Source organism: Talpa occidentalis, unplaced genomic scaffold, assembly GCF_014898055.3.
Source record: "Talpa occidentalis isolate TD23 unplaced genomic scaffold, MPIMG_talOcc4v2.1 talOcc4.9, whole genome shotgun sequence".
Taxonomy (NCBI): Eukaryota; Metazoa; Chordata; class Mammalia; order Eulipotyphla; family Talpidae; genus Talpa; species Talpa occidentalis.
Genome location: NW_023605305.1, coordinates 57,784,458 through 58,050,359, shown reverse-complemented (window position 1 = coordinate 58,050,359; position 265,902 = coordinate 57,784,458). Strand labels below are relative to the sequence as shown.

The 265,902-nt window shown below is 39.7% G+C and overlaps 1 protein-coding gene, 1 long non-coding RNA gene and 1 pseudogene across 2 annotated transcripts; 1 reads left to right on the top strand and 2 right to left on the bottom strand.

The window, feature by feature from the left end:
• Nucleotides 1-12,711: 12,711 nt before the first annotated feature.
• LOC129145149 (uncharacterized) lies at nucleotides 12,712-36,079 on the bottom strand. The gene is made up of 3 exons (XR_008550283.1): nucleotides 35,697-36,079; nucleotides 24,161-24,272; nucleotides 12,712-12,746 (listed from the first exon to the last, which is right to left on the bottom strand). It is a non-coding gene; the product is annotated as an uncharacterized LOC129145149 (long non-coding RNA).
• Nucleotides 36,080-60,224: 24,145 nt separating this feature from the next.
• Nucleotides 60,225-265,544, top strand: CACHD1 (cache domain containing 1). The gene is made up of 27 exons (XM_037500618.2): nucleotides 60,225-60,470; nucleotides 139,162-139,224; nucleotides 169,460-169,608; nucleotides 191,659-191,765; nucleotides 207,820-207,946; nucleotides 210,583-210,727; nucleotides 211,584-211,800; nucleotides 219,412-219,561; nucleotides 223,518-223,751; nucleotides 227,735-227,884; nucleotides 228,460-228,583; nucleotides 229,707-229,824; nucleotides 234,516-234,684; nucleotides 238,316-238,458; nucleotides 239,137-239,318; nucleotides 240,194-240,304; nucleotides 245,604-245,726; nucleotides 246,826-246,925; nucleotides 247,019-247,135; nucleotides 249,656-249,816; nucleotides 250,467-250,553; nucleotides 251,617-251,733; nucleotides 252,908-253,059; nucleotides 254,018-254,179; nucleotides 255,396-255,473; nucleotides 256,132-256,233; nucleotides 263,822-265,544. The coding sequence occupies exons 1-27, from the start codon at nucleotides 60,225-60,227 to the stop codon at nucleotides 264,058-264,060; spliced, it is 3,873 nt and encodes a 1,290-aa protein (XP_037356515.2). The 3' UTR covers nucleotides 264,061-265,544.
• On the bottom strand, nucleotides 74,807-75,284 carry LOC119236678 (DNA-directed RNA polymerases I, II, and III subunit RPABC4-like; annotated as a pseudogene).
• Nucleotides 265,545-265,902: the final 358 nt, after the last annotated feature.

Below are 265,902 nucleotides of genomic sequence, written 5' to 3'. Positions count from 1 at the left end.
CATTCCTCTTCTAGCTTCCCAGAATAGTGGAATAGCAGACCGTGCTTGTGTTAGATTGAATTGCCTAGGAACATAACCTAAACAGACATCCTTGTGCATTCAGTGCAGAACTAATAACAGGTGAAACTCGTAATCGAGTAAGAAACTATGAAAGGCATGGGAAGATGAGCAAAGATGTGGCTCCACTGAGGTCTGGCTCAGCTTGACTCCACTCTGGAGTGTGAATGGCACCCAGAGTTGCTTTATCTGAAGACAAGGGGAGCAGCCCTTGGTACCCTGTTGGACTCATTGGCTATGGCAGCCATAAGGAGAAGTGCACAAGCACCCAGGTGTTCCAGGGAGGCAGCTCCTCAATTGTTCACAGCAAACACTCTGCACAAACCCAGAAATTGGGGGAAAGCACCAGCAGCATGAACTGCACTTCCTGTCTTGCTGATTTTTTTCCCTCTCCTTCAGAAACAGGTTTTCCTTCTTTCCCTTCAGGCAAGTCCAAGATCTCTTCCAAACCAAGAGCCAAGATATTCGGTAAAACATTACTGATTTTCCTACTGCTGCCTTTTTATGCCCCTACCCCAGCATGGGTTCTAGGCTCTGAGAGACTACTGGCCTGAAATTCTTCTAGTCCTGGAAATTCTCCCAAGGGAAGGTGCTATTTGGAATCCAGAAAAGGCCTTGACTTTGCATCTAAACTACTATCTCCATTCAGTCAGCTAATGGAGCTTAATAGTCTCAGTGCTAATATTCCAAGGGGAGCAAGAGTCTTCCTCTTAACCTTACCCGACTCCATCCCCACCACCACCAAACCTTTTGTAGACAATAGCCCTGGGGATTCTTTGTGCAGTAGACAGTCTTTGGGAAGTGAACCCCACATCTCTCTGTCTAATACATAAAGGTATGTGTGCTGAGATAACTAGAAACCTTACCCCTCCCTTTTGAAGAGAAATCTGGTGCTAAGAGAGCAGCGCTTTGATCTTTAATGCTTTGCACAGTGAAGTGACTTGAAGATACTTGGTAATGAGCCCCAGAGCAAAGTAGACATGAATTTAGCCACATCATACTTAGGCCCAGAGCCTAAGTTCTGTTGCAGATTTGGATCGTCCATTTAAGTCTAAGATAACCAACTTATGGAAGACAGCTGAGTTTTTGTCAAAATAAATATATAGTATTTCCCCTTTAATCTGTGGTTTTGCTTTCTGTGGTTGCATTTACCTGTGATCAAAGTATGAAGATGAGACTATTACAAACATTAAGATATTTTGGGAGAGAAAGAGACCACAGCCACATAATTTTATTACAGAATATTGCTGTAATTGTGTTATCACGGTTGTAAAGCTCATACTGTGCTTAATTTATAAATTAAACTTTATTATAGGTATATATTATAGGGAAAATTAGTATGTGTGTGTGTGTGTGTGTGTGTCTTGTAATGTATCCCCTGTAAAGGTAGAGACCAGAAGTAGTTCCAATAAGGTGATGCATCATAATAACTTCCTGCCTTTCTAGGGACAAAGTGAAAAAATTCAACTAATCCCAGAATGTTGGTAGCAACATTCAAGGCCTATCTTAACTTGACTTCTAAGTTAAACAGACCATCCCAAATGTGTCCCCTAGAAAGAATGACATTCAGTTTACTGGAACTGGTTTTCTCTAAAAATAGCTAAAACCAATTCAAAGTATATCCACAAATATCCTGTATTTCCTGAAGATGACACTTTCTAACTAAGAAATCCATATTATTAATGTTAATCATGTTGTGCCTATTTCTTGTGAAATAATAACCCTGGCCATTATTATGCTAAAAATTATGCACCACCACCCCCCACCTCCCTGCCTTGTATTCTATTAGAAATCTATTTAATCTATTAGAAATCTATTTCTATTAGAAATCTTCCTTGCATTTACTGACAATAAAATGTTCCACGTAAAATTTCTTATTCCTAGTCCCTGTATTTCTTCTATAACCACAGAGGAAGTTAAAGTGATGTATAGAAAAAGCTAAGCTACTGTCCAAAAAATGAATGTGGAGAGAGGAAATCTCATAATGGCTTGGTGCATTTTGATGGGATGAGGTAGAATAGAAAGTTAACCCACTTCTTTCCCAAGACTCTGTACTTATAATTCTGCTTATTTCATTTCCTGTACCCTTTGAAAAGTTATTTACCTGTCATCTTTCAGTCACACCTGTTTTTCTCTACTCTGCTCTGTAATTCTGAACTTGGGGGTCTGTATACTACTTTTCCCAGAATTCCTTGACTAGTAGCTTCCTGTTATTTTCTGCCAGTAGGGGTCACTGGCAAGACACAGAAACTAAGACAATGGACCTAGCTCCTTCTCTAGAAGTAGCTTTGAAATTCTGACAGTCCCCATCTTTTCAGTTGTAGCTACATCAGCCAATCAGCCATGAAGTCTTTCCTCCCTGGCTCTAGCCCAGCCAGATAACCCTTCTCAGCACATCTGGGCTGTGGTAACACCATCTTTGTCTTTTTGTTCCCAGCCCTAGCTATCTTAAACTGTAGGTTACTATCATCCCCTTTATGTGTTCTCTCTCTTCTCTCTCTCTCCCCCACCCTTCTCCACTCATTATCTCTCCCCCACCCCCCACTCCATTACCCATGTGGCCAATTCCCTGTGTTAAATTCTTTCTGTAAGAAATATCTACAGAGGCTTCTGTTTTCTTGACTTGGGCCTTGATTGATCTTTCCAGTCTTATCTCCTGCTAAAATCAACCATGACCTGCCACCCTGGCTCATATGCCTGGCTCATATATCATGTTCCAGTTACTCACTGTTTATTCCCTCTTCCCCTAAGTCATATGCTACCTTTTGAAAAAAGCCAACAGAGATCAAAAGCCAACTTTGATCAAGCAAAATTAAGTTTACTATACTTCTACTCCAACTTGTAAGAGTCTTAATAACATCTCAGCAAGGAAATCAGGGGAGAAGTAATATAGGCTTTTATGAGTTAAACTAGGTGATTTTAAGAAAGCTCTTATAATATAGAATTTGTTGGTACTGGGTAGAGTTTCTAACATAAAATCTTTGGACACCAATCTTCAGTGACAATGTTAGCTGGCTTACAGCATTATCTTCCAGAAGCATGTATTTTCTAGAGCAAATAGCTAGGTTATTTTGCTTCATGTTAGTATTGTTAACAATAGGGGCAGAGGGCCTCCCCGGTGGCTCAGCGGTTGAGCGCTGGGTTGCGAAGCTGCCCGCAGCCTCTGCAGTGCCGGTTCGATCCCCGGCTGCTCCCCGGCCACCGGAGGAGGGTCCCACATGGCGCACAGACCTCTCCTGCCGCCCGCTGCTCCCCTCAGCAGTGTCCTTCGGTCCTTCTGCCTGCTCTGCTCCCCGCTCTGGCTCTGGTGAATTCTCTCACTCTCCCGCGCTTCTGACTGTACCCAGTGCTTGTATAAATAAAAATAAATCTTTAAAAAAAAAAAAAAAAAAAACAATAGGGGCAGAAAAGTTTACATGGTTCATGTTTTGTTTAACAGAGAAATTACATTACTAAACCACTTTTCCATTTCTGTGTCTACTTAAAATATCTCTTGCCCTCAGAATAAACTGCAAGTTTATTCATTTATTCAATAACCATTTATTGAGCACTTACTATATGGTAGGCACTATTTTAGTACTGAGTAACATACCATCAAAAAAGAGGAGTTCCTTGCTTTCATGGGTCTTACACCTTATTAGGAGAAACAGCAAAGAAATAATTTAATTTTAGACAACAATAAATCCCAAAAAGAAAAAAAAGTAAGCAGAGGGGAGAGAATGTGACTCTGATGTGAGATTTAGCTATTTTAGATAATATGCTGAAATCCTACTCATCATTTTAACACCAATTTAATTAGTATCTCTTTTTTTTTTTTTTTTAAAGATTTATTTATTTATTTATACAAGCACTGGGTACAGTCAGAAGCGCGGGAGGGCGAGAGAACTCACCAGAGCCAGAGCGGGGAGCAGAACAGGCAGAAGGACCGAAGTACACTGCTGAGGGGAGCAGCGGGCAGCAGGAGAGGTCTGCGCGCCATGTGGGACCCTCCTCCGGTGGCCGGGGAGCAGCCAGGGATTGAACCGGCGCCGCAGAGGCTGCGGGCAGCTTCGCAACCCAGCGCTTAACCGCTGTGCCACCAGGGAGGCCCTAATTAGTATCTCTTAAATAAGTCATTGTCAAGCGCTACACATACTGAGATGATGTTCTGAAATACTGACTCATGTTCTTTTCCTCTTAGTAATTTCTTTTTAACCTCCAGAAATTCCATTATTAAAATACTAATCTTTAGGCTAAGCTTATTGTCCCAGCAAGAACAAAAAGTCAAAATCTTAGTTATGGCTCAAAAACATCAAAAGAAAAACCTATTATATACTTTATGTGTATGGTTTTATGTATTTTATGTTATCAACCAAGAGATGGGAAGATTACATGGTGACTAAGATCACAGAATAGAAGAATGTTTTCTTGGTTAGAGATGTAGATGTCGACTAAGAGACAGTAGAAGGGGAGGGAGGGAAGTTGGAGGTAAGCAAGAATTCTGGTCCCTTACCCTCTTTGGAATCAGTCCTGCAAGAACTGATTCTTGTCACTAGCCATGGATAAGTTTGGGGAGATTTTAGAGCAAGGGGCTTGTATTCAAGCCTAAGAAGGCTTCTATCCCCTCTCCTGGAGAAGCTCAACTAGCATGCAATGGCTAAGAAATAAACCTGGGCATTGCAGAGATTCCTGGGTACTTCCGAGTAGGACAGCTTGGGAGCCAAATATTTCCATGTTCCAAGAGGCAGCAAGGACTAGGGGAAGAAAGAGGACACTACATGGATACTCAGTCAGTTGATAATATGCAAGTTGATGAAACATGATGGGGTCTCATACACCATTAACAGATGCAGTAGAAAAGGCAACTTTCAAAGACCAAAGGAGAAAGCTACACCTCAGGGGCTTCTCCTCTGCAAGTACCATGTATAATAGTTTACTAGTAACATTTATGTTACTCTCATGACCAAGTAACACAAACTGGGTGGCTTAAACAAGAGAAATTGTTGTCTCACAGTTTTAGAATCTAGAGGTGAGCCCAAGATACTAGCAGGATTACTTCCTTGTAAGAGCTGCGTTGATAAATGCTTTTCACCTGGCATCTGGTGATTTTTTTGGACAAACTTTGGCATCTGTTGTCTTATAGAATTATCACCCCTGATCTCCGCCTTCATCTTCACACAGTGTGCTCCCTGTGCACATATCTATATCCCAATTTACCCTTTATGTAGGGACACCACCTCATTGTTACTTGATTACCTCTGCAAAGAATCGGTCTCCAAATAAATCACATTCTACGGTATTGGGTGTTAGGACTTCAATATGAAGGACTTCAACAGTATGAATTTAGGGGATACAATTCAAGCCATAAAAACATGTATATAAACCCTAGGGAAAATAGGGGGGAAAAAATCTAGATTTGATTGATGACTTAACCCAGAAACTAACATGACTGAGTTACTTTTTCAAACTAGCATTAGTATGACCCCCATAGTCCCCACCTCCTGGTGTCCAGCCCTTGTACAATGTTGGCTCCTTGAATGTAGGTGAGACCTGTGTCTTATTTCTTACCAATAGAATTTGGTAAAGATAATAAGATGTCATCCTGTGACTATGTTATTTATATAACAGTTTTGCTATAAAATTCCATCTTGCTAATAGATAGTCTTTCTAGCTTGCTGGCTTGGAAAAAGAAAGAGGCCATTTTGTAAGAAAGCTTATGAAGAGGTGCCCACATGGCACTGAGCAATGGGTGACCTCTAGGAGCTGAGAATGACAGTCAACAAGATACTGGGGTGCTCAGTTTTACAACCTCTGGGAAGTGAGTTCTGCCACTAACATAGGTTCAGAAGCAGATCCATCACCAGTTGAGCCTCCAGATAAGCACCAAGACCTAGTCAACACTTTGACTGCAATCTGGCTGTGAAGTAATAAAGGTGTGGTATTTTAAGCTGCTTAACTTGTGGTGGTTTTTGAACAAGCAATAGAAAACGTATATAAAATATAATCTGAGTTGGTAATATTGAGAGTTTTATCATCAGATGCAGAATCTGTGAGGCAGAAAGTGAGTGGGACTGAGGACTTAATTACTTTTAGTGAGAGAGAAATTTTGAAAAGTACATTTTACACCTGTGACTACTTAATAAAAATCACAGTTGCCCTAGCAATATAAAATTAATTTCTTCTTTTTCTTTGTTTCTGTTGCTCTCTCTCACCTTCCAGTTTTAGCATTGTCTCTGAAATTTGATAGTTTATTGATCCCGAATGTAGTTACTCAAGAAAAGTACCCAAGTTCTGTGACTTGGTAGTTGGTAATTTTGCTCTGACATGAATTTTAATCATGAGTGTTTTGAAGACGGCATGAAACCAAAATGGTGAGTAAGCCTAGCAAAGTGGTAGTACCCCAAAATTTTTTATAAGAGCCTAGGGCCTACAATCTATTTGCAGGGTATGTCTGGCCAACATTACATTAGCTTTCACCCAGAAAAATAGAAACATTTTCTAAAGATGCATTTATTCACTCTTTTTGATGGGACTCAGATATTATCAGTTGTTCACATCAAATAATCCTATTATAGTTTTTATTAGTTAGGTATCTCGGAAGGGGTCTTTTAGAAAATGTAGAGAGGGAATTTTCTCCTTGCTTCTGTTGCTGCACACAGACCACCCAGAATCCAGAGCTCAATGTGGCTTTGTTGTTCTCTTCTCATTATCAAGTATATAGTAATTCTAGTGATGTAACAAAAACGTTCTTTGTGAGAAGAAAGCCAACTGATATTGCTGGTGATGGCAATAAAGTGAAACTAAAGAAGCCTAAGAAAGTGAGGTATTTGCATTTTGAAGATTAGCAACTGTTTTAGGATATGTTTTTGGAAAGGAAATACATTAAGGGGAGGGGGCACATCCATAATCCCATTATCCAAAAATAACAAGATTAATATTGTGGAATATGTTTCCAGTCTGTTTTTAATGTGTTTTAAATATAACTTCGACAATACACCCTGCTTTTTTTTAAACCTAAGGTGCCAAAGGCAAATTCCCAACAAATCTGTTTTAACAAATGTCATTATATTAAAGTCTATGTCATTATATTAAAGTAACATAATTTACATTAATTATTTCCTAATTAGCCATATTTTTCATTTCATTGCTATTATAAATATCACTGTAATGAGCATTTTAACTAAAATTTATATGTGTTTATATATAGAGATAGAGATGTGTGTATATACATTCATATACACATATATGTCTACATAAGTGTGTTTACATATCTGTATTTGTGTTAAACCACAAGTAGATCCACTGAGTCAAAAAGGTTATGAACATTTAAACTCTGTTAATTCGTACTATAAAATACTTTCCAGAAAGTTTGAGTTAATTTGTTACCCCTACCAACAAGTAAGATGATAGACATCTCACCACAACTCGCTAGCATTATGTATAATCATTGCTAATAATTTGATCTTAGTAATGATATGAGAGGAAGACCTAATTCATTTTGATCTAACTCTGCATTGCAATATCTTAAGAACTATTTGCTGAATAAACTTTCCCTTCACCAATATTTACTTTTTCTCCATTGTTAAGAGCCTTTTCTGGGCTCTTTCTGTTCCATTTAATTTTTGCATCAGTACCACACATACTGACTTGCAACAATTTCATAACATGCCTCAATATCTGGTGGAGCAATATGTCATTAGTCTTTTTTTGTGTAGTTTGAAGCTGGTTTCACCTTTTTAGAGTAACTTTTGGTTTCAACTCTGCTATATAGCCAACTGTATTTTACCAGAAGTTATAGCAACATAATTTATCTCTCTGAAGAAAAAGAAAACGCCTTAAAATGGAGATTTTCATCATTTTTTATGTGCCCCTTTTCTTTACTCATAAAACAAAACAAAAGCCTCTCAAATGCAGACAGTTGGTTTCTCTTGGAATGAGCTCTGAAACTATGTTCTTCTCTATATTCTAGAATCTGGAAGCAGCTACTCTATTCCCTATACTTCTCTCTTTCCTCAGTCACAGTCCAGTCACATCCAGCAATCCCTTAAGGAGACAACACAAAGAATTGACAATTACTATTGAGGGTAATTTGTTCAGCACATGGCCCTATACACATCCTCCCTACCCAGAGGCACTATTGAAAAATGAACTAATAGATCATTATCATTATACAGGATGAATGAGGATAGAGCTAAATATTAATGAATCTTATTCAGTAATTGCCCACATAAGAGACAAAATTATCATTTAAAAGAACTGTAGTTACTAATTAGGCTCATTATTCCTTCAAGGGTGAAGGTTCCAGTGAGCAGAGGTTATTACATATTACTCTAAACTAAAACTAACTCTACATGTCATCTGTGACTTTTGGTGTCTCTAAAAATAGTACAGAAGTTAACTAGGGATATTTTTAAACCAAATAAGTGGACTTTTATTTATTTAAGAAATTCATTTGGTCAAAGCAGTCATTCCTAAATCAAGCTATGCTTTGGAAACGTGAGGATTAAAAATGCAGATTCTTTTGTGCCGTAGATTTTTTGACTCTGTTAAGACCAGAGTTGGAACTGGAATCTGAGCTATTCTTTTCTTTTTCTTTCATTTTAATTTTTTAATTCCCCAGGTGATCATGATACAGCCTTTTGGGAACTATAAGACTAAAACATGTTGTTAGTAGGCTGAGATCATTGCAATTCATACACATTTTCTCCAAGACATAGAATTCTAACCAAAACCATTAGGTGTTACAAGAAACCCAGAGGAATTGATTCACAAGTAACTTGACACTTTTGCAGAAGTGATGAGAAAAATATACAAGGACCTTCCATGAGATTTTAAGTTATTTTTTTTCCTGTATTGAGGTAACATTGGTTTACAACACTTTCTATGATATAGGGGAATAAGTTCACGCCTCCTGAGATGTCTGTCACCACACCACACCCCTCCCCCCCAAAGACTTATAGTCCTTTGCCCTAAACCACTGAGTCCCCTCCCACCTTCATTCCCACCTTCGGGCTCCCTCCTTCTAGTCCCCTCAATTCTGCCATTATATTTCTAGAGGTTATTTTCGTTTATTTTTGTCAGTTCATTTATGAGGTTTTTTTGAATTTTTTGTTTGTTTTGTTTCCTCTATTCCACATATGAGTGAAATCATCCTGTATTTGTCTCTCTTTCTGTCTTATTTTACTTAGTATAATCCTCTCCAGTTTCATCCATGTTGTTGCAAATGGCAGGAGTTCATTGATATCGTATTCTTTAGGTAGTACCTAGAAGTTGAATTTCTGGATCATATGGTGGATCTATTTTTAATATTTTGAGAAACATCCATACTGTTTTCCATAGAGGCTGGGCTAGTCTACATTCCCACCAACAGTGTACAAGGATTCCATTTTCTCCATACCCTAGTCTACATTTATTTTTCCTGGGGTTTTTTTACATAGGCCACTCTCACTGGAGTGAGTGGGAGATGAGAGACTCAGTCTCTGACTTTGTAAAGTTGAGTCCAATGTGGGATGCCTCCTTATTCATCTGCTGGGTTGTCAGAAAAGCCATGACACATTTTTTCTGTTTTTCAAAGAAAAAATATGTCATGACTTTTCCAACAACCCAATAAAATAGAGCATGGTATGTGTGGTGACAGAAGCAGCCTTTGAACCCAGAAGAGAAAGTTAAATCAAGAAGCAAAAATCTATCATCCTGTGGTAAAAATCCTCAAAATTCTGAATGTGATGTCAGGAAGTCAACAGGGTTGTCACAATACAAAAAAATAACAAATTTTGGTTATTTACTTGATGCTGTTGTTAGAGGGTCTAGGGATAAGTGGGCTAGAATCCCAGCTATAGAGTGCCTTTTTGTTCCCAATTCCCAAGGCCGCCTGGCTACAACCCGCAGGCCAAAGCCCTCTCACTAGGCTCATGGCCAGAGGCTGCTGGGATTGGCCATTTATGTTTTTATGAGGGCACCCAGCTGTAGGAATTTAGGAGCTGGACTTAAAGAATGGAGTAGAAGCAATGTAGCTGCACAGACGAAGTCTGTGAGGAGACTGATGGGGGTGGGGGTTAACAAAAACAGTGTCAAATTAGAGCGGGGACGCCAGGGTGGTGGCTGGACAGCAAGAGTGAGATCACGGAGAATTGAGAGACTCCAGTGAACATTCCAAGGAAGGGAAAAATGACTCTCTGGTGACAGCCTGCCCCAAATTGTCCTGCATCCTTGTGTACTAGCCATTTTCTAGCCTTCTGGTCTCCAGAAGAAATGCAAAAACTAGGCTCTAATTGAATCCATTGTCTTCTCCAGGCGGGCAACTAGTATATCACTTTGTTGTAACACAACACAACACAACACAATACAGTATAGCCATCCAGATTATACTCTGCTTTTTTAGGCATCTTTATCTGTATAAACACTCTGAGCTGCCTTTTTATCTGACCCAGATGGCCTATAATAATTTCCTATTATTAAGCCTATGCTCCTTTTATCTTTTTATTTCCATCCAAATATATTTTGTCCCTCTGCCAACTTATTTATTATGTGACATTCTTTCTCCCTTTAGACACAATATCCTCCTTGACCCACGTTGGCATAATTCCCCCAAGCCTGTTGTGTCTATCTCTTATATAAACTTTCCATCTTCAAATTATTCTGAGTCTGTTTCTGGTTTTAGCCTCTCCTTAGTAATCCTTGTTACATAATGTGTCTATTATATCTCTTGGTATTTGTTTTCTTTCAGTTCACTTCTTAGCGTGCATATGAAAGTCATTTGTAAGGGGAGCTGTTTAGAATTTGCTTTTATTTTTTTCTTTGGTTTCTTTTAGGGTTCTGCCTTCATCCTTTGAGTTCTTTTAATCTTTGACCCCTCCCCCCATTCCTCAGGCCTCCCCGATTTCCCCATAACATGCTAGTTTATGCCTTCCTTCCAGATGCGTGCAATTTTCACCATTGTGGCTTTGTGTACTGCTGTGTGGTTTTGCAGAAAGAGCTGGCTGTCTTTCATATAACTTTCCAGTCTCCACCATTCATTGGTTTAGTGGGAACTCCATTCAAAATCAGTTTTATCCCAATCATTAGCATGTGTCTAGAGCCTGAAGGAAGTCTGATAGAGACTAAAAAAAAAAAAAAAAAAAGTTGTAATAAACTCATTTTATGCTTTCATGAGACTTTAGCTGTCTATAAAAAGTCAGAACAACCAGTTGAAAATGACTATTTGGTTGTAGGGAGTCAAATAATTTTAGTTATTTTTTCCCTCCAATTGAGTTAAACAACTTTATTTCCTCATATGTTCAGTTAAGTATCTGTTTTGTTGTTGTTGCTTTGTGGTTTGTGTGTTTGTGTGCAGAGGTATGCGGGAGTTTTAACTATACACTCCCTTCACATTGTTGGGGAACGTATCAAATAAGATGTCACAAATATACTTGTACTTCCTATTTCATTTAATACAACCAACAGTGGTGGGGCTTCTTGGCAGAAAGGAAATCAGGCAGTTAGCATGACTGGAAGCTCCAAAATTTTCAAATATTTTCATGGAATGTAAATTTCCTTGGGAAAGGACTATGCACTCATTATAACTATTCTGGGACTCAGTTTCCTCATTTGAAAATAGGGACAATACTCAATGGGACTCAAAGATTATTGAAATTCTGTCTAGAAAGGAACATTTTTTTAATGGCTATCAACATAATAAGATATGACTATGGAAAGTCACCTGGGTATCATTCAGTAAGTTTTTGTGCCAGGGAACAAGTGAGTAATCCAATACCCTTAAAAAAGAAAATAAAATTTTCCTGTGGGACTAATTTTGTGCCTGGGAGAATCCAGATGAGCATAATTAACACATATCATTGTTTAAAGGACCTGAGGGCAGTTATCCATGTTGAGTTTCAGTTTACAGGGAGCAGAAGCCAGGAAAGAGGGCTCTAGTTTGAACATTTTACTGTTTAGATCAGAGCACAAATTTATCAGCAAAATTTCCAGAATATTCTTGTCATTAAAATACTTGAACCAGTCCTGTCTTCAAATTGTTCAGAAATATGAAATCTACAGTGAAGGAAGTCTTTCCATCTATATTGTTTGAATTTGGAGCAAAGATTCTGGAATCATGCTACTTGCCTGAAAATAATAGCAAAAGTGTTTAACAGCTGTGTGATCTTAGGCAGGTTACATAAACTCCCTGGCCTCAGTTTTCTCAGATGTAAAATAAGGACATTGATAATGCCTACTAATTGGAGCCACTTGCAAAGCCCTTGTCACTGTGCTTAGCACAGTAAAAACTTGATATTATTTTAGAAAGTTGGAATTCAAAGAGAATTTCAGTTGCCCAAACACTCACACATACACTCTGCAAAGAATGAAGTCAAAATTCATTCATTTAATGTCAAGTATTTGGCCTTTTCCCTCCATGCTACTAAGATGTCCCACATTTGTTCTTTGTATGCCTACCTTCTCTATTACCATTTTGTCACATCTGATAGTCTTTCTCCACTATGCTTTATAGAAAAGAAAATCCTTATGATTTTTGGCAAAATTTTAGTCATGGGTAAAAGGTCATTGATTTGGGTAGACAAGTTTGACATATTTATAGATAACTGTCAAGTGTTCTTTTATCTATTGGTCAGCACAACTATCTTTCATATGGTAAGTTCATTGAAGTAGGGTCCATGTCTTACTTGTATGTGTCTATCGCTAAGTCTTGCCAACTTCTCATTGTTTCCGTTGTCCTGAAAACATGATAGAAGGAAAGAAACTCAGAAATATTAGTAATCATATTACGTGATATGATTGGTAATCATATCACAAATTGTTCTTAGTGTTTTCCTTACATATATGTTAATGTATATTTATTTCTTACTATAATCCATTTTACAACAGAGGACACCAACGAAAGAGATAAGTAAATGTTCAAGATTACGCTACTCATAGCTAAACAGGGTCAGCTGTGACACCAAATGTTCATTATTATAAGAAAAGGTGGAGGTGGAGAATTCATATCCTCACTGTATGTTTTCAGACACAACCTAATCTTATTAAAAATATATTTCCACTAACATACACATATTTTTATGAGAGAAAAACACATTTCACAAGTATTGTGAACCCATTTCTTGACACAAGATCAACTATTTACCAATACCTTCTATGCAATTATTTTTATTAAGTTAAAGGTTTTGACTGATTTTGAAACCTAAGAGATCAGCTCAGTTTCATCCTAGAGTCTGTCTGTAGGATAGTGTGTATTTAATCCAAACCACAGCACCATTTAATTGTAGAAGAATCAAAGCTATCTTTTATGTGACATTCTTTCTCTTTTCAAACACTTCATCTGTTTTGATCCATCCTGACTTCATGTTGGGGTTAGATTTAGAAACTGTCAAAAACATTTTTTAACAAGCTTGTTTTAAACCACTACACCAAGAGGGTAAGCAGAGTAAATTAATGTTTCAACACACACAAAAAAAACTTCTATGATTATTACAATGTTTGAAAACAAAAATACAGAGAGATATTCAAAGAGGAGAAAGGGGAACAAAGCATAGTGAATTCATTGCAAGTTTACTTACATTGAAATGATTAGTATGTATCTTTTGTGAACCCTCATTACATTTTTTACCAACCATATTTTATGACTTATTGCAATTAAATAAACATTCTTCAACATCGTGAAGTCTATTCAAATATTGAGGCAAAGAGGTTACACATCAAAAAAGTAATGAGAAGATGGTAGAGAAATATATTGTCAACACCAAGTTGTTAGCACTTTATATTGAGTATCAAGAAAGTCAATGGAGAGTCTTTGTTACTTTTGATAAAAGCAAAAACTGTCTACTTTAATCTTATTTTAGAACTTTACCATGATATCACTAGTCAACATTTAAGTTGTTTTAACAACTCAGACATTAAATATTCTATATTCTTCAGCATTCCTACCAGCAGAGAGAAGTCAATTTATAGCATAGTACCTTTATAAGCAAGTTTTTTATATATATATATAAGTGGTTTGCTACAGAGCTTTTCTTCAACTAAGCTGATTTTAATCTTGAGAAGAGATTTTGTATTTCTGATTTTAACATTTTTCTTCCCAAAGCAGGGGTTTATATTATTCTATTTTCAGTATTTTAATATCACCTTGAAACATTATTGGATTAGGCAGTACAGAAGGATTTTATCTTTTAAGAATTTTGCTCTTCGGGGAGTTGAGCGAAAGGACTCTGAAATACCTCTCTGGCAGGGTACAAGGGGCCCTAATATAAAACAATGGGATTCCAGAAAAAAGAGAGTGCTTGTATCTCACAAAAGGCTAAAATCAGTCTCCACTAAAATATTTTAAACACAATTATGCTAATTATCACCCCAAAATAAGACTTTTTGTTACATTACTGGAAAATTGTTAATACAGAGTTCATTTCTATTATTTGCAAATTAGCAACTTACTGAATTTCTTTGAAAAAACTTGTCCTCTTTCAAACTTAACTCATCACAATGGCCAAATTACCACCTCCATTTTAGTGTTTAGTTTGTATCACCCTGGAATGTTCCAGTCCTTTGAGATTTTTGTTTTCTAGACTCTCCAGTATTGTTCTGAGTTTCTATGTCTCATGTTGTAGGCATCAGTAGGAGATGAACTCACAAAAAAATTCCTATATTATTTTACAGTCAGCTATCTAAGCAGAAAAAAACTCAAAGTATGAATTCTGAGCTACCAATACCTCTCTATGTTATTGCATCAATTTTCTTGGTATTTGTCCTATCACTCATAAGGCATTTGGTTTAGTCCAACTAAATTACTTTTTCAAGCCTTTCTAGGTTCACTAAGACTACTCAATATACATCATTTTTTGTTTCATCTAAAAAAGCTATTAGTGAGTTATTTAACTGTATTTAAAAGAAGACTGTGTGGGGTTGGAATAACCTCTATGAAAGCACTTTCTCAGAATAAGTGGTTGTAGTCTTTTGTGTCTATGCTAGATTTTTTTTCAATTTATTTTTTTCATTTTTATTTTATATGTATTTTTTACATCATTTTACATGTTTGCACAATGTATGCATTTTCATCTTGGTTACTGTCCCTGTAAAATTCCCACCTCCACTTGTTTTGCTCCTACTCCCTTCTCCCCCTCTGTAGTATGTCTCTGGTTTATAGTTGCCTGTTGGTTTTGATTTTTACTTTACTATAATTAGTCTTTTTCCAGGTCCCTTACTTAGGTTTTCTAAATTCCTGCTATGAGTGAGACCATCCGGTATTTTTCTTTTTCTTTCTGGCTTATTTCACTGAGCTATGCTAGATTTTAAAGTGAACTTGTGCTTCTATTTCTCACACTTGGTGCCCTCTCGCTGCATGGCCACAGAGCTGTACTTACCTTCCAGGATAATGAATAAGAATTTCATATTTCTTTATTTTCCATAACTCAATATATTTTATGATACTGGATCAAATTATTGATTTCTCAGTTACATTCAGTTGTATTCTATCTCTCTTCTTCCTGCCAATTGTGGAGGCCTTATATCTGTCTGGTTACTAGGATATGGTGAGCTACCTAGTCATAGTCATTTTCTGTCTTCTGTTGCTCTCTCATAAGATGTACCTCTTTCCCATTATTTTTTGTTCCTTGGCCTTTATTTCTACCCCACCTGTTAAGATTGTCCTTGTCTCACCAAGACTTCCAGCTGACAAGTCCATGTTCTCCTTATTCCAATCTCAAGGCTCCTCTGTTCTTCTCTTAGATCTAAACCCCATTTGTAGGCAGAGTGGACTTCTTACTTCACCTTGAGTGCCTGAGCTTTTATGAAGTTGTCATTAGAATACCCCACAGAGTTATTTCATTCGGCCATTGCCACTCTCCTGCTCGTCCCCATCTGAAGAAAGGTTTGTCTAAACTTGGCTCTTCCAAACCATGTGCTATAAGGCAAAGATTACATAGATCCCCTGTTTATTGAACTATTCCCAGTTATTTCTGGAGTTTCCACCAGCCCAGAGCAAGAGAGGAGCACAGGATCCCTTCTCTGACACTTCGTTTGTTTGTGGGGTTTCTGCCATAGTTTTTACTTCCTTTCCCCAACTAACTACAGTTGTCCATCAAGACTCTTAAACTGCAGCCAAATTCTCTCTTTGTTCAGGAAAGGGAGTCAGGGGAGAATAGGCAATATTGGAAAGGTGATAATGGAAAATTGATAACCAAACTGGGTTTCTCTAGCCTTGCTTGGAATATGGAAAGGCAAAAAAAAGGAAATATTTTTCTCACAGAAATGATCTCATGTTCTCACTGCCTTCTACCCCATGGGAGAAATATTCCTTACAGTCATAAAATAAGTCAGAAATGGAGCCTCTGACCTGTCCCCTCTCATCCCCTTTCCATGCTGGCCGAGGGCTCACTCCTTTCTCCTTTTGGATGGACCACCTCTACTTCTCCCCCATGGATCATTAATCTTTTCACTCTCTTTACTCTTTATTTCTAGGATCCTACATCTGCGTACTGAAATGTCAAGTCATGGGGTTCTCAGCTAGGTGGTGAGATCTTGGATCTTACAAATAAAAGAGAGAATGGAGTTGGTGGGGCAGGTGGTGGGGGTTTTGGTGGGTAGAACCTATTGTTCTTAACCAGGCCTGGCATTCCTGCTCATTACTTCAGACTTGTTTAGTCTTTTTCTCCCTCCCATTTCCATTGTGCTATGGGAGTGCTACTGAGCCCAAAAGTTGTTCCTTACACCCTGATAAAGAGCTCCAGTCCCTTCCTTCCTTCACTTTCTTTCCCTTTCAACCTGCATCTCCATAGCAAGCTGGATTCTCCAGTCTTACCCTTTATAACATTTACTCTGTTATGTCTCCCTAAGGCATTCATAAATTCCAATAGTATTTTGTCATTCAATAGTGTAGTCCAAAAAGATTACTTAATTACCCAACATTTTTTTATCCTGTTCACCACTATACCTCGCTAAATTTTGGAATTGTGTGTGTGTGTGTGATTTTAATTGAGGTTCATTATGAGTGTTCATGTCATTCCCACTTGAAAACCAGAAGTCAGTGTAACTGAATGATTGTCCCTGCCATTTTCATCCAGACTCAGAGGACAACTCACACATTTATCATTTCAAATTATTTTTGGAAATAAGTATTTAAAGTAAATAATAAAGGCTTTTTTTAGAATAATGTTGTGTCCACACCTTGTGTTAATTTATTTATACCATGAAATCATTTTCTATGATCTCCATGGCATTGATGGGTTTTGTCTTTCTAATCCAAGACCGTAAGACAAATGTAACAAAAAACATTTCTCAAAATGTGCTGCTCAAAACAAGGATACTTCAGGAAATTAATCAGTGATATGTTAAAAAAAAAAGGTTTTACCATCAAGTCATTTTGAGAAACACTGTTAACAAAGTTAAGAAAAGGTCATTACTGCAATACTTTTCAGAACTTTTAATGTACTGATGTACACTGTAAATCACAAAGAAGAGAACATGTAGCATTTTTCATATGTATTTGATCATTCCAGGAATACTAGACCTGGTCAGAGCCTTTGCTGTTGAGCATCTTACAGGTTGTATTCCATGAGGCATTCCTAAAAATTTTGTTGGAGGGTAGACACTGCATTATTGGTCCACTTTCTTTTCCCTGAGGTAGAAAAAAAGCAAGCACTTGAGACATAAGTCTTTTGAAACCATCTGGTGTTGACTTTTCATCTGTCAGCTGATCTAGCTCTACCATGGCCACCTGAAAGAGATGATTCTTGTCACAGAGTGTTGTGTCTGTCCACTCTGAACAAGCACAGACCTCCCCACCTGCTTCCCCAGTTGGTTTCCCAAGACAGCTCCAACCTGCCTATTTCTGCAATCTACTCCTCATGTCTTCACTCTCTCCCTTTGCCTTTCAACCTTCATGACACTATTTCCATTGAGCTTTGTGCCTTGGGCTTTGGTGGCTGCTGTTATTTCCAAGAATCCATTCTTTTTCTGGCTGTAAGACTTGAATTCTGCAGTATGTTTTGGGAGAAATCTACTTCCAGTCCAACTACCCACAGCTATTAGTGACCTTTTGTTCTGCCTCCCTATACATCTTTTCCAGCTTCCCTGTGGAAACTTTTTCAATCCCTGTCCTTGACCTTCGCCTATGGCATTGTCAACAACTATGATGTAACTTTGACTACAGATGTCTGCCAGCACCATAAAATGTTGGAATGAATTCTCTTGCCACATAAAAGATCAGCCTAACTACAGAAGGAGTGTATCTTGAATGCTGAGGTTTGATGTTAGTGTTTGTGTCGTTTTGAGATTCCCCATGGTTTGCAAGTTAAACTGCATTAGTCAGTGGTATCTTAGTATTATTTTGCACCAATAAAAATGGCATTATGAAAACTTGCTCCTTCTATATTTTTAATATCTTTTATCTGTTACACAACAATCCATAAACCTTGCTTATTCATATGTTATTAAGAGTCATGGCAGCTCTCTGCTTGTAGACCAGAGATTATGAGAGACCTGTCATTTTATTTGATCTTCTTTTGTTTTCAGTTATTTTTTTCCTGTTTAAGTGCCTGAAGCCCTACAGGCAGGAGTGCCTTCAAATTAAAATGCATTGTTATTATTCCAGACCACACACACTTGAGTCTTCATGTGGCTTTGAGTTTTGCTACTGAGATGATTGTGCATGATATTCTCAGGGTGAGAAAATGTTCCCAACTCAGCCTACTTTGCAGAACTCTTTTGTTCCCTCAGGCAAACTTTGCAAGACTTTGTTAAATATTCAATTGTGATAACCCATATTCTTTCCCCAAGGTCACTCTTCAAATTCATTGTCAATCAGTTTAATGAAAGTTATTACCTGACTACAGAATAGCCAAATAACTTCAGTTTCTTGGGACGTGTGTGTATATGGTGCGTACACACATGTGATGAGCACACACATGTGGAAGAAGTGAGGGCTGATAAGTCCCTCATTCAGTGACATCATGAGGCAAGAACATTTACATGTCTTATCAAATGACAAGGTAATTTATCAGTTAAGAGACAGGTTCCATCACAAATAGGCTTCTGAAAGATATCTCAGTGCTTATTTTCATTAACTGAGTTAAATAAGTTTGTAAAGCATTTAAAGAATATTATAAATCATACTTTTAAGGAATATGACTTCCCCATACTGAAGTAAATCAGGTTCCAGAGTTGTCCTCAGAGATACCCACCCTTATCCACACACATTTGTCTGTGTCTCTTTCTTAGAGTCACTTCATTCTACTTAAGAACACTAATCTTCATGCCTGAACCATGTCCTTATTGTAGGCTGCTCTGTTACAGCCTGACTCATCTACGCTCTCCAAATACATCCACATGTTCTCACCTCTGAGTCAGGAGTGCTTGTAGGTTATCTCCCTGCAAGGATTGGCTCCTCTGCTTCCTATTCACCTAGCCAAAGCTTACTCATTTCTCAATGTCAAAGTCACACCAATTTAATTGTAAATTCTAAAATGGTATAGACTATGTTTTACTTCCAATCACTTATCCAGTGCCTGGAATTTAATGAATTCTCAAAAAAATATTTGTTGAATGAGCAGCAAATGAAGGAGTGAGTTTTCAGCATGTACTACAGAATCAGGAAACCCTGGGGTATTAAACAAAAGGTCAGGTTGAGCCCTGCTAAAAGTCACCAATCCTGCAAAGAACAACTCTAATTATTCCCTCGCTCATTCCCTGGGTCTACATTAAGCTCCTATTCTGTACCAGCACTCCACTAGGTTTTGAAAGGCTTACAGAGTTAAATCAGAATTGAACCCTGTTCTCCAGAAACTTATAGTCTAGTAGGGGAAATTCGATATACACATCAATAACTAAACACAAGGTTGAAAGTGACAAAAGCCAGCAGAGAAACACTCTGATAGATGAGAAGAGGAAAGAGATTAATTATGTAAGAGGATGTTCAAATAAGACTTTGCTGTCTCACTTTGAGTAGAACCTGAGAGGTGCCAAGTCCCACAGTGACTCCACTGCCCTACAGCATCTGCCAGACCATTTACACAGGGCATGCTGGGAGACAAACTCAAGAGCATGGAAGATTGCCCAAGACTACACCAGGGGAGGATCTCTTTGGTGAGAGGAGTCGCATGCCATGCATTGCCTTCTCACTGGTCCTCTGGGTGGAAGAAAGGAGTTGCCTTCCTTCACCTCGGTTCAAGGGAGGGAGCTCTAAGAACACCTCAGAAGTCTGGATAACACAAGCACCTGTGCATTAACCTAAACTTATCATGTGAAGGTGAGCAGCTAGCTGACAGCAGAGTGAGAAGAGGGGAATGTACAGCAGGTCCTCAAATAACATCATGTCATTCAGTGTCATTCCATGAGAATGTTGATGAGGAATAAAATCAACTCCAGCTAGGCTGCCATCTGTGCAGAGTCACACATCTTCCCCATGCCTTACTTGGGCTTTCCATGGGTACTCTAGCTTCTTCTCACATCCCAAAGATGTGCACGTGAGGTTCAATGACTTGGCTCATTTGTCCCAGTCTGAATGAATGTTTGCTAGTCCTGTGATGGAAAAGTCTCCTGTCCAGGAATGGATCCCACCTTAAGCCCAAGATAGGCTCTCGCCACCCATGACCCTGAACCAAAACAAATAGGTTGAAAAATGAATGGACAAATGCAAATGCTTGTTTAGTATTAGAAGAGTATTGGGTCTTTATTTAGAAGCTTGGTATTTCTATCAACTAGTCTATTGTAAAATTGGTTTCAACTATAGATTGTTTTGTTTAAGTCACAGTTTCCAAGAACTTACCTATGATATTAAATGAAGACTTATTTATTGGGACAAAGCTGCAGCTCCACAAATAGCTGGGCAAAGGTTATTTATTTATTTATTTATTTTTAGGAAGAAAAGATTCCATGAGAAAGAACATCTGGAATGTTTTCAAACAGATCATACTCAAAAAAACTGCCCTTCAGAAAGAGAGGACCCCAACTGAGAATGTCTGTCTAGGCTGTTTGGAAGCACAGGCCTGGGACTAGCTCATAAAGACAAGCATTATGTAGAAGATGAGGGGGGACTGCCATCTGACATCTCAGTAGGACACTCTCCAGAAAGCCCACAAAAACATTTTATGGGAGCCAGCATCCAAGAGCAATCAATAGCACACTGCACCTGCTCCCACCATATCAGGCAGCACCATCCCCCTAATCCCCTCTGCCTTGGCCTGACTCTAAAAGCTTAAACAAGTCAACAGCAGGTGAGCAGAATGTGGAACTGAGAACTGATGAAGAAGCTAACTGGGCACCTTACAGCCTCTGTGGGTTTCCAGACCCAGGTCAGGCCCCTGCTAGGGGAATGGAAAAGGTTTTATTACATAAGAGTTTGAAGTTCGGATGGTTACCTTGGACCAGGATGAAGTTATGTGATTATTAGCCTTCAAATGGACTTTTTAAATGCCAAAACAAAGAGACAATTTATTTTCTTTTAAAAATCATGGAACTTGCCCAATATTTAATCCAAGGAAGCTTTAAACTAAAGAATAAGAGGAGAGAAAGGAAAAATTCTGTCAGATTGCATCTACCTAGCGATGGTTTTTTCAGTGAAACGTGTTGAGTTTTAAGCTGAACACATCCCTGAAGGGCACTTTTCTGAAAGGAAGGAAAAGAAACAGAAAAGGAAAGATTGTTTAACTTTTCATGAAAGCATAATACTCATGGACAAAGTGCATTATCATTATGGACAGCTTGATGAATTTCCATAAACTGAGCATAACCAACACCCAGATCAAGTTATTACACCCTAGAAAAACCTCTTGGACTCTCTTTTAGTCACTCACTACTCGTCCCCCAGAGTAACAGTTGACTTCACTTCTAACAGCATCAGTGAGTCTGGATTTTTTCTTGTGCTTTATGTAAATAGATTCATACAGCCTGAGCACACTCTACTCTTCCATAGCATCTTTTGCTTAACGTTCTTTTTGTGGGATGCAGCCACCTTGTTCTGTGTTGTTAGAGATCTTTTCTCTGTGCTGTGTAGTATCCCTTTGTGTGAATGCACCACACTACCCATACTTCTGCAGATGAGTATTTGAATAGTGCTGTTGTGAATGTTCTAGAATACATCTCTACTCCTGGATATAGACCAAGAATTGCTGTCCCACAGGCCACACCTGTGTTCAATTTGAATAGCTAATGCAAAAAAGGTTATATCAATTTTCCCTCCCACTCTAGTATATGTGAATTGCTCCGCAACCTCATTTGATATTTTCCTGCCTTTTTGTTATAGCCATTCAGATGTGCACAGTGGTATCTCATGGCAGTCTTGGTTTGCCTTTACCTGAAGATTGATAAAGTTGAACACATTTTCCTGTATTTATTGGCCATTTTCTACTCTCCTTTGTGAGGTAAGTGTTTAAACTTCCACCTTTCATTTTAGATAGATTGTCAGTTTGTCTAATTACTTTGTTAGGGGTTCATTTCATATGTTTGATATGAGTCCCTTGTCAGCTATATGTATTGTGAATACCTTCGAACAATCTGGGCTGCCTTTTAGTGCTCTTAAGGTATTTTGATGAACAGATGTTATTACTTTTAACATAACCCAATGCATAATGGGGTACAGATCCAGATAATTTTTTTCCTCATGTATATATCCAATTTACCCACTATTATAGAAAAAAATTGCCTGTCCCTACAGTGCTGCATTTATCATTAACTAGGTAATGAATAAAAGTGGGTCTGTTTCTGAACTCTCTCTATCCTGTTGGTTAGTTACCTAACCTTGCATCAATAGTGTAATGTTTTAACTGCTTACTGTAGTTTTCCAATAGAAAGTAATATCTGGTAATGGAATTATTTTTAAAAAATTCTTTAGATCCAAACTTTTACATTTCCATATAAAATTTAAAATCAACTACACAATTTCCTATTCAATTATACCTCAATAAACCTGAAATTCTAGATAAATAAGTAAATATAAAGTGAGCTCATAATTTCTCCAATAAAAAATAATCTCACTAGAATTTTGACTGAAATTATTTCAAATTTATATATAATAGCTTTTGAAAAATTAACATATTTAAAATATTGAGTTTTCCAATCCATAATTTGTTTATCCCTGCATTTTTGGAGTTCTTGTTTACTAACAGCTTTGTGTTCTAGTTTCGTTTTTTTTTTTTAAAGATTTATTTTATTTCGGGCCTCCCCGGTGGCGCAGTGGTTGAGCGCTGGGTTGCGAAGCTGCCCGCAGCCTCTGCAGCGCTGGTTCGATCCCCGGCTGCTCCCCGGCCACCAGAGGAGGGTCCCACATGGCTCACAGACCTGTCCTGCCGCCCGCTGCTCCCCTCAGCAGTGTACTTCGGTCCTTCTGCCTGCTCTGCTCCCCGCTCTGGCTCTGGTGAATTCTCTCACCCTCTCGCACTTCTGACTGTACCCAGTGCTTGTATGTATAAATAAATCTTTAAAAAAAAAATAAAGATTTATTTTATTTCTATGCATATAAGAGCTGGGGTACAAACCAGAGGTGTGGGGGGTGGGGGCAGCGGTGTGCGTGAGAGGATTCTCCAGAGACAGAGTGGAGAACAGAACAGGCAGATTGACTGAAATACACTGCTGAGGGGAGCAGCAGGCAAGTCAGGATAGGTCTGCTGCACCATGTGGGTTGCTTCCTGGCGGGGGGTCAAACTCGTGCTGCAGTGGCTGTGGTTATCTTCATAGGTTGCTTCTTAACCCCTTGCACCACAAGGGAAGCTCTGTGTTTAGTTTTTAATGTAGAACAGGTTTTGGTATATTCCTGTGTATTTTGTGTTTGTATGCTCTTATAAATGGTTTGGTATTTCAACTTCTTTCTCTTTTTTGGCATATAAAAATACAATTTATTGTATCTTGATATTTGTGAAGAGTACTTTTTAGGAACTTTTATGTACAAGTATTCTACATTGTGTTTTCATTTATATTATCTCCTTTCATCTTCACCACAATCTTGCAGGTATATTTTATCCTCATTTGTTACAGGAGAACTCTGGGGTTCAGAATAACAAATTTTTCCAAAAACATGCAAATATTATATTTTCATTGGTTTTAAAGAATAGACTGATTTTCGTATTTGGAAGTAACAGACAAGGCCATGCAGGCAAAGACACTTTCATAAACAAAAACAAAAAGGGCAAGAAAGCAAATGTGTGCTCACCCTTTGCACTACGTCAGGGAGGTAAATTGAAGCCTAGACTCTACAGTTGCTTGAGTGAAAGAAGTTTTCATCATAGCTATTTAGCCTCCAGTCTTGACGGATTTTGCCAAATCTGGAAAAGATAATAGCCAGTGGGATTAAATTTATCAAGTCTATAAAATCAATCTTTCTAACCAGGTGAAATTTCTAAAATCACTGCTGTTTTCTTTTTCTTTTTTCTCTGCTGTTTTTCTCATCCTAGTGATCACTTCTCCCTGAGCAAAGTCTGGATTATCAGTCTCTTGCTTGCCAAAAAAAAAAAAAAAAAAAAAAAAAAATTGGCCAAATTCCCAAGAAGAAAGCATCTCTTACCCACATCCAAGTTCTCTTTTCCTTTTTTGAAAACTTTTGTTGTTGTTGTTGGTTTTCTAAATATATTTATTTTCTTACCTCTTTGTTCATTTTTATACAGTAATTGATTTCTACCCTCAGGTGTGCTCCCCATAGTTCTCCCACCAGCATGTCACCTGTGATCCATCACCATAGTCCCTTGTGTTTTTCCCTCTCCTGTTTTGACCCCGCTCCCTTCCTCTCCCTTGCTGTATGCCTCAGATCTGTGGTCAGTTTGTAAGTTTTGTCTATTTTCTTGACCTGTGTTCAGTTTCTCTATAGTCCAAATATAAATGAAACCATCCAATATTTATCTTTCTCCTTCTGACTTATTTCATTTAGTATAATCTCTCCCAGCTCCATCCATGTTGTTGCAAATGGCATGAGCTATCTTTTTTGATAGCTAGGTAGTTGAAATCTTAAGCCATCTACTTTTCATTGCTTCCAAAGTTCTCTGAAGCTTTATATAAATGACTTTTGTAGTTTATCTGGCATTTTTAATTGTCCTTTAAGAGGGTTTCACCTGCCCCATACTTTTCTATTCTAACTAGAAATGGAAGTCAAACTTTGCTTTCCTTTTTTTGAGAGTTTTTTTTTTAATCATATAGTGGCGTAATTTATATGTAATAAATGCAAAGATCTCAAGTGTAAAGCTAGAAAAATTTTGACAATATATAAATCCACACAAAACCCACATCCCAATCATGATATAGAATATTTTTATCTCCTCAGAACATTCTTCGTGCCCCATTTGCAAAATAACCTCCAGAAAGGACCAACCTTGCAATCCTGGGATTAACCCCCTTTGTCATGATGTGTTATAATTTTTACATATGGGCAAATTTATTAATATTTTGCTAAGGCTTTTTGCATCTATGTTGCATGAAGGATATTGATCTTTAGTTTTCTGTTCCAGTACAATTTTTGTTAGGTTTTTGCATCAGGATTTACTGACCTGCAAAATGAATTGGACAAAGTTCTAGCTCCCTCTGCTTTCAAAAGTTGCTTGTGTAAAATTGCTATTTATTCTTTAAGTGCATGATTGAGTTTATCAGTGCAGCCAAAATTTTCTCTGTAGGAGGATTCTGAATTACATATTATAAATAGATACAGAACCCTTCAGATTTTCTATTTCTCCCTTTGTTAGCTTTGGGTTTGGTGATTTTCAAGAAATGTGTCCATTTCTTAACAGTTGTTTAACTTATAGCATAAAATTGTTCTTATTATTCTCTTATCCTATCCCCTTGATGTCTGCAAAATCTGAAGCGATGTTTCCTATTTCATACTTGATGTTGGTAATTTGTGTTTTTATTCTTTTTTACTTTTGACTAGTATTGGTAGATCTTATTCAACTTTTTAAGATGCTGTTGACTTTGTTTTCTTTATTGCTTGTCTACTCTTTTTAATTTCCATTCCTTTCTATTTCCTATTTTGTCCAAATATTTTGTATTTAATTTGCTGTGCTTTCTAACTTCTTATGTGAAAATTTCACATCATTGCTTTTAACCTGTCTTCTTTTGTAATATACTCATGTAAAGTTGCCAGTTTTCCTTTAGTTACCACTTCACCTGTATCCTACAAATTTTGTTGTCTTCTCATTGTCATTTTTTCAAATATTTTCTGTAGTCTTTGTGATTTTTTCTCTGATCCATAATTTATATGGAAATATTTTGCTTAATTTCTAAATATTTTGGAATATTCTAGATATTTTTTCATTATTGGTTTCAAATTTAATTCTATTGTGATTAAACAAGTATAAAGTTAGCATGCTAACTTTTAAAAATCCATTGAATATTGCCTGTCTCAGTAAATGTTTCATGGGTATTTGAAAAGAATGTTAAAGAAAAACACACAAGAGAATGCTTGCACTGAAAATGTGCATAGTATCCTGTTAATGTCAGTTAGGCCACAGGTTATCTTACCATAGTCTTTTTGAATTTGTTTATGTACTAGTTGTTTTATCAACTACTCAGAAGGGGAATGTTAAATTGTCCAGTTTTGATTATAATTTTAATCTACTTTATTTTCTGAAATGTTTTGCTTCATATAATTTCAATTGCTAGTTTATGATGCATACGTGTTTAGGATTGTTATGCCTTGAATTGACATTTATATCATTATAAAATATCCCTCTTTATGCCAATATTCCTTATTTAGAATGTTATTTTTATTATTTTAACATAACCACACAAGCTCTCTTGGCATTTTCATTTTATCTTTTTTCATTATTTGAAAATAATTGTCAATGTTCTTATATTTGAAAAGTATCTCATAAACAATGTTGCATTTGTATTTTTTATCTAACCTAACAATCTCTCATAATTTTAATTTTAACCCATTATATTTTATGAAATGATTGATGCAGTTGGGCTTAAATCTTGCTTTGTTTTCTATTCCTCCTGTCTTGATTATATTTTTCCTCCTTTTATATCTTCTTATTAGTATTTTGTATGTTTTATTGTTTTGTCTATCTTCTTTATCATTTTCTTAGCTATAATTCTTTGTATGACTTTTTAATGTACAAATTACAACAGTATAAACTCACCTATTTCCTTATCTTCTTTGTGCAATTATTTCATGTATTACCTTTTTGTATGTTGTACATTTCCAAAGAAGATATTACTTTTGCTTTAAAATTTTAATTGTCCTTAATGAGATTAAGAGTAAAGTATTTACAATTTGGGGTGCTCCCAAGTCCTTCCTAAAGATCCGTATTTCCACCAAGTGTCATTTCCTTTCAGATTCAGTAACTTTCTTTAGCATTTCTTTTAATGAGTTTCTGCAGAAAGTAAATCATCTCAGCATTCCTTTATCTTAAAAATTCCTTATTTTTATCCTTTATATTTTTACCAGGTATAAAATGCCAAGTTGATAGTTGTCCATTTTAACACTTTAGAGATATTATTCCTTCATGTTTTGGCACCATTATTTTCTGGTGGAAGATCAGATATCATTCTTATGAGGTGTATATTTTTCTCTGACTGTTTTTAAGTATTTATCTTTGGGTTTTAGCAATTGGACAATGATTTGCTTAAATGTGGTATCCTTGGAAGGGAGGGAAGGTTATGTATTTCCACTAAATTAAGGAAAAATATTTTAAAGAATTATTTTATCTATTTATGCTTATGAGAGCTGGGATGTAGGCCAGAAGTGTGGTGGGTGAGAGGATTCACCAGATACAGAGTGGGAGAGTGGGGAGCAGAACAGGTAGACTGACTGAAATACACTGCTGAGGGGAGCAGTGGGCAACACAGGAGAGGTCTGCTGCCCCCTTTGGGTTAGCTCCCTGACCAGGGATCAAACTTGTTTTGCAGTGGCTGCTGATAGCTTCCTAGTGCTGATACTTAACCCCTTGTACCACCAGGGAGGCCCAGGAAATTTTTTATTTTCTTGAAAAAGAAAAATTCTACCTTATATCCACCAGGGAGGCCCAGGAAAATTTTTAATTTCTTAAAAAAGAAAAATTCTACCCTATATCCTCTCTCTCCTATTTTCCTGTTACTCCACTACACATATGTCTGTCAGCTTGTCCCAAAAGTCTCTGTAGCTTAATCTTTTTCAATCATTTGTTCTCTCAGTTGTTCAGCTGGAGTATTTCTATTCATTTGTCCTCAGACTGGTCTCTTCTTCTGCAGTGTCATCTTTTAACTTTACCCAGTACATTTTTCTTTTTTTGCTGTTATATTTTTCAGCTCCAGAATTTCAGGTTGGTTCTTTGGTAGCTTCCATTTCTTTTCTGGGAATCATCATCCACATTCTGCTTCTCTATTCTTTTTAGTTCTTTAACATATATAATGGCTTTTTAAAAATCTTTGTCTCAGGGCTAATATATGGGTCATCTATGGGTTTGCTTCTTTTGACTATGCTTTTTCTGTGATTAGTTATTTATGTTTAACTGCCTCCCCAAATGACTAGTAATAAGTTATTTTGTCTTAGATATTGTGACTGATACATATAGAGATACTGTATTTTTATATCCTTCCTCTAAAAATGTTGAATTTGTGTTGGCAAGCAATAATGCTATTAGTAGAGTACATCAAACTTAAAAAAGCCTTGTTTAAAGTTTTGTTAGAGTGCATTTATTTCCATTTTGTATTTAATTCTGGAGTGGAGCATTTAGTCCTTGTCTTACTCAGAAGGTGTATCTTTTCTGAGATTTTAGCAAGAAGTCTAAGATGTTTATCAAATCCTTCTAACTTGGCAAAACTTGAATTTCAAAATCTTTCTCCCTAGCTCCATGCAGCTACTAAAATCTCTGACTCCGAGCAGCTGCTTTTTGCTAGACTTTCTGAATTCTCTATGCATTTCTAAACCTTTGGTGGGGGAGGAGGATTTAAATGCTGAATTTGAGGGCTGGTATCTAATTAATAGTTTAAGTGTTATATTCCTTATCACTCCAGAAAAGCTATTCTGAAATCACACACACACACACACACAAAAAAAAAAAATCTAAGTTTTCAGTAACTCAAAAGCAACTAGAGTTGTAGTTTGCCTGAACTTAACTGTAACAATTATAAACTGGACTCTTGGATTTATTTTGAAGCCTTTTTGACAAAATGTAACTGTCATACCAATCCCTTGATTTTATCATATTATTACTTAAGCCAAGTTAATTAAAACAAAATTAGTCAATTCAGAAAAATATGAAGTACAAAATAGTTCAATTGATGCCTGGAAATGGAAAAAAAGTTCTCAGGGTAGTATCTAACTCACTAACGTATGATAAGCAATGGTACAGATTATTTTCCTAAGTCTAAATCAAATATAGGGTATGGCGGAGTTTGTGTGAGATAGTTGCTTGAACAATAACAGTCAGTTAATACCCTTTCTAATAAAAATAGACTATTTTTGGTGCCATGCTAGTAAGGAGGTATAATCTTTTTCCCCTGCCTTATTATTTATTTTTAAACAATATTTGCTTCCCCCACCCCCTCAGATTGAGTCCCCATAGAGTTTCCTTCCCCAAGGCACCCGTGCACCATCACCACAGTCCCCTGTGCTCCTCCCTCCCTCCCTCTGATCCCTCTACCTCCTCCTCCCCTACAACATGTCTCTGGTTTATAATTGTCTGTTTTTGCTTTGCTGTGTTTTGTACTGTTATTATTTTTTACACTAATGTTTTGTTTTGTTCCCCTATATTCTTGTTATAAGTGAAACCATCTGATATTTTTCTTTTTCCTTCTGGCTTATTTCACTGAGCATAATTCCTTCTAGCTCCATCCATGTTGCTGCAAATGGCATGAGTTTATCTTTTTTGATTGCTGAATAATATTCCATTGTGTATATTATCACATTTTCTTGATCCAGTCATCTATTTTTGGGCATTTGGGTTGTTTCCAGGTTTTACCTATTGTAAATAGTGCTGCAATAGACATAGGTGTACAGGTGTTCTTTTGAATCAATGTTTTTGTGTCCTTTGGGTAGATCCCTTTTATAATTGAAACAAAAAAAATCAAATACTTGGGAATAAACCTAACAAAAGAGGTGAAAGACCTATACAAAGAAAATTATAAAACACTGTTAAAAAAATTGAAGAAGACATGAAGAAATGGAAAGACATTCCCCGCTCATGGATTGGAAGAATGAACATTATTAAAATGGCGATCCTCCCAAAAGCAATGTACAGATACAATGCTATTCCAATAAAAATCTCAATGACATTCTTCAAAGAAATAGAACAAATACTGATGAAATTCATATGGAACCAGGAGGTATAGTCTTATAAAAATATTAGGTACATTCATAAATATTAAGGAATAAATGTAAAAGTTAATATTTAACTATGGTAACTTGATACTTTAATACCATTAACTTTTTTGTTCTTTAAGTAAGGTGTAACACTGAACCATGTCATAATCTCTATACTTTGGATCTCTTAGTGTTTGGTTTAAAGTTTATAGAATAAACCATTAGTGTAATATATTTTGACATCTGTTGATGATGAGCAAAAAGACGAAGGATTTCTCATCAAACTTATATAATTTTAACTTTGGCCATGAATATTTTACTCTTTTCAGCTGCCCTTTCTGCTGTTTCTTAAATGGTATCCCCATGCAAGATTGATGAAAGATGGCAGAGATCCACATGCCACTATTGTTTAAATGCAAGTCCATGACAACCTGAATCTAAAATGAAAGCTCAAGTCAGTGTTAATGAATCAGTACATTCATAATTGGAAAATAAACCCTTTTCTCCCTCCCCTTGACTTGCTGATAACTCTCATTAGCTGGAGGTTCTGAGAATGCCTGTGATAAGCATCTGAAGGCAAAGTTGGGTAGAGAAATATTCTAATCCTATTGATGGCAGAAGAAAAGGGAAAGAAGCTGGGAATTTTCTCCCCTATTTATAGTATTTTAATTAAACTAAGACTTTGTTGTGTTGTTTATAAGAAGGAGGAATACACAGGCAGCTGCATTTTGCAGATTGAGTGGCTATAAATAGAAGAATTAATAAAGAAAAGATTAAGAAGATAATGGGTGTCTGTTACCTCATGGAACACTATTATGTTTTTATTAAAGAAAGCTGGTCTGAATACCTGCTTTTTTAAATTGAATTTTCTAAGCTAGAAAGCATGGGTCCAGAATTCTAGAGACATATAACCAAACCTACCTTTCAATTCTCACTTAAAACTCTCCAGCACAGTTCATAATTATATTAGTCATATGGCTTTTTATTTCAAATCTCTTTTCCTACACAGCTAGTTCTCTTTTTGTTCTGGCACAGCACCTAGTACAATGTAAATCCTCAACAAATATTTGGAATAAACAAAAGAATAGTTTCTAAAGAGATTGACTACATGAAAGTGTTGCAAATAGTTGTCTGACATAGCAAATAACATGCAGGAACAAACACAAACCTCAACATTTAGAAAAAGAGAGAAATGACAAAAGGTGAAGTCACTAACTAACATGCCCACTTTTTCTAATGAAAATGCTGAAGTTGGGCCTCCCCCGGTGGCACAGCGGTTGAGCACTGGGCTGTGAAGCTGCCCGCAGCCTCTGCAACACCGGTTCGATCCCCGGCCACCAGTGAAGGTCTCACATGGCGCACAGATCTCTCCTGCCACGCCTGCTGTTCCCCTCAGCAGTGTATTTCGTCAATCTGCCTGCTCTGCTCTCCCCTCTGGCTCTGGTTAATTCTCTCACCCTCCCGTGCTTCTGACTGTACCCAGTGCTTGTATAAATAAATAAATAAATCTTAAAAAAAAAAAAAAACAAAAGAAAAGAAAATGCTGAAGTTATGAAGTTTTAATAAAATTCGTAAGAAAAATTTTTTAATTTATTTATACAAGCACTGGGCACAGTCAGAAGCGCCGGAGGGTGAGAGAAATCCCCAGAGCCAGTGCAGGGAGCAGAACAGGCAGAATGACTAAGTACACTGCTGAGGGGAGCAGCAGGCACTGCAGGAGAGGTCTGCGTGCCATGTGGGACCCTTGCTGGTGGGCAGGGATCATACGGGCACTGCAGAGACTGCGGGCAGCCTCACAGCCCAGTGCTCAACCGCTGCACCACCAGGGGAGGCCCCCATAAGAAATTTATAAACTAAATTTTATCAGGAATTAGTGTAATGCTACTTTTTTTTTTAATATTCTCTTTTCAAAATCTATATGCCAAATTCTGTGTCACTTTTTCTGTGGAATTCCCATATCTGAAAACTCAAATTTAACTTTCTGGAGTTTTTATGTGGAGGAAAATCATTGCTCCCCAATTTGCCCTCAATTGAATGTAAACCACTAGGCATGTGAGGCCATCTTAGACTATAGCTCTAACTAATCAACCAGCTGTCCACAACTGCATGAGCAAGCCCAGGTAAGACTGGCCCTAGAACCTCCTCTACCACATTATCAACTCAGAGAAGTGTGAGCTGTGTGAGTGTTCTGGGGTGGTGTCTTAAGCAGTGCAAGTGAACTGAAATATCACCCTACAGTGTTGCCACTTATATACATGAAAGTGTGGAAAATGTAGTCTGACACAATAAAAGACAGTCTTCACTATATTACAAGCCATTCTACGTAGCATATGAGCCAGATTAACTTGACTAATCACTATGACCCAAACTCATCCTGTTTTACCTTTCTCTGTATTTTGCTTATGAATTTTAGGCATTTGCAAATATACTCCCTTGTATTTATTTAGATAATTAGATAAATCTCAAATGTCTCTTTCTTCATAAAAACTTCCTGATACGGATTTGAATTCTAACTCTATGCTACCACTTAATCAGGTGCGCCATCTCAGTTAACTATTTTTATTACTTTTCTGAATTCTATCTTCCACCCCTCTAAAAATGACTTCTTATGAGGGTTAAATGAGAATATAAAACATTATCCAACATTTTCATTCTAACCTGTAATATCCATTTGACATTTTTTAGTCCCTTTCTTCCTTCCCCTCCCCTCAGCCCCCACCACTCTGTTATGCCTCCCAGTACATAGCATGTTCTGCATTTGATTATAATTTTGAGTACTTATTTTATACTCTACTTAGGGGGGAAAAGTAGTTTTATTTATCCTGGAGTCCCATACAGTACCTTATATGGCAGTTTTCACATGGTAAACACTCAATAAATATTTATTGCATTGAAATTTTTTTCATTGCCAAATTATACTTGCAATGTTAGAGGAGAAAGAGCTCATTTTTTGCTGGGTGGTCAACATGGGATTTGTAGAGAATTTGGATTCAAACAAGTTGTTTGTTTTTTTTTTAATGGGAAGGATTTGGGAGATGAATCCCAGGAAGATACATGTCCAAACAAAGTTGGAATTTGCGTGACTATTCAGGAGACAGAATCTTAACAGTCTGGCCTCAGTAAGGACTGATGACAAGACTAAAAAATAAGGCTGGAAGAGCAGGTGGTGCCTTGTTTGACAGGTTAAGGGTTTTATTCTAAAGCCCAGAGTTACTAAAATATTGTTATTATTTTCTCTTTTTTCTGTTTCCCCCTCTAAAAACAATATATGGGTGTTGTGTAAAGCATAGAAGACCAAAAATAGCAATTAAAAAGTATCTATAATCTCCTGATGCAAAGATCACTGATTACTGTCAAAACATTGGTGTTCTTTTAAGATTTATTTATTTCTGGCTTATTTCACTGAGCATGATCCCTTCCAGCTGCTTCCATCCATGTTGCTGCAAATGGCATGAGTCTATCTTTTTTGATTGCTGAGTAATATTCCATTGTGTGTATGTACCACATCTTCTTGATCCAGTCATCTATTTTGGGGCATTTGAGTTGTTTCCATAGGTTAGCTATTGTAAATAGTGCTTCTATAAACATAGGGGTGCAGGTGCCCTTTTAAATTAATGTTTCTACGTCCTTTGGTATTTTTGCATTCAAGAACTGGGGTACAGGCCAGAGGTGTTGAGGAGTGAGAGGGTTTACCAGAGACAGAGTGGGGAACTGAAGAGGCGGATTGATTGAGAGGAGCAGTAGGTGAGACAGGAGAGGTCTGCTGTACCATGCGGGTTAGCTCCCGGGCCCAGGGATCAAACTCGTACTACAGTGGCTGTGAATTGCTTCATAATGCTGAGTCTGAACACTTTGCACCACCAGGGAAGCCCCTCTTTCACTCTTTTTTCCTAACTTTTGATATTTAAATAATTTCAAACTCAGGCCTCCCCGGTGGCACAGCAGGTTGAGCGCACTGCGGTGGCACAGCAGGTTGAGCGCACTGCTGGGAAGCTGTCCTCAGCCTCTGCAGCAGGGGGTTGGATTCCCGGCTGGCCTGGGAGAAACCCACATTGTGTGGCAGACCTCTCCTGCCTCACCCACTGCTCCCCTCAGCAGTGTTTCTGGTCTGTCTGACTGTTCTGCTTGCCGCTCCGTCTCTGGTGAATTATCTCACCCTCCCACGCCTCTGACCTATACCCCAGATCTTGTATAAATAAATAAAATCTTTAAAAAATACTAAAAATACTAAAAATAAATAAATAAAAATATAAATAAAAATAATAAATAAAATATTTTTAAAGACTTAAAAAATAATTTCAAACTCACAGATAAGGTGTAAAAGTATGACCAAAATTTTATATGTACCCTTTACATAGATTTTTCATTTGTTAACATTTCAAAATGCTTGCTCCTTCATCCTCTTTCTCTTTTCGGAACCATTTAAAAGTAAGTAGCTGACAGTGAATTGCCTTTACCCCTAAATAATTCAGCACCTATTTCGTTGAAATAAGCACACCTTTTTACATAACCACAATACAGCCATCCAAATAAGCAAGTGAATATAGATATAAAACTGCCATCTCCCCACAGATCCTGTTCAAGCTTTGCTAATTACCCAGTAGCTTCCAGAATCAACCCAGTATCATATATTACAATTTTTTCTCATCACATTTTAGTTTCCTTCAAATCTGGAGCAGTTTATCAGTGTTTCATTATCACTCATGACCTTGAAATATAGACAGAATACTCTGCATTTGCCTAATGTTTCCTCCTGACTACGTTCACACTGTGCATTTTTTTTTAGCAATATCCCAGAAAAGATGTCTATCAGAGGTATACATGTCAATGTATCTCACTACTAGCAACTAACTTTGATCACTCAGTTAAGGCGGTGTCTAACTAATATCCCCATTGAAAGTTACTATTTTCTTTTTTATAACCAATAAATATTTTGTGGGGAAATTCTTTGACACTATGTAAATATTCTATTCCTTGTCAAACTTCACTTTCTAACTGTAGCAAGTATTGCTGATTCTTGCCTGAATCAGTTATTACTGTGATTCTCAAAGAGTGGTTTTCTAATTTCCTCATTCCTTCTACATCAATTAGTTGGTCTTCTGTTGTAAAGAAGTACTTTCCTGCCCTGGATTTAGATAATCATTTGTTTATGTCAGTATGGGTACATGGATTCTTTATTTTATGGGTTATAATCTCTTAACAATCATTAATTATTTTGATGCTCAAATTGTCCCATATTTCTCTGGAGTTCCTTCATGTGTTGTTTTGAAATGTTGCCATGGTTCTTTGAGAACTTCTTTAGTCTCTGGAACAATAAAATGTTCCAGGTTCACCAGCCATCCATCCTGCCCCACTGCTGGGTTCTATCACTTGCAGTCTTTCCCAGCAGACAGTACTAACAAATATGCCTGTGTATATACGTGTGTATCATACACGTACATGCATGCGTCTGCATCTATTATTACCTATAAGTTCTTACCAACTCTTCAATTGCAATCCACTGCTATAAGGTTTGCTCTAGTCTTCCTTCTCTCCATAGTCTCCTCTCTTCAACAAGAGAAACATGGTTCCTATTATCTTCAGTATACTCAGAGGTTCATTCTCTCCATTTGTAACCCATCTTCTTTAACACCAACCAAAAAACATAGATCAGCAAGTTGCTGTGTCCTCCAGGACCTCTTCTTCCCACCCACAAAATTGGAGATTAGACATGAGAATTCTGTTACTGAAATTCTGCTACCCTGTCCCTTCAAACTACTGGTCAACAAAAGGAGTCAAGAGCAGCACTACAAGCTCCATCTCATCTCACTTCCAATTTTTGGACTTTTGAAATGTACATTTAATTGACAGAACCAACTTCGCATTCAGAACCCTAGCTGAAAAGAATTTGGAATATGTAGTTTGGTGATTTCTTGGTCTTCCAGAATGGTAGGGCTTAATAAGAGGGTGGAAAATGGATACTGGGTGCTATTGTCCACATCCATAACTACACCTCATAGAGAAATGTGCAGATTAACAAGTTACCCCTGCAGTGCTAACTCATAATAAATATTAAGTAGATATTACTATTATTTTAAAATTTTAAGGATGAGCTCCTGGTACACATTGTGCTGTGGGTTTCAAGGTATAACAGTTTTAAGTAAACCCTGGGAAAACTTAGAGTGTTTCATTTTCTACAGACAGGTGACATTAAACTCTTTTTGGAAATAGTTACCAAATGATTGGTAGATTTTTTGCAGGATGGAACGGAAAAGGGAAAGAGAGATTAAGATACTGGATCCAGGGCCTCCCCAGTGGCGCAGTGGGTTGAGCTCAGTGGGTTGAGCACAGCTCTGTGAAGCTGTCCGCAGCCTCCGCAGCAGGGGTTGGATTCCCGGCCAGCCAGGGAGATTCCCACATGGCATGGCAGACCTCTCCTGTCTCACCCGTTGCGTCTCTAAGCAGTGTATTTTGTCAGTTTGACTGTTCTGCTTCCTGTTCTGTCTCTGGTGAATCCTCTCACCCTCCCGTGCATCTGGCCTGTACCCCAGCTCTTGTATAAAAATAAATAAATCTTTTTTTTTAAAGGCACTAGATCCAGTGAAATCAGCTAAGTTGAACTGTTTAGAGTTAGAAAGAAGGAAAGCAATGCAAGAGTGGAAAGCACAAATGGAGACAAAAGAGACAAGTAACAAGAGCATTGAGTGTAAGAAAACCACAGGATCTAGAAATTTATTAATATGGGAAAAAGAGAGATGAAAGGCTAGAAGGTACTTTAACGATTTCCTATCAGTCTGGTGAAAGTGTATGACCTAGATGCCTGTTAAGTTCTCCTGGTCCCTTGTGATCAAGATAAGATTAGTCCATGAGCATTGAATTGAAGAGGGAGTCCAAAGTCCTCTCCCAGTTGTTTCTGAATCCCCAGGGAAGTACATGTAAACTCTTGGTCAAAGTCTACTACTTCTTCCCAGTATCCTAGCCATCACAAAACCATAGCAACCACACGTAAAATGCTGCTCTTTCCATGACCACAAGGAAAAACCACCAACACCAAGTACTTTGGCCATTGTAGACTTTTAATTTTCTCAAACTGATAAACAAGTATTTCTTTGGTTTTTTATTTTAACATTTATCATTTTTTCATTTTTTTGACAATATTTGCTTCCCCCTCCCTCTCAGATTGAGTCCCCATAGAATTTCCTTCCCCAAGGCACCCAGGCACCATCACCACAGTCCCCTGTGCTCCTCCCTCCTTCCCTCTGATCCCTCTCCCTCCTCCTCCCCTGCAGGATGTCTCTGGTTTATAATTGTCTGTGATAAACAAGTATTTCTAATGGAAGTGAATCTGTAAGTCCATCTGCTTGTCTATATTTTGAGAGTAAAAGTAGGTTCCCTCTTCATGCTGCACAGCCCCCAAACTCTTACCCCACAAAGATAAGTCCTGACTTGAAGCAACAAGTGGTAATGCACAAGGAGACCATCAGATATGTAAATTCTTCTAGGAGTCTAGCTTAGGGTAAGTGAAGCCCGAAGGGGATTAGGGAAGGAAGAAAAATTTAGTGAAGCAGTTTATAGAAGGACCTTAAAATCCAGATACACTGTCAGAGAAAAGGTGGATCTGAAGGGAGTGGGGAAGCCAGGAGAACAGAAGGGAGGGCTAGGTATGGAGAGAAATAAATGTGCCCAACATGCTAGCAGGTGAGTGGAGGTAAATTTATACAGATAAGGGAATAGGTATCTGTCCCCAAAGCATGTGCAAAAATGCTGAGAATAGGGTCTGGTACACCATACCTGAGCCAGAAATCATCATGGTCTTTCTTTCTATTTTATTTACTGTTTTCCTAAAAAAAAATTTTCCCCGCTCAATTTGCCTCTCAATTCTGTTTTCTATTTAATTGATTTGAGCATTCTGATAATCTTAAGACTAAGATAAAATATTTGATTAAACAAACTGTTGATGAATGCAAGGCTATTTCTCAAAACAGTTTTTATTATTTTTATTATCAGTTTTGTCATTGGAAAGATTGGGTGTTTTTGTTTTTTGTTTTTCATATTTCCGAAAAGGTTGTGGTGTATCACAGTTCTCTCATTAGCAGATTGTATTGAAAAAACACACCTTTGATGCAGGTTCTCCAATCCCAAGGCACTTCTAGTAAATACAGACATCCATTTTTTACGTTTGTTGACAACTGTGCATTTCCATCAGAAATAAGTGAATCTGGGAGGAAATTTGTGAAGGGAGGAGACTGAGCAAGAGGGAAACAAAACATGCAGAGATTATGCTTATGAGGACATTTGCTTCCTTCTTGGCTAGATATGACCAGAATATATCTTTAGTGAATGCCAGAATAATGCAGTTTCTTAGAAAACATTTTGCTATGGCTTTTAAGGAGAAGAAGAAAATAAATACAACTAAAACATCACCCAAAAAGTGACCAAAATCTTGCAAATAAAAATGAATGAAAAAATTGGAGGATTTTGAAAACCAGAAACTGGAATTGTTAAAATAGCTGGAGGAGAAGAGGCTCTTTATGGAATACTAAGTAGACTTGCCTCCTACAGTATATCATTAGCTGGGTCTCCAGGGCTGAGGGACTGCATCCAGACTCACAGTCTGCTGCTTTCTGCACCTTGACATATATTTGGCTCTGTGGTGCCTTGGCCAATTGGCCTTCTCTGCCCAAATCTGTCGTACTGCCATGTTCTGTGCTTCCAAGACTTTCTCAACATTTAGGACTGAACTTCAGTCATTTCTCTGATTTTTTCATACTGAAATCATCTCTGCCATTTAAATATCCCTTTGCATAGGATTTAAGTGAGCATCTTTAGCAGGCATCTTTGGATCTGTTCATCACAGATAAATCTCACAGACTGATGATTAACCATTAAAACCCAACACAAAGGCTGCAGACAGTATGATTTCAAAAACAAGCAAAGCTAACTAGGTGATATAAGTCAAAATTGTTACTATTAGGGAGGAGTAGTAGCTGAGAAGGAGCACAAGGGAGCCTTCTAAGATACTGAAAATGTTCTAGATATTGACTTAAATGGTGGCTACATGAGTGTTTGCATTGGTGATAATTCATTGATATACACTTAATATTTGGGCACTTTATGTAACACATCAAATTGTTAAAAACTGTAAAACCAATGTCATATTGACAGTCTAGCAAAGTCTTCTACAACATGACTTAGTAGCCAGTCAAACTTTGGTTCAAATATTCTACTACTGAGTATTGAAGAGAGCTTGTATTCATTACTTCCAATCTCTAATTCTTTGTTTCCTTGTATGTGAAAGGAGGTAATAATAATGCTTAAAGGACTGTAAGGACTAAATGAGTTAGCTAGCAAAATTCTTGGTTTATTGCTATCTAAAGGGTGATGTATCCTAGAAATGATATTAGCAGTACTACTGATGCTATCATATTATTAAATGATTAATGAACCATTAATAATAATGGTATCATTGATAAATTATCAAGAAATTTTTAATTAATTAAATGTCTATTGCTATAATAGAAAAAGAATTTGAGAGAGTAGCTTTCACATGAGTGACAAATACATAGAATAAATTTTGCAGTATATTTATTTTATTTATATATTGCAATATACTTATGCAGTATATTTCCATTTGGCCACAGTATTCTTTTCCACTGAGTTGGCTGACTTCAAAATCTTTCCTAAATGAACTCTAGAGAGCTACTATCAGTCAATTAGAGGTGGTAATGAACATAAACCTCTCAACCAATGTTAGCTGTAATCATCTAAAATGTAAGAACAGGCAATATGAAATTGAGTGCTTGATAAACCCTCTCTGATGATGTGTACTCTACAGACAATACCTTTTCATTAAAGGAAAGCATAAAAGGAGCAGGATTTACTGGTTATTAAAAAGTACTAGGCTTTCATTAAAAGTAAAGCTGTCAGGTAGATGGTAACACCAAAACTATTTGGCAATCAGAGCCTTGGATACAGGCCAAAGAACGACAATTGGTATACAGAGAGCCTTGGATATAGGGCAAAAGACCTGGTGTTGTTGAGAAAAGCTGAAGGTAAGCAAGACTTACCATGAAATAGGAGCAGTTGAGAAATGGCACATGGAAAGTCAATGGATGAAGCAAGATCACAGGTCTAGAGCAGCTTGAAGCAAAGATAAGACTATATTTGGCAGTTTAAGGTTTGAGTCAGAAGGTTAAAGCCAGACATGTACTTAAACCAAAATCGGGACATATAAAAGTAATAGAATCAGGATAATCATTAGGCTAAAAACAAGGAAGACAGGTAGGCACATATTTGGTAGGGTAGACTAAGACAGACATATTAAGTTTGCAATGTCTGTAAAACACCCAAATAGAAACACCAAGTAGACTTGGATATTCAAGACTGAAGAGATTAGAAATGAAGAACTGAGTGTAGAATATATCTGCATGGTATCAAAAGACATGGCACTGAATAAGTTACTCTGGAAGTGAAAATAAAGAGAAACAAAAGGCTTAAATGTGGCACACTTCAACAATTCTTTTTAAAGAAGAAAAGGTCGGGGCCTCCCTGGTGGCACAGCGGTTGAGCGCTGGGTTGCGAAGCTGCCCGCAGCCTGCCTCAGCTGCGCTGGTTCGATTCCTGGCTGCTCCCCGGCCACCGGAGGAGTGTCCCACATGACGCACAGACCTCTCCTCGGTCCTTCTGCCTGCTCTGCTCCGCTCTGGCTCTGGTGAATTCTCTCACCCTCCCTAATTCTCTCACCGGTACCCAGTGCTTGCATAAATAAATAAATAAATCTTTAAAAAAAGAAAGAAGAAAAGGTGAAGGGTCATGAATAGGAGAAGCCACTAAATTAGGAAAATACTAGCAGTTGATGACCCGAAGCAAAGAAAATGCTTTTAGCAGGTGTTGAGAGCAGTGTTGAGGAGAGGTCGGTAAGATATGGACTGAGAATTCACCATTATGCAAAGTGGAGGTCAACAACCACCTTGACAAGAACATTATCAGTGTGTAGTAGCTCTGAAGACTTGATTAGGAGGGCCTGTTGAGAGATTTTGAGTAGTTAGGATTAGAGGTGATAAATTAAAAGAGTTCTGTGAAGTATAAAGCGGCATAATACAATAATTTTGTTATAACAAAATTGGTAAACATTATGGTAAACAGTACTTCATCTTTATACTTAAGACTTGTGAATGGTTTATAGATAAAGGTGGTCAGATCATGACAAAAAGCAAATCTTAAGAACTTACGAAGTTTATGGGCCTCCCCGGTGGCGCAGCAGTTGAGCGCTGGGTTGCGAAGCTGCCTGCGGCCTCTGCGGCGCCAGTTCAATCCCCGGCTGCTCCCCGGCCACTGGAGGAGGGTCCCACATGGCGCGCAGACCTCTCCTGCCGCCCGCTGCTCCCCTCAGCAGTGTACCTCGGTCCTTCTGCCTGCTCTGCTCCCCGCCCTGGCTCTGGTGAATTCTCTCACCCTCCCGCGCCTCTGACTGTACCCAGTGCATGTATAAACAATACAAAACAAATAAACAAACAAACAAACAAACAAATAAATAGCATGCCTCTATAAAAAAAATTAAAAAATAAAAAATAAATTAAAAAAAAAAAAAGAACTTACGAAGTTTGCAAAAACCCAGTAAGGTTGTTTTTCCTTTCTCTAGTCCAAGTCTCTATACTTATTAGGAAATGACTGGGGTAGTTGACAAGTGCAATGAACACAAGTAAAGTAGATTTCTAAAATGAAATGAGTTAGATAAGTAAATGCAGGATTTGTACATTTGTAGGTTCAAGCAGAGAGTTAAGTAATAATTCATTATCTTCAGATTTTAAGATGTATTTATTTAGAAAGCCATGGAATCTTCCATTAGCTGTGGATAGTAAATTTGATCATCCAACAATAACTTAGGCAAAGTGAATTATAAACTCCTGCTTATCCAAGCCATTTACTAAAATATCATTGCATGCCCGTTATGTGTAAATTTCTCTGAGCCAATCCCGACTACTTAATGTAGTGGCGTCAAATATTTCATAACACAAAACTCAGTATATGTGAGAAACTTGTGACTTTAAAATTTTTTACTGATGAGTTTAAAGTTATTCCGTGACCTCTATGCTGGTGGATAAAAGCAAAAATAATATAAGTGCAAAAAGACAAAAATAAATAGATATATAAATAAGTAAATATAGATATATATTTAAATGCATCAGTAATATCTTTCAGTTAAATGTATTTCTTTAGTTTAAACTTACCCTCATTAGGGTAACTACTCACCTATCAGGGTGTCCTACTTTCCCCCTTTTCTTAAGGTTAGTCTAGTTGGAGAGCAACTTAACCTGTTTTCCTGGTGATGCAAGTTTCCTCGTCTCCATGCTATTCTCTTGGTCTCCTCCAGCCTCCGATGCAATGTGGCTGCTCTACTCTTGTCCCTGGCAATGGGAAGGTACACACCGCTCCAGTTTGCATCTAAAGAAACATTTGTTGTATTCAGTGGTAGCTCCACCAGCTCCCCATATGTTCATGTCTCCGGTGCTGGTGGCATCTTGGTGCCAGATCTATCAGGGGGTCAAGGTTCCAGTCAACTTTTGTGGACTTTCCTCCCTAACTTCTCGGCCTTAGGGATTGTACAGAGGTATTACTATGGGCTCCCTCACTTCCCTGAGCCACCCCACAAACTTTTGAGGAGCTAGTCATGGCTCATGCCTCTCCTGTCTTCCCTGATCTTTGCTAGAGGCATATAAAACCTGAGTCCTCTTTTTGCCAAAAGAACTCCTTACAAAACTTGGGAGATCTATCTTCTTTCACCTCACGATGCCTCTCTACCCCATCGGACTCACAGTTTGGTGATACTGCAGCACTACCTGGTCAAACATGTCTTCTTCTTTTTCGGTTCCTCATCCACCCTCACCCAACAGGGTTTCAGGCCAGGGAAAACAACGAAGTCTCAACTCCCCTCCTTATTCTCACCTCTCCTCCTTATTCCCACCTCTCCTCCTTATTCTCACCTCTCCTCCTTATTCTCACCTCTCCTCCTTATTCTCGCCTCTCCTCCAAGACCTTCTTAGTGTCAAGAAGACTTTCTTTTCCTCCTGTCTGAAGGGACCTTCCCTTATATCGTTTTCTGTTCTTCCCCAAGGTGATTCACATGGCCCCTTTCTTGAGGCCAGAATGGACAAAAAAACAAACAAACAAAAAAAAAAAAACCTGGAGAACAAGGAGGGAAATCCATTGGGAGAAGTTTGTTTTGTTTTTTTTTAATGAAAGAATATAAGTATATCCAAAGAACAGGGTATATGAGAGATTGCTTATCCTCAGGGACCTTATGAGTAATTAGAGAGGGGAGGCAATATGTGAAAAATAAAGTAATGTAAAAGCTACCCAGTGCTGCAGATGTCATAGTCTGTCCAGAGGTGGACTCAGCAGGTTGGAGAGCTGAGCTGGAGGACAGTATGGGAAACCCGCTCCCATAGGCTGCCACCATGGAGAACCAGGCTAACATGCAGTGGGAGGTCAGCATGTCAGCATGTCAGCCCCTTCATAACAGCAAGTCAGCACAAAGGTCCTTAGAGAATTCTGAGCAGCATTATAGGCTGTTCTATGTAGAAGGACTACCTTTTATGTATTTATTTATTTTTTTAAGAACTGAGGTTTAGGCCAGAGGTGAGGGTGTGGTGGTGAGAGGATTCACCAGAGACAGAGTAGGGAGCAAAACAGGTGGATTTACTGAAATACATGCTAAAGGGAGCACTAGGTGAGACAGGAGAGGTCTGCTGCTCAGGCCATAGCAGTGACAGGGCTGAGACTTAAACCCTAGGCCACCAGGGAAGCCCCTACACTGCCCTTTTGCAATCTGATAGATTTGAACTAAGTCCAGCCCAGTGGAAAATATCTTTTATTACTCACTTACTTTTAGCTAAAACCTAATATGTATGGGATACATTCTTTAATAGTATTCTAGAAAGGAACTTGATCCAGCAATGTCCAAGTAGGTTTTTGCCTATGAATAAATGTCTTTGTACAAAGTTTTGTGTCTATGGCCTACATTTTGATCATTTTTTCTTGGATATTTGTTAGTATGGCAAATACAGTTACAGATATAACCTAGGCAATCAGATTCCCTTTCTTTAATAATGGAGTCATTTTCCTGATCATTGTTATTCTTTTATTCAGTAAGTTAGGTTAACATAATGGCAAAAAGGAAAAGAAAAAGAAAAGAAAGAAGCTATGTATACCTTTGTTTTATATATATATATATATATATATATATATAGTACTAATATTCTATGCACATATATCTGTGTATATTTACATGCAAACACATAGCATATATAATGTCTATATAAAATAGAGGGAAGTATTTAATTGGCTATATATACATCTTATATATGCATAAATATGCACATAAATATATGTTTATATATGCACATATATTTCCACAAACATTTAGGTAAATATAAAAATACCAAGATCCCAAGGTATGTAACCACATTTAACACAATTGAGATGGTTAATGTCTTTGAACCTTCGCATATGGTGGTTCCTCCAGCTTGAAATGCTCCTCCAGCACCCTTCACCTCCCAAGCTCCTACTTACTCTTCAAGGACTAACTCAAGAGCCACTCTTTCTCTATGCTACCATTGTGCTGAATTCCACTAAAGAATTTCTTATATGTATGCTTTTATGATTTTTATATACCTGTCTCTCCTCCTAGACAATGAGCTCTTTAAGTGCAGGAACTGAGTCTCATTCATGTTTACTCTGCCCCAGACTCTATCCCTTAGGCACCTACTAAGCACTCAACAGACATTTTATGAATGAATGAATACAGTCCTTGAATAATAATTAAGACTTTGATGTGAATGGACAGAAAACACTCCCCTAATCCATGGTGGGAAGGGGCTTAGACGACTGGAAGTTTCTCTAAGGCAGAGAAAAGTTAAAGGACATTGACTTGCCTGGAAAGTTACTTAGAGAACAGAGACCACTCATATGGGTAACATGAAATGATATCATATAAATTTTGTGTCTTGGCCTTTAAAAATGAGCATGATAAAGTGACATTATTCTTAGAAAGTCAGAATATCCAAAAGTAGTTACAAAATCTGATAGTTGGATATATAGGTAATGGCTTTGGAGTTGGATGCTGCTCCACTTACCCCATGACATGGGCATGTCATATAACTTTCCTGGATCCCAGTTTCATCATTTGTAAGGGGAGGGGTGGTAAAGTTACCTGTAGAGCACCTATCTTTTAGGATGAGTGGGAAATGAGAACTATTTACCTAAAGTTCTTTGCATTATATATTAGTGTGAGTTGGGAGTAGGTCAGGAAGACTGCAACTATTTTGAGTATTTAGGACAGAATTAAATGGGGGATAGAAGAACTGAAAGCCAAAGAGGAAAGATGAGGAAATCCAGATATCAGTCTCAGCAGGAAGCTACTACCATCCCTGCACTGTAGATATAAAGGAAGAGGATAGTGTTACCAAGGACTAAGCACTGAGGTCACCCAACAGAAGATGAAACCATGTCTGGTAAGAACTGGGAGCATGGATGAGGCACAGCTGTTGCTGGAGAAGAGGCTGTTATGGCAGAGAGCCAGACAAGAAATACCCTGGTTTCTCTTTCCTTTGCACCTCTGTCTCCCACCGGCACTCCACATTGTCTGACTCAGACATTGACTCAACCCCTCTGTAATGAAAAATAAAGTAGGAAAATGAGAGAAATGGATCTGAAAGCAGACACACATTACCAGCATAATCAGGGTTTGTTTTGACCATAAGGGACAACAAAGTCAAAATATCAGTGGCTTAAATAAAAATGGATGCTCCTGACTCTCATGTAAAAGCCTAGGTCAGTAATTTAGGGCTAGTATGACATTTTATAATGAGCGCCTGTTACTCCTTTACATGTAGCCTTGGTCTCCTCTTCCAAAATGAAGGCATCTGTGTTTCAGATATCAGGATGGCAGAATGAAAAAAAGAAAGGGAGAGGCATACATACTCATTGTCTCATGGAGCGATGGTTTTTGAACTGTAGGCCATGACTCACTAGTGATCATAAAATCAACATAATAAATTTTAAAAATGAAGTGGAATCAAAGGTATTGGAGGGTTTATTACAGTAAAGGCAAGTATTTCTACATGAAACTTTTGTTTCAGAAATTACATATAGACATACATACACATGTATGAGTTATATAGTTAAATATGTATTATATAAGAATATAACATGACTAGATATTATAAAATGTTTATCTTTTATAGGTTACTGTCAAAAAAATTTTTTTAACTTCTTTTTCTTTTTTTTTTAAAAGATTTATTTATTTATACAAGCACTGGGTACAGTCAGAAGTGCGGGAGGGTGAGAGAATTCACCAGAGCCAGAGTGGGGAGCAGAGCAGGCAGACTGTTGAAGCACTGCTGAGTGGATCAGCGGGTGGCAGGAGAGGTCTGCACACCATGTGGGACCCTCACTGGTGGCCGGGGATCGAACCGGCGCTGCAGAGGCTTCAGGCAGCTTCGCAGCCCAGCGCTCAACCACTGAGCCACCAGTGCCTCCAACTGTCAAAAAATTTTGAAGCATTATTATTCCTGGAAACTGCTCTACTTCTCTTTCATCTCATTGACCAGAACTCAGTCACATGGCTGTACAGACTTGCAAGAAGTTCTGGGAAATATCCTTTTTTTATAACTAGGCAGCCATTTGCCTGACTAAAAATAAGGATTTTGTTATTATAAAAATTATATTTTATTGAAATTATATTGAACAGGAGCTTCAATAGTCAAGGGCAACTAGGAGTCTCTACCACATGCAAAGTCGTCGTTATTATTGCTACAATTGATTGTTATTGACTTAAAGAACCATCTCACTCGGGATAATATCGAGAGTTTGTTTGAAAATGAACATAATAAAATAGGATTACTTTTTGAAAGTCATAAAAATGAAAAAGAAGGCCAAGCTCTCTGAACGTTGGTGTAAATTGAGGCCTGAACACACACGGGGTATGGGTATGTGTGTGTGTATGTGTGTGTGTGATGCTTTGTCATTTAATTTTCTCATCTATAAAATGAAGCTAAGAATAGCCTGTCTCATCAGGTTTTGGGAAAGACCAAATGAGGATAAGAGTCAATTGTGGTATGTGGCACCTACAAAGAGCTTAGGGATGTTGGGTTAAAAGTCAGCACTAGAGCCCAGAGGCAGAGGGTGGGGGAGGCACTGGTGTGGCAATACACTCACTGTTTGCAGCCAACATCCATTTTAATATTGAAGCAGTAGCTAAATTCATGTCAGTGACCTCTGATCCATAGCAGCAGACCAGACTTGGACCAGGAATGGGACAATAGCCAACAATGAGGATCAGTAGAGAGCAGAACTGTTTGAAACTCCCTGAAACTTGGTATTGGGCTCTTCACTAACTAGCAGCAGGATGTAACCTCCAAAAAGGAGAAGCAGGTTTTGGTACTTGGAGTCCTCTAGAAGGTGCTTTAGGACCTGGTTGAAGGAGACCTTCATGATGGTTATGTGTTTTTGTAGTTGGTGCCATGTAAGAAGCTTGTCTTCCACACCCACAGTCACCCTCTGGCAGACAGCTATCACTCAGTTGTCTTGAACTAAAAGTAACTCCCAAGATTCTAAAAGAACTAGAGTATTAGTCACCATGCCTAGTACATAGTGGGCATAGGTTATTTGTTGAATAGATGAACAAATGAATGATCAAAATAAAGAAGATGTGAACTAAATATCTTTTGACCTACATAAGCTTTTTTTTTCTCCTGTTGCTGATATGGCATTAAAAAAAACCAAAGGTTATGTAAATAGGAAACCACATTTAGGTTGAATGCATTTTCAAACAGAAAATAACTGTCACACTCTTTCATTAAAAATGCATAACTTTTTCTTTCGCCTTCTGCGTATTATGATTACTCTTTTAACACTAATTAAACACCCGCCATGTGCTAAGTGGTAAACAGAACATGTGAATGATAATATTTCTTCTCTCATGGTGATAGGCAGAGAAACTTGGTAGAAAACTCAATAGGAATGATAAAGGTGAATTTGATATTTTAATATTAATCTTACTAGCATAGTACTGTCAGGGAAAGTTGTGAAGCCTCTTTACTTGTAAATATGAGGCAGAGGGAGAAGAGAAACTTTCATCTATTGCTAGAAGAAAATAGAGGACTTGTCCAGGTTCCTTCTTCATCTCCAAAAACATCATGTGCCTAAACCAGAGGTTACCTTAGACAGGACACGTGTCTCACATGGCCAGTTAATGCACTGGCATTATCCGCTAGTCCATCTAAGCATTGGCATGTGATATTTCTTTTATTTTTTTTTTTAGATTTATTTATTTATTTATTTATTATTCATTTATTTATACAAGCGCAGGAGGGTGAGAGAATTCACCAGAGCCAGAGCGGGGAGCAGAGCAGGCAGAAGGACCGAAGTACACTGCTGAGGGGAGCAGCGGGCGGCAGGAGGGGTCTGCGCGCCATGTGGGACCCTCCTCCGGTGGCCGGGGAGCAGCCGGGAATCGAACTGGCGCTGCAGAGGCTGCAGGCAGCTTCGCAACCCAGCGCTCAACAGCTGCGCCACTGGGGAAGCCAGGCATTTGATATTTCTACAATCACGTTAAGGGTCTCCAAATCAGTGAGAAGACTGAGTAGAAAGTAGTAGTTCATGTGTTCATTACTCTAATAAATGTCTATTTATTGTATGTGTATCATTTGCTGTGGGGAAGAAAGACTAAAAAGCTAAAAACAAACTGCTTTTCCACTAGGAGAAGTGACTACCCTCTGAAAAAGACGGTTCAGGGCTAACATTTGCAATGTAAAGTGATGAAGGTGATGACTGGACCCAGCTGAGGGAACATGAAGAAGGGACACCTACCTCTACTTGAGGCAGTGGGGGAAAATGGTCTAGAAAGATTTCCAAGGGGGAATTGATTCACCTGAATCTCCAAAAACAAGGATGACTTAGGGGGCCTCCCTGGTGGCACAGGGTTTAAGCACAGCTCTGTGAAGCTGTCTGCAGCCTCTACAGTACGAATTCCATTTCCCTGCCAGCCAGGGAGCTACCCACCTGGCGCAGCAGACATCTCCTGACTTGCCCGCTGCTCCCCTCAGCAGTGTATTTCAGTCAGTCTGCCTGTTCTGTTGAATCCTCTCACCCCCCACACCTCTGGCCTGTACCCCAGTTCTTGTATGTATAAATAAATAAATCTTAAAAAAGAATGACTTAGCCAGGTGAAAAGTTGAGGAAAGACATCTCAAGCAGATGAACTCAAAAGAGCGAAGGCAGGGGAACTGTGAGGGACTGCGCAGGAGCTTCAAGTAGATTGTTTTGGCTGGTGACACAGATGTGTGCCTGGAGGAGGGTAGTGGGGAAGCAGAGACCTGGGTCCAGTCCAGATCACACAAGTTTTGTGTAAAACTTTCCACTTCACCCTGAAGTTTATGTGGGATCAGTGATAAATAAATGTTGGAGAAATAAATTCACCAGTTCAAAAAAAGAGAATTCAGTGATGCCCTTAAGTTGCATTTGTGTGAACCCCACCCCTGAGGGTAATCAGACAGGAAGCAGGTCTGTCCAAACAGTGCTGTGAGGTAAGTGGATAGATAATATTATAATACCTAGTGCCAGACAAGTGTGTGGTGATAAAGGAACCCTTGTAACTGTTGAACATGTAGACTGGTCTGTCCTCTATGGAAAAGAGCACAGAGGTTTCACAAAACATTAAAATAGATCTATTATCTGATCCATCAATTTTACTCCTTGATACCTACCTGAAAAATGCAAAAACACTAATTTACAGGGATATATGGACTCCTATGTTCATTGCCAGCACTATTTTCAGTCGCCAAGTTGTGGAAACAATCTCAGGCACAGATAGAGAAGTGGATTGAGATGATATTATATATATATATAATGAGATACTATTCAGCTATGAAAAAAGATGAAATCTTGCCATTCACAACAATACGGTTAGAAGGGATTATGCTAAGCAAAATACATCAGGAGGAGAAAGACAAATACTGTATGATTTCACTCATATGTGGAGAATAGAGAAACAAAGCAAAGGAACAGACAAAATTAATCAAAACAAACCCTAGAAATTGGATTGTACAGTTGAGGCTACTCAAGGGGGAGGGGGCGAGTGCACATAGAGTGGGTAGGTAGAAAAGGGGAAGGGACCATGGTCTATGGTGGTAGGTTATGGTTGCTTTGGTGGTGGGTGTATTGTGGTAACATCCATCTGAGGAGGTATGACCCCTGTTCTTCTAAATCATACACTGTGTTGTAAACTAATGTCACCTCAATAAAAAAATAAAACGAAAACATTTTTTAATATGGCTCATGCCAATGAATGGATAATTCCATGTTCCTGAGGTAACTAACTAGAGTAGGGGGTCCAACCTGGCTCGTCACACCCAGAGATGCTGCAGGTGAGAAACTGGGTGTCAATAGTGGACTTGGATCGACCAGGGAAAACTGGAGTGATAAATGGCAGGTGAATAGAGAGGTCTTCTAACTTGCTCAAAGGCTTCCATTGCAAGTTTTTCATACAGAGTTACAGAGGACTTGGTTGGACATTGAAGAGTGTATGATGGCGGCATGGGGGGAAATACAGATAGGTATTTGCCTTTCTTTTCCCTAAGCTGATTCTGGAGCTGTAGGGTAAAGTTAATAATACCTTGTACCTACACCTATTGTGGTAGGGGTTCTAAAATTCCCAAGCACTGTGGAGTCTTCAGTACAAAAGGAGTGCTGATCTGAAAGTGTTTGTCTTTTGTGAAGTTCCTCTCTTGTAGTTACTTGTTCTCACAGTTACTAGTTCAGTATCCATCTTTGCCACGAAGCTGTAACTCCTAAGGGTATGAAGTCTGTCACATCCCTACCCTCTAGCATATAGCAAAATCTCTTGTGTGAAGGAATGATAACGATTTTCTGAATCTGGTTTTCCTCATTAACCACTAAGTTGCTGATGTTCGAGTCAGCTGGATGACATTGATGAAATATAAAATCTATACCATGAATATCTCTTATCCTTCCAGATGTTCTGTGGTTAAAAGTCTCTGTGTTTTGGCTTTCTTACAGACATGTGTTCATGGTTCCATTTTTCCAAGCATTAGTTCCAAAATGGATCGGATAATACCTACTTGCAGTTTTGAAGCAGGAGAGCACTGTAATTAAGAGTGATGGTCTGGATTTAAATAATGACACCATTGCATATTTCTTGTGAAACCTTGGGCAAAGAATTCAAATCTCACTAAACCTCAGTTTCTTAATCTTTAATATGGGGATTATTATATCTACTAAATACAGTCTTTGTAAGGACAAAAGAAAATAATCCATTTAAAACACTTAGCATAGTGTCTGGAACCTAGTGAGAGTTTCATAAATGTTAGCTATTATTAGTTATTATTATGACTCATAGAGGTTTAGGGATTAAATGAGATAATTCCATTTAAAATACATAGCATCATCCCCAGAATCTAGTAAACACTCAGGAAGTGTTAGCTATTAATACTATTTCCATATATAGTCATCATTTCACTATGAAGTTACTGTTGTGTAATTCATGTTCCTTATTCTGTCCCTCCAATAGCAGTTTTGAACCATGATTTAAATCCCTCACTGCTGTTTCACATTGTATATTTCTAAGTCTTGCCTCCCCAGCCAGAATATAAACTCAGATTAGTATCACAGTGCTTTGTACATAGTAATGTTCACCCTGTAGTTATTTTGATTTCTTTTATTGATAATTCCATTACTCCTAAACTTCTGGTAAACTATACTTCTCACTCTGTTCAATCAATGGCACACCAAGCCCATGGAAATTGTCATTTGATTTCAGTCTAAAGAAATTATTAGTTGAGAGTCAATTCTTGCTCTTTGCCATCTAGGACTCCCTAAGTTTTTGTCTGTTTTGATTTTTAAACTAACTTCTTATTTCATACTGTTTCCTTAGAAAGTTCAACATCCTAATTAGAAATATTACTATATTTTGAGTTGCTATTTAGTTCAGCCAATGAATCTGAATAAATAATTCCTACCTTAAATCCCTCCTCCACATAACTATAGTATGAATCTTCCTGAAATATCACTTCCCAACTTTAAATTCTTTTGTGGCTCCCCATCCCTCTCAGGAGAATATCCAAGTCCCTTGGCCAAGGACCATGACCGCTGTCCTCACCAAAACCTGTCTGCTATCTTTTCCCTCTTCATGTGCATTTTTTTTTAATGCTTTTGTCTCCTCCAAGAATGATTTTATTTTTGTTTTTCCCCAAATAGCCCTAGTTATCTTTGATGACAGTCCTCAGGAAACAGCCCCTCTAGAGAATCTTGTCTGACCTCCCTTCTATGGGAGATGCAAGTATCACTGGTGCATTACCTCCTCCTCTAAAGCACTCCATTTACATCAATTCAAGTATTTCTTGAATATTGACAATATGCAAATATTATCTTAGACACTGAGGCTATGTTAACAAAACACAGAAAAATGGTTGCCTTCATGGAATTTACAGTAAGCGTGATAAGTAAGCAAATATATGTGATGTTAGGTGGTGTAAGTACAATAGAAAGGTGGGGTACAAGGAGTTCCTGAGGGAGAGCTATCAGGGTTACAATCTTAAATGAGAGGCTTCGCATTGTGTTTGAGTCCATTCTAGAAAACAGTTATGTAGGGAGACAATTTTCCATGGATTTCTTGCATTTTTGCATGCCTAGTTAACAAGACACAAACTGCTCTTTTGTTCTGCACTACACTTTCAAGGATGTTTATTTAGTGACCAGCCTAGATAGAGATAATGTCTCTCTTTAGAACAAAGGGAAAATTTGCTTTCTCTCGCATGCATTAAAGATCTCGCCTTCTGGGGCAAAGGGTGGTTTTGTTTGCACTTCATTATAAATAAGATTTGGCTTATCTAAGCTTGGGATTTCTCTTCTTCACTGCTGCCTGATATTTGCAGGTGTCACCTTGTCCTTTTCATGTTGTCAGGAACTGAGGCTTGGAGAACTGATGATACAAATGTGTCACTCTGGCTATGGCTGTGAGTAATAACATACTTTTTCTCTAACCCATGAGGTCCATGCCTTCTGCCAGCATCCATAAGGCTGTAGTAGATTAACTTGTGGACTTGAAAATGGAGTGAAGTCTCAGACCCTCCACAGTTCTTCACTATGACGTATAGATATGTGGAAGAACAGTATTCAAGACATAGGAACAACAAGTGAAAAAACCCTAAGTTACTTGGTTTTTGTAATAGTAACTACTTTTAAATTCTCTGACCTCCCCAATAACTATGAGGTTCCTAAGGCAGCCAGTCTTATTCATGTTTGTATCCTTAGCATCCAGCACCAATAGGTACAATAAATATGTGTAGACATTAACAATTAGAGTTGTCACCTTGAAAATAAAGATACTTCTTGGTCAGGGAACTATAAGTGTCAATTATTATTTCCTTTTCATTCATAAATAGGCACATGATAGATTGGCAAAAGAATTAATTTGGAGTTGCTTACTTCCAGTTTGAAGGGACATGGAAATTTGATTTTTAAAATCAGTGGGAGGAATATGAAAAATAGAGAGGAGCTGTATTCTCGGATTCTGCCTTAAGTATTTAACAATAAAGCATATTGCTGAGATCTGAATTCTTGTAGAAGTTAATGAGTGCGTGCTAATTTCTGCCCTTGAATTTACTGATTCTATTTTCCTGAGCTCTCTGAGTTCAGAGAGTCAATATAGTTTGCAACCAGTTATTGTTTTGAATAAAGACTCCTCAGCAGTAGCATTAGGCTGAGAATTTGTTGCTAAATTGGCCTTGTTTCCACCTTAGAGGATGCAAAGGGGAATCGTCGGGGCTGGGAAACTCCACACAACTCCATATATTGTTGGAAATCAGACCAAGAGATCCTTAGAACAGTTTGACATGGAGTTTGTCTGTGCTAAAAATCTTGGCCTGTGGGTGAAACTCTTGGCTTGTGAGTACCATGAGATCTGAAGTGTTTTTGTAGCTTCTTAAAATTGGAAGAGCAGTCAGCTTGATGAAGAATTTTGGTTCATTCATCTTTAACAGTCAACATCTTTAACAGTCTGTGCTTTATGCAAAGAGTTAATGATTCATGGATTTTCCTATTTTTTTTTTTTAATCCTTTGCTCCAGCATTCCTTGGATTGCTACTCTGGATCTGGAATTGTGCTTACGTGGTTGCAGTGAATAAGGTAGTGAATCATAATTACTGACAGGTGATTCTGCTGTAGTTGGTTGAAGACCACACCTCGAGAAATATTAAAATGGAGAAAACAGACTTACAAATGGACAATTACGAGGCTGCTTGTTAAGTGCTGAAGCTTCTGGAGAGGAAACATAATGAACATGTGTCCAACAAGGTCACTAGCAAGGAGTGCAAGAGCACTCTGGGGAGAAGATCACACCATCAGACAAGTTTCATGGGTCTGTGGTTTTCTATGGACATTTGTGGCCACCTACCAGTCTTTTCATCATTCTGTAGTTGAAATAGTTACACAGTCAATAGTGCCCTCTCTTATAGAAAGCGTGATTGAATTTGATCCTTAGAGTTATGTCAAGACAAACAAGAAAAAAAAGTCTGTTATTAATAGAACATGCAGAGTAGAATAATAGGGCATGCAGAGTAGAATGGGAAGATTCTGACTGGGTCTTGGTGATGGTCTCGCACAAGCTATGTGTTCTTTCTACTCCACTGTCTCTTTGCACTAATTGGTTTTTTTCAGTTTATTTGTAATGTTTCCTCCCCCAAAGTTAGTTTGCCAAATCATGCCTGCTATCTCTTAGGTGGATCCTTGTATGTAGCAGGTGCTGTACTAAATGCTTTATGTGCTTTTGCACAAAAACTATGAGAGTTATTAGTTATAATAATGTTCATATAATGAACAGATGAAGAAACTAAATCTAAGAGAAGTTAAGGTTTACAGGTTTTCTTCACTGTCCAAAAGTAGAATGTTGGGCCTCCCCTGGTGGCGCAGGCAGTTGAGCACAGCGCTGTGAAGCTGCCCGCTGCCTCTGCAGTGCCAGTTCGATCCCAGCCGGCCAGGAAGGGTCCCACATGGAGCGGCAGACCTCTCCTGTCTTGCCCGCTGCTCCCCTCAGCAGTGTATTTCATCAGTCTGCCTGTTTTGTTCTCCGCTCTATCTCTGGTGGATCCTCTCACCCTCTCGTGCATCTGGCCTGTACCCCGGTTCTTGTATAAATATTTAAAACAAAACAAAACAAAAGTGGAATGTTAATGTTTGGTATAATTGTAGATTATTTCGGGAGCCTGGGAATGCTAAGATGTTTCTCTATATAAATTAAGTTTTTTTTAAAGATTTATTTGTGCATACGAGAACTGGGGTACAGGCCAGAGGTATGGGGGGTGAGAGGATTCACTCAAGACAGAGTGGGGAACAGAACAGGCAGATTGACTGAAATACACTGCTGAGGGGAGCAGCAGGTAAGTCAGGAGTGGTCTGCTGCGCCATGTGGGTCAGCTCCCTGGCCAGGTATAGAACTCGTGCTGCAGTGGCTGCAGATAGCTTCATAGATTGCATCTTAACCCCTTTCACCAGCAGGGAGGCCCTAAATTAGTGTTAATAGTGAACAGAGATGATAGCTAATAAGTATTATCCTGGGGAGCCAAGCACAGGTTTTCTGCTGAGTTTTCAAGATCCTACTCTGAGCTGCCATGCTACAGCTGTATGCATTTAGGCATGGCACACACATGCACACACGACTGTATATATAGCCATATATAGCAATAAGTATATAACCATGTAGTCCTATGTGTAATCTGTGTGTTTATTCCCTGCTATATGTATTGTGGGACTCAATATTACTCCTGTGACTTTCTTATGTGCTTTTAGTTTCAACTGCTACTTCTAATTCTGTTTCTCTTGGTATTTCCTAACTTTTCACGATTGAAAACTTGTTTGATCCAGCTCAACTCTTGGATGAGCTTGACAGCACCAGTCTTGGCTTAACTACTATAGATTGGCGGCCCTGATGTCATATGCCCACCCTGGTCCAATCAGTTGCGCTCAAATAGGGGTTGACGACAGGGCAGTTTTACTATATGCACTAGGTACATTAAGGATGAGTGGTTTTTTAGACAGCTTTTATTGGTCAATCATGTACTAGTTTACACATTTGTGTAAACATTTTCTCTCACCAGACTAGTAACTCAGTGCCTGCCATTTGGTGTTTGAAGACATGGGTTTGCACACTGGCAACACCATGTAAACATTGCTTTACTTGGGGCAAATGACTATTTCTCCAAGACTTCGTCCACTGTTGACATAGGAAAAATCATATGGCTTTTACTGGATACTAAACATCTACCAGGAACAGATACTAGACAAATGCTAGAGCTTTGGTATGAATGAGTTACCATCCTGGGAGTTTACTGGCAGTCTAAAAGCATTTCACAAGGGAGGAGTTCTGTTAAATACATATTCCAGAACCCAGCCCACCTCCAGAGATTCTGCTTCACTAGACCTGGGAAGAGCATGGGTATTTGCAGTTTATTGAGAGTGCCCTGAGGCTATAGATGGTCTGCAGACCAAAGAAGAAGCATTATGTGGTTAAAACAAGACTTTCAAATGGGTAATCAAAACATGACTTGTTAAATTCTGGGACTTAAAGTTCTGAGAGAAGAAACAAGAGCTTTGGAGTATCAGGGAGGATCAATAAAATTCACGGGGGAGGGGGGCGGTGTCAGAGAGGCTTCAAAGAGGGGACATCTCAGCTGAAGAGGGGCTTGCCAGGTGGAGAGAAGGCGAAGGCTTTCAAGACGGCCAACAAAGGTGTTTTCTTCAGGTGGTGAAGATTGAGAAGGGGAGGAGTTAGAGTAGCTTTAATAGAGGCAGAAAAGCAGACAGCCTGAAACACAAAGTGTTAAATTTATTTCTCTGTGATGGATTGTCAGAAATATTTAGGTTATTTAGTGATAAGTTCAGATTTTATTTCTAAATAGGCAATTTTGAGTTTGGTGTAAAGAAGAGCATGAAGGGCCTCCCCGGTGGCGCAGTGGTTGAGCGCTGGGTTGGGAGGCTTCCCGCAGCCTCTGATATTGCCAGTTCGATTCCCGGCTGCCGGGCGAGGGTCCCACACGGAGCGCAGACCTCTCCTGCCGCCCGCTGCTCCCCTCAGCAGTATTTGTCAGTCTGCTGCTCAGCTCTCCCCTCTGGCTCTGGTGAAAATCCTCTCACCCTCCTGCGCTTCTGACTGTACACAGTGTTTGTATAAATAAATAAATAAATAAATCTTTAAAAATTATTTATTAAAAAAAGGAGAGTGAAGGGAATGAGATTAACTGCAGGGAGGCTTGAGAAATGGTTATAAAGCTGATGAGCTGAATGAGGAGCAGGAGTCAGCCAACGAGCTACAATCAGAGCAGGAGACAGATGAGAGACAATAGGGAATGCGTGTAGCCAGTACAGTCCCTAGCTTGGGGAGTGGGTGACAGATTTAGGTTCAAAGTGGAGAAAGCAGGAATGAGTTTTAGGTCTGGTTTATATAAAGGAGAGAAGCCAGTAAACGGTCGGTTTTCCAATTCAAAGAGGAGGTTGAGCTTTGTTTACAGGTTTATAAAACTCTGACGTCTTGGTGATAATTGAAGACATAGGTGTGTATGAGAGCTCTTGAAAATAACCTTTGAGTGGAAAAAGAGGACATAGAATTAAAATCTCAAGAAACATGTTCTTAAGAAATATTAATGTACAAAAGATGGTCAAAGAAGGAGAAGCCATTTTGAAGGCATTTCAGGATAGCTTAGAAATGTGAGACAACTTTGGTGATGGAAACCCTGAAGAATCCAATATAAAAAAATCATGTTAGTCAAGTCACCATTATTATTTTTGTTCTTTGCTTAAAACAGTACATGGATTATTTAAGATTAGCTATCACATGCTAAGAGATAACAATAAAAAATTTATAGGCTCATCTGTCTATCAAGTATCGATTCTAGGAACAGAAAACAGGTAGACTTTTTTTTTAATCCTACTATTAATTCCAGCATCATTTTTAGAGTACCTACTACGTTCTTGGGACTAAGCTAAATGTGGGTGATGGATCAGTCTCTACCCTCTACAAGTTTACCTTAGTTCCAGTTTCTGTGAGTCATGCAAAGACCCATCACTGTGGGATGGCGCTGCAAGAGTCCGATGTGCCTGTCCCAAGAGCGGTCAGTGCCAGAAAAATGAAAACTATCACATAGCAGAGACCACACGGACCGGAAATTGAGAACAGAGAAATAAAAACAACAAGGTAAAATGGGCGCGGGAACGCTTACAGGAGGTGAGTTTTTAATACAATATAGTCGACGTAAAACAGAAGGTTTTGCGGTGAAGAAGAAGAGCTCTCAATCCAGGTTCTGTTCCTGCGAGCTGGCCCCCAGAAAGTCCCTCATTTTCTGGGCAAGGCTCTGCTCCTTGGAAGCTGCAAGCAGCAACCTCACAGACTGGGAAGAATGGCGGCCTTGCCTTCGCCCCTCCCAGCCCCTCCACCATCCGCTAGTTCCAGGTGCTTCCAACAGGTGATTTCTCAGAGAACCTGGGCGAGCAGTCAGGAGCCGCAGGAAGGTGAACCTGGTCTCCCCGAGCTTGGGAGACGAGGCGGTGCGGGGTGAACTCCGGTTCAGTGGTTTGTGTGGGCTTTTTCCTTTTGTTTTTTGTTTTGATGGGATCAGATGGTTCATTTCCAAAGAGACAGAAAAGAACTGTCGTATTTAAGAGCAAAAGCCTCGGAGTCAGCCTCGTGCTTATATTCTGGATCTGCCTCTTATCCCCTGGGTGACCTTCGACAATTTATTCCATCTCTCTAAGCCTCAGTCTTTGTTACCTAAAAATTGGGGATAAAGACACGTACCTCATAGGGATGTGATGGGGATTAAAGGATAATGTGCACAAACCCCAGAGCCCGGTGTCGGGCACAGAGTAACTGGTTTTCTTAAAAAAAAAAAAAAAAAAAAAAAAAAAAGCTGCTCCGCCGAGGGCTAGCTATTGTTATTAGGATCCGCGAGGGAAAGCGGCGGACGCACAAACGGCGCTGCCTCCTCCCCAAATCTCCGCCGGGCAGAGAGCCAGCGTCCTAAAACTTAAAGGGACTTTACAGGGGTGAACCCTGGCTCGGGGGGGACCCCGGGGCGCCGGGCGCGGGCGGCGGCGGGGAGAGCCGGCCGGGTCGCGGTCCCTCAGAACCAGAGGGTCGCGGTGGCCGGCCCCGGGCTGGACCGGTACCCGGGCGGAGCTCGGCTCGGCGGCCCCGAGCGTGTCGGGGGCCGGGGGTGGGGGGCGGTTCCGAGGCGGGAGCGAGGGAAAGAGGAGGGGCGACCGGGGGAATTTCCCCGCCTCTCTCGCTGGTTCCATAAATCACCGCAGCTGCGGCGGCGGCCGAGCCGGGAAGTGCACGGAGCCGGGGCGCAGCGTGGTGGCACCAGACACCTCCCTTTTCCTCAGCGCTTTCTTTCTTTTAGTTTGTGTGTGTGTGTGTGTGTGTGTGTGTGTTTTGTTTTTTTTTTTAACCTCCCCCTTTCCCTCCTCGCCCGGGTGGCTTCTCCAGCCTCTCAGCAGCCGGGTCGCCGCTCCCCGGCGGGTGCCGCCGCGCGCCCCCGCCCTCGCCTCAGCCTCCCGGCTGCGCCCGGACTCGGGAAGCGAAAGCGCGTCCGCGCGCGGCTGGGTCAGTCAGCTCCGCGGCCGCGCGGCCCGCGTGTGGGCGCCGCCGCTCTCCCAGACGCCCGCCGCGCCGCGCCCCGGGGCAGCCCCGGCGCCCGCGTCCTGGGGACCGCTGGGGCGGCCGCTTCCTCTCCCGCCCGCCTCCGGAGCCCGGCGATGGTGGCCGCCCGCGCTCCCGCGCAGTAGCCGGGCGCCCCCTAAGTTTGGGCGCCGTCGCTGCCGCGGCGCGCTGAGGCGCCTGCAGAGAAGGAAGAAAGTTTTGCGGGGTGCGCCGAGCGGGCCCTGGGCGCACCTCCCGTTGTTCGCTCCCCGCTTCCCGGCGCCTGGAGCCCGTCGGCGGGGAGTGCGGGGAGGCCGCATGGCTCGCGAGTCGGAGGAAGAGGAGACGGCGGGGGCGGCCGCCCTGGCTGGCTGCTGCCGGGGCTCGCCCGACCGGGCCGGGGCCGGGGCGCGGCGGCCGCCCCTGTGGCTGCTCTGCCTCGTCGCGTGCTGGCTTCTGGGCGCTGTGGCCGACGCGGACTTCTCCATCCTGGACGAGGCGCAAGTGCTGGCGAGCCAGATGCGGAGACTGGCGGCTGAGGAGCTGGGGGTTGTCACCATGCAGGTAAGTGACCCCCACCTCGCGCTCCGGAATTTGCCGGGCATGTTGCCTTCCCCCTCTGCGCGGAGTCGGGTCTCATGCTGCTGTGCAGATCCCCTTGACCGTGCAGCGACTTCTCTGAGGAGCACAGACCCTTTGCGACTACACACCAACTTCTCGTCCATGCCCCAAGGCACTCCTCCCTTTCTGCTGCAGAATTCCTTGCCCTTTGCATGCGACCCATGCGCGCGCGCGCGCGCACACACACACACACACACACACACACATGCTCTTTTACACACACACACACACACACACACACACACCATGCTCTTATCTGGGCAGAGATTCTCCGATTTCTGTTGCATTTGCACATATTTCTCCTGAAGACTTTTTCCCTCCCCGCCACCCTTGCAAACTCTGCTTCCTTCTTTGTGTACCCATCCCGGAGAAGACAGCCGGCCTGGCTCAGTTTTTCGAGCTGCCACCCCAGCCCTTGACACACTTCCTCTCGTCCGCCTGACCCTGGCGCACCGCACGGGAGGGTGCGCTCCTGGGCTCCAGGGCCACCTGGGTCCGGCGGAGAGTGGACTCTGCGCTTCTCCCTGCCCGGCTGTTGGGGGAGAGGCTGGCCTGGTAGATTCCTAGTAAATTCCTGAGTGCTGTCCTGTTTAAGGGACTTTTTGTTGTTGTTGTTGCTTTCCGCTGTTAATGCTGTTGGTTGCAGGCCGTCTGCTACCTGATGTTTGTATTGTGTTTGGGGGGAGGGAGTGCAGGAGGAGAAAAAGGGAACACGGTGCTTAAGTGTGCATCTTTTCTAGCTTGTTTACCACTTCAGCCCTCCGTAGGAGAGGTGGGGGCTTAGCAAAGATTGACTGCGGCTAATAAGATATCCTGAAGATGCTACTAATAACCAAAAGCACTAAAAATTGCTCAACAGCAACCATCCGGAGAGCCTACCCGGCCATTATTTTAATCTTTTGGTCGCAAAGGTCCACTATTAGGCGAGGTTAAGGTGACATTCAGATTCCGAAGCCTATGCTATAACATTCTTCCGTAAAATAACCCCATTTTTTTCAAGCATTCTAACAGCAGTAAAGGTGATGAATGTGGTCTTCGAAAGAGCGAAGTTTCCAGGAATGTATTCTTGAAATGGGTTTCTGATTCCGATTCTGCTGTGACCACCCTTCCACCTCCCACCGGGAGAGATGTTTTGAGTCTGGGATTCAAGTTTCCGACGTCTTTTTTTTTTTTTTAAACCTCAGTCCATAGCACATTTCCTACTCCTTTCTCCTCCCCAGAGGATACAGTTTTCCTGAAGTCAGTTTTTCAGACCTCTTATAGTGTGGTGAAAGATTATTGGGATGAGGAGTGGATAGTTCGCTTGAAAAGGTAATTGTGTGTTTATTTTCAGACACCCAGCCCTGAAGTGCAGTAGTGTCAGATTTTTCTTCCTCTGCATAATAGACAAACTTTTAAAATACATCATCTAACTGTCCTATGCAGATCTTTTGTGTTTAGATTCACTTATAGTTTTTCCCATATGCATGATTGCTGACAGAGTTTTTAGGCTTGAAGTAACTCTTAGAGGAAATGGAGCTAAATGGCAGGGGGAAAAAAACCGAGAATTTCCCACACATACTGGTGAATGTTTCAGTTAATTGTATTTTTGCATAGAGACACCTCTTAATAAAGGAAATTTAATATATTGCAATTTGGGACTGCCTGATAGGTATTTGTCGTCCTCACCCCATCACTAAGGGATCTTCAGGGTTTTTTCCCCTCTGTGGGTAAAGCTAAGGACTTGCTTTCCCTAAGATGCTGACAGCAATTTTACTGTTTCTCACTCGGTCTTTGACAAAAGGTGAAATCGGATCCCAACACATTGTCATTCAGGTAAAGATCCAAAGGAAATGTAGTTTTAAAAGGCTTCCCTGTTGAAAAGGAGACACTTTAGAAAAAAAGAGCTGGTCGGTGGGGGGTTTGTGCCCAAATGGCCCTTTATCTCCTCCCTATTGGCCTCTTTCTAACACCTTTGCAACCTCATTGTGGAAACTGACCTCCTGGGGACAGGGTTTTTTTGTCTGGTAAAATGTGAAGTGGTTTCTCCCCCTTTTTGAAAGGAAAAGCACATACTGTATTTAAATTCCTCTTCTGGAGCTATACACTGATCTGCCACTCCATTTGGGAAAATTGGGGAGAGTCCCTTTAATTTGTTAGACTGCTGGCTTTTTGGAGGGAATACTTGTAAAATAATATCTAAGGCAGGTTAGATTTCTGACCCTTAATAACAAAGATTTTGAACCTAACATTTTCCTTTGTAAACCTTTGGGATTTGTTCAGTGGGTTTGAAATTATGTGGGTTTAGCTACCGAAAGTGCAGATTATATAGTCATATCTTGTGGAATGTTGGATTTTGTAAGTAACTGTAGAGCTAATTTGTTGAGAGGTAGGTTACTTCATGTGGTCATTAAGGTGTGGGGTCAGACCCAAATGCAGATATGAAGGACTTAGAAAGGGACTATGTCTCTTTGCAAGAAAAGAATGTCCTCTCTTGCTTAAGGGATTGACTTCTTTCATTTGACCTTGGCATTTCAAGCATAGTACCGACTTTTTAGGGCAGCATCAAGAAGATGGGAAACTTTCTGTAGTCTGTATGTAAAAAGTCTGTTTTTGGTTGCTTCTCCTGCTCCAAAAATTGTCCAAAGACAATTTTTAATTTTGAGAAATAACAAAATAGCCCTCAAACAAGGCCTGCTGCATTATTTTGAATGGCAGCACATCACTGCTCATGGGAGGTTGCAAAGGGTAATTTTACAAAAACAAAAATTAGGCTGCCTTTAAGTGCTGTAGTTTCCCATGGCATAGGTTTTGTTCTTGCCGATAGATCACGTGTCAAGCTGTCTTCTCATGGAGGCTGCCCACTCATGTATTTTTGTTGTTGTACTCGCTAATATTGGACCAGATAAACCAAACTTTCAGTGACTTGCACCAACTAATTTTGCCTGAGATCCCAGAAAGCTGCCACAGAATACTGTGTGGGTCCCCTCCCCACCTCACCCCCAACCCCAGCAGACATCACACATCCTGGGCAAGAGTAAGAAACTTAATCATCCACTCCTCAGGGGTCTGGTGGAGTGAGCCATGGATGTTGAGATCTGGGGATCAGTGTGTCTGTGTCCACGGAGACTTGGATTTTGCGTATTCATTCATGCAACAAGTTTTTATCGAGCAGCATCATGGAAAATGTAAAGAATCCCAGCTGGTATTTGGTTCCTAGCTCTGCCACTTATAAATTGAGCGGTCTTTATTGTAAAATTGGGGAGGATGATTCTTCCTACAGATTTGGCTCGGTGGATGAATGGAAATAGTGTATGCAAAGGCGCTTGTTCATGTGAAGCTTGGGCTGGGAGGTGTTGATGGTACTGTTGTTCTTGAATGGAAAGATAGTCCTTGAAAGTTTACTGTGCACAGAGCACTCTGTTAGGTGTTTAGGGGAATTACAATGAGGTCTTCTAGTGTGACCCTTTAAAGAACTTATAATCTAGCAGAGGAGGTGAGATTGCACAGTTAAAACAGTTAAGTAACAATGCTTGCTTGTTAGAAAGCATATCTGGCTCTGGGAGTCATTTCACCAGGCACTTATAGGGCCCATTTAACATTATATGACAATACAGGCTTCCTAACAGCAAGGGCCTGGCACTTGGCCAGTGTGCCTGCCTTGATGTTAGCTCTAATACAGCTCTGCTGGGCTGGCCATAGTCATTGCACTTGGCAGACATACCAGCAGGTTGGTCAGACAGCTGCTGTAGGGGCTGGAGGTAGGGGTGAGCAAAAGAAATAACCTGAAGTACAAACTAGAGCTTCAGTTCAAATTGAGAAAGAGCAGCAGCCAGACCAAATGCGACTTCAGGAACTGAAGGGCTCAACTAGGGCTGAGGTGTTTGGCTAAAAATATAGAGCAGCGTTGTTAATAGTGACTGCAGCTGAAAGTGAAAGAGGAGTCCTTCTTTGTAGGCAGTGGAACTGCATTGCATGCATTCATTGTTCAATTTTGCATACATCCCATAGGCTTTTGCACATATCCCACAAACTTTGGCTTCTACACCATGAGGGACCTTGGTTTGACTAAACTGGGAACACAAGGTGAATAAAGCCTGGTCTATGCCCTCATACTTTCAAGTAATGATGGAGACAGATACAGAAAGAGGCGTTACGTGTGATACACTGGTTAGCAAGAGCTATAGAGGTGTTAGAGTATACTGGATTATTACAGCGGTAGAGAGAGCTGCAGGGCATTTGTGGGAGTACAGAGGGCTGCCCAAGCCCATCTGGTAAGGTCACAAAGTCGGCTACTCCTCCCCGTTCAGTGACTGTCAATACACAGAGGCCATCCCTGAAAAGAGCAGCAGCCTCACACAGGAAGGATAACTAAATCAGTAATCACCAGATGTTTCTAACTCTTTTTGGTGGCACTGGTATATCTTGAATACCTGAATGGGAGTGTGGCCCCATGTCTTACCTCACTTCAGAAAAAAAATTTTTGTTGCCTCTACAGTGTGTTAATTTGCATTCATGTTTATGTACAGTTTGTATTTTCCCCTAAATCATGCCCATCATACCAGCAATGGCATGTTTTAGCATGATTTGAATGTGTACTTAGGCAATAGTGGATGTTTTAGGGGGAAACACCTGCATCTGCAAATAACATGGTTTGATTGTATGCCCTGTGTCCTATATAAGCCCTATTGGAAAACTTAACTGCCTTGCTGTCTTCTGAAATAACTGTTTGGGGTACAATAAAATTGACCATCGATGGATGATGCTGAGTTGAACTTGGTAAGAATGGACCCACTAAAACACCTGTTCTGATCAACTATCCCTGTTGTGTTTAGTATTTGTTCTACTTCCTCTGCACTAATATCTGCCTTCTCTGGCATCAGCCCTTGTGCTTATGTTTTACTTGCCAATCCTCTTGGGTCTGGAGGGGCCTGGGGGAGGGGAAGGAGATGGTTTCACACTTTATAACTTGGAGCTATTTCTGGTTGCTGCTTGAGGAGTTCCTTCCTTGAGCTTAAGTGGATATGCAGACAGGAACCTTGCAAAACTCTGGAATTTTGGTATTATGTGGAAGGGGATTTATTTGGAACTGGTGTAAAAATATAATGAAATTCAAAATATGAATTGACAACAGTAACAACAGAACTGAAAACAGTCAACAATTTTGACTCAATTATTGATGGTATAACTTCTTGCTATTAAATCACTCTGAACTTTATAGTGTTCTTTTTGCTTCATTTGGTTAATGGAGGGAAATATAGCACAAAGCCTAACATTGGATCAGGCAGTAAACAGAAATATGGCAGTCTGTTTAATGTCAAGTTCCAGAACCTGGAAGGTAACACATGTAGCTTCCAAGCCTGAAGAAACCTAAACCTAATATTTAGAACTTGCCAATTGCATTCCCAGCAGTCCCCTCTCCCAGAGGTTACCAAAATGTGGCCCATAGACCTCAGGGATGTGGTGGAAACCACCCTTTGGGGTTAATGAAGAAAATACTAGACCTGCTGTTTACTTACTTTTAAACGTTTTTTATTACAAAGATTTTTAAAAACATACTAAAGGCAAGAGAATAGAGTAGGAATGCCCATGAGATCTTCTCCTGCTTAAACAGTAATCTGTCATCAGCTGTGCACAGGCTGGTTTCATCTCTACCTCTCCACGCTCTTTTCCTTTCCCCACATTGTTTTGAAGCAAATTCCATACCTTCTATGATTTCACTTAAAACATTTTGTATTCGTATAACTTGTATATTTTCCATATTTTATAAAATCCACAGTATATTGGTACGTTCACTTATAGCTTTTATTATTAGCAAATATAAGTTATTGGAGGGTATACACTTTAATTTTTACAATGACAATGTGCTTGATCACAGAAGCATTGCTATGTCTCCTGGTACCTTTGCCCAGCAGTCACCTCAGCCTTTCAAGGCAATACCCAAGCTGCTTTTGAGAAGCATCTCTGGGAGCATTTATTCTCCCTTAGGCATGCCACATGGCCCACATTTTCATGTCTGGTTTTCCCCAGAAAGCTGTGAGGTTTCTTACTTGCCTTGTGGCCTCTGCACAGATAAGTGATATAGGTTGCATGGATCCCATTTTCCTCTCACTCCTGTTCTCTCACCCTTCCAGAGGAGGCAAGAGTGAGAAAGGGATGGGGCAAGATAAGCTATTAAGTAGGAGAGAGTGGAGGATTAAAGAAGGGAAGCTGGGCTATAAACATCTTTGTCTTAATCAGTCTGTCAGCAAGTATTCACTGGTGCCTCATTGCAGAATTGGAGTCTGGGAGAGAAAGGGCCTCTAGTATTTCCCTTTCAAAAGTTCATGTCTTTTGGGCCTCCCTGGTGGGGCAGGGGTTGAGATGCAACCTATGAGGCAATCTGTAGCCACTGCAGCGCGAGTTCGATTTCTGGCCTGCCAGGGAGAAACCCACATGGCGCAGCAGACCTCTCCTGTCTCGCCCACTGCTCCCCTCAGCAGTGTATTTCAGTCAGTCTGCCTGTTCTGTTCCCCACTCTGTCTCTGGTGAATCCTCTCACCAACTGCATCTCTGGCCTGTACCCCAGTTCTTGTATAAAAATAAATCTTTAAAAAAAATAAAAGTTCATGTCTTTTGAGGGAGGCTAAACCAACATGTATGGGTCAAGACACTATAAGAAAGAAATACCAAAAATGTGGGATCTAAATGGTAACTGGAGTCATGATGTGTATAGGTGAGCCAAGTGCAGGTCTGGAGGGAATGGTGTTGGCTGTTGTAAACCAGAGGCCCTGTGCCATGGCTGAAGGCAGCAGGACTTATTCAGCTCCTCCAGATGTGCCAGTGGTAATGTGGGTCCCAGGTTGCCACAGGACTCTGTTTTTCAGGAGAAGCTGGCTATCTGGTTTGTAATCAAAATCTTTTCATTCTTAAAATGTTGGCAATTAATTCAGATTTTTAAAACAACACCGTGTGGGCCAAACCAAATATGTCTACAGGCTGGATCAGTCTGGAGACCACCAACTTGCAGTGTCTAGAGTAGAATTATTCTGTGGGCTCCGGGAGGTAAAACCAGTGTTTGCCTGTCAAAGTTATGGGACAGCAAGTTTCTGTGTAACAGAAAGGAAAAGTTTCTGACAAAAATGTTCTAAATTGGATTGTTTTGGAAGTGCATCGTAATTACTTTAACAAATAGTTCTTGTTTATGTGCCAGGGAGTATGTTAGATCTGAGATACCCATCAGTTCATTTCTCATGCAGTAAAAGTTATGAGAGAGGAAGTTCTGGATACTTGGAGAAAATGTATCAGGGATCTTAACCTGTTTGGGGGTGGAGGGAGATTCTGGGAGGCCTCCCAGAAAAAAAGTGGTATTTGATTTGGTTAATCAGTGTGTGGAGTTCTCAGAAGGCTCCTTGTGATGGCATCTTCTAAGAATAGATAAATAGGATTTCCCCTTCATTTTATTTAAAATGACTAGCAGTAACTACCAGTGCTTGAGTTGGGACCTAGTTACTTCTTGTGCCCGGGAGCTGTGTATTTGGAAAAGGACTGCTCTGGGAGAAGAACCTAGGAATCTGGAGAAAGCTAGGTACCTAGGAACAGACAAAGTGATTTAGATTCAAAGATAGCAGCCACCAGCTGTCAGCATCTGCTCCATATCTAGTCTTTGCCTCCCCAAGTCCAGTCCAGGAAGGATCTACTCTGCTCGCCCTATTTCTGGCAAGATGACTGATTGCCTGGCTGGCTGCCCACTGTGGTCTGCTCTGAGGGGTTGTACAAACCCAGGTTCAGCAGGCCCACCCTTGGCTTGCCTTTGCTCCCTGACCTCTCACATCTGCAGCCCATTCTGTGCCATGAGAACTGGGGAGTTGTTCCAGAGGGAAAGTCAAATCTACGTCCTTCTTATAGATGAAACATTGAGATCACACCACCAGTAAGTGGTAGATTGAAAACTCACACCTCAGTCTTTATGGCTCTTGAGTTTTGACTCCTTTCACAATACTAACCTGTGAGAGTCTCATTTTTTCAAGAGAAGTTTCCCTTAAATGGAAAGGAAACAACTTAATTAAGGGGCCTTTATATTAGCTTTGGGGAATAAAATGGTTGACTTAGTTATGATTGAGAACTTAAAGCCAGTAGCCTAATTTGACAGCTGACTTTTTTTTTTAATATTCAGTTATTGAATACCTAAGAGTCTGTGATGCACTGAAAGAAGCACATTAATTCTGAGATTTACTATAATACTAGATTTTTCTAAAGAGCAAGTGTGTTTTTAACATGAACCTGTACCACCAAAGCCATCTTTATTTTTTTTTAAAGATTTATTTTTTAGTTATACAATAGCTGGGGTATAGGCCAGAGGCGTGGGAGGGTGAGAGGATTCACCAGAGACAGAGTGGGGAACAGAACAGGCAGACGGACCGAAAACACTACTGAGGGGAGCAGCGGGTGTCACAGGAGAAGTCTGTGGTGCCATGTGGGTATCTCCCTGGCTGGCCAGGAATCGAACCCACGCTGCAGAGGCTGTGGACAGCTTCACAGCCCTGTGCTCAACCTGCTGTGCCACCAGGGAGGCCCCCAAAGTCATCTTTATTAAAAATAACAAAATTTTAGAGGAGAAACAACTTTAGTTCCTTGGTGTTTATTTATGTAAAAGCCATGGAAGGAAATGCCATCTGAAATTTTCAGGCAAAGTTCTATTTAGGATTTGAATGTCAACACCTGTACCTTTCTCCTTAGTCATTAGGAGTATGAACTTCTTTCCTTTTTTAGGGATGGGTTGGGGGGCTTTGAAAATTGCTGTATTATTACTTTGGGAGTGTGTTTTTATTTGATGATGAAACAAAATGCCATTTGAATGCCTTTTTATCTCACCCACTTTTCTGAGTTCAAAAGTACTTTCCCGTACTTCAGATAGATATACATATACACATGCATGTTTATGTATACACATACATGTGTATGCACACACGTATGTTATATATTATATAGTCAAATGATTTAGTTAGAAAAGCACACTGGAAACAGTGTACTTTATTGAAATTGGAGCATGGAAGCCAGGAGAGTAAATTCTTATCTGCTATATGTGACAATGTCCTGGTTCTGGTCCAACCATAATAGTTATTTTAAAGACTTAGTCTGAGCCCAAACTGTAGCACTTTTTTCTTGATTCCCCTTGGATATTTCCTTAAATTTTGTTTTTGCATGGAGTATTTTAAGAGATACTTGGGTGAGGGGAAGAAAATATGGTCTAAAAAATGTAAAAAATGATAAATGTTAAAATAAAAAAAAAGATACTTTGGGCCCTGGTGGAAGGGCAGTGAAAGTCTGCAAGCCAGTAAGAAGGAATCTGAATTTTTAATTAGGCTTTGAGTTGTTGCTTCAAAGTGTGGAGCCATCATTAGTGATGTAAGTCTTGTTGCATTAGCAAAGACTGACATTTTACTTCAAACAGGGAGAGTGCAGCTGTCCTGTGCAGATAAAAGTTGCCAAGTGTGGAATAGCAAGGTGGATTGGTAGATAATTAGCTGTCCCACATTACTGCAGTATGGAAGAAGCCTGCCAGTCATGAGCAGGAAGGAGGAATTATTAGCAGGAGAAAAATCCAAGTGTGTCATAAAGCAATTTGGAATCACTTCAGCTGTGGCAGAGCTGATAAGGCATATGTTAAGAAAACAAGACAAACTGAATCTAGTATGTGATGGCCAACTTTTTTTTTTAAATCTTAATTCAAAAGAGAAATGGCTAGAAATTAATGATCCATAAATACACTGAAGTACAGATTCATCGGTCTGCCCCAACTCTGTGTATAAAATAATTAACCAGCTTAAAATAGTCTTCATATTTCCCTGTCTCTTGAAAATAAAATGAGGATTCTGTATAAGAAAAAAAAAAATCACAGGGACACTATAAAGCCTTAACAATTACTGTACTGTGTATGACCATGAAAAGATATTTGAAGAAGAAATTTTGAAGTGTATCGCTTCTCTGATATAAATGTTACAATATTTATAAATGGCTTGAGGATATTTTTATGGCCTAATTGGTAGAATGCCTGTGTATATTTAAATATTAACAGTGTTTCTGTGATCATCACATTCATCTCTGGGAAATCAAAGATGTAGAAAGACCTGTTGGTTTTAAGACACTTTATGGGATTGGTTTGTCCAAGTGGATTGCTCTCTAACCATGCGTCCCTGGCCAGGATACTGAATTTCTTTGTCCTGATTCCATCCATGTTGATTGAATGGCTTTCTCCAAAGCCAGTGCCTCTGCTGCTCAGGCAACCCAGAGACTGGAGTCTCCAGAGGTGTTCAGTACAGGAGGTACTGAAGGCTGGGTGCTGTGCTCTTGCTTAGTGTCTTCTTGGAGGGTTTAGTTTCCCTACCCTGCTGTAGGAGAGAGAGCCCATTTTCTAGTCTTTATTGCTTGCTTTGGTCCTTATGGGGTTGCCATTGGGTTGTTGCTGTCCTGGGTAGTTTTGGAGAAAGCCTGGAGAAATGAGGTTCTTAGCATCTGCACATGATGAGGACTCAGAAATTGTCTGGACCACAGAAAAATTGTGTAGCCGTCTAGCCATCTTTTAGTAGAAAACTTTATAACTCTCTAATAGTTACTTTTCCAAAATTTGTTTTTACTAGGTTTTGTGTGCCTATTTCATTACCTACTCTAGACTTTGAATGAAATATATATGGAGTCTTTAGTGTTTTCGAAGGTATCTAGCATATCAAGCACAGTAGGACACTTAGTTGGTTTCAGTTTAATTTTTTCATATTAGAGAAAGTTGAGGTAAGTATATTGAGGACCTTTAGAAATCTTTTAAAAAATGTGTGTGTACTTGGAAATTATACATTTAAATTTGCTTTATCCTAGAGGTTAGAATTTATTGATCTGGTTAATAAATTTTATTGCACACATACTATGTGCCTTGTACTATGCTTAGATTTGGATTTAAGTACTTAAACAGAGAGAGACATGGTCTCTATTCTAATGGAATGAACTGCCTGCTAGGGGAAATAAACCTATTTATTTTATTATTTCCTTGTATTGTAATTTTTAAGTAGTAGTACAAAGGAAACAGGCTGTTAGGAAGAGTATTGGGGCATCCTTTAAGAATATGTCCAATATGTCACTTCTCTGCTTAAAGCTCTCAAAAGATTCCCATCTGATTAAGAATAAAACCCCAAATAATAGTGGCCTTCACAGCCCAATGCGATCTAGCCCCAGCTACCTTCTTTTCCCTCCCCCACCAACATCCCATCCAGAGCCCCTACACTGTTCCTCCAGCTCTTTATGGACTCCTGCCCCAGAGCCTTTAAACTTGAAATTCTCTTTGCCTGGAAACAGCAAGAAGGGCCCTCATATTCCTGTACTCCTCCTCACTCTGTCTCCTTACCCTCTTCATTTTATTGTCACGCTCCCTAATCTGCACAGGTAAGTTGTGTATTTATTGCTGTTTTCCAGAGGAATGGGACTTGTCACTTAGAATCACTTAGTAAATACTTTCTGGGCAAAGATAAATGAAGTGACACTTTTAGACTGGAGGGTATGGTAAGGAATCTGTGAGGGGCTAATGGGAAGGAGGATCTGGTCAGGAGAACGTTTGGGAGTGGAGTAGCAGAAGGATGATTGAATTGGGAATAATGGGGGACCAGCATTCCGACAGATGGAAGAGCCTGTATAAAGGTCTCAAGAGGCAGAGCTTCGGCATACTTGAACCAAAGAAAGCTAGACGACTGACCTAGCATGTCAGCAGAAGCGTGCTGTGAAGTGAGAAATTTGGATTCATATTCCTCATCCATGCAAGTATAATTGTTTCACAGTCATTTTTTTGGTTAAGCCTTTAGTGATAAGACTGACTAAGTGAATGGTGAGAGACACTATTGATTGCAGAAGCTTGAAAGTTGGAAAAGCTGTGGTGTAGGCTATTTGAGAGAGGAGTAGGGGATGGAGGAGGAAAAGAGACTACAGTTTTATTAAAACATCCTGGAGAGAAAAGTAAACTTCATTGTTCTGTAACCATAATTTTTTTTTAAACCTCTGCTTCCTATGTCATTTTTTTTCCCTTGGCAAAAATAAAAAAACAGGGCCTCCCCTAGTGGTGCAGGCGGTTGAGCTCCGCGCTGTGAAGCTGTCGGAAGCCTCTGCAGCGCTGGTTCAATTCCAGCCGGCTGGCGAGGGTCCCACATGGCTCGGCAGACCTCTCCTGTCGCGCCCACTGCTCTCCTCAGCAGTGTATTTTGTCAGTCTGCCTGTTCTGTTCCCCACTCTGTCTCTGGTGAATCCTCTCACCCTCCTGCGCATCTGGCCTGTACCCGGTTCTTGTGTAAATGAATAAATAAAATCTTTAAAAAATAAATAAATAAATGAAAAAACATCTAGAGCCAACTCCAAATACAATAATGGACTCCTGCAGTAATGATGTAAGTGTATTCCCCCCCCATTGTGTTACTTTATTGAATTATTTTAGATTTACTAATAATAAAATATGGATTTTTTCTCTATGCAGATAGCAGTGCTCTCTTTTTAATGTGGCTTTGAAATTTCAGAACCATACTTACCTGGCTGGGGAAATACCATGATCATGAAAGTGGTTTTCCAAGGTGTACTGACTGCTGTGATTCACCAAATAGGAAATAGTGGCAAGTAGCCACTACATAATTGGTGGTGGTAGAGGACTGTGTTCACACTCTTCCGGGGAAAAAGAAAAGAAATTTTAGAACTAAGTCCTTGTGAAGTGCATCAGACATTTTTAAATTATATTTTAAAAATTGTAAAATGTACATAACATGAAGCTTTCTTTTTTGTCATTTTTAAGAGTACAGTTATACCTCATTGTGTTCATTTTCAATTTTAATGCATCCAGCCATCACCACCATCTATCTGCAAAACTTTTTCATCTTTCCAAATTGCACTCTGTCCATTAAACAAAAACTCCCATTCTCCCTTCCCTTCAGTCCCTAGAAACCACTATTTACTTTCTGTTTCTGAATGTAATTACTCTAGGCTCCTCATAAAAGTGGGATTATATGATTTTTGTCCTTTTGCACTACTTTATTTCACTTAGCATAATGTGCTCAGGATTCATCCTTTTGGCATCAATCAAATTTCCTTCCTTTTCTAGCCTTTTGAAGGCTGAATTGTGTATGTTTGTCCTGTCATCAATTGATAGACATTTGGATTTGGTTGCTTCCACCATTGTTTGGTGTTTTGTGTTTTTTTTTTTTCCTTAACATTAACCTAAAAATTGGGGGTTAGTAGAAGGTTGTCACGAGGTGATATCATATTTAATGGGCCTCCTCTGTCTAAACAGGACAGGGTCAAGAAGGAACATAGCAGGATTACAAAATTGTGAAAGTCCTTATAGGAAAACCTGGATGAAGGAAGCACTCTTGAAAAAGCTGAGCATTGTGGTGCTTTGTATAGCACATAATACATTTGTAGGTTGGTAGTAGAAATACAAGGTTTCTTTATGGCATAGATAATGTTTTAAAATTTGGAGACACACATAGCTATAGCTACTAATAAAGTTGGGCTATATCTAATCTTCAGAATGGTTATTAAGGAGGTTATTTGTTGTGGAACAGATGGCATATAGGTAGGAACATCAATTCCATATCACTAAAATCAAGGCAAAAAAAGTTTTAAACATTTATCTAATAATTCACCATTAACCAGTCCCTATTGTTCTGAAAGCAGAATATTTTACTTTAATGAATGATAACACCTGGGAATACCAGCCTAAATTGTCTGTCTATTCCACCAAACCTGAGGTTGATTTTACCATACAGAAAACAACCATTAGAAAGTCTTTTTGCTCTCTGCCAAGGCAATTTAAAAACATCAAGCATATAACTGCAAATGTAGAAAGGCCTACACCAAGTAACAAATGAGCAATATAACTCAAATGATGTAAGCATGCTGACAGGAAAGACATTGTTTACTCTATACAAAACAATGTTACAGTTTACAAACACTTGGCAATGTAAAACAGTGGTTTCCAAGTGTTACTCAGACCATTAGAGCATCCTAGAAATCTTCATTTTTTAATAAGGACCCCAAATAATTCTAGGTTTTGATTGAAAGTGTGGTTTGGGGAAGTAGTTTTAGTTTTCATGTGTGTCAGATTACATATGCAATAAAATTAAATTATAAATCATGTAATTGCACACACAAAAAATTCTTTCTACAAAGTATTGACTTCTAAATACAATGTGGTTTTTAAAGTAAAATAAAATGAAGTCGCATGCATATTGTTATGTTCTTGAAGTATGCTAATAAAAACTCTTTAATGAGAAACAGCAACAGTAAGTACAAATACAAAAGAAGACATTCCTCTGAATCCCAAGTGTCATCGAGAATCAAAAACCACCAATCTTTTAGTCCTTTTCTTGTACATTATTCTGAATTCACATTCTCTGCATCTGATTGGATCATGGATTTTATTTCATTTTCTGTGTGACCTTCTTTTCAGATATGTTACTGGCTGCTGCTTTGGGGGTTGAAGTCCTTCTGAGTGTCCATTGTTAGTTCCCTCAGATCACAACCTGCCAATTCCCTCCCTGTGCAACACAGTGAAGCTTCTTACCTTTCCAGATCACTTATACCATTGATTTACTGTAATAGTATTACTGTGAACATGAGTGCACAAATATTGGGGTCCCTGCTTCCACTTCTTTTAAGTAACACAAGTGGAATTAATAGATCATGAATGATGTTAAATTTTTTGAGGAATGGCCATGCTGTTTTCCATAGTGGCTACACCATTTTATATTCCCAACAGCAATGCACAAGAATCCTAAGTTCTCTGCATCCTTGTAAGCATTTATTTTCTTTTTTAAAAAACCTAGTAATCATCCTAATGAATGTGAAAATGTACATATTGGGTGTAAAATGATTTTGATAAATACTAGTTATGTAATAACCACAACCACAAACAGTTTCACCACCACCAAAATTTCTCTGATGCTACTTTTTTGCAGTCAGTTCCTCCTACCCCAGCCTAGAAGCCCCTGGGATAGTTTCCATCTCTGTAGTCTTACCTCACTTAGAATATCACACAAATGGATGCATTATAGTATGCAGTTTAAGTCTGGCTTTTTAAATTTACCATAATGCATTTGAGCTTCATTCAAGTTGTGTTATTTTATAGATTCACCATGATAGAATATAAAAAATATGAGAGGTCCTCGGTAGTCTTCTTTATATTTACAGATATTCCTTGTTGATTATTTATGAAGGGCAGTCAAAATCTTACCTTAGGTGTTTTGTAATTTCTGGCAAGTTCTTTCCCTCCCCCCACCCCACTTCAAAGCCTCATTTTTTTCCCTCATTTTATAGATAGAAAAATAATACCTGCATCAATCCTGGATTAAGGGTGACAGTGCATGTATGTCATAGACTCTATCATCATCATCTCTGATTCCATTAGGATGTTTTGAATTAAAAGATAATTGATGGTGTCCTGTTACACGTATGAGTATCTGGGACTGCTTAATCTGCTTAGTTAGAGGAAAATCTCTAAATATAGAAGGAAAATCTAACACTAACTTTCTGTGATGTAATTTTAGTTTGGAATTGGCTATCTCTAATTGCTTTTTGACTGTGTCTATTTCAGGGTGAGAAATGCCACTTTAGAGTGTGTTATTAAATGGCCTTTATTTCGTTCATTTAGTGTTTTTGTTTTTTTTCTGTGGGACCCTCGCCTGTGGCCGGGGAACCTGCACCGCAGAGGCTGCAGGGCAGCCTCACAGCCCAGCGCTCAACTGCTGCACCACCAGGGGAGGCCCTCGCTCATTTAGTTTTTGAAACTAAATGATAGTTGACTTATTTTCAAATGAATAACTACAAATTTTATTGGATTTTTAAAAAAGATTTATTTATTTATACAAGCACTGGGTATAGTCAGAAGCGTGGGAGGGTGAGAGAATTCACCAGAGCCAGGGCGGGGAACAGAACAGGCAGACTGATGAAATACACTGCTGAGGGGAGCAGCGGGCGCAGCAGGAGAGGTCTGGGCGCCATGTGGGACACTCACTGGTGGCCAGGAATCAAACTGGCGCTGCAGAGGCTGCGGGCAGCTTCGCAGCCCAGCGCTTAACCGCTGTGCCACCAGGGGAGGCCCAAATTTTATTGGATCTTAAGAAATGATATTTGAGAGGTTTATAGTTACAAAAACAAGTACCATCTATTTTGGACAAAGTTATTAATAATTCACTGTATAAGAAATCTTCTTATGACATAGCAAAATATTACCAAAGTGGTGAAGTGTGAAAAGGTTTTCTTTAAGTTCACCCTCAAAAAACTTGTCTTTTATTTGATCTGATTCAAGAGTTATAGGACTTGAATGTAATAGTGAATTTCTTGTTAAATTTTCATTAAACATAACCATTCATAAATTATTGAAGTAAAGGCCTAAGGTACCACTTTCCAAAATATTTCACATTGAATTGAAAAATAGAAGCCTGCTAACGTAAATCCATTATTCCTCCATCTATTCTTTCAAAACACTTCAAATGTACATGAAACTATCAAGCAGCATGCCTTATTCCATGACTTTAGGTATCTTCCATTTCACTAGAATTTGAATTTTACCCCTTGTTTTCTGATGCAAATAGGATCAAAATTTTGTATAGTGAGACATTGCACTATTCTTAGTTTTATCATCACATTAATTCTATAAATGTATCTTTCCTCAAAACATTCACATCACTAAGGAACTAAGTAGTCCTTCATTTCACATATATTTAATATCTACTACTGGCCAGGCATTCTTGTAAATGTTGAAGACAATCAATAAAATGCAGTCTTGCTTTCCTGGGATGGACATTCTACTGGGGAGATTAGTAAGCAGTCTGGGAACAGCAGGAGATGAGGTTCTGTTCAAGGAAATTATGGGAGTGCAATGGTCAAGACTTGCTTGATGGATGCTGAAGGGTCACGTGGCCTGCAGGAATTGTTTGAGGGATTAACTCTTTTCAGACTAGTCTCTTCCAAACTGCATTTCTTATTTATGGTATTTTTTAAAGAAGACTCAAAGTGGTCTGCAAATTATTGTATGTCCCTCTTATTCCACATGTTTCCTACAAACCCTAACTTGGATTTTTTTCCCCCTTTTTTTCCCAGCCAAACTTCCAGCCCTCCTAAGATTTATCCCATTGTCCAGTCTCCTGGGACAGTCCTATTAGGAAAGGCACTGCTTACAAATTACCTCCTTGTAGGCTCTGTGGATGTGCTTTTGAAGGTGGAGTGAGTCTTTCAAACTACTAGCCATTTTAAAGTAGTCCAGAAGCCTTCCCCAACAATTGCAAGAGATGTGAACAGCTCCAACTATCCTCAGTTTACAGTCTGGCTTCCAAAGCTCATTTCCAAGTCTGTTGTTTGGAACAGCATTCACCCAGAGGGGTTTTAAAAGCAGACCTAGTCAGTTCTCAGGCCAACTCACAAAAGCCTCTTAGAGAAACTCAGATGTTAATTCAAGCTTTCTCCCTATCCTCTGGGCCTCAGGTTCCTCACTGTTGAAAAGGAAGGGGAAGAGGATGTGCATTCATGATTATTGTAGGGTTAAGTAAGAGAAAGTCTGTGAGAACATCTGGCACAACTGCCAGGGTTCTCATGAAGGGATAGGCTTTTCTTTACATGAAGGGAGATGTTGCTGGATCTAAGGGTTTGATGCTCTACCCTTCACTTCTGGGTTTTGAGCAACAATCAGGGTCCTGGATGTGGATAGAGGTTGCATAGGCTGCATCTCATGTTATTAAAACAGGGAAAAAGGAGGTATTCTAATATAAATATTATTAAATATCACTAATTGAGCACTTAATATGTACTAAACTCAGGTTAAGGTATTAGCCACTATTATTTCAATTAGATATACCTTAACGGACCAAGTTTATTATGAAAATGTTTTCCTAATCACCTTGGCCAAAGGAAGTCCTTCAGGTACAAATGACTATCTCAGCCCTGCCCATTTTTTCTCCTCTCATTTCCTCTCTCATTTAGTTCCTTTCTATAGATCAAGAATAACAATATGAGGACATTTTTGTCAGTCACTAAATGATTTCAGCAAAAAGGAAGATGCTTCTCAAATTCCCAAAGGGCAGAACAGCCTTGTCTCTGGTACTGACTGGGCCTGGTTTTCTTCTTGAAATGTCTCTCTGTGATGTTATAACTTAAAAGATGGAGGGCTGTTTGATCCAAGCCCAGGATTTGTTGGCTACAGGGTTTTTGTTAATAGAAAACACTCATGCACCTCTAGGGGGGAGAAATTAAAGCACATACTTCTTCCTCTTTGACCTTCGAACCCTTGCCATTTACATCAAACACTCACTGGGAGAGAAGGCTAAATTAATAATCTGTGATAGCTCCCACTCTAACAAGCCTCACTTTAAACTTGGCATTTTCTCCTCAAGCTGATGAGTTTCCATCTTCTCAGAGGTTTGTGTGCCCTTCAGACATGGGAGGGGAGAGACTGCCCTTTGTGGGAGGTGCTGTACTTTGCTATCACACTGCCCTCCAGTCAGTGAATTTCAAAAATATTTTGCTTCCCAAGAACAATTGCAGAGTGGTTGCACAAAGGCTGAGTGACTTGGCTTCCAGCCTCAATCACTTTATCTGTAAAATGGGGAATACTAGCAAAAGAGGGTGGTGACAACCAACTGAAACCATGGATATAAAAGTACTTTATGAGACTTTTCAGGGAAGGTCAGCAACTGCTGGAGGAAGTACACATGCGGGCCAACAGCTTCTCTTTCAACATGTGGGACTGAAAGCTCCTGTACATTAATTTCCAACTCTGCAGGATCCTTGTGTAAAAATTAAAAGATGAAATCTAGGAAAACTTGCTCACTAACTTTTAAACAATAAAATACACCTATTGGTCTCCATAGAGACTAGTATGATATGACTGTGGTATGAAGAATGCCTTAGATGTGTTCATTCTGCTTTAGGGCTTGGGCATTCTGCTTTATTGCTTTCAAATAAATGGTTCAGACTATAAATGTTCAATTAATAAATAAATATTCAACACAGTAACACAAAGCAGTGGGAAATGTCCATATCTTCAACGACTGCCCCTCTTTATTATAATAAAAAATAATAGTGAGACACTAGCTTTGCTGTGTTAAAAATCATATAATGGACTTGATTTCCATAAAAACATCTTAATTTTCATTCTTGATCAGACATAGTTTGAGAATCTGGAATTCTTAAACGTTTCTCCATAAATTTTGAAGGATTGGGCTTTTTAAAAGAAGTTTGGAGTCAACATTGAAGAGAAATAGTATTTTTTTCATCTGGGTAGAGTATTCCTTTGGGAGGAGGAGGACTGAAAAAGATAGTTGGTGGCTGCAGTATAAACAGCCTGCATTTGGACCTTGTTTTCATCTTGGTGAAAGGACACTGAAATTTTCTGTTGCTTGAAGAATAAGGGCGTTTTTATAACTAGTGGAGAATACAGGGCAGCACAGCCTTTACTCTGATCGCATGGAGCTGGGTTCAGCCATTGTTTTCTTAGAATAGGCCTTTGACCTGCACCTCTGGCCTCCCTGTCCCCTTTCTTAGTCTTTATCCAGTATGTGCCTTTGGACGCCACCAGATGGATCCTGGCTACAAGTCTCACCAGGCTTATCTCAGGAACGAGTTTCTTGCTTATCACATCCCTTCTTTTTTTTTAATTATAGAGGCATGTTTTATTTATTTATTTATTTGTTTGTTTTGTTTATACATGCACTGGGTACAGTCAGAGCACGGGAGGGTGAGAGAATTCACCAGAGCCAGAGTGGGGAGCAGAGCAGGCAGAAGGACCGAAGTACACTGCTGAGGGGAGCATCAGGCGGCAGGAGAGGTCTGCGCGCCATGTGGGACCCTCCTCCTGTGGCTGGGGAGCAGCCAGGGATCGAACCGGCACCGCAGAGGCCGCGGGCAGCTTCGCAACCCAGCGCTCAACCACTGCGCCACCTGGGAGGCCCTCACATCCCTTCTTGAAGGGACCTTCCTCTGTTCTGAAATCTTTCCTCATAAGCCACACAGGACCACCAAGTTACCTTTTGTAGATCACCTGCAAATGTCCAGCCATACCATGCTGGTACTTCACTTAGCTTATTTTTTACTGTCAGCATAGATGTAAAAGGCAGCACTGCTACTGGGACTTCTGGTGTACTGAACAGTTATTTGCTTTTGGGAACAAATGCTATCATCAGGTCCACTTTGTGTTAGTTCAATACTGGTGAGTCGCAGAGGGCGTTGTGGTATAAGAGAACTCTGGGTTTGTCCTTGAGGACTCATCTTTGATATTTTCTTCTCTATAAAGTCTTCTGTTTTCTCACACCTGAGTTTGGGTTGAGAACTGCTCCTTTGTGACCCTTAGAACTCTGTATTTGCCCTTGTAAGCAATTTACAGGTAGCAACTAAGCTGCTTTCCCTGAATCCTCAGGACCCATAGTGCCCAGGATGAGAGTTGGCCCTCTTTTAAGTGATGAATAAATGATGGATGAGCGAATTTGAGAGCAAAGACCTGGAACTCCATCTTAATCTCTCTTAATCTTTCTTCATCTATAAAATGGGAGTAAGTCATACTTAACTTCATGGAGCTGTTCTTATACCAAATGATATACGGCTCTCAAGATCTCTGTGAATTACATATTATGAGTTCAGAGTACTTTTTGAATGAAAGATTTGTTTTATCCTCTATATGTCTAAGTAAATAAAAGCTCATTCCCTTTTATTACTGTGGCTGGACTGGCTCTTTGTATAATTTTATTCTCCAGGAGGAAATAATCATGAAGAAATAATGTGAAAAGCTTAATCATTCATTAAGCCAACGATGGGCCCATCAGTGGTGTAATAACTTAAATACATAGCTGGGCACTGCACTTATACTATTACATAATCTGAGAAAATGTATCATAATTTTATTGGAAAATTACTTATTACCTTTGGTACTTACTACTTCCAGAGATTTGAGGAGCAGTTACAAAAGGGCACATTACTGCACAGGGAATTGTTATGACTTCTACAAAGGGAGGAATATTGCACATGGGTTGTGGCCCACAGCTGGGCAATGTGAGAAGGCAAGTGCAGGAGAGGAGTTGTGTGGATGCCACTTGCTCACTCAACCCTGGAGCTGCAGCAGCCACCCTGGACAGCTTTGTCTAGACCGTCATTTCCCCAGGGAATTACCAAGGAGGCGGGAGGCCCCCTGCCTCTAATTTTAAGTTTTCCCTCCTCCCTGCCACATACACCTTTTCTCCTCCCTGCAGTGGATTTAAACACATTTTGTGGAGCTAATTTAGTGAGCTTGTGGTCCTCATAATCTCCTTAGAGAAGTGTATGCACACTAAGGGGACGTATTTAATAGACACGGCTGCCTCTGTGAAAGAATGCTTTGTGGAAGGGAGCCTTTGTGTATTTCTCCATCTCTCAGCAGTTCCTGGGGCGCTTCCCAAGTCTCCCCTGACACCAAATGGCAAAGCTGGGAAGGACCTGATCCAGAATAATGGGAGGGAGGGGGCTGAACTGTGGAATGCTGAGACCCTTGGTCAGACCAGAGCATCTTAACTTTTTCTCTTCTTCTTACCCCCAGCTGGGGATTTTGCATTTTCAATGAGGGCCTCACCACCCTGAGCTCTAGTGAAAGTGGATCACTTTAAGCCTGCAACAATAGTGGCTTCTTATTCTCTTTAGTCAAAGCTTTAGATAACTTTTTCTTTTAGACCAGGTAGGGGTTTGTAAAGTGGTCTGTGGCGCTAGGGCTTTGCTTGCTAAGACAGATGAAATTTTCTTATCTTTTCCAGCAATCTTTCTCTGCTTGCTCTTAATTTGAAGAGATTTTTTGACATGCTTATTTGTGGACAAGTTAAAGCTGTATTAGTGACATATCTTAAGTGGTCTCAGAGAGGATTTACTTATATAGGATGGCAAGTCTCATGTTTCCAAACAACAACGTCCCAAAACTGTTAGACAAAGGATTTACACTTTCTTCCTCCTTAGTCAAAGTGAAAGCAGCTTTTTTACCTACTAGTGGAATCACAAGGATTATGCCTGATATGGTTTCTTAAACTGCTAAGGAAGGAAGAAAAAAATCTCATAAGGACATCCTTCTCCTGGTAAGTACGGTTTCTCAAGTGGCACATGTTTGAGGAGAGTGCCGTATATACTCTAGACACTGTGCTAAGGGTTAGAGAGTTCTGTTTCTAATGCAGACTGTTCATGACCCCAGAGAGAGTAAGGAATTTGTCCAATTGGAAAGTCACAAAGTGGAAGAGATTGACATTGAAATTGTCAGCTTCTAAGGCTTAGATTAATTGATTGATTTTGCCTTTAATGAGCCCTCCCTGAATATTTTCTGCATAAACCTTGTATCTTGGTATAGGGGGCTCTAGACAATATGGGAGTGGGTTACAGGAGAGATGGCATTAACTGTACCTCAGTCAACAGGAAATAGGTACAGATCCAGTGGTTAAAGACACATCTGTTTAGTTCATTCCTTTGTCTTAAGTTGGCATACATGGTAAACCAGCCCCTCCCCTGCTTGGAAAGAATGAGATATTTAAATTTATATATACACACACACACACACACACACACAGAGAGAGAGAATATTATATATATGTAATTGAAAAAAGGAAATGGATGTAAATGTAAATTGTTTCTGTATACCCCTGGGGGAGGGAGGGGTGGGATTGGAGAATAAAAAGAAAAGGTAAGAAAACCTGAAGATAGTGTTGGTAGTATATGGCATTTATACTATATCCTGAATTCCTTCCTGATGCTGTCTTAGGAAAAGCTCATATATGTAATCTAAATTTATCTCTTCTTGGCCTTCTCTGTTGAAACAGATAAAATGGCTGCTGTTGTTAGTCATATAGTCTCTTTATATATTTGAAAAACTCTTAAATTCTCCATTAACTTCCAACCAATTTACCATACAAAAGGGTGTGTCCCAGTGTATTTGATCTGTCTGCCTGGATGGAGGTTGGTGGAAGGACTTTGTCCCATCCCTCAGTTGTTGATTTGGGGGAGAGATGGGAAGATACACCTAGGCTGAAAGAAAGGCAGTTCTTTACTTCACTTGACAGACCTAACAGAATTTGCTTTTTTTTTTTTTTAAATCCACTTGGAACCTGAGTTGCTGTAATGAGTTTACAAAGGGCCCTTTCGCATTGAAATCCTCAAATTTCTTCACCTCAACTCTATTTCCCCCCTTTTTTTCCCTACAAGTTTATGGCAGGGTCTCCCCTTTCTGCATTTTTCCCGGGTTTTCTTTCACAAGGAAATAGAACAAAAGTTGGAAAACTGAAACAAATTAAACAACGACAAAAAAAAACCCCAACATGTATGGACTTCTTTCCCTCTTTGTTGGCTGAGACCTTGGTAGCTATATTTCAGTTTTACTATAATATATTTGAATAGCTTTGAGTACACTGCCAAAGGCAAGAGGGCACTTAATACCTTTGCATTTTATAATGATTTGTTTGCCAACCTGGCTGATGTCCCAGACAATGCATCCTAGAACTTGGGTGGTTGTGAAAGTGACTTGATATTTGGTGCTCGTTAGAACTACTTTAGCCATAACCTTTGAAATGTGTGATATATATTACTCCAGCAAATAGCTGAAGATTTATTAATGATATTAGGAGTTTGCACAATTGTCTTACCTTATTCTTACTGAAAATATTTCATTGCACTTTAGCAAATTATAATTATTAAATTTAGCCAGTCTGTACTATCTTAAGAGGAGGTGTACTTAGGAGTCAAGAGAAATGTAGCAGTCTTTGAGGTAGGAAACCATATTGCACATCTGCCAGTGTACAGAGTTCCTCACTTAGCCTCTTTGTCTCCAGTATCCTCCTGTAATCTACTAGTTACCCTTCCAAGTCTAATTTACTTGGATTATGTGCTGACTCAACATATTCTCAGTCTTGTAGCCAAAGGCATCACATTTAGGTGCCTGTCATACTTGAAAATTACAACTTGCAAAATTCACTGACTGAGCAAGAATCTTAATAGTGTAGGTGGTGCTCTGCGACTTGAGAACAAGAATCTGTTAGAGAGGTGAAGTAAATCAAAATTTCTTCCAGCTGGGCCAAAGTTGCAAAGCTTTATTCGTGGGTCAGTTTATGGGTCAATGAAATCACATGACTCAGACTACCTTTCTGTGGGATAGGCGTGCATGGAAGCCCAATTTCCTCAAAAACCTAGGTTTTCCTTAGAAGTTGCCTCAAAAAAAAAATGAGAGAGAGAGAGAGAGCTTTGCCTAAGTGGTTTCCTGTCCTTAAGGTTTCCATGGAGAGAGCATTTTCAAGATTAAAGGACTTTAGCTGTCATTTTTAACCTAAGGGGTCTTAAGATTTATGTTTCAAAGCAGGGTAGACATTTAGTGCTCTCCTCCCCACCCCCCATCATGTGTTTATTTGTTTGAACAAGTTTACTTTTTATTCCAAGAGTGATCAGTCCATTGTCTACCGATTAGTTAATTAGCTTTGCAGTAAAGAGTGAGAAAGAGAAATAACTTGATTATATAGTACCTCTGTCCCCAACATGAAGGTGGAAATTTATTCTTTCTTTCAGCCCAAAATGCTGCATGTCTTTAGCCCATCATGATCTTTGGATCATCCATTCATTCAACCTGCATTTTTCTAACCCTATTGTGTGCTCCACTGTGCCTTGCATGGCCCCGGCAGGCCCAGCATGTACTTATTGTGCTAGTAAGCTGGGCAGAATCTAAGAGTCATTCTTAGCTGTGAGATTTCACTTTCATAATTAGAGCCAGCACTGGTTGGCAAGGAAAATAGGAATGAGCAGAGGAGACCCTTAGCTAGGAAGACTGAAGAGGTTTCAAAGTCCGGTGAAATTAATGTAATGGTTATTTGAAATGAGGTTATTTGGAGTCATGTAGTTCAGAAAAAACATACCTGAGAAAAAGCCTGGAATCAGCAGACCTTAAACCCTGACTTCTGTTTGTCTGAGGCGCCCCAGCTCTTAGTGAATAGGTCAACCCCTGATAAGAAAATAAAATAACAGCAGAATGCACTGAGATCTCAACAGGGAACAGGGGAACTTACAGGGAGCACCTCAAACCCTTTGACAGATCATGAAGAATTTTTCCTTTCTTCAGATAAATCTTCCTGATTCTTCTAAAATTGATGGAATATACCCATCAACAACACAGTGGTGTACCTTTAGAGTGGTAATGGACAATGAAGCCAGTAGTCAGGTAGGCAGAGAGAGGAAAGATAGGGACTAGTAGCATCTAGACAGTGACTCATGAAACTTTTAAACTCATGTGCAGGACCAAATACAATGCCTGGGACAGCATTCCAATTTGGCGCATGGAAACTATTCATTTCTACTCATTATTTTCTCACCCTGTGAAAGTGAAACTCTTGTTTCAGAAAACATTAGGTTTACGTCTGTGTTTGATTGCATTTTTACAGTAATGTCATATATTCCTTTTATCACTGTCTTCCTGAGATTTCAAGTTACCAAATGTGGGCCTCCCTGGTGGCGCAGGCAGTTGGGCTCAGCGCTGTGAAGCTGTCCCCGGCCTCTGCAGTGCAGATTCCATCCCCCCTGGCGGCAGAGCAACCCACATGGTGAAGCAGACCTCTCCTGTCTCGCCCACTGCTCCCCTTAGCAGTGTATTTCAGTCAGACCGCCGGTTCTGTTCTCCCCTCTATCTCTGGTGAATCCTCTCACCCTCCCGCACATCTGGTCTGTACCCCGGTTCTTGTATAAATAAATCTTTTAAAAAAAAGTTACCAAATGTTTATTTTCATGTGGAAAGGAACCATTGAAGTAAATTTCCTCACTTTAAAGAAGGAGACTCTGAAGCTCAGAGAATAGGGGCTTCTGACCCACATTTACTCAGGTGATAATGAGGCCTAGACTAAAAGCCCTCCCCTGGCTTTAAATCCAGGGTACTTTTGCCACGCTAAACCACCTCTCTGTATCTAAAACATGAAGCAAGGTAGATTCCCATGCCCCTGAAATTTTGCTTGTAGAGTTTACTACTTGAGTTCAAATGTTTTGATTTTCTGATTCCTTGATTCCTGGTTAGGAGCTGCAGCTCCGTTGTTGATTGTGTCATGTGTTCATGAGTAAGGGTTCAACTACTGTGGGGATGGTTTAAAACAGTGCAGCAGTGGTTTATGTTCATGTATATAAATAAGATCATTTCTCTTTCTCCCCAACTTATAGAATGGAGGAATGCCTCAAAAAGTATGAAATGTTTTATTTTACTCAGCTTATTAAGGTAACTTTATTTCCCAGTTAGCTTGGGGTTCACATTCCTGGAAGTAATTCTGACCAGCTCAGGACTGGATGGCATCCCGATCAAGTGACCCCAGCATGCTGTATTGGCTGTCTCCAGGAGTCTTCATCTTTCTGGAAATTATGACAAGCCTCTGGACAGGGTGTTTTACCAGCTGCCTTTGGTGCAACTGGCCAGTTTTCCCAGACTGAATGGTATTTATCAGATCAAAAGGCTTGACCATTCCCTCATTTTTTAATAAGGCTGATTTTTGCCAGGCTTTTTTTTTTTTGAACCATTGCCTTGTCGGTACTCAAGTCTATAAAAATTACAATTTAATAATGGACTGATATTCTTTCATAGTCAATTGCCATTGTGTTCAAAAACAATTGAGTATATAACAAAATACAAAAACTCATTGGCAGAAGAGAAGTCACAGAGGGATTTGCCACATACACTGCAGCATGCTCAATTTTAGAGAGCCCAGCAGAACTTTGCCTGAGAGTTTGTACTATGGTTGTCTACTTGGGAGAGGGTAAAACACAGGGGTTCTTATTCTGGGCTCGACAGAATTCAGAATTCAGGGAACCCATGAACTTCATAAACAAAAAAAATAACTTGTAATGCAAACCTCAAATGGAATTTTAGCATATCTTTTCATTATGATGCAGACAACACATCCTAATAGTATTAGCAAGACCTGTGTCTTTGTCACTGAAACAAAGATGGTCCATAACTTGCAGGTATCACAGGTAATTTGAAATAACAAGATTCTCATTACTTTAAAATTATAGTCATTGTTAGACACATTGCTGAATCTTGTTGATTAATGAATTAATAAAGAAGCACATATTACTAGATCATAACTTTCAAAAAACATTTTTTAGTTGTGGTTCTTTATAATCCTTGTTTCAGATACTTAAACCATGATGCTAACAAGACCACGTGCTTCATTACAATGTCCCTGAGCTCTGTGACACACAGAAAATTAAGAATCTCCAGATAGGTTGCTATAAGGATCCTTCATCTTGGTGTGCACATATTTCTTGTTTGGTTCATATCTTCTAGGGGTTGATGTGACTCTCCTCTTTGTTGAGACATTAGCGTCTCAACTTATGACTTCCAGTTGGTCACATCAGGGGAAGACAGGCATGAAGAAGTCACCATCATTCTTGCAGGCTTTAGCTGGGTAATGACATAAGTCAGTTTTTAAAAATGTCACACCTCTGTTTGGGGCATTAATTTTCAATTAGGATGTTAAGGGATTCAGGGTTGATTGTGTTCCCCAAGGAGGGGTGTCAGGGCAAAGAAGGTCATGGTCAGGAATGCAGAGTAGTCCTGTCCACTCCTTCCTCTTCAATGGTACTTCCATACGCATTCATGGGAGAGTTCCTTGTGAGAAAGGCAACATTCAACAGCATGTCAGCTTGCTAGAAACCCCAGAGATGCTCATTTTCTTCACATTGACTTACTTGAAATGCCAGCTTTAAAAAGCTCCAGCAATGCATCTGGGGTGAAATCCCACACCATTGACTGGCTTGGTAGCTCCCTATTTTGATATGCATGAGTTTCTTCTCTGCCAGCTTGAAGTCCTGGGTTTCTGTCCACTTTCAGAAATTGCTTCTGATCACAATCCACTGGCCATTATTAATAATATCATCCCAATTAACTGCACGGGAGCTGGGGTATTTCGGAGAGTGCTTAGGATGTCCAGTAGTTGACATACATGTCTGCTTCATCATGGTATGCTTTTCATCAGCCAAAAGTGTTCAGCATTGTATCTTCAGCATTATCTATGCTTATTATGTATGTTCTAAATAGTATCCTCGACTGGGCATGTAAACAAACCAAACAAAACCCATAATTGAATTTTCATAACATCCAGTATCACAATTCGTGCACTAATTATAACTAGCCAATTCCAATGAAGACAGTGCATTTGTTAGAATCCTTCTATAATTGAGCTACTGCTTACAAATTAAGATTCTCTCCCCTCTCTCCATTTAAATAATTAAGGTAGACAGTGCAATGAGCACACTACTATTGCATTTTTTTAGGGAAAACAAAAGGAAAATAGTGAGTTATGACTAGAATATAAAGATGGTTTGTCTGGTCTAACTGTATTTCTTGCCTCTCATACAGTTCACAACCTTGTGTACCAGCTCCATCTTTATTTAATGTGTTGTTGCTCTTGGGATAAAACCAACTTCACTCATCATGACCAGAGGCCTTCAAGTCTGGTTAGTAGCTGTATTCATGGGTTTGATTTAGTCCAGGTTCACTACCTCTTTGAACTGAGTTATGCATTTTTGTGTTGATGCCTTCAGCAGTTAATTCCATGTTTTAACTACTTTTTCTGTAAGAAAACTATCAAAATGACTTCTAGAAATTCTGTTTCTGGCAAAAATTATTTCTGGGGGAATAACGTCTGGTGTTTTGTGCCCATAAAGGCCAAATCATAATAAACATACATAAACACTTTGAAAGCTCGCCTACCAGTATCGTTATCCTAGATTAGGCACACTTTCCCTGAAAGATGGAGAAGGCTGAATATTCCACTTTCTGTAGTTTGATGAAAAAGAAATAAATGTGACTTCCAGTGAAAAGCCATCAGGTCTATCTTATTTTTAATAAGACAGAGCTGATCCTGTCAAGGCATCAGTGTAGATTTTGAGAGGAAATGGACAGCATGTGTGAAGTAACAGGAGAGAAATCATGGACCATGGTGGCCTAGACGCCTCTTTACTGGTGCTGCTTAAAATAAACATAGTGACTTAATGACAGGGAAAAGGTTAAGAACTCAGGTGTCATTATTAGGTGTTCTTTTTTTTCTTTCATGTTCTAGTCTATGGAAATTATCCAAGTAACAAGTTGAATATAAATAATATAGAGCTGAACTTACTTTAATAATAAAGTCAGTCCCGGGCCTCCCCTGGTGGCGCAGGCGGTTGAGTGCCGCGCTGTGAGGCTGTCCGCAGCCTCTGCAGCGCCGGTTCAATCCCAGCCAGCCGCGAGGGTCCCACATGGCGTGGCAGACCTCTCCTGTCACGCCTGCTGCTCTCCTCAACAGTGTATTTCGTCAGTCTGCCTGTTCTGTTCCTCGCTCTGTCTCTGGTGGATCCTCTCACCCTCCTGTACATCTGGCCTGTACCCCGGTTCTTGTATAAATAAATAAATAAATCTTTAAAAAAATAATAAAGTCAGTCTGTTTGGAGATGTTTATTTACTTCTTTAAATCTAAGAAAAAGAAGTAGCAAAATACTTCCTCAGTTTGAATAGAGAAGATATATAGCCCACCAAACAGGGCAGAGAGCGTTCCAAGTAGGCGCCTTTGCCACAGTGGAGCTGTGGATGTAGCCTGCAATGTACACTTCATAGCTGTCTTATTTGAGCAAATCCTCTTGAGCCCTAAAATTGATTTGTTGTATTGCTTCCACGTTTTTTGCCAACAGTTATTTAGACAGAGCTGAAACATATTAAACACAGGTTGAGTTCCCCATTGTCCTGTCTGGCACTCAGTTTCCATCCACAGTGTATACTGGTGTACATTAGATCACTAAGGGGCTCATTATTACTGAATTCCAGCCAGGACTTCATTTCCTAAGCACATGTGCTTACCTAGTATTGCTTGTAGGCCTTAAACTCTGCTTTTCCCGTGTGTGTGTGTGTGTGTGTGTGTGTGTGTGTGTGTGTGTTGTTTGCAGAGACTTAATTATAGCAAGAAATCTATATATTACTATTTTTTTTTCTATTACACATTCCCTTATGTTGAAGCAATTTCAGGTTAAAGAGGAGAATACTACAAAGATAGTATTCTCTGTCTAGTTAATATCAAAATTGGGGTGAAGTAGAATGGGAAGGAGAGGTAAAAATTTGTTGAAAGTAAAAGAATAAGAACAAAGTTAACTACAATGAAAACCCCTTAACCTGTACTTTTCCCAAATTCAATCGAAAGCCTTAAAACTGACCACTGAATTATGGAAACTGAAAGACTTTGGCTCATTGCATTAAAGTACTTTCCCCATTTTGGGTGCACTGATTTCCCTGTATTCCTTGGTGTTGGTGGGAAAACTTGGTCAAAAAGGATAATTACTTTTTTATTTAGTTGCATGCTCTTCAAAAGGCAACTGCAAGTATTCATTAATTTCCATCTGATAGAGCTGAACTTTTTTTGTGGCTAAACAATTGAAACAGGAAATGACCCGAGATACAGTTTCCATGACACCCTGTCACTTGGATCCAGTTTTCCAGAAGATGAAAGACAAAGCTGGCTTTTGATAGTGAGTAACTAATTGGACTGGCTGATAGTGGGAGTTTTTTAATGTGAAAAATAAAGGAGAAAAAACTGGAACAGCTGTGTTTTGGTACAGTTGTCTAATCCCCAGATAAAACACTCCAAGGACATTGAAATTGAATAGTGCCTTTAGTTAAGGAGAAAAATCTAAAATCTGTCAAAGCACTGGTCTATGTTAGAGAAAATACAGAATATATTTATGTGGAAAAACGAGCAACAACAAAAAAGAAAAATTTTGCCAGAGCCAAGATACTAAATGATGCCTTTTAGGAGTCATCTTTGTTCATATAAAATATGATTTCATATTTTAAAAATGTCTTCCTGCACTCTTACATGTGAAAAAAAGAATACCCGCTGGATTACTTTTTCAGTCTATGTTTTCTAAACATGCTTTTGGGTGGGTAGAGCTGATGACTTTTGGGAAGATCAAAAATACGTATGACTTATGTTAAGCATGTTAAGATAATTCAATTAGGTATGTTTTTATTGACCAGTCCCCAGCACACGTAAATTTAGGATCCAGTTGTATGTTTGCAGCTGAAGAGCTTCTCTGGAGGAAAACAGTGTGAATCAGCCAGGCATTTGTTAGGCTGACAGGTAAAATTTTCTGTATACTGTTGGGAAGTTCATTAATTGGGAGACTTGAGCTCTAAATCCTGGATGTGGAAGCCATTCCTCTATAACCTGAACCTCTTTGGAATGCTCCCCACCCCACCCCCTTTTGTTTTTTGTAAATAAAAAGATTGGTGGAAGTTCTTATAGCTCTCTCTGTGTGCTTCTGAAAGGTAGGCCAAACTCTGACAACTTCTAACATGGAGGTAACAGTGATGAATGTGTTGGAAGTGCAATATAGAAAGTTAAAATTTAAAAATGGAGAAAACATCTATTTTACTTAAGAAGCAGAGCATCTTATCACAGGAGACTTAATAGTAGACATTAAAACACTGTTTCTTTACATTTAACCTTGAGGAATGCAGTCTTTGACTTAATGAATGTTCTAGTAATTCTCAACCTCTCTTGTCTGGGTATATGTAACAAAATCCTACCTCAAGTTTTCAGCCATTGGATTTTCCTGTAGGACTTAATTCTTTTATTTGGTATATAAATACCTTGGTTTCACTTTGCTTTCCATAAGTGAAAGGGTAGAAACAGATGCTTAACACAGAAATATTACTCTATTTATTAGGAGGCAGGTTGTGGCAGACCTATATGGGCATAACCAAGAGCAAATTGTCTATTCTAAATTTCCTCCTTTGCAAATTGCAGTCATCTTTGGTTGGACATCTGGCTCCAGGAGGCCTGTGACTACTCCCTGCTTTACCCCCCTCACATTCATAACCTGTCACCTAGCACAGTGCTTATTCCATGGAAAACACCCATGAAATGTTGGAATGGGTGGACTGTGAAGACAGAGAAATGGTGTACATTAGGAGCACACAGTAGCTGTTATAAACAGCAATAGTTGTAGTTTCATTCCTACCACTTGATGTTTTGTGATACTCTAATTGGTCTCAAAAAGCAAAAGCCTAAGCTGCTTTTGGTTGGTTCACCCAGAAGAGTGTTTCCTTTCTGATTGTAGGTCAGATTTCTATACCTGCATCTTACCTTGACATGAAACCAGACTTAACTTTTTAGCTCTGGCCTCCATCCAAGAATTGCCTTTACTCTTCAGAGGTTCCTGATCCCCAGTGCAGGGGCAAGGGGCAGAACACTGGAAGACAGACTAGAGCCTCTGGGTGAGCCTGTGGGCAGACGCCAGCTCAGCCAGGGGTTCACAAGCATTACTTGGGGGAAGTGCAAGTACGAGATGCAAGTCTAAACCTCCACCAAACACCAGTCTGATGCTCTTTGCCAAATCACATTCGAAAGGGCTCCTGTCCTCTCTTTGAAAGCAGGACACTGCCTCCATTTTTCATGGGCCGGTGGTAAAATTCCACAGGAGCTTTGAAAGCTGTGGTGCTGTTGCTCATCTTGCAACCATAGTATTCTGTGGAGTCTGGGGCCAGGAAGGGTAGGAAAGGCTCCTCTTCCGCACCCTCGGGGCCCAGCCCCTGAAACTTGGCTGTCCCGGCCGCTGAAAGGCGATCAGTTTTTTCCAGAAGCTTACCTGGTGCAGAGGATCGGGTCTGCTGGATTGAGGCCCCTCGCCCCGCTCCGGCCAGCCGCGCACCCGGCCCTGCCCAGCTGCAAACCCCACTCCCAGCCCCTCAGCCCCGCCCCTGGCCCTCGCCCCGCCTCCTACCTTCCCCCTCACCCCCCAGTGGCCACGCCTTCCCCAGGGTCCTCCACCTCCCCACTTCCCAAGCCACTCCCTGCTGAGGATCCCCCTGTGGCTGCCTCCTGGGATCCCCTCCAGTGGTTCCAGCTCTTTGTTTCCTCCCTCGGGCCTTGTGGGCCGCCTCCTCACTGCCCCGCCTGCGCTTCCTGCCCCTCCCAGCCCTTCTGCTTGGTTTCCCCCTCAGTGCTCTGTGCTTTTGTCACCACGCTCAAGTCTCGCCTGCCGATTCCTCCCCTCCTAGGGTCCTGCAGACTCTGCCCAGCAAACCCCCCACAATCCAGGCTGCCCTTCTGTTGCCAACTCCACTCCTACCCACTTTGGGCTGCATTTTTATTTTGTTAGCCGCAGTGACGGAAGTATCAAAACACAGGCGCCTTTTTTTTTTTAAGTGCTGAGGGAAGTTCTCCACACAAAACACCACGGTGAATTGAGGCACTGCCGGCTGATCCGGTGTCATCTCACCCACCCATGTTGACCGCCAGGGGTCTGAGTTTCTGGCCCGCTAACAAGGCCCAGGCAGGAGCCAAGTTGACTTAACCTGTCTGAAGCAAAGTGCTGCCTGCCACTCATTTGACAGTTGAGCCCCTAAGCTGTGCTTGGTGTGGTGGAGGGCTTTAGGATTTTTTTTAAGATTTATTTATTTATGCATACAAGAGCTGGGGTACAGGCTAGAGTGGGAGGGTGGGAGGGGGTGAGAGGATTCACCAGAGAGAGCAGGGAACAGAACAGGCAGACTGACTGAAATACACTGCTGAGGGGAGCAGTGGGCGAGACAGGAGAGGTCTGCCTCACCATGTGGGTAGCTCCCTGGCCGGCCGGGGATGGAACCTAACCCTTTGTGCCACCAGGGATGTCCAGGATTTTTTTTTTTAACCTTCTAAGACAGTTTATTAAGCTGTAGCTTCTGGAAGAATTATTTTTTAATTTTATATTTTATGGGTAATATAACCAAGATGAAAATACATACATTGTGCAAAAATAGGATTTTTTTTTTAAGCGGAGGTCAGACCTCTTATGGATGTGGGCAGGTAGTGCAGCGGTCATTTATTGAACACCTAATTGCTGAGTACTCCTACCTACTGTATCCTATGTAATTTTCACACCGTTGCTTCCGGTTAGATACTATAACTGACCCTCTAATTACAGGTAATGACTGGAAGAGCTGCCGTTTGAACCCGGCTACTCCTAACCACTATATCAAACGACACTAATAAAAATGGTGCCTGGCATCTAGTGCATACGATGTTAAGGCAGTGTTCCAGTTTGTGTATTCATTTGCTTAATCTTCCTTTGTAAGTTTCAAATGGGACTTTCTGTTACTATTTTCATACAGAGCACTTGGAATGACAAAGATGAAATTACTGGGGCTGCAGGCTAATGACAGCAGAGCCAGCAGTCAAAACCTGGCAGAGCGTAATGGCTTTGGTGGTTGTGGGTCAAGAAGGAACTGTGTCAGAGATTCAGAGAAGGTGGCCCTTACACTGAGTGACTAGAATATCACATGACATGTATTGGGTGCGTGTTCCTGCCCAGTATACACCACGCTTCTTTATAGAAGAAACTCAAAGGCTACACAGAAAATGTTTTTAAATGGAGATAAAGTTGTTTAGTATTTTGGCTTGAATTTTCCTGAATAAATACTTCAAATTCTTGCTTTTTTGTTGGAGCAATTTCCCCTGTTAAAACATGTGTGGGTTGTTATTGATGTTTTTCAGAGTACCTAGAAAAGTTATAGTTTCAAAGTGGTTGAGAACCATTGATAGATAGGAGCTGTATTGCATTTCAATTCCTTTTATGGCCATTGTTAGAAAAGCACTTCAATTTGCTCACCTGTGGAGACTGGACTAATAATAACCCTACTTATGAGATGTGAGAGCTATGAGGTCCCAGGAAGAAAGGCGTTGGGAACTCCTGACTTGTAAATTAATGTATAGTTTACATATTCTGCTTTGAAGGTGTCCCTGACGTGCTTGGATGAAACTGAAACAGGCTTTCAGGGTGTTACCTAAATTTATCTAGCCAGTGAAAAAACTTGTTGGAGTGATTGACATTGAAGACCTGCTGCTTTCTCACTTAGATGTGTTCCTATCAAGTCTACAAGTTGATGCTTCTGTCACTGATCAAATAGTGGGTGAGGCAACTCATGTGGTTAGAGAACACCCAGTATCCTGACCAGATACTCCCAGGTCTGACACTGGTCTACTGCCACAGATTTTTTTTTATTAATTTTTTTTTACATCATTGTTCATTTTTAAACAATATTTGTTTCCCCCCAACCCCTCAGGTGTAGTCCTCATAGAGTTTCCTTCACCAACACACCCATGCACCATCACCTCAGTCCCCTGTGTTCTTCCCTCCCTCCCTTTTTGATCCCTCTCCCTCCTCCTCCGCTGCAGGATGTCTCTGATTTATAATTGTCCATTTTTGCTTTGTTGTGTTTTGTACTGTTATTTTTTACACTGATGTCTTATTTGGTTCCCCTGTATTCCTGCATAAATGAAACCATCCAATATTTTTTTTTTCCTTCTCTGCACAGATTTTTTAAACTCATCTTCAAGACAACTTCTCTAGAATGGGACAAGTTGCCTCCCTGTGTCTTCTTTTTAATCCTTAGAAAAAGTTCCTGGGCTCCCAGCCTCTTTCCTTTCCATTACTGTCCCCCATCATTTCTTCTGTGCCAGATTTCTTCTCCTTCCATGATTGGTTGTTGCTCAGAAAACAAACACAGAGGAAAAAAGATACTTTTCCCACCTTTAGGGCTTTCATTGATAATTCTGAGACAGCAATTGTGTGTCACAAAAAGATTATTCTTGAGTCTCATACTCAAAATTTAATGAAGTTCACGCTCTTCCTTTTTTTAGTGCCTAACTATGTGCATGCATGGAAAATGCTCTCTGCTTTTATTTCTGATCATTGGGATCATCACCTCTTTGAACTATCATTAGCAAAGGCCTATATTATAGCTTTCTCCACCTTGGCACCATTCATGCTGGTGGTCCACACCCCTGGCAGCAAGTGTGGAATTTTCATTGTTTGGAGATTTCCAGACTGAATAATCACAAGTTTGCTTTGCTTTTTTCTGTCCAGATGAGAATAATTGCAAAGCAAATCCCACACCGTAATAAGGAATCGTTGAAAGAATACCATCTTTAATCCTTTCTTGGCATCAGTCACTTGCTATTAAAAAGTTAGATTTGAATCAACTAAAGATGGACAACTTTAGTTCATTTATCTTTCTTGGTTTAAAAAAATGGGTAGGAAGGAAAAGGGTTTCAGGGTAAAACACTGAAGTTATTCAGTTGTTTTATAAGGCTTTATTATTCTTTGACCATGAAATCGGCCCTTAGGGGCTTTTCAAAGTAGGGAAGTATAGAAATGTAAAAGGAAAACTATCAGATGGATTTTATAAACATTTCTTTTCAAAACCAAATATATACACACACTTTAATAGTAGTGACATTTGCACCCTGGTCTAAGTTCAATTACTGTAGGAATAATATGGAAGATTAAGGCATCATAGAGAAAATGATTTTAAAGAAAGACTGTTAGACATATTTTGTCTTGCACAAGATCTTTAAGTTCAGGAATATGAAGAATTGATAACTTTGAGGAAGAATTGATTGTTAAAAAAAGTTGCTGAAAGACTGACAACCCAGATATATATATCCCTCTTACACACTCACAGTCATGGTTATGACAGATTGGAAAAGAGGACTTAGAACATTTATAGAAAAAAACTATAGTGAGGTTGATTTAGGGCGTTTGCTAAAGTTGATTTTTAAGGTGTTACTGGAGGTTAAGAACCCGGAGGCTTGCATGGTTCTGTGTTGGCACTTGAACATCTGCATAAACCTGAGCAAGTTCTGCACCTTCTCTTGTCCACAGAAGATTGGGGAGTTAGGAAAGAATGGCTCTCATGGGTTTGTAGTGAAGATTCAGTGACTTGGTGGACTTTTATTGTTTCAACTGCCCTGCATCTTAGGCACCCTTTTTGTTCTGGGACCCACCAGCTATAGGAAAGGAGGTAGGGTGAATGATCCTTCTTCCTGCTCCAGAAGAGCTAAGGTGTGTCACCTACACTGTATGATCAGACATTCCTGCCCAGGACTTGAAACATTCAGTTGGCAACAGACAAGGGACAGACAGCAAATGACCTTAAGATTAGGAAGAAGAGATGCTAGTGGCAGGACAGCCAGGGGTCCATGGTGGCCTAGTGAGGCTGTTTTTGTGATTTGGTCTCCTGGGAAATAGATTGTAGATCTTTAACCTTGCTAAAGTTTTCTGCTCTTGTATTTCTAATGTCTTTCTAACGCATTCCTTATTCTAGTTAAGTTCATTTCCATGTAGACACATTGTTTTTCTGGTGGTGATCATCATTCAGTCCAGCAGTTTTTAAACTGAAAAACAGAAAAGGGTGAGAAGATTGGCCTTATGGGTTTAAGATGCAGGTAAATTCAGGTGATGCCTAGTGCCCTTGTAGATGCCCCCTGCAGGATTGTTGTGTCATTTAAATGAGATGCCGCATATGGGAGTGCCATGGGACCTCCAAAGTTCAGTGCATTCATAATGTTATTTGTGGAGATTTTGATGAGAGGAAAATCTGTGGGATTAACATGGCTGCAGGTGCAGTTGGAATTTAGTGTGTCAAGGAAAGCCCAGAGGATTTGGCAATGGTTCTGGTCCTTGCAATGGAGAGTTCATACTAAGCCAGAGAATGCAGGACATTTTCCTTTTGCTCGTAACTATGTGGTGGGTAAAGTACACAGATGTTTGGGGACTGTACTTACTTTTTAGCATACCTTAGATCTCTGCAGGACACTAATACAGAGTAAGGGATGAGAGTACATTTACAAATGAAATTTTTCTACAGAGCACACACTACTTTCATCTGTTTTGTTCTCATTTGGTGTTACCTTATTTTACAGACAAGGAAAATCCTCATTGACAGGAAACCTTAATAACTTGCCCAGTGTTGATTAGCAATTATATGGAAAATTGGACATTCACTTCAAGAGCTTTCGTATTTCAAAATTTAGGTTCTTTCCTTGCTATTCATGCTAGGAATATGAGGAAAATGAGGACATAAAGAGGGAAAAAAAACAAAGAAAGGAATAGGGGCTACTTGGCAGGGGGAAAAAAGCACATTAAATTTCAGTGATAGATAATTGAATCATGTGACAATGAAGCATAAAACTGCAAAACTGGAATGGAAATAAGACTCATCACTCTCTCCAGCTGATAATCCCTCCATAAATTGGTCACCTAGCTTCTTCCTGCAGTAGCATCTTTATTAGATGGTCTGTTCTATTTGGGGATATTGGGAATTTATACTCTAAGAACCACAGGATTTCCTATGGCCCCACTTTGGTCTGTCTACCAGTAATAACATCTTGGTAACTAAAGGCAATAATTAGTACTTTAATTTAATAAAGCTAGGCAACGAAGTGGTAGGAAGTAGAGCTGAAGGATCAACTTGCTTTGTTTTGAATCCCAGCCCTTCTTGCATACTGGTTATGGCTCTGAATTATCCACACACCTTCTTTAAGTCATGGCTTCATCATCTTTATATGGTGACCATCTCATGGTATTGTTAATGAGGTTCAAATGAGATAAAGTATTTGGCGTAGTCACTGGCACATAGTGAGACTTTAATAAGATTTTATAAGGTTACTGATTTCATATTTTCCATAATTCTTTACTTTTGAAAGTATCACTACCATTTTCCAGATCTTGGAAACTGATGGAGCCTCATGTGACTCATATTAAAAGCAAAGTAGGACCCTTGAGATTCAAGGACAAATAACTATCTTTTTGCCCCTTCCATCTTAACACTTTCCACTACTTCCCTAGTCTGAATGGAGAGAGGCTACTGTATACCAGTGGTGGTGATGAGACACAATAAAACAGCCTGCAGATGTGACAATCTTGGGCAAAATTCAGCACTTGCTTTCAGTTGTACCATTTTATTTCTCTTAAAGAAGAATTTCCTTTTGAAGATGTTATTTCAGTCATTTGTATTCTCCCCTCATAAGCACATGAATTAGGTGTCATTTCATATATTTGTTTTGAGCTAGTATAAAGGATCTCTTTGGGGACTAGAACCTTGTTTTTGTTTCTGTGTGTGTGTGCATGTGTGCGTGTATGTGTATGTGCATGCATGTGGGCACGCATGTTGACAAAAGATGTCACACTTATTTTCCCCACAAACTGTCTCCTAGACTCTTTCAAAATCAGGCCACACTATATTTTACAAAAAAAAAATAAAAGAGATAATCCTTTATGAGCTGAATGCTAATCTCTGGCTCATGATGTTCTTTTACAAGTTGGTGCCAAACAGGCACACGTTTCCATCCTTTATGTGTTCTGTTTTTCTATTCCCCATTTACGTTATCAGTTTCTGTGAGTCTCGAATCAGAGTGCAAATCATGATGCTACTGTAAATTGCTTTACTTCACTTGATTTCTAGCCTAAGATTATCTAACTGCAAAGTCGCTATAATATTTCTGGCCACCATCTTTCTAAGGCAGGTTTTCTTGTCTTTGATGCTAATGACATTTGGTGGTGGGAGTAGAGGGGAGTTTGTCCTGTGCATTTTATTTAACATCTCAGCCCCCTACCTCTTAGATGCCAGCAGCTGCCTCCCCTCACTCCCACCCGTTGTAACAACCAAAAAATGTCGGATGTTCCCTGGGAGGAGGGCTAAGTCATTCCACCCCTTTTAAGAAATGCTGTTCTAAAGTGGAACACTTCCATTTCTGAACACCTGTAGCAAGCCAACGAACTGTGGGATAACTACTAGACATTTGATTAAATACAGACATTAAGAAAAATACTGTGCTAAGTGCTGGAAGGAAAGGAACAATAACCATGTGTAAATTTACGCTTCTTTCTTCCCAGCAGCTGTTGTGGGGGAGGTGATACAAGGTAAAATTTGATATATCAACAAGGTTCAGGCGATCTATCAAAAGCAAGGTGGAATTTGAGTTACCCCTTAAAAGGGATCCGTGGAGATAGAAAGGACTCTTGGATGAACTAGTGCTTCATGTCTAGTCTTTTTTTTTTTTTTTAGATTTATTTATTTATGCATACAAGAGCTGGAGTACAGGCCAGAGATGCTGGGGGGTGAGAGGATTCACCAGAGACAGAGCAGGGAGCAGAACAGGTAGATTGACTGAAATACACTGCTATGGAGAGCAGCGGGCAAGACAGGAGAGGTCTGCTGCGCCATATGGGTTGCTCTCTGGCCGGCCTGGGATCCAACTCATGCTGCAGAAGTTGCAATTGCTTTCTGGTGCGGTGCTTAACCCCTTGCACCACCAGGGAGGTCCCATGTCTAGTCTTTTTAATAGGTTGCCAGTCAAAATAGAATGACTAAAGCAGATATTAGAGGCTAGTGGCAAACTGCAGATTGATGACCCAGCTGAAGGAGACACTTGCAATTCAATGAAAGCCAGTCAGCAGCAGGAATGTTTGTCTGGTGTGGCCAGATCTTCCAGTTTTTCAAAAGATGTTGAAAATCTCGATTTTTGTAAAATGTGGAATTTCCTAAGTTTTAAACAATGGCTCAATTTTAAACACAATAGCATTGTTCTAGTCAAACCAAAGACCTATGGAGGTCTAGTTAGGTTGCCATTTTACAACTTCTTTTCCATCCAGGTAAAGGTTTCAATGGGACGTGCCTTTCATTTTTTTCTCTTTAAAAATAAAATCCATCGGCGTTTCTCCATTTGAACCTTAGCTATCAAGATGATGTTTGGAGTTGAAGTTTTGACCTCACTTAAATAAAGTAACGTTTTTGGAAAATGTGACCATCCTTCACTTAAGAATTCTCTGGGGTCCTCAGCTAAAAGTGAAACCTGGAATGGTTGCCAGTAAACGCCTTTTGTAGCCTTGGAAATTCAAAGTGATTTATCACTTGGTGGTAATAACTGGAGGCCTCTATATACAAAAAAGAAGTTGAAGGTAAAGAGGCCAAAAATAACAAGTATAACCATATGGCTTTTTTCAAGAGGTGTCCATATGGCTATCTCGCTAAAAAGGACTCTTGCCAGCCTGCTTGACTGTGAGTTATTTTTGTAACTTTACATAAGTCTTTTAGCTTTAACATTGCAAGGAAGGAATTTCTCCTCCTTTTACTCCTAGGTTTTGAAAAACTGTAAGGTGGGAGAGGAATGTATTTGTAGGCAGCAGAGGTACATTTGTAGCTGACCATGGAATTATTGATATTTATCTCAGCAGCAAAGGCATGTGATAACCCCTGTTTCTACTCATTTATGTCTCCAGAGGTGGTTTAGCTTTTTTGTGATAATATCCAAGTTTCACGTATAATGGCCTAGCTCAGTGCACTGTCTTCTCAAGGGTGAGTGGGAAATACTTTATCAAAAGCCTTGAGGAAATCATGATATATAATACATGAATTCAGATAATTTCTACATGATTAGTAAAACAAATGGTGTAATTTGGCCTATTTTGTTTTTACAAACGCCTTATCTTTAGAAATTATAATTAACCCATTTTATAATTGTATTGCAGAAGAGTGAAATTAACTAGTTAAGAGGTTCTAGAGTCATGTTTTCCTCCTTGGTCAAAATGGAGACATTTCCCCCATGTTCTAGTTTTCCAGATCTCTTCACTGGTGTTCTGGTGTCCATGTGATTTTTGTCATATGATAGTATAGGATGCTTTAGGAGGGAAACACATATAGCATAGAATTGTAAAAATTAGGGCTTTAGATTAATCTAGTAGATAGGAACTCTCAGATCTCTTTCTAATGTATCCTGCACATCCACTAATGCAAAATTTTTGAACTACTGAACAATATCTACTCACCTAAATTGAACAGCATACTTCTAAAAAAAATAATTTCATAGTGTGTGTACTTTGGGGAGTTGTAGAAGTTATGGACTCACGAGTTAGAATGAAAACAGAGAGGAGATAATCCAGACCCCACCACTTTGTGTGAGAGACTGAATTTAAATTACCCTAAGAGTCTCCTCAAACCAGATGTATTTCCAGTCTGATTGGTTTGACATTTGTCCAGGACCTTTGGAATATAAGCTTATGCAATTAAAAATGAAAATGAGTTTCTATCCTGCAAGTTCAAAATATCTCAAAGGGTTTTTTCCCCTTCTTAAATCATTTTCACTATTAGTGCTTGTGGTGATAGGGCTTCCTCATATGAAAAATGCTATTAAGCAACAGCTGTAGTTGTGTTGCCTGAATGCATGCCAGTTCTGTTCGGATTGAGCCGCAGGGACTGCTTGTTAGCTCCCTAGCTGCCTGGGAGACAGGGTAATGTAAAATTAATGTATGAAGAAAGATCTGTTATCTGACACTATTTGGGGATGCAGGTGGCCTAAAGTGGTGTGCAGATTAAACTAACATGCTAATTTTTCTGTTTATGGCAAAATGGCTAGGATTCATGGTTCCACCTCTATTGGTTTTAATTTTAAAAATTGGGAAGGGCATTGATTTCATCCCTTCCCTTACCTGACTGCTTCATCAACTTAAAACATTTGTAAAACATGAGATTTGAGATCTTTAAATTTTGGGAATTTAAGGTGTGTTTTATAGGAGAGGAGGCAGTGGTAGAGCTTGTTAATAGAATTCTCACATAGACTGTAAATCACAAAGAATATATTTGTTTATGCATGTGGTCTTTTTCTTGTTAGTTAGCAAATCAGCTAGATTAATTCTAAGCTAAGGAAAATGAAGCATGGGTCCTTCCTTCAGTGTACAGTACTAATTCTTAATGTACCCGTTCTTTTCATATTCTCTTTTTTTCCTGGTGATTCAACAATTGTCACTGTCTCCTTCTCATTTTTGCCAAAGCAGCTAATGTTTCAGCATCAAATGTCCCATGATTTCAGTTTATAAATCTGTGCTGTCATTTCTCATGTGATTCTAAAATAGCTGCTTTGCTGGTCTGCCTTATCTCTAGACTATGTAACAGACCATCTTGCTGTGTTTGTAACTATGATAGCCATCATGGCATCTGGCACACACTAGGTTTTCATATTCTGATTATTGTTCTTTTATATCTCAGGAAGATAATCTCTAATATAGAAACATTTCTAGGGAAACTTTTTTCTTTGAGACTTTTCCCTCTTTGAATTTATTAGAGTGGCTCTTTTCCCCTAATATTTCCAAAATTTTCTTTCTAAGAAACATTGGTGGAATTTCACAAAAAACAAAACCACAAAAACTTGTCTGGCAGAGCTGGAACGGGAAATAAAGCATAGGAGTTCAGTGAAGTTGGAGAGATCTAGATTTTCATACTGGGTTCTTAGGCAAGTCATTTAAGTCTCCGTTTTGTCTTGCACTTTGGGGATACTGTTAGTCCCTATCTCATAGACTGTGGGGATCTCATTAGAAAATGCAGACTGTCATTCTCAATCCAAAATTTAAGTGCTCATTAAATGCTCATTGCTGTTATTAATACATACGTACATTTCATGCATTCAATAAATGTTTAGTGCATACTATGTGCAGGGTGCTCCGTCCTGGCATCTATTCATCAATTATCAAAACACACAAAAATCCCTTTCTGCATGGAATTTATATCCCATGTGTATCTCAACAGGGGAGAACTGGGATGAACAGATGAACACTGGGAAGTAAAGTGAGTATACATATGAATATTGGGAGTTGGAGAGTGACCTAGTAATATTCAATAAGAAAGTAGAGGGAAGCTAGGAGGATCAAGAGAATATGTAGGGATCTGGAGTGGCCTTTAGGTTGCCACTAGAGTAATTAATGTGGGCCTCACTGAAAAAAAGGATACTGAGCAAAGACTTGAAGAAAGTGATGGAGTTTGCCTTGTGGAATCTCTAGAAGAAAACCGGGTAGAGGGAACCATGCAGAAGACTTCAGGTGAGGGTGGACAGCTGGCAAGAGGAAAGAAAGAGGGATCATTGGGGCCTTAAAGGTTAATATGAGAATAATTGGGAGCCATTGGGGTTCTTGAGCAGAGAAATAATGATCCCCATTATCACCACCACGGTGCTGCCTCTCATCAGGAGGAGGGACCTAGATAGCATAACCCCTTTCTCCTCTTTCTCTTGTTAGCTTAATTAACCTTTTACACTTTAAATGGGGGAGTTGGAGGGGATGAGAGTTTTCCTCCTCCCCAGGGTAGCTATCCTGCCTACTCTGTCATTGATTGAACTTGGCAGTCCTGTAGCTGTAATAGTTGTATTCCTTGGGAAACAAAGGAAGTGATTAGCTCTTAGGAGGGAAAGAAAGTAGAAACCTGTGGTAGCACAGCTTGTGATCCTCTTTGAACATGACTTGATGTCTTCCAGGCTTCCCCTACTGAACCAGAAAACCTTTATAGAGGATCCTGGGAGGTGTTGGTTGGTTTAGTGTTTTTTAAATGTTTGTATCTCCTTACAGTGAGGAGAATTCATTATGAGGCGAGGGAAGTGCTTAAGTGTAGTAATTTGTCAGCTCATGACCTATGGTTAACTTCTTTCCTCTAAGATAACAACAGGGGACATACTCTTCGCACTCATGGGAATGGAAAATGTTTCTGTGCCATCTGTCTACAGTGAGAATCAGTGACTCCTGAACATGGCTTTCAGCATCCAAGATTGTCTTCCACTGTTTTATTTGGTCCAAGTTAATTTGAAATTTTTTTTTAATTCATGCATGGGAATGTGGTGATATTAGGGAATAGTAGAAGGGTTAGAAATTGGTCATGACAATATAATACAGGATCATGTGGGCTTGGTGTCAGATGACCCAGGCAGCATGCCAGGTTGTGTAACGGTACTAATGTGACCATGACATCACAGAGCTTGAGTTTTCTCATTTCTGAAGTGGGTTAAGTTACATGCACTTTTTCTGTTTACAAGATAAGAACAAAATAAAGTATAGAGATGTCACCAAGTTATTAGTATTGTGATCCAGATATTGGGAACCACCTTTCTGGTTAAAACTATTTGGGAATGAAAAGAGGGCAGGACAATTCTTGTTTATATTATGGAGAATGTCATACTCCTCATGGGAATTCTCCACTGTCTCATTTCCCTGGGAGGTGAACTTTGGCTTCTTTTAGGTCAATTATAACCTATTGTGTTCTAGAACCCCATAGATAAGCCCTTGACTAGACAATCAGAATGTGCCTTCAACCCACAACCTCGCAAGTCAGCCTCTATCCAGTAGTCCTATGAATATCTTCTTGCCCTTCACAATATCCCATTTTCCCCCATTTTGTTAATTGAGGTAATTTTGGAGATATGCATCACTTAATTGAGTTAAATCTTTACAACTAAGAAGTTACTCATTAGCAGGAATAGTTTTTTAAATCTCATTAACCCCTTGTTACCCATTTGATAACAGTAGAGGAATTTGCTCAAAAGAATCAAAGACACACTAATAGCTTCTTGGTTGTGACTGATAAACTTTTTGCCTTTAGCAATGGAAATGGGGTACAGGGGAGAAAGCGGGGGAATAATTCCAGATGCTAAATAATCTGGGACCAGGGGGTTGATGCAACTATACCTTTTGACTGACACACAGTTAGAAATTGCTATAAAAGAGTCATGGCCGGTAGTCTAAGGAGTTTTGATTTCAGGAATGGAAACATGGAACACCTCAGAAAAATTATTCATCTGCTCCAGGTTTCAGTTTCCTTATATCTAAAATGAAATCATCAACTAACTTAAATAATAGGGAGCTAATCATTATTTCTAATACTTTATAAAAATACCTCTCAAACTATTTGGTAAGTCTGGATTAACTAGTCTTTTCTTCCCAGAAAATTACCAGTGACTTCCCATTAGCTGTCAGGCAGAGCCTCTGAGAAGCCCTAGCTGTAGTACAAAGGTGGTTTTCCAGGGCAAACCAAAAAATAATGTGTTTGTTAGTTATATGATGGGCACATTTGGACCTTCTTATTTTTCTGTATTGCCAACAGCTCTCAATAATTACCACCTGTTGTGAACTGACCTAAGCCAGTTTGGTTGAACACAAGTTCTGGGGGGTTAAGGGGAGTACTTGAGGTAAGTAAGGGTTAGCTGCTGTACCACAAACTGGTGCCTGGGTATAACTAAAGCCTGAGATCTGATTCTGCTGCACATGCAGATGCTGACTGACTGCCAGTTGTCAGTGGCACAGATTGTTCATGCAGAATTATTCCTGCATGTTTGATAAAGTCCTGGCTGTCTTCTTTCAGTTGCTGTGATCACCACCTTGGATGAAAATTGCACTCCTAAAAATGACCACTTTTCAGAGGAGCATTCTGGTATCCTTAGTAATTGGCATCCAGCAGCTGGCAATCTTCCAACCATGGCTGATCCCAGGGTCATTTAGAGAACAAGTCTGTTAAGGCTACACTCTTGTTTATGAAAGGTAGTATCTTTCATAAAGTAGTATTTTTGGTTGATTCTTAGGACTTGAACGTATCCTTAATTTCACCAGTGGGAAGCGATTTCCATTTGTAATACCTGCTCATAGGCCACTTATTTCTCTGATTTCCATTTGTAATACCTGCTCATAGGCCACTTATTTCTCTGATTTCCATTTGTAATACCTGCTCATAGGTCACTTATCTCTCTCTCTCTCTCTCTCTCTCTCTCTCTCTCTCTCTCTCTCTCTCTCTCTCTCTCTCTCTCTCTCTCTCTCTCTCTCTTTCTCTCTCTCTTGCTCTTGCTCTTCACCGCTGACATTCACTTTGCTAACTGGCAAAGGGTCTGGTGTTGATTAACATGGATAATGGAATCATTTGCAGTGCCTCTTTTTTGGAATTTGGGCTTCATGATTCCAACGCGCACTGCCTACCCCTGGAGAGGGCCTTCTTGAATTTAGTGCCAACTGCATTTGAGATGTAATTTAACCTAATTAACTCACACATAATATCACATTACCTGACTGCATTATTGCTAAGTTAATTAGGCATTTTAACACTGCCTTTGGAACCCCATAGTGGAAAACCACTGTTACCAATGTCAATTTATAGGAGTTAAGCTTTGAAATAATTTTCAGGATTCTTTTGTTCAAATTATGTTGCTTAACTCACACATACTCGAAACATCTCTTGTCATTGGATGAAAAATCATGTAAGTTGTCATGTGTGGAGCATTTACTATGGGTCCAGTACTTTACATACATTTTCTCTCCTCATCTACCCTGTGAATAGAGACTCAGCTCCATTGCAGAGACAGAAATCTGATGCCGAGAAAGAAAATGCAGTCACTGGGTATTTGTCCCTTTCTGCAGGTTAGGGCTCTCCTATGCCCCCTGCACTAATTTCGGAATATTGCCCAAATTACTACAAACTCTGTGACTTAAAACACCACCTATTTACTATGTTGTAGGGTTGTTTTTTTTTTTGTTTTTTTTTTTTTTTAAGGACAGACCTCTATGCATGGCATAACTGGATTTTCTGCTCAGGGTCTCTCGACTGAAATCGAGGTGTTGGCTGGACTGTCATTATCATGTGGGGTTGAGGGTCAGCACACTGGTTGTGGGTAGAGTTAATTTCCTTGGGGTGGTATTTTCCTTCTAATTGCCCCCTGGGGATCATTCTTAGTTTTCATAGACTGCTCACTACCTTGCCACCTTGCTTCTATGGCAGCTCACAACAGGGTGTTGCTCCTTTTTAGACCAACTGGTATATGTCTCTCTGATTCTCTTTCTGGCACTAGCCCGAGAAAAACTCTGCTTTTAAATGGTTCATATGGTGGGATTAAGCCCACTGGCTAATCTCCATTTTTGAAGGTCAACTGTACCATATAACCATGTAACCTAATGAAAGGGAAAAATCTCAATCCCAGAATTTATGCAAGGTATGAACAGATAGGGGACACAAATCTTAGGGCTATCTTAGAATTCTGCCTGCCAAACTGCTCAGCAAGCTTACTCCCAAAAGAAGAGAGGGAAAGGGACTGCAGCTCCCCCAGGGTGAGTAGCGTTGCAGAAACTCTTAACCATGAGGAATGGAAGGATCCAGCCTGAAGTTGTAGGTGCCTAAATATGGGGACTCAGAGGTAGTCAATTGTGTCACCATTTTGCCTAGAACTGACTCTAAAACCATCATACAGTAAATGACCTTGGAATGTGGTCGAGGCAAGAACCACATGAGCTCTAGCTGCAGGGAAAGGACCTGGTTTCCTAGATAGGCGGACAAGTTTTGTTCCACAAAGGTAACACTATTTCCTTCGTGGTCTAGTGTTTTGGGATTAACACCTGGTTAGCAGGGTACTACCCTAGGTATGACTGGTGTTTTAAGAGCATGGGCCAGAAGGTAGTATGGAGCTATAGTCCTCACGCCATGCCTGTAACACAATCTTTGCATGATAATTATTGAATTGAGGGCTGTGGAGGAATGTACACTTCTTCCTTCTTCAATGTGTTCTACTTTAGAAATCTCCTACTATTTTTAATACAACCTCTTAAAGCATCTTTTAGTTACATAGCACCTGATAATATATAAAGTGTTTCTCAGAAACCATATTTTTCTGATTTATTTTTAATTAAGATGCAAAATACAGTCTAGTGCAGGACCTTCTAAATTACCAGCTGGATGAAAATTTACATTTGTATATCCATGGGTAACTCACCCTCTGAGGTCAAGGTAAAGAACATCTTCAGCATCCCTCAAGGTTCTCTTGTTCCCCTACCAATTAATCCCTCTTCCCAGAGATACCACTATTCTCAGAAAGAAAAAAAAAGGAGACAGAGGAACGAGTGCTTGTGGTTTATGATGCGTGCAGTCCAAAGACCTCCATTTCTAATTCCTACTTGTGTGTCCTTGCTTCCAGAAGACATCTGACCTTTGGACCAGAGTTCTCCTTAGAGCCTTTTTTTTTTTTTTTTTTTTTTTTTTTTTTTGTGGGACCCTTGCCTGTGGCTGGGGAACGAACCTGTGTTGCAGAGGCTGCGGACAGCCTCACAGCCCAGCGCTCAACCGCTGTGTCACCAGGGGAGGCCCTTTAGAGCCTTTTTTTTTTTTTTTAAAGACAACGCTAGGTAACAGAATGCCTTCTTGTGCAAGACTCTGAAGCACCCATTGGTGCTTTTATATCTCAAGTCAGTTTTTTTCCCAAATCAAATGCATTGAATATACTCAATTCTATCATATATAAAGTCACTCTTAATAGAGATTTTGATGCAAGTGGAGAAAACATTGTCTTTCCCCCTGCAGAGCATTTCTCTTATATCTGATGGTACAGTATATAAAGAATAAAGGTGTTTTGTGCTCACAGATACTTCTTTGAGAGGTAGTAAATGAAAAGTTTGATGTTGCCCTTTGACTGTCTCATTAGAACTTGTGGAAAGCTCTGATCATCTCCAAGAGCCACATGCACTTCCCCTTGTCCTTCTTTTGTAGAGAAGTGAGGTACCCCTGACCACCACCAGGAAAGACAAGTTAAAACAAATTATGGTCCAAAAGCGAGTAACGCCTGAATAGTACTCATTGTATAGTTCTACAACATTTTGCATATCCATTCTTCAGGTGATGGGCATTTGGGTTTCTACCTTGTGACTACTACAAATAAGGCTCTGTGAATTTGTGTACAAGATTTTGTGTGGATGTGTGTCTTCATTTCTCTTAGTATGAGTTTTATGTAAGAAATTTCTGGATCATACAGTAACTTTTATCATCTGTGGAACTGCCAGCCTTCTTTTTTCCACAGTGACTGTACCATTGTGCATTCTGGTCAGAATGTATGAAGGTTCTGCTGTCTCCATATCCTCACCAGTATCTGTGATAATCTGACTTTTGATGCTGGCCATCCTAGTAGGTGTGAAGTGGTGTCTCATTGTGGTTTTGATTTGTATTCTCTCACAACTAAGGATGTCGAACACTTTTTGTATGTTTATTGGCCATATTTATTTATTTTTTTAAAGATTCATTTATGCATACAAGAGTTGGGGTACAGGCCAGAGATGTGGGGGTGAGAGGATTCACCAGAGACAGAGTGGGGAACAGAACAGGCAGACTGGCTGAAATACACTGCTGAGGGGTACAGCGAGACAGGAGAGGTCTAATGCACCATGTGGGTTTCTCCCTGGCCGGCCGGGGATCGAACTCGTGCTGCAGAGGCTGCGGATTGCTTCATAGAGTAGTGCTTAACCCCTTGAGCCACTAGGGAGGCCCTGTTGACCATTTTTATATGTTTCTTGGAGAAATGTCTATTCAGATCCTTTGAAATTATTCCTTTATTATGGAGTTGAAGAATCCTTTATACATATATACACACAAATACGTATACATATACACATATGTGTGTGTGTGTGTATATATATAGATAGATAGATAGATATACACACTAGATAGATCTTATCAGATGTGATTTGCAAATAGTTTCTCTTATTCTGTGGCCTGTCTTTCGACTTTCTTGATGGTGTCATTTGAAGTCACAAAAGTTTTTAATTTTGATGAAGTCCAATTTATCTTTTTTCTTTTGTTGTTCAAACCTTTAGTGTGTCAAATGTAAGGATCATTTGCCAAATCCAAAGTCATGAAGGTTTGCTTCTATGTTTTCTTCTAAAAATATAGATTTAGCTCTTATATTTGTTTTTGATCCATTTGAGTTAATTTTTAGGATAGGGTGAGATAAAGGTCCTAATTCATCCTTTTGCATGTGACTTTGTAATTGTCTAGAGCATTATATTTTGAAAAGACCTTTCGTTTCCCTTTTGAGTAGTTGTGCCACTTTTTTCTAAAATCGGCCAGCCATAGATGTATTGATTGGTACAAGTCCTTAAAGTCCTGTTCTGTAGGATGTTATTTGGGGAACATGGTTGAAAAAATCTATCTTTACTATTTTTGTACATTTTAAGACTGAAATTTTTTCAAAAGAAAACATTGGGTGCCTTCATGGTGGGTGTGGTGTGATGACACACATCTAAGGAGGTGTGACCTTTCACCTCTAAATCACAGGATGTTGTTAACCAGTGTCATCTCAATAAAAAATAATACAATTTAAATAAATGTTCTTGGGGTGCAGGCAAAATTCAGGAGATTTGGGCTCATATAATAACTTCCTCCTAATTATGAAAATGCCAATGAGGAAAAAACTGCTCCCTGTATTTAATCCGACATGGCCTTCCCTCCAAGTGGAAAAAACAACTACAAAAAAAAAAATTGCATCTTGGCTACAGGAGAAAGAGAAGACCCTTAGTTAAGCTTGGAATAATTTGAGTTCATGTTTTGCCTTTAGTGCTGACACAGTTTTAGAACAAAAGCCTCAGTTACCATGATGTTTGACCCTCGAGGCTGCTCCCTTGTCCTGTGGTGTGTCTCTAAGTTTAGGTAGTTGAATTTGATCCTGATTTGATAATTAATGCTATTCAGGTTTATTATTACTGTGAAAATGGTATTGTGGTTATTTTACTTTTCCTCAGAAAATCTTCATCTTTTAGAGTTTTTATACAAACTGGCTGACATTATAGGGTATCTTGAATTTGCTTCAGAAACAAATTGGGGAAAGTGGACATGTGGATGAGCAAGACTGTGAGTCGGTGAGCTGAAGCTAGGTGAGGCGTGTGTGGAGGTTTGTTTATACTATTTGTCTTCTCTCATAGCTTTCCCATAAAAAATAGTTTGGGATAGATTTGTTTGTTTTTATTACTAGCAGTTGAGACATTTGAGATGCATTTCCATTTGGAGCTGGGTTTGCTTTACGTAAAAGGCCGTTCTTCTGAGTTTGGATATCCTTGCCTACACTGAGTTGGAGGAGCACTGAGTGGCAATTACTGGAACTCACATTGCTCAGGCAAGCCCTAAGTTTCTGGAGGCTTTCTGGACTCATCAGAAGTCTGCTCCAGCCCTAATAGAATTCATCTGTTGCTTCCAGTGCCCTGTTTGTATGGATAGATGCTAGTCTATAATGCCCTTTGTTTCACAGTTAGGTTTTTTTTTTTCTCTGAAGCTTTTTATTCCTTTGATTCTATAAATCTTTATACTTTTTAAAATGTCAATTTATGTATATATAATATATATTGATGTGTATATAGAGAATTAATAACTAGAAAATATAGAGAATTTGGTCACTTCGGGGTTAAATTCTATTCTTTACTAATCATTGATGCCACTGCTTGTAAGAGAGACTTTTACATGCTTTTTTCCTTTCTTGCTCTCTTTCAAACAGTTCGGAAACTCAGAAAAATGGAGTGTATGGATCTTTATCCAAGAAAAAGATTCTTGCATAGAATTGTTATAGCTCTGTATTCAGATCACTAAAGCTTTCAGAACACTGTTGAATTGTAAAATCTGTACTAAAAGGACACCATCTGGAAATTATTCTATGCTTTATTCTTGGTTTTGCTAGTATAATGAAACACAAGCATTCCAACTTCTCATAATTGTTAAACTTTCTGATGTAAGTGGTGCCAGGCTCTAAAAGACTTGTAAAGGTTTTGCTGAATTTTTTTGTTTTTGTTTTTACATACTTTCAGTGAGAATATCTGTACTGTTTTAGCTGAAAGGAAGAATAGCTTTCAGCAGCTCTAATTTTTTTTTTTGCCTTTTCAAATAATAAGCAAGTATATGAAGATTGACCACTGTGAATAATTTAGGAAGATTTTTACCTTTTTATAGAAGTTAGCCCATGTTAGTGGGTTGTCATATTTGACTTCATGTCTGTTTTTATGCAGCTTGGTTCAAGATCATATCACGCCATTCTTTGGATTTTTAACCCTGCCTATGTGATATACTCAAATTATTGGACTGCTCTATGAATGCCTCAGTTTTCCAGGGGCATGGGAGGAGGGTAGGAATAATATTCAGCACATAATTGCAAAAAAGTACTTTTAAATACACTATATATTTGCTTAAGTGAAATTGTGAGTGTAATAATAGAACTCCACAGAGGAGTTCTAGAAAAAGATGGTTTCTGAGATGACTTTCTGTATTGTGAGGACAATTGAATGGCAGAATTAGAAGGCAAATTGTCCTTGTGATATTTTCAGCATTTTCAAATTTCAAAAGTAACATTCAGTGCAGCAAAAACTGGCAACAAAGACACCGATGATGATGGTGATGGTGGTGACAGCAGCTTTATTTATTGTGCTTGTTATGTTCCTGGCTATGGATTGCTTTCCATTGCATTATTTTGTTGTTGTCTCAATACGGCAAATACCTTGAGTGGCTTTTTAAAAGTGAGATGACTGGGTTTACACTGTAGTATTGAATGTAGAGATAAGGTTCACTCCTCTTCACAGACTGATTTCTATTTTTCAGGTGAGGAAATTGAGCAAGAATGGCCAAATAACTAGCCCAAGGTTGTATTGCCAGTGGATAGAGAGCCAAGATTTAAATTTTATGTGACCAAAAAGTTTTAACTACTTCTCTATGTAAATACCCAGTACAACTAGAATAGCACTATTTGTGAATAATCTTTGCAAATGTCTTCCACTCATTTCCCTACTGATTATAAATATTATCATAATATTATAATAATACTTTCTATTTTGCTTCATGATTCTTCCAAAATGCTTATAAATCTAGACCAAAAAAGTTTGGTTTTAAGTCTCTTGTCAAGAATGGCATTGAGATATAAGTATTCAAGATCAGAGACAGAGGAAATAAAAATATAATCCTTCCAGAGCTTAAAATGGTAGAGGTAGTGAAAAAATCTCTCAATGATTAATACATAATCAAAGAATGGTCACTTGATGGTTACCCAGGATAGGAAAACTCACCCATCTGGATTTTTTTTTTATTCATCCCATGAGAGGGTCAAATTAGATGTTCTGAAAAATCTCATCCAGTTTTGATAAGATGGTTCTCAATCTAGTTCACTTAATTTCTAATGCTGGCTTTCTTTTCTTTCATACCACGTTATCGATGACTCTGAAGAGTAGCCTGAAATGCTTAAATCTTTAGAATTATTGCTGTTATTTAGAGTCAGATATAGGTCAGACACTTAGGGGACTGGCTGGCATTTTAATATTTTCCTAAGTATAAAGGTCACCTTCACCTAATTGATCCCACATGTGCAGTGTGCTTTAGCTGGTTGGTGCTCTTTCTGGGTTTTCATTAGGTAATGGTAATACTGCATTCTTCATCCTGCCTGCGAGATTACGTGGAGAGACCTCTAAGCAGGAGAGAGTGGAGGAAGGCAAAAGCTTATAGGTAGACCACCGACCATTGCTCATTTTATTGCCTTCCCAAAAAACTGAAGGTGAGGACAAGGACACACCCTCCTCGGTTTCCATGTAGTTAAAAAATCTTAGGAATGTAGTCGGCAACAGTTTTTTGTTCTGATTTTGTGCTTACTTGCCTTTAAATGAACAGGTGACCTAGGAAATGGAAAGAATTAAATCTACATTAAGTGCTGCTATGAGGACCAAATGAAAACCTGTCCCAATATTGCTTTATTGGATTTATGAACTGTGCACCTCCCTGAGAGACTAGAGTAAGCAGATGAGAGTGGGTTGAGCTCACTTTGGGCCACTGTAGCCTTCAGCACCCACTTAGGTTGGCTGCTTAGAAAGCATAATGGCAATGGTGCTGGTCCTTCAGAGTCTTTGTGAACCATTGTATCTTTTTACTTTTAAGTTCATCTACTTGGTCTGGGTTCCTGAGCCATGCTTGAAGTACGTGTGGCAGTCTCAGTTGTGGGTGGTTTTGTTCTCTCAGCTGACCTATTACTTTTCATTCATCTTTCAGTGGTGAAAAACTCTAAGAAATGATTCGTGTCTGCCTGTGTCCAGAAGAACCTTAAGTACCCTTTTTTTCCTTATGTAAACATTTGAGAAAGAGAAGAGCAAATGTAGTTAATAACAATAACAGTGTTATTCCCGGAAGAAAAGAAAGTTTCAGCCTGCTCTGACTTGTTTTGGAATTTGAGAAGTCCTGACTGAGAGAGCTGATTGCTCTGTAACAGGGTTTCTTTATAAGTTTGCAGAAACTGGGAGTGGGAGGATGGCACTAGGGAAAGAAGCAATTACGTTAAAGTTTCAAAATTGATGAAGTGAAACAATTTCCTATTTCTGCTAATGCGGAAAGTTCTCCAGATTTGTTTTTTCCATGTAAGTCAGAAACCTGTTCTTGTCCCTGTGCCTGCAGCCTGCTGTTTGAGAGTCCCAATTCTTTTTTTTTTTTTTAAGATTTATTTATTTATTTTATACAAGAACTGGGGTACAGGCCAGATGCATGGGAGGGTGAGAGGATTCACCAGAGCCAGAGCAGGGAGCAGAACAGGCAGACAGATGAAATACGCTGCTGAGGGGAGCAACGGGTGCGACAGGAAAGGCCTGTGCACCATGTGGGACCCTCACGGCCGGCTGGGATCGAACCGATGCTGCAGAGGCTGTGGACAGCTTCACAGCGCTGCGCTCAACCGCCTGCACCACCAGGGGAGGCCCAGTCCCACTTGTTGCAGACATCATTTCTTCACTCTCTCTTCCTTTTTTCCTCTTCTCTCACAACCTCTGATTTGGGCTTACTTTGTTGGATGATAGAATATGGAACTCAGTTTATTACACGATCCTTTCAAAAAACCTCCAGAGAAAGGATGACTACGAGTCATTTAACCAGAGGGTCATGAGTGGATTCAACTGTGGCACTGACCCTAGGCACTTAGTACACCTAGCAAACAACTGGAATCAGTAAATCCTGCCTGATTTTTCATCTTGGGTGGAGGAAAGTTAGAGTCAGCTTTGATTCGAAGGATATCTTTGGCAAAATTGGTCAGAAATACAATTTGCTTACTGGTAAGTGATATAAAGTGGGTGAGCCTTGGACAGTGAAGCTGGAATATGGCAGTACATTCAAGACTGTGGCAGACTGTTTCCCTGTCTACCTTTGCATCTGTGGAAACCCTTACAGATCAAGGACACCTAAATGTTAGGCTGTTTGCTTGCTGGCATTTCTAAACTATGCTATTTCCCTTTTTTTTAAGATTTATTTTTATTTATTTATGCATACAAGTACTGGGGTGTAAGCTAGAGGTTTCAGGGTAAGAGGATTCACCAAAGACAGAATGGGGAGCAGAACAGGTGGATCTACTGAAATATACTGCTGAGGGGAGCAGTGGACGAGATAGGAGAGGTCTGCTGCACCATGTGGGTTAGCTCCCTGGTGGGGTGTTGAACCCATGTTGCAGTGGCTGGTGATAGCTTGGGACTGCTGCGACCTAACCCGATGTGCCACAGGGGCAGCCCGCTATTTACTTTTTATTAACAAAACACTGAAGTTCACTGCATTTTTCTTGATTTGAGCCATCACAGCAAATCTGTGCTCATTTCTGAATTTACATGAGAGAGAAGACCTTTCTTCTGGAAGTCTTAAGATCACGTGTTTTGTCTGGTAACAGTATGAATACACTTTCACACAGTGCCGCTATGAAAGCAGTTTGTGCCATGGCGTTTGCCCAGTTTTTAAGTCTGGAGAAACTGAGTTTTGACCTGATGCAGTCTAATCTTAATGTGTTCTTTGGATCTTGTAGATTTTCTCTTCTTGCTTCCTTTATATCTTTTTCCATTCTTCTTACCACCAGCCTTTAAAATCGGTTTCCTTTCTCGGTGTTTAAAAATAAAGCAAATTTGGGGCCTCCCTGGTGGTGCAAGGGATTACTGTGAAACAATCCAGAGCCTCTGCAGCACGAGTTCAATCCCCAGCCGGCCAGGGAGCAACCCACATGGCGCAGCAGACTTCTCCTGACTCGCCCGCTGTTCCCCTCAGCACTGTATTTCAGTCAGTCAGCCTGTTTTGTTCCCCGCTCTGTCTCTGGTGAATCCTCTCACCCCCACCCCCGCATCTCTGGCCTGTACCCCAGCTCTTGTATGCATAAATAAATAAATCTTAAAAAAAAATAGTAAAAACAAATTTTACTTAAAACATTGAGTATATACACCTGTAAAAAGACTCTATATTTCATTTTTTGTAGTGGGGTCAGCAAGCACAATCACCATATGGTCTGTGACCTTTAGAATACGAACTCCTTACAAAAATGACAATGAATTTTCTAAGTTCCCTTTTTAATTAGGGTCTAGTGGTGAGCTGTGTTTCTCAGTTGTCATTTTGTACTGCTAATTGGCTTAGTACTGTGGAATCTCACTCTCTGCTCCTGCTAGTTCTGACTTATCACAACCATTCTGTATGTTAATGTATGTTGCACGATGCAGAATGAATTCTGGAAAGGAGAGGGGGTGAGTGTCTGAAAGATTACCTCCATTTATAATGTGAGCTGCACTATTTTAAAATTCTCCAATACTTAATAAACCTTGTATTTAAAATCAAATCTCTTACATGGTCTAATTATGTAGCTATATATTATCATCTCAGTGTCCTAATGTGAGTTAAGTTTGAAGACCTTTTTTCTTCTCTCCTGCTTCTGAAGGGAGGTCCAGCTAATTTACTGTAAATGAAATAAGTATTTTGGAGGAATAGGTTGACATTTAGCATTCTGGTTTGAAATCCCTCTGACTGTTAAATATTTAATGTGCTGCAAAGCATCCTTAAAAATTAAATATAAATGAGTTTTAGAAAACCTTGCAGTGGTATAAAAAATTGAGATTCTCCCCTGCCCTGCATTTCAAGTATGAGCCTCTGCCTAGGGAATCTTAATTATTTTTAATGAAGATGACATTATATATTTGATCAGCAATGGGACGTCCTAAATAATGAAGTTAATATAAATAGGATCCTTTTGAATAATATCACAGTAAAGATTTACTTTGAATAAATCATTAGTTTTTTGTCTCTGGAGATTAATCATTCTCCCCCTTTTTATTTTTTGTTTAAAATTTTGTTTAAAAGTCAATGACTAGAGAAAAAAAATGCCTTTGTTGGACAGACATTTTCCTAGGTTTATTTCTTTGCTAAAACTAGTGCTTTACTTTCGTAGACTCATGCAATTTAGAGAACCTTTAATATTTTTGTGGGATCTCTGAAAAGAAGCAATGTTGTTATGCAAGAATACTAACACATGTCCTTCTTTGTTTTCAAAAATACCCTAAAAATTGATGGTATTTAATTTAATTAAATCCCATCCCCTAATTTAATGGCATGGGAATTAGACTCTTGGATTTCTTTAATAATGCTGACATCTGACATCATACCTATACTTTCTTACCAAACTTCCCTTCCTTTTATTGTATTATATTCTAGTTATACTCTTTCCTAAGTATGTTATGAATGGGTGTAGGGTAAGTAAAAGGTATCAGACTTTTCTGCCCTCCCGCCATTAGGATAGATGACGGTCCTGAGTGCATGCCTGATGGCGGGCACCTGGAGTAGGGTGTGGGCATGCGTAGGTGGGTACACCTGAGCTAAGAGACTGGTTTATAAGGGTGGCGCAGCAGAGTGCCGTGTGGTGGTGGTGCGGTGTCGAGGGTGGAGGAGAGCAGTGGAGTGTACAGAGGAGTACAGCGACTACAAACATTGGCAAAGAGCATGTGGCTGCTAGAACCATTAATAAACCTACCCGGAATGGGTTGGTTGCGTTACAATGGGGAAATGGAATTTGAATTCATCAGTCTATAGGCTATGTACTTTATTTTGTAAGAAAATGTCACGTTTCCAAAAACTGTTTTTAATGTCTCGAATTTTTCTTGAGGAACCCCCTTTCTGCAAGAAATGGCTAAATATCTGTACCTTATATTTTTTAAAAAGATGAGGTAACTTTCAGGAACTATGCTTTTAATTTTTTTTTGCCTATGTAGTGATCATAGCAAATATTGCTTTCCTGTGTCTTTCATTGTGATTCGGTAAAACTAATACACTAAGAATGGAAATTATCATTACTAGTCCTGTAACTACCTGGGTTTCAAACTTCTTTGCATTTTTGGTGCATCTCTCAATAACCTACAACCAAGCAATACCTGAGAGCTCAAAAAAAATGTGTCTGTTTTCCTTCTTCCATTCTAGACCTATTACCTTTTTCTAGCCCTCCATCCCTCTCCTCTGATTTATTACAATGGCAACAATGAAAGTTATGATTTATGGAATAATTACCATGTGCTGGCTACTGCATTACTGAGATAAATGAGTTATCTTACTAATACTAACTACAGTCCTGTGGAGAAGGAACTTGGAAACTGGGCATAGGGGGAGACTTGAGGCTAGGTAATGTGCCCAGGGCTCCACAGGTAGTAATTGGATGAGCTGGGATTTGAATCTGCAAGAGCCTTTGACCCCAGTGTCCACGTTCAATGCTACATTATATTTTAACTTGCTAATAATGGGTCTTATCTATTGCAGCCAAACTATTCCACTGCAGGTCCAGACCAGATCAATTCATTCTCCTGCTGTATAACATTATTCAAAGGTACCTTATAACTTCCAAATCTTGATAGCTATGCTTCTAGGTCCTCCATGATTTTGTTCCAATCTACTTTTTCATCTTTGTTGTTTGTGACTGATAAAGATCGATTGGCTAGAATAAAAACAAAAAGAGAAATAAAGAATGTCTTCAGAATTATGCTGATATGATTCTATAATTAGGACCTCTGCTGTCTCCTCAAGTAGCGCAATGCCAGACAGAAAGAGCCAGGTGTCCTTTGTGGTAAGGATCTGATAGCACAGAAGTCTTCCTTTCAGACTTAAAATTGATTTCAGCATTTTACCTACGGTTTAATGGGAGAACATCAGGTGCTTCAGTGCCAATTCCTGGCATTTGAGCCTTGTAGCATTACCTGAGATCATTTAAATCTTTTCCACTGTCCCTCCTTAATGAGTCTCAATATTCCTACACAGAGATTTAAGAGTGGTAACTCTTAAAAGATAGGCAAAAAACTCAGCTTTAAGATGACATTTGAGATGAAAATCGGAGTCATTGACAAGATCTTGGAAATTCCTGTGATTGTATCTGGGAGGAAACAAGTTAATTAGAAAAACATCAAGTTTAAGACATTCTTTTAGCTTTATTTACCCAATCAAGGTAAAGGGTGATACTCTGTTTTACCACCATCACTAATGGGTCAACTATTCCCTTGAATAGTTAATTGAAAAGAATGAGCTCAGTTGTGTGTCAACATTCCATCTTTGCTTTTTTTTTTAGCAAGGAAGAATGAAGTAAAACAAACATTTCTTTCTTAAGTCTTATTCTCTCTTGCAGGAATTTGTTTTTGAGGGCGGAAAGTCTCAAGAAACCTTATTGGTGACTAAGGGTTTATCATATTTAGCTAATTACATAATTCAGAGCAAGTCTATTCATTGCTTGGCATTTTCTCTTTGGCTTCACCCCTAAACTTAGAATTAGTGTGTTGTGGTCAAATTCAAAAGTACCCACATTTAATGACTGCCCCCAAACCCCCTTTGAAAGGAACCACTCCAGAGTCCTGCAAATTGGAGATCTACAGGGAATCCAACTCACTGCTGTCTAATGCAATTCTTACTGACATCAAACTAAATGTTTACCTGCCTGCATTTTCATAGTGATTGTGGATTCTTGTGATTATTTATTCCGGTTGAAGAGATTGAAAAGGGAGGTATAGGATAAAGAAAACATGTCAGGCTTTTCTGCCCTCCCGCCATCAGGATAGATGATGGATCCTTGCGGTCTTGAATGCATGCCTGATGGCGGGCACCTGGAGTAGGGTGTGGGCATAGGTAGATGAGATTCACCTGGGCTAAGACTGGGCTTTTAAGGGCAGCGTCACGGGGACGCCAGTAGAAGCCAAGAACGAACAGAAGCCGAAAGAGAAGCCGAGAAAGAAGTAGCAGAAGCCAAGAGAGAAGCAGAGAATGCCGGAGAGCCCAGATAGAGTGAAGACTTGCTGGGGGCTGGGAGGCCTGCCAGCTGTGTACCTGGTAAACCCCAATAAAAGCCTGCAAAAAGCCACTGAGGGCTGAGGACTCTGACTCCTCCTTTACCCGGTCTGCTGGATCAGAAAACCTGCACTGTGGCCATTCCTGCCCTTTACAGGAGGACTGCAGACAAATATCTTTTTTGTCAGAATCTGAATCCCAGGACTCTCTTGATGCCTAAAAAATGCTTCTGCCTCCTCCTACCCCCTTGCTTTCCATTAGTTAGTGACTTAGGGTAAATGCATATACAGGGTAAAAACACATGCGTGTGTCTATACACACGTGTGCAGGAGAGGGAGGGCTGTGGGTGAGAGAACAAACTGGAACAATTCCAAAAAAAAAAAATGCAATGAATTTATTTTGAGGAGCTAAACAGGGTCGACAAGAACATAAATTCTGGTCAAACTATATCTACAGAGGTATGTTCTGAGTGATTCTTGCCCTCTTAATTTGCTTATTAACCCCCTGCTGTCTTTTTGTTGTTCAAACAAAAAGAAGTGTTTGCTATACCACCACAGGCTGAGTGCATTTATACATACACTGACTGGTTTGGTTTAGTGATGCTGTTCTCGAAAATCTGCATGTCATGGTTTAAGTCAATGCCAAACTCATACACTGTTGCCTAACTACGAGCAGCTTCTGTAGGACTTATGAGAAGGCAGTATCATTCCATGTGTTCAAACATGAGACACGTACTATGTGCTGGGAATCTGAAGGTAAATAAGAATCAGTCCTTATGTTCTAAGGTACTCACAAGGCGACCAGGAGTGGGGTGGGCTGTGGATATGTAGACAATTCATGGCAACTTATTTTTAGTGTTAAAATAGGGGGATGTACCCATTTTATAAACATCAGGTAAGAATTTCCAAGGAGAGAAAAGTAAGAGGGTACCTTACTGATGAATTTAGCAGGTAAATTAGAGGGAAGCTGTAGTCCAGTCCAGGGAAATGACTGCTTCGGATAATTCCCTATATTATGAATTTGCAGTTGATCATCTTTCTCTTATAGTAGATATACAACTTGTGCTCCACTCGTGAATTCATTGAGTGTGTCTAGGTCCTGGGGACACTAGGAACAGAACAAAGTCCCTGTGCTCATGTGACTTGCATACCAATATGGGGACACTGACAGCAAAGAGTAAAACTTAGGCTGTATTAGAGCTGACAAGAGCTACTCAGGTTTCTATTTTTTACTAAATGGCATTTGAGCAGAACCCAGGAAGCGCAGAGGGAGCAAGTTCCAATAACAGTTCAGAAAGAGGGGGAAAGGTATGTAATGGCCCTGAGGCTGAAAAGTGCTGAAAAGCATCCTGGCGGCCCATGTGTCAGGAGCTGACTGAGTCAAGGAGAAGGCAGGAGAATGGTCAGAGAGCATGCATGATATTAGAAGGGACTTCATAACCAGTGCAAGGACTTGGACTTCTCCTCTGAATTGGTTAGAAAATCATTAGAGAGCTGGGACTGGAAGTATCAAGAGCATTGCTCTTAGTGTTATACATATCTGAGTTCAAATTTTGCTCTTTAGCTTACTAGTGCTGTTTGATTCCCACCTATGAAATGGGGCCCATATTATGGTGAAAGGTTATAACGAGGAGGAGGAGGAATAAAGTAATAGAAGTAACAGTAGGTAGAGGTGCTGGTATGATAACAATTAACAATGAGAGAACTTGTTTCTACCTATTAGTATCTTTTGTACAGAGAAGCAGGGTGTGGGTGAGAGTTGGAGGGGGGCAGGGTTTATGGGTTTGGATTTCTGAACAGAGCTCAAAAGTGAAACCTTGCAGACCCCGGGCCATGGTTGCTGTATGAGGTATATTGCAATCACTCGGCTAGCCAGTGTTCAGCCATGTGGGCCTCAGCAGCTGGTCCTTCCAGAGTCTGAGAGCCATCTAGCCTACCTCAAGTTCAAAGCTATTTAATAGATATCTTTTTTTTTCTATCCTTTCATTTTATAACTGAGACTGTGTATAAAGTGTCATTAGGCGAAAAGATCCAATTAAAGGTTTGGGGCTCTTGGTGAATATGACTCCTAGGCTGAAAAAAAACCAGATCAGGCCTAATATCATCTCTGTTGAATGCTGAGACTGAGGCTGCCGGTAACTTAATGATATATATTAGTTGTATGTCTTTTCCTCCTACTGGCTGCTGCCTACAACTTCTGCAGCTTCTGCTTATACCCTCCCTTCCCTTACACTCCAGGCAGCTCAAGGGACCAAGACATCTTGGTCGCTGATTTGTGCCAAGGCCTGTGGGGAAGCTTTGAGTTGTTGGCAGGGTAAGCCCAGTGTGCTCTTGACTCTCTGGGGACTTTGGTGGAAGTTGCAAAAAGCCTTAGTTTCTACCTTTGTTAAGTAAGAATATTAATAAACCTTTCAGGGTAGTAGTGAGGCAGAGACATTACTGATCAGTGCTGCTTTTCTTCCTCCTGCCTTCCCAAAGTCCTACTCCAAGTTTATTTTATCCCTAATCCTGAACTTGGTGGCCACAAGTTGAGAGCAGCTCTTAGTGCCTGAAGAGTGTGAAAAATGCCCCTCACTTTCCCTCAGAGTGGTCAGCACCAGTGGGTATTTCTCTCCTCTACTTTTTCTTTTTCTTTTTTTTTCTTCTTTCCTTAGAAATCATTTAGCCAGACCATACTTGGATTTATACAGAAATTCAATATAGGGAGACCATTATTTGTTCTTCAAGCATATTCACAGAAAAATATTTTAGTTAAAAAAGTTCCCTAGAGTAAAACCTTTCAAACAGTGGTTAGTAGGTCACCTCCATCAGGATGACCTCCATGATTCTTGCACATGCTGACCTTCCCTGGGCCTGTGGACTCATCTGTGAAAGTGGGAGCTAAGGTATCTGCATTTGGTAAAAAGCAACCTGGGTTTATTCTGTACTCTCACATTTGAGAACCGCTTTCATAGTGATAGAGATCCAATATATGTAACTGTCAGTAAGCACCTACTATGTGCTGTGTTATATTCCTTACATAGATGATTATTAAGTCCTCACAGTCATGGCCTGAAGGTAGATATTATTGAGACATAGTTTACACCCCATAAAGTCACCCACTGAAAGCATTAAATTAAATGGTATTTAACATATTTGCAAGAGTTGTGCAACGATCATGATAATCTGATTTTAGAACATTTTCAACATTCCTAAAAGAAACCTTACACCATTAGCAGTCAGTGCCCAAAGGTAGATATTATTAGACCCATTTTTAGAGAGGGCAAAATGACAGCCCTGGACATTGAAGAAACATATCCTCAACCCCACAGCAATTTAGTGGAGCTCACTCCAGATTCTGAATTCCAGAACCTACGCCCTTTCCACTATACCCTGCTCCCTTCCAGGAACTCAAGCCAAATTAAATATTTACTTGGTGAAGGAATAATTCGATATTTTGGTTTTATCCTTGTTCAGTAGTTTTAGATAATATATTTTCTTTTGCCATTCCAACTGGCAGTGTGGGGTAAATAAATAGGGTTTAGTTTTTAGTTTAGTACGCAGTGCAACCAGACTTTTTTTTAAGTACATGAGAAACCAGCATGTTAGAAAATGTAAAAATGAGAGAGTGGAAATTAGGAGAAACCAGTATTTAGTCCTGTCCTTGCCTGGCGACTTGTCACATACATTCATTGAGTCTTGATTTCTTCTGCCAAATGAGCAAATTATACCAAATCTTTTACTTATTTGTTAAACATCTATTGGACTGTATTGATGATTATGTTGGCTATTTAGATAATGATAGCAATTTTTAATAGCAACTTTTCTCACTTGAGCAAAAAAAGAAAAATATATGCCAGACGCCATCCTAGCCTTTCATCCGTTTAATTCTAATAGCAAACTAAGTAGGGGGTGTTCATCCTGTTTTGTCTCTGTGGGATGGGAGGTATGTTGCTTTACACCTCTGTTTGAGGAAACAGGCTCAGAAGGTTTAAATAATTTGTGCTGGTCATGCAGCTGAGATAGCTGAGGTCTGGATGATTCCGAGCCCAGATCTTACTCTCCACACTCCTCTTCAAGTAAGTAAATGTTGTTTTGACCTGCTGAGGTCACTACTAATAAACAAATCCTTCCAATATAATGTGAAAGGAAATATTCAGTGACAGAAGGCAGGTTTCATATTTTGGCCTCTGGGAAGGTGTGTCAGATGAGCCCATGGATTCCTTTAGAGGTGTAACCAGTTACTACATTGCCCTCTCTTCTGAAGCCTCTTATTTGCTTAGCATGTGCAGGTTAGAGTTTTTGAATTATCTCCTCCCCTTCGCTCATACTTGTGTTGCCCTGTGGGAGGGAAGGATTGCTGTTAGTTGAGCAATACTAGATTGGGAGGGATTGGCACGAAGTATTTTCCAACCTCAGTTTACTCCTTGGGCCTCTTTGGCATATGCATGCAAAGCCTTGGGCTCTAGCAAACTGGAGATCTGGGGTGTGCTCAGACGGGTGTTCCCCAATAGATATGATCAGTAGCAAAGGAAAAGTTACTTTCTCAAGGACCCAATTTGCATATGGGTTTATGAAGAAACCAGTTTGTCAAGACAGGGAACCCGGCAGGTAGTGACACTAGGAGCTCAATGTGAACGCCGTTTCCTGGAAATAGTCTTTTAATAAAAATCAGTCTTGTCAATTTGGAAGAATTAAAAAATGCTGATTTGGAAGAGTTCCTGACATACGGATAGGGACACAGATAATATCAAATGGCCTTTTACTTCTGGGAGTAGTTGTTTTTTGAAAGTTACTACTTATTGGGCTCTTACTGCATGTTAGGAACACGCACTGTGCATGCACTGAACCTCACAAAACCCTGAGGTGGCTATTATTATTGCCTCTGTTTTACAAATTAGGAAATGGTGGCAAAGCTAACCTCCCCAAGGCCACCCAGCTGGTGACAGAGTTTTGCACTTTTTAATTCCTCTTCCACATTCATATGTATATATATAATATATGTATGTGTGTGTGTTTTTAATCAGAAACACTTGAAAAAATTCCAGCCATGTAAAATTCTATTAAAATTACATTGAGGATCTGAGCTCAGAGAGCCATCATTCAGTCAAGATGTTAGTTAATAATTACTGTTGAGAATCAGGACATGTCCTGCTGGAGCCATTACAAGGCAGGGTTGTTTCCATGGTATTCGATATGCGTGACAGGCACCCTGGCTGTGAGAGCCTGAAAACCAATAGTCAGAAGGACCTGGAAGACATTTATATAATCATATTAGCATCACAGTTATTCCATTAAGGGCAGCTACTTTGATTTCTGTCTTAAATGCCCACATTTAAAATCACCATTCTCAAGATGGATTTTCTCTGTTTAAATTTTCATCTTAAAGATTCTTCCCTTCAACACTTGGCCATTCCCTGTGCAGCAAGTTTCAGAGATATGTTTATAACATTTACAAAACAATTTAAGTCAGATTTCATCAGCAAATATTATTTCCTTGAAGCATACATTCATAAGGCGGAAAGACCTAGCATTAGTGGCTTCTCAAAAGTCTAGCAATGGTATTTCAATAAAAATATAGCACAATAGTGGAGTGGAAATTTTAGGATCACTGAGCTTTATATAATCTAACCCAGTTTTGCCTGGAATCTGGGCCCAGGGAGGCTAAGTGATTTCATCATGCCATACAGCTCGTGTATACAGAGCTGCAATTTGTTATTTAGGTTTTGTGATAGGTTTTGATTTATTGTTTCTGTCCTTAGTGATTGTACTAAAAAGGTATCTCTTTCAATAAAATATACCAGAATTGTATTTATAAAAATTCTGGTTTTTGAATATGGTGAAAATGAACTCTTCATTTGAAAAACAACCAAAACAGCCTCCCAGTAGCATGTTTTAAAATGTTGAAAATTAATCTTCAACTCAGAATGCAGCATTGCAAATGTGCCTTTAAACCCCAACAGTTGTTTTTCATTAACTTATTTTTAAATTATTTTTTGAGCAAGTATTTCTCGGTTTCATTTCATAATGTTGCTCCATGCAAGTGCTGTAGGGATTGCAAAACTGAGTAAAACAGTCCCTCAGGGAATTTTTATCATCTTGCAGAGGAGATAAGACACACAGGAAACTTCAATTTAAGGAAGTTTTCAGCATCCCACAAGAGGATCCAGTTTGTTTGGTTCTGACAGTGGTCACAGACTCTTGGATGGTAACTAGTTTCTAAACCAGAATTTTTTTCTTTGTGAAGAGACTTAGGAGCAGTTTAGGAGAGTGGATGCATGGTTCTGAGCATGTGGAGCATAAACATTCTTAAAGCACCTATTTCATCATGTCACTCCCCAGTTAAAAATGCTTTTAACAGCTCTTTATTTCTTGGCAAATATACATTTATTCATTTACTCATTCAAAAAATATTTACTAAGTGCCTACCATATGCATAAAATTCAACTCCCCTTTCTGGCTTAGAAAGCCTCCATATTGTAACCCCCATCATTTCTATTCCATCTAGTTCAGTTTTGTTTCCAAAAGCTCCCCTTATGAAACCGACTTTATATCCTAGTTATTGATTCTCAGGCCTCTCTAAAATGTAAGCTGTTGCAGGAAAGTAGTGTGCTTGCCCTTGAATGCATTTCTAAACATACAGGCCAACAGTTAGTAAGTCCTTCAGGGGTTTTCTTGAGGTGGAAGGACCTAGATTCTACATTATGGAATTGAGCTCAACAGGGATTTTGTCTGTTGTGCTTGCTTTTGTACTCTTAGCATCTAGAACAGTGCCTGGCCCCAAACACCTAGGACAGAAAGCACTAAGTGCTGTGTGCCAGACCCTGGCTCTGAGTGCTGTGAGGTGCTCTCACCCAAGCTCTTTTTCTCTTTTCCTATTTAAATCTGACTTCAAAGTCAAACCCAAGCCCCATCTCTTTGGAGTCTCCCCACCCCCTACTGAACTCTGGCAATACCTTGGGCCTGTGCCAAACATACTGAGTTGATACCGAGTCTGTATTGCATTGTTTGCTGTTGAATTCTTACTTTTATTTCTTAATTTCATCTCCCAACTAGAGGGCAAGCTCCTTAAGAATAGAGGGCCGTATTTCACATGGCTTCTGACTCCCTCAGAAAGGACATGATTGATTGACTGGGTTATTAATTAAACATCATCGCTTAGGTCTGGAAGGTTAAGCTTTTCAGGCTTTCCAGTTCCCTTTGTCTTGAATGGATAGATTCCCAAAGACATGAGCATTTGTGTGGGTTTGTGCACACAATATGGACATTTTATATACTCAGACTGCCACCCCTCAAGAATAAATACCAGCCCCCGCTTTTGACTTTCAAGGTGAAACAAAAAAGCTTTAATGGAGCTCTAGGAGTGTTGGGGGCGGGGGAGTTAGGAAACTGGAAGTAGGGGAGTGGAAATTTGGCACCATCTGCAAAGCGTTTGGGCAACTCGACTTTCCATTTCTGAGAGGTTGCCATGTGCATTGTCATGAAAGTTACTTACAGTCAAGTTACACTGGCTAAAGGCTGAATCTCTGCACATGTGGAACTGATTTACTTGCCTTTCCCCCTCTTTTACCTACTTTGAAAGCCAAAACAACAACAACAAAAAATCCAATAACCCTTCAGAAGCTTTATTGCATTTAGGGAAGTGTCTCCATCTTGTTTTCCCTTGCCCCGTTCTGTTCTCTCAGTTCATATGTACCCTCTCGCTCTCCTGCTTGTGAACGCTGCAACAGGGAATCAAATGAGCAAGACTAGAAACTTTGCTTGCAGAGATTATTGCTTTAGATTTTCCCTGCTAAATCAGACTGAGGGCTGCTCCATTTCCCCTGTAATTTCTTTTGAGGGCTAGGGTGGACCAAAACAGGCAGCCCTTTGTAAAGGTGACACTTGTCACCAACTTGTGATGCTCCCACATGCTTTCTTACTATTTAGAGCTCGTGTTGGTTTAAAGTTAATGCCATCAGACTAAGGAATTCATAACTTGAGTTCTTTTGCAAACTTGAAGTATCTGAGTGGCTCTGGTGTGCGTGTGTGCACATCCACGTACATACATAACTAGCTAGAGGCTGATGAGGTCCAGGAAGCAAGAACAAGATTAAAGGGGAGATGACTTTACTAATTGTTTATTGAGAGAAGGGGAATGTTTTCTTAAAGATATATGATTTTTTAAATATAAAGTTCTTTTTTTGGCTGCTGCGTGTTGAAAACCAACCAAAATAATGATTTGAATGATTTAATGCCTGACTTAGTAAAACATGTGCTTATTGATGCTTACTATGTGCAATTATGATGCCAAGTAATCATGGCATGGGCAAAAAAAGGGAATTTACAACAATGTTTAACCTGGAATTTCAAGAGAGTAGAAAGAAATAAAGTAAAATGTAAACAATAGAGTAGTTTTTTTTTTTTTACTGAATAGTCAAACAATATTTTTTTTTCCTTGTCTTAATGTATTTTCAAAATTTTCTGTAGTGAACACACTATGTTAATGGTAACAGAGTCTTCCCTGCAAACGTTCAGAGATAGGAGGCTGGTGGATTAGTAATATCTGTTGAAGCATTTTTGCTCTCCCCATACCTCTAACTAGCATAGAATAATTATCCTTAAGAGAACATTCTTAATAGAGTAGCACTATCATAGACTGAGTAGCTATCGTAATGGTGTGTGAAATGCATTCGTACTGCTTTGAGTGTACTATATATAAATTTATCTTCACATTTATGAGGTTAAATGATATATCCTTAAAGTGCTTAGTGCAAGACAGATAAACACTGTAAGAGTCCTAACTATTGCCATGATTTATCGACAGCAACTGTAAAACAAAATAAGGAAGCCTGTTGGGCCAGGACGTGTGTACTGGGGTAGCATTTGCACAAGGTCATCTATTGTGTACTGATTAGTTTTGTTTTAAATTCCAAATGTAGGCCTCTTCCTTTGCCATATTTTTGGTATCTAAGCACTTCCCTTTGTCATGAAACTGGAATAGCCCCCTATCTTGCAAGCCACTGTGCTATTCAAGATCTAATTTTTACAGTGAAGATCAAACGTAAGCCCCTGTGTTTGTTTTTTCCTCTGAAAGCTCTCAAGGTGGTAACCCAGTATAAACAATGCTTCACAGAGTTCAGTTGTAATTCTGAATGCATGCCCTTTTTTAGGCTGGCTGCTCTGAAAAAGCTTTGTCTCCATCCATTATAAAGGAAATGCATGTTCAATTTTGAGGTGGGGGAAAAGAAAAGGAAATATATTCTGAGTTCATCATTCATAAGCAAGCCTGGTTAATATTTTGACAAATTCTAGATTTTATTAAGTTTTCTCTATTAAGGTGTTTTTTATGTGGTGGATCATCCATCAAATTTAGAGTAAGACAAATTTTGCATGCAGATTTGGCCACATACCAGTGATCAGCTAATGATCAACTTTGGGCTAGTTAATTGCTCAGAACAACAGTTTGCTCATCTCTAAAATGAGGATGTTGTAGCTTATATGAAGTGTTATTGTGAGTACTACAACAGAGCGTTCATTGCAACGGACCTGATTCCATTTTGGGCTGTTGATAATACACTTGGCTGTATTGTTATGTGTAAAATACCCACACACAGAGAATAGGAACAATATTTCTATATTTAAATGATGCTTTAAAAAATTAACACTATCGGGCCTCCCAGGTGGCGCATTGGGTTGAGTGCAGCACTGTGAAGCTGTCCGCAGCCTCTGCGGCGTAGGTTCGATTCCCGGCAGGCCAGAGAGAATCCCACATGGTGAGGCAGACCTCTCCTGTCTCGCCCGCTGCTCCCCTCAGCAGTGCTTTTGGTCCATCTGCCTGTTCTGCTCCCCGCTCTGTCTCTGGTGAGTCCTCTCACCCTCCCGCAACTCTGGCCTGTACCCCAGCTCTTGTATAAATAAAAAATAAATCTTGAAAAAAACATTAACAGTATAAAAATCATAGGCATCTTTTTAATAGTTGCACATTTTTGATTGAATGAAGAGTAATCCAATCAGTCTTCTATTGTTGGACATCTATTTGCAATGTTTCTCTTCAGTGGTAACCTTTTCAAGACTCAGTAAACTGTTTTCTCAAGCCATCTGTATCCAGAATGAGTATGTTTAAGGATTTCAAAACTGAGATTTATAGCAACAAATTTATGACCTCAGCATGCAGAATGATGATCCTCCTCAGAGAATGTAATTTTTCTAGACTTTCCATATGTTCAACAGTGTGAGATTAAATAGTCTGGTAAAAATCAGGCAATATCTAATCTGGACAGGAGGGATCCCTTAAAACCTACTAAAAGATTATTCATCGGGGATGTTTGGGAGAATAGTCATGAATGCTTTCTTTCCTGAAACACTTAAATTAGGTTGCTCTTAATCTCCGTCCAGCGATTTGTTGAAGTTTATTTTAATGACAGCACTTTCTCTGTTAACAGTTAGTGTTGGTCAACTTCTTGTGTTGATCTGTATTTTCCTTCCCTTTGGCCATAATTCTTAGCATCACAGGAAGAGATCCAGAGCTGAATAAAGCTATTAGTGAACTATCAGCCAAACTGACTTGCCACAGAGACCTGTAAAAAGCAAGAGAATAAGCTTTTGAGTAAAAATTAAGTCCTGCATTTTCTTAGCAAAGACCAGGGAGGAAGACCAGCAGAATCTCATTAGGCTTGTCGAGGAATTTATTTTTTCACTGTGTATTGTGTGATCCCACTCACTTAAATATCTAGTTAAAATTTGGCAGAGCTGCTGGGGGAATGGAGGGGCCAGAGTCTGGACTGGCCATCTTATTAAACACTCATGTAACTGTTCCCGTTCCAGCAAAGTGGAATTCTCTTGCCACCTGTTCAGCAGACTCAGTAAAATAGATTTGGGAGGAAAGGCAGCAGTGGTGGTGTGTAGGGAGGCGCCTCTGTGGATTGGGGGCCAAGGTGTAACTTTCTGTAGATAGGAAAAGTGGGCTACATTGCACATTACGCACACAGTCCCAGAGGTGTGGTCTTTTTCCTTCTCTTGGAGCTGGAGGGAAGGAACTATTTTCAGTTGTTCCATGACTCTTTAATTCTGATTTCATTTTCATCAAACCTCTTTTGGATAAGAGGGGAAAGGCAGTGCTTAGGCATGATGCAAAGAAGAGATTTGATTAAATTATAATAAGAGCAGCCTGGTTGGATGAAACTCAGATAAAGACCCCCTTTGCCTTGCTGGAAATTCGAGATTCAGGTTATTATAGTGCCTTTGGATGGAAAGCTGAAGAGCTAAATAATGTTACGTATTTCAAGTATGAGGGAGCAATTAATATGTAGCCTCAGGGAAGGCTCAGGAGACCTTATCATGAATTGCTGGGTGACTTTCCAGTTGACACAGTCCCAGCTTCTTCTAGATTACCAACTGGGATGTAGATTTATCTTTGAGTATTTCTAGTACTCAAAAATTCTTGTCCTTCTTTTAAATGCATAGTTTTATTGAAAATATACAAAAACATTTGACTGGGGTATAAAGAGACTGCCTTAGAGTGTATGTTTAAAGAGACTGCCTTAGAGTATATGTTCAAAATAAATGTGTTGAAGTGTGGCATACATACAGAAAAGTCATACATACAGAAAAATCACATGTGCACAATCATGTGTGCAGCTTGATAAATTCTCATGAAAGTCAACACATCCCTATAGCCAGATCAAGAAAGAGAACATGTTACATTTCAGAAATAGCCATTCTGTTCACTCTTTCATAAATGGTGAGCAGTGTCCCTACTTCTGACAGAATAGGCTATAGTTTTGTTATAGGACAGGGAGAGGGTCAGCCCAAACCCCGCAAACCTGCCTATTCTAAATGGGTTCTGCCATCCGCCGCATCAACAGAAAACATAGGAGACTTTAAGGGGAAGGAACTTTAATAAAACTAGGAAACAATACAGGTAAGGCAGAGTCCAGTTTCTAAATGAAGCACCCAAAGTTACCCGTCCCCTCGTGGGTAAAAGTCCATCCAAATGGGATTGGCCCAGAGCAAGGCCCCAAAGCCTGCTACAAGTCTAAAGCATCTTCCAGTGGGGACCCACAGAAAAGGGTCACAAACAACCGGACAAGCCCAGAAGGAAAAGAGCAAAATCAACATCAAGATAAAAGCTGCCATTGTCACCTCCCCATGGGTCTCACCCACATCTGTGTCACCCAGTCCACGACCAAAAGACAAGCGCAGTTTCTTCACGTGTCTCTAGGCTCCATGCGCCTCCTCCAGGTCTCCTGGCTCCATCCTGCTTCCTTCCTCAGTCTCTTCTGCAGCTTCTCCTCTTCCTGCTCAGCTCCACCCTCCCTTGGGTGGGGCAGGGAACCTCCCCCTTTCCTGGGGACCACCCTGTTACAATCCCCCCTTTTAATTTTTATTCCACCATATCTATGGTGGCACAGATCTCAGGGTGTAGTCTTAGGAGACAGTCTTTTTTTAGGGTTACAATGTGTATAAGAGAAGCAACAATTTGCAGCATTGTCCATGAATGTCCAATATGACAGTTTCATTACTTAAAAATAGTCCATTATACAAGCCAAAAGAAAAAAATTTGGAGGCATTAGCCAAAACAAGACAGCAGATATGTAAAAATTACAGGAAAAAAAAATCTTAAAATGGTTCAACTGATGTAAAAACACAAATTTTCTCAACCTTGATCCCAAACTTTTAACAGCAAAGCAAAAGTTTGCAAACTAAATCTACTTTTAAACCATTTTTCCTATTTTGCATAAAATCACAGGGCAGAAATAACTAACAGCAATTTTTAGCTGGCTTTGTTGAAATATTCCATACAGGATCAGAGTGAACCGGTGGCATCCAGTCGATGTATGCTTCAGGTATAAAGTTGGTCTCATCAGACTCCACCTGGGCTTTCCTCTTCTCAAGGGTACCAGGGCATTTTCGTTGGCCGGGTTGTCCAGTCCTGCCAATGGAGGCAAGCTTCCTCACCTTCTTTGGAGGTCTCTGGAACCCTACAAACAAGGCAAACAGGTTCTCCTCTTCTTGGTTCAGCTCTTTTTCAACTTTTTGGAAGAACTCCACACAAAGCCACACAATCAAACTCACGTCCAGTTTTTTTGTTAAAACAGGCAAAATCCCTATGTAAGTTATGCAAAAACAGACTCTAAGATAAGTAGCAAAATTACTACCACTATTTGTATGCCGTGTTGGTATCAAGGGGAGAGAAAATGTGACAAGTTAGCTTTGCTGGAAAAAAAATTGCAACCTTTCTGCAGATCCTGGTTACTCAAAACAAAACAAAACAAAACAAAAATTTCATGGCCTGGAGTAGAGAACTTTTGCTTTCCACAATGGACAAATACCTGGAGAGACTGGTTTTCTTTCACACTGGAACCTGAAAAAACTGTTCATCTAAGACTGCATCCCAACCTCCATATATTCAATCTTCATCACCATGGAAATGGTAGCAAAAAGTGAAAGGGGGGAATTGTTAGGGGGAAAAGGATGTCCCAAAGCAAATTCCATATAGGCTTTGTGGACTCCACCCCCACCCCAGGTCAAAGCCAAAGACACTGGGAACTCCAAATCCCATCACCACCAAAGGGAAGGTGGCTGGGACCTGAGGGTGGGGTTAAGCAGCCAGGTGGATACAAGAGGCAGACACGTGGGCTTTGGGGATCCCCCATTTTGGCTCTCCACCAGCTCGCAGTGTCCGGCCAGCTCTGAGAGTGACTTTGGGTTTCCAGGTTGTCGGATCGGGTAGGACGCATTAAAGACTTTATTTCCCTATTTTCTCCCTGAATTGTACATTTTCCTTATTTCCTTTTCTCTTGTAAATAAACCTTTTATTAACCTTTTGTGTGTGTCTGTAGTAGAGTATTCATAAGTCCCTTTAAAGCGCGCGGGTGAGGACCCACAGCCAGGAACCCGTTTAATATCGGGGCTGCTCTATAACAGTTTTGCCTATTTTTGAACTTGATATAAATGGGAATATGCGTATGTGTTCTAGTTTTTGGCTTTTTTCTCAGTATTGTTGGTGAGAGTCATCCTGTTGATACATGTTGCAATTTGTGTTCATTCTCATTCTGAATATTCCATTGTGTAAACTTCTTACATTTATTTGTCTATTCTGTTGCTGATAGGCAATGTTATTTTTTCCAGTGTGGAGCTACAATGAGTAGTACTGTTGTTGCTGGAGCTACGATGAGTAGTACTGTTGGGAACACGCTCATGCTTTCATTTGGTTAACACATGAGCACATTTCTGCTAAGTATATAGCGAAAATGGGAACTGCTGGGTCACAGGACATGCAGATAATTAACTTCAAAAGATGAGGCCAGTTTTCCAAAGTGTATATTAATGAGTGAAAGGTCAGTTTTGTCTTTAGATGAGAGTACTCAGTTCTCATAAGCACACGAATAAGGCATCTTTGTTTTCTTTTGATGATGGATGTAAATTTCACTAAGATGATTCAGTGAAATATGTCTATTTAAAATAGTTTTTTTTAATGTCACTCATTTTAGTGATCTTTCCACTGTACAGTGCAATAAATCCAATAAAACATGTTTTTACTATTACATTTGATGAGAACAAGAAACTGTAAGGGGCAACATACTTTGCCTTTACTTCCAAGGATTTGTACGCTGAGGAGAATTACTTCAAACTTCTTCCAGGTTATGCTCAAATTAGGCATTCAAATTTCTGGAATCCCTATGGTCCTCCAGAGAATTGAGACAAAAGAAAGTGACGACTTGGTATAGAATACAGAATGCCTCCCTACCCACCCATGCCCTAGTCCAGTGACTGAGTCAATCATCCAAGAGGACTCAACAATCTGATTTTTTTTATTTTCATATTTCAGGAAAACGTTTGTATTTCCATTTCTCAAATCCTAACAACCAAAGGGGTCTTTACCTTGAGGAGACAAAAATGCCAACTAGGTATATCATTTGGAATTCCTGGCTCTCAGATTAAAAACAATGCCCTCCCACCACCATCCCTGTATTCTTTTCCTTTCGAAGTTTCATTTAACAATAGAAATGAATAAAAAAATCCCAAAACTTTGTGTGGGAACTCTTAATTACTCCTGACACTGGTAACATATATAAGGTTATTCTGGCACATGATATCTTAATACGAATAGAAAAAGCCCAAATCCTCATTTTTGTTCTCTTTGTTGGTATTATGATTCCTAGATTATGCTAAACAAAAAATGATGTGACTGCATTTTTAATAACTTTGCTAAAAGCAATAAATGCCCATTGTTAACTCCAGATCTAGGTTCAGACCTCACCTTCGCTCTTCATCATTTACTTGTGATCTATTTTCTGACTTTTGAGCCATCATTTTTAAATCTGTAAAATGTGGTTTCATATTTCTACCCTCCTTAACTACTACATAGGATTGTTACAGGGATAAAATAGGATACTTGATGTGAAATTGTAAATGATAAAAGTCCTGAGCCTTTGTAAACTGGGCATAGCAGGTCTTGAGTTTTAAAATGATTACTTCCATTGCCTTGGAGCAAGGGTGGAAACTCACTCTGTGCCTTGAGATCTTGTGGGTACACATAAGCCTGAACTTGTACACTTGTACTAGAGGTGACTGACCTATTAAGTCATGAAATAACTTGCTTAGGTTCTGCTGGCCTCTAACACTCCTCCCCTGGAGGACTAAGAGGGGCAAAAATTCTTTGCTTTCATGATACCCCAACTATCATCTTTCCAGGTCCTCTTTCACTTCTGGGGTGGTTAAAGAATTGCATAAAGTAGGTGATCTTTAGAATCACCACAACTCACACCTAAAACTTCTTTCTTGCTTTAAGATTTTTCTTTTACTTATACTTGTTAGGTATAGTGAAGATGAAAATGGTTATGAGCCATAAAAAGACTATGTAAGAGTATTAACAGTCATTATTAACAACTGTTAAGATAATAAATGAGTAAAACTGGGACCAGACAGCCTTGCAAATACTTGCCAGGAGAAGTTCAAGCTCTGCCCCAGCAGTCACCTCATGGGGAAGTGCCTTCCAGGATGGGACTTACACTGTATCAATTGGAGTAACACTTTCAGAAACAAAATGAGGACTTGGCCACATTCATAAAGATCTGGAAACAGTGAATTGTTAATTTTTCATCAAAGGCTACTCTGAGAAGATTTTCAAAACAGAGAAGTTTTTGAAAATCAAGTTGTATAAAAATGGAGAGTATAGCCTGGGAATGTGGGTGATAGTGGCAGGAAACTGGAACTTAGAATTGTAGGAATGGAGATTCACAGGTTCATAATCCCTTTGCCAAAAAAAAAAAAAAGAGAGAGAGAGAGAGACATTTGTTTCAGGATCCAAAATCCTGATATTTTTTTTTTTGTGATAAAACCCTCCCAGTGAGATCTGAAGCAGAACCCTATAATCAGATCTTATTAATATATCTGCATCACAATGGATGAATATTCACACTAAGTGACTTAGTAGAGACTGTAAAATCCCTTCAGTCAGCATTTACTGCCATATAAGTTCAGGTCCTATCATATTTTGCCAACAAGTGTGTTATGCAAAACTTCTGATTTTCAGAGTCTTTGAATTTGAGGATTACACATAAGGAGTTGTTTATTTGCATTATGTTCAGGTGTTAGCTGCTGATAGGAATGTTTTTATGTGTTGAGCAACCATTGAGTGAATTCTCATGAAGCAATAAAATTAAGAATACCAGATCTGAACTCACATTGTCTGGCTTCCAATTGTCCAGTGACCTTGGGTAAGTTATTTAACTTCCCAGGATCTTAGTTTTTCAACTTTAAAACTGAAGACATTTATTCTTATAAAGCTTACATGAGATATATGCATGAGGTACATGTGATAGGTAGTACCCATCACAAAAGTATGAGACTCAAATAGTAAGTAAATAGATGCGACATGCTTAGAATAGTTTCTTCGTCATACTAGATATTAATAGCTAGTAGCCAACATCATTATCATTATCATCATTATTAGGAATCTGTGATCAGCAATCATTTTTTTAGCAAAGAAAGGGAAAAGAGACATCTGTTGAGTTGATGAGTGGTGCACTGGAGCATTGTAAATCATAATTATAATTCTCCAGACTGTAACTCCATCCCATTCCATCTCAGTCCTTCCCAAATTTGTTTGCTTTCTTCCCCCTTGCTTTCAGTACCCTCTTTCCTCTCATCCTAGTCCCTTGATCTTCCTCCATTTGTACAGCACTTGATGAACTCGGCACCTATCTTCCTCACCACAACCATGCAGGTGTGGTACGCTCCCTGGAAGCTGTCCCAGATGCTGACAAACCCTTGGCAGTAGGATAGAAAGGAAAAAGGGAAATTTTGGCTGACATCGCCAGATTTGACTCCTTACTCATCTGTAGAGTTCCAGAGATACCTTAAAGTTTTAAGATAAATGAAGAGGCTGCTGTTTTTTGTTGGTTTTTTTTTTTGTTGTTGTTGTTGTTTTTTTGTTTGTTTGTTTTTGGTGCCTCTAGCAGATACATATCTTGGATTCATTCTCTCTTGTTTTGTGTTGCACTCTTGTGGGTGCTCACTGATGATAGTGTTTGGTAAAATCGTAAGTCTGCAGAGTTGGTTTGAATGTCGGCAATGTATGGAGGCGTCTGTACTAGTTCGGCTGAGAGCACTGAAAGAATGTGTGTGCTTGTGCCCTGCAGTTTGGACTAATGTCTTGGCTTGGCTGTCATATTTCCTGGCATGTAAAAACTGGATCTTCTCTTAAGGCCACACATATTTGGCAAGCCCTATTATGTTACTCTCCCGAGGGGATGCTTCAGTAACGAAGGTGATAGATAATATTAGTGAGGTACTGGTTGGACAGAGACATCGAGAGACTATGGAAAGAATCCTTTCTAAACAGCTTTATTACATTAGATTTTAGTGTCTGTAAACAATTACAGCATTCAGGGAGTGCAGGATTTAAATGAGAAACACAACTTTGTCAGACTATACCAGTTGGATAAAATCGCATGGGCTCCGGAAATCTATAATTAAATGTATTTTTGAAAATGAAAAATATAGTGTAACATCTGGTTTATTTCACTACAGAAGTGCCTGACTATTGCTTATTTAAGTGCTATTGACTTTGGCTGATATTTGGATTTCTCTATATAAAACAACTGTATTTTAATTAAATTTTTTCTGCCTGATTCTATTTGTGTTGTAAGCAAATTATTCACTCTCACACACACAATGACTGTCTTAGAAAGTCTAATGTTTGTTCATTTTCTTTTCCTTGTAGAGGATATTCAATTCCTTTGTTTACACTGAGAAAATCTCAAATGGAGAAAGTGAAGTACAGCAGGTAAGAAGTTATTTAGCATTTGACATTCTCTGTCTTTGCCTCACTTTTGAATGTGGCTTTGTTCCAATCTCGATGTCAGGTTTTCGGTTGTTCTTTATATATGATTTCATATATATGATTTCATATATATGATATGATATATTTCATATATATGATTTCATATGCATAATGGTGACAAATTCACATTTCATTCTCATAATCAGTTAAAATAATGGTTACGTGGCTGGTTTTCTGCTGTTCATGCTATACTTTGGAGATGTTATTTAATTTGTTTTTGTTGTTTTGAAAATCTGTACTCAAATATTTAAATAATAGAAATTATTTCATCTGATGTAAGAAAAAGTGCCAAGGTACTTTGGGAATCAGACCCCAGTCAAATTCTGACCTTCTTACTTACTCTTTTAACCCAAAAGCCAGTTACACGTGTTGAACTAAAGTTTCCCAGACTTAAGTATGGGGAATATAATATCTGTTTTTTGGGGTTATGAATTAAATGAAGTAATGTCAAATTAACTGCAAATCAGTGAAATCCTTTTGTGGAAGGTTATGGCATAGAAGCAGCTCAGTGGACATTGACTGCTTTTCTCTTTTATTTTTCTTTGCTCATCGTGTATTTTCCCTTCAATCTTGTTTCATTGCTCTGTGGAGCCAAAAAATTCTATAGCCAGATTCTATTTACGTTATTTATAGCTGGCTTCAAATGGACTGCTTCCTAAATTAAAACATGGTGTTGGTGAACTTGGTCATAAATAATTGATCTGTGCTTGAAAAGAAAGGTGGTAAAGAGTATTCTAGGTTTTAATTTCAGCTAATCCACCAACTTCATTACACCTTGTGACCGTCAACTGGTAACTTGAAGCTCGGTTTGAAACTTAAGTAAAAAAAACAGGACCAAGCTGTAACTGTGTTTCCACAGAATAAAGAGATAACTATATATGAACCAATGTTACTTCAATAGGAATAGCTCTTAAAAAGAGAAAACTGTAGTAAAACATAATAATTTAAACTAAGTTGATGCCTTCATTTTGTTCACGACATAATCTGAATTTCAGAAATGCTCTACAAGAGGAAGAGCTCTGCACGTATCATCAGAGTGAAGTTATTTATAGGATAGTTCTTTATTTACAATAAAATACTGTGGTTTAATTTCGAAGTGCAGCATTTCCTGTTTATAGACATTACACATTTTTATTGGTTTCTGCAGGTTAAATTTGGAGGACATAAGCAGTTAAGTGTGTACTCTTTCTCTCAGCTTGAGATATTTTTTAAAACTAATGACCTGAAATTATAGTGAATATAATGGAAGGTTTGTTGTATCACATATGATCTTCATAATTCCTGTTTAGTTTCATGCCAGCAACCTGGAAAGTGCTTTAGGATTAGGAAATTTAAAAGGACTTTTTATAGGTGGAGATTTCTGCACAAAGCATGTTCAAGGAAACTTGGGGATACCAAAGGGCATATGATAACATATTAAAGAAACTGATCTAGGGATATCAGTTTTGCTACTTTCCTTGAAGTAACAGATACAAGTTCTCCCTTTATCTGTTTTCAAACATGAAAGACTCATTTTGTTTTCTTGAACTGATGGCATTACTTTTTATGTATAGCTGTAAACAAGTTTGGAAGCCTTAATAATAAATTTTATTTCATTATAGCAACTGATTAAGCACTTGTGGAATGTATTAGGCAATGTATTCTCACATTGATTTTTTTCCAAACAATCTTGTTGGAAAGATACTATCTTTACTACAGATGAGAAAACTGAAGCTCTGAGATAAGTTACCAGTAGTCTATTAAGAACACTCATTTTCAAAATGTTTGACAAAAAGATGTTATCTCTATTTTAATTTTAACAGTAATTTTTTAAAAATTGTATTTTCATCCAAAACTCTTTGAATATTTCAGTGGAAGAGGATTAACACATAATCAGTTCTGTGTCTCTTCCTCGGGTTGTCAAAAAGTTCTCTATTTTATTGATGCAGAATATACTTATTTAACTCCAGTCTCTTCACTCTGCCCTCTGGAATAACTTTGAACAAATAGACCTTATGCCTCTTTTGCATTCAGTATTTGGAAACAATTATGTTAGTCTAAATTTTAAAATGCCAGATCCTAAATCATTTCTCCTCATATGATATTGCTGTCCAGACCCTTTCAATACTGTGCTCCTGCTAACCACAGCAATCATAAGAGTTTATATTTGCATCTATATTGGCTACTTTGCTATCACTTCAGTTATCATGATACTCATATTATGGGTTGAATTACACAGGAATTGCTACCTGTAACTCTCCATTCTACACTCTGAAACCAGAGACTCCTGATATTTTCTTGACTTGATTAGTAACTGCCCAGAAACTGGACCTTACAATCCTGCGCATACCCAGGGTAAAAGCTTTAGGGAAATGCTAACCGCCTATGTAGTTTATAAATGTTCCCCATCACATAGCCTCATAGTTTCATACATATTATCTCCTTTGAACTTCAGAATAACCCTGTAAGATAGGTGGAGTTACTATCATTAAATTCAGAAAGGATCCAGGCTAATAAGTAATCAAGTTGGCTTTCTAATAAATTGCAGTTTTTCAAACATGTAAAGAATGTATAAGAACATATATGTATAGAATAAGAAAACAGTTTAAAATGAACATCTCAAACTATTACCCATAAATAAATAAGGCATTACCAGTATTTAAATGTTCTTTGTCCTTCAGAGGGAATGTACCTTCCTCTTCAGAACTAACCCATTCTGGTTTTGTATTAGCGCCATGTGCGTGTGCGTGTGTGTGTGTCTGTCTGTCTCTCTCTCTCTCTCCCCCTCTCCCCCTCCCTCTTCCTCTCCCCCCCCTCTCTATTTCTCTCTCTCTCCCTCCCCACACACATTTCCAAATGCCCTAGGTGGGGAGAAGGGGAGAAGGGAATATTTAGGGCAGGTGGAGAGTCCTTTCTGTAGTATAGAATCACTGGGTACCAGAATGTGCAACATGGCAGAATACCTAACTTTTCACAGAGGTTGTCCTAATTTACCCTCCTATAGACAACACATTACAAATGTGCTGGTCTTTATCTTCCTCAGTACTTGGTATTACTGATTTTCAATCTTTTGCCTTTTGGTGGTAATTGAAGCGGTACCTAAAGAGTTTCATTTGTTTTACTCTGATTACTAATGAGAATAAAATGAAAGTTGACATGTTTATGATACATTTTTGTATTGTTTTTCATTGTTATTCAATCAAATGTCTATGGTGCTTATCCATTTTTTTTAAATTGAGCTGTTTATTTTAGAAATTAAAAAACTATACGTGTTCTACGTTAGCTCTGTCCAAAAGAACATCTGTTGATGGCGATGTTCTTTGTTGGTGCTGATAGAACCGCCATTGGCCATGTGTGGTTACTGAGCTCTGAAATCTGCTAGAGCTGCAGTGTAATTAAATTTTAAATTTTATTTAATTTAAATTGAAATAGCCATACATGCCCTGTGGTTATGTTAGATTCCTTTGCAGATTTGTTTCCTAAATATGTTCTCCCAATTTGTAACTTCCTTTTCCTTTCTTTATATCATCTAAAGAATTGAATTTTTTTTAAGATTTATTTATTTATTTATAAAAGCACTGGGTACAGTCAGAAGCACGGGAGGGTGAGAGAATTCAGCAGAGTCAGAGCAGGGAGCAGAACAGGCAGACTGATGAAGTTCACTGCTGAGGGGAGCAGCGGGTGCGGCAGGAAAAGTCTGAGTGCCATGTGGGACCCTCACCGGCAGTGGGGGATCGAACCAGCACTGCAGAGGCTGCGGGCAGCCCAGCAGCCCAGCGCTCAACCACTGTGCCACCTGGAGAGGCCCTGCTTTTGTGTTTTCTTAAAAAAATTCTTTACTAATCCAAACAACACAGATATTCTCTTTAAATTATCTCCTAAAACTTTTTTGCCTTTCTCATTTAAAGCATTTGTCTACCTGCAATTGATTTTGGTGTTGGATGTGAAATATGTATCCATTTTGTTATTTTATACATATTTTCAGATGCTCTAGCACTTATCTATTGAAAAATATGTCCTTTTATTTACAGTGTGTTTCTTTGTATTAGTCCAGTTTCCACATATGTGTGTGTTTGATTTGGCTCCATTTGTCTGTTTATTATCGTGCCATTATCTGGTAGGGTAACATCAATCTTCTGTTTATTTTTCTTGAGAGCATCTATAGCTCTTTGCTCTAATATAGAATTTTAGATCCTTTGTTTTCACATGTGAATTGTAGAATTGGTTTTTCCAGTTCCAAAAGAAACCCCTACAGAATTTGGGGTTGGCACTATAATGAGTCTGTAAACCAATTTGGAGAGAATATCTTTACTACCTGTGTATCCTGCCATTTACTTAGTAATTCTACAATGTCTTTTAAAGTGACACTGTAATTTCGTTCACTAAAGACTTGATTAGCTATGCATGTGGAATTTATTTCTAGATATCTTGTTTATATTATAAATAATATCTTCTATAAATAATATTTTTCTGACCTTACAATTTGGTTGTATATATTTATATCTAGTTACTTTCAAAAAATAATCTCTTATGTAAACCATATATATATATATGGTTTCTTAAACGAACATATTCTTACAGTTCACTTATAGATTCTTTTGGGTTTTCTATATAGTCATATATGCAAATAGACAGTTTTGGTTCTTTCTAATGCTTATACCTCTTGTTTCTTTTCTGTGTCTTGCTACTCTGGCCTCCAGGACAATATTGCATAAGTAAGGAAGTAGTAGTCGCCCATATGTAATCTTTTTATTGTTTAACTTTAGGTATCCTCTAGTATTGATAATCATTCTCTTATCTATTCTGCACTTAGAAGAAATGTTTTAAAATTTCTAGATCTTTGTGGAATCTTTTTAAATTATCCAGCTGTCCCTTCTGTCCTCCGATCTTATACTGAGAGGGTAGCTCTTTGGGTTACAATTTTATGTAGTTTCCTGTCAAATTTCCCATCCTTGCCTCACCGTGACCTTGATTTCCTATCCCTCACGCCCTACGTTCATCTTTATCATAGTACATGATAATCTACTAGTGGCTCATGACACTTTCTCAGGGTGAAAGCAGAGTTTGGCACTATCCTATTTCCCAAATTTCGTGTCTTCACCTTGTTTGGGGACTTATGCCCTTAATGGTGGCTTTGGTTTTTGTTTGGGATATTAGCCTTTTAATTATAACAGTTATAACTACATAATACAATTTGCTTGATAAACCAAAACAGTTTAACTATTCAAAGTTAATTATTGACGTATGTGCTCTTAACTCTGGTTCATAATCTTTAGAAGCCACATTTTAAATGGTATCTGGAATTCTGAGTTTTCTATCTACCATTGACCTTTGGGTTAAGGAAAACTGGCCCACCTTGGGTTCTTGTCCTCCCTCTTTACTAATCAAATCTTACTGTGATTTAGGTCTAACTCATCCATTCTATATAACTTGGCAGTAAATCTAATGTGTTGTAATATCTTTTGGTTGGGGGAGAAAAATAATTAAAACTAATAAAATACACTTTGTGATTCTTGACTCTTACCACAAAAGTCTCTGTGGTATATATAGACTTTTCATTGCTTTATCTCATTATTCCTTTTAAATTAACCTTTAGAGTGTAGTTCTAAATTGCCTAACAATGTGTTTTAAATCTTTAATTAGTTCAGTATATGTAGTTTTGCTGCCAAAGAAATTGGCAACAACCTCAGGAAAATAAAAATCCCATGCACACATTCTTGTATAGAACACCTCCCATGAACCTCATTTTTTAATACTTTAAAAATTAAATTGTATGAACATGTAAGGATATTATATGAAATTGAACCTGAATCAAGAAAAATATATTTTTAATCAAGTGCCCCAGAAGATAGCAAAAGATGATTCACAAAATATAAAGCAGTGAAAGAGAAGTAAGGAAAAAGAAATTCTGGGGGGGATTTGATCGGATCATTTAAGAAATCAGAGCCACCTTGGACTTGTTTCAAGAAGTTTGTGCTGACTTTTTCTCAAAAGCTGTAGTAATTATTTAATGCTAATTTCTCCAGTGAAATGGCAAGCATGTTTTCATAATGAATGCAGTATCATAAACTATTGAGTGTTGGCAGTAGCTGAATTTAGAAGACCAAAGTTCTTTTGAAATGGGTGTGTTTAGAGAACTACTTCTATATGAGTAGTACCTGACATTGGGCCAAGGGCATTCCTCTAGCAGATCTCTCCCCCTCTTCCAAGTTATCCATTTTTATCTCTCCAGGATCATATCTATCAGCATATAAACATGTTGTTCTCTCCTATCTTAAACACAAAAACATAAAACCCTTTTCTTGACCCCACTACCTATCCAAGTATTGTTCCATTTCTTTCTTTGCTTTTTAAGTACAGCCCAACAAAAGAGGTGTCTCTGTTCTCTAGATCCAGATCTCCCATTCTCTATAAACCTTCTTCAGCCCTGCCAGCTCTATTAAATTGCTCTCTCCAAAGTCACCAGTTACTTCCACTTTTCTAACTCCAGGGTCATAGTTGCATTTAATTAGAATTATTATTGAAGAGTTGATTCCTTCCATCTTGTGTCACAAACTGTACTGACTTGGACTTGGAGGACCACATATCTGCCCCCTTGCTATTTGTTGGCACATTCCTTTTTTAAGACCTTGACACTGGTGCTGTTCCTGACATGGATCCTCAAGGAGTTTCATCTTCTTCCATATCGACATCATATTCTTAAAAGTCAAATATTAATGAAACAAAATATTATATAGTGCCATTGATTTTCTTATGTAGTATGCTCTGTACTGAAATATGAACAAATACATATATACACATTGTTGAGATGCAGAAGTGATAAGTAAAGGATCTATAGATAAATAAAATAAAAAAAAAGAGTATAGCCATTACCCCCAACTTTACTAAATTCCTGATTTTCTTTCACCTTGTTCTATTTTTTTCTTTTTCATTATCACAACTTTTTAGTTTTAGGGTATTGGTTTTATAAAAATAGTTTGGAAATAGCCCTATTTCCTTTATTTTCTGAAGGAATATAAGATTTGTTTCTTAGTTGTTAGAATTCACCAGAGCACCATCTAGACATGGAGTTTTCTTAAGGACAGGATTTTGATTATCCAATTTCATCATTGGCTATAGGTTGGGGGAAGACAGGCAGTTATCTCTTTTTTTAAAGATTTGTGTCATCTCATGTCAGCTTTGTTCAAGATATTTGTCTCTTCTACCTAGGGTTCAGATTTGTTGCGATAAATTTTATTATCCTTTTAAGATCTCTACTCCAGAAGAATAGATGAGAAAAATCAATAAAATGAAGTGCTGCTTTTTTGAAAAAATTAAAATTAAACTGCAAAGAGTAAGAGAATGAATGGGAAAGCAAATTAGTAATAACCACTTTCTTAAAACTCAAGCTTGCCTTCATTATCTTTCTCTTGCTTGTTTTCAATTTCACAGGTTTAGGCACTTTATTACTTCTGCCCTTGTGTTTATGTTAATTATGCTCTTTCTTCTCATCTCATGTAAAGTATAGAACCCTCACAACCTTATAAATCTATTTTCCCTACTATATGCTAGAGTTATGTCTATTATATCTACAAATATTATACGATGTACAGTGTTGTTGCTATTGTTTTAAACTGTCAGATGTATTTAATTAAATAAGAGAAAATAAATCTCATACAGTTATAATTTCCAATGCTCCACATTTCTTCTAACTATACCAATTGATATTGAGTCTGAATAATGCTTTACAACGTTACAGAATTCCAAGTGATCAGTTCTGTTAGTTATTTCATTATTTTATGTATTCAGAAAATATATTTCACTTTACCTCTCCAAGAGAGTTTTTCCTTGAGGTTAAATTCTAGATTTATCATTATTTATCTTGTAGAGCTTTAATAATGTTTCACTGTGTATTGAATTCCACAGTTACTGATGAGAAATCAGTTAAAGTTTTTGTTACTCTATATGCAGTGTCATCCTCCACCCTGTGGCGCTTTTTAAGATCTTTCTCTATTTTTGTGTTCTGTGATTTGATTATAACTGCCTAAATATAGCCATCTTCATCTTTATCCTGTTTTTTGAGATTTGTGAATCTGTAAACGTATGTCTTTCATCAAATTTGGTACCTTTTTGACCATTATTTAAGTGTTCATTCTACCTTATTTTCCTTCTATGTGGGAATCTGATTATTTGTGTGCTAGATCATTTTATATCTTTACTACACTAGTGTAGGGTAAAGAAAATATCAGGCTTTTCTGCCCTTCTGCCATTAGGATAGATGATGGATCCTTGTCCTGAATGCATGCCTGATGGCGGGCACCTGGAATAGGGTGTGGGCATAGGTAGATGGGATTCAGCTGAGCTAAGACTGTGCTTTTAAGGGCGGCATCACGGGGGGACGCCAGCAGCACCAGTAGCAGCAGCAGGAGCAGCAGTAGAAGCCGAAGAGAAGCCGAGATCACCAGAGAGCCCAGATAGAGTGAAGACTTGCTGGGGGCTGGGAGGCCTGCCAGCCCCCCAGCCAGCACCCCTGCCTGCCATATGCCTGGTGAACCCCAAATAAAAAACCTGCAAAACTACTGAGGACTCTGACTACTCCTTTACCCGGTCTGCATGGGATCAGAAAACCTGCACTGTGCCCTGTCCTGCCTTTACAACTAGTAAAATATAAATTCAGTAAAATTCATTTTCAGAAATCATGCCTCCATCTCCTTATTTATCTAATCTTTTCATCTGACCTTTAGATTAGATCATTTTTATTGTTCTGTCTTTAAATTTACTCTTCTTATTTTCACTGTATTGTTGATCTCTCCAGATATATTTTTAAGCTTTAGGATTTCCATTTATTTTTAATAGATTCAATTTCTCCCTGCTGAGATTTTTCTCTTTTCATTCATTTCAAGCATGTTTTTCTTTGTATTCTTGAGCATACTTCTAATAGCTACTTTAGAATCCTGCCTGCTGATTCTAACATCTGCAAATATTTGAAGTTGATCTCTATTGAGAGTCTTTTCTCTTGAGAATTGGTCACACTTTGGTTTTTTGTATATCAGAAAATTGAGATTGTACCCTGGATATCTGGGGGAAAAAACCCAAAACTGTAGATTTTGTTACATTTCCTGTGCAGAGTGTTGACATTTTTTGTTTGTTTTAGCAGATAATTAACTTGGTTGAACTCAAACAGCTAATCTATCTTTTGGTCAATAGTTCAGTTCAGTTATTTATCCTTAAATGTAGTTCATGGCACAGTGTATAATTCAGGAAATCTATTAATTTTTCTGGCCCCAGTGTATCAAAATAGTTTAGCCTTTAAAATATATTCTGGTAAATGTCTGGTTATTTTTATGAATTGCTATTTAACTCTGTCAATTTTAACTGAAAGATTTAAAATTTTACTTTTCATTTTGCCAATTACCATTCACTGAGAAGTAGTAAAGGAGAAACATATTGGTTTCATAAGAAATTGTCACTTAAATGGGCTAATACTCCAAATCATTTTTACCAAACTATAAACTCAAGATGGCAGTCATGAGGAAGGTAAACCAGGTCAAAACAATGGATTACTATCCATCTAAAAAGCAAGATCTTGTACAAAGTTATATTCCTTTATTCACAGAAGAAAGTTACTCTGTAGCAGAACAAGTTGCATGTGACTTACAAACATAAATAACTCTTTCTTCAAGGAGATTATGAATAGTAAGTGAGTCTTAAAGAGATGACACTTTATGTGCTAAAATGTCAGCCCAGCTAGTATAATGTTTTGGAATTTTAAGAGTTGTAAGGGACCTCAGAGACTATGGGTACAGAGCCAGGAAGGTTAGAAAACTTATCTCTATTTCACTTTGAACAGTCCCTTGTTAGGTGTAACTTGGAATGGAGAACTGAAGCGCCTCATAATTCCTTTTAAAAAATCTTTAATTACAGGTGAGATTCTGTCATTTACTATCTATTTGATTTCTGACTTAGATATTCAACTTGTCACCGTTTATCAATTTCATCTATAAAATGGGGATAATAGTAGTTTATCTTCTAAGATTATTTAAACAATTATGTGGTTGGCTGAGAGCAGGCTGTTAGTATTTTGTGTTTTGCTTTCAGAATGCAAAAGAGTGCTAGCGTGTGTATATAGGGTACATTAATGAGAAGTTTGCTACTTATTTTATTTGTTAATCCTCTTAGGTAAGGCTAGAAGGAAAGATCTGTTAAAATTTAGGAGAATTTCCAAGAGAGAATAACCACAAAAAGACCCTGAAAAGGGACTACAGGGAGCTTTAAATAGAAGCCATGCTAATTGAGAAATGTGAGACTCAAACTGGGATTTATATTAACTTTGCATTTATATTCCTTCTATTTTTTTCCTACTCCCAGAAATTCTCCACTGTAGAAAATTTTGGTTATGTTGTTAATTATGTTGTTGCACGGTGCACAGAGAGAAAAGGGACAATAGTCGGACATAAAGAGGAGGTGTGGAAGAGTTGAGGATTTGGCAATCTTATATTTGAATTCTGGCTTCCTGTGACTGGTACTAGGTAGGCATTAAACAAATATTGTTGAGAAAATTGACTGGAGATACTTTTGCAGCTCAACATTCATATTTCCAGAATCTGGATTTGTTTTGGGGTTGTCCTGCCAAGTGTAATCTAGTGTAGTGATAGCCTGAAGGCTCTCATTTTGTTTACAATTACCTACTTGTAAGGGACAGGACTGACCACAGTGCGGGTTTTCTGATCCCATGCAGACCGGGTAAAGGAGCAGTCAGAGTCCTCAGTAGTTTTGCAGGTTTTTTATTTTGGGGTTCACCAGGCATATGGCAGGCAGGGGTGCTGGCTGGGGGGCTGGGAGGCTGGCAGGCCTCCCAGCCCCCAGCAAGTCTTCACTCTATCTGGGCTCTCTGGCGTTCTCTGCTTCTGCTTCGGCTTCTCCTTCAGGTTCTGCTGCTGCTGGCTGGGGCTGCTGGCGTCCCCCCGTGACGCCGCCCTTAAAAGCACAGTCTTTGCTCAGCTGAATCCCATCTACCTAGGCCCACACCCTATTCCAGGTGCCCACCATCAGGCATGCATTCAGGACAAGGATCCATCATCTATCCTGATGGCGGAAGGGCAGAAAAGCCTGATATTTTCTTTACCCTACAGTCCACCCCCTCAGGGTTTTCTGCCATACAGTCTATACATATATACACAATTTTCTAAGCAAACAAACAATGCAGCCATGGCCCACAAAAGCAAATACATCAAATAACAAAATACAACATAACAAAATACAACAGAACACAAATAAGTCCAGGCAGGGCACCAACCAAGTGCAAAAGACAATTATTGGTACCAGCAGATGAGCCACCAAATCTGCTGCCGAAGGCACTGCTCATATAAGGGAGGGGAATCACTCACGGCATCTACTATAACATACCAGGAGCCGTCAGGCTTCCTGGCCTTCTCCGGCTGTAGTCTAGGCTACAAGGCACACACAGCATCCACCCCCAGGATGCACTAGCTCTGGGATTGGCAATTTTATTCTGTTGGGGGTAATCGCCAACCCTCAGGGTTTCTGTCTGCAGTCGCTCCAACACTCGGCCTTCATGGCCACCCATGCGACTCGCAGACCCCTGCACTCAGGCCAACCCACTGCACAAGCACATGGGTCGGGGATCCAAACTTTGCATTTGGCTTGGGCTCCACCCCAAGCCACATTCCCCACCCGTCCCCCAAGGACGGGCTCCTCAGCTCCTCACCCTCACTCAAGAATGAGCAGGGCATCACCCATAGGTGATTTTACGAGACTCACAGGGCTTCAGCATACCCAGGCTGCTTAACAGCCGCTTTAGGGCTTCTCAACTTAGCATCAGTACCAGCTTTTGCCACCTTAGTTGGCTTTTCTCCTCCACCTGGCCACTGGGCATACACAGGCTGCTTTTGGCCATCTAGGCCCACTGGCCACCCCCAGATTCTCAAAAAATAAACATAACCTGCTAAGGTCCTCCGCCTTCTGGCAGGATTGTCAGTCCAAAATCATCAGTTCATCAGTCTATCAGTCCATTGGCCTCTCCCTGCTTCAGCAATGGCCTGCTGCCTCAGGGGTCATTGGCTGGTCCTTTCCGGTGTCGTTGGCTGGTCCTATCCGGTGTCGTTGGCTGGTCCTATCCGGTGTCGTTGGCTGGTCCTTTCCGGTGTCGTTGGCTGGTCCTTTCGGGCGTCTCCTTCACGCCAGGTCTCATCCTGTAGCTCGTGGACGTATCCATCTCCTATACCGCCATGGTGCCTCCAGCGTCGTCACAGGCAAAGTCTGTTCTCCTTAGTCCCTCCAGGTCTTCGGAGGGCTCCAATACCCGTCTGCATGGATCCTGCCGACTACGCCAATTGTAAGGGACAGGACTGACCACAGTGCGGGTTTTCTGATCCCATGCAGACCGGGTAAAGGAGGAGTCAGAGTCCTCAGTAGTTTTGCAGGTTTTTTATTTTGGGGTTCACCAGGCATATGGCAGGCAGGGGTGCTGGCTGGGGGGCTGGGAGGCTGGCAGGCCTCCCAGCCCCCAGCAAGTCTTCACTCTATCTGGGCTCTCTGGCGTTCTCTGCTTCTGCTTCGGCTTCTCCTTCAGGTTCTGCTGCTGCTGGCTGGGGCTGCTGGCGTCCCCCCGTGACGCCGCCCTTAAAAGCACAGTCTTTGCTCAGCTGAATCCCATCTACCTAGGCCCACACCCTATTCCAGGTGCCCACCATCAGGCATGCATTCAGGACAAGGATCCATCATCTATCCTGATGGCGGAAGGGCAGAAAAGCCTGATATTTTCTTACCCTACACTACTAAAGTATGTTTAAGGCTCAGACTTGTCCAGACTAGAGGTGTCCTGGAGGCAGTGTAGATGGATTCCATTCTTTCTTTGCCCCCATCCTTTCCCCAGTCTGTCTCTAGGGGATTTGTTTAGGTTGAGGTCTGTTTTAGTTCACCCCCCTTTCTCAAATCTACAGTTGGCTCTATGTTTATTGCATATAGTCACTAAATGTTTGTACAATGAGTAAACAAAAGGCACTAAGTCTATTGGAAGCCAAAAAAAAGGTTGAGAGATGTTGATGCTGCATAGATAGACAATTTATAATGAATCAACTGAAGACCAAAGCAATCAGGTGATGGTTCTCTCAAACCAGAGCCCCAGCAAGTTTACCTGGTTTGTGTTTAGGCTCCACTGATTGGAAATTAATCTTGGTCTGTTTCAGCTCTTATGTTCTTGGCCTGATTCTCCAGAAGTTTGTTTTTATCTTAGAACCCTTTTCTTGACCTCCCTATTCAAATTGTTGGATGTGGCTTGTTAATAAAGTGGTATGGTTGTCATTTTGGAAAGATAGTTTAAGAGGGCATATCACAGTTGTGATATTTATGTGATTCTTTATTGGTTGTTTTAGTGTTTCCATGTGTATTTTCTCACTTTATCCTCTTAATGACATTGCAAAAAATACAGGTATTATTCTTTGTTCCATTTTCCTATAAGAAAACTGTAGATGATTCAAGGCCTCAATAGAAATAAGCAGACAAGTAGCAAAAACAGAATTTTTAATCCTAGTTCTGTGCATTCTTTGTTCATACTATATTGAATATGAAAATGTTCAACACTTCTTAAATATATATTATTAGTTAAGGTCTATCTTAAATTTTCTCATATTTCCACGTGGTTTGTTTCTTTGCATTCTTTTTATTTCAGGTTTTATTTATTTATTTTTTGTTTTGTTTTTCTATGCTTTTTCAAATCAGTCCTTGCAACTGAATTGATCTTGCCCTCCAGATGGCATTCAAATTTTGTTATTTCTCCTATTCTTTTAAAAATTATTTTTTTAAAAGATTTATTTATTTATGCATATAAGAACTGGGGTACTGGCCAGAGGTGCAGTGAGAGGTACTCTCCAGTGAGAGGATTCACCAGAGACAGTGGGGAGAAGAACAGGCAGATTGACTGAAAACACTTCTGAGGGGAGCAGCAGGCGAGACAGGAGAGGTCTGCTGCGCCATGTGGGTATCTCCCTGGCCAGCTGGGGATCGAACTTGCGCTGCAGAGGTGCAGACTGCTTCATAGTGCTGTGCTTAACCCCTTGTGCCACCAGGGAGGCCCTAAAAATTACTTTTAATTGAGGTAATATTTGGCTGCTCCCATCATTTATTTACCACCATAGTGCATCCACCACCAAATCACCCATATTCCAGCACCATAGACCATTGTGCTTCCATCCCTCTTTATTCTTACACATCCCTCCCGCTTCCCCCACTTGGTGTTTTACTTCTATATCCAGCTTTCAAGGGTTAGTTTTTAAGCTTGTGCTTATCTCTCTCACTCTTAGTTTAGTTACTTTATATACCACATGTTAGTGACACCATCCAGTATTTATTTTCCTCTTTCTGACTTACTTCACTTAGCATTATCCCTTCCAGCTCTATCCATGTTGCTGCAAATGACACAAATTCATCTTTTTGATTGCTGAGTAATATTCCATTGTGTATATATACTACATCCTCTTTATCCACTTATCTGGCTTGGGGCAATTAGATTGTTGTCATAATTTAGCTAGAGTAATAGTGCTACAATAAACATGGTTGTGTAAGTTCCCTTTTGAATTAGTGTGTTTAAGTTTATTTTTGTAGCAATGTAGGAGTGGAATTTACTAGGGTTGAATGGCAGATTCATTTTTAATGTTTTGAGACATAGCCATACTGCTTTCTGTAAGGGCTGGACCAGTTTGCATTCACACCAGCAGTATAGGAGGGTTCCCTTTTCTCCGCATCCTCACCAGGACTTGTTATTTCTGGTCTTTCTGATATGGGCCATTCTCACAGGTGTGATATGATATCTCATTGTGGTTGATTTACATTTCTCTAGTAGTAAGTGATGGGAAATATTTTTTCATGTGCTTTTTTGTAGTCTGACTGCCCTCTTTGGAGAAGTGTCTGTTTAGTTATTCCGCCCATTTTTTCATTGGGTTGTTTGTTTTTATAGAGTAGTATGAGTTCTTTGTATGCCTTTGATAGCAGTCCTTTGTGTGTAGGTATTTTCTCCTATTCAGTGGGGTGTTTTTTCATTTTAGTTACAGTTTTTTTAGTTTGATGTAGTCCCAGTTGTTTATGTTCTCTTTTATCCTCCTTGCAGTTGGGGATGAATACCTAAAGGCATCACATAAGCTTTAGAGCTTATGTCATGAAATGTTTTGCCTATGCTTTCTTCTATGTATTTTATGGTTTCAAGTTTTACATTCAATTAGGTCTTATTATCCATTTTGAACTGATTTTTTTGTTTCTGGTTTGAGATAGTGATCTAGTTTTATTTTTTGCATACAGCTGTCCAGTTTTCCCAACACCATTTATTGAAGAGGGTATCTTTGTTCCAGTGTATGTTCTTGGCTTCTTTGTCATGTATTAACTGTGTGGGTATGTATGTGTGTATATGTGTGCATGCACACATGTATGTGTGTATATGTGTATGTATACACACACATACATGTGGGTTTATTTCTGGGCTCTCAATTATATTCCATTGGTCTGTGTGTCTGTTTTTGTTCCAGGCTGTTGTGATTTTTATGGCTTTATAATATAATTTGTGTTACTTTTAGTGAGGTCCTCCTTGATGACCCACTTATAAATTTTATTGTACCCTTCTTTACCTCATATCCTCTCCTTCTCTACTTTATTTTATAATGTATCACCTAAGGCTTGCATATGCATTTGCTTTTTTTATTCTGTCATTTGAAAGAGGATATAGCTCTATGAGGGTAAGAATTTTTATCTTTTTTCATTCCTTGTTGTGTCCCCAGAATATGAAAAAGTACCTCCATGTAGTATATTGTAGGAACTCCATAAATATTTGCTGCATGAATTAATAATTCATAACAGAGCTATTCAGAAACAACTCTGTAAAGTTTACCGACAAGGGAAATTATGCACAAAGAAATATCCAAGGTTACCCAACTAGGAGGTTTGAGAACCTGATTTTGAATTCAAGTATATTTGAGATTCAGTGCTCCACTATATTTTAAAAATTTTGCTTTCTCAGTTTGGGGCAGGTACTCTAGAGACTATAACAAAATATAAGGGACCAATTTTTGTCTTTTTCCTCCCCCCATTCCCTCCTTCAGCAATCTGCCTTACTTGATTGATATGTTGGAGTTTAGTATGAGGTGGTTTTTTTTTTATGGTTTATCACCTTACAAAGGAAAGATTTACAAACCATTATACTATATCATACTACCTTCAGAAAAGATCATGCAAGGTTGTATTTGAATTTGTTTTGAAAGAAGTGAAAAAATATTGTGATTAGAGGATAACTCCCTAAGCTTTGGAAGAGGTAAGAAAATATTAAATAAATATTTTTACAGCAGCAAAAAAATCTGTGGTATTTAACTTCTCTAAAATAAAAAATGAGATTCCCTATTCTGAAGGAACCTAAGCTCCTGAGTATAGGGACCAAGTAAGAATAATTTACACTGTATGCTTTATCTATATCCGGGGAAGGAGTGGATAAACAAGAGTAAGAACACTTGGGGGAGGGGAAAGAAGATTCTGTGCATGCCTCTGGTAAGTGGTAGGTGGTTCGTAATACAGCAAACATTTGTTGAGGACTTACTATATAGTTGGAGTTGTAGGAAAAGAAAGGGCTTATCCCAAGGGCATGGTTAGATCACAGAAGACAGGTGTTCATGTATTTGTTATATCTTGCTAATCTCTTGCAGGTGATGCCCCAAAGGACAGAACAGAAATGTCCTCTTTGGGAAATATTTCTTGATTGTAATTATGAAACAGAATAGTGGTCTAAATGGACTACAGGTCCCATCTAGTGTAGTAATCCTTTTGGTTATGTTCAATATATGTATTTTTTTCTAGAATTCTAATAATGTGGGGAGATATGTACAGGAAATGTTATGTACCTAATTTATGTTGCATTTTAGAAAACATTATTTGACATCATAGTTCATGTTTTCATTTAACAAATTCTGCTTCATGTGAGTTATTCATATTTTTACCACAACCCTATAAATACAATTTCCTTCCCTGTTTTATTGTTAAAAATGTTGAGGCTTAAAGTCATTAAGTAATTTACCAAAAGCATTCTTGAATTAGGTATTACAACCAGGATTTTAATCAAATGTGGTCTAATGTTGCTTTTCATGCTTTTTCCACTGCCAATTCTTTGGGTTTTAAAAGGAAAGGTGTTTTATTCTCCCCTAAGAGTTTTACACACAAGCCATAGTGAGATAATTATGTCTAAACATTCTAAGTACTATGATGAAAACCTAGCTGCTAAATGAGGGGAACATCCAAGTTTAAATGCCTGGTTGACATGTGTGCAAAACAATGGTGGAGGGAGGGTCTCTTCTGTGCAATTAGCAACAAGTCTTTCAGCTCTAATAAATCAAATCAAATCTAATAAATCAAAACTGTAGCATGCATCTTATGAGGAGGAACATTCTATCACTAATGGGTCAACCTGCACGAACAGAAACAAAATATAAAAATAAGTCAAGTCCTTGAAGGCTCTTTTGTCTTTTTCACTATTTAAGTTTACTCCATTATTAATTTAACTTTATGATAGTTGATTATAATCTATGCCATTGTGGAATTTCTGTTGGGTTGATATTTGTGTCTCTGTGTTTTGTATATTTTTGATAAATAAGCACCGCCTAAATGAGAACTTTTAGCTAATGGAATCTGAATAGCTACAGCTGTTGGGCTGGTGCATAGGATTAAAGTCTAACCTCATGAGCTTCTTCTGTGTCACACACAAGTAGAAGTTGATAATTCATCGGCATTCTTAGTGTTAAACTCTAGCTGGTAAAGCTTTTGTTAGTGTGGTTTCCCTGGCGGGTGTAACAAACCCTTAGCTACCTGCCCTCAGAACCCCTAGGTTCTCTCCCAGTATGAAGCTTTGACAATCATTGGGAATATTTGGAGCATTGTTCAGCCAGATTCTTAGATGGCAAAGACAAGCAGGGTCAAGAGGGAGGAAGCAACTTGACAACTGTTTAAGTAATTGCTATTTGAAATTTGAAGTATTTAGCAATTTTGTTTATATTTGAAGGAAAAATATGTATCAGCATATTTTCTATGTCCTTGTATGTATTTGAAAGTAAAAGTGTTTGTGTGTATGCATGGAAGCTTTAATTTCTGTACTAAAAATAGACCAACTGACTTCAGAGGTATATACTGCACATTAGCTGATGTATGTGCCAGTGTTGAGATAAGCTGAGATCATCCTTACACACACACACACACACACACACACACGCACATATATCCCTTCTGTTTACCCACACATTTTATATCCTTGAACAAAAAAAATGTAGTGTCTATTGCTTGTGTACCTGAATTGTTTTCTATGTACATATTTATACTATTTACAGTTGCATTTGTACATCTATATGAATTACACAAAAAGGCATTCTCTAGTTCTCCCACCACCACACTAACATTTAAGACCTGAAAATTCTGGTTTCGGGTTTTTGTGTAGTTCTTTTGGCAAAAACCCAGAATAACCCATTTCCTCATTCTCGATTCCCTCATTCTCTTGTGTTTCCATCCTTTGAAAGGGTTCAAATGAAGGGGCTGGGACTATTTTTCCATCAGCAAAGGCAGAAAAGGGGGTGTTGCCTTCAAGCCCAGCTGGAGAGAATAGGCTGCCGCCAGGAGAAAGGCAGTGATAGCTTTGGGGAAGGCAGGAAAAGACATGTAGGCTTCCACTTAAAGCTCCTCTCTCCCTGATCCAGCTGCCACTTCAGCTTTCCACAGAACTCTGTACTCCATATGTGTGCAAATGCCTTCTTTCAGTGAAGCGGATCCTTGAAAAATATGAGCCTGAATCTTTTACTCAAACAATGAAAGCTTCATTTAACTAGCAAGGAATAGATTGAGACTAAGTCTTCATTCTAAGCCAGGAAGATGTCACCGTGAGAAATGAGCATTCCGCTAAAATATGAAACAAGAAGCCCATTTTATACACATTTTTAGTATCTCGAGTTTGGATTATATTCAGAAATGGCAGTGAGGAGATAGTAGCCAAGATTTCTCCACTCCTCCTATCTCTTGCCCTCCAACTCTACCCATCCTCCTTCCCAAACTGCTCCTACTACTAGAAAAATAACCTCAAGTCTTCTGCACTAGCCGAATGCATAAACAGAACTCCAGAGTGTATTATAAAACCTGGCAAGAAGCTTAAGGGCAGGGACCACCTCATGCCTAAGATATTCCTTGGTGCAGTAGGAAATACTTGTGGTAATGATGCAAAGGAATTAATTGCCACTAATATCAAGCACTCCCGAACTGGGTAAACACTTCAAAAATCTTGACTCATGAAATATCACATGGTATGATAAAGTTGGAAACTTACCAAGAACTACAGCTTTTTTTTAATATTAGTAGACTCTGGGCAGAGTAGGGTATATGCTATAGCTGTTCATGGACATTCATCCTGGTTGTTATTTAAGCAGACTTTAGTCCTTTCTATGCTACAGAGTAGATGATGCTTGTTCTGCACAGTCATCAAGAAGTGTCACCATCACATCCGCTGACAGGCATGTTAGGCACCATCCTCTAGGGGAAGGTGTGAGCAGTGAATCCTATGGAAACAAACAGCCGATGGAGAGCAGACGTGCCTTGGTTCTTCTGTTTGCAATCCTCCCTGTCATCAAATAGAGGATGAGAAGACCTTCCTAAATCCAACTGTGAGTTAGAGAATGATATCAGATGCAGCTTGGCAAAGGAACACACAGAACAGTTTAGAGAAGGATATAATAAAATTGTTGTGGTTGAGCAAATATCCTCATTCCTCTGGTTTGGAACCCACATGGGAAACATTACTTTCTGTTGTTGTTTCTAGCAAGTCTTAATAGCAGTGCATTTCCCACTAGCATCCAACATTTACACTTCATCTGAGCAGTCTGTGTGTGTGGTGGTGGTGTTTCCTAATTATAAACAAAAACAAAAACTTTGAACCTCTGTGTAAGAACTCAGAGCTATTTGCCTGTGTTGTAAATGCCCCCCAGCTCACAGGCTGTTTTCCCACTACTTGAATATCTAGAAAGTAAAGCCGCGAATGTCTTTTCTTTATTGAGTGAGATAAGTGCATTACAAGCTGGCATCATTGTTTGAAGGTAGGATCAGGAAAGAATACTCCAGCCTTGTAAGGTTGTCATACCATACTCACCACACACCATACTCAAGACTGACATGATTATGGATATTCAAGGCCAGCTGAAAAATATCAACTATTTTAAAGATCCTGTCTCTTGTACTATTTCCTCCTTAGTTTTAAAGGGAATTTGTGGTGTTCAGATTTGTTACTTCATATATGGAGTACACTATGCATTAGATAGTCTTGCACTAACTTATCTTTTTGTAATAGTAATTAGAAGCAACCTCATAATGGCAGTAGCTGAGCTCTTCTGCCATTAGAGAACACTGTACCAGTGAAATCCTAATGCATAATGTTATATTCCATTAGAAAAGTAAGTCAATTTAACAGTTAAGTATTTACGTTTTTGTGTGTGCATGTGTCTCAAATTTATATTCTAGGAATTGGATTTAATAAGTGGTTGGCCAGGTCCATGGTAAGGAAGTATTTAGTGACAGCAGATTTTTGTTTCCTTGCCCGTGTCCTCTTTCCATTTCATTGCTGAACTAATTGACACTGGCTGGCATGTGTTTGATGGATAGGCTCTCAGAGGGCCTGTGAAGAACCCTAAAATGCTCTGGTTAGTTGGCTTCTAATTGGAAGGTAGGTCAAGTTTCATCCTTCATTTATACAGAAAACATTTCCTGAGTCCCTGCATACCAGATTCTGGCCCAGGTTGTAAGTTTGGTTCAAGATGAGATACTGTTTGCATTGGGTGTGGGGAAAATAGACCGGGCTTGAGTGAAATCACAGGTTCCCAGACCCCTCCTAACTGATCCCCAGTTCCTCTAGTGACCTCCTTGGAATGCTTCTAAGTTGCACTTGATGTTTATGCTCAGATATTTGTACTCTAAATAAGAATTTTACAAGGTAAGAGTAAAGGAACAAGTTTCCTTTTCCACAATTGAATATTTCTTCATAGGCCATTAGAGAATTGCCAAGTTCATGAACCCAGGATATTTTCTTCCCCTTTCTTCCTTGCTTAATATTTTACACAAACTTGTCTCAACAGTTATAACATGAAAGGTTAAAGATTCTGTGTGCTGTGGCTCCTGCACATATACCCCCTCCAGTCCTCAGCTTCTTGATGCTTTGTTAAGGTCAAGACTAGGTTGAACTTTTTTCTTGCAAGGAACAGCCTATAAACTTTCAAGGCCTGAGCACTTGCTTATTTGGGGTTTAAAGGCACCTCAGCTGAGGGGTTGCTATTACTGAGTGAAGTGAGGAGAACCTGCCATTCCCATCATTTCTTTTATTAGGTAAGGGTAGAGTGGGATGAAAAACAGGGCAAAAACCCATTCAGCTCTTGAGTTGATAACCTTGGCTTTTGGGAGGCTTGGGTGTGTATTTCCATGACTCTTCTGGAACACCTAATACAAACTGCTGCCCAAAGCAACCCCATTAAAACCTTTAAAGCAAACCTGCATTTTGATTAAAGAAAGAAGCTGTTTCCCAGAGCTCAGCCTCCTCTGGCTCTGGCATGTTAGCACTTGCCTTCTGTTTTTTCCATTGCACTCCTCCCCAGCTCAGTCACAGGGCCCCACCTCTCACAGGATCAGGGTATGTGACCCTGGAGTCCAGACAGCCTTGCACATAAATCTTCCTGGTCCACCTGCATTTCATCTGTCAGCAGCTGACCCGTTTCTCCATTGCTGTGTTATTCCCACACATTGGTCAGAGAACTCTGAAGCCTCCGCAGGCCATTGGAAATTCAAACTGGTCCTGTCCCACCCCTAGGTCTTCATCTATGTTGTCCAGGCTCATTGCCTGCCATACCCAGGCTCCACTCTACTGAGTGATTTCACAAGCCTGAAGAGTAGTGGATGAGCAGCCACATCACAACCACTGGCAGTGTCTGAACAGTACTCTTTCTCCACCTCCACCCCCAACAGACTTCAGAGCAGTTGATGTTACAAGGAGGCAGGTCGAGATAGGGAACTAGAGGAGACAGGGATTCAGAACCAGAGTTTCTGATTACCTTGAAGCAGATATGAGCAATATTCAAAGATTAGCTGCCCTTTTCTAGATCTGCAAATAGAATTTTCCTATATGGTCAATACTGATCTGTTGTAGAAGGGCAAATGATATAGTATTGAATAGTTTTAAGCTTCTGCTAGATGCTAGGTGCAATATTAAGTAAAATTTCATACTGTAGTGGTTCAAGGGCATGGATTTGAGTTATTTATTCCATTTATTAGCTTTAGTGATCTTGGGCATGTTAACCAATTAGAACCATCTCTAGAAAAAATAGCATATAGCAGTTACCAAGAGTTGTTTTGGGAATTAAAAGACATCATATAAAGTTGTACTTTCAAAGTGCCCAGCCTCATAGTAAGTAGTCAATAAACACTAACTTACTAGTTGGGGAAAATGGGGCACTTAATAAGGAAATAACAATAGGAAGGAATGTGGGTGGCACAGATCATGAGTCCTCAGACATTTTGAAAAAAAATGGGGTCTTAAGAAGGTGTCAAAGAGGCAAAACCTGGGCTGGGAGCAGAAGAATGAGTAGAATTTACCAATAATTGATATGGGTGGGCTCATATTTTTCTGCAGCATGTGGGAGATTGTAGCAGAAAGAGAATGGACCCGTGGATTAGAAGAAATGGTCCCTTTGCTTTCTGTACTTACTCAGCATGAGCTTGAATTCACCCCTGGGCCTTGATTCCCTGACTGTAAAAATGGGACAGAGAATACCTACTCTACCTGCCTCTCAAGGTTGTTGAAAGGACTACATGAAACAAGTTGCATAAAAATGCTTTGAAAATGGGAAAATGTGACTCGAGAGTAAAATCATTAGATCCTTAAGATTAGAGGGGATCCCAGAAGAATTTCAAGCTGATGGGGCTGTAGTTGTGGAACCTAAACAACACCATGCTGTAGAAGAGGCACTGACAGCCCCAGCAAGGTCAGACCCAGTGTCAGCACGTCTATCCTGACCCTGCTCCAGCTGCTGAGAATCTGTTCTTGGGACCTCTCTTCAGGGTACCCGAGTAAGTACAGAAATCCTCCAAGCAAGAACAACTACAGTAGTAAATCGCAGTAACAATAGCAAAACATAACCATCACCGCTTTTTTTTGCACTGACAAAACATTTGACATTTTACATACCTCCTCCTTCTTAGTTCTCGAGCAACATTGTGAAACAGCTGTTATTCCCAGTTTTGACGTAGAGAAATAATTTGCCTGGTTGCCTTTAGCTTAGTAAGTGGCAGAGCTGGGTTTAACTCAAATTTATTTGACTCCAAGCTTAAGCCCTTTGTACCATTTTGCTGTTAATCTAAGAAAAAAAAATGCTGTTTTCCCTCGACCCTGTGCCAGCTTTCCTGTGTATGACTAAGCATGAGGATCAGTTAAGAAAGTAAGATGGGGGCCTCCCCGGTGGCGCAGCGGTTGAGCGCTGGGTTGCGAAGCTGCCCACAGCCTCTGCAGCGCCGGTTCGATCCCGGGCTGCTCCCTGGCCACCACAGGAGGGTCCCACATGGCACGCAGACCTCTCCACCACAGGAGGGTCCCACATGGCGCGCAGATCTCTCCTGCCACCCGCTGCTCCCCTCAGCAGTGTACTTAGTCAGTCTGCCTGTTCTGCTGTCTGCTCTGGCTCTGGTGAATTCTCTCACCCTCCCGCTCTTCTGACTGTACCCAGTGCTTGTATAAATAAATAAATAAACAAATCTTAAAAAAAAAAAAAAAGTAAGATGGTTGATATTCAGGTAGTTCCACTCCCTTTACTTGCCTTTACTTGCAGCTCTATTATAGGAAAATTTAGACCCCCCATTATTTCTCTTTCACTGCTGCATGCACGGGGGTCTTACAATAAGAATGATTTCTTATACTTCTGGATTTTATATATTCATGTTTCCTACATCAAAACAAGCTCTTGAAAGGGGATATTTTACTCTGAGAAAACCAAAGCTACAGGAACTTGTCCAACTTCCCAGCCAGTTAATGGGAGAGTTGTATGTCTGTCTGGGATATTACAACTATTACCAATAAAAGTAATGAAGACTTAGAAGATTGCTTACATGCTGTGTACAGTGTGCAGCATGAAACAGTGTTCTCTACTGAATGAACTTGGCAATGAAATGATGTTCACAGATTAAATAATTGTGCTTGCCTATACTTAAAATGATTTTCTTGTTACATTTAAATAACCAAGTCCTCCAACTGGATTAGAAAATGAAAGATTTATTCTTGAGTAATAAGGCTGGAATTGAAGGAGAGATAACTATTAAATTCTTATCACACCACAAAGGTTTTTGAATGTCAAATGTTAAACTCTTCTGCATTCAACAGGAATTTTGCTATGAATCTTCAGACCCCTAGGGTACCTTTCCTGTGTGTGCCTGTCAGCTTCATTGTTTTGTATTTTAAATAAAGCTTTCCCTAATGTTCACCACTCTGCTGGCCCTTCCTTTTAGGAGACAGACATAAATAAAATGTGTACTATGCTTCTGCATTTTTGTTTTCTACTATCTTTTTCTGTGTGCCCACCCCTCCCCCCAATTTTCAGAAGTATAAAGCTAAGGTAAAAAGAGCTTTTTTAAAAAAAGAGCTCTGGGGAAATATGCAAATGACAGAAATGTCTATGGGAAAATTAAGGGAAGTGAAATTCAGCAAGAAAGAAATTCATTGATGTTGTGATGAAACGTTGTCACTGGAGATGATGACAAATTAGAATCCGTTCCCATGGGGACCAGTGCACTACCTACTGATCATTTGACCCATGGCTGGATGTTGGCTAGCCAAAGAATTGACCCAAAAGATGACAAGATGGTTTTAGCCCCTTGTCTCATCAGCATTCAGGAACCCCTTAGGGGATGAAGGGGAAAGGATAAAGAAGGATAAAAGATGAAAGCTGAACTGTGGAAAGAAAAATGTTTTTAATTACACTGAGGAGGATTGTGGGTCCACCTGTAGCTTTTTGTTGAGAATGTCCTTTGTTTTCTCCTGTCTGCAGGGATCATGGCAGGATATAGACCCAGAACTGTCTGGCCTCTTGGAAGGTTCCACGTTGGTAGCCAGTCCTCTTCAGTTGAACGGATACATTTAGATTTAATCTCTCTGTGGGCTATCTTTGCTATAATAGATTCTGTTATGCTTGCTGAGCAACCTGGATTTGGTTGGCATGCTAAAAGAGATTGCTTTTGAGTCAGAAAGAAAAAAAATATCCCGCAGCGGAGCATGAGTTGAGGTTTCCAAAGAGAGTCTCTATCACATTCCTTGTCAGAAGGGCCCAGGAAGGTCATCTCAAGCAGCAGGGTCAAGGGAGGCCAGAGCATCCCCTGGGAGTCAAGAGATCCTGAAACTCTGTCTGCCTCAGTTTTTTCACTTGTAAAATGGGCAGTAGGATTTTGTCATACTATCTTACGAGGACAGATAAATTAATTCAGATGAAAATTCAGAGCGAAAGACTGAACTCTGAAATTCACTTCCAGAAGAAAAGGAGTCATTGTACATCCATTCTGTTCTCTTTCTATGGTTCTGACAAACTAGCAACCCTCTTGGAGTAGTTAGAATAATTTAAGTTCTTTTATTGTAACTTAGCCCATCCAGTAGGCAGGTGATCATAAGTAGAGATTGATGCTGGAGAATGCATTATCTCAAATTTGGCTCTATCCCTTTTTTGTATCAGTGGGTAGGAGTCAGCAATTCTAAACATATTTGAAGTTGATTTTCGTAAGAATTATGAAACATTCTAAATGAAATCATACTAATTTTTACAAATCTTATTATTATCAAGTAATGAGACTGTCTGGATTATGGTATTCAGCCAAGAGTTTCAAAGCACTTGTTAAAAATGGTTCTAAAAGGAATTGGGGGGGAGGGTCGAGGGGGGGAGAGCAGGCAGCTTCTTGGCCTGTGTATCCCAGAGAGAAGCTTATACTCTGAAGTCAGGCTACCACTGGGTTTGGATCCCAGCTCCACTACTTGCTGGCTTTGTGACCTTGAGCAGGTTATTTAAGCGTCCACTTCACTTTTGGGAAATGAATGTGTGTGCCCTCTCATGGATTGAAGGGTTGAATTGATATATGCTTTTTTAATTGATAGATGCTTGTGAGGCGCTCAAAATAGTGGCCCACACATAGTTTGCGCTTAACAAATGTCAGCAATTTTTTTCCCTAACAAGGCAAGGTAAGATATCACAGCATGAAAGATTGTGGTGTTTCTGACAGAGTTTCTGATTAAGAGCTGTGACTCTACATAGAAGGAACTTGCATTTGAGCCCCTTTGTCAATTGTCGTGTGTGTCTGGGCTTTGCATACAAGTTACCGCCTCCACAGATGAAGAGGCCCTTTGAGGCCCACCCTACCCTACCCAGGAGACTAAAGGTAGATATCGCCCCTCCCCCCATCAAAATCAGTCACCCCAGCCAAGTTATACTTAATTCTAAGACTAGCGCAGTGCCAAGGGGCTCTTTGTGTCTTGGTCAATGATGTTACCAGGAGTTCCACTATTCAACCTGTGTGAGAGGTCGTGTCTGTTGCTTCATGCCACCACTGCAGCTTCTTTAAGATTTGGTTTGTCTGAAGCACCCTAGCTTAGAGCAGGTGAATATGCAGGCTATAAACAAAACTGCCCTGGATATGAATAAGTGAGTGGTTCTCACTTATTTTGTGGATTGTGGCTAATCACTTAACCTCATTGATATAAAATGACAGCATCTAGACTGTAGGGTCTTTGTGCCTAATATAATGGTAAGAACTACTGCACAGTAGCTATTAAATTTTCTGAAGAACACTAAAATCTCTTGGCAGCAGGTTTTTCACCCACAGGCTATAATCGTGAGAGTTTGGTGATTTAGATGCAGTATCTGGACCTGGACTTGAGAGGCTTTGTTAAGCCTCGATATGTTTATTTTAGGATGGGATCCTACCCTGGGTGTTCTAGTTACTAGTTGCTGCATAACAAACCACCCCAAACTGAGTGGCATAAACAACTATTTCTTTATCCTGATAGATGTTGTGAGTCAGGAATTCACTCCAGGCACAGCAAGAAGAGCTTATCTCTGCTCCACTATGCCTGGGGCTATATGGTTGGGGTGGGGGGTGGGGGAGAACTAGGGCCTGGAATTAACTAGAGGCTTCTTAACTCATATCTGGAGCCTGTGCTGGGATAACTTGAAGACTTGCTCAGCTGGAGCTGCCAACCAAGCACTTAACTATAGCCACTTCCTGTGTCTTGGGCTTCTTACAGCATGATGGCTGAGAGCATTCCAAGAGAGACAAGCAAAATCTAGAAACTGCACAGCCTTGGGAGTTGAGTTACCTTTCCTATTCTCTGTTGGTAGAGACCATTGTAAGCCCAGCTATGCAAGCAGGAACATGGACCCCATCTCAAAATAAGGAGTGTAAAAGAATTCAGCATAGTTTTTATAAAACTGCTAGGATTATGGCTCTGTCTTGAGACATATTAGGAACTTGAATTCTAATACAGCAAAGCAGCCAATACAGTCTCTATTACCATTTAATTTTGCCATCATATAATGAAAGAAACCACAGGAAACAACATACAAGCAAATAACTGCATTTCAATAAAACTGTAGGACTTACAATGTTGTACATTGTATACTTGTGCATTTTTACACATGTGAAAGGCAGAAATGATTGCAAATTTCATCTCATTTTTAGAAGTGGATTTGTGAATACTATTTGGAAATTCAATCCCTTGTCCTATACTTTATCTTCATCCTGTTGGAGAACATTTGTTCCCAAGGGCAGTGAAGGACTAACTCTTGATACTTGTTTGTGGAAAATTAGTGATACTTATCTTATCTTAGACCCTAGGAAGGCAGAACTTGTTTGATAGTTTCCAGAAAAATATTGTATATTTTAGAAAGTATTCCATGATTTTAAAGAAATTGTTGATCCTTAGACCAAAAGATAAGATTAATGAGTTTCAGAATGAATTTATCTTTACTTTTACTTTACTTTTATACTTTCAAATATTATTTAAATTTTTTTGGTCTGCGTACAATGCTAGGCAGTGTTCTAGGTGCTGAAGATACAGAGATGAACAGAAACAGACATAGCAGCTGGTCTTACAGAGCATATGGTCTAGCAAAATTACCAGATATTAAATAGTAAAATTAAAATGTAATATGTGTATTACGGGGTGGGGACGGGGGGGGGGGGACCTGCAAGGCAAGCAGGCCATCAGGAAAACAAAACATTAGTTTTTTTAAGGGTACCTGTTTGTCTCTCATCTTCAACCACTCATCAAATTTAGGAGACTAAGGGGACAAGCATTGGTCTATTTAGCGCAAAATGCTGTTTAAAAATTATAGATCATCTACTGATGATGAGTGAATAGTCCTATATTGAAGCTACATTTAAAAAACATAATCAGGGGCTTCCCCTGGTGGTGCAGCAGTTGAGCGCTGGGCTGTGAAGCTGCCCGCAGCCTCTGCAGTGCCTGTTCGATCCCCGGCCACCGTCGAGACCCCGGCCACATGGCACCCAGACCTCTCCTGCTGCCCGCTGCTCCCCTCAGAAGTGTATTTCATCAGTCTGCCTGTTCTGTTCCCCGCTCTGGCTCTGGTGAATCCTCTCACCCTCCTGCGCTTCTTCTGACTGTACCCAGTGCTTGTATAAATAAATAAATAAATCTTAAAAAAATAAAATGTAACTTAAAAAAAATAAAAAACAATCAGCATATATGATGACATCTTTCACACAAAAAACAAAAGAGAAATTTATAAATAATGAAGTTTGTTGGATTTTTTTTCCCACTCCCTTAAGGTGTTCAACAGCATGATGGTCTCCATCTGCTAGATGTCAGTAGTACTCTGTACCAAGTTGTGCCAAAATGGTTTCCAAACTTTGTCCAATGTGCCCTGGAGTGCAAAGTCACCCATGGTAGAAATTGAAATGGGGAATTAAGCTTTTTACATTTTATTGCAGTGACCTCAATGAGAAAAACCTGGTTTTTATTATTAATTGCAGGTGGACTTGTTAATTTTTTAAATTAACAGGAATGCTAAAATGAATTTAGATAAGCCATTATCATTAAATGAAACATTACATTCATGCTCTTGTTATGTCCAGAAATTGCTCTAAAGTTTATAGTTTGTGAAATATTTAGCTGAGAATCTGAGTTATTAAATTCAAGCTCTGATGTTTCTGAATATCACTGGAACAAAATCAAATTTTAAAATTGTCTTGAAAATAACAAATGAAGACATTCTGTTTTGGCTTCATGTTCTCAGCCTGTAAGCTATTGGATTGTATGAGATGCATAACCCAAAGGAGATGATTAGTTCTCCTCCAGTGTGCTAGTAATGAATAGTTCTACAAAACCAATTAGCTATAATTCTATCAGTCATTTCATTTGGGTAACATTTTGTTTAAGGGGAAGAAAAACAGCACTGTTTTCCTTGGAGATCTGTAATTAAGCGGTGATATTTGATGGGAACAATGGAGGAAAAAGCAGTATGCTTATCAATTTGCTCTTGTTATTCCCACATGAAAGTAAATTATGATGAAGTGTTCTGCTCACAGCAGTTAAGAGAGACATTTATTCATCTGAAACATGTAACAGACCCAAACATGAGTATATTTCTAACTATGTATTTTGTTTTATATAGCTATAGTTCCAGGGAATTGCCATTCATATGGAAAATGGAATGGTGCCCCCTGGAGTTGTGCAGCAGGAGATACTGAATGTCATTTCCCCTCCTGAATTTCCCCCTGAAAATCCAGAACCTTGGGTTGGTGGGGTTTTTTTTCTTCCTATCACAGCTATTGCTTTGTGACAACAAATGCCGATGGTCTTGCTGACAATAATATCAATATGCTTTTCTCCTTTCTCCAGTGAGGTATTTTACGGATCAATATTGTTCCATTTGAACGTGTAATGCATTGTTATCTTATAAGACAGAAGATTAATTTAGTGTTTGAGTATCCTTTCACAACATCTAGGCATTCTGTAATTTTTACTTCAAATCTTATAGTGGAGTAAGACTTGATGTGTGTTGTTTGTTTTACCTGAAGTTCAATGTGCCACAAATTAATTAACTTACTGAAAAATATAGTGTGGGTTATTGTCTTGAGCTTTTGATTTATTTTGTGCACTGCTGTCCTACAGCTAGCCAAAAAAATCCGAGAGAAGTTCAACCGTTACTTGGATGTGGTCAACCGGAACAAGCAAGTGGTAGAAGCTTCCTACACGGCCCACTTGACCTCTCCCCTAACTGCAATACAAGACTGCTGCACAATCCCACCTTCTATGATGGAGTAAGTCTTAACATTTTTTTGTTATTGTTTAAACCAGGAATTGAAATTCTTTCCATTGGTAATCAGTGTATCTCTTTGTTTATTATAAAGTATATTATTTCTTTTTTAAATGAGCCCTTTACCTTCACAGATATAAGTGGTATTTCTTTTTTTCACTACCACCATCCACATATAGTCTCTTGTCCTTTTCTCTCTCCCCTCCTCCTTAACCTCAGACTCCTTGTGGTGTATATTGATGTCCACTGTTTTGTTTTGTTTGTTTTTTACATTTATTTTATTTATTTATGCATACAAGAACTGGGGTGTTGGCTAGAGGTGCGGGGAGGGCTGGTGAGAGGATTCACCAGAGACAAAGTGGGGAGCAAAACAGGCAGATTGACTGAAATGCACTGCTGAGAGGAGCAGTGGGCAAGACAGGAGAGGTCTGCTGTGCCTTGTGTGTTAGCTCACTGGCCAGTGGGAGATCGAACTCATGCAGCAGTGGCTGCCTATAGCTTCATTGTACTGAGACTTAAACCCTTGCACCACCAGGGAGACCCCCCCTTTTTAAAAAAGTGTTTTGCATTATCTAATTGTCTGCTGTGTAAACAGCCAGTATTCTTTTTTAATCATTCTGAATCGCTTTAATAAAATATAGTTCTCTTTTCAAACTTTCTCATTTTGTTGAAAATGGTTGCATTTCATTCTTTCTTATGACTGTGTAGTGCTCCATATTGTGAATATATCACATCTTCTTGACTAGTCAGTCACCTGTCACTGGACACTTAGGCTGCTTCCATGTCCTAACTGTTGTCAGTAATGCTGCTATGAACATGGTGGATATATGGGTTTTTGTGCTGATGATTTAATTTTCTTTGGATATATACCCGAGAGTGGGCTTGCTGGATCATATGATATGTCCATTTGTAGTTTCTTTAAGGTAAATCCAAATTGCTTTCCATAATGGTTGCACCAGTTTAGACAACCATCAATAATGTAATAGGTTCCTTTTTCTCTGCACCCTCTCTAATACTTGTTGGCAGTCTTTTTTAACATGTGATATTTAAAGATGCATGATCATATTATTCTATATGTAAGAAATTCCTGGACCATCCCTGCTCACTTTTTTGTCATACCAGGGTTCAGATTCAGAAGTACCAAATGTTTGAATACAGAGTTGACTAAGTCTAGAAAATTGACTTTTGTCATGTGCAACCAATAAGGTATGAATACCATAAGTCTCACTGATTCTGGTAATTTACTTAATTTAAGGGAATTTTTTATCTTTTATAAAATTAGCAAAACTCTCCACTTCTTTAGTGTAGTTACTGCCTTTGAAACTATTTAGGAAAATACCATTTCAGATACTATTGAAGCAGAATTAGTAGCTGTATGGTCAAGGATTTTTAATTTATTGGCTAGTGATACAGAGCCATGTGATGCTGGAAATTGTAGGAGAAAAATACCTGGGCATACAGAGAACTTCACTTTTTTAATGTATTTTGTTTAATTATTTCTGATTTTCATACATCATTGCTCATTTTTGTACAACATTTGATTTCTCCCTTCAGGTGTAATCCCCATAAATCTCCCATCATGACCTCACCATTGAACAATCACCATAGTCCCTTGTGCTCTTCCCTCCTCTGTCTTGACCGCACCCCCCCATCCCACACCCTCCCCCACAGAGAACTTCAAACTCCCTGACCTTATCAAGTTACTTAATGTCTGTTTTTATGTGCACTTTTCTCTCAGTGAATAATCTTTATTATACCAATTTTCTAGGATTATTTAGAATAAGTAAAATGTGTTAACATACTTTAAAAATTATGGGTGTAAAAGTTACCACAAATAGTATGCTTTACTCCTTCTTATGTACAGTAAATACTCCTGAGATTATGCAAGGAGATAGAGGCAGCATAGTTTTATTTTGTTTTGTTTTTGGTGGTTAAATGCTGTTTTGCTTCCACAAGCAATTTTTACTTCTTATCATTTCATGGTGGGCTGCATAGGTAGCATGGCAGCCTCAAGTCTTTTTACTTCTCAGTCTGTGACATTAAAGTGAGCCTTTCTCTCTCACTTACCCTGCCCATGGCCAAAAGAAGCCCATCCTATTTCTTGACTAAATTTCATCTAAAGTGTACAAAGGACATTTGGAAATGTTTGGAAATATTTTGGGTTTTCACAATCAGAAGGTAAGGACAGTTGCTAAAGACATATAATGAGTAGAGACATGGTTGTTACTCCACATTTTGTAATACATGGAATAGCGCCTCAAAACAAAGAATTGTCTTGTTCAAAATATCAGTAGTGCATCAATACTACTCTGGATAAATGCAAAACCTTGGATGACTGGTGATTACTGATCAATCTACCCTAATGTTTGTCCTATTACATGCCTACCTGATAAATTTCTAATAATGCTTCAAGAAGACACTCAGCAATTTACCTCTCTCCATAGCTTCCTGTTACTTCTTATTTTTCTCTCCTTATTTCCCTATCCCCTAGAAGAATTCATTGTTCCATTGTATTTGCTCCCATAATACTTTTCACATGCCTCTATTACAATGTAGAACTCAATATATCTCTTGGTGTTGGTGGTGAGTCTACTTCCCCTGCTGTTCTGGGCAGGTAATACACCCCATCCATTTTTACCCTAGCATCTAGCCCTTCTGTTTATCACTATTGTTGGAAACTGAATTGATTTGAATATGGGAGTGAGTAAATGGATGTCTGTTTTCAAGTAGCTTTAAGGATGGAAGTCAATACTGAACTTAATTAATATGGCAAACTGTGACAACAGCAGAGAGGTGCTGAGGTTCCTCCAAGAACAGAAATATACCCTATGGTTGGCATCACAAAAAGATTGTATAAATTATGTCTCTTACTCCATCTGGTCATTTGGAGAAATATCACAAGAAAATAACAGGAAAGTCATTGTTGTACCATTTAGAATAGAGACGTTTAAATACCCTAAATCTCTAACAATAGGGGATTAGTGCAGGAAATTGTATCATATCCACAGAAGTAAGATAAGATGCAGTGGTGCTGATTAGAGTATTTGCTGATTGTGAAAACACCATCCACATTTGCACACAGGCACACAGTTAGGTTTGGAAGAACTAAAATGAAAATGTTTGGGCTTAAGACAGTAATTTCCATTTTAATTCTGCTGAGATAAGGGTTGAGCTCTGAGATTCAGGCTATTCCCATACTTGGCAAAACCAAGAGGCCTATGTTTTGGTGACTACCATAAAACGTAAGGTATACATTCTGCCCTTCAAGAATTCCTCATTTAGTTTGGTTTAACATTCAGGAGATCTTAATGGTGCTACTAGATGGATACATGCTGGTAAGCAAATGAGTATGAGAGGCTGTTCCTTCTTCAGAGCTTGGACTAGACATTGAATGTTGAATGGAGACTCTGTGGAGTTGGCATGCAATCTTCTCTCCTCACTAGGAATAATTGACAGTGCTGAGAACTATCATTTGGGGTGAATCTTGTAAAACCCGGGCAGTTCAGACTATAAAGCTGAGTAATGAGAGATGTAAAGATGAGCAAAAAACAGGTTCTTTCTTGTGGCATATTACACAATTACCCAACTGCACCTGTTTGCAGCAGGAAGTAGTAAGTGACAGCTACCTTACTCTTTATATATATTTTTTTACATCATTTTTCATTTTTGTATAATGTATGTGTTTTCATCTTGGTTATAGTCCCCGTAAAATTCCCACCACCCTCGTTTTGATCCTGCTCCCTCCTCTCCCTCCTGTGGTATGTCTCTGGTTTATAGTTGCTTACTGGTTTTGATTTTTACTTTATTATAATTAGTCTTTTTTTCCTGGTCCCTTATTTAGGTTTTCTAAATTCCTGCTGTGAGTGAGACCATCTGGTATATTTTTCTTTCTGGCTTATTTCGCTGAGCATAATCCCTTCTAGCTCCATCCATGTTGCTGCAAATGGCATGAGTCTATCTTTTTTGATTGCTGAGTAATATTCCATTGTGTATATGTACCATATCTTCTTTTTTTTTTTTTAAGAGGCATTTATTTTTATTTATTTATTTGCTTGTTTGTTTGTTTATTTATACATGCACTGGGTACAGTCAGAAGCGCGGGAGGGTGAGAGAATTCACCAGAGCCAGAGCGGGGAGCAGAGCAGGCAGAAGGACCGAAGTACACTGCTGAGGGGAGCAGCGGGCGGCAGGAGAGGTCTGCGCGCCATGTGGGACCCTCCGCCAGTGGCCGGGGAGCAGCAGGGGATTGAACCGGCGCGGCGAAGGTGGTGGGCAGCTTCGCAACCCAGCGCTCAACCGCTGCACCACCTGGGAGGACCGAGTACCATATCTTCTTGATCCAGTCATCTGTTTTTGGGCATTTGGGTTGTTTCCATAGCTTAGCTATTGTAAATAGTGCTGCAATAAACATAGGGGTGCAGGTGTCCTTTTGAATTAATGTTTTTGTATCCTTTGGGTAAATACCTAGAGTGGAATCACTGGATTATATGGAAGCTCCATTTTTAGCACATTGAGGAACCTCCACACAGCTCTCCATAGTGATTGGACCAGTTTGCACTCCTACCAGCAGTGCAGGAGAGTTCCTTTTTCTCCACATCCTCTCCAACATTTGTTGTTGCTAGTTTCTTTAATATGTGCCATTCTCACTGGTGTAAGATGGTATCTCATTGTAGTTTTGATTTGCATTTCCCTGATTACAAGTGATGCTGAACTTTTTTTCATATGCCTGTTGGCCATTTGCATTTCCTCTTTGGAGAAGTTTCTTTTTAGCTCTACTGCCCTTTTTTTTTTTTTTTTTTTTTTTTTTTAAGATTTATTTATTCAGGCACTTGGGTACAGTCAGAAGCACGGGAGGGTGAGAGAATTCACCAGAGACAGAGCAGGGACCAGATCAGGCAGACTGACGAAATACACTGCTGAGGGGAGCAGCAGGCATGGCAGGAGAGGTATCATGCCATGTGGGACCCTCGCTGGTGGCTGGGGTTGGAACCGGTGCTGCAGAGGCTGCGGGCAGCTTCGCAGCCCAGCGCTCAACCACTGCGCCACCAGTGGAGGCCATCTTCTGCCCATTTTTGACTGGGTTATTTACCTTGTTTTTGTTGAGTCTCATCAGCTCTTTGTAGATTTTTGTGATCAGTTCCTTTTCATTAGTGTTGTGTGCAAAAATTTTCTCCCAGTCAGTGGGGTGTCTCTTTGTTTGGTTACTGTCTCTTTTGCTGTATAGAAGCTCTTTAATTTTAATGTAGTCCCAGCTGTTTATCTTTTCCTTCACTATCACTGTTTTGGGTGATGTGTCTTTAAAGATTTCGCTGAGGTGTATGTCATGTAGTGTTTCGCCTGTATTTCCTTCTATATATTTTATGGTTTCAGGTCTTATGTCTAGTTCTTTAATCCATTTTGAGTTGGTTTTTGTGCGTGGTGTGAGGTGACAACTACCTTACTCTTTGACTAGTCTTCTCAGCTTTGAATTCAACTCACTTTTTATTTTAATACAAGAACCGGGGTACAGGCCAGATGCACGGGAGGGTGAAAGGATTCACCAGAGACAGTGCAGGGACAAGAATGGGCAGACTGAAGAAATACATTGCTGAGGGGAGCAACAGGCAAGACAGGAGAGGTCTGCTTTGCTGTCTGGGATTCTCGCCTGCCGGCCAGGCACACTGCAAAAACTGCAGACAGCTTCACAGTGTGGTGCTCAACTGCCTGCGCCACCAGAAGACCCTGTATTGAACTCACTTTTCAAGGAAATGTATGTAGGAATTTTTGGTGTGAAGTCTGAGATGATACTTTTCTAGCCACTGGCTAAACAAGAACACTTTCTAAGACTATAAGACACTCACCTTTTAAAAGAATATTTTAAAATAGAGTTAAGAATAATTTATTAGGGTAAAGCAGGTTAAAAATCCTTAGCTGCTTTTGTTCCAGTCCATTATTATCCATAGATATAATGTGTATCCAATATTATTCTCTACATTAAAAGATACTGTGAGTTTTTTTCTGTTATGGTAATAACAAGGTTTCTTATTAAAATAAATATACCTAAATCTAAAAGTGAGTTAGCTTAAATGAAATGTCTTGGGCCTCCCCAGTGGCACAGCGGTTGAGCGCTGGGTTCCAAAGCTGCCCGCAGCCTACGCAGTGCCGGTTTGATCCCCGGCTGCTCCCCGGCCACTGGAGGAGGGTCCCACATGGCGCGCAGACCTCTCCTGCCGCCCGCTGCTCCCCTCAGCAGTGTACTTCGGTCCTTCTGCCTGCTCTGCTCCCCGCTCTGGCTCTGGTGAATTCTCTCACCCTCCTGCGCTTCTGACTGTACCTTGTTTGTATGAATGAATAAATAAATAAATAAATAAATAAATAAATAAATCTTTAAAAAAAAAAAGAAAATGTCTTGAATGTGGCCAAAATTTTGAAGGTTATAGATACGGTAATTACTCAAGTTTTTGAAAGATAGATTCAAGATTGTTGTTAAAGACCTCCCAAACTATAAGATCATGGTCCTGTAAAGCAAACTCTTTATATCTATGCTTTATATCTGGCCACGTGCATATGTATTATAGGGATCTCATCCATTCTTAAATATCTTGGTCCTGTAAACATTCTTGAAAATTCAGCACTGGCCCTATGGTTCTCTAGCTCTTTTTCACTAATATGTTAAGTGTATGTGGTCTGTTGACCTTGCTTCTTTTCCAGATGGACTAAAGATGAGGTAATACAAGGACAATATTTTTATAAGTAATTTTAGCCAGTGACTAATTCTCACCTTTGTCTTTAGGCATAGAATATAATTTTTATACTGTTTAATGCATATTTGATTTTCCTCACTTAAGACTTCATAATGCATATCTTAAAAACATTAAATGCCCAGTTTTGAAGAGAGAGGCGCTTTAAGAGTATTCTGCAGAAGTTTAAACCCTGAGGGTTATATGATGACAACAGAATCTGAAAAACAGCCGAAAATTAAGTTTTTACGCGAATTTGATACCTCCCCTCTCAGATAGGTCAATTCTTTTAAAATTCTTATTCAGGAACTCTGGAAGTTCATTTTTTATACAGGGCTCTGCATGGTGATTAGGTAATCCATCAATGTTTGTTGAAGGTATGATAGGTTCTTAAATTTTTAACTTTTTAAATCTGTTGCCAACATCTAAACTTTAGGAGATTATACTTTTTAAAAATACAAATTTCTGTCTTTTAAAACTAGAGGATCTGCCCAATTGGCAACAGTTTTTGTGAAGAGCAGCTCTCCTTGGAAGAAGGGCCATACAGTCTCCTGGTCACCATAGGGCCCACCAGTGCTATTCTACCCAACCCAGTGCCCTGACTTTCATCACCTTGTTGGCCCACATAAGCATGTGAATTTGCAACTCTTGATCTAAAAAGACCATAGAATGTTAATAAATTTGACTTAAGAAGATGCTTTATCAATAGACATTCCCTGTGATGCCATCTTTAAAACATGCATTCTCATTCTGTCAAGTTTAAAGATTATAGCTCCTTTATGCACAACACTGACAATACCCATCCCTGAACCTGGCTTGCTACAGAGATGGGGTTGTACTGTGCGTATCTGAAAGCTATTGTTTCATCAGCAGGCCCTGTTAACCCTTGGCTTTTACATAAACCAGTCAATAATTTTATCTTCCACATCTCTTAATTCATTTCTCTCCTCCTTTCCCCAATTTCTTCTGTAGAAATTCCTGCCTGATGTCTTTTTTTTTTTTTTTTTTTTTTTTAATGTCTCTGTTTAAGAAGAAGGAAACATTGCGGAGGGTAAACTCAGAAAGAAATCCTGGGAAATGGGCTTGACTTTTTATTTGTTTTTGTGTCCATCCAAGTGGGGTTCAGTGTTATCATTTTTGTTAATTGGCTATCACTGTGGAAACTGGCATGAAGATGTCCAGGCGAGGTCTGAGGTGAGTGAGTGATTCTGATGGCACTGGAGTAAGTAAGCAACCTGTTTCCAAGCTCTCTGAAGCCAGCCACCTGGAGTTGGGAGACTTCAGCTCTGTAGCTAATTCTCTTATACCCATCAGGGGAGACTTTAAAAGCTTTAGCAATTTCAACAAATGAAGAAACTCCTGAAACTGATGTCAAAGTGGATCCCTGCTATTTTACAAGGCACTCTTTAAGTTGGGGCATCCATTGAGATGGATGTAGTCACTGGGGAAGGCAGATAGGACTCCTCTCATTTCCTGAGAACCCAAATTTAATGCCTCCCCTGCTGGCATCCACTAGAAGGATATGATTTCAGAAGTCAGATCTTGTATCACTCAGCCTCTTCAGGGTATTGTGTTACAGACAAAGCAACTAGCATGGGTCCTGATGCAAGAACACAGACTGCTGATTACAGTTCTCATGAACAACCGCTGTTATAACCCTTTGCATTAGTCAGGACTATCCAGAGAAACAGAACCAATGGGAAATGTGGAAGAGAGAGAGTGATTTATTTTAAGGAACTGGCTCACATGATTGTGGAGATGCAAGTCCAAAGTCCACAGGGTAGCCCAGCAAGCTGGAATCCCAGGGAAGAATTGTAGTTCCAATCTGCCTGCACAGTTCCTTCTTGCTGGGAAAGGTCGATCTTTTATTGGGGCTTTCAGCTCATTAAGTGAGGCCCAACCCACCAGCCCACTGATTTAAATGTTGATTTCATCTCAAAAATTCCTTCACAGAAACACCCAGAATAGTTGATCAAATTTCTCAGAATCATGGCTCAGACACATAACATTGATGTCATACTTTTTAAAAGAAAGCATAGAAAATTGGACTGCAAAACCAAACACTGAAGTTAAATTTTTATTAATACTTATATTTAGACTGGAGGATGCCAGATCATGCCACAAACTTTGTACTATGTTCTGCCTCACTGCTTTTCTTTAAAAAGTTAGTGCTCATGTTAATAAGCTACCTGGAAAGGAGTGTAGGCATTTGACTTTTTGCCATGCAAATTTGTTGTTTATTTTATGGTGTGATTTAGATGTTTTGCAGACTTCTGTATTCACATTTCAAGTCCTTTAAGCATATGAACTTGGAAGATTAACCTGCTGACTCATAATGTTCAGCTTCCTGTACTAGGCTCTTCAGGATTTTTTAGGGATTTATTAGCTTTTTTTAAAAATTTTTAATTGAATTAATTAAACTCAAACATGAGCTTTCTTTCATTTTTAAGAGAAGACAAGCATCAAAAAAATTGTTAATTTTATTTTTAAAATCACTTCACACTCTACCATTGTCGGAAAGAAATGTCTTACATGGTTAAGACGGGCGCCCTTTTCATTTAAGTCAGTTGTGATGCAGATTATATCATAGTCATAGATTTCTCAGGCTGGATGGGCTCTGCTCTGACACTTTACTCTGTGAAATTAGAAAGTGTACTTAACTTTAGTCTTCAATTTCCTCAACTATAAAATAAGCAGTTTAAACGCTGTATTACAGATTAAACAATATTCTTTCAAGGTTCTCTAATTTCAACCTTTTTAGGTGTTTTGTTTTTTTAACTGGAGGCATTCACCATTATAAGCAACTTTTCTACTCAAACTTGTAAATTTTAAACTGAGAAATTCATTTTCATCTTTTTGAAGCTTATGGGGGTGGGGGGGAGGAGATGATCTTTTGCAGCAGGGGCAACAGAGGTTAAATCATTTATTCATGCATTCCTATTAAAAAAAAGTGTGTGAAATGGTTTACAAAAGAAGCACTTCAGCTGGTACTGAAGTAGAAAGGGGGTTTTAACGTGGGGAAGTGAAGGCAGAAAGAAAAATGAATGTGAAGATAACTCCATGGCTAGAAATGGTTAGGAACACTAAAGAGTACATTGGGAATTTGAAGCTATTGAGGGAAGAGGCAGCTGAGAAGTTGGACAAGTGTCAGATCATAGAGAACCTCAAATCCTAGACTGAAGAATTGGGATTTTATTGAGGAGACTTATGCTTCTTACTTCTCTGTCTTCATTATCTGACACATTGTAGACAGTAAAGATTGGTTGCATGAATGAAAGAATTTAAAGATTTTAAGAAAAGGGATGGAATGATAAAACATCAGATAAGGACATTTTCCCATCAACTTGTAACCACTAGAACACCAACTCTGATTTCATTTATGTAGACAAGGACAAGACCTCCATGAACTTGGCCGTTGGCACTCACTGTCTTGGGTGTTAGAATGGGGAGGAATCAGTGGCTGAGGTTGAACCTTGGTCACTCTTGAGTGGTTCACACCAGCTTCTAAGGCATGTTTGCACTCTGTGTGCCCTCTCATCTTTCTCCTTAGTTACACTGGAGTTCAGAGACCCTGACAGATTCAGCTTTGTGTTCTACACATTGCTTGAATAGGTCCTTAGTAAATATTTGTCAAAGGAGTTAGTTTGTGGTTGCAAACCTGATTTTGTCTTTAGTTTTGAAGTACTGGTGGTGAAGATGTGAGACTTACTGATCTGCTTTCCCTTTAAGCAGAAATTTGAATACTTTCACACTCACTCCTAACAGTAGTTTTCATCTGAGCATTATTCCATCAGTATAAGCTGACAGGAAACATGAGTTAATGTTCTCTTAGTTATCTCAGTTGCCCATTAGACTTAATCAGTAATAATAGTGGGCATGAATACTTATAAGAGTAATGGTTGATTGTATAGTATATGAACTTAAAAGCATGACATTTCCAAATACCTATGGCAGACTATGTCCTGTGTTGTAAAAGAAATGCAAATATTCTTTTTGAGGAGATCAGTTGCAACAGAGACCTCTGAGCACTGGGGCTTGATGAAATAGTAGTTGGTGCCCTGAAGAGTAGAATTTCTGCAGACAGATCTGGAAAGGATGTGTCAGACCAGAAAGCAGAAGCGTCCATAAAGCATGGAGTAGAGTGAGGTGAAAGGCACAGCTGGGACGGCAAATGAGAGGTGCACTATGGCTGACTGAGAGGCCTCTGTCTGCTTGACCAGTTTCCCTCTAGAAACTGTTAAGTTTTACAGGCAGGAAAGGCTGTGGTAAGGTTTGTAACTTGAACAAATTAATTAGTTGGCAAATGAAGGATAAATTGTAGTGAAGAGGCCAGTTGCATGCCAAGCTGGGCCATCCTAATAATTCAGGAAAAAAGGAGTGATGTGTCAGGAAAGGATTACAGGAAAGCAGAAGACATCCAAGGTGGTGGCAGCTCATACAAAATGTAAGCCATAGGCAGTGGTAGAAAGGATGGAATCTGCCACCTAGATTTTTTTTGAGATTTAAGTGGGGAGGAAGATTTTTAAAATGGCTCTAAATTTTACATTGAGCATCTTGGAGGATAGGAATCTACTAACTAAAAGACACAGATAAGAGCAAAAGAAGATCCTAAAGGTGATGAATTCAGTATGAACATGGTGATTTTAATTTGGGATTGTACATAGATCATTCTTGGGAGGTGTTTGCCAAGTAATTGAGATTACACTATAGCATCGTTTCTTTATCTCACAATAAATTTCACTCCTAGGGCTATGTTATATGCACAGCAGTTCAGGAGAAAGGGCAGCATTGAAATGTATAGTTTTAATATGCACATCTGAGTTTTGTACAAAATGAAGTTTCCACATATAACAGCTAGCCCACATGGACAACTCCTGGTTTCCTCCCAGCCCTGTGGTAAAGTAGTACACATGAAAAAAAGGATGTAAACTGTTTAACTCTATATACATTGTACAATTATATCTGTTCTGGTGAAAAATAAAACAGTGCCTCTTAGCCAGGTACTTTGCTGTATGACTCCTGTTCTTTTGTTCTCTCAGAGTCACAAGGTCAAATAATGTGACAAGCATGGTCCTTGACAGCTGAGTTTCACTTTATGGCATGTCCTGTTCTTTCCCCCCAGGATGCAGTGTTTTGTGTTTTTGCCCTGAAAGTACTCTTCTGGCAAGACTGGCAAGACTTGGTCTTTCAAGTCATCTCCCTGCCTTATCTTAAATATTTATCTCCAGTCCCTTTAAGAATCATTATTACCTACAGGCGGGTGAAATGTTCCAGTCTTTGTGGATATCGGTGCCAGAGAGACTTGAGTTGAGCTCAAAATTCATCCAAGATTTTGCAGAATGCTTTACATTTCAGAAAGCGTACTTCGTTATGTTATTTAATTTATGTAAAAGAGTTACATATGTTTATACTTTAGTAAAATACTTTCTTAGCCTTTTACTTTTGTAAACATTATTTTACTTGCATTCTTCATGTGATCTTCTCAACGCACTGGTGAGGTTGGTGTGCACCCCCCTCACGTCCTACATTTTGCAGATAAGGGAGCAGCTTCAAGATTTTGCATCGGGGCTCCGCGGAGCAAGAACAGGGATCTGGGTCTGCTGCTTCCAAATCAATTTTTCCTTTTAATGATAAAATAGTGTGGCCAGTGGTAAAATGGGAATGGCTTATCAGCCAATTGAAATGCTGAACTATGTGTGCTTTCTTAGCATTTCACTTAAGGCTATTGTAAGACCCTCTGCAGTTTCTAAGGTGACTGAATAGAAGGCCCTCCTAGTCTGGTGAGTTTGTTTTCTCAATTTTAAACATATTTCTGCAGTGATTTATGGAGGGGGGGAGAGAGAGAGAGAGAGAGATCTGAACCTGCAGAATGACTGCTGAGACACTGAGCATCTGCCTGCTGACAGTCCTGCTTCCTGCTTTCTGGATTTTCCTTGTGTGACCTTCACTGAAGGAAGGACAGAAGACCTGCCATACAGCTTTGAATACTGAAATTCACCAGCTGCTTTTCATGGATTTTAGGGAAGAGCTAGTCCTGTGATTTTCTTTTCTTTCTTTCTTTTTAAAAAAATCTTGCCTCTAAAAGAAACCAGCAAGGAGACTAGGCCAGCTTTAAGAAATAGATAGACCCTGTCATAGCAGAGGGCCAAAAACTTCCATTGAGCTTTTTTGTATTTTATTGTGCAAAGATATCAAAGTGTTTCCAAAGAAGGCCAAGATTTAAAAACCACTGTCTGTGATCTCTTTCTATGGACTTGTCTGATAGGGTGAGGTGCACATATGTCCTCACATTCATACCTTTATCGTGTTTTTATTGCTGGCTCAGTAATACCTTTCGAGGACACATTAGCCATAAGCGTTTCACATTATGTGTTTCATATTTCCTTTGACAGAACAGGGAGATTCAGACTGTTGACTCGCTCTCCCATGCGTCTGTGCCTGAGAGTAGAGCCAGCTCACCTCCAAGGTCACTGGCTGACCCTGATGGAGTTTCTCTGTGCTTTGATCTCTGTGTCATGCCACTCAGAGGTATCTGCTGTTTACTAACTACTCAGTGTATGTGTGAGGAGAAAACACAATTTACAATCTCTGGTCTCTAGTTTTGAGAAGCCTGTCTCTTAGATTTTCTGCATGTGTTCTTTCAGTGGACATATACTTAACTAATTCTTCACAGGAAGACTCTGGGCTAGCCCTACGGATAAATGTAGCACAGGGAAATATGTTAGATCCTTAGAAGCGGTCAAGTGGCAGGGTAGACAAGGGCTGGGGAACAGCACAGAGGAATCCCACCACGCCTCTGTCATCTGCCTGCTCCCTCCTATTTTTCCAGATCTCTCTCTCATCGTCCTCATGTACTCCTGCCCCAATCTGGAAAATCATTTTTGATGTGGTTATGGCCACTTCGAGTTCCCCTAAATGTCACCTGTGTAATTCTCCAAACTTGTATGAGAAAGTGACTTGATAATACTGTCACTTGGAATCTAAAAGTAAGACACAAGATCACAGCAGGCCTCCTCTCAATGAACTGTTGTGTGTGGAAATGAAAAAAGAAATACCATTATTGATTTTATGATACTTGAACTTTCATAGTGAGGAAGGTTCTTTATTGCTCCAAAAACCTTACCTTCCAAAGGTATTTGAAATCCCTTGTTTCCAGACTGGCTGAGTTGCTGAAGCCCGAAGGTCTAATCCTTATTACTGATAAGAACAAAAAGAATGTGACTTATCACTCCAATCTCTGCAGAGATGGAAGGAAAAACCATTTCTCGGAACATGATTACACGTTATTTGACAGCTTTTCAGTTTATCCATTAATTTAGGTGTTTGAATAAGTAAACTTGGTTGGGGGGATTTGAGTATCATTTACTTTATAAATGTGATAGGTCCTTTTTGAAGTGTTCCTACTCTTACCCCTTTCCTCAACATTCAAACAGAGTTTAAATATTTGCCAGTGCAGATGTTTGATTTTTATCTTAGCTCTTTCTTTGTTTAACTTTATTCTCATTCGTGGTTAAGTGGAAGATAAGGGGGTTCTTGTTTAATTCTTTTCAACTGGTGTTGCTCAAATATTTGGAGAGCAGACACTTCTCAGAAAGAATGAGGGGAACCTGGTTGATTGGAGGTGAAGTGATATATCTCCCTGTCATATTGCAGTGAACCAGACACTGTCAGGCTATCCCTAGGACCTGGGAGCTGGTAGGCATGGGTGTTTCTCTGCATCCAGACTAATGGCTCCTATAGTTTTTAGTCAAGTGGTTTTGCCACCTTTGCTTCCTGGGAAAAAATTTGTGCTTTTCTTAAAATGAAACTTGGTGGTTCAATAGCAGTAGCAGCAAGGCTCTGCCTGGTGTTGTGAATGCCATCAGAAGCCTCACAGCTTTTGCTCCACACCAGCCTCTGATCTGATACAAGGGTTTGCTTCCAGAAGAAATGGTACTTTTTTTTTTAACCTCTTGCACCCTGTCTCATCATTTGAACAATGATTAAAAGCAAGCAAACAAGTACAAAATATTCCCTGTCCCATTCATTGTCATCAAATGGGACTTTGTTTATGGACCCAACAATCAATTTAAGCCTCACTTCTGTGAGATACCCATAGGGATTTGCTTTTTTAATGATTACCTTAAAAATGTGTCCATGAACAATACCACATTTCACTCCTGCTCTTGGAACCCACACCATGTGTGTGGTTTTGTGCACTGTATGATAAATTGGACAGGCTTTGCTGGAAACAGTGAGGAAAACCCAAGGTTCTGAAGTGATTTGCCTGGCAAATCACCTTCGATAGGAAATTTAAACAAAGACCAAGAAAGAGATTCAGGAAATAACACCCAACTGGTATGTGTGTCTCTCCTTTATATCTTTTTCTTTCTAAACTGGGACTCCACTGAAAAGTTGATTTACACTGTGAATCGAGGCTGAATGAAATCCAATTGGAACTCACTTGAACACTGTTTTGATGTAAGATTCAAAGCTTCTGCAAATTTATTTTATCTTCTACATTTGCTGATCTCCTGCTTGTAAATCCTGTTGAAGGAGAATAAAAATGACTGCAGCCTGATGGGAATTAAATGTCTGAAGTTCAAAGCAGTTTGCACATCAGAGCAAACGTCAATCAAATGAACATCTTGCAAGCCAGGCAGGGAGTGAATTTCTCCATGGGGAAGAGATCAAAGTGGGAGTCACAGTTCTGTTTTCTCCCTCGGGATGCAGTTTCGATCAGTTGTTCATGAAAGTAAATCCAGAAGGAAGTTGTTTTGGTTTTTTTGTTTTTTTTTTTTAACTTGAGGGGGTAGGAAAGATGGAGTTATTTCTCTTGAAACTGAATTTCAGGCACTGTTTTTATCTTATGAAAATAAGTCTAGAAAGCAGCCACTATCCAGTAACCCCTTTTTTGAGAATGCACGTCTACAGGAGATTTAAATAGAATTGTTGTCTTATTGTTGCTTCATTTTTTAATGCACAAATCTAGACATAAGTTGAACAACCTGTTCAGTTTGTATAAAAATTTATGATTTTACCAATTCTTGAGCTTTCTGTAAGCTTGGAATTATATAAATGTGACTGTCAGCTGCTGTATTTCTCAATGAAAAATCTTTTCCATAACCCTATAGATAACTGACATTTTTTTTATCATAAGCGTGAACTTTACATTTCTCACAGTCTGAATCAGGGTGGATAGCATGTTTCTTTTTCTAAATCATTGTCTAAATGGCACTCATGCATAAAATGCATTCCTGTGTTAAGCAAGTCAACTGTCCCTCTGGGGCCAGGAGGTAGCTAATGTAACGGTGATGGCTTAGCAAGCTTTATTCCTGTTTGGAGTGAGAGTTGGAGACCAGAGAAGTGTGAGTAGCGAGTAGATAATTACTGGGTCTTTGCTGTTGTCATTACTTCTCCTAGCAGGCTCACCAGCTTGGGACACGCTGTTCCTCTCTATCTCTTAAGCCCCCCGGTGACACCACTTCCTTACCTGACTAGCACATCAGTGGTGTATGTGGCAATAAGAGTGGAGTAAGGTTTATTTCTGGTTATATCTTACTAACTTAGCTGCATAGCGCCTGTTCCCTGACTGAGGCTCAGCACATGTGAGGGCAAGCCAATTGAAAGTACTATGAGATCATTGGCACTCGCAGGTACTATCCACCTAGCAAATAAGCAGGAGCAAGGGGAGTGGTTGTCCTATCTTCAAATTCATCAGAATGTGGGGGGTTTCTAGATGAACATTAATTTAAAACCACCCCCATTCACTACCTTGTGTGGATTACTCAGGGAGCAAGAATTAAATTCTGAAATAAGACAACAATTTGTGTCATCCCTTATGAGTAAACTTTCAGAACCCAGATGTTGTAGAACTAATGGGATATAAGTCAGTTTGGCTTCTGGCTGACCTTCTCCTGCAAGGTGGTTGTTTAATTCTTAAATATCAGGGTTGTTCTATGGATTGTTCTATCAGGCTCATTCTATGGATTTTTTTTCAGAAAAAGAACTTTGGGTATTTCACATCTTTTTGCATCAAATCTGGTCTGTGGGAGGCTGTATGTGCACATTGCACTGTGTGTCAGTATGCACTTGCCCACATTTACAATAAAACGAGTTGTGGTGATTTACAGCATCCCAATTGATTGTCTTATGTAAGGATTTTTCAAATTTTGGTGTCATTTCCTCTTGATATTTTTCTTATTTCTAATTTATTATCTTTGTTGTACACAAGCAGTTTGTTCAAAATCCTCCCCTTACCATGATGCCTGAGTCTGTCTCTGAGAAGAGAAAGTTGTTACCAGCAAAAAGGAGAAAATGGTGTGCTCTTTCCCCACACAGAGAAGGAACTTGCTCGCTCTGCTCTCCAAAACCTTTCATATATTTGAGGAGTCTTAGTTCAATAGGACTGTAAGTTACTTGAGGATCTATAGTTCTTTTTCAGGTCTAGCACACAGCTAGTTCTCCATAAATTCCTATTGACTAATGACAAGACATAGAGTTAAGTTACCAGAGAGCTCTGCATGTTTTATTTAGTCAGATTCATTGAACATCTGTGATGCACCAGACATTGCTACCCAGGCAAAGCACGATTACATCATGGTCAGGAATATAAGCTAGTTCCCTGGCACATCTCAGATGTCACTACTACATGGGAAGGGAGCTAGAGGCTTTTCTACAATTGAAAAAAATAGTCTCCTCAAAGCTACCATAGTTATGCGAGTGGTGAACATTTTTAAAAATTTAAGTTGCCTACAATCAATAGACAACTGCCTTTAATAGCTTTATCCTCTTCCTCCACATCTTCATCTTTGCCCACAGAGTTCTTTCTATCCAGCTTTCCATTGTGAAACTTTATGGTTAGGTACTGTCATTTTTATTTTAAGAAAAAGCAAAGATTCCCCCTGAAGACCTACACTCTTTCAGAGTAGGTCTTTCCTTTGAGAGAACAGAATTCTACTCCAGCTGTTTTAGGTAATGATTTATTGATTGGTTTATCAAGTTACACTCTAACATATTCATTATAAATGAGAACTCAAATATGTTCACTTCTCAGTTCTGCTACTCCCCAGTTGTGAACTTGGGCTTCTTAATTTAACATTTCTATGCCTCAGTTTCCTGGTCTTCAAGGAGAGATAATAATAGCATTCCCCTGGGGTTTGTGAAGGTCAGATGAGTTAATCCATGTAAAGTACTTGGATATACTTGACAGGATAAGCACTTTTAGGAACAGTTAAATGTTTTCGTTATTAATGCATCCAATAATAGTTATTTCTATTTGTTAAATGCTTACTGTGAACCAGGACTTAGGAGCCATTTTCTGATTTAAGTCTTAACACAATTGTATAAAATAGCTTCTATTAATACCACTATTTTATAGATGAGAAAAATGGAGGCTTAAAAAATGTGAATTATGTGCAAGAGTTACACAAGAAGAAGTAATTTAACCCAAACTCCAGTCCAGCTCTGTGCACCTCCGAAGCCTATATTCCTGACCATGCCATAATCGTGCTTTGCCTGGGTAGCAATTTCTGGTGCATCATGGATGTTCAATGACTCTGACTGAATAAAACATGCAGAGCTTTCTGGTAACTCTGTGTCTTGTCATTAGTCAATAGGAATTTATGGAGAACTAGCTGTGTGCTAGACCTGAAAGGGAACTATAGTTCCTCAAGTAACTTATAGTCCTATTAGGGGAACTAAGACTCCTCAAATACATGAAAGATTTTGGAGAGAATTGGGTGTTCATCTGCTCTGTGGTGGGGTATAGACTGTAAGACTAGTATAACAAAAACTTGCGGCATCTCCCTTCAATACAGTTTTTACTAGGTATAAGGGGAAAACAAAATAAGATACTTTGCCCATTATTTATAAGTCTTATTTTGAAAGTTTTATTGATTAGCATTTTGTTGCTATATAAACAGAACCTAAAATCAATTGCTCTGTAATGAAAGTCAATTATGATGATGTCAACTATTTTAAGCCTGGTTACCAAATAATATAAGAAAAAGGTACACAAGCATGGAATTAGGAAGCAGAATGGCATTAGTCAGTGTGAAGAAGGGAAGGGATCCTCATAGGCTGCAGCTGACAAGAGACATTTCAGGGAGGAGGAGGAAGTAGAACTGGGCTTGTAGAATAGGTGCAGTAAACCCAGAGAGCATCACTGTTGGAATCCAGTGAAAAACACACAGAAGGACTGCTCTAGCTAGAACAATAGGTTGGGAGATAGTAGGAAGAGGTTGGGTAGATGATTGATGGCAAGTACTAAATTGTGAAACTTTTTTTATGACTGACAAATGTTTGCCGAGTACCTACTTTTGTTAATAAGTCACTTCCATTTATATTGTTATAAAAATGTTTTTGTTAATGCTCTTAGAAATGGTCTTTTCAGTTCAGAAAGGAAAACAAATGTAAAAATAATTTCCTGGTCTCCTTGCTCCCCAGAAGTAAGTGTTCATTTCACAAGCTCAGAGAAGCTATGAGTGTTGAGCATGGTACTTTAGTTCTCTGGATGGGTGGGGTTGATGGCACAGGTCCTGTCTGGGAAGACTCTGCCTATAGAGATAGGGCCCCCCATACTTATATTCTTCCTGGGAGAAACTATCAGTAACTCTCCTGAGTTGCCCTTTTTAGCAAATTCTTCCTTTTAAATTAAGCATTGTGGTATGTGGTTCATCTTTGGACAGGGATTAGTTGAGTAATCGGTTCACATTTCTATTGGTGTCCCTTTCCTCAATTGTAAAATGAGTTAGGGATAAAAAAGGGTCATGATTTGCACACAAGTCCAGATATGAATTTTAGGCATCCCTAAAAATTATTCTGTTCTTTTGTTCCAAATTAGAAGATCCTCTGTCCTCAGTTTCTCTGGACTCACATAGAAAGTCATTCTGCATCCCTTGAAAGTCTGTCAAAGTCACATTCCTGGGCCTCAGACTCACTAAATCAGACTTTGCCAAGGTGAACCCCAGGAGCCTGCATTCCAGTATACCTTTCAGGTGATGGGTGAATAAGGGCAGTTTCATTAACTAGGAATCATTCATCTTAGTCATGATCCTCACATGCTGGTACTTCCAGAGCCCTGGAGAAACTAAGGATCAGACTTGTGGTTAGCACAATGGATGTTTGTGGAAGATTAGTTAACATGATCACCTGCTTTTGACAATGAACAGTGCTAAGTATTCTAGATACACTGATACAGAGAAGACACGGTACCTGCCCTCAAGGGGCTCTTATCTAATCTTGAGCCTGATCCATAAAAATTCATTCTTAAAAAATACCCAAATGGAACCATAAGTTAAAATTAATGGTGCTTGCTTTGAGAGAAGATGGGACAATTTGTCACAGACTAAGAAGTCATCCACAATCTAGATAGGCCTTTCTGAAGAAATATAGAGACCTGAAGGATGACTAGACAAATAATCAGGAAAACCTTCTAGATTTTCATCGTCTAATTGGTAGCCACAGTTCATTCACTATTTGCATTTTAATTAAGATTAAACAAAATAAAGAACTTAGTGTCTCAGTTGCATTAGCCACATTCAGATGCTCAATAGTTACATGTGGCTACCATATTGGACAGCGCAAAAATAATGTATTTTCATCATCTCAGAGGATTCTCTCAAGACTGTTCTGATCTTGACCAAGGTGGTGAAACATGCCTGACACACTACTTATTTTTGAAAATAAAGTTTTGTTGCAGCACAACCACACTCATTCTTTTATGAGTTCTCTTCACAAATACTAAGTACTTTCTGGTGTCTTATTTAAAAGTATGTCCAGGAAGAGATCTAATGTGGTTATGCTAGAGAGTGGAGAGCCAGAAATTTCCTCTTGCTTCACATATATTCAGATACTAAAATGAGAGGGACATTGAGATTACTTCATTTTTGCCAGCATGCACCCAGGCAGCTGCTGGTGTGTTAATCTCTTCTTTTCTCTATGTAGCTTTTGGGGCAGCAGTCTTCTTGTCTAGACAGATTGGAGCAGGTCCAGAGGAAGAGCAGCCACGCTGTGAAACAACTGTCTTTTGAGGCACGGTTGACAATGTTGATAAAATTCTGTATGGGGTTAGGGACTGGACTAAAGGTCTCAAAATCTAATTATGTCCTTCTTTGAGATGCATATCAAAACCAAACCATTTTAACTTTTGCTATTGAGTCCAATCCTCGTTTATTCCAGTCAGTTCAATTTAGTAGTTCTCACATATTATGAGAGGTGATCAATAAAGTTCATGTGGGTAATCAAATGGATCTTGATTTTTAAGGTGGTCTCTGTGATTATATAGTTTTGATTATATAGTTTCTCTACCTGTGTTCATGGGAGTTCATTAATGGCATTCATCTGAGGCATACATTTCAACATGTTTTTAAAAAACTAACTGCAGATTAACTTTCTTTGGGGAAATCCTTAGAGACTTCATGGGTCCTCTTAGTATCTAAAATCCTAAATAGATTACTTAGAAGTTTAAGAGTTTTCTCTTTTGTTAGATCTGATTAAATTCACTTAAAAAAAAAAAAAACACTAAGTGACTATAAATTAGTTGGTTTGTTTTCCTGTTATATTCTTTGAAATTATTGTTGGCTCTAGCACACAAGTCATTGATTACCGTAATATTTATTTAGCAGCTACTACCAGAGTTACAACATTATTCTAGCTCTAGTACTAGCTTTTACTATACTGGAAATCTAAAAAGACCTTAGTCTTATTTACATACAAGGTGCCAGCTATGTGACATGTATCCTGACAGAAACTTCAGTACATTATTTATAACCTTTCCTCAGTTTCAGAAAATAAGTTGTTTTTTCTTTTTTGGATAAGAAAATTGAGGCTTGGAAAAATTGAAAAATGTGTTGAAGAGAAATGAAAAATTTGTCCAAGATTGCACATTTAGTAATGATGGAGCAGGGATTCATCTAGAGCTTTCCTGCTCCACAGCCCTCTTCACCTTCACTTTCATTCTTGGTTGTTGATTTTCACATAGTATAATTTGGGGAAGTGTCTCATATATTACATTGCACTCAAATCTGAATTTTGTGATTCTAGTCCAAATTTTGTCAAATCTGTTTTCTGTTTTTATCTATAATACTTGTCTCTAATTCATTGGAGGGGAAAAGGGGAGTTGGTTCAAATGCTGATTATTTCTTTAGCTTCTTAGAATTAAGCTTGGTTTCTAAAACCTTCTATATGCAGATGTTTTTCCTCATGCTGTTCTGAAGTGCTTTTTGTAATACTTAAAATCTAAACCACAACTTCATGAGCAGATCTACTTCTTATACGTTATGAACTATTTTTGTCTGTTTTCCTATATTTATTGAGTAATCACCAAATAAATACTATTGATTCTTCTGTTTCAGATTTGATGGAAACTTTAATACCAATGTATCTAGGACAATTAGTTGTGATCGACTTTCTACTACTGTTAATAGTCGGGCCTTCAATCCAGGACGAGACTTGAATTCAGGTCAGTAATCTCTTGATTTTAAAAAGGTGAACTATATTCCATGATGTTCAAGTTGAATAAATGTGCTGCTTTAGATATTTTCTTTAAGATTTGAAGGAAAATGTCATATACTTTAGATATTTCTTGCTGCAAAGTTGACCCTCAAGAGAAAGAGAAGAGGAAGAAAATTGGGCCAACATGTATTGAGTATGGGACTGTAGAGCTGTATGGCAGGCACATGTCAAGATTCTGCTAGGTTCTTCTACTCATTATCTCCTTTGCTGAGCTTTTGCATTTATTAAATTACATTAGACCTAGTTGTGTTTTCTTGCTCTGGAGCTCTAGTCCGTATTTCCACCCTCTGTTTTATAATATGGCTCATGTTGATTGATGGACCTCGGAAACTAAAGGCTTCCGTTTAAGAGCTGAAAGAGCTTTAGAAATCACCTACGAGCTTTAACCCTCAGTTTTTACCAAGGAAGTATATGAAACTCAGAAGGGTCTCAAGGCTTCCCTTATTGATATAAAAATGAAGGTGCTAATCCTTAACCATGAAGAACTACATTTTCCAAATTCCATGCTTTTGTGGGCATGTAAAACCTAAAGGAGAAGCCAGAGGACCAGAATATTTACTTTTAGAGCCCCAGCCTCTCTCTGTCCAAAAGAATTGTAGCCTTTGGAAATTGTATATACAAACCAGGCAATCTATTAGGTCTAGAAAGAAAGAACTATAAGCTTTCTATTATTCAGGAATAATAAGACTATAGCAGCTAGCTAAAGAGTGAACCTAAGTCAGCCAGCACATATTGTCTGGACTAATGTAGAATGACTCAGTCATTTTCTTATTGGCCAGAGAATCTGGAGACCCGGAACAGGTGAGGTTTACTACTAAAAAGGAAGAAGCTAAATGAAAATATTTTTCATAAGAAAATAGTTGAAAAGAGTGCAGAAGGGCATGGAATGGATGAAGAAAGTTGAATTGTGGAAGATTTCCATAATCAGCACAGAGCTGGAGCTTAATTAAGTCTTCTGATTCCCAGATGCACTGCTTACCCCTTTTCCGTCAAATATGGTCAGTATCACAAAACATGTTTTTAGAGCCAAAGACTTGAGGTTGAAATAACCATCTTTAAATAAGATCAAATTTAATGTGTCCCAAAAATACATAATGCAATCCAACATGTGTGTAGGTAAAATGTCTATAGTACATGATAACATGTGAGCTATTGCCTTGAATATATTTTTTTATGAGTGCATTTTATACATGGAACCTGGAAGGGCTCATCACTCTGAGTTAGTACTTAAGTTATAGTGCTGGAAGTGCAGATATTTTTAACTTTTTAATTTTCTAACTTTGTACTAAGCATACCTTGTTTTTATAATCAGAGAAGGGGAGAGAGGGGAGGTAGGAAGGGATTAAAGACTATTTTCAAATGCATTTGTGCTCCTTACTAGTAGTCAGTACCTTGCTTAATGTGTCTCTGATAATAGCTCCTCGGTGTGGTGCTAAGGTTCTAGATGAAGCTCCACTATACTCCTGGCTGTGTGACTGGGGCTGTAAGAAGGTTCGGGCAGAGAGTGTCTCATGCTCACTTGGGAGTCAGTGAAACTCTACTACTAGGATCACCCAACTCAGTCAGACAGACCCTCAAGGATCTGGAAGCTACCCGAGCCAAGGGCATCTTTAATGCCTATTTTATATCTGTTCCTAGTTTCTGGTAATGAGGTTATAGTTGAGATATGTCTCCATCACTAATAGTTGTCTTTTATGCCTGTCTCTTAGTGACTACAGAAGTGATTCTGCAAGGTCATGATGACCTACCTACTTAACTGGGATGAATAAATAAAATAAGAGTTCATTCAATAAGTATTTATTAGCCACCTTCTATGTGGCAAACACTCTCCTTTTTACTAGGTCAACTGTAAGCAAAACAAAAAACATATATTCTGAAATCTGGGACACATAGATGGTAAACAAATAGACAAGCAGGTATACATGTCAATGATGGTGAGTGTTATGGAAGAAAAGTAACACGGGATGAGATGTCAGGAATACTTTGGGCTGGGGGTAGGCACTGTGGAAAGGAAGGAGAAGAAGATGACTTATTTTAGTGAGATCTGAGTAAGTTGGTTGTAAATAATGAATATGACTGAAGGAAGTATGTCCTAGGGACACAGGCTTTGAGTTGGGAAGGTGTTTGGTGTACTCGGAAACACCAGGAAGGTGCAGTGTGAGTGAAAAAGGTGGGAAGAGTACAAAAAGACAAGGCTTGAGGGGTGATTTGGGGGCTAGGTCACCAGAAGCCTTGCTACATTGACCAATGCAAGAACTTTAGCTTTTGTTCTGAGTGAAGTAGAAGGTGATGGGGTTGGGCGGTGGGGGTGTGGGAGGATGTGGATTAGAGGGAAAAAAGGGCTTACACAGAAGTCACATGATTGAACTTAGATTAAAAGATTTACCACTTCTGTGGCAAAAAATAGTTTCTAACAAGGTGAAGAGGGTGGGAGCAGGGAGACCACCTAGGAGATTCTTCTAAAATCCTGATGAGAGTTGATGAATGCATTAATAGTATAGTAATAGTGATGAGAAATGATTGGATTCTGAATATATTTTGAAGGTTGAACCATTGAAATTTGCTGATTAACTGGATGGGGGATGGGGCAGAGTGTGTGGTATTAAAGGTAGAGTCACTCGGGAAAGACTTCCAACATACTTGGTCTTATCAGTGAGAATAGAGTTACCTTTTACCTTAATGGGGATATCCGGGGGGGGGGGCGGGAGAGCAGGTTTGTGTGGGAGGTGGTAATCAACATTTCAGTTTGAGGAAAGTTAAGTTGAAAGTGTGTAAAAGTTAAGTTGGAAGTGTGTATTAGATATCCAAGTGAAATGTCTCTGATGTAGTTGTCTATACAAGTCTGGAGTCCAGTTAATAGGCCAGACTGGAAAGGTAAGATTAATCATCTATGGACAGTGCTCATATCCCAATACTCAATAAAAGCAGGCAGCAGGTAGCTATGGGTAGATAAGAGAAGGGTTCCAAGGACAGAGTCTTGGAATACTTTCCCATCAAAATGAAGAGGAGACAATAAAGGAATCTGAGAAAGAAGTCAGTCTGGTAGGAGGAAAAGGACGAGGGCCTTCTTTTTTTTTTTTAAAGATTTATTTCTTTTTATACAAGAGCTGGGCTACAAGCCAGAAGCGCGGGAAGGTGAGAGGATTTGCCAGAGACAGAGCAGGGAGCAGAACAGGCAGTTGACAGAAATACACTGCTGAGGGGAGCAGCGGGCAGGACAAAAAAGGTCTGCCGTACAACATGTGAGATTCTCGCCAGCCAGCTGGGATCAAACCTGCACTTCAGAGACTGTGGACAGCTTCACAGTGTGGCGCTCAACCCGCTACACCACCAGGGAGGCCCCGAGAGCCACCTTCTTGATGCCAAGTGAAGAAAGGGTTTCAAGAAGGAAGGAGCCATCAACTGTGTTAAGTAGGCCCAGTAAGATGAAGGCTAAGAAAACAAACCATTGGATTTTGCAACATGTAGGTGAACTTGACAAGGATTGTTTGGATAATAAGAATAAAATGACAAACTGATCCTGGTTGGTTCAAGCTCTTAAGAATGGAGGAGGGGAGTTGAAGACTATAAGTATATGAACTTCTAAAAGTTTCACTGGAAGACCATGTGGACTCAAGAGAATATTTTTAAATTGCAAGAAGTTGTAGCAGGCTTATATGCTACATGGAATGATCCAATAGAGAAACCACTGACACAGCCAATGATTGCTACAGCCTTTTCCTTGATTAGGCAAGAGATGATGGGATTACAAATTGAGGGCCTAGAAGCACAGATCATTGATTTTTGGTAAGAGGAGGGAATGAAGAGTAAGTGTGAAGAGATGCCTATAACGATATAGTATGGGGAGCTTGGAGACATGACCTTAGGTGATTCTCTTTTCTCAGAGAATTAGGAAGCAAGATCATCAACTGAGATCAAAACCCTGGGAAGAGGTGTTAAAAACCTTTTAGTTATCCTAAGATTGTCTTCTATGAGTTGAGTTTTAGCCTGGAACTCAGCTGCATAAATAATTGGGAAGCCTGATAATATCCTGTTTCCATTTAAGTATTTATTTGTCAAGAGGGATATGATATGAAAAAGCAGTAAGTGGGGAAGAAGAGAATGGTGAAGACAGAGGTATGTCATGGAATATCAGGTCTTGAAATTTGCTAATTCTACAAACATGTCTCAAGTATAATGTACTAGGAGTTGTTCTCAACATAGTTGACGTACTAGATTTACAAGCAGCTTTTGGCAATGTTTGGGTATTTGAAAACTGACTTGTTTTTATTTGAACTTTTGTGACATTCCACCAGGCAGTGGCTGCATCCCAAAGTCCACAGTCTCCAGCAGTCATTTGTAATATGAGAAGAGTAGTAGATGGTGAAGGGGGTGACCTCAGAGCTTCCCCTTTTCTACTCCCCAGCTCGTGCCCCCTTTCACAGTAGAATTAATGTGCTTCATAGGCTATCACATGTCTGATATTTACATCTGTAAGATGTCTAGCCAAAGGCTCTTTCAGACTGTATATAATCCATCAATGGGTCCCTAATTGATAACATAGTTTCAGATTGCCTTTCAAACTCACTGCAAACAGACTCACATAAATTGTAAACCATTCTTAGCTTCATTTAGCCAAAACTGGGTCACATGCCCTTCTAGCCGACACACATGTGTATTCTTTTTCTTAAAACCATCCCTGCCAGATCTCTATTTTCTAAATTGATTCCTTGTCCCTGATTCCATTCAAGTAACTAATGCTTGACAGTGCATATGTTATATTATGGTGCTGGTAATGTTTTGCTCAGGTTCTTCCCTGCTTTTATCCCTAGTTTCTCACTTTCTCTTTTTTTTCCTTCAAATTCCTGCTGAGCTATTTTCTTGTACGTAGCCTGATCCCTAAAGAGAGTTTATTTGAAGAGTCCAAGAAAAGTTGCCTCTTGCTCTCTTGAGTTATGCAATTGAGGTGAGAGTAGAAGTGGGAGTTAGTTTTTCTCACCAAAAGAAAAAATGTCTGAACTTTCTTTATTGTGTTTGATTTAAAGAGCATTTGAAGTTTCAAACTTCGATCTTGGTTGCGTTACAGTCTTCATTGAGAAACAGGATTCACGGGGTGTAAGGGGCGTTTATAAGTCACATTACAGAGGTAAATGCTGCAGGAGGTACAGGTGGGCACTGAAGGCTGTAGATTGTGCTGCTAAATTCAGAGCCTTCATCACTTCCTTGTGAGAGTGACAGTGATTGGTTTTGTGCTGTTAAGTTTTTCTCTTTTCTTTAAAATACCAAGAACATTATCTGTTAGATATGCTAACACTGATGCAGTGAAAAGCTATGTTCTACCTAAAAGAAGAGAACAAAAATAACCAAATTGGGAATTTGTGGTGTTTTTATATCTAATTACCACATCATCATGATTGCATTAATGTCAAAAGATGTGGTGATTCTTTATACAATGCCTAAAACTATTCAGTCACTTGGAAATTTTGCTTCTTAACATTATGTGATTCAGTTTATACAGTTTACACACACACACACACACACACACACACACATACAATTAAGGGCACTTTTCTTTGCCTTAATTTCCCCTTCATTCAAGTGCTTTCCCTATACTCATAGCACACAACGTCATAAAGGATACAGACTTTTTTTTTTAACTTAGCAAATATACCCTAATCTCCCTTTTGTGTATATGTAAATAAATATACTTCTGTACCATTGTCATAATAATTGTATATCATTGACTTAACCAGTCTACTCCAGTTCAACATTTACATGTCCCAACTTTTCACTATATCATTGTCCACTTGAAGAATGTCAAATGGCACTTCCACAGTTTCACTTAACTGTGTATAGCAATTGACATGTAAATTTCTTTTTTGGAACTCTACCATCTTTTGGTTTCTATAACATTATTCTGTGCCTTTGATCCTCTTCTCTGCTCAGTCCTCCTCACTTTTTTCTGAGTCTTTTTTTTCCTTAAGGTAGATGATCCCACATGTCTTCTATGCCACCTTCCTTATCTCCCCAGATATTCTCAAATTAGTAGCACCTCACTTTCCATCTTGTTGTACACAGTTCCAAATCTCTATCTCCAGCCCTGGCCCATTTCCAAACTTTATTCTGACACATGTCTATGGTTATCCCATAGCTTCCTCAAAAAATTAAAGAGTAAAAAAAAGTTTTCCTCTAAACTTATTCCTCAGTCTGGATTCACTATCCCAATTATTGATATCTGTATGCTGGTTACACAAGAAATCCTTCCTAGAATTTTTCTACTCAACACTTCTCAAGTTCTAACAGTTTTGACTAAACTTGAGTTAGTGACCAAATAAGAGTGTGAGTGAAGGAATATTTAAGGATTTATTTTAGACAAGACATCTTATTAGGCAAATGTGTGTTCTTCCTGCTGCTTACACTGATGTGTGACAGATCTCACTATCCTCTTTTCACTGAGAAGGAAATTTGGCTCAGATTCCATAGTTTGAAGATGTCTCTTAAATCCCCTTTCTCTTCAGTGTTAACACTGTAAACTTAGATCTGCATTGTCTTTCTAGAAGGTTAATTACTGCAGGAATCTTCCTGAGATTTTCTCTGCTTTTAGTCTCTTTTTCAATATATCCTGTACTCAGCAGGTATTTTGAAAATACCTGATTTAGAACCCCATTTCTCGAAAATCCTTGATGGCTTCCCTTCACTTCAAGACAAAGGCAGAGACCTTTCAACATCATCTTTCTGTCTTCTTTCTTCCCCTTAAGCCCTTACGTTCCTATCCTCAGCAAATTACTTCCCTTTGGTCAAATTACTGGCCTGCCATAATTTTTGCTCATATTAACTATTTCTTCCCAGAAGGTAATACCTTCTCTGACCTGTAAATTATCAATCATTCTTCAAGGCCCATGCCTTCATGACCTTCATAGCTGAGAATGCCTTGTCTATTGTAGCATGTTGGATTCACCAGGAGGCAGGTGCTAAGATGGAGAATGGTAGCCTGGGTGAAAGGAAAAGCAGCACAATTAAGTAGTGGGAGAAGACACACTGATAGATAATGTCTACAGTCCGTAGCCATCCCCAAGGAGCTAGACACTGGGGCATCCATTTTTGTCCACCCAGGTATAACTCTTTATTTCTTCACAGTACTTTCTAATTATAAAATTTTAATTGTTTTATATTGAGCATCTACTTGACCTTCTGCTCCTTTTGATTTGCTTTTTTTATGCTATGCTGAGTACCCAGCCAATATGTTGCCCATAGAAGGCACACAATAAATGCTTATTGAGTAGGCGAATAGGTGAGTAAAACTAGGGTTTTCTTTGTGCTTGGGTTTGCCCGTTCTTATCATGGAATAATTAAGATTTCTGAAAGAACTTAGTAATGAAAAATGTGGGTGTGATTTGCAGTGTGTAGCACTGTTTTCTTAACTTAGCAGCAAATCAACACACATAAATGTCCTAGGTAACTCATAATATGTAGATACATAAAATCATTCACATTAAACTAACCATTGTGAGTCTGTCCACACAGTGAACACACAAAAAACACAAAAATGACATGCCTCACATGTCATTTTATGCTTTGATCTTATCCTTACCATAGATTTCAAGAACATAACTACTCACCTCATTTTATAGGTGAAAATCAGACCCAGGGCCTCCTTGGTGGCAAAAGGGGTTAAGCACCGCCCTATGAAGCAATCTGCAGCCTCTGCACCATGAGTTCGATCCCCGGCCAGCCAGGGAGCAACCCACATGGCAAGGCAGACCTCTCCTAACTCACCCTCTGCTCCCCTCAGCCGTGTGTTTCAGTCACTCTGCCTGTTCTGTTCCCCACTCTGTCTCTGGTAAATCCTCTCACCCCCCACATCTCTGGCCTGTACCCCAGCTCTTGTATGCATAAATAAATAAATCTTTAAAAAAAAAAAAAAAGAAAAGAAAATCAGATCCAGAAAAGTTAACTGATATACCTAAAGTCAAACAACAAATTGTTGGTATTGACATAACTAAAAATTATATGTTCTTACTCAGCCCAATGACCTTTCTGCAATAGACTGTTTGAGATGAAGAGATATACCCTCCATCACTGTATTCTGTCTGATCTTCAAAATCTTTCTACAAAACCAAACCTGTAATATTTTCTCTTCCACCCACACCTCCTCACTCCATGTTCCCTGTGCCACTTAACAGCTTGAAGCCCAAAATTAACTTGGAATCCTTTGTTCTTCATAAAGAACTTCTCTCAGGTTCACAATTATGTGGTAGCAGCCATGGCAGACACCAAAATAATCAAGAAAGAATTCCTATCTTTAGAGAGTTCCCCATTTATTGGAATTATGTGTATTGGGAGTGGAGAGAGGAGAAAAATCGGCACACAAATACAGTTGTAATGCAGTGGCAAGTGCTGTCATGAGGTAAACCATGGGCACTTGACTCAGATTATAAAATTCAAACTGGGTCTTAAGAAAAGCAAAAGGAAGTATCCAGATAATGGAGAAACCCAGACCTAGTAAATCAGAGTGTTGGCTTGTGGCAAGTACATCTCCCATTTGGGAATCTGTAAGAACTGCAGCCTGCACCAGTCACCATGTCAGAAGGGAATAAGTAAGAGAAAACTAGATTAACACTAAGCCAAATTTTAATGGGCCTTGTACATTAGTCTGAGGAATTTTCTTTTGGCTTTGGTTTGATTTGGTTTTTGTTTTGATTTGTTTTTTAATTTGGATAAAACCAACTGACAGACTTTAAGCGGAGATATCTAGATATGTAGCTACCTTGACAGAAGGCGAAAACTAGGGTAGAATATTGAGGACATCTATAAGTGTGGAGGGGACAGTGGAGGGATGCAATGGCATGAGCACAGGGACTAGATGAGGGCTGAATGGATTGGCAAGAAGTGGAGAATCAGTGTAGAACACACTTCCAACTTATATGGCTGATTGAGAAAAGGAGAAAGGTCACTGGTAACCTAGGAAGAAATAGGATATAAGGAAGGGTTTTAGTGCTATTGTTGCTGCTAGTCATTTTTTATGTAAGGAAAACATGAAAATGTTAGAGGCAGATGGTCTAAGAAGGAGTGAAGATAAGGGAACAGGTAAAATAATAGAGTTTACTATCTCAGTCCAGTTGTCCCAAATGTGGTTGATCATTACAGTCATCTGGAGTGCTCTGTCAAAAAATACCTATTTGAGATGACTGGATCAAGAAGATGTGGTACATATACACCATGGAATATTACTCAGCATTCAAAAAAGATAAACACATGCAATTTGCAGCAACATGGATGGAGCTGGAAGGGATCATGCGCAGCAAAATAAGCCAGAAAGAAAAAGAAAAAAATACCGGATGGTTTCACTCATAACAGGAATCTAGAAAACCTAAATAAGGGACCAGGAAAAAGAATAACTATAATAAAGAAAAAATCAAAATCAACAAGCAACTATAAACCAGAGACACACTTTGGGGGGAGGCAGGATTGGGGTCAAAATCAGGGGGTTGCAATTGTATTGGGAACATAAAAATAAAAATTAAAAAAAAAAAAAACCTATTTGGCCCCCAACCCAGACCTAATGCATGAAAATTCTGGCTTGGTAAAGCTTGGCAATAGAGGTGTCAAAAGCTGATTGTGATGATCAGCCACTCTGGAGAACCTCACCTTTGTTAATTTTCTCTTAGTCCTTTCATAACTGTTTGGAGTTCACCCGGGCCTTTGAATACCCTGGGGATGGTCTGCTAGAGAGGAACAGGGAGGAGCAGTGGGTCATATACCTATTTGGGGATTGCCTTGGAAGTTTAATCTAGATTCTCTAAGCTCACAACCCTGTTGTCTCAGCTGAATCAAGGACAGCATGGACTAGTATTTTGCATGATATAGTTAACCTAGAATGACTATAAAAAGCTGTGAGCTTGAGCAAAATGATTTGAGGATATCCTCTCCTTAGTACTAAGACTAAAGTAAACACAGTGAGATAGGGGGTCAATAGCCATTAATTTAACGTTGGCAATGGGGTTAGATAGCATAGTAGACATTATGGTGGAAGAATTGCTGGGCTGCATAGTTGAGATGCCATTCAGGACTTAAGTCATTCTTCCCTTTATAAGTCAGCATATCCTTAACTATAAAATAGAAATAATATCTTCTTGTTGAACCTCCACATTTTGGTCTTGCTAGCTATCCTATTCTTGAGAAAATTAACTTCTGTGTGCGTTGGTTTCCTGAATAATAAATAAAACCAACCTCATAGAATTGTTGTAAAAGTTAACTGAGATAATATTTGTAGAAGACTTATGAAAGTGCCTATTAAATGGACAAATACTCAATGTGCTCACCACTTCTGGAGTAGCACAAACAGCATCTGGGGCTCCATGAAATATGGCACCTTCAGAGTACATGGTAAAATAATATTCAAGATGTGAACGGGACATAGGAATTGGAAAAGCGTGATAGGGTATAGTGCCAGAACTTTTATTTGGAGTCCTCAGAATGTTCATTTATTTTATTCCTCTCCATAATGATTGCTGTTGCACAGAATATTCCTGGAGGCGCTGTGTAAACTCTGGACTGTTGGGCAAGTATGTGTTTTTGTGTTTCTGCAATTCTGTATATTTAGGATGGCTCTTATATTTTATATTTGGCAAGCTGTGGGAGGTAGACAGCTTTGTGTATTTTCCTAAGAGTGTTGGGCTGGGCATCAGAAAGGCCAGATTCCTTTGGAAAGGCAACAGCTTTCTATTATAGAGCATTTTCTTTTTGGCCTTACCTAGGTGGATAATATTACTGAGAAAAACAAGTTACAGCCCAACTATAAGCAGTTTGTAATCCATCGCTTTCTCATCATCTGGGTGACTTAAGCATTGAAGAAGACAAAGACTTTGGGAACATGGTTGGTTTTTGTTTTGACTGAAGAACCAATAACAAAGAACCTGACAGATATAAATGGTGAAAATGGAAGTAAAATATTTGGGGACCACAGAATCTGGGGCTCATATGTTAGAATTATCCACAGATAATTTAGAACACTGCTTGCAGGCAGTTCTTGAAACTCCATAAATGGGAAGAGTGCCTGGGAAAGAGAAAGACACATTTTTTTTTCAGCTTATTATCTGATAAGTTTGAAAGTTGTGATTGAAAAAAGAAAGCCAATGGGTATTACAAAATTGTTTGCCTTCACTTAAAATTAGCATAGGAAATATAAGAGAGGAGAAAGAGTACATTTGTTGAGGGGACTGAACTTGCCTTTAAAGATCAAATAGCCATCAGAGGTAGCACCTCATTCTTTAAAGGCCAATAATGAGTTTCTCCATCATTCTTATTGAAGTCTTTGTTGTATTGTTTGATCATTTTGTTTAGTCTTGAGTTACCATTAATAATCTCATTGCTGACTTACAGCTTCAAAGTCAATAAGAAATGAGGATACTCCTTGTTTTCTTTTTCTGTTGCATAAACGTGATCAAAACCAGTTAGAAGTTTCCTCCTTCTCTCTAGTTGTAAATCCATACACTTCCTTCTGAGGTGGCCTTCATACCTTGCCCTCTTACCTCTTTTCTAAAGGTTCCTTGGGAGCACCTTGTCAAATCCATTTCTTTATAGATCAGGAAATCATGAAATCTCAGGGCCACAGAGGTGAAGAACTTTGGCCATGTTCATCATTCACTCATACACTCAGCAAATACTGACTGAGCACCTAAAAAGAAAAAAGAAAAGATACGGTCGTGCTAGACTCTGGGAATGTGATAAATAAAAATGGCTTGGTTCTTGCATTCATGGAACTTACAGCTCCTCTGCATGGGACACATAAAACAAATAGTCATGAAAGTAAATTAAATGCACCAAACATTACTATTTTTGCTACAAAGAAAATACTGGGTACTATGAGAGAGGATAATAATTGAGGGTATTCAGGGACATTTTCTCCGAGAAATTAAAATTTAAGACAAAACCCAAAAGGATGCAAAAGAGCTAACTAGGTAATGTGAAGAAAGAGTTATTCCAGGTCTAAGGATTACCTTGTGCAAAGAGCCTGACATATTTGCAAAACTGAAATAAACAGGTCTTAATGTACAATGTAGTGAGATGAATGGTGCAAGGTTTTATCAAGTTTGGATTGAATGCTAGGGATAGTCCAGTTGGAAGCCTCTGAAGGGATTTAAGCAAAGCAATGGTGGGTCTGATTTCTCTTTTAGCACTATGCCTTTGCATGCTGTGTAGCTAGTAATCAAAAGGTCAGAGCACTTGTCAATCTTATGGGATTTAAACCCATGACTTACTATTCCTGGTCCATTCTGATTTGCCAGGGTCCTCCTTCTGTGTCTTAAATGCTAACCCGAATTAAATGGGAAGTGCAAAATAGCAATGAGGTTCATTCCACCTGACTTTCTTATGCATGCCCAGGTTGACAAAGACAGACACCCATGGCTGATACCTTCACCCTGTTGAGCACATATAGAGTAATTAAGAGGTATCAGCTATATAGTTTCTCTTTTATGTAAAAAAAAGTCATATATTCTAAAATATCTATTTGTTTGCTGTTGCTCAGTCTTAAGTGCTGTAATTACTGTTGACTTTGCCTTCTGAGCAATGATTTGTTTTTGGGCCTTTTTCCAGTCAAACCAGCCTTTGGCAAACCCCATGACATCAGACCAGCCAGCTGGTGTGTGCCAGTTTTAGCAGTTCAGCATTTTTTTCTGACGGGATTACATGCTCACTGTAGCTTTACGTCTTATTTCAGTTTCTTTTTCATCAGTGTCTCCTTAACTGTGTTATCTACAGTGTGTGTTTACAAACTAATACAACTGATTATTTGACACCATCATGTCTGCAGAAAAACTCTGTGTGCCTTTTACCTGTTGACTGTTAATTCATTCAGCACGTATTTACTGAGGCAGAAGCATTGTCATGTTCTGGAAAGAGCAAGGGCTTTGAAGACAGGCACGCCTAGATCAAATTATCATTTTGACCTTGTGGCTTTGTTAATATTGCATCAGCAAAATGGGCATAATAACAAACTCATATAGTAATTACGAAAAGTGGCACACCATATATGAAACTGCTTGTACAATAACAGTGCAATAAATGTTCACTATTACATATCAGCTCAGTCTTATTGAGTTATAATTGACATCCAGTAAGCTTCACATATGTAACATATACAATGGATACATTTGACTGTATAATTATGTGAAACAGACCATCTTTTTATCTGTCCGTTTACCTGTCTGTTTCTGTTTACCACTGTAGGTATAGGTAAAGGGAGTGTATATCCTCTAAAACAGTGTAATGCTTCTCATTGCCCTATATTGGATTTAGTCACAATATTTATTTTTAATTGGATTTGACATTACAGCAAAGTAAGATTTTAGAATTTATCAAGCAAGTATCCAAAAATGGTGGCAGAAATAGGAATTCTGTGCAGCTCTTCCCAACCTAAGGTGCAGCAGATGGCGACCCAGTAGCCCTGGCGGGGTGGGTGACTTGATGAGAGAACTGGGACTCTCGGCTTCAGGGGTACAGAGGTGCCTCAGATACAGATCTCATCCTTGTGAATCTTAAATATAGCGAGAAAAAAGCAAAAAGTTACCTGAAAGGTCAATACTATGAATTAGAAGGTAGGAAGAAGCAAAATGTTGGGAGATAACTGTCATAGGAATAAACTACAGTGAGGAAAAAAAACACTTCCTGCCTCCTTCATGTGGGTCTGTGGGAAGGTGTGCAGCACAGCTTAGACAGATACAGCCCCTGCCTTTGATCGCTTAAGCCAGACGCTGTGCATCATAGGTTGGGCGTCTGCCCAGCTTTTTCCTGGACTCCTTCCAGCGTTTCTGAGGAAGTACTAGGTGTGCGGGACCCTAGCGCAAGTTATTCAGTGACCAGCACACCTAGCTGACTGATATGGATGGGGGGAGCCTCCTCTGCAGTTGCCCGCCTAGATAATAGGACTCTCACCTCCACATCTAGGTCAGAGAGGGACTGCTTGGGGAGCACACCACAATGATAGATTGCTTCTGCGCCCTGGGGTCCTCATTACCATCATATCCATCATCTTCTGATAGTTCCGAGTAATGGATGAAATTTAATCAGATGCCAGAGGAGGTCTCAGCAGGAGGATTTGAGGAACCTTGTCTGATACTTTTACTCTAGTGCTGGAATGATTAGGATCCAGAGTGATCTTTTGTGGCGAGACTAAATGTATCATGCACTGTATGAATTCTGATTTATTTTTAAAACATGCTTGCTCTCATTGGCTCTCCTTTTAATAGTCTCAACTGTAGCCTGTTTATTGTTACAGATGTTCCTGTTAAATGAGGTCATTGAGCTTTCCTTTACTTCCAAAGGCAGTGTTTGCCTTTTTATTGCTGGGTTGGCAGGAGAACAATACTAATATGAGACCAAGGTTAAGGCTTCAGACCTCAGGAGAAGGGGTCGAGAAAAAAAAAGTCTCTTGCCTCCACTCACCTCAACCACAAGTCTCAGACATTTGTGGCCAAGTGAGGATGGCAACTCACCTAGCAGAGTGGAGAGGGGACAGGCATCACAGTCACACACTGGCTTACCTCTTTCTGTCTACTCTTGACACCTCAAGCAGGTAAAGAAACTTCTCTAAGTCTGCTTCCTTATCAATAACTTGGAGATAATAATTCTCTGCTCCTATGATTTTTCTGAGGATAAAATGCACTATACCCCCTTAGCGTGTGGGCAGGGTGTTTGCAGGCCTGAGGAGCCCTGCATATGCATCAAGCCCTCTGTGTAGTATTGTCTCCATGGTGTTGCTGGAGGGCTCAGTGCTAAAGCTGAAGGACCACCAAGCAAATCCACCTTGCCACTGATTTCTGTAAATAAAAGTTTATTGGCATACAACCATACATTCATTTACAGGTATCTGTGGCCACTGTCACTACCCTGGCACAATTGAATAGTTACAACAGTGACTGTATTGTCTGCAAAGCTAGAATCCTTTATTGTCTGGCCTTTTATGGAACTTTGCCAGCCCCTGAGCTGACTTAAGGATCACTAGGTGGCATTCAGAGCTTTGCATATGTATTTGTCAAATATACCTCACACTTTGCCTTTGGTCATACCCTTTCCACTGAATTGCCTTCTGCTCCACTTCTCACCGTCGTCTTTATTTAGGGCTTGCTCTTTGCTCTTCTGTGTGTGCCTTGCTGTATGTAAGCAGTGCCCTATAATTAGGCCATGCATAATACATAACTGAGTTAGTTTGGAATAGTTGAAAGGGCAACAGAAAAGAGAGAGAACTCTGATGGCAGTAGAGGGTAAGAAAGACTTCCAGAAGGTTTGGGGACAAAATCACACACAGTAAGAGGCTCTCAGGCTGGAGATCAGTGGCGGAGATGCAGGTGCACAGGAAGGGAAGTGGTGCCACATGATGTGGGAACACAGGTGACCGAGACTTGGCCATTTACCATTGAGGCCTGAAGACCAATTACTTAAGTTCCCTAATCATGTTCCCTATCTCATCGTTGAATGAGATAAACATAAATAAAGCCTCTATCCCAGTGTTGGTACATTAGAATCATTGCTTTAGGTATCACTGAATGATTGGGCTTCTGGCCTTTCAAGTACCATCTGTACTGTTTCCCTCACTGTGAAGCAAGGACAGGGTCACAGGTCTAGTCTCTCTGGAGACCAGGTCTATTAGTGTTACTGTTTTCCACAGTTACAGAATTTATCTCAGACCAGAAAGTGTCTGCAAGCCCAACAGGGACCAGCTCAGGAAAAGGGAGAGATTAGTGCAAGTGAATCATTCATGTTGGAAAAATAATCCAGGACATACAGTGTCACCATACCATATTAAAAATAATAACTTCACTTGATTGAAACCTTCATTACACTTTCTGTTCATGGGGTATTGTTTAAGGGACAGAAAGAAAATGTTTAGTAGAAAATTTACAGCCTTCTATCTAGTGGGATTTCTTCCTACTACAAGCAGTTTATGCAAAACAGATGCCTGAGGAGTGGTGCCTGCCCGCACCTGTGGACTTGGTGGTTATATTTCATTTTCCCCACTCCAGTTCTTGCAGACAACCTGAAATCCAACCCTGGAATTAAGTGGCAGTATTTCAGTTCGGAAGAAGGAATTTTTACTGTTTTCCCAGCACACAAGTTCCGGTGTAAGGGCAGCTATGAGCATCGAAGTAGGTATGTTGACTTGCTTGCTAAAGATTTAATTACTGCTTCAGAGCGATCTGTTCAAAATGTAAACACCTCCTTACACACATGACCCTGTTTCCAAGCTGTAGTTTCAAAAATGTGTACCTATTCTGAAATTATTTCACCATTTAACATATGAAAATGAAAATGTTAGGCAAGGGCAAAAGATTAAACCCAGAGCTTTTCTAGAACTATCTAACAAGCCAAATAAAACAAGGTCTTTACTAGAGAACTTAAATTATTTGAAGCACCCCAACTGTTCTGAAATTAAGACATGTTTGATGAAAAATAAGTGTTAATTCCTTCCCTAAGTGTGGCTTTGGAAGACTTAATCACTTTCATCAGAGTAGAGTTTGTGATTCTCAACTTTCCTTTCTGTGATAGTATGCTTGCCCATCCTTTAGAAATATGCATGCGAATCTTAGCTACTGGAGATTTAAGGTTGTCCAGAAAATTATTGGGTGAAAGATCACTAACATCTTGCTTTTCTCATGGGAAGGACTTGAATCTGTACCAGAAGGGTAGTAATGGTGTCAGGATTTGTATGATAAGACTCATCAATTCACAGATCCCATTCAGTGATGCTTTTCCTTTTGACTCCCCAAGGTTTCCCTTTTGTAGTGTCAGATGTTTGATGACAGAACTTTTGCATCTAGTGTAAGATGTGCACTTTTCATGCCTTTTTTTTTTAAGTCTACTTTAACCATCACCTTAGTGTGTCTCTATCTTTAAATTATATCTAGGCTTTTCACCCAAAAAGACAACTTATGTGCTCTTCCTGGGAAGATATGTATGTATATTTTCTATGTGGTTTCTTCCTTTCTCCCCCTAAATATGGTGGTGAGTATTTGAATGTCTTGGGGATTGCATTAACAACCAGGTTGGGTTGTAGCCTAGCTTATCTCTTAGGGGAAGCCAAAGACATCATGAATCATCTCATTCTTGTTTGCTTCTAAGATTAGTTGGCATGTAGTCTTAATGAGCTGCCTCTGAGGTTTAGTCCAAAAGGAAAAACAGGACCTTCTCAGAAATCATCGTTCACCTACACTTGGAAGATTTCATCCATCTCCACCCTAAACCTGCATCATCTCTCTTCCTTTGGCTAAATAAGCTAAGGTCTTCTTCACAGATTGCTATTCCCATGTCTTTATTTGCCCTAACTGCTTTCTTCTGATGCTTTTGTGAGTATGCTACATCCCTCTGAAGTGGGGAATGGGGTTGAGAACAGAGCAGCAGGAGAAAGGAGCAGGGAGATACCAGACACACTGTAAAGACTGCCGCCCAGATTGTGCATTTAATGTCATGCTTGATGTGCGGTTTTAACAAACACACTGTGCTTTTCATTTATGTGAGTTGATTTGGAAAGGAGGAGGTGTCATTTTAAGGAAGATTCTCCCACATAGCTTGGAGAACCTAACAAGTTCAGTAATTGACATAGTTGTCAATGTTGGGATAGTCAGATTTCCTTATTTTTGTTCCCTCTTTCATTTCTCTAACCACCTCTCCTGGATTCTTTTTATCCCATCTCCCTACTGACTCAGTGGCGTTGACTTAGGGGTACTTTCGTATTAATGCAGGACTTTTGGCTTGAAAACAATTGGTGTAAACTTGGCCAGATTTTTTAGTTTTTTTGGTACTTTGCCTACATTTCTTAATTTGTGCCCAGGCTTTTGTGACTCAACTGGCATCTAACATTTCACAGAAAACTCTGCTGTTTTAAGGGTGTCAATAAAGGAGAGAATTCTCTTGAGGCGGATTTGCTTTTTTAAGCTCTCGCTGATTTGTTCCAGCTTTAAAACTGTGAATAGAGACCTCATTAAACCTCCTCTCACAAACCTTCCTCTACTGCACACGAGCAGAAGGCTGCTTTGATGGCAGGGATTTCTCCTTTGGAGTTCCCTCACCCTCCCCTCTCTTTTCTTAATGTTGGCAAACAAAAACTTGGCATGAAGAGTGGCTATCACAGACTTGGACAAATTTGATGGCACAGTTTTAAATGCTCAGATAAGGGGCCTTTTGGTGGCTGACCTGTGTGAATTGCTTCAGTACAGAAAGGAAAGGGCCCTCTTAGCAGTAGCCTTTGTCTGGGGAGAGAAAAACCAAATCTGCTATTTAAAGCTACTCAGCAGGCTCACAGTTGATAGCTGCTTCCATTCGAGCAGAGCCCCTGCTCTGTAAGTCTGCCAAGGAGGACCCAGCACTGGTCAGTGAACCCTGTTCTCCTTCTTGCACTGTACCTGCAGACAGAAGGGCTCCCAGTTCCACTCCCTATTATGGAATGATGGATAATGTGAGCAGCATCACCATACACAGTGGAGAGGGTTGATTTTTGAGTGGCAGAAAAAGCCAGCCTCATAAAGGACTGGCACCTTAAAACCTTCTCCCAATTGTTTTAGTCTTTAGAAGTTACCAGCCCCTGTTTTGCAGATGAGCATTGCTGTCTTGAGGTATTGTTTTCAATGCAATGCTCATTGGTCCTCCTTCCATGCTGATCTCTGCATGCTTGAGCCATCCTTGAGAAAAGCAGCATCATCAGCTGCCTGCCTCTCTAATGTTCAGAACCGTGTTGGTTCAGGCCTTTTACCTAAACCAGGACTGACCCCAAAGAGCTTCTCTCCCTCTAGACCTATCTACGTCTCTACAGTCCGGCCACAGTCAAAGCACATAGTAGTGATCCTGGACCACGGGGCTTCCGTCACAGACACCCAACTTCAGATCGCCAAGGACGCTGCCCAGGTCATCCTCAGCGCCATCGATGAACATGATAAGGTGACCGTTATCCTGGCAACAGCCAAGGCATTGAGTCCTTGTCCAGTGCCTTTTTAAAATTACTTTTCTGACATATATTTTTTAATTCAGCTTTGAAATGACTTTGTAGCTTGGTTTTCATTCTAGTAATTGAGGAAGCAGTTGCCAACTCCGGTTCCAACCCTCTCTGAAAACCAGCCCAACAAGCCATCTTGGACCTCCCTTACGGCTCCTATTAATGCTTCTGACTATTTTGACTTTCACACTGGAGGTTATGCTGGGGAAGAAAAGTGCAGGGCGTGGATGCTAGGGGAGGCTGGACTTTATCTAAAGATTGATGGGAGGTCAGGGGTATGGCAAGGTTGCAGGAACTTTTCTAATCTCTGTACACCTGAGAGACAGATGTGCTTCCTGCTAGTGATAATCTATTGCCTGTGGACATTTTTTTTTTTTTTTGCTTCATCATATTGACTTTTTAAAAATACATTATTTTTGTGATACATGAAGGTTTTTACTGACTAATCCAGTGACTTAAAAAACACACACCCCATGCCTTCACCCTCACCCCCACCTCAATTGGAGAACCAAGATGGTTAGTACTTGCTAAGATTTTCCTCTGTCCGAAATACTTTTCTGATGTTCTATATGAACACCATATTGCTGACTTCATCTTGGAACAAAACCAAACTCTGTGGTTCCTCCTCCTTGCTAGTCTTTAATCATTTTCAAATTTGATAGATTTATGCCTCCTGGCACTTGTATTTAAACCCTCAGAATCTGTTCTATATACCTTCACTCATTGGGCTTTCTGGAATGTAAAAATAAACAAACAACCCTTACCTGGTAGGTTAACAAGTTTTCTTTTTCTTTTCTCCAGATCTCTGTGCTGACTGTGGCAGACACCGTGAGGACTTGCTCATTAGACCAATGCTATAAGACGTTCCTGTCTCCAGCCACCAGTGAGACAAAAAGGAAAATGTCCACCTTTGTTAGCAGTGTCAAGGCTTTGGACAGCCCCACCCAGCACGCAGTGGGATTCCAAAAGGCATTTCAGCTGATTCGAAGCACAAGCAATAACACAAAGTTCCAAGCGAGTAAGCACATTCTCCTAGAGGACTTATAAACTAACAGATAAAGGATGGCAATTAGAATGCATTGTAAATTGATCACATGGATCTAACTAGAGGGATTTCTTTATAAACTGACCTGGGACAAAATTTTCCTGTGTTGCCATAATGGTCATTTAATACTAAGATCCTACAAGGTTTTTCTCTTCTATTTCAACCAAAGATATTCAGTCTTTTTCTTCACTCCCAGATCATCTTCTTCCTGCCCCTTTATTAAGAACATGCCCATTTATTTCCCAGGGGAATAGTCACATCCTTTTTAATGCTAATTGTCAGCCTGGCCTTGTGGCCTTAGAGCTGGTATCTGCTGTGCGCATGTGCACATAAGGGGGCAGCAGGGATTCTTGCCTTGATCCATCCTTTCTTCTAACCAGCTGTCATTTAGATGAGCATGGCCCTTCAAATGTACAAAGGCACTCTAATTTAATTTTCATGTATTAAGGAAAAATCTGGAATTAGGATGCATGCTAAAGTAAAGGATATTTGAAATAGGACACATGCTTTGAAACTGAAAGGAAACCGTCATTTTCCCTTTTATATTAAAAAAATATTTGTAGGGTGTTTTTTGGTTTTTTGTTGTGGTTGTTTTTTGTCAATGAATGTATCCTATTGAGATAAAATTTAAGGAATGTATTTTCAAGCTTTTCGATGTGTCTGCATTCACATTAAGGCAGCATTGTAATGCAGAGCTTTGTGCCCAGCACATGATGGGCCCTTCAAAGGTGGGAGGCTACGTAAATATTACAACTAATGCTGGTAGATGGTTTGTGTTTCTGTATAACAAATTACCACAAACTTAGCATGCGTTTATTATCTCACAGATTCCATGAGCCATGGAGTCCAGGCACAGCTAGCTTAGTTCCTCATGCGGGGCTGCACAAGACTGCAGTCTTAAGTGTCAGCCAGGTCTGTTTCTCATCATTGGTTCAGAGTCCTCTTCCGAGCCTGTTGGCCAACATCATTTCCTATAAAACTCAGGGACTGCCCAGTGGCGCAGCAGGTTGAGCGCCATGCTGTGTAGCTGTCCACAGCCTCTGCAGCACCACTTCAATTCCTGGCTGGCCAGGGAGAATCCCACATGGCGAGGCAGACCTCTCCTGTCTCGCCTGCTGCTCCCCTCAGCAGTGTATTTCAGTCAGTCTGCCTGTTCTGATCCCCACTTTGTCTCTGGTGAATCCTCTCACCCTCCTGTGACTCTGGCCTCTACCCCAGCTCTTGTATAAGTGAAAATTTTAAAAAATCTAAAAAAATCTCCTGCACTGTTGGTGGGAGTGCAAACTGGTCCAACCACTATGGAGAGCTGTGTGGAGATTTCTGGACCTACTAAACATAGAGCTTCCATATGATCCAGCAATTCCACTCCTAGGTATTTACCCAAAGGACACAGAAACATCAATTCCAAAGAGCACCTGCACTCCTATGTTTATAGCAGCACTGTTTACAATAGCTAAGCTTTGGAAACAACCCAAATGCCCAAAAATAGATGACTGGATCAAGAAGATGTGGTACATATATACCATGGAATATTACTCAGCATTCAAAAAAGATAAACACATGCAATTTGCAGCAACATGGATGGCGTTGGAAGGGATCATGCTCAGCGAAATAAGCCAAAAAGAAAAAGAAAAATACCGGATGGTCTCACTCATAGCAGGAATCTAGAAAACTTAAATAAGGGACCAGGAAAATGAATATAAGAAAGTGAAAATCAAAATCAACAAAAAACTATGAACCAGAGACACTTTTTGGGGGGTGGGGGGCGGGAGGGGAAGGATTGGGGTCAGAATGGGGCGTTTGCAATTGTATGGGGGAATATAAAAATAAAATTTAATATTAAAAAAAAAAATCTAAAAAAAAAAAAATTCAGTCCACCAGCTGCTTATGTGTGTGTGTATACATATATGTGTGTGTGTATACACACATATACATATATGTATATATGTATATGTATTGCATAGGAGAACTGGGGTATAGGCCAGAGATTCAGGGGGTGATCACCAGAGACAGAGTGGGTAGTAGAACAGCAGATCTACTGAAATAGACTGCTGAGGGCAAGGCAACAGTGGGCAAGACAGGAGAGGTCTGCTGCACCATATGTGGGTTAGCTCCCTGTCTGGGGATCAAACTCAGGCCATAATGGTGATAGCACTGAGATTTAACCCCTACACTACCAGGGAGACCCCCACTTGCTTCTTTAAAACCAGCAGTAGCACATTTCTTCTTCAAGCCCCTGACTTCAGGGATGGCTTGGACTTTCTTTTAAATGGCTCGTCTGATCTAATCAGGACTGATCCCCTTTTAGCCCTTCTCTTGTGATGGGTTTATTAGAGACTTTCATTACTTCTGCACATCCCCCCGTCTTTGTCATCTATGGAGCAATAGCCTATCTCCGTTGCTATATTCTGTTGTTAAGAGCAAATTTCTGGTCACATCCACAACAAGAGTGGGGTTTACACAAGGGTGTAGGTGACTAGAATCATTGAGAATTTTGCTGTCTGCATTGACAAGCAACTGCTATCTACAGACCAGGGCTACAGCATGGCTGAGGGCAGAGTGGCCCACCCATCAACATGACCAGTGGGGAAGGCAGACCTTTCATATTGAAGGTGAATTGGCCGCTTTGTTGATGCTGTTTATTTGTAGAAGCCACTACTATTCAGCATTGCTTGCAAGAAGTTTTCTTTTTACTTGATTCTTCAGCCATCAGACCATCTTTAAGAGTTTAAGTCCAACTTTGATTCTTTTATTGGTTAAATATCGCAACGAAATAGGCTGACAGTGATCAGGTAGTGAATATGAGTTAAGTGAGCATGAGGGAAGGTAAGGTGGGTTATTTAGAGAGTGAAGTCGGCTGGGAGCACTTGCTCCATTCAGAGGGCAGCTGCTCTTCTGTTTAGCCTCTTGTTGCCTTGCAGGAATGCCTGCCTAGTGTTGCCAGACCTTCCTTTTCAAGAGAAGCCAGAAATCTGGATTTTTATATGAAATCTCTTGATTTTTCAAATGTTGACTTTTTGTTCCAGCTTTAAAACTGTGAACAGAGACCTCATTAAATCTCTCCTTACAAACCTTCCTGCACTGCACATGAGCAGAAGGTTGCTTTGTTGGGAAACATTTCTCTTCTGAGGTTATTTTTGTTTTTCTTTTTCTTGATGTTGGCAAACAAAAAAAAAAAACATAAGAAGAGTGACCATCACGGATTTGGACATATTTTGGTTGTGCTGTTTTTGAAATGCTCAAAGGAGTCTTTTTTAGGCCAAGTGTAACATTTCTAGGGGTTAGCTCATGGGCCTCCATTTTATAACTTCTACTGACATCTTGGAGGAATAAAAGAACCCAAGTTAGGTTTCATAAAAAAAAAGTAACTGAGAAATTAGCATTGTCCAGCTTATTACGAAGAGCTTTTACAGAGGTATGAGGTGTTTGCAAACCAAAAGCAGATTGATTATAATGATGTAGGTTTTGGATTTCAACCAATATGGGTTCAAATTCCTACTCCGAAATTTTTCTAACCTTGTGAACTTGTGTGAATTATTTGATTTCTCCAGACCTTGTGTCCTCATCTGCAAATTTGTGTGATAATAAGACCCAGGATTCCATCATAAACACTAAATAAAAATTAGCTGTGGTTATCCTGATATTCCATTTCCTACAAGGCTTCTAGCCCTAGCTAAACTAGAGCAGATACCCCAGACATCCTAAATTGATCCCAAGCCCAAAGCTGTTTGAGGATTACCTTCTAGTAGCCTTTGCTACAGAATAATTAGAGGTCTGTATATTCCTCCTAGGAGTTTTCACTGTATGCCATTACTTCTGTTCACACTACAGACAATTCTTTAGTATCTACCGTGTAGCTGGCACTGTTTTAAGGCTGTAGGTGGGGTTATTCTAATGGGTTGAACTTACCTATAAGGTTGTTGTAAGGATTAGTCTGTGCTTGAAAGTCAAGTGTCTGCACCACATTAGTTGCCATATAAACAAAGCTGCATGTCATAAATCATTGTGGCTTCATACTAGTTTGCTTTGCACTAATCAGAAAATCTAAAACTTTTACTCAGTTCTGGCTCTTTTTCAGTTCCATAGTAGATATATACCTGACGCCATCAACTCATTTGGGTTGTTCTGGATTTGTTTGGGAGGGTTGTTGGTTTAGTAAGACATTTTATAGCAGAAGGATAAGATGATTAATTAAGAGTGGAGATTTAATTGCATGGGCAAAACTCCAAGTTCATGGTGACCCCAAGACAATTGTCCCTTGTGATACTAACCCCAAAACATGCTGATGACTTTGACAGGGACTTGCCAAATAGAAGAATCTATTGCATTTTCCTCCAGGAATATGCTCTTTGTTCTGCCCCAAGTCCCTGTAATTACTCCTGCCTAATATTCACAGGGTTTAAAATTCCTCCAACTGGGTGACTAGAGAGAGAATATCCTAATAAATAATAAATCAGATTAAATTTGGCAGGTCTTATATTTGAGAATAGAAAAGTAACTCAATTTTACTTGAGTTAGGCTGGGTGAAGGGTGTTTCCAGAATGTATGTCTTGCTGTTAGGATGCAAAGAAAATGTGTGAGGCTGCTAAAGGAGGCTGTGATGCTGTCCTGGCTTCCACACATGGACCTGTGCCTCACATCAGCTCTCAGTCACAGCATGTCTGATCCAGAATCATAATGCTAAGTAAGAAAACTCAGAGGGCTCTTTTGTAGAAATCAGTCTTACAGGTGTCCAGCAATTTATCATCCATTGTTTCCTTGCCAAAGTCTAGTGGCTTGTCTCATACTTAGTTTTTGTTTTGCTTTGTTTTCATGTTCTTTAGATGGCTACCTGATTGATTTTTTTTTTAATTGAGATCAGGTTGGTTTACAATATTGTTTATATTTTGGAAGTATAGAATCCCCTCCTTTTGGATTGGCTTATTTGTCTGTATTGCCCCATGAGGGAGTCCAGCAGTTTGTTTTTTCCAGTCTGAAGTTTCAGTATAATGTTTATAGAGTCCAAGCAATGTAATCTATAGAAATACATTTACAAACCTGGAAAAACATTGATATATAAGAGAATAGTCTTGAGTTTATGAATTTTACTTTACATCAGCATTCATGTCCTAATTTCTGACATGTAAAAGGTGTGATTTAAATTTTCAGTTAGTGTTTATTAGAGAATTACCCAAGTAGCCAAACTGACTTTCACTTGCTTATGTATTAAGGCTTTAGTAGTAAGTAAAAGATAGCAACTTGGAATGCATTTACTTCTGTCAGTCAAATTTTATTAAACTTAGTTCAGTTGTCTACAGCATTGATGCAACATTAATAAGTATTCAATTCTGTATAATAAACTCTTCAAAGTCTAAAATGGAAATTTACAAACTGAAGGAAATTCAAGGTTTGTATCCTCATTGCTGTTAGGATTATTTTTAAAAGGGTAACTACTCATTACCTGTTGCTGGGTAACAAATTACCCCAAATTCTCAGTGGCTTAAAGCAGTAAGTATTATCTACTTACAGTTTTTGTAGGATAGGCATTTAGGCACAGCATAGCTAGGTGCCTCTGGCCAAAGGTGTCTCATGATGTTGCTATCAAACTGTTGTCCAGGGCCACTGTCATCGCAAAGTTTAATTCAGGAAGGATCTGTTTCCAAGTAAACTCATATGGTTGCTGATGGAATGCAATTCTGAGGGTCTCAATTCCTTGGCTCTCCATAGAATAGTTCACAACATACTATCTGGCTGCCTTTAAAGTGAGAGAGCCCTCAAGGTGGAAGCTGTCATCTTTTTGTAATCTAATCGATCTCGTGAAATCCCGTCACCTCTGCTGCATTCTTTACACAGAAAGCTAGCCCTTAAACGCAGCCCACTCATAGAGGGAGACAGCTGTGCAAGGACCTAATACCATGAAGTGGGATCCTTGGAGAGCCAACCTGGAGGTTGCCCAGCACAGTAACTGGAAGGCACCTCAGTGAAATGACCACAATAAGGACCTGAAGAAATAAACTATAACATGTAAACAGTTCTCAATGAAAAGATAAATTTCTGTGCAGCATGTCATATATATATTTACCTAATATATATATATTAGGTAAATTAAGTATTTAGTCTTCATTTAATACTTAAGCAAAATAAATTAAGCTTTTGACTTCCAACAAAAGAAGTTACTTGCTAAAGCAACAGACAGGGTTGATTAGGAAACAACAGAAAAGCAGGCAGATAGGGCATATTCAAGGTGAGAACTAGCTCACTTCCCTTAATTCTCACGCCACAGCTCACCTGAATAACTTCTAGAGTTACACGTACCCCTTCAGATCACTGGAAATGGACTATAGTTTGCTGATTCTTGCATGCATAGGTATTCTCTAGCCTCCCAACCTCATTTAAATAGAATTCTCAGTATTAATGTTCACAAAACTAAGTATCTGAATTTTTTTGTAATGTTGCTTTGAGATCACATTTGCTTACAACATTTGTACATGATTCAGAGGCATAGGATCAGACCTCCTCATATGCATGTCACCACACCGCCCCCTCCACCAAGGCACCTGTAGTCCTCCATCATAGTCCATTGTGCCCTCTATGTAGTTTTCAAGCTGAAATTTTATTTCTCCTTCTAATCTAAAATCCTCTGACTTTCAAAAAATTTCGGATTTGTAAAATCCAGCTCTCTTACTTCCCTCCATTAAAGTGGCATTCAGCCTCTACTTATTCTGCTCTAGCAGTAGGATAGTCACTTTTATTTTTGAGTAAATCCACTTGAAAAAAAGTTCTTCATACTGAGCAAAATTGCCTCTCTGTTACTTTTCCCATTAGACCATTAAGAGGGTTTTTTTTTTTTAAATGCTTGTACTTATGTAGAGGTTTCCTTTTCTCTTTTACCTTGTATTTACCGTCACCCTTTTGCTTTCACTCTTTACTTAAATTAACCAATTAGTCCTCCAGGTAACCCTGTGGAATAAATAGTGTCATTATCCCCATCTTATAGACAAGGAACTTTAGGTGTGAAGAGGTTAAGAAAGCTGCTGACATTACCCAGGCCCAACTTCTAAGTAGCAGCACTGGGACTTCAGCACAGCAGCCTGGCTCTTGCTCCGTGCTTTTTCTCTCCTCTTCTCACTGAGAAGTTTAAAAAACAAAAATGTTTCTGGAGCTACTTACCATAGGGGCAAAGAACCTCGCATGTCTCAAGAGCCCCTGGAAAAGTCACCACGTGGAAGCCTAGTGTCCCCCCAAAATATGTGTTCCTGGTAAGGACTTTGAGGAGAAGATCATTCAGGTTCTGAATTCTCTGTTCCAGAAGGCAAGAGAGATTTCCATGTGGGGTGGTTAAGCTACCACAATCAGGGTGCCTATAAATTCATTAGGAACAGCTCTTTCCCTCACACTGAATATGAGGTGTGGTTACCCACAAAGGGCAGGATGGGAGAGGAGCAGAGGCAGGGAGATGAGTGCCTCTGCATCAGAGGGGGAAGGGTGGGACCGTAGGCCCCAGGGGTCCTTGAGGCAGGAAAGTCCAGGGGACATGAAAAAGATACTGAACTTTGCCTTTCACCAGAATCCAAGGTAACGTTCAATTTGTATGTTTTTGTTTAGATACAGACATGGTCATAATTTACCTGTCAGCTGGCATCACATCAAAGGACTCTTCTGAAGAAGATAAAAAAGCAACGCTCCGTGTCATCAATGAAGAAAATAGCTTTCTAAACAACTCCGTAATGATTCTCACCTACGCCCTCATGAATGGTGTGTAGCATTTCGAGATTTTTTCTCTCAGATGAAAGTTCTCTCTAAGTGTATGCCGCTTTCAAAAAAATAAAAAAGAGCCATAATTGTGTGCTTTGATGAAGGGTAGGAGAAGAGGCGACTAAGGTGTTCCTTCCCGAGGCTCCCTTTCTCCGGATGTCGGCATTCAGGGCATGCCATGTATTAGGATGTCCCTTTTTCTTCATCTCTCTCTCCAATCAGCTGTTTATTTCTAAATCTTCTCCATTTAGGTGGCCTCACAGAGTTTTCTGGACAGCTCCATTTTCTAGTTCTTTGTATTCTTAGATTTTGGTACTGCATGGAGGTTATTATCACATTGATTTAATCTACAGGGAGCCAAAGTATTTGACCTAGATTCTTCTGTCTGACCAAGGCAGAAGATCACATTTCCCTGCAGAATCACCACCCACCGTCTCTTCTACCACTTTCTCTATCTCAGCGTCCTTAAACATATAATACAGCTAAGAATTATCTACTAGCTTATTGTGAAAATGAATGTGCAGTAGCACCCAGAACAGTGCCTGTACTTGCCAGGTGCTCATTAAGGTTGATTTTGTTGCTGTTAAATCAAACAATATGTGAAAGCATTTAGTAAATTGGCAAACTTGAAGAAATAGTATTTCTCCTTCTCCTATCCAACCTTACTTCCAGTCTGACTGCAGCCCAGTTTTTTATCATCTCTGCTATTGCTGTGTCTCCTGACCTATTAACTCATTGCTCTTCTCTCAAAACATCTTTTTCTTTGAACCTCTTGCCTTCAATATTTTGATGTGGCCACATCCTCTTATTTTGTAAAAGACCATGTCTCAATCCAGCAGCTCTTCCCACCTACAGTCCTTTATTTCTCCTACCCACTTCCAGATTTCCATGTAGAACCCCACAGCTCCTGGGACCCAAGCTCTCAAATTTTAATGTCCTCAAGGTTACTTTGGAGATTATTCTTTATAATGCAAACTCCCCGGTAGTGAGATTTTTATTCAGACCCTCTGAGGTGGGGTGCAGGGATCCATTTTGACCAGAATGATTCTTTACAGATATTTTTGTGGGCTACACATGAAAGAACACAGGATACCATGACTAAAGGTTCTGGGTTCCAGTCTCTGTTTACAAACCACATGGCCCATGATAAGTTCCTTCATTTCTTTAAGCCTCAGTTTCATCCATAAGTTGAAAACAATACAATCTGCATAGGGTTGCTGTGATAACAAACAAAATATGATGTGGGCACTGTTCCCAACACACTGCCTAGGAAATGTCAGGTCCTCAAAGCCTCTGGAGGAGTGAATGTGAGGCTGTGTGGCTTCCTGGCTCAGCACTGCTCAGAGCAGAGGACTTGTTTCCTGCTAGGGGCCAGAAACCTGTGCTTACTTCTGGGCTCACATGTCTCACAACCATGTGGACTTCTCAGAAGTGAACCATGTCTCAGCTTTCTGTATGTTCTGAGCACAGGATTGAGCACAGCCAGAGCTGGCGAGGATGCCTGCTTTTGCCTGAATCACATACCCTTCAGTGTCATTGCTCCTTTTTTCCCATGGTTTAGCTGCTTCCACTCATGATAGGGGAGAGGGTGTGGAGGAAAAGAGAGAGAGAGAGGAGGGAAGGAGGAGGAGAATTAAAAGAATTGAGCCTACCATGTACAATATGCACTTAGGTTTTAGAGCTATGTTATACAAAATCCCTGTCCTCATGGAGCTTATTAGCTGGTGAGAAAAACAGATGGACAAAGCAGATGAATTAAATGCACTAGTAAGTGCAGAAGTGAGGAAACATAAGAGGAAGTGACCATTTCTTTTACATTAGATTTGAAGGTCTTCCCACATACTAAGTAGCTTCTTGCTGCCATGCATACTTTCATCCCCACCAGGGTGTCCTGTGTGCCTGCTGTGTCCTGCAATGCCATTCTTTAAAACCTCCCATTACTTCCCTCTAACTACCTTTATCTCTTCCCTTTCTCCCCTTAATCTAGCGAAACACACTCTCTCATTGCCACTTTTCCCTCTCTGCAGATGCCACTCCACAGCCTTGTTCCCTAGGGCTGTCGGTAACCTTACTCTCTCAGTCAGAATTTGAATGGGGATACCGAGCCATTATGAGATTTTTGGTATAAAGAATTTTTCACAGAACTGAAGTGTATATGTATGGGGAAAACTGGAAATGTAAAGATCCCAAAAGAGAAGTGACAACTCAGAGTTCAGTAATGAGCTCTGGTTTGAGGGACCAAGTCATAGCTTGCAGGGATGTCTGGAAGCTTTGAACACTGAGGACTGCTTAGGAGGACTGGGGTGAGGGTCCAGTGGGGATCGTTGGCTCTTTGTGGCTGCTGTTCCTGTGAGTTGTCCATGCAACATCAGGAGTGGGCCTGGGTGAGTGAGCCAGAGGCTGGAAAGGAAACTGAACCCACATCAGCAGAGTGGGTCAAACCAGATCACGTTGGTCCCTCTGCATGTCTCTCAGCATCTCTAGCTTCACCTCTCAAATCTTTCATCATTTTATTTTTGGTCTTTTCAGCATGACCATGTTGATGGTAGAACAGCCCAGCATACAATCCCTCCTGCCCCCCTGCATAGCATTTCTTGATGGAGTAATGTAACCCTGATTACTTTGATAACCCTTCCTGCCAATAGTGGTCTTCTTAGCCTAGCAGATACTCCTGTTTGTCGTTTTTCTTTTGCATTTCGAGAGAACCTGGCATGAAGTGACAAAGTAAGGAAATGTGTTTATTGCCTTGAACAGTCTTCTTTTAATCATTCCCTGTGGGAACTGCACAGGGTATAAGGTCAGGGCTCAGTCATGCCTTCCGCTTTGACCTTTACTCCAGCGTACCACTCTGCCCCCATCTCAACTCTGTGTCATGCAAAGGGAGCGATAATGTGGTTCTGACTATGCTTGAGCATTGCATGAATCTGGGCCATTTAAATGCAGTGTGTTAGGAAAGAAATCACATGCACTAGATCTGTCCACAACCTTAGAAATGGACTTCCAAGGCCGGAATTGTATGCACTCTCTATTTAGGAATGATAAAGTCATGTCAGGCGAACCACGAACTCTTCACATTCTTTTTAATGACTAAATAGTTCAAAAACTCCAGGCAAAGCCTTTTTAAAACTGAGTGGAAGAATCTCAGTAGTGACTGAAATCATTTGAATTTGTTTACTGGGGGGCATCCATATGGGATCAGTTACTAATCCTTTTGACTGTGTGCCAACAATAGCAAACTAAGTTTTTTAAAAAGGTTTATTAAATTTATTTTTGTGCTATAGATTACAGATGTTGTTCAGCAATACATCCTATTATGCCTAGATCTTTTGCAGTTTTTAAAACCCTCTAAATGTAAAAAATATACATTAAATAAGTCAAATCCAATATTATCCTAACAATATCAAGCATGAAAACATTTGTAATTAAAATGAGCTTAAAGAAACAGGGTTTGGAGGCATCACTAAATGCATCCATAATTCTTTTGTTTTGTTGCATGAGAATTTGGCAAGTGTTTAATAGACAAAGAGGCAAGAAATGAGATGGTAAACCTCTCTCCTTTAAAACTTACAACTTCATCTACTAATTTAAATTAAGCACATGCTTTTTAATCATTACTTTTGCTTTCAAATGTTAAATACAGAAAGATAATTGAATTTTACGATTAAACTTTTAGGAAAGAACGCATTCTTCCTGAATGGGTCTCCTTTATTTACCCATGTGTTTTTCATCATTGCCTCTTGAAGAATTCCTTTGCCCTCTCGGCTACTTAACGAAAGGCTATGTCTCAGGCTTTGTTCCTCAGCAGGCATTGGTATCTGTGACCCAAGTCCAGATTGTCTCTGCAGAGACAACTTTGGCATTGCAAGGCCTCTTCCATACCCTTATAAATTTAAAGGGAAGTTGTTGTATGCACAGGCAACATTTTGCTTCACATGATCCCTTGGCTCTCATTTCAGACGGGGTGACTGGTTTGAAAGAACTGGCTTTTCTGAGAGACTTGGCTGAACAGAATTCAGGGAAGTATGGTGTGCTGGACAGGACAACCTTGCCTGTGATTAAGGGCAGCATGATGGTGCTGAATCAGCTGAGCAACCTGGAGACCACAGTCGGCAGGTTCTATACCAACCTTCCCAACAGGATGATTGATGAAGCCGTCTTTAGCCTCCCCTTCTCCGATGAGATGGGAGATGGTGAGTTGGAGAGAACATCCTACTGAAGGAAAAGGAAAAGAAGTGGACCTGAGGCCACCAAGATAGAGCTTTAAACTGATGCTCAGTGCTTGCATATAGCATTAGAGAGACTTGGGGTGGGGGGGCGGGTGCAGGCAATGGCTATCCCTTTCTCTGATCAGAGGGTTGCATAGCACCTGCCATCAGTCCTGTTTTCCTAGAGCAGAAATCCCCAGCCATGTTTCTTCTTCATTGCCCTAACCTTGACATAATGGTTACATAATGGGGACCTTTTTGAAAATTCCCCAATATCCAGTGAATTCGAACTAAAGAGTAACTATGCATCGAAAGTGCTAAGTCAAGTTCAGAAGTACTTAGGATTCTGCCTCAGAGGTGCAGCAACATGGGCATAGTCAAAGAAATAAAGGGTTGACATAAGCAAGAATTTTAAATCCCACCTTTTCATTTAAGTAGTTGTCCTTGGTAATTTGTTTGGTCTCATGCTTTCCCATTTGGTCATTAATTAAAAATGTAATAACACCCTTTTGTAATAAATCTTTCAGGTTATTAGGATTATAAGCTATACCAGTACCTGGCATGCTTCTCAATGACTACTGCTCTTGTTTTACTATTTTACTTTTGTTATTAGTACACAATCCACCATCATCATCCTGATGTCATACAAGTTACCCATCATATGTTGGTTAAAATAATTAGCCTTCATGTGATCAATTTCTTGGTCTGTTAAGTGAGAAAAATCATATTTTCCTCAAGACAGTTATAAAGATTTATACACTAACATACATGAAGCCACTAGAATAATGCCTGATCAACAGTATATGCTTAGTAAAAATACAGCCTTTTCCTTTTTCCTCCTCATCCTTATCCTTTTTCCCACATCCTTCCTTCTCCTTCCTTGACAGAGAAGGTTGATGAGGCAGCTAATTATAAGCCAGATCGATACCATCACTAGATGAGAGCTTTTTTTAAATGTTCTTTTAACTAGGAACTCTTACAAATCTAGATATTCAAAGAAAGCTCATGTATAGAACGTAATGGGACATGGAGAGTGTATTTTCTAGAAATTAGGTAAAAATACTCTATAAGACAGAAATAGAAATTTCTGTAAGTTTATGCTGCACATAAACTCAATTTTATCCTTCCTACTTCTGACAGTCCACAAAATGTGCATAGAACAGAAACTCCCACCTTTATATAGGTTACTTGATTTTAGAGAAAAATGTCAAATTTTAAATGCAAGAAGCTTATATGCATTTTACCAATGTTACTGAGTACCAGCCAAGCCAGTCAGGCAGTGATGGGGAGGCACACATCCCACCCTCAGCAAGTGTTCAGTAAAGTCTGGTAAGAGAAAGATCAAGGAATCATATTACTAACATGTGATAGAAACAAAAACTAAGTGGAAACTGAGTTCTATACAAGATGGAGGATTACCCAAATTCTGTTACCAGTAGTAGTTATCAAGTAGAGAATGACCCTTCCTAAAATGGACCTCTCCGACCCACAGAGCCACCCTGAATGCTGTAAATCAAATTCTGCACAAATCTTTGATTCCCTATTGGCTGAGAGCCTGCAACTCAGGGCTGTTTTGTAAATCATAATCTGGGTTTCAATAATTGGTTTACTGATCTGTTGTATTCCCCTAGTAGAGAATGTCTTTTTTTCCTTTGTGTTTTTCAGCCCATAGAATTATTGGGTGATGCATCCTCTAACATGGGGTCACTGAGTCTAGAGAAACCCATGTTTATATGACTAGTTCACACCCTCCACACATTATAATATTTCAATCATATTTCTTTTAAAAAGCAAATCTATGTGCTTTAGGTTAAAGTAGAGAGGGGATTGGGTATTTCATTCAGTGTAGCAAGAGCTTAGCATGCTATGAGATAAAGATCTCTATACAAGTTGATAATTGGAAAGTAAGACTGTGTTTCTTTCCAGTTTTATTCTCAACACAGAGGAGAATAGAAATGTGAAGTGAACATGTGGTCTCAGAATATTTCTGTTGCACATCATGATTCAATAAAAATGACCTTATTCTAGGACTAAAGCACAGGGGAATGTGGTATGCAGATTACAACCTCTCTCTCCATACCGGCCCTCATAGTGCTGTTCCCATCACTTCCAATCCACTTATGGTTAAGGGATACCTGAGCAAAACACCCCCAGGCTGCATTTTTAAAACTGCCTTAAAGACACGATTCTTAAATATTTGAAAGTAGATAGGTAGGTAGGAAGGTAGATAGGTAGGTAGGTAGGTAGATAGATAGATAGATAGAATACTAAAGTAATGCTTTTGAACTTACAATAAATAGATTGATGCCTATTGCATAATACTTTTTATCCTATCTTATTGAGATATCATTGACATGTAACATTTCATTGGCTTTAGATGTACAACATAACAATTTGAGATAAATATGTGTTGCAAAATGATTACTACAATAAGCTTGGCTCAGTCCACTATGTCAATTACAAATTTTTTTCATGTGATGAGAGCTTTTAAATTGACTCTCCTAGCAACTTTCAAATACACAACAGATTACCATTAACTTTCAGATACACAGTGGAGCACTAAGTCACCATGCAGCACCTTACACCTCCAGAACTTATTTATTTTATAACTGGGCAACTTATTACCAATGTTTCAGTGTTGTATTCACTTCATCCTCCAGATGATGCATTTAACTGGCCTTTGTGATCATGGCACCTCAATAGTAACTGCATTTGAACATCATAATGTTGGGTGTGGTAATCCGCTCTTTGTAGAGGTCTTCAAGAGTTTCCAAATTTCTTTCTTGGGTATCTATAGAAGGGCTTTCTGCTCGCCTGCTCAGGCAGGAATGTATCATCATGTGCAGGGAAGTACAAGAACAAGGTGGAGAGAAACTATCTTTTTTGATTTGAATTTCACTTTGAGTCAGAGATTTATGTAATTGCTAGTGATCCTAGAGATCATTTTGTCTCAGCACTCCATCAGATGCTTGAACAGATCCATCCAGAGAGGTAGCATGGCTTATCCAGTTCATAACTCTAGAGAAGAGCAAGCTGTCCCAGCGCTCAGGGCCTCACATTAACCCACTGTTCCTGTCCTCTCCTGCTGGAAATTCTCCCTCTGCCTTGCTTTTTCCTTTCCCTAATTATCCTATTGGTTTTATATTGCCTGTGAGCTATGAATGGTTTTTTTACTTTAGAGGTTTAAGAAAAAGAAACAAACAAAAAAGCATAAACAACAGCAACTGTATGACCCACAATACCCAAAATGTTTAATTTCCAGCCCTTCACACAAAAGTTAGCAAACCCCTGCCCCAAGTGCCTAGGCATGCATTCCTTTGGAAGCATAGTGTCTCCTTTAGCAGCCTGGAGTTCTAAGTGGTCAGACAAAAAGATTCTGTACCTTTCTAAATTTTTCTCATCTTCCTGTTTTGTTTTGTGGTTTTTGTTTTGGATAGTCTACATTAATGAAATACATAAGCACTCCTTTACCCATAATCTCTTTTCACTTGACTACTGTGTGTGTCAAACACATGTGAAAATCAAGACTCAGAAAAGTTAGGCCAGTGTATGTATAATACAGACAGGGCACAGCTGGGCAAGAACCCAGATTTTTAGGTAACTTAACCAGTGATCTTTCAAGTTCAGCTGACTCTCCCCCACTCCGAAGAATGGAATGATTTGTAAAGGGCTGCTGATACATTGCCGATGTGTAAGAATATCATGTCCTTTAAGGTTAAAAAATAATGGAAAGTATATAGATGACTTCCTTTCAAACTAGCTGCAATATTTGAGCTGCCAAAGCATTGCATTTCCCTCACACTTTCACTCACTGTATGCTATGTGAAAAGATGGTGATTGGTTACTGGATAGCACAGGAAAGTTTTCTTCCCTGCAAAATGGAGATGACTAATAATAGCCTTCATGGGCCAGTGTTTGTCCAGTGCACGTCTAATGTTAATGGATTATTGTTTTTTTTTAACTCATAGGTTTGATAATGACTGTGAGTAAACCCTGTTATTTTGGAAACCTCCTACTGGGCATTGTAGGTGTGGATGTGAACCTGGCTTACATCCTTGAAGATGTGACATATTACCAAGACTCTTTGGCTTCCTATACTTTCCTCATAGATGACAAAGGTAACCTGCTAAAAATTAACCATAACAAAGAATGATTTTTTAGCAACCTAAAGAAAATAACTTGTAGAGAGATATGCTGGTATTAACAAAGTAGGACAAGAATAGTATTTATAGAAAAAGTATATGAGTAGCACTGTTCATTTGTAGTGGAACACTGTAAAGATGTCAAAATGAATCTAAAAATTTCTGTATTAGTTTCTATGTTGTCTTAAAGGGTAGGTAACAGTCTTTATACCATCAGGAAATTAGACTTGAGGGTTGAATGACACATAGAATGTGATCCTTTGGGTCAAGATTAGAACATTATATAAAGCAAAAACCAAGTGACCAGTACCTCCATAATGTTCTTGTTTAGACAAGATATTTGATAATCTAAGTGTTTGTCAAGTGTTTGATGCGAAAATCACATAAAAGTAAGTTAAGTTCTTACTGACCTTACATACTATGAAGCTCAGTATTGGGCTGCCATCCCAGTATGGCCAACATTTCAACACTCTTATTAACATTTTTATTTTAGAATCAGTGCTTCCCACAATGTGTTTGCCAGAACCAATGTTTTTGTTTTCTTATTTCAGGGTATACACTTATGCATCCATCTCTTACCAGACCATATTTACTCTCAGAACCTCCCCTTCATACTGACATCATTCACTATGAAAATATCCCAAAATTTGAGTTGGTTCGGCAAAATATCCTAAGGTAAGGGGAAAAGGTGGGGTTTGCTGTATTTTGTTTTTACTCTGAGAAACCATTGAGATAAACTATGAATGTTTATTATAGGGTATAAAATAAGCATATAAATTATTTTAAAGTTATCATCAAAAGTATAGTAGGTGGGCCTCCCCTGGTGGCGCAGGCGGTTGAGCACCGCGCTGTGAAGCAGTCCACAGCCTTTGCAGCGTCGGTTCAATCCCGGCAGGCTGGCAAGGGTCCCACATGGCGCAGCGGCCCTGTTGTGCCCGCTGCTCCCCTCAGCAGTATATTTCTTCAGTCTGCCTGTTCTGTTCCCCACTCTGTCTCTGGTAATCCTCTCCCCCTCCCATGCATCTGGCCTATACCCCGGTTCTTGTATAAATAAATAAATAAATCTTTTTTAAAAAATGTATAGTAGGTAATTTTTTCCATAAGTAGCCAAATTTGGGGTATTTTGTATAGCAGATAAGGTCTCTCAGAACCTTATTTGGAAAAAGTGTCTTGTAATTCAAATTCTATGTTCATATCTACTTTAATTGTAAAATCAGATATGTTAACTGATTTTTGAAAAATAACTTTACCACATTGAAAAATGTTTGCAAAAAGAAAGGTTAAGTTAAAGACCAGCTCCACAGCCTGCCAAAAACATTGCTCGGCAAAGTAGTGTCCATCCAAGTTGACAGCACAATCATACACAACATTTTTTCATGAAATAAAGAACAGATTGGATTTTTTCCAACAGTGATACATTATTTTGGCAGATGGTAACCTATAGAGAAATGGGTCTTTGTGTTCATTGGTTGTAAATTAATGACTGAGTGATTTGAGACAAGTTAGTCTCTGGAAAGAATTAGAATTGGGGGCCAGGGGTGGAGAATAAGGAATGGGTTTTGAGATTTTATTTTACTTTTGTTGTGGGTTTTTTTGTTTTGTTTTTTTTTTTTTAGTGCAGAGTTGCCAGAATGCTTTACAAAATTCAAAATCTTACATTATCTCTTTCAAAAGTGTTGCGCTTCATTGCTTTTTAAAATCAGGAGGTGGCCGTTGACTCGCAGCTTCTTCCCTGCCTTTAATTAAGTGCTTAATTTTATCTTTTGCCCCAAGTATTTCATTCTGTTTGCCAATGCAGCCTCCCTCTGGGCAGCCAGATTATCGCAGTCCCTGTGAACTCCTCCCTGTCCTGGCATATCAACAAGCTGAGGGAAACTGGAAAGGAGGCCTACAACGTTAGCTATGCCTGGAAGATGGTGAGCGAATACGGGGTGCAGTGCTCCTGTATGTGGGAATTCTGGGGATTTTAGGTCTGATAATGTTGCTAATCATTTTTAAAGTGATTGGAGAAAGAAGAGAGACCACACATGTTTCATAACTGGTTTCCCTTTTTTTGCTTATATAACCAGTATTATTCAAGATGAATAAGTCAAACCCTATAAAAGGTTATATAGTAGAAAGTAAACTGTGCATGGGGCCTCCCCAGTGGCTCAGTGGGTTGAGCACAGTGCTGTGAAGCTGTCCACAGTCTCTGCAGTACGGGTTCGATTCCCAGCCAGCCAGGGAGATACCCACATGGCACAGCAGACCTCTTCTGTCTCACCCACTGCTCCCCTCAGCAGTGTGTGTCAGTCAGTCTGCCTGTTCTGTTCCCCACACTCTCTGGTGAATCCTCTCACCCTCCCACATCTCTGGCCAGTACCCAGCTCTTATATAAATAAATAAATCTTTTTAAAAAATTTAAAAAAAAAGAAAGTAAACTGTACCCTTCCTCCCAGCCCCTTTTGCCTTCCTTTTTACCAGAAGTAAAAACTTTGGCCAAATTCCAGAAAATGTTCAGTCACACATAGTTATGTGTAGTTCTAGAGTTCTCTAGATGGATGAATAGATCTGTACATTGTCCTTGTGTGTGTACGTGTGCACGCATGCACTTGCATGTGCCTTTAATGGCTATGTAGTAGTATTGCATTATACAAATGAATTGAATTTCTTTTAAACTGTCCCCTATTAATACACGTATAGATTAGGTCCACTAGATTCTCCCATTTGAAACTCAGAGTGTGAAATTTGGGAGTTGAAAAGGAGATCTGAAAGCCTAAATACTCTCTACTGACATTCTCCAAGGAAGAGACTTTTAGAGTAGAACTTGGATTACCCAGAGTACAACAAACAGATTAACAGTTTAGCCACACCTTATGACACTCTCTTCAGCTTCGTTTTACTAGCCTCATTCAGACACTAGGCCTCAAGGAAACAAAGAGAAATAGACTCTCATACACTGTCCATATAATTTAGGTTACTTTACTTTACCCCTTTTACTCACCCTTCCCAGCAGAGCATAGCAAGGCTATTATGGGGCCTTAAATGCTGTGATTGACCTACTAAAGAATGTTTTGTTTTTTTTTTTATTTTTAACACCAATTTTAATCACTGACCTTAAAATACACTAATATTTGAGGTTCTCTTTGGTAACCCTATGTGGTGTTTACCTGTTGATGCCAAAATGAATCTTTCATTCTTCCCTTTAGGAACTATGTATGGAACTAAGAAGGATAAAGACTGCTACTCTCTCTGCCCTCATAGAGCATCTAGCTTAGTGTTAGAAGCAGACAATTAAACAGCTTGATGCAATGTCTGTGTCTGGCATAGGAATGACAGGAATTCAGGGTAGCCAGTGATTCTCCTCTGACCCTCTCTGGTTCTTAAAAGTATCAAAATACACAACAGCAGTTACTAAAATAGAAGCAAAAGCAAACACAATGATAAGTGAAACCATTTGAGACATTTATGTTTACAGGCCTAAATCAACTGATATTATTTTGCTTGAGAAATACAGATTCAAGAAAGATGGAAGTCTATTTTTAAATTCTGAGTCAGCTCATTTTCAGGACTCTTTGGAGAATGATTGCACAATCAGCCCTTATATTTACATAACTTTCAAATGAAGATGAATTGCTTAATTTTCACATTGGTGAGCCACACACCAGAATTTTTAATCCAAAAATACACCCTTAAATGCAAATCAAAACTACCATGAGATACCATCTCACACCAGTGAGAATGGCACATATTAAAAAAACTAGCAACAACAAATGTTGGCGAGGATGTGGAGAAAAAGGAACTCTTCTGCACTGTTGGTGGGAGTGCAAACTGGTCCAACCACTATGGAGAGCTGTGTGGAGATTTCTGGACCTACTAAACATAGAGCTTCCATATGATCCAGCAATTCCACTCCTAGGTATTTACCCAAAGGACACAGAAACATCAATTCCAAAGAGCACCTGCACCCCTATGTTTATAGCAGCACTGTTTACAATAGCTAAGCTTTGGAAACAACCCAAATGCCCAAAAGTAGATGACTGGATCAAGAAGATGTGGTACATATATACCATGGAATATTACTCAGCATTCAAAAAAGATAAACACATGCAATTTGCAGCAACATGGATGGCGCTGGAAGGGATCATGCTCAGCGAAATAAGCCAAAAAGAAAAAGAAAAATACCGGATGGTCTCACTCATAGCAGGAATCTAGAAAACTTAAATAAGGGACCAGGAAAATGAATATAAGAAAGTGAAAATCAAAATCAACAAAAAACTATGAACCAGAGACACTTTTTGGGGGTTGGGGGGCGGGAGGGGAAGGATTGGGGTCAGAATGGGGCGTTTGCAATTGTATGGGGGAATATAAAAATAAAATTTAAGATTAAAAAAAAAAAACAAAAACAAAAATACACCCTTATTACTTGAAATTGGAGGTTGTTAACCTCTCAGAATATATCCTGATTGAATTATATCCATGGAAAATTACATCCATGGAAAATATCTTCATTAGTATTTATTGTCATTAAAAGGGGAAGGAAACAATAGTAAACATATGTAAACTAAGCAATCTTAACATTTTGGGAAGAGATATTATCCTCTTAAGATAGTTTTTCTTCAGTGATACTGGTAACTTCTGGCCTCTATACTTCCCTAAATGGATGTGATCATGTTTTTGTTTCAAGTATAAGTGTTAGCCTTGTCAGAGATCTGAAAATTTCAAGCAGTTTACCATTAAATGAAAAACTAGAGTGGTAATAAATAATGAGATTAAAGATTAAAAGACTTGTCTGGTTACCCAGCAACAAGAACAAATATTTTTAAGCTCTTTAGTTACTTTGGGGGGAGTGAGTAGGTACTCATCTTGCCCTAAGGAATAAAATGGAAACATCTATTAACTATAATAGAAGACTATATAAATAGATTTCTCTTGATAATAGTTTAAACCACTTAACATCCATAGATAAATCTGATAGTGATAGATTATTTCACTGAATTAATTCAAATATAATGTGAGAGATTATGTGAGCAAGTTAAGAGATTATTAAACTATGCTGTATAACCCAGAACCTACTTTCAAGCATTCAAGGAGGCTGTATGCTGTGACAGAAGGAACTGTGGACTAGCAGGCAGCATTAGAATAATTCCTGAGCTCCACAGGCATGGTTCACTTCAAAACATGAGTCCCATGGTCAATCAGTGAACAAAACCACTCCTCAGTCATGGAGAGCCCTTGCTAGGCACATTGTAATTCCTCTTCACAGATACGATTTCTTCAACAAAGAACATAATAGAAAGACCTGTATCGGAATTTGTTTTCCTTTCTGGCCGAGGACTCTTTGTGAAATCTTGCTTTTTCCAAGTTCAGGGTTACATTTTATTTTTCTCATACAGAACAGGCTCAATTATAAAGTTATATTCTGGTCATTCTGTTAAAGTTTTGCCTTTTGGTTCCTTGGAACATATGCAATACAGAAAACCAAATGCAAGGGATGACTGTGTGAGAGAGGAAATAGTAAATGCCACTTCAGAACACCCTGTCACTGTCTAATTTGGTGGGTGGAGGAAGAGGATTAAATTTGTTCATCTAATTGAATATCCTTGGCAGTGGTGATTGAAAGCAATTCCAGGAAAATGCAGATTATCTCCTATGTTTAAAAATTTCTGCAACCATTCTCATAAACCCTAAATCACATTTAACTCTAACCTGCCTTGTTAAAAATGTCTTCTTGATCTTTAAGTAAATCCTTCAAGCTGCTTTTAGTTCCAACTGTCCTTTAGGTCCAACTACATTGGTTATCACTCCATTTACTTAAAAGCCATCTTTTAAAAGATTTTGTCCATCTCCTGATATAATGGACTTATTAGAAGTTTGTATGTTGAAATCAAGGAACCAGAAGCAAGTAATTCTAGCCTCTCAAATTGATTTTTTAGTGGACATTTTTTCCCACCAAATTTTATTCAAGCATACCTTTCTAGGAACAAAGTAAATTTTAAAGTACTCCTCTTTCTGTATATGAACTTGATAAGTTAGACTAAGCTACAGTTTGCTTGCTTTGGTCTGAAATGACAAGCTAGGCTTTATGAGTGAGTCAGAGGAGTTTCACGAATCTGAGATCCTGGTCATCTCCAAACAGGAAAAAAGTGTTAGCTGGGAATGGAATGAATAACCTGGATTTTTCACAGGCTGCTCCTGACTTCTTTAAAGTGCAAATTGACGATCAGCTATTAGTATAGGCAATCCTCAGAGCACTCATTGCAAGAACATCTATATATTTTAAAATGCATTTCAAACCCAAACAGAAACAAGTGTTGTATTTTTAGTACCACGTTTCAGCGTGTCCCCATTAGCTTTAAGAAGCAAAAGATAGCTAAGGTCACTGTTTCAAGTAATTTTCTAACCCTCTCATTAGCTCGATGATTTTTGGGTACATACATTGATTTAACTTGATCAGAAAGGAAAATAAAAAATGCAATCTTTTGCCAGAGATATTTAGTCTTTCCCTCTTCAAGTATCTTTCTATATGAAGATTGAAAATGGGTAACGGAAAATAGCATAAGCAAAATCATTATCCTTAGGAACCTTCATTTTCTGTATTAGCAATTCTTTATTGATTTTTTTCTAGGTGCAAGATACTTCCTTTATTCTCTGTATTGTGGTGATACAACCAGAAATACCTGTCAAGCAACTGAAGAATCTCAACACAGTTCCCAGCAGCAAGCTTCTCTACCACCGGCTGGACCTCCTGGGCCAGCCCAGCACTTGCCTCCACTTCAAACAGCTGGCTACTCTTGGTAAAGCCCTTGCACTTCTCAGCTTCCTTAATGGCCTGGTTTATAGCAGTTCACCATAAAAATTAGTTTGAATTTCTTTAAAAAGATGTTGAGTGTACATTGTGCCAGGTAGGGGATACAAATGTGAAAACAGTGTGAAGACTTCCCTTGGGTCAGGTTCTCCAGAAGACACTGAAATATAAGGGTTTGTTGCTGGTGGTTCACTACGGATAGACTCTCAAAAGAAACCAGTGAAAAAGTGAGGGAAGAAGGAGAAAGTTCGAAAGAATTTGATTAGGTAAAGTTTTTACCTATGCCTAATCCTGTAGTGGGGCGGTGGGGGGAATAGGAAGGGGGAGTTTGGAGTGTAAATTTTACATTGGAGTTTGTCCAGTCTCCAGAAAGCGAGCTAAATTTGCTTATTCCTTCATCACTTTCAGCTGTTGGCAGGTAAAGAGGTTTTAGTAGCCCACCTAGGAGAGTCTATATGTGGCCCTTTGGAAGCAAGCACACAGGTGTGGAGATGCAGCGGGAGGGATGACACAGTGGTCAGGGGTGCCCAAGGGTTGCAGACGCACGTAGCTATGTAGCATAGCTGTATCTTCCACAGATCCCTGTATTCCAAAGAGCTGTGAAAATAGACAAATAATTCAAAGGAAGCATAAGGGAATTTGCATTTATTATATAACAGGTATTTCACATTTATCCTCTGAATCAGCCTCTTATAGAGGAGGACGTTTGAGTTTATCAGAAATAAGCATTTTCCCAAGGTTACACAGGAAGCAGCAAGGTTGAGATTTGACTCATGCTCCTCTCATCCCATGATCCCTCTTTTAGTGCATGCTGCCATGTGCCAGACACACACTAAGCATTTGTGGCATGTGTTTCTGCCACCCATTGATTAAATTTGAGTTGATAAACTCCACTGGTCTAAAACTAGACTGTACAACTGATGTTCTCTTTTTTCATTTTTGGAAAATATTTAGGATTCAAAAAGGTGAATAACTTAAAAATTACTGCTCAGCCCACAAACCAAGTAGAAGGAGCACAGGTGGGAAGCAGATCAAGGATAGACGTCACCAGTCTCTAGATTCCCAAGGAAAACATATGTATTTGGTTCTTCTTTTAAATTCCATCCTAGAGAGTTTCTGCCTGGATATGAGATTAAGAAAGCAGGCCAGAGTAAGTGATCCCTCCTATGACACATTGCAGCAGTGGATACAACTTAAAAGAGCTAGAGATGTCAATCAAAGAAAGCTTACTTTAGGTTTGGGAGTTTGCCTTTTCTTTTTAGACAAAAGAAGATGCACGCCCTTTCATTCATATTTTAAAGAAATGCTTTCTGAAAATCTAAGGTGTATTTGATTTTCTTAAATGCTGCATGAGCAAGCTAACCATCACTGCTGGTGAAAATGAGGTCACTGTTCTGAAATTTAACACAGTGAAACACAGCAGTTTTCTTGATGAGAAAAGTCTCAAGCCCAGATTTTCCTGTGGATCACACTCCATAAGCTACCCTGTCTATAGCTTCACGTGGCTGTCGAGCTCTGGAAATATGACTGGTCCAAATTGAGATTTGCTGTAGGTGTAAAATGCCTACTTATTTTTTTATATAGAGTACATGTTAAGGTGAAAATATTGTGGGTATATTGGATTCTATAAAATATATTACAATTAATTTAACTCATTTCTTTTTATTTTTCTTAATGTAGTTAATAGAGAAGTCTATGTTGTATCTGGGGATTGTACTGTATTTCAACTGGACTGTACTACCTTACAAAGATGCTCAGAAAATGCAGTTTGTCAACTCAATACTTAACATATGATTAATGGACCGCTCCTAGGTGAGCCCAGCAGACCTTAGGTCAGCATGTGAATTGCACTTTGCAGCCATACCCTCACCTGGCTATAGAACCGCAGGCCAATGTGGAGGGGTCATCAAGGGTAGTTTAATATCAGTTGCTAACAAAAGTAAAACAAGACAGTTCCAATATAATAAAAAGGAAATAGAAATATTAGAAAAATGATGGCAAATAAATGGTTTCTCATTAGTTTCACTGTGATGGGAATTTTGAGACAAGGTGTTATATATATGTCAGAGCTCCGTTCATGACTGAAAGAGGGACATTATCTTTCTTGGTACACTAAGGAGAGGGAAATTTTTTAAGAGCACATCATCTAGTACAGTTAAGTACACATATGTATATAGGTGTTTACTGCCTATGCACAAAGCCTTGGGTCCTGTTCTCTCCTTCAGTCGATCTTGTACCCCCTTTTGTACAGTTCCCAATCTACAGGCTCACTCTCCAAGGTTTCTCTCTCCACCTTTTCCCTTGGTCCTACTGCAGCTCTCTTGTCCCCGAAGTGTATTGCCTTCTGACATTTCTGATATTATTGTGTTCTTATATTTTTGTTTCCCTCTTTTTTTTTTATCCTTGGTCTCTCCAACTGGATCCTGAGCACTTTGAATTCAGGGACAGTCCTCTTTCTCTGATACATCCCTACTAGGGGCCCCCATGATAATATGTATATAAACCCACAGCAACACTGCTAGGCAGCCTGACCTTTTTAAGCCTCTGACTTTCTTCTCCTTGATATACATATATAATAATCATCCACACCACCCATAAAGATATCCTGAAAATTATATGAGATATAACATTACTTCACCCATCTGCTGAGGACACCTAAAAGTAATGGATGGGAACTTAAAAAAAAAAATCTTGAAGTTGGTATACCTGAAACCTATATACTGTTGTTAACTAAAGTTACTTCAATTTAAAAAAAAATTTCCAAAGCATTAAAGAACTAACATGATTATAAGGAGTTACTAGGCCAAAGTCTAAGATAAAAACCCAGAGAAGGAAAGAACACTGAAAATCACTTTTGCAATGCACATATTTACCACTTCAGAGGAAACAGCTATGGAATTGAGCTTCATAGGGATTGGGAGAGGAGCAACAAGCAAACCCAGGGTGCCCATGACGTGGAGACTAACACATGAAACCTACCCTGCCACCCCCACCACACACGCACGCACGCACGCACACATGCATGCACTCCTGTTTCTAACACCTCATTAGGGGAAGGGCGAATTGAAATTAAAGCAGCCTTTGATGTGGAATTCCCGTCATCTGGGTGGCCTAAGGAACCTCAAGTACTAGCTAGTTGTAGACAAGCTGGATATCACAGTCCCATGTAGGTCTGACGCCAGTGGCCTGGTGCCTTACTGGGAACAGTTTGCACCTCACTTCCCAGCCTCATCTTGGGGTGGGGCACCTGGCAAACACAAATAACAACCCTCTCTGGAGAAAGGCCTCAACAATTCCTACCAGTTTGTCTTTAAAGACAATGTCCAGTATGGTCAGAGACTACCTGCCCCTAAGGAAACAAGACCCGGTAAATGAGCACCTTTGCCATTTCAGGCATTTGTATTCCTTAGACATGTGTCGCTTCTAGGTCACTCGTGACTCTAAGCTCCCTGAGGGAGAAAAAAATGACTTTCTTCCTTTTTAGCTGAGTTCTTCGCTTTCTTTGGGAAGACTTTAAATCTCCACAGCTGACAAATTGGCAAAGCCTTGGCGATACTTTTCTTTGGGCCTGAGATGAAGCCTCTGTGTTCTCAGGCCGGCTTTGTCTGCTGCTTTTTCAGAAAGTCCAACTGTCATGCTGTCTGCTGGGAGCTTTTCCTCCCCCTACGAACACCTCAGCCAGCCGGAGACAAAGCGCATGGTAGAGCACTACACAGCCTATCTCAGTGACAACACCCGCCTCATTGCTAACCCAGGGCTCAAAGTAAGTGCTGGCATGGGGCCCCATTTCTGGTGACCCCCTCCATAGGCATGGGAGGGGGCGCTGGCCATGAACCTTTGAAGTGGGAAGCCCAGCTCTGGGTCTATGCCTCTCAGCTGGAGAGCCAGAAAGCAGAGTGTGTGGCCCAGGGGATGCTGGTCGACGATGACCCTTCTGATGGATTAAGAAGCCCTGTGGGCCAGATGAAGAGTCTCTTTCAGGCCTCAGATGTGCAAAGGGCTTTCCAAGGGGGGTCATGGGATGGGTGATTCAGAGACCAGGGAAACTTTTTCTGTCCCACTTTTCCCAAGGGAAAGAAGTGCCCCGACTGTCTGTTGAAATAAAACTGGTAAAGTTTAAGGAAGAGATTTAGCTCTGTGTGTGTGTGTGTGTGTGTGTGTGTGTGTGTGTACATGTGCTTAATGTTTCACTATAGGATTTTTCCTTTAAAAGCAGGAAGTCTAGGATGAACAATTAAGTAAATCACACATCCACTGACTGTATTTCAGTAAGTTTTTGTTTTCACCAAGTTTGGCCATATCCATCTGCTGTGGAAAGATTTTTGAGAAGTAATTGGGCTTGGCTTCTCTGTAAGAGAGCTTTGGGAAGCCCTGCCAGCAGTCCAGTCTCTTTTCATGTGAGTCTTAAAGGATCCCTGCTATGTCTCCCTTTGTTTCCCAGTTCTCTGTCAGAAATGAAGTAATGGCTACCAGCCACGTCACAGATGAATGGATGACACAAATGGAAATGAGTAGCCTGAACACTTACATTGTCCGCCGTTACATAGCAACGCCCAATGGCGTCCTCAGAATTTATCCTGGTTCCCTCATGGACAAAGCATTTGATCCCACTAGGAGACAATGGTGAGTTTTAGGGGCTTCCATTATCAAAGGTTCCCCCCAAATCCTGGAGAGACATGATAAGTACACACAATAAGGCAACTTTAGGCAGTCACATTAAAGAAGAGATTTTCATGGCAGTGAAAACATGTTTCTGAATAGTCTCTTTTTTAATGTAGTATTCACAACAGCTTTGTGGGTTTCCTTTTATCTTTCCATTGAAATTTTAAGACTAAAATGCTTTATGCTTGACATTGCAATTCCTGGTGGTTTGCTGATTCCTACCTGTGTGCAGAGTGTCTGTAGCAGGCAGACTTCATTTCACTGCCCACAATCATGGCATCAAATTACAGCTCATGTCTGCATGACCTTATGGAAAATGACCTACATAAATTCAAAGACCTTTTTCACTTCTGGGGCTTTATTTTTACTCTGGTTTTCAAAAAAGAAGTAGTCAGGTAGTATAGCAGGAAGGGAACTTGGGCATAAAAACAGGGTTTCTAGTTTTGCGCTGTACACTGAGTCATTTCTGAGTCACGTGTTCTCTCTGCCTGTTCCCTCGTCCTTACCAGGGAGCACTGTTATGTGCCAAGTTATATTTGTTTTTTTCCTTACTTGTTAATTTCCTTTTATTTTAGCCTCTAAAACTTCTACACCATGTGTCTTATTAAAAGCTCAAATACACACTTAGTTCCATGTCTATTTTTTTAAAAATTTCAATTTTTCTTGACCCCCTTATGTGGTTGCGACAGCCAGACATAAAAGATAGGCATCCTCTTGAATGTTAATGTAACATAGGCACAAATTATAATAAATCTTTAGAGCTACAAGCTCATTTTTCTTCGACATCTACATTGTAGGTGCTTAGACACCAAATAACTTGACTTTGTCTCCATTAGGTATCTCCATGCAGTAGCCAACCCAGGCTTGATTTCCTTGACTGGCCCTTACTTAGATGTGGGAGGAGCTGGCTACGTAGTGACAATCAGTCACACCATCCATTCATCCAGGTAACCTTATCATTACTCTTCAGTCATTTCTTAAACGTATCAAGGATATTTTGAAAAGTTGAATAAAGCAGTAGATGCCTAAGATTAGTGGCAAAAGCATGGCCTTTGACATGTAAAGTAAGGTGGGGTTTGAATGTCTTCTCTGGCTGTGTCATTTCGGATTCCCTGGGCTTCCTCCTGACATTTGTAAAATGGGGGTGATCCCTGTCTCACGGGGTAACATGTGACTGAATCCATGAAGAGCTCTTATCCCTGTACTTGGCGGCCATGATGATGCTCACAAATGATTTGATTCAGTGGAACAGTTTGTAGAAAATGCCATCTGTAAACCAATCAAAGAAATACTAATAGCAACCTGACCAGCCATCACTACACAAGAGTATTTTCCCCAGCAATTGATCATCTTTGCTAAAGAAAGTATCAAGACTTCAAATTTAGTACCTCTTGTGTTTGGGTCTAACTCTTAAGCATTATATAGGTGGTGGCAATGTTTTTATTTTGTCATTGCCCTGTCTCTTGAAAAATTAAAAGGCATTTTGAAAATTGATTTTCCAAGATGTTACAAAATGTCGGTATCACTGTAAATATATTTAGAGTGCTTTATATTTCCTGCTTTTGAGGTTTCAGGGTTTAAGCTACAAATGTCAATGAAATGTTGGATGGAAAGGCAAGTGGAACATGCTGTTTTAATCCCTTCATTATACCAATAGCAGTTTTTCCCTAGCAACCAAGAAAAACTATATTTTCACTGGTACCTGTAATGATGGCTTAAAATTTATGGGAGACAGATTTCCCTGCTTAACTTTATGCTTTTCACTGGAGCTCATTATATATCAAATGATTGACATTCAGTAGAATTCTTCTAACGCGAATTCATTGGAAACAAGATTGGAAAGCAGTGCTGAGTGGCATTTCAATAACATGACCTGTGTCTCCATGGAAAGCAGGGCCCTGCTGCCAGCCAAATGTTGATTCCTTCATGGGGCATAGTATCTGCTTGGCTCTGTCATCCACTCCATGATATGACATTTCACGTATAAACAAGTAAACACTCACTTAGAACAGATCTTTCCGATGTTTTCATTAACAGACCATCTGTCGGGCTTACGCCCACGATTGTTTGAATAGCAAGATTTGTCATTCCTTCCATATATTCTAATCATTTGAGAAAAAGTAAACAAAGGTGTTTCTTTATGGTGCAGCAGTGATGTTAGTGTTTGATGGCAATGAAATGGACCAGAGTGGGCTCTAAAAGATGTCCTTGGGGGGAGAGAAGAGGAAGAATCCTCCATGACTTCCTTATCTTTAATGATTCACCAGGCTTTTCCTTCTGGGCCACTTATTTCAAGAACCATGAACTTTTCCCCTGTATAGCATTCTATTTTTCTAGTGGGGGTTTGGGGCACCATAAGAAGATGCAGATTATCACGTTTGTGTATGCACGTATATGTGTTTTGGTGGAAGTTTGGATGAATGGAAGTTTTCATTCATTTTATTAACAGTTATTATTGTGTCAGTCCAGAAGAGCATGACTGTAACATAGACTGTCAGGTTAGAAAAACCTAGTTCAATTCCCTTATTTTATTTACTTTTTATAGTGTTTATCCTCTATAAGTTCAGCCATTCAAATTTTTAAAAGAATGAAAAATGGCAATTTTCATCTGGGATGGAACTGTCTACTATTGATTCAGTGAGTGTGTATTCCTGGAATAATTATCTGCTCTTAGTTAATATGCCATGGACTTGATCACTTGAATATGTTTCTTAGCACTGAACTATCTAAATTTGGGTATTTTCACTCAACGTAGTTTAGAATGCAAGTCAACTGCTGCTTCTGCTTTTCAACCAAAGCATTGTCACTTTAATGGGTATAGTGGTAGGTGGGCTCCACAAAGGTGCTTTTTTCAAATGAATATCATTGATTTTGGCCTAATGTCCCAACGTGTACTCCTGTCCTCCTCCTAAGATGTGATTCCAGTCTGAAAAAGTAGATTTTCCATGTTCTCTCTATATGATATATAAGCAAGTACCTTTTTTCCCTTGGTTTCCTCACCTATGAAAGAAGGCTATTTGAGCTTATCTCAAATGATTCTTTAAGAATTGCATTAAATAATATATGCAAAGCTCTTCAAACAGTGCCTGGCACATGGTAAGGGCTCAATAAATGCTAAATGCTTTTATTATTGTGTTCCATGTTCTCCTTGAGTTGCATATGTAAAATAGAGGTAATGATGCCCGTGTCGAACTGGTACAATGAAAATTTGAGGCCATGCTTGTAAATTGCTCAGCACTATACTCAACATTGTTGAGGCCTCAATGAATGGCACTTATTTGTTTTATCATGCTCTTCATGCTTTGAATTTCTGGCACTTTAACAAGTCAGAAGAGAAAACTTAAGCTAATGTTCAGCTTGTCATAAGGCGCTCTCATTCACCCAGGGTTTTCAGAAGAGGTTTGGCTGGTAGTTTGGAGAGGACCTTTTCGCACTCAGTGCTCTCTTATCAGTTATAGTAGATGTGCTGTGATTCTTCCATACACATTACTAGTAGACTGAGAATCTGGCTGTGCATTCTTTGGAGAATCATAATGCTGGTGGAGATGGTGACAATCAGTCAGTGAATAAAGGACTTGTCAGATGAATCTTAGGCAGTGAAAATCTCATAAGTGCTGCTAACAACATGGTCTGTTGTAATTAAAACAACAGACCATGTTTGATTCTGCTGTGGTATTTATGAGTTACTATGGTAACTGTACATTTCTGAAATGCAGGTTAAAATGTGAATGCTAGGCTTACCTGGGCACTGGGCATGCTTTTACTGTGCATGTATATCATACTGGGGCAGATAGTAGTCAACTGGAGCTGTTTAATGCAAAATTAACTTGCCTCCAAAAATGGGGGGTGTATTTTTTTAAAGATTTATTTATGCATACAAGAACTGGGGTATAGGCCAGAGATATGGGGACGTGAGAGGATTCACCAGAGCCAGAGTAGGGAACAGAACAGGCAGAATAGGGGAGAAGTAGGCAAGGCAGGAGAGGTCTACTGTGCCATGTGGGTCACCTCTCTGGCCGGGGATCAAACTCGTGCTGCAGTGGCTGCTGATTGCTTCATAGTGCTGCGTCTTAACCCCTTGTGCCACCAGGGAGGCCCCGGGGGTTGCATTTTTCACTGAGGCCGCTGAAATACTACAAAAAGAACCAGATCTGTAAACTGATTTTTATAGTGTAAATTCAAGGTAATCCATTATGCTTAATTCTTAATCATTCTAAGCCTAATTTTTCATTTATAAAGTGGAAACTATAATTCCTCCCCCATATCTCCATGGGAAATTGAATAGGTTATGTACACTTTCCTGGAAAGTCTTGAGAGTGATATGCAGCTCTAAGACAGCAGGATAATGTAGGGGTTAGGATTGTGTGCTTTGGAGTTGGAGACGCTGAGTTTAATTTCCTGCTTCCACTAGTTATTCATTGTCCGACCTTAGCCGAATATTTTATCATCCTAAGCTTCTGCCTTTACAGGAATGATAGAAATAATTGAAATGCTGTATTTGGATGCATATAAATTGTGACCATTCAGTAAATGGAGTGATTACCATTATAGCAATAACTATTATTTAAATTCATCACTCCTTCCTGGACAACCAAGAGTGGTTCAGACTTATTTTGAATGATATTTCAGCAAACCATTATTTGCTACAAAGCACAAGTTCTATGTGAACTCTTAGAGTTTTTCATGGTGGAATCTGAGTTACTTCAGTAACAACAGGAGAGCTTACTGAGTCACTAGCATCTCAAAGGTGGCCCACACCATGCTCCTCCCCCACTGGCATACCAAGCACAGCTTTGATAGTAAAGCTCTGATAAAAATTTTTTGGGATCATGATCCTTTTTTCCAGTGTTTGGGTTTTGGGGGGTTCTCTTTTGAGGGGGGGCAAGTGGGGAGACAGGGACAAGGAACTAATAGGATATCAAAGTTGATAGTAACCAGAAGGGGGCAGTTGTCTACATGGCAAAGCTAATTTCACTCCTAAATTCTGATTTTCCAAAATAGGATTTCACTGTGGGAAATTTTTCTAGACTTCCCAATTACTATTTTTAAGGTTTTTGTCAATAACAACACTATTATTTTTTGGTATTTACTTTATAAAGAAATCAGGTGTGTATATAGGCTCTGGGAACATCCCATTTTTGAGTAGAACCCTGCAGATTCCCAGCCCCAAAAATACAGAGGAGGCTCATTGGTCAGGTAATCCAAGAGCCTCCTACTATCCATGACCATAGATTAAAAAGAACCTATGTTGCTCAGTGAGAAGTCTACACTTCAGCTATATCTAGCAGTTTCTCTGAGTGTAATTTCTCTAGGAAAAAAAAAAGGTCATTTTCTGTCCAGGCCTGAGCTTTAAGTCCTCTCGTGTAATTACTTCTAATTGGGTGTTTTCTCTATGGAAGGCAGCTTGCCAAGCACTGAAACACACTCTCATGTAATCTCAGTAAAAAAAGCCTTATAAAATAGGTACTATTATTACCCATTCTCAGATATGAGAACTGAGGCTTCAAACGATTAAGTGGCATCCCAGGAACCACGTGGAGAGAAACCAATAGGGTCAGGATTTGACCCCAGATCTGCTTGATTCCAGAGCTAAAGGCTTACACCATGTTAAACTGCCAGCTTTGTCTTCCTTGGTACTCCTATTTTTGAGAGGAATATTTTAGAATGGTCTGTGAATCAGGAGAGGCTTATTCTAGAAAATGAGTTGTGTTTTAAGTAAAGTCAATTTAGTGTCATAGAACAAAAACTAGACTTTTTTTTTAATGAAGTATTGTATATAACCCTACAATGGTCAGTTAACCTTTTTGAATTCTCAGTTTTGTCTGTAAAATGAAGGAAATCACTCAGGTTTCTTGTCTAAAGATTTATTTTTGGAAGGAATTTTAGTAATCATATATCTAACCTCCCAGCCCATGTCTTTCTCTGGACTCCCTATTTTTGCCAAAGAATAGTTCATCAGCTGTTTGAACATCTGGAGTCAGGACCAGCCATATTCCACAGCTGCTCTTGTTTTGGATTGGTCTGATTTAGAAAGTTCTATCTTAACTCTTAAATTTTTCTCTCATTAAATACCTATGTTATGTTAAATTAGTCATTATTTCATCATTTTTTTGTAAGAGTGGGTTGTGAAGTGTTGAGAAACAGTAGAAATGTGTTTCTGATACCCTACAATGCCCTTACAATGGGCATAGATCTAACCTTTAATAAGACATATTTCTTGTTCTCATTTATCTTTTCCACCTGAAGCACACAGCTGTCTTCCGGTCATACTGTGGCAGTGATGGGAATTGACTTTACACTTAGATACTTTTACAAGGTTCTGATGGACTTACTACCTGTTTGTAACCAAGATGGCGGCAACAAAATAAGGTAAGCCCTGCCACTCACCATTTCCATTCTAATTGTAAAATACAAAAAAAATGATGTAAAGTGTCCAGTGATTTGACAGCTACATTGCCGTGTTCAAAACCAGAAATAAAGTCCATGGTCTGGGCGTTTCATTGACACAGTTTTGATCTTTTCCATTTTTCTAACAGACATGCCATGTATGATTTAGACAGACATACTCCTAACAAGGAAAATAATTGTGGTCTCGCATTCTCCAAAAATACTTAGTTTTCTAAAAGTCAGTAATTAGACCTTTCCCATATCTTGGGTATTCTTGGGTAAGTGCTTATGATAGTAAGTTTTAAACCAAAGTCTTGGTGAGATTTTCATATGCTTAGACTGTTCCTTTTTACATTTCCTCAGGAAGAGGCTCGTGGAACTAAAAGTCTTTGCCACCTAAAGTTCAAAAGAACCTGTCTGATCAAAGCAAGCTCATTCCCGTGATTCAATGCAGGCCACTTTTTAAAATACCTTATTTCTCTCTCATGACCATCACTGCTATATTTCACACTGGCCCTTAATAGGGAAGTGCAGGATTACAAGCTGTTAAAACAAATGTGGAATAAAACAGCAGAATCTTGTCTTAATTGGCACATTTCTAGCTTTACTTATTTTCATATGATATTTTTGTATGTCCCTGAATGTTGTGTTTTATGATTGCTTATTATCAAAAAGAGAAATTGTATGATTTACTTAAAGTTTGTGTCCCTAAATATGCAAGACCAGTTCCTTTAGAGTCTCCGTCTTCTGAAAGAAGAGTGCACTTTTCACTTACACATTCTTCCAAAGACGTTTCAGGTCTATAGTACTTGCCCTGGGTGGGCACAGAGTGTGTGAACTATGCAGACTACCTCAGAATCAGGCATAATGATGCTCTCACCTTAACTTATGTGTTGAGGTGACCCTCCACTTCAAGAATAATGTCTCTTTTCACCTAGTTGCCAGCCTGCCTTCATTTTCCCAGTGAATATCTGTTCAGAACTTGAGATAAACACTATTCGTTTCAGAATAGCAAGATAAATGCTCTTCAAGTATAGAAAAACAATTGATGTGAATGAGGATGCCACTTGTTTTGGTGTAGGTGTTTCATCATGGAAGACAGGGGTTATCTGGTGGCACATCCAACCCTCATTGACCCCAAAGGACATGCACCTGTGGAACAGCAGCACATCACCCACAAGGTACTTGTTGCTATGCTTATAGCTCAGTTCCCCAACAGCCTGCAGCTCATTAATTACATGGCACATGTCTTCTGTTCTGTTTGACCTTGCTAGGAGCCCCTCGTAGCCAATGACATCCTGAACCACCCCAACTTTGTAAAGAAAAACCTGTGCAACAGCTTCAGTGACCGAACAGTCCAGCGCTTTTATAAATTCAATACTAGCCTCATGGTAAGTGGATTTCTTAATACACATAATCCCATCCCTCAATGGCATATGAAATGGAATAAAGGTTAATGTCTTGGAATTATCGAATGATAGGACAGGACCTTCATGCAGTTTCCCAACTGGACAATTGTGGGACAAAGATCCTCGAGTGCAGAAGTGAATATTTTAGACGTTACACTTGGTATTTTGTTTTGGTTTTGTTTGTTTTAAAACACACCCAATCTTAGCCCTTTTACATACCCACTGTTCCCACATTCTTATATAAATGTGGCTCTGTGTGTTCCTCTCTTCTTGTCTTCTGAAGATCTCTGTCTCCTTAAATTCCCAAGGCTCAGCTGGGTCAGTTCATGGTCGTCCACCCTGCTAGATCAGAACACTCATCCACAGCATCCAAAAATCTTTTCCTTTTTTTAATTTAAAATACTCCACATGATTTAAAGTGCTGCAAACTTATCCTTGAAATGATCAGAGGTCTCAAGGATAGTCTTTCTCACTTGTAAATAATCCTAACTGAAAGAGAACTAAAGTGGATGATGACAAGGCCAGCATTCAAAATGCTACACATAGGGAGTATACTTTTTATTTAGAATAATTATTTATATCTTTGAACATATTAAAAATTAATTTTTAAAGTGTTGAGTAAAATGGGAAATCTTCAACTTAGTATCAAATAAAGCAATTGCACAAGCAGTTGTCCAGTGGGATAAAGGAGTTTTTACAAGTAAATATATTCATAGGATAGTGAGTTCACAGCCAGGGAAGTCTAAGCCCACACCACTCTGAGGAGCATACTCTGTAATCAGAGGGAGGAGGCTGTCAGGTGAGGTGGCCCGTGAAATTCTGACTTCCACTGTGTGTCATCTGTCATTTGTACAATAGTTTCTTGAGCCCTCAGCAGACAGTCATATCCTCAGGTTCAAAATTTCTCAGAAGCTCAAATACCAGTTGAATATGAATTAGAATAACTGGTTAACAACCCAAGTTATTCCACAGTGCAATTGGAGCAATCTTGGTTGCAGCAGCCAGATGGATGATAAGCATTGCTTATATGGTAGAGGCAGGAATCTTCCAGGCATGGGGAAATCCATGCAGACCTCTTTTTTTTTTTTTTAAAGATTTATTTATACAAGCACTGAGTACAGTCAGAAGCGCGGGAGGGTGAGAGAATTCACCAGAGCCAGAGCAGGGAGCAGAGCAGGCAGAAGGACCAAAGTACACTGCTGAGGGGAGCAGCAGGTGGCAGGAGAGTGCTGCGCGCCATGTGGGACCCTCCTCCATGTGGGACCCTCCTCCGGTGGCCGGGGATCGAACGGGAACTGTAGAGGCTGCGGGCAGCTTCGCAACCCAGCACTCAACCGCTGCGCTACCGGGGAGGCCCCACCATGCAGACTTCTTAAGGAGCTATCTAGTCCCTTGATTCGTGGAGTTAGGCTTATCCTCGCCATGCCTATATATGGGATGACTGGCATGGAAATAGGCATGGGATTAAAAATTTTGCCTGCTGCATAAGCCATACATGCAGAAAAAATAGAACATATTCAACTTTACAGTGCCATTTTTGAATCCTTGGTTTTCTAATGCAGTAGAGAATCAGGCATTTCAGGAAACTACCATGTTTTCTTGTTATAGAATGAACAAAGGGATGCTTGCTTTAGTTGGAATGTGTAAATATTCTGCAGGAAGGAAACAGGCCTCCTGGACAGGATTGGGTTTTTAAATAATTGTATTATTCAAAAGAAGAGAACCTGTTATCCAAGGGGAGGAAAATATCTGTTTTCTGGTTGATTTAGCTATACTTTGAATACATTTTAACTATTCCTTGTTTTAACTATTTTTTAGTAATTTTAAACTACTCCTGAAAGTTGTCTTTCATTCTTCTTCTGAAGTTGTCCCAATTTCATGATATATTCTTGTGTTTAAAAAAGATAAATTACAGGGCCTCCCGGGTGGCTCACGGGTTGAGCGCAGCGCTGTGAAGCTATCCGCAGCCTCTGCAGCACGGGTTCAATTCCCAGCCAGCCAGGGAGATACCCACATAGCGCGGCAGACCTCTCCTGTCTCGCCTGCTGCTCCCCTCAGCAGTGCTTTCCATCTGTCTGCCTGTTCTGCTCCCCCTTCTGTCTCTGGTGAATCTTCTCACCCTCCCACGCCTCTGGCCTATACCCCAGTTCTTGTATAAATAAATAAATCTTTAAAAAATAAAAATAAAATAAATAAAAAGATAAATTACAAAAAAGCTATAAATCTTTATATATAAAGATAGATAAAAGGATAAATGTAATACTCTCAATTGTTAAGTGAGAATTCTCTGATTGGTGGAATGATGAATAATTTTCATTTTCCAGATTTTTAGCAGTGATTGTATACTACTTTATCACACAGATGTGCTGCTTGCTACTCTTGCAGTCAGAAGTAAAGTTGCATTGTAATCCATCAGCAGAGGGTTGCAGGGTTACAGCATCCCTGGTAGGTGTCAGTCTTTGCATTGTTTGTCACTTCTGACACTGAGGTTGTTTTCTCTAGGGGGATTTGACGAACCTCGTCCATGGCAGCCACTGTTCCAAATACAGGCTGGCAAGGATCCCAGGAACCAATGCATTCGTGGGCATCGTCAATGAAACGTGTGACTCTCTTGCCTTCTGTGCTTGTAGCATGGTTGACCGGCTCTGTCTCAACTGTCACAGGTAAACATGCCATAGGTCATATTCTTTGTTTGCCATGCATCTGAATATTTTAACTGAATCCAGTCACTCTAGAAATGATATCTACTAGGGCTTCCCCTGATGGTGCAGCAGTTGAGCGCTGGGCTGCGAAGCTGCCCGCAGTCTCTGCAGCGCCAGTTCAATCCCAGACCGCTGGTGAGGGTCCCACATGGTGCGACAGACCTCTCCTGCTACCCACTGCTCCCCTCAGCAGTGTATTTTGTCAGTCTGCCTGTTCTGTTCCTCACTCTGGTTCTAGTGAATTCTCTCACCCTCCCGTGCTTCTGACTGTACCCAGTGCTTGTATAAATAAATAAATAAATCTTTAAAAAAAAAAGAAAGAGAAGATCATTTATTAAAAAAAAAAAAAGAAATAATATCTACTAAATAAAAAGTGCTGGGATGTTTCCTGGAGAAAAGGAAAGTCCTGATTACAGAAGCATTTTGAGCTCTGTTGTTTGCAGAACCCTTGTCCAAAGAACAGTCGATTGATGGATGACCTTTGGTCATTCATTACCCCTTTTTCGTTGTCCTTTTACCTTGCTTTTTTCTTTATTTTGCTTCCCTTGGTGAATGTACAATATACAGTTTGTTATTAAACCTCATCATAGTAACTTTCTTTTTCTTCTCAGGATGGAGCAAAATGAATGTGAATGTCCCTGTGAGTGCCCTTTAGAGGTGAACGAGTGCACTGGCAACCTCACCAATGCTGAGAACCGGTAAAAAAAAAAATAGTGTATTTATTTATATAAGTATCGGTAGTCTTATTTATAGATTTGTTTTGGGTTGGAGTCTAAGAAGATGACTTATTCTAGTGGTGGAATTACTGTGTAAGCTAAATTTCAAGCTCTGTAATGCCTTAGGACGAAGTCCACTTTCAAATTTAAATGCCATTGCTATCACAGAGTTGAGATTGTATGTGGCATGTACAGATGCATATGATATTTACAGACATTTACTGAGTGCCTCCCCTTTGTCAACTACTTTCAGCACATTAAGTCACTTTTGTTTTCAAATTAATCCTGTGATAAATGTGTAGGAACATTTCACATACACATGTTCCCATGCAATGTTGCATTATTTATATTAGTGACAAATTTTATTTTTTTAAAGATTTATTCGTGCATACAAGAACTGGGGTACAGTCCAGAGGTATGGGGAGTGAGAGGATTCACCAGAGACAGAGTGGGGAACAAAACAGGCAGATCGTGAAATACACTGTTGAGGGGAGCAAAGGGCAAGTCAGGAGAGGTCTGCTGCACCATATGGGTAGCTCCCTGGCCAGGGATCAAACTCATGCTACAGTGGCTGTGGACAGCTTCATAGGTTGCATCTTAATCCCTTGTGCCACCAGGGAGACCCTATTACTGACAAATTTTAAACCATTTAAGTAAATTGTGGTTAAGTACCTTCTCTAGAACTTAAAGCATTTTGTGTATATGCATATCCTAATACATGTTTCGGAATAGAAAATAATGTCTAAAAGGGCATTAAACTATAAAACGGTGATTATCTCTGACTGGTGAGTGGGGGATATTCACTTTTATTATATGCATACCCGTTTGTTGAATATTTATGGTCTCCTAATTATTTTTATATTATATCAATTGTATATAAAGATGAACAGTTTGAACTTCAGAGTACTTAAGTGACTGGCCCATGTTTCATGTTGAATCCCAAAGTGGGGGTTCAAATCCAGATCTCTCTGACACTAGCGGGGACCAGGGGCATAATGAGTGGGGAAGGTACATGGTCCTAACCTCCAGTCTTGCTCCTGCGTAGAAACCCGAGCTGCGAGGTCCACCAGGAACCAGTGACATACACAGCTATTGACCCGGGCCTGCAAGACGCCCTTCACCAGTGTGTCAACAGCAGGTGCAGCCAGAGGATGGAGAGTGGGTAAGCTGTGGACGGGGCTTATTGGATCTCAATAGGGTGTCTCTGGGGGCAGAGCCTAGAAAAGAACAGCGACCCCCAGTTTCATCCAGCCTCATCCCCATTCTTGATGTTTTAAAAAGATGTATATTGATTTCTCAGGTCCAAAACTGATTTCTCCATACCTTTGACCCACCATGGTTGTTTTCTACTTCCTACTTAGTACAGCTCTTTGACATCTGCACCATCTGTTGGTAATCTCTCTGGATGAGGATGTTATTGAAATAATGAAAGGATTATGATGGGGACATGTCATGGAAGATGTCAGAGCAGAGGGGGCAGGACCTACTTCATGGGGCCCAGAAACCCCATGCTTTCTAGCTCTATAATACATTTAAGCTCATCTGTAAAGTGAAGATGCTTTGTGGTAATTTTAAAAAGTGAAAATTCCAGGTCCCTTCTTCCTCCCCCTCATCCCTAGGGTGTTTGGGGCTAGACAGTTTGGGAATGGTATCTCTGGTAGACTGAAGGAGTGTGGGAGCAGGGTGATTCGTTTATTGTGGCTTCAGGTTGCCATTTGATTAAACAGTTAATGGGGAGAAGGGGTAGCCAATTCTGTTCTTGGTGTGAGTTTTAGCACAGGAATGATAGGGCATCTGATGGATTAATTTGAGATGTTACATGGGAACCCAAAGTCAGTTAAGTTTGGGGAACACTGCATATATTCTCTCAGAAAGTCATCATATATAGCAAGAGAATGCTTATTAAAATGCCTAAGAAACTGGCCATAAGAAAATCTGTTTATCTAATGTTTCCCAAACTTATTGGACCATTTTTTTCCCTTCCTTTTTTATGACAATACTCTTGGAAGATGTTAGGCCAAAAATCCTGCAAACTTTAGGGCCATTTGGACTTTTAAGATAACTTTGAATAATCCAGCACTTAATTCATGATGTGTGGATTTTATTGTTTGATTCAATAAAGAACAGTTTTATTTTTCTCATTCCCAAGTTGTTGAGGGACATAAAACAGCTATCCCTTGGCAGACTGTTACTATTCTCCTTTTATAAGGAAAGGAAACTAAAGCTCCAGAAGTTACAACACTACTAAGTCACAGAGCTCTTGAGAGCTACCTTTTACCCACTCCTTCCCTCACCCAACACTGCTTTCCAGAACGCTCACAGCCTTCTCTCTGCAGGGACTGTTTTGGTGTGCTGGATTGTGAGTGGTGCATGGTGGACAGCGATGGAAAGACTCACCTGGACAAATCCTACTGTGCACCCCAGAAAGAATGCTTTGGGGGAATTGTGGGTGCCAAAAGTCCCTATGTTGATGATATGGGAGCCATAGGTATGTTTGTTGGGAACGCAGAATAATTTGATTCTTAAATACATATTTTCCTGCTTTGTGATAGTAAAGACATCTTAAAACATTTCTCTGCTTCCCCGATTCCTTTGTGAGTAGTTTTTAGTTACAAAACCAAGGCAGATAATTACCTTCAAAGCTGGCTACATATTCTGTGCAGCGTGAGCAGCCATCTGTCCTGCCAAATTTTGTAAGCCTGGAATTTATTCCCATAAAACCTGTTCTGAGAAATGTCAAGCCTGATTTCCATGTGACTGAAGTATGGAGTTTGTTTAAATGGGAGTCCGAGCTGTCAGAAGAGCAGGGCCTTTGATGGGCAGAAATGACCTCAGCACATCAATTCCCTGCTGTGGTCCTCCCTCCTAACCTTTGCGAGGCAGGAGTCTGTGGCTAAATATCAGCAACTAGGGTCATCAGAAGCCACAGCTACACGATGCAACCAGAGCAGCTTAGGGTGGGAGACAGGGACACCTTTGGGAACTGTGGCCCTGAGGTCAGGCCACAAAACCTCAGAAATACTGCCTTACTCCTCTGAGATTTTCTCAGTGTCTTTCTGAGAAGAAAGATATCTGAGAATTAGTGCATTCACGTGGCCCCAAAAACAGCCCCATTGCTCTCACCTCTGCCTCCATGACTTCTCTCTAAGATTTGCCCACACCCCAGCAAGCTGGGCTCTTCACTCTGGGCACTGCATGTGTAAGTGATTCTCATCTACTTGCTTGTCTTACCAGTCCTGGCCAATTGTGCTCTTGCTCTGCCCAGCCACCATGGGATTAAGCAAAATGATGACTGCCGTGATCCGGTGGGTCTTCTCGGAGGAACTGAAAGCTTAAGGCAGCTGTGTTCTTTCTTAGCTTCACCAAGCTCCTTTCAAATCTCCCCACCTCCTACTACCCTGGCGGAATCTTTACCAGGGACATATGTTTTTTTTTCTTTTATGAAGGCGATGAGGTCGTCACGTTGAACATGATAAAAAGTGCCCCTGTGGGTCCTGTGGCCGGAGGCATTATGGGGGGCATCATGGTCCTGGTCCTCGCAGTGTACGCCTACCGCCACCAGATCCACCGCCGCAGCCACCAGCACATGTCTCCTCTCGCTGCCCAAGGTGAGCTCCATGGGAACCCCAGACCCCTCTGGAGGTAGGAGCCTCCCTTGGCTTGTTCCTGGGCTGGAAGGATGTGGGCCAATTGTGGACGCCTAACAAGAACAGCTTAGCGACCCCAGAGTGGTCCCAGGTCCCCAAAACCTGCTTTCCTTCTTTGGCCCATGGCTCCTTCTTTAGTGCCTAAACCCCACAAGCTCCATTTTGATTCCCTAGTAAATCACTGGATCATCTCTCCTCTTTCACAACATCAACCTGCCTTTAGAGTAAGCCAATTCAGGGGAGCTGGGATCCAAAGTGGGAAATTTTGTTCTTCCCTGAGCTCAGATGTGCTGCCTTTGCTGTTCCAGAAAGACAGGTGACCCAAGGACACCCCAGGTCATTATTGGCAAGAACATAAATCTGTTGCATTGCAGCCATTATTATATGTATGAATGAATACATGTCCAAAGAATAATCCCATGTCTTCTAGGATAAGTAATTGTAGTCAAGTACAAAATGATTAATTCTGTAACCAGGGCCTCTAGAGCAAGAGTTTAAGTGGTATATGTGCCTGTTTGCAAGAGACACAACCATTTAATGACCATGTCCCTCCTCCCTTAAAGGCCCCAGGGATGTGTTAACCTGACCTTTGTGGAGCTAAGGCTAAACTCCTCATTCCTTTTGGTCAGCTCACCCTTGCAGCATAATGACAGCTGGGTAATGGCACGTCTCACCATGGCCACAATCCTGATGAGGGATCCTGGGGTGTTGCCTGATTTAATAACAGGGCTAATCACAAGGCTCTTTCCCCTGGGTAAGGTTTGGTTAGGCTGAGGATTACTGCCCCCAGCATAATCTCATGCCAGGCTCCTTTTAGGGCTGTGTCAGACCTTTTTATCCGCATAGTAGGCCATAGTTTTATACCCCTTCCTTCTGTTTGATGTAAGTTAGTAGAGGATTAAAGATCTACTAAGCCCTACTAACTTCTTTCCTCCTCTGTCTTCAGAAATCAACTTCAGGTGCCTCTCTTGATTATTGTTCTCTCTTCTGATTCCTGCCTCCCTCCTCCTTTAAAAAAAAAAAAAAAAAGGAACATCAGTTCATTCCTTTCCAAGATAAGATTGGTTCTTGATGGAATGCTGTCAGCCGGCCATCAAACGAGCACTCAGCAGGGTATTAAAGTGGGTGATTTTGTTTGATTAAATAGTCATGTTTCTCTCTTTTTAATGATGGGTAGAAATGTCAGTGCGTATGTCCAACCTGGAGAATGACAGAGATGAAAGAGACGACGACAGCCATGAAGACAGAGGCATCAGTGAGTATTCAAGCTGCCTCGCTGCAGAATGTGTCAGCAGGAGGCTAATCCAGAATAAATATTCTTTCTTATATCCTTTTGGCTTGTATTAAAATTTAAGAAGCTTTGACATGACAGGTGTTTTTTTTTTTTTTTTTATTCCCCATATTGGGTAGGGCAAAGTGTAGGTGTTTGCTTTATTTTAGAAAATCTCAAAAGATTTCATGATGTTCTTTTTTGCTTTAAGTGCTTTGGCCTAAAACTTCCCCCTGTTCTTTCTCCTCCTCATTACTTTCCAGCATAGTTATTCTAGAAAGGGAATCTTCAGGTATGCATTTTTTTTTGATCCCTTAACTAATATATATAATTCTGGGTAAAAAAGAGCATGTCTTTATCAAAAGAGAGTTTCATTAGCATTGTGGTACCTTGGCCGTCAACTGCACAGAGCAGACCTTCTTGGTGCGCTTAGGAGATAAATAATTGGGAACCTTTTATGCCTCAGTTCTAAAATCAGATCCCTTAGTCCACAGAATTTTTAAAATACTATTTTAGCTTTCCAGAGAATAATTTCCCCCAAGGTATGACTCAGCCTGAGTCTGAGCCTGCTAAGACCAAATGTGCTTAATACAATGAAGATTGGCAGACCAGTGACATTAACCATCCTTGCCTTCCCTCCCAGTCAGCAATACTCGCTTTATAGCTGCGGTCATCGAGCGCCATGCACACAGCCCAGAAAGGAGGCGTCGCTACTGGGGACGATCAGGGACAGAAAGTGATCATGGTAAGGCCTGGCTTCCTGCCTTGGAGAATGTGAGGAGCCTGGCATACTCACACCCGCCTTTCTCTTTCCTGTAAATTATTTTGATGTAGTTTCCCCAAAAGACACATTTCACTTTGACCCTTTTATAAGAGCCCTTGGATAGTTATGTTGATGTCACTGCATGCCCAGGCAAAAGTGGGGTGACTGCTGGACACAACTATAACTTCCTAGGTTTTCTCCATTAATGAGCATTCAGATGGTTAAAATGGAGCCTGCATACCACCCCACTTGAGTCTCATAGGTTCTACAACCAGTGTTATTAGTTGGCACCACCAGCATCATCACAGGCTCTTCTGTCGATCATGTATTCTTGGGGCATGGCTAGAGTCCACAGTGACCCTGAACTTGGCCAGCCTTGCCTGGAAAGCACAGAAAAGGCTTCACCAAATAGACAGTATTTGCAGTGAACCTTAAAGGATGATTTTTTTTTTTTTAAGTTAGGGGTAAAAGATACTCAAAGCAAGGGGGTGGTAGTGCAGACCAAGGCATGCATGGAATTGTCAGAAGTGCCCATAAGATGCTCAGAAAGGATCAGGGCTACGTGGTGAAGAGACCCGAGCTCGGAGGGCACTGAGTCATGCCAGTCCACATGCTGTACCAAAGTCTTGGCCAGTATGTGGCTTCTCGCCATCCCTGTGTCCATAAGACTGGTTACAAAGGACAGCAAATGTAGCCTACTCATTACGTGTCACTGCCATGGTGCCATGAAAATATTAGAGGAGTGGTAGTCCTTTCCCTATAGTTGTAATGTGTCTTTATTTTTCATATAGTTATTTAATTTTCCAGAAATCTTTATTTTCTTCCCAGAATCAGGGCTCTTTTAGATGCATAAATAATGCATTTATGCCTTATTGACTCTGCTTTCTCCCCATATACTAGGGGAGGGGGAGTGGGAGTGGGTAGGCTGGCAATATATCTTCCACCAGTGTGTTCCCACACCTGTGCTAAAAAATGCATTAGTAGATATTCAATGAAGCAACCAATGTCACCTTTTTATGCCACAGCCAGGTATTCAGACATCCTCTGGAAAATAGGAGAAGCCAAGGCTCTCATTTGTAAATTGGAATCTGTTCATTCGGGTTTTGAATGGCATTGTTTCCACCAACTAAATAGAAACTTTGGGTTTCTATGGAGAGTCAAAGTAGAACTTAAATTTTTCAGTTTCTTTGACTTTCTGTCTCTTTTCCCTAAAAACCTTTGAACCTGTAGAAATTCATTCTGCCAGGCAGTTCTGTGCCTCCTCTCCTTTGAATAATAAAACAGGTCTGAGGCTACTAAAGTTCAACAGAAATAATTTCTTATTCAACAGAAATACTGAATCCTTTCTCTCTTTCTCCTCCCTCACCCCACAGAAATTGCTTTAATACAAAATTGGAATTCTGAGTGATGTTTACGTTGTTCCATTAGCTCTCCCATTGTCTTAGTAAAATGGCACATGAAGCAACAGCTTAGATAAAAGAAATAGTGCAGTGTCGGTATCTGAAAGCCCAGGACTCTAGCTAAGGGCTCACTTTCTTTCATTTTTCACAATAATTGGATCCCTGTTATCCCCAAGGAATGAAAAACAGTTTCTCATGCAGACTGAATGCATTCACACCAAAGGAAGTGGGAGACATCGACATTCCACATAACTGCAAATGCACACAAAATCAGTAGCATTTAACTGCCTGGTGTCATGTCCCAGAACCTGTAAGGTCAGTCACTAAATGTGGTGGCAGCAAGTTCATTTCCTGCAGTGCCTGGAAAATAAAAGAGGTGTGCATTGAAATGTAGGAATCTAATTGTTTTGTCAGTATCCTTGTTCCTCTGTGTATTCTCCTATTTAGTGAACATATTGGGTGTCTACTCTTTGTAGGTGGGATGCAGGAAATCAGGGAAAGGGAGATAGTATTCCTGGGAAGCTGACGGAGTAGAAGAGCTTATAAGATAGCATCCAGTGGAGGTTGCCCACATCTCCCCCTCTTTACGAGTTGTGACACCTTCTGGGAACTACTTCAGACAATAGTTTCTTAATCATTAAAGTGGACTTGGATTATTTCAACCTGGTAAATTTGTTGTAGGATTAACTGAAATAACTTATGGCAAACATGAGCTCAGGGTTTACCTCCCATCTCCATACCTATTCTGTCTTTAAGGAATTCACAATTTTTGGAGGAAACTCTAATGAATCATATATTCATAAAACTGGTAAAAGTCGAATGTGACTGTTTCCTAAAGGGAGTGGAAAAAATATGGAGGATGGAGATAGTTCACTTTCATCTGCAAGTATATCATGAAAGATCCCCAGGGAGAGGTGGCATGGGTGCCAGACCTTACACTGGTGGGATTTGTAATATCAAGGTTCTTTGCTATCTAGAGAGCATATGTCCCTTAAGTTCTGTGTCTGATACACAAAGGGAATCTCCAAATAATATAATATGCAAATATGTAAGTATTAAACAGACAAGGCTTCGGTGGTTTGGGTCACAGTTTTGATTTCCTAGAATTAAAAGTGTTACCAAGCTAACTTGAATTTTTATTTAGAAATAGTCAATGTTATCCAAAAGGGCTTTATATTTTAAAGGAGTCTAATTTCAATGTTTGTACCCTAAAAAAATATTTAGATCAAAGTAAGAACATTTTTAGAAAGGTAGAATTATTGTCAATAGTATATTAGGACTACTTCAAGTGATTGTTTTTCAGCATCCAGTATAAAACTATTCCCTTCACAAGTAAAGGTTAGAAATAATCACTCTCCATCTATGCTTTTAACTATACAAGCACTTTGCCCATACTTCTCTTAAAAATAATCATGTTCTAACTTATCATCTACTGGCTCATTTTTAAGTAAACACACACACACACACACATATATATATATTCTCTGTTTTTGGTTAATCATCTCATTAGAAACCATGTATTTTATATATATATATGTTGCATATATATATTCTCTGTTAATCATCTCATTAGAAACTGTATGCGAATGTATGTTAAGCAACAGGTTTTTTCTTTGTAAAATGGCAGCTTCCCCCTAATGAAGCAAATTCCTGAGAAAGGACTTAAAATGCAAATGGGGAATCTTGAAACCTGGTCGAAAACTGCATAACGCAACAAGAAACAATTTTCTAGAACACAGATAGCCTGCAGTTACTCTCAGTGACCACAAGGTGGAGAGTGAGTCCCAGAGGGACCTAACATCCCTTCCTGTCTAGAGTGGTTTCTCAGGAGCCTTTGGGTAAATATAGAAGCAGACTGCAAAAAAAAGCAAAAGTTTCAACTTGACTCTTCTGTTCTTAATGGATACCTGGCCTCCCTTCTGAAGTTTATTTCTTCCTTAAGATTGGCTTTGCAGAAATTTTTCTGCCTATACCGTTGGATAGTGAAGAAATGTTTCCTTTGAAAGTGTTTGTAAATATCCTTTGTGTTTTATTTTTTTTTTTAAGAGGCACATATTTTATTTGTTTGTTTGTTTATACATGCACTGGGTACAGTCAGAAGCGCGGGAGGGTGAGAGAATTCACCAGAGCCAGAGTGGGGAGCAGAGCAGGCAGAAGGACCGAAGTACACTGCTGAGGGGAGCAGCGGGCGGCAGGAGAGGTCTGCGCGCCATGTGGGACCCTCCTCCGGTGGCCGGGGAGCAGCCAGGGATGGAACCGGCGCTGCAGAGGCCGCAGGGAGCTTCGTAACCCAGCGCTCAACCGCTGCGCCACCGGGGAGGCCCTATCCTTTGTGTTTTAAAAAGAGCTTCCTCACCCATGACTCAGAAATTGAGTCTATTATTCATCACTCTTCCCAAAGTTCAACAGAATTGCCTGGTACTGAGTAAACAATTAATTTGTTAAGTGACAGCATGTGTTCGGCTTTCTCCTGCTTCTCCACAAGCTGCAACTCCCTCTCTCCAGATTTGCCTTAATTATTGAGATAAGAGAAAGCCTGAGTAAATTAGAGGGTTGAGCAATTGTGTCACACTGAAGAGTAAACAAAAGACTCCAGTGAGGGGTTCACTTTGGAAGGACCTCTGCTGGAGTTCTCACCAAAAAGCAGTAGCAGGAGAAATGTGGGTGCCCCCCAACATGTGAACAAGATAACCCTATGTTTTAGTGTAATATGGCACAAATGCCATGTAAACTCATGGAAGAATTCACCAGACCCCATCTCGTTGACAGGACATTGGGGGAGGTGTGGTTAGGGAGACTTCCCAGAGACGACCTTCATACTTGTAAAGGCAGGACAGGACACAGAGCAGGTTTTCTGATCTCATGCAGACTGGGTAAAGGAGGAGTCAGAGTCCTCAATGGTTTTTTGCAGGTCTTTTATTGGGATTTACCCGGTACACAGCAGGTAGGGGTGCTGGGGGGCCGAGAGGCTGGCAGGCCTCCCAGCCCTCAGCAAGTCTTCACTCTATGTGGGCTCTCCGGCCTTCTCTGCTTCTCTCCTGGCTTCTGTTCGTTCTCGGCTTCTTGGCTTCTGCTGCTACTGGCATCCCCCTGACGCCGCCCTTAAAAACACAGTCTTAGTCCAGGTGAATCCCATCTACCTATGCCCACACCCTACTCCAGGTGCCGCCATCAGGCATGCATTCAGGACCTCAAGGATCCATCATCTATCCTGATGGCGGGATTGCAGAAAAGCCTGACATTTTCTTTACCCTACAATACTGAAGCATGTAGCATATGAGGAGGGAAGAGCAGGAGTGAACCAGGCAGAAGGACCACCATGCACTTTATACCATAATGAAAATGAATTGTCAGTTACTGTGGGTGCTTGTAAATGAGCAGAGGGAAGTCACCCAGGGAGTATTTGGAGGCAAGATAAAGATAACCCAGCAGTAAGACAAAAGCAATCAGCGCAGACACTTTGTGCGAAAACCATGCTTTCTACATTCGTCCTTTACCTGGCTGGCATGAGGTTAACCTTTACATGGTTAAGCACATGCAGCACTCTGTAACTGAGGCTTCAGAGCCCAGCAGCCAGTTTTACATTCTAGAGCTAGCACAGCCAAAGCTGAGCTCATTCAGACTGCTGATATCTTCATCTTGTGTAAAGGCGTCACTGTGTCCCCAACCTTGAAACCCAGAAGTCTGCACCTTATCTAAGGATGCCAATCCTCCTGGCATCTTCACCAGGCAAGCCCATTGGGTCTCCAAGTCCTGCCTACTCTGCACTTGCACTATCACTTAAAAAGCAGCAGAATCCTCCACTTAGACACTGCTACTATTCCCTTTCAGGTCCTCCACATCTCCTGGGGACCCATGCACCAGCCCCCTGGCCTCAGAGCCTCTGGTTTCTCCTTCCTTTTGTTCAGCTTTACCTTGCCACCAGAGCTCATCTTAAAAGTGTGTGTTATGTCCTTGCACGCCCCTCCGCTTGCCTGTTGCTGGGTCCCACCTCACAGCCAGCCTTCTTGGTCTGGTCTCAGCCAGCCCCAGCAGCACATCTCCCATTCCTTCTAGCACACACAGAGTTTATCACCATTCCTCAAAACCCCTAGAGACTTCAGGCTGCCATGTCATCATATTCTCCTCTCCCTGCCAACAGCACCTCCACACCCCTTTCTTTACATAGTGAACTTCTCTCCCATGAGGGGATCACCTTACATGTCTCTTCCTCTACTATTCCTAAACCTAGACCTTAGCTTGGTTTTCCTCTCAGTGTGCCTCTGTGCTTGCTTGCGTGTTTCCCCCTGTTAACAGCATTTAGGAGCTGGGTCCTGACCTCAGCCCTTTTTCTGTTGAGTCTTGAGCTATCACAATAACCTCTACCTGCCCCCTCTCCATTTCATTCATCCTCCATTCTCTTTTTTAGAAACATAGAAATCATGTTGATTTCTTCAGGTCTGCTCAAAATCTTGCATCCTCTCTTTGTTCTCTACACTTTGGCATGGCCGGAGTAATGATCTGACTAGAAATCGCCTTTCTGCCTTCCCCCTGCCCTTTCCCCCAGCCACTTGCTACCACTCAGCCACGTGGGGCAAGAATGACCTTAGGTTTCCTGCACTCACCTTTCCCTTGCTCAGGTCCACTTACCAAACTCCTACTCATCCTTTTAAACCCAACTAAATAATGTTTTCTACTGTGAAGCTTTCTCAATCCCCCATCCAGAATGATTCTCTCGGCTGGATTTCAGTTATACCTCAGTGATAGTTCTTATCATTATCTGCACTAGAGTGAACTAGCTTCATGAATAACTGCCTCATACTAAGTTGTGAAACCTCCTTAGCAAAGAGAGTCATGTCTTATTCATGTTTCCCAGTCACTCCCTCCAGCCAACGATGGTCTTCAATTAATGAACAATAGAATTGTGCTCTATCTGTCCTTTTGTTGTTGTTGTTCCTCACTCATGAGTTCTTAAGTCCCATGTTCAGGACCAGGTTTTTATCTCAGTGTCCCCTGCAATGCCCAGCATACTGGCTTTTGTGCAGAGTAGGTGCCCAATAAATATTTGTTGAGTTGGACGGACTTAAATAATTCTGTCAATTGAGAAATGTTTCATTGAGAACAGAGAATTGCCTTTCTCGTTGTATGGAGCATACATTTTCAACCACAAACTATGCCTGCTTGGCTGGATGCAAGCACATCAATTTTGCAGCCACAAATGTGACTAGCACTACCCACAAGTGAGTGCTGATTGATGCTAACTGTAGATGCAGCGGAAATATTAATGAGCTGTCACTTCTCAAAAATATTAAAGGAGATTTTTGCAATATTTAAAAACATGCCAAGGTTCTTGGAATGGAATCCTTTGATCAGCAAGGGCATTTTCTTTTGAAACATTTATTACTTAGAATAGCAAAAGGAAATTAATCTTTAAATACTGTGAACCAGCTGACACAGAATAGTTGATTCCTTTGTGAGTTAACTGCGGGTATATGTAGAGTTAGTATTTCATCAGGTACTGGAACTTAAGGCAAGTTCATCAACGTCTCTGTTCATTTCCTTCACCTATAAAATGGATATAAAAAGTCATGCCTCATTGGCACACAGGGATTACCTGACACCGGTGCTGACATGGAGACAGGTGCAGAGGGTGTGGCAGTGGGCAGTGTTTCACTGTGGCATCACATTTAGACCTTGAGAAGCCCCCTGCCCCCCAACAGCTGAAGCTGATCTGAGCTAACAGCTGATCTGAGTTCTGTTATGATCTTTTACTTGAAGCTGTCATTTTTTCCAATTTCTTTCAAATAAAAAATTGTCTCAGTCTTAAGTCAGGGAAAAATCTAGGAGGCTATAGTTCCAAAGGGCAGTGGTATTTATAGCCCAGATGTGGGGGGATTTTAGTTTTGTTCATTTGGGGATGTGGGGAAAGAGTTCTTGTGTATTTTTTTTCCTTATAACAGTTCTCTAAAGTGAGTACTTACTGTGTGATAACTTGAAGAATCAAAAAAAAAAAAAAAAAACCTCACAAGTGATCTCTGTAAAAATAAGTCTCTTCATCATCTGCTGACAGTCTGCAAACACTTGCACCCATGAAGATAGGAATGCCTCCCTGTGCCCTAGAAATCTTACGTGACATCTCCCGCCTGCGTCTGGAAGCTCTCAGCGGCTTGTTTGTTTTGTTCATTTTCTAGGTTACAGCACCATGAGCCCGCAGGAAGATAGTGAGAACCCTCCTGGCAACAACGACCCTTTGTCAGCGGGGGTCGATGTGGGAAACCACGATGAGGACTTGGACCTGGACACCCCGCCTCAGACTGCAGCCCTACTAAGTCACAAGTTCCACCACTACCGTCTACACCACCCCACACTTCATCACAGCCACCACTTACAGGCGGCCGTGACAGTGCACACTGTCGACGCAGAGTGCTAACAACCTCCTCACCTCCAGGGGAAGTCGGGATCCGAGAGACGCAGAATGTTCTAGAGAAGAGAGCCAGCATGACACCCACCACAGAGACCCCTGTGTTAGCGCTTTGCCCAGAGTGGTTTTAACTCATTTCCTGCCTGTGACCGTGTTTAAAAACCAGAGAAACGGCAACAGATTCACTTTTGTGAAGCTGCAAGGCTGGTTGTGAAATGGAGGGGGAGTAAGCCTGAGGAGCAAACCTGCCATAATACTAAGCAAGTGGAACAGAAGGCAAACCTCCAAACTTAGAGACGAAACCTATAAATGAAACAGTGGGAACCCTGGTGAAGCTGAGCCAGAGGAATGTTCCCAGGAGCCAGAAACATTCAGCTCTCCTTAACTGGAAGAGAGAGAAATCTTCTTCATCGAGACTGGGCGTGTAGCCCGTCAGATAAAAGGGGTGCTCGGGAGATGTCACTTGGTTTCTGAGCGGTACCTCGCTACCACATTGCTGTATGGAACTCACGTTGAGCTCAAAATGATGCATCTCAAAATTTCTAAGTAAAGGATTATTTTTCTACTATTTATTGAACTTTCAAACGTTCTCAGACTGTAGGGGAAAGAAAAGGAAACTCGTAAGAAATTTTCGGCAATTTTCCCTAGCTGTCTGGTGTGTGATGAAGTGGTTCTTTGACTAAGGAATTCTATTTCTTATTTAACTGATATCATCCCACTGCCCTAACTCCACAAAATGGGAAAATGAAGAAATCTTTCTCTCTGACTTGTTTACAGACATTTTCTTTAGAACATGGTCTGGTGGAAACACACCTTTATTTGTAAAGCAGTATTCTTTCTCTGTGTTTGACAGAGGTGGGGAGGGACAGAGGAATCCAAGAAGCTTTTAAAGAAAGTTTGTTTCTTTTTAACTCATTTCTGCTCTCCATACAATGCTTTTCTTAGGTTTCTACGAAACCTAATTTTACAACCCCAGCCTTTCAGCTAAGGGAGGGTTGGGTTTAATCTCCTTGTTTTAGAGACTATTGATTTTTGATTCAGAGAATATTGAACACATAAAGGAAGTTTTTTAAATTCAAAAGTTTGATTCTTAAAGATTTCTTTGGAAATCATAATTAAAAGCTGCTGCTGCATTATCCAAGAAGTTATCCTCCAAACTGCTTTGTGATGTCTCCAGAGATGAATCAGATCTGGCCAATATAACATGGGGCATTGTAATTTTAAAGTAGTGTTCTAATTACAGTGATGTATTTTAGATTCACATTTTGTGATTCAAATATGTTATAAAGACATTCTTGCACCGTGTGTGGTAAATCTCCATTTATATGTAGTTGGAAAAATTTCACTGAATAATGTTTTAATGATAGGGTATTACAATACAATGTAAAAAAAAAATTGGTTCTTCAGCAGTACAGGAAGTAAACTACATGTGTCTATCAGGAAACCCCTTCTTACTGTGTATAAATTTGCAGTCTAGTGAAATAAACTGTATGAACAGACTGTCTTTGGGTCTAGTGATTTGTTAATCTGCTCCTTCTCGTGCCCCAAGGCAAATTACATTCACTTGCTAACCTATCAGGGCTCTTGCCAAAATGAAAGCCTCCTTGCAGCACCATTGTCAACTTCAGGGCCTTCTTGACAATCTTGAATATGCAGCAAGATTTAATAGAATGAAATAAATTAAAAGCAAACATTAAAAATGTGGAACAGAGTTCCCCTTCCTGATCATCTAAAGTAAAAGTCTTGGTTCTTCTTTAACTGCTGGAGAAAATGGATGATTTCCAGTCTTCCCAAGAAAAAAACGTCTCCATGGGCTACTGAGATTTTCCATTAAAGTCAAGAACTTCTGTG

Bases quoted from the DNA above. Each gene is read 5' to 3' on its own strand.
- CACHD1 (XM_037500618.2), top strand. From the start codon at position 60,225: ATGGCTCGCGAGTCGGAGGAAGAGGAGACGGCGGGGGCGGCCGCCCTG. The intron at 219,562-223,517 runs GTGTGTAGCATT...CTCTCATTTCAG, and splicing joins CACCTACGCCCTCATGAATG to ACGGGGTGACTGGTTTGAAA. The intron at 234,685-238,315 runs GTAAAGCCCTTG...CTGCTTTTTCAG, and splicing joins CAAACAGCTGGCTACTCTTG to AAAGTCCAACTGTCATGCTG.